Source organism: Salmo trutta, chromosome 16, assembly GCF_901001165.1.
Source record: "Salmo trutta chromosome 16, fSalTru1.1, whole genome shotgun sequence".
In the NCBI taxonomy this organism is placed as follows: domain Eukaryota; kingdom Metazoa; phylum Chordata; class Actinopteri; order Salmoniformes; family Salmonidae; genus Salmo; species Salmo trutta.
In genome coordinates, this window is record NC_042972.1 from 52,927,795 (window position 1) to 53,216,152 (window position 288,358).

Consider the following 288,358-nt stretch of genomic DNA (forward strand, 5'->3'; position numbering starts at 1 on the left):
CATACGGCCAGATTCTCTGAGCCCCTGCATTGTACCAGGCTCAGCGTCTGCACGACACGTCGCTCCTCCCTGCCTATCGATTCTCCCAGCTTTTACACCTCCCTCGTTCCCTTACTCTCCCTCTCCATTCCATCCCTCCTTCACTCCAACCTCCATTTCACCCTTCATATAATTTTCAAAGCTCAGCATTCCCCTCTGCGTGTACTGGAGAGAGAAAAAATGACAGAGAGGAGGAGGAGGAGCAGAGTACAGAGTGCGCCATAAAAAAGCCCCCCACCCAATTGATGACAAGTAGGATTTTTATTGAGTAGCTCTTCAGCCAATGAGGCAGCAGTGCCGGGAAATACAGCAGTGAAACAGCACATAGCTCTGATGCTGGTGCTGATTTACAGTGTGAGAGAATGTTAATGTGCGTGTGTGCTTCTTTTCATCTCCCCCACATCTGATTAACTCAGCAGCACAGGCCCTACCACAGCTCTTTTGTGTGTGTGTGTGTGTGTGTGTGAGTGTGTGTGAAGAGGGCTTTTGGGAAGAGGCCCCCAGGGGTGACTGCAGGGACTGAGCAGTTACAATAGGCTTATCTTTTTCATAGGGGATAAACCAAAAAACGATTCATCTTCAAGATAATACTTTTTTTTTCTTCTTCAAAGACCATATCTCAAGTGTCCTGCAGGTGCTACAGAGAGAAGTCCCTCTCTCTCTCGTTTTCAGGAGACAACAGCTCTCTCCGATACAGGTAATACACTTTCTTACTGTATGCACATGTTTGATGATCAGTGAATGCGGTGGTCTTGTATCATTTAGTCATGGCAGTACTATGCCTCATTACAGTGCCCATCTATCTAGATGACTGCAGTGGGAGAAGGAAAGGCTCAGAGTAATTATGGCAGACAATAATATCTTCCCCAGTTGTAATTTCCTATGGTTTTAATGCATAGAGACACTTCAGGGAAAGGGAAGCTGCCAGAGTGGAACTTTCTCTCTCAGCATTGAGTCAAGTCCTCGTGCGTAGCTTCGTACAGTGCTGCAGTATCATGTTACATAATAGTAGAAAATGTGTGTGAAAGAGTCAAACTTGGGATGGGGATATTCACATTAGAAAACATTGAAACAACATATTTCACACCTTATGGATTCAATCCACTTCAAGTATGCTGATTAAACTATGACCAGAGTGTTCGGTGGAGTGTATTAGTCACAACTCAATGTTTTTCAAATGCCTTTTCAATAATAAAACTGCTTTACCCGAGAGAAAATGACAAACAACCAATTCAGGTTCTATTAATCCATAGATATCAAGTTGATATAAGATTGACATAATGTTGATACAAGTCTGTTAGTTTGCTATCCTAACAGTTGGAGAACATGGAAGGTAGATAGTTGATCAAATGAGATTATGGCAGCTTTGATGTAACATCATGAGAGGAACAGCCCTGTTCCAGTATACGTATACGTACAGTACAATGCTTGGAGAGGTGCATGCAAGGTCAATTCTGCTGAACAAGCTATTCTGGAAGGGCCCATGCACTGAAGAGCTGTTACACTGTACCATAATGGTTTAAAAGTTATCTTAGCTGTCAAAGCTAGGTTTCTCATACCAAATCAACCACATTGGCCCATTCCACCATGTGTAGCTTGTACCTGTAGGCGTTGCAACATCACTGCCTATGTTGACTGCGTATTCCACAAAAAGCGTTTATTTTCTTGGGCTGCTTTCAAAGTCCTCCGCATCACTCTGAAGGGCGTTGTTTGTCAGGTGAAGTGGAAGTCAGTGAAAATGCAGCAGTTTATAGATCTCATACCTGATAATAATATACCGTATAATATATGCCATTGAGCAGTCACTTTTGTCCAAAGCGACTATGTCATGCGTGCATACATTTTACGTACGGGTGGTCCCGGGAATTGAACCCACTATCCTGGCATTGAAAGCGCCATGGTCTACCAACTGAGCTGAGCAATTCCGTATTCCTTATAAGCCCACCTTGGTCATGAGTCATAAGCATAAGGATAGAACATCTATATTACAAATCAAGATTAAGATGATTGTATTGAAAGGCAGCAACATCCACGGTGAGAAGTGAATATGTTTCCAAGATGCTATGGGGCTGTTGTGTTATCAGGGGATGTTCAGGCCTGTCGGTCCTCAGGGGCACTATGTGTACAGGACTGCCTGGACAGAGACTATCCTGGTTTAGATGCAGAGGAGTCCGCCTCCTCTTGGCACAGCAGAGGTGATTCAGAGGAGCCACAGCCACACACACACACACGCACACAGAGTGGAATAGTGCTGAGTTGGCCACGTCATGAGGGAGGATACTGAGATACGTACCAGTGCAGATGGTGATACGACCACTCGTTTATAAATCAATGAGATGGAGTCAGGGTTATTTTGGGTCGGTGGGTTAAGAGGGAGAGAAAAGTCTGGGGTTTAAGTGGATTAAAATGGATGAGCTTCAAAAGGAAGATGCAGCATTATGGTAAGGCCTGTAATTCAACTATATATTTTGCAAGTTGAGGTCAACTGTTGTTTTCTTTCCCGCTCAACATAAGAATATACGTTAATGAATATTCCTGTATCTCAACAGAAAAAAGGGTGCCATCTACAACCTAAAAGGGTTATTCCGCTGTCCCCATAGGAGAAACCTTTGAAGAACACTTTTTGGTTCCAGGTAGAACTATTATGGGTTCCATGTAAAACCCTTGCCACAGAGGGTTCTACATGGAACCCAAAAGGGTTAAACCTGGAAGCAAAAAAGGGTAAAATGACGTCAAATGAAATAAAATCACGTCAAATTACGTCAAATCATGTTATATCTACCGTAGCTTTGATTGGACTGATCATGTCAACATCATACCGCTAGACAAGCAGTCATCATCATGAATCACGTCGACAATCTACAGGCAAATCCTTTTCAATCCTTGTCATATGAAGAGAAATTATAGATCAAACGTATCGGTGCTCATCGGCCATTTAACATCAACATTACACAAGAAGTTGGAAATCGCAAATTCAACAATGAGTGGTTTGGAAGAAATCAGTGGCTAACTGGAAGCATTGCAAAGCAATCCATATTTTGCTTCCCTGCCTGCTATTCAGTGGAGAGGGTGTGGGGTCCAGGTCTGGGTTTTAAGGTTCTCTTTTCCAAGCTTAAAATAATAAACATTCACATGCAACACCATGAGCCAGAATAGGTTGAATACATTCTCCGGCATTCAAAACAACTGGAAACTCGGAATTGGGAAATCTCAGACTTCAGTGAGCTCCACTGGGAAAATACATTTTGAACGGTCATCCAGCTAGGAAGTCGGGAACTCGGGGCACTTTCTAGAGCTCCAACCTCAAGATCACTGACGTCATGATTCAACCTTGTTTTTTTCAGAGTTCCCAGTTGTCTTGAAAGCACCATAAATCCAGAGAATGCTAGATACTGATGACAAAGTTTGATGACAAAATTTATCCACAAGAAGGACCCCCACGCCACCTTTCTGTTCAAGTGAGCACAGCACAACTGTGAGTCCAATAATGCATTGTATGCCGTTGCATAAATGATGTAATATGCTAAGGAGACATGTATACTGTAGCTAAGAAAGTGTATGTTGTGTAGTAAGCTGTTAGTAGCCCATGTGCCTCACCCTAATAATTTGGTCCCTTTCCCCATCATAACTTAGCCTACTGTCCTGGCTTGGTGGTGAAATGTCACCTTCGAACAATGTAAGAGCTTTCATTGTCTGGTTATATGCCCCTTTTATTTATCCTACGGTTCTGACTTGGTGGTGTACAGGGAGAATACTGTAAGAACGGCCCATGTTCTGAATTCTGCCACTGTATATTTCAAAAGTGCTCAACAAATAGTTAGACTGTATTGACTATGTCCGTCCTAGCTCTCTATGTCTTAATCAAAATTACTCTTATCCACTCATCGTTCCCTTACGCCATAGTTTGTCCATCTCAATTGTCAGTAGAAAACACATTTGTTCAAGCAAGTCAGCCATATCAGCTATGTTTTTTTTAAAAGGCAGTAAATGAGGCTGAATGAACTGTTTCGCTGCCAGACAAGGCTCAGCTGACAGCCAGGCGTAGCGGTGGTAAGGATTCACTCCATGGTGCTGAAAATAATGCTTTGCTGTTGGGACAGCTTTATGTAGGCCCTAACAGTTTGTGGGCACCGTTTGTCACTGTCATAGTACAATTCAGGTATTGTTAAGTACTGTGTTGGGTTGTGCTTTGTAGTGGATTTGATGGCATGCATAAAGAAATGTTTTTGAGTTACATGCTAAAAGATTTACATGCTAAAATCGCCACTGAAAAGCCTTGACACATGTTTCTGAGCTCCTCTCTCTCTCTCTCCAGGAGAGATGTTTTGTATGTTTTAGAGGAGCGTCTGCTTGATGGCTCATGAAATGGAATTGTGTAGTGCCCTATAATCCTTTTTGGGTGAAATTGGCATCCTCTCAAACAGTGACGGGTGCATCCATGTGTGTCTGTATGAATCTTCAGCACAGCTGTGATAGGCAATATAATGGTAAATTGGTGTTTATGTGTTGTGGTTGTGGAGGACAGTGATACAGTAGGATGTTCAGTCTCAGTGGGATGTCTCATCAGATTGCCTTGCTTAAGAAGTGCGAACAAAATGAAATTCTAAAATTATGTTTCCCAGAAGACGCTACATCCTTAATGAGACATCTGGTGCACAGTGGGATGAGACTCAGATTATGTTTTCAATTGTGAGTCTGAAAACTATATTTTAGCCTGTGAATTCTTCATATGCCCATGGTAGACATTTCGGTAATACTTTCTATGAAGTACATACGTACTGTATAATGTTTTATAATGTGCTCAAATCCTTGAAACAACATGACCCCATAGCTCTCTTACACATAATAAACCAATTTAAGGTTGTTTTTGTAAACCTGAAGCAGGTTTTGGACATATGCAGTGGCCTATTCTCAGTGGTGTAAAGTACTTAAGTAAAAATACTTTAATGTACTACTTAAGTTGTTTCTTGGGGTATCTGTACTTTACTTTACTATTTATATTTTTGACTTCTTTTACTTTTACTTCACTACATTCCTAATGAAAATAATGTACTTTTTACTCCGTATATTTTCCCTGACACCCAAAAGTACTCGTTACATTTTGAATGCTTAACAGGACTGGAAAATGGTCCAATGCACATTCCTGGTCGTCCCTACTGCCTCTGATCTGGCGGACTCATTATGCACAAATGCTTCATTTGTAAATTATGTCTGAGTGTTGGAGTGTGCCCCTGGCTATCCGTAAATTAAAAAAAACAAGAAAATGGTGCTTTCTGGTTTGCTTAATATAAGGGATTTGAAATTATTTATACTTTTACTTTTGATACTTAAGTATTTTTTAGCAATTACATTTACCTTTGTTACTTAAGTATATTTAAAACCAAATAGTTATTGACTTTTACTCAAGTAAAATTTTACTGGGTGACTTTTCCTTTTACTTGAGCCATTTTATATTAAGGTATCTTTAATTTTACTCAAGCATGACAATTGGGTACTTCTTCCACCACTGCCTATTCTAAGTCTCTAACATGGTTTTTGTACTGTAGACCAGCGCTTCCCAACCTTCTCCGTTCCAAAGATCGTTGAATCACCGTCAACAGCTCTTGAGGAACACCCTTTGTGGAATCTGTGATTTTTTTTCAACATAACATACTGTATCTTGGCAGTCAATTTGAATGTAATAGATTAAAGGCCTTTTATTATTGTTATGAAAGATTAGCATTGTGAAAAGTAATGTATAATTGCTTATAATACCATTAATACTCCCAACTGTTATTATAAAAATATATATAATAATAATCTTACCAAAAATTATAATAAAAACAAAATATAGAGTGAGCACAGTTTAAAAACCACTGCTGTGGACACTGCAGAGGGAAAGATGTTGCCATTTTATAATCATCTGACACCATGATGTCATATGAATTCATTTGTATGATACTTTTATAGTGAGCCTGCCCACTGGGCACAGACATTTTACATTTGACATTTTAGTCATTTAGCAGACGCTCTTATCCAGAGCGACTTACAGTAGTGAATGCATACATTTCATACATTTCCCCCCCCCCCCCCCCCCCCCTGTACTGGTCCCCCGTGGGAGCCACTGTGCTTCTAAATCTGTCAGGGATGCAAACTGCTGCAGGGCACAAAAAGGTGACACTTTTTTGTTGTTTTTGCACTGAAACATGCAATAAATCCCTGCTAGGGGGGAAATGCAGGTTTTAACTAATTAAACAACAAAGAATCAGTCTCTGTGTGTAAAATAAAAAGTGGTTAATGTGAACCTAACTCACAGCTAAAAAATGTAAAGAAAACAATCCAATGTTATTTGTTGCCTAGACTTTACTGCAAATGACACTGAAGTCTTGAGAAGAAAAAAAACTATACACTAATATTGCAGTTCCCATGACAGCCTTTATAATAGAACGCTTGTGACCACACATCTAAATATTGAACTTGGGGGAAAAAAACATCTTAAAGTAGAAATAGAATGAAACAAACAGGCATTATATTTTTGCTCTATTATAGTGGCCACTATAGACATCGATCAAGTGTACAAGGCTACATGTGTGCAAAAATAACGTTCACTGAGCAACAAAGAAAAGTATAATCCCCCCTCACTCTCACACACACGTGTTACTGTCAAGTTCACACACAAATCTAAAGGGATGAAATGAGAATATGTACATATAAATATATGCATGAGCGATGGCTGAGCGGCATAGGCAAGGTGCAGTAGATGGTATAAAATACAGTATATACATGTGACATGAGTAATGTAAGATATGTAAACATTATTTGAAGTGGCATTATTTAAAGTGACTAATGATCCATTTATTAAAGTGGCCAGTGATTGGGTCTCAATGTAGGCAGCAGCCTCTCTGAGTTAGCGATTGCTGTTTAGCAGTCTGATGGCCTTGAGACAGAAGCTGTTTTTCGATCTCTCGACTTGCGCTTCTGGTTCCGACAGTTCAGTAATATCTAACATGTAATCTAACAATTCTACAACTACCTAATACACACAAATCTAAGTAAAGGGATAGAATAAGAATATATATATATATGGATGAGCAATCACTGACTGGTATAAGCAAGATGCAACATATGGTATCCAGTATACAGTATATCCATATTGGATGGGTAATGCAAGATATATGAACATTATTAAAGTGACTACTGATCCATTTATTAAAGTGGCCAATGATTTCAAGTCTGTATGTTGGCAGCAGCCTCTCTTTGTTTGTGATAGCTGTTTTAACAGTCTGATGGCATTGAGATAGAAGCTATTTTTCAGTCTCCTGGTCCCAGTTTACCTATGGTAAGACCTCACCTGGCCCAGACTATAGACCTAACACAGTCTATGGTAAGACCTCACCTGGCCCAGACTATAGACCTAACACAGTCTATGGTAAGACCTCACCTGGCCCAGACTATAGACCTAACACAGTCTATGGTAAGACCGCACATGCCATGTCATTTTCAATCTTATTGATTGTCCATTACAGATGTACACAGGGAACATTTATAGCCTACAGAATGTTAAACACCTCTGGAGAAAAGATCCTATAGATGAGGTTTACATGATGAGGTTTACAGACAGTACGCCTGGAAGGCTGACAGACAGTCCGTCTGAAAGGCTGACAGACAGTCCGTCTGAAAGGCTGACAGACAGTCCGTCTGGAAGGCTGACAGACAGTCCGTCTGGAAGGTTCACTAAATCCTATAACAAAGCATATGTACCTATCCAACTGGTAAGTACCCCATAATGAGAGAGAGCCCAACATTTACATCGGGTCTCTGCATAACAACATAAGTGTAATTACAAGACTATGTACAGAGTCTTCAGAAAGTATTCATACCCCTTGACTTATTCCACATCAACACACAAAACCCCATCATGACGAAGAGAAAACATGTTTTTGGACATTTCAGCAAATGTCTTAAATTAAATACAGAAATAGCTAATTTACTAAATAGCTAATTTACTGATCAAATAATTGAGTTCATGGTGTTGCTAATAAAGTCAGACAGCTAACGTTACAACATCAGATGAGCTAACATTAGTAACGTAACCAATTCGCTATAGTATTAACTGGTATACGACTCCTTGCCGTTCCTCAAGTTATAACGCGTTAGTTGCTTACTGGACCCTGGCAATCTGTGTGAAATGTTAACTAGCTAACGAACTAACCACTAACTAATGTTTTCCCTCTACAGTATGTGTTTAATTTTCAGAATGAGAGAATTAAGTGAAATTCGATGTTGCTTGTTAAACAAGTGGATTCAGGGATCAAGTGTAGCTGGAGCTGGGCCTGGCTTAAGATGGATGCCACTATAGAGGTGAAAGAAACACCACACACTTTCCCTCTTTCAATACAGTGGATAAAAGGGCTATACCAGGTGTACTCTCTGCCTGAAAGAGATCAATTATGCCAACAAAGGATATCACGCTCTGCTGGCACATTGTAGAACAGATACAGACATCATTTAAACATCACGTTTTGATTTACAGTTGGTTGAGTTGTCAACTAATGTGAATTGAACGTGAAATTAAAAAAAAATCACCATGTCACTGGATTTAGGTTAAAAGTTGGGTGAAAAAATACAAAATTCATCCAGAGGCAGCTCTTCTCATTTTTACCAGAATATAATCTGTGTAACTATAGGCGACAGAACTCTTGATCACCTTTACTCCACACACAGATTCACATAAAAGGCTCTCCTTCACCCTCCCTTTGGCAAATCTGACCAGGACGCTATCCTACTGATTCCTGCTTACAAGTAAAAACTCAAACACGAAGTACCAGTGATGCGCTCAATATGAAATTGGTCAGATGAAGCAAATTCTAAGCTACATGACTGTTTCGCTAGCACAGACTGAAATATGTTCCGGGATTCATCCGATAACATTGAGGAGCTAACCAAATCATTAATAAGTATATATTACCTCGTACCCCGAGTATATAGCCAAGTTATTGTTACTCATTGTATATTTATTCTTGTGTTTTTATCTTAAAAAAAAAAGATTTGTCTCTGCATTGTTGAGAAGGGCCCATAAGTAAGCATTTCATTGTTAGTATACACCTGTTCTTTATGAAGCATGTGACAAATACAGTTTGATTGATTGATCACATTGAATTTTGTCGTTCAATTGACGTGGAAACAACGTTGATTCAGCTCGTTTTTGCCCAATGGATGGACTTCCCTCTGAAAGTTGCTGTGTCGCTGTCTTTGTATCATGTGATACTCTCACGAACACATCTGTTGTACATGTTTGCTCTAGGATGGCCATAAGCATCACAAGACTTGTCTGAAGGTAGCCCGGTACCAGTTAAAAAAAATCAATGGAAGTCTGCTGTATATGGAAGTGGTTTAAATACAGTACCAGTCAAAAGTTTGGACACACCTACTCATTCAAGGGTTTTTCTTTATTTTTACTATTTTCCACATTATATGATAATAGTGAAGACATCAAATAACACATATGGAATCATGTAGTAACCAACAAATTGTTAAAACAAATCAAAATATATTTTAGATTTTAGATTCTTCAAAGTAGCTACCCTTTGCCTTGATGACAGCTTTCAAACGCTTGGCATTCTCTCAACCAGCTTAACCTGGAATGCTTTCCCAACAGTCTTGAAGGAGTTCCCAAACATGCTGAGCACTTGTTGGCTGCTTTTCCTTCACTCTGTGGTCCAACTCATCCCAAACCATCTCAATTGGGTTGAGGTCGGGTGATTGTGGAGGCCAGGTCATCTGATGCAGCACTCCATCACTCTCCTTCTTGGTCAAATAGCCCTTACACAGCCTGGAGGTGTGTTGTGTCATTGTCGTGTTGAAAAACAAATGATAGTCCTACTAAGCGCAAACCAGATGACATGGCGTATCTCTGCAGAATGCTGTGGTAGCCATGCTGGTTAAGTGTGCCTTGAATTCTAAATAAATCACAGACAGTGTCACCAGCAAAGCACCCCCACACCATCACACCTCCTCCTCCATGCTTCACGGTGGGAACCACACATGCGGAGATCATCCGTTCACCACCTCTGCCTATCACAAAGACACGAGGTTGGAACCAAAAATCTCAAATTTGGACTCATCAGACCAAAGGACAGATTTCTACCATGTCCATTGCACGTGTTTCTTGGTCCAAGCAAGTCTCTTCTTCTTATTGGTGTCCTTTTGTACTGGTTTCTTTGCAGCAATTCGACCATGAAGGCCTGATTTACGCAGTCTCCCCTGAACAGTGGCTGTTGAGATGTGTTTGTTACTTGAACTCTGTGAAGCATTTATTTGGGCTGCCATCTGAGGTGCAGTTAACTCTAATGAACTTAACCTTTGCAGCAGAGATAACTTTGGGTCTTTCTTTCCTGTGGCGGTCCTCATGAGAGCCAGTTTCATCATAGCGCTTGATGGTTTTTGCGTGCTTACAGAGTGCTTACATTTCTCTAGGCCCATATCTCAGCTTTTTTTACCAAAAACAAAGACGGGGTGTCGCACATGTGAAAAATACTATAGTGTACACTATGGTAGGAATATTGCAGACTTTATTGTAGTATTCCCTGAGAGTTTTTACGGACTGAAGTCTGTGGTATTTACTGCAGCGTAATGTAGTATTCACAGTTTACTATAGTGTAATACTGTAGTAGTATATACTATAGTAAATACTGTAGTATTTTTGCGGACTGTAGTATACTGTAGTATTTACTGTAGTATTTTTGCAGACTGCAGTATGCTGTAGTATTTACTTGAGTGTTTTTGCTAACTGTAGTATACTGCTGTATTTACTATAGTGTTTTTGGTGACATCACTGTACTATTTAATTGTGTTTTTGTTTTCTTATCTTTGACATAAAAGTGGAAACCTACTGGAGAAATACTAAAAAAAAACATTTTACATACGTAGGTAGGACTGGGTTCTAAACTGAGAGTTCAGAGCTTCTGCTCTTTTCTTTAACCGTATTGAAAGCAATATACAGTGCCTTTAGAAAGTATTACACCCCTTGACTTGTCACAGCCTGAATTTAAAATGGATTACATTGAGATGTTTTGTCACTGGCCTACACACAATGTCAAAATGATGTCAAAATGGATTTATGTAAAAAAAATAATCTACCAATTAATTAACAACGAAAAGCTGAAATGTCTTGAGTCAATAAGTATTCAACTGCTTTGCTATGGCAAGCAAATAAGTTCAGGAGTAAAAATGTGCTTAACAAGTCACATAAAGAGTTGCATGGACTCACTGTGTGCAATAATAGTGTTTAACATATTAATTATGACTACCTCATCTCTGTACTCAATTATCTGTAAGATCCCTCAGTCGAGCAGTGAATTTCAAACACATTTTCAACCACAAAGACCAAGGAGGTTTTCCAATGCCTCACAAAGAGAGGGCACCTATTGGTAGATGGGTTAAAAAAAAGGCAGACATTGAATATCCCTTGGAGCATGGTGCAGTTATTAATTACACTTTGGATGGTGTATCAATACACCCAGTCACTACAATACACCCAGTCACTACTACATGCGCCCTGCCTCAATCAGTTGCCGGAGAGGAAGGAAACCGTTTAGGGATTTCAACATCAGGCCAATGGTGACTTTAAAACATATACAGCATTTAAAGGCTGTGATAGGAGAATACTATCAACTATCATTGTAGTTACGCCACAATACTAACCTAATTGACAGAGTGAAAAGAAGAAAGCCTGTAAAGTATACAAATATTCCAAAACATGCATCATGTTTGCAACAAGGCACCGAAGCTGAACTGCAAAAACTGTGGCAAAGCAATTCACTTTTGTCCTGAATACAAAGTGTTATGTTTGGGTCAAATCCAATACAACACATTACTGTGGACAGTAGAGCATGGTGTTTGCAATGCCAGGGTGGGTTCGATTCCCACGGGGGACCAGTACGGAGAAAAAATGTATGAAATGTATGTATGAAATGTATGCATTCACTACTTACTGTAAGTCGCTCTGGATAAGAGCGTCTGCTAAATGACTAAAAATGTAAAATGTAAAAATGTACATGATTGTGGGATACTACAGTGTGTAGTATAGTATTCTACAGTACACTACAGAATTCTATAGTAAACTGTAATATTTTTTATGTAGGGTAGCTTTGTCAAGTCTGTATGCTGCCTACATACAGACTTGAAATCATTGGCCACTTTAATAAATGGATCACTAGTCACTTTAATAATGACACTTTAATAATGTTTACATATCTTGCATTACTCATCCCATATGTATATACTATATTTTATACCATCTATTGCATCTTGCTTATGCCGCTCGGTCATTGCTCATCCATATATTCATATTTATATATTCTTATTCCATCACTTTACTTACATTTGTAAGTATTAGGTAGTTGTTGTGGAATTGTTAGATTACTTGTTAGATATTGCTGCATTGTCGGAACTAGAAGCACAAGCATTTCGCTACACTCGCAATAACATCTGTTAACCATGTGTATGTGACCATTAATATGTGATGTGATTTGATTAGATTTGTATTGTTTCAATTAAGGATTCCAGTTTTAAGAGATTTACATTTCCTCTGCCATACAGTATGCAATACATAACTTTGGGATCCATAACATCAACATTGTATCAATCCTAAAGTCTGAACAATTCCCAAATACTATGTTCAACTTGCTTTAAGTGTCAAATCTAGCCCGAAATCCAGTCTGTTTGTGCTAACATTTCACTCCTTGCCACTCCTTGTCTACATGACAAGGCAAGGAGTGGAATGTTAGCAAAACAGACTGGATTTCAGGCTAGATATGACACTTAAAGCATATCTGTGTTTCTTGTTGTTTCATGTGCTACTAACCCTAAACGGACTTTGCATCCATGGTCAACTGAATGATAGAACATGCTTTATCGTGTGAATAACTAGTGACTGAGTGTTGGTTAGAGAACTCCCCATCATCTCATAGTGAGAGTGAGAGACAACCATACAGATTTCATTGGTCCAGATCAGAGTGGAGTAGACCCACCCCTGCAGTCCCAGTAAGCACTGATCGATACATATAGAGTCATTTGGGGCAAATGAATATGTTTGATGAGAGCCTGGACAGTGACTGTGTAGACCTACGTCTCTTATTCTCTCTGTGTATGTTTTCCTAACTGTTAGAGCCATACACTGCCTATGTTGTATGCTGTATGATAGCAGAGTTAGAAGCTAAATAGATGAGAGAGGAGGATGTATACCTGAGTATTCTCATAGCTGAGTTAAGTCCACATCAGCACAAACTCTGTTGATATAGGTGGGCTACTATTGCAGAAAGGGCTTCCCCCTCCCTGTCCTTCACTACATCTGATTTGGTGCATGGGGGGTAATATCTCATTAAAGTTTCATCAATGATGTGCGAAACCATGATTAAATGATTGAGCAATGCATGCAGCCATTTAAAAGGACAAAGTGCAATCGAAAATGGTATCATATAACATTGACCCTCTTCTGATAAATAAAGGACAGTTCAACTTTACTGCTCCCTGCGACTCAGAAACCAGACCTTCTCTTCCAGACTGGTGCATCACTACAATGTGCGTACAAAGCAGTAGTGGTGCGTGTGTAAAATCACTGGGAAGCCAGACAGAAAAGCCATATTACAACCTGTGTTGTGATAATTGCGTTGTTTGCTCTATAACCTGTTAGTTCATATTCCTTGTGACCGTGATATATAGGCATAAGGTCTGAGACAATAAGAAGACACAGTGGCAGAATAAATTCAACCACACCTTTGTTTCATCACAAAACCGGAGAGCAACATCTGTCCAGTGAAGTCCACAAAACATATTGCATATAACAAACAGTTACATGACCTACAGCATGGCCAAGCACGTTAATGTTTCCGACATTTTAAAACCACTGAACAACTATTGATTTAGAACCACAGAGTTACCGCAAGTCACAAAGAAAACAGGATCTTCCGCCACCATTCCAGCACCATTTCTACTTCAACATCATCAAATCATCTCTGCTTAGTCTAATACAGTGACAACTAAAAGATACCAAAAACAATTTAGTCCAATCAACGTTAGCAAAATATGTGGCAGTCCATGGTTTTGATTTCTGTGTGTGTGTGTGTGTGAGTGCGTGCACGTTCGTGCAAGTAGAAAAAACTAAAATACTTCCCCTACTTGCATAGAACCTGTAATGCAATCATCCTCTCTTTCATGTTGATGAAACGGTCTATCACTCTGTCACGCAGTAGGCCTACTCGCTTTTATTTTTTGTTGCCCTAGGCTACCTGGCTAAAATGCTTGCTCCCTAGCCTAACTTCCTTTCATGGGCAACGTTAGCTAGTTAACATTAGCCTACTACGACTAGCTACATATTGAACTTCCATCCTCTCAGGCCAGGAGCACAATGTATGAATTAATGGTTCGATCAGAATCGCCGTTATAATCATTGGCCACTACGGAGAATTAAGTAAAACCACAAGTCCAAATCCTTATCTCCACCCATGTCTAATTTAGGAAAGGGACAATTTTTGCTAGCTAGCTAGCTAGGCACCGGAGGACAACAACACACCTAGATGCCACAATTCAAGTTGTTTCTGTCAATGACATATGCGTTTATTGCGATTTGATTTGACGCCAAATCCAAAATGGCTTTCCTTTTTTGGTGCGCCAGGACCATTCACAGTTTAGCTCAACCAGTTTAGCTCAATGCTGATTGGCTATTATTTTATAATTTTTTTATCAAAAGGAGGCCAATTGCTCACTGGCTTCCCTTGCACTCACGGCTACGGGCGCCAACAATGTCATACTCTTTTGGACCAGACATCATCAGATAGATGGCCTACACATACAAGGACAGAGTGGAGTTGTTTCGCTCGCTCGGATGCTTTCTTCGGTGAGATACATTCAACCTCTTGTAAATTTAAGGAAAATTATGAAACACAGAGATGAAAGATACATAATTATTTTTTGTTTTTTTCTTAGTTATTTTTTTTGGGGAAACCTGGCTACCCTTGGCAGATCTCAGAATAGCACCATCATACATCATCTCTTCAAATTATTTAGTGAGACTGAGAATGTATCCATTCTATATTGAATGTTGTTAAGAAAATTGACAATGTGCTGAACAGCTTGAAGAGACAGTGAGAATATTCTGCTTCTGTGAGGGAATGCTGAGAATCAGCCTTCCTTAATGATGCCAATGTCTCTTCCGCTCTCTTCCTACTGGTGAGCCTTAGAGATCTGCTGAAGTAGAAAATAAAAGATGCCTTTTTTATTGACACATCTCAGGTTTTAGAACATGATCATCACATTTCCTTTTAGGTCAAAAATTTTGTTTGGTTTATATAAGTTCCTAAGACATGATTCAGGCCCCCTGCTGATGATGTAACTGCTGATGCAGATGCCTTGTTTGGCAACATTAGAGGATTCAGTCTAATGGTTCTCCAGTAACCTTAGAAATACCAGCAAATCACATTAAAACACATTTTCAAATCTATTAAAATCTGCACTGAAATTGTTGAGAGGGCAGAGAAAATGGGGTGCAACATTTGTCAGTGAACTTGTGTCCCTTATGGATGGCCTATCCCTCAGTGCTCAGTCAAGTTGCCCCAGATCCGTTGAATGGGGCAACACGCTCTGCTCTCTGAGTAGGTTGATGAATTCAGAGCTCTCTCTCTCTCTCTCTCTCTCTCTCTCTCTCTCTCTCTCTCTCTCTCTCTCTCTCTCTCTCTCTCTCTCTCTCTCTCTCTCCTCTATCTTCTCCCCTAGTCTGTCTCTAACTGCTTCAACAAACCAGCACTATTCGGTCAAGCTATTTTAGGTACCAGCAGGAAGCAAAAAAATGAATATAGCTTTGAGCAGCAATGAACGGGGTTCACAGGATGAAAGAAAGGACACAAGATCAGTTGGATAACTAAGCAAGCAATCTATCATGTAGGAACTATCTTTATTTATGTGCAATCAGTGAAAGCATCTTTCAATACCACAAGGATTATGCAAGTGAAGTTTAGTCTAGTGCTGTAATTGTCATTTTGTCCTATGGTTCATGAGAAGATTTTTGAAGTATTTTTCACATATTTGAGCATATGAGCATATTTGCTCATATGAATCTACTGCAGTGTTTTCCCAACTCGGTCCTCGGGTCCCCAAGAGGTGCACGTTTAGTTTTTTAGCCTAGCACTACACAGCTGATTTAATTAATCAAAGCTTGATGAATAGGGAAACACTGATCTACTTGTATAATGTAGCCATCTTTGAATGCATCAACATTATTTTCTCAAACTCTTTAAACACTTTTTTGAGTCCAAATATCACATTTTTGTGCATCTGACTTTTAGTCCATGAGAATAATAAAAAATGTTTTGATTATTTTAAGCATTAGCATTGCATAGTCAAAAAAGTGAAATTGGTAATAGTGTCCTTATTTTTTAAGACATCAATGCCAAACTTACGTGGTTCATCATGGTAATGTTTTGGATGACCCTAAACAGATTCAAGTTGATAGGCAATTGTGGAGTGATTTATAAAGTATTTAAATGGACACGTACGATCAGATTTCCTGATTTATCAATAACTCAGCCTTCTCTTAACCAATCCCTTAGCGTTTCTCAAACTAAGTTAAAAGATGTACCATGGGCCTACATACCAAATGTATGGTTCATGAGAATACGCTTGTTCTTGATGGAGGAAAATCTATCCTGAGACCATATGGGTCCTTGAGGCAACATTTTTTTTAGCATGAGGAAATACACCTACATGCAAAGTTTCAACTCTTTAGGTCAAACGGGGTGAAGGATATGAGGATTTAAGTGAGACCGCTTCAAACAGTGCCCATTATAGGCCAATCGGTACCATTCTTTTTGAACCCCTAATGAGTGTGTGTGTGCATGTGTGTATGTGTGTATGTGTGTGTTTAATAGACAGAGAGTGAGAGAGATACAGAGGGAGTGAGAGAGCGGCTGTGTAAGAGAGTGTGCATGAGAGAGGGCATGTGTGCGAGAGAGAGAGAGAAAGAAAGTGGAGTGTGTTCGTGCATGTGAGAGAGAGACAGAGTATCTGTAAGAGTGAAAGGGGGGGGGGGGTAAGAGCAGCCAAGAGGGTAAGAAATGAGAAAGACTTCAAACGTCTGACTGGCCTAATTTGAGCAACCTTCAGCGGTGTTGGAAAGACACTGGAGAGGAGACAGAGGCTCTGTGATGGTGAAGGGACAGAAGGACTGTGAGACTGTGTCCAGGGGGGAGCCATGTACTTAGGTTACAGTCATCCTCTCACAATGACAGATCCTGTCCTGAGACATTACCAATCTATAATAATAGTCCTGAATATGAATCATGTTCATAATCATTTCCCATCTTTAATCCTTGACCCAGCTGATTTATTTACTGGAGACAACTATTTTTTATCTGAAATGTGACTTCTTCCAATGGTTTTGGTTAGTTTGTTTTTATACCATTCGTGTCCAGTTAGTTGAGGAAGTATTTTGACTAGCTTTATCCAACCTGGATTGTAAATGTAAGGCTGCTATATCAGGTTTGAAATACAATAACTATAATGTTACTCCTTCTAAATAACATTGGAGTGGGTAGTAAGGCACATTATACATGATCTAGATTCATATCATAAAGATGTAGAAGATTATGGTGTATTTTGCAAGCTCAAATGAGTTATTGTAAATTGTCATGGCATGCATTATTTAAAATGTCTGGTCTGGCACAACATATTTGATTGAATCCACAGGGAAGTCCACTTTTAGATCAGTGACATTACTGTTGGCTTTGTTCCCTGTCTTTCACCGTATCTTGAAGATCGCAACTGCAGACAAGCACAGGAACATATTTTATTTTCAGCCCAGGGTCCTTGTCATGTAATAAAGTGTGTCACTCACATTTTGTTGTCCTTGCCTTTGTACGTCTGGATGTCAGGCTGCAGAAACAACATTTTTGATCTAACACTTTGTGATTCCCCTCTGTGCTTGCGCTAGCATTTTTTATTACAAAAAATAAATAATTTGCATAGTTGCCAACATGCCACAGAAAGACTTGCGATTGGACATAATCTGTATAGGCATTGTAGTTGGCACAAGTACAGTCTCAGCTGACAAACGTTCCCACAACTTAAGATAACGTTCCCTTAAGAGTCTCATTAGGTCATTAACTAATGTTTTCATATGAATATTCCTGTGATGTGCAAGGAATGCTTCTAAGAGACTGTTCCCTTAATGTCTAATAGAAATTACCCAGAATGTGGTTACCGTGTTCTCAGAATTTAAGATATCATGGGAACATTCATGTGTCCAGTTCTCTGGGGGGTTAGGAGAATATTCCATCAACTTTACACCAAACATAAACAGAATATAGTTGCCATGTTCTCAGAATACAGTATTAGTGTTCTAGACACGTTAAATGAGAACATTCCTGTGTCCAATTTTCTGTGGGTTAGGAGAATATTCCATCAACGTCCCACCAAACATACTCAGAACAGAACATATTAATTAATGTTCTCGACCCATTTCATTGGAATGTTGCAAGAACATTTGTGTCATGTTTCATTACACATCACATCTAGTTACTGAATAAATGAACGCCCTGATTGATGAACCACTGATCCATGCATAGCTCTTTGTCTGTTAGCAAGGTTAGGAATACTCATACACACTGTTAACAACTTACATATTTGACACACATGATTACATTGTGCATGTCTATTTAAACAGTAACTATTACACAAAATGTCCTCAGCTGGGATTAGAACTCACAACCTCTTGGTTCACGGTATTCCGAGCTTCCTGCTATACCACCAAATTGATGTCAGATATGAGTTAATCTGCCTGTTCTCTCATCACTGATTCTAATGACTTATTTAAGCAAATTAAGGACTTTTAGAAAAGTTGTCTAATGTTGTTGGGGCATTTTAACCTGTTTTCATGATACTCCTGAATCGCTATGACCAATAAAATATATTCCTGAGTGTACTTTTAACAGAGATGAAATTTACTTCAAAGTGAATTCACCCTATTGCACATACCTATCAAGTTGTTTCAGATCTACACACGTGTCTTGGGAGGAGGGGTTAGGGTAAATTCTGTACAGGGCCTGACTATACTGGCCCAATATGCACATGCTCTACAGCTATCCCTTATTGTTGGTGCTGGTGGCCTGGGTTTGAGACCTGCTGTAGATGGGGTTGTGGGTCTGGTCAGGGGTGATGTTTGTATTGTTTACAAAATCTTACAAAAAAAATCTACAGTTGAAGTCGGAAGTTTACATACACTTAGGTTGGAGTCATTAAAACTTGTTTTTCAACCACTCCACAAATTTCTTGTTACCAAACTATAGTTTTGGCAAGTCGGTTAGGACATCTACTTTGTGCATGACACAAGTAATTTTTTCCAACAGACAGATTATTTACCTTAGAATTCACAGTATCACAATTCCAGTGGGTCAGAAGTTTACATACACAAAGTTGACTGTCCCTTTAAACAGCTTGGAAAATTCCAGAAAATGATGTCATGGTTATAGAAGCTTCTGATAGGCTAATTTACATCATTTGAGGCAATTGGAGGTGTAACTGTGGATGTATTTCAAGGCCTACCTTCAAACTCAGTGCCTCTTTGTTTGACATCATGGGAAAATCAAAATAAATCAGCCAAGACCTCAGAAAAACAATTGTAGACCTCCACAAGTCTGGTTCACCGTTGGGAGCAATTTCCAAATGCCTGAAGGTACCACGTTCATCTGTACAAACAATAGTACGCAAGTTTAAACACCATGGGACCGCGCAGCCGTCATACTGCTCAGGAAGGAGACGCGTTCTGTCTCCTAGAGATGAACGTACTTTGGAGCGAAAAGTGCAAATCAATCCCAGAACAACAGCAAAGGATCTTGTGAAGATGCTGGAAGAAACAGGTATAAAAGTATCTATATCCACAGTAAAACGAGTCCTATATCGACATAACCTGAAAGGCCGCTCAGCAAGGAAGAAGCCACTGCTCCAAAACCGCCATAAAAAAGCCAGACTATGGTTTGCAACTGCTCGTGGGGACAAAGATCATACTTTTTGGAGAAATGTCCTCTGTTTTGATGAAACAAAAATAGAACTGCTTGGCCATAATGACCATCGTTATGTTTGGAGGAAAAGGGGGAGGCTTGCAAGCTGAAGAAGACCATCCCAACCGTGAAGCACGGGGGTGGCAGCATCATGGTGTGGAGGTGCTTTGCTGCAGGAGGGACTGGTGTACTTCACAAAATAGATGGCGTCATGAGGAAGGAAAATTATGTAGATATATTGAAGCAACATCTCAAGACATCAGTCAGGAAGTTAAAGCTTGGTCGCAAATGGATCTTCCAAATGGACAATGACCCCAAGCATACTTCCAAAGTTGTGGCAAAATGGCTTAAGGAGAATTGGGTCATTCACCTCCTCTCCCTTGTATCTATTCCCCAGTTTGTTGCTTTAAATGTGAATGTATTCTCATTCAACTTACCTGGTAAAATAAATAAAAGTCATTCAGGAGTATCATTAAAACAGGTTAATATGCCCCACCAACATTAGACAACCATACAGAAAGACCTTAAATTGTTGAAATACAGTAAATCAAATAAATGATGAGAGAATAGTCAAATTAATATAGTATATTCTGTGTACTGTATGTATGGTGTATTCATGCAATGTCCCATAAAACGAGTGTAGAACCTTTATGTTGTATATTTTGAGAACATTGTAACCATGTTCTAGATCAGTTCTGCTTGGCATTAAGGGAATGTTCTCCTAACTTTAACACCAAAACATGGTTAAAAAGGTTCTCAGAAGTTTTTGTTGATAACATAAATAGAATATACCCCTAGCTAACGGAAAACTGGACACTCAAACATGGGTTAACATTACGGGTAGCATTACCAAAATGTTCTCTCTCCCTAGAATTGTTTGCTAGGCAGTATTTTTGCAAATCTACGGAGTTTAGCTAGATTGTGCCAATTTGGGGCACTGCAGGATGAAATGGTATGTGGCTAACTCATTTAGCATACAAGAAAGTATGTGAAGGACTTTTACATGATTTGTCACTGGCAATGGCACTCCAGCTGTCTTTTCAATTGGAGTCCGCAGCAGAATGTGCTGGGATGTACTAGCCTTCTCTCGACCAGCCACTAGCTCTCACAGACAGTGGACTTCAAAGAGAATTTAGAGACATATAGCCAGTTCTTCTCCCACCAGCCAATGGGCACCCCCTCAACTGGACCTTGTTATGGCAAAACCAAAATTGACATTGTCATGCCTGTAAAATATGGGGATAAAGCTCTGCCAGCTGTTCAGTTTCATATGTCTCGCCATGGTGCCAATCTCCTGGGCCTCGACCTGTTCAGCAGCCTTCTCCTTCTTAGACACTCAGAGATCGTCATCATCACCACCCCGTGGCAGCAACAGCACCCTGCATTGTTTAACAGTTTGGGCTGCCTCACTTTCTTCTCACACCAGCCCCTGGTTGACCCCACTGTGACCCACCTCATACAATCTATACACCGCGCCCCCCCTGGCCCTGCGTGCAGACGTTAATGCTGAGCTACGGCGCCAGCTAGAGGAAGACATCGTCGAGCCTATCGATGCATCCCCCTTGATCTCAAACCTGGTACTGGTAAAAAATAAATCAGGGGGCCCCACCACATGGGTCCATGATGAACACCTCAACAGCGTGTTCACTGCACTGGCAAAACACCACCTGAATGGAGAAAAGTGTTTCTTCTCCACACCTGCCATTGAATTTGTGGAATTTTGCCTGTCCGGCCGAGGGCATTTCCCCAATCCCCTCCAACACTGAAGCGACCCACCGGATCCCAGATCCCACCTCTGCTGCCCAGATTGCGTCCTTCTAGGATATTATGGCGTACCACCTCTGTTTCCTATCACAATACTCATCCACAACTGCTCTGCTGCGCCACCTGCTGAAGAAAGAGGAGCCCTGGGTCTGGAAGACAGCCTGCTCCGATGCTGTGCATCTCTGTAAATCACAGCTCACCTCATCACCGGTCTTGGCCCACTTAGACCTCGCAAGCACCACCCTTGTCACGTGTGACACCTCTGCAGTTGTCGTAGGAGCAGTGCTGTCCCAGCTGCAAAATGGACAGGAAAGGCAGATCGGCTTCTCCTCCCGAGCCCTCAGCCCCACAGAGCAGAGATATTTCGTGGGTGAGCATGAAGCTCTAGCATGTGTCTGGGCATGTGAACGGTGGCACATGTACCTGTACAGATATGCATTTACACTTCAGATAGACAACCAAGTGCTCACCACCCTTCTGGCCACATCTGGCACAGAACACAAACCCTCTACTGCTGGTCTGCAGCAGTACAACTTCCGCCTCCAGTTCACACCAGAGCATGACAAAGTTGTGGCGGACCTCCTCTCCCCTTCCATTCAAACAGAGCCTCAGCTTTGGCTCATGGTCATGACCAGGCTGAGCAAGACCTCGTCCAGAACCTTCACACTCCACTCCACTGTGTCACTGACGGAGCTCCAGCAGGTATCAGCAGATGAATCTACTCTCTCCAAGCTGGTGACCTTCATCAGACAGAGCTGGCCCAAGAGGAACTGTCCGAGAGGAGCTGTCCTGCTGGAACGACACCTGTGTCTTGCAAGGGCTCAGCACTGTGGTCCCAAGTTCTCTTTGTGCGTTTGTGCTTGCTATGGAGAACACTTGGGTATAGGAAAGACTCTAGTATGGTGGCCAGGCATCGACAGGGATATTGAGGCCCTGGTCAGGGACTGGTCAGGGACTGCCTCACCTGCTTTGTTAGCAAGAAAACAAGGCCCCCGCCCCTTTCCCCCTGCAGCCACTGGACTGCCCGTCCTGCCCCTGGGAACATCTTCAGCTCGACATTTATGGGGAATTCCATGCCGCACTGCTTCTTGACACACTACTCGCTTAACCCGGAAGCCAGCTGCACCAATGTGTCAGAGGAAACATCATCCAACTGGCGACCATGCATGCGCCCGCCCCGCTACAGGAGTCGGTAGAGAGCGATGGGACAAGGACATCCCGGCCGGGTCTCCTGGTCACGGCCGACACTGTGTCCTGGTGTTGTTGCTGTTCATGCTCCCCCCATTGAGTAGATTGTATCACAGTGACATCTAGATGGCTACCAATATTAGTAATTTATTATGTAGACTGCTATCCTACTTGAAATATAATCCTGTGAGGGGAAAAAATGGCATCGTTGGCGACACTGTGTTACAGCTGGGCAGTGGCAAGCATCCTATAGCGGGGAGGCACCTGATACAACACCGGTCCGCTGGTCATTCACAATGGCTTTTGTGGTTCGCAAGTAGTTTAATCGCCCACAACGTGGTTTATGTGTAAAATGCGGCCCTTCAATCCAATAAAAAAAATACGTTATGCCGGTTATAACATGGGAAAATCGTTTGAACTGCTAGAAAAAAGCAATTTTCTCTGTAGTAATGGTGAAAACATAACCGCCACAAATAATCGCTCAATTTATTCTCTATGGCACTCAGAATTTGGCACTCAGAATTTGCGTTGTAGCCTACCTTAACGCCTATCGTCACAATAATTAGCTAAGAATTAGCTAAGAAAGGTTAGGTTAGCTAAGAAAACATTCAGTAATTCAACGTTGGCTAGCAATGAAGATACTTATAAACAAGTCATGGTACCTACCCAGCAGCTGCTGAAAATATTATTCCAGTTCACAGCCGCTTCAAGAAGATGAGTTTCATGTGTCTCACCTTACAGCATGAGGTTAGCACCTGAAACTGATCATTTGAATCTACAGTAGGCTTAAGAAATACAGTATGTTAGAGTCATTTTTACAGGAGGCTTCCAATGACAGTTAATAACAAAAATAATTCAGCATTTTACCTACAATGCAGTGCTATCTACAAAACACATGTACAATATTTTACTGTGCATTCTACAGTGTTTTACTGCTGCGATTACAGAAAAGTCTTAGTGTTTTTATATTAAAACACTATTTTACGTTACCCAAATATAGCCCTATTTATGTCACCAGGCGGTGACTAGCATAGTATTCTGTTGATGATGTGAAAGAAATTCAGGAATGCAAGGACCCATGCTGTAGAATTTGCATACATACACCTATTACTTTAAATGATCAGAGAATGTTCTATTTCACATAATTGTATCTTAATTTAGTCTTCCCAGTGGTTAGATGTTTGGGAGGTCAGTTTATATATAAAATATGTTTTAGTGAAAGAGTAATTGAAAACGATTCCTCTTATTTCACAATTGATCTCGCTGTTAATTATAACAGAGGTATAAGGTCAATAAATTTAATTACAGTTGGGGAATGGAGCATGTATAGGTAACTGCCAAAATTATGGAAACAAATGAGGGATACAAAGTATATTGAAAGCAGGTGCTTCCACACAGGTGGGGTTCCTGAGTTAATTAAGCAATTAACATCCCATCATGCTTAGGGTCATGTATAAAAATGCTAATCAGGCCATTACTTTGGCCCATATAGGATGACAATGCCCCCATCCACAAGGCACGAGTGGTCCCTGAATGATTTGATGAGCATAAAAACAATGTAAGCCATATGCCATAGCCATATGCCAGGTCACCAGATCTCAACCCAATTGAACACTTATGGGAGATTCTGGAGCGGCACCTAACTTTATAAAATGTTCATACTTATTATTATTATTATTCGCCTTCCGCTGCCACCCGCAGCACCAAAACGGGGACAGCTCCCAACACCAGTTATTTCTCTCACTCAAACCCTTGTAACTACCCCACATTTTTCAGGAATACTCTTATCATGTTACTGAATGTATTTTCAGATTTTGTTATCAACAAATACGGGAAAAAGTACAGTAAATGTAAAATGCACATAAAATCAACAGTGTAATGTTTGGCCCTCAACTCCAAATCCTTTCAATTGCTGCAATGCTTATGCATATGCATTTCATATTTCTTCTATAAGAACCATTTAAATTTAGGACTATTCATATAGACCAATTCCCACGAGCATATATTAATTCAAATCATTCCATATATTTTCTATTGATTATGTATACATTGGGCTGCCACTCAAAAGAAGATGAAAAAGATGAAGATTAAAAAAATAAGAGAAAATAAAATAAACATTTTGATCATATTTGAAAGATTACTAATAATAAATTCAATATAAACAGGAAAATAAACCAAAAAAGAAGTGGGCCTCCACTGCCAACCTCCTATCCCATTCCCCCAACCCAACCTCATCCAGCCAACATGTCTCCATCCAAATCCCCCCACCCCCCACTCCCGGAAATCATGTTTTCCACCCCTTCCCACCCCCCCTGGCAACTACACGCATAGAAAAAAAGGTGTTAGCTGGAACCTAAATGGGTTCCCATAGGATAACTGTTTGAAGATCCCTTTCCACAGATGGTTCTGATATGGGGACTGCTGAAGAACCCTTTAGGAGAGTGTAGTTGCTTGTCAGTCAACCCCCAGAAGAAGAAACATGGTGCACACATAAGACACAGAATGTGAAGGAAGAGAGCAGATAGAAGAAGAGGTTTGAAGTTATGACACACCAGAAAACAAACACTGTAGGCAGTCAACAACACAACAACACTAGGATGATGAAAAATAACACACTGATTGTCTGTTTGTAAAAAAAAAAAGAAATCCTACATTCAGGACCATCTTTCACCATGTGGAGACAATTAATTGATTGTTTTAATTAACTGTCACTGGGGCGTGGGGCCCTCTTAATGATATCAGACACATTCAGCCTGGAATTAAGCAGGAATACTTTTCACAATCCTCCCCCTGTTTATTCTGCTCTGTCTGAGATATGGCTCCTTGGGTCCATAGGCACCATATCCATTATCCTTAAGCATTGGGGCCAGCTTACCCTACAGAAGTAGAGTCTTAACTTGATCACCATGTTTACGTATTTTGCATTACTCATCTCATATGTATTTACTGTATTCTATTCTACTGTATCTTAGTCTATGCCGCTCTGACATTGCTCGTCCATATATTTATATATTCCTAATTCCATTCCTTTACTTAGATTTGTGTGTATTGTGTGTATTGTTAGGAAATTGTTAGATATTACATGTTAGATATTATTGCACTGTTGGAGCTAGAAACACAAGCATTTTGCTACACCCGCAATAACATCTGCTAAACACGTGTATGTGACCTAATGCAATTTAATTTCATGTTACAGGAGAAAATGTGTTTAACTTGTAGTGTATTTGAGGCTTAAAAAGGCTTCTGAAGTTCGTTTTTTCCACTTTGAAATTTCAGACTAGATTTTCGTTACGGAAAATGTATCAACCCCTACAAAAATGTCCATTCATTATAATCCACATAATAATTCACATTTCCTGTTGCAGATATGTTTGAGTGGCGCCGGAGAAATGGCTGTCGTTTTATAGGCTCTTAACCAACCGTGCTATTTTGTTTGTTTAAAAAAAAAATTCTAAACGTATTTTGTACATAATGCTGCTACTACCATCTCTTTGTAAGGAGTACAATGGGAGACAGAGTGATGGTTTCAAGCGCAGGGTGCAGCAGGTGTTTATTAGTAAAAGACCACAGGAGGAGGCAGGTAGCTGGGTCCAGAGGCAGGCAGAAGGTCATACACAGGGACTCGAAAAAGGTAACAGTACAGGCAGGGAAAAGGCTAATAATGTTTTCCGGGAGATCAGGCAAAAGAGGTTGATGACAGGAAATCTGATAGGCAAAAGTACAGTCAGGGAATAGGCAAAAAGGCATTGTTAGTGAGGATGGCCAAAAACTACGATACACACGAGGACTAATACGGAAATAAACAAAGCTCCGAATAGAATGTGTATCAAAACAAACAACACTTCACAATGATGGGGGTGCAAAGAACTGAACTAAATAGTGTGTGTAAACGACATACAGGTGTGTGAACAGGGGATCAGAAATCAGGTGATTGGGATCTGGAGAGTGAGCTGCGTTCAGGGGATCTATGTGTTTGAGAGTGTGAGCTGGAAAGTGGGCTGGAAAGTGAGCTGTGGCATGGATTGTGACAGACTACAAAGAGAAGCACAGCCGAGAGCTGCCCAGTGACACAAGCCTACCAGGTTGAGCTAACTTACTTCGATGCTCGTATCGAGGCAAGTAACACTGAAATATGCATGAGAGCATCAGCTGTTCCGGATGACTGTGTGATCACGCTCTCCGCAGCCGATGTGAGTAAAAACCTTTAAACAGGTCAACATTCACAAGGCCGCAGGGCCAGATGGATTACCAGAACGTGTACTCCGAGAATGCGCTGAATGGAAGCAGACGTTACACTCTTATGACCGAAAAGAGCTTCTGGAAATCAGAACAGTGATTACTCACCTTGAACTGGATGAAGAATTTCTCTTTAATGAGTCGGACGAAAGAGATTTACTCCAGACACCCGAACAGGCCCTCATCCCCGTCATTCGCAGGAGAAAAAGATGGAAGAGGTATCGCAGAAAGAGATCGGGGTGCCTTGTGAGGATCCGCCGACGAGTGGCTAATCTGCCTTTGCCATTCGTACTATTGGCCAACGTACAATCGCTAGATAATAAATTGGACGAACAAAAATCACGTATATCCTACCAATGAGACATTAAACTGTAATATCTTATGTTTCACTGAGTCGTGGCTGAATGACAACATGAAAAACCTAAAGTTGGCGGGTTATACACTGTATCGGCAGGATAGAACAGCAGCCTCTGGTAAGACAAGGGGTGAGGGTCTATGTATATTTGTAAACAACAACTGGTGCATGATATCTAAGGAAGTATCGAGGTTTTGCTCATCTGAGGTAGAGTATCTCATGATAAGCTGTAGACCATCCTATCTACCTAGAGAAGTTTCATCTGTATTTTTCGTAGCTGTCTACATACCACCACAGACCGATGTTGACACTAAGACAGCACTCAATTAGCTGTATACCGCCATAAGCAAACAGGAAAACGCTCATCCAGCTCCTAGTGGCCAGGGACTTCAATGCAGGGAAACTTAAATATGTTTTACCTAATTTCTAACAGCTTGTTAAATGCGCAACCAGAGGGAAAAAAACTCTAGACCACCTTTACTCCACACACAGAGAAGCGTACAAAGCTCTCCCTCGGCTTCCATTTGGCAAATCTGACCATAATTCAATCCTCCTGATTCCTGCTTACATGCAAAAATTAAATCAGGAAGCACCAGTGACTTGGTCAATAAGAAACTGGTCAGATGAAGCAGATGCTAAGCTACAGGACTGTTTTGCTAGCACAGACTGGAATATGTTCCGGGATTCTTCCGAGGGCATTGAGGAGTACACCACATCAGTCAATGGCATCATCAATAAGTACATCGATGACTTCTTACCCACAGTGACTGTACGTACATACCCCAACCAGAAGCCATGGATTACAGGCAACATCTGCACTGAGCTAAAGGGTAGAGCTGCCACTTTCAAGGAGCGGGACTCTAACCCGGAAGCTTATAAGAAATCCTGCTATGCCCTCTGACGAACCCGGAAGCTTATAAGAAATCCTGCTACGCCCTCTGACGAACCATCAAACAGGCGAGGCATCAATACAGGACTAAGATCGAATCGTACTACACCGGCTCCGATGCTCGTCGTATGTGGCAGGGATTGTGACAGACTACAAAAGGAAGCACAGCCGCGAGACGCCCAGTGATACATGGAGGCAAGTAAGACTGAAATATGCATGAGAGCATCAGCTGTTCTGGACGACTGTGTGATCACGCTCTCCACAGCCAATGAGAGTAATACCTTTAAACAGGTCAACATTCACAAGGCCGCAGGGCTAGACGGATTTCCAGGACGTGTACTCTGAGAATGCGTTGACCAACAGACAAGTGTCTTCACTGACATTTTCAACCTCTCCCTGTCTGATTCTGTAATACCAACATGTTTCATGCAGACCACCATAGTCACTATGCCCAAGAACACTAAGGTAACCTACCTAAATTACTACCAACCTGTAGCACTCACGTCTGTAGCCATAAGGTACTTTGAAACCCTAGACCATATCAAATCAAATGTATTTATGTAGCCCTTGTTAGATCAGCTTTTATCTGAAAGTGCTGTACAGAAACCCAGCCTAAAATCCCAAACAGCAAGCAATGCAGGTGTAGAAGCACGGTGGCTAGGAAAAACTCCCTAGAAAGGCCAAAATCTAGGAAGAAACCTAGAGAGGAACCAGGCTATGAGGGGTGGCCAGTCCTCTTCTGGCTGTGCCGGGTGGAGATTATAACAGAACATGGACAAGATGTTCAAATGTTCATAAATGACCAGCATGGTCAAATAATAATAATCACAGTAGTTGTCGAGCGTGCAACAGGTCAGCACCTCAGGAGTAAATGTCAGTTGGCTTTTCATAGCCGATCATTGAGAGTATCTCTACCGCTCCTGCTGTCTCTAGAAAGTTGAAAACAGCAGGTCCGGGACAGGTAGCACGTCCGGTGAACAGGTCAGGGTTCCATAGAACAGTTGAAACTGGAGCAGCAGCACGGCCAGGTGGACTGGGGACAACAAGGAGTCATCATGCCAGGTAGTCCTAGGGCTCAGGTCCTCCGAGAGAGAGAAAGAGAGAAAGAGAGAATTAGAGAAAGCATACTTAAATTCACACAGGACACCGGATAAGACAGGTGAAATACTCCAGATAACAGACTGACCCTAGCCCCCCGACACATGAACTAATGCAGCATAAATACTGGAGGCTGAGACAGGAGGGGTCAGGAGACACTGTGGCCCCATCCGATGATACCCACGGACAGGGCCAAACAGGCAGGATATAACCCCACCCACTTTGCCAAAGCACAGCCCCCACACCACTAGAGGGATATCTTCAACCACCAACTTACCATCCTGAGACAAGGCCGAGTATAGCCCACAAAGATCTCCGCCACAGCACAACCCATGGGGGGGCGCCAACCCAGACAGGAAGACCACGTCAGTGACTCAACCCACTCAAGTGACGCACCCCTCCTAGGGATGGCATGGAAGAGCACCAGTAAGCCAGTGACTCAGCCCCTGTAATAGGGTTAGAGGCAGAGAATCCCAGTGGAGAGAGGGGAACCGGCCAGGCAGAGACAGCAAGGGTGGTTTGTTGCTCCAGTGCCTTTCCATTCACCTTCACACTCCTGGGTCAGACTACACTCAATCATAGGACCTACTGAAGAGATGAGTCTTCAATAAAGACTTAAAGGTTGAGACAGAGTCTGCGTCTCTCACATGGGTAGGCAGACTATCCCATAAAAATGGAGCTCTATAGGAGAAAGCCCTGCCTCCAGCTGTTTGCTTAGAAATTCTAGGGACAATTAGGAGGCCTGCGTCTTGTGATCGTAGCGTACGTGTAGGTATGTACGGCAGGACCAAATCGGAAAGATAGGTAGGATGTAACAGCCGTTGAATGGATGGGACCAAGGTGCAGCGGAGAATGTATTCATCTTGACTTTTAATAGAAATAATGAACACTTTACAAAATAAACAAAAAATGACTAGCAACAGTTCTGTCAGGTTATCAAGAACTAAACAGGAAAATAACTACCCACAAACCCCAACGGAAAAACAGGCTGCCTAAGTATGGCTCCCAATCAGAGACAACGACAGACAGCTGTCCCTGATTGAGAACCACACCCGGCCAAAACAAAGAAATGCAAACACATAGAAAAAGGGACATAGAATGCCCACCTAAATCACACTGAAACAGTCTTGATATGTTCGTCAAAAGAGAGATCAGGGTCCAGAGTAACGCCGAGCTCCTTCACACCGAAATTTACAGTTGATTTGTCAGAGGACAAACCATCCACAGAGACAAACTGATATCTTTCCGACAGATAATATCTAAACCAGGCCAGAACTTGTCTGTGTAGACCAATTTGGGTTTCCAATCTCTCCAAAAGAATGTGGTGATCGATGGTATCAAAAGCAGCACACTAAGGTCTAGGAGCACGAGGACAGATGCAGAGCCTCGGTCTGACGCCATTAAAAGGTCATTTACCACCTTCACAAGTGCAGTCTCAGTGCTATGATGGGGTCTAAAACCAGACTGAAGCATTTCGTAAACATTGTTTGTCTTCAGGAAGAAAGTGAGTTGCTGCGCAACAGCTTTTTCAACATTTTTTGAGAGGAATGGGAGATTTGATATAGGCCGATAGTTTTTTATATTTTCTGGGTCAAGGTTTGGCTTTTTCAAGAGAGGCTTTATTAATGCCACTTTTAGTGAGTGTGGTACACATCCGGTGGATAGAGAGCCGTTTATTATGTTCAACATAGGAGGGCCAAGCACAGAAAGCAGCTCTTTCAGTAGTTTAGTTGGAATAGGGTCCAGTACGCAGCTTGAAGGTTTAGAGGCCATGATTATTTTCATAATTTTGTCAAGCGATATAGTACTAAAACACTTTAGTGTCTCCCTTGATCCTAGGTCCTGGCAGAGTTGTGCAGACTCAGGACAACTGAGCTTTGGAGGAATACGCAGATTTAAAGAGGAGCCCGTCATTTGCTTTCTAATGTTCATGGTCTTTTCCTCAAAGAAGTTCATGTATTTATTACTGCTGAAGTGAAAGCCATCCTCTCTTGGGGAATGCTGCTTTTTAGTTAGCTTTGCGACAGTATCAAAAATACATTTTGGATTGTTCTTATTTTCCTCAATTAAGTTGGAAAAATAGAATGATCGAGCAGCAGTGAGGGCTCTTCGATACTGCACGTACTGTCTTTCCAACCTAGTCGGAAGACTTCCAGTTTGGTGTGGTGCCATTTCCGTTCCAATTTTCTGGAAGCTTGCTTCAGAGCTTGGGTATTTTCTGTATACCAGGGAGCAAGTTTCTTATGACAAATGTTTTTAGTTTTTAGGGATGCGAATGCATCTAGGGTATTGTGCAAGGTTAAATTGAGTTCCTCAGTTAGGTGGTTAACTTATTTTTGTCCTCTGACGTCCTTGGGTCCTTAGACCCACTCCAATTTGCATACCGCCCCAACAGATCCACAGATGATGCAATCTCTGTTGAACTGCACACCTCCCTTTCACAACTATATAAAAGGAACACCTATGTGAGAATGCTATTCATTGACTACAGCTCAGCATGCAACACCATAGTGCCCTCAAAGCTCTTCACTAAGCTAAGGATCCTGGGACTAAACACCTCCCTCTGCAACTGGATCCTGGACATCCTGACGGTCCGCCCCCAGGTGGTAAGGTTAGGTAACAGCACATCCGCCACGCTGATCCTCAACACGGGGTCCCCTCGGGGATGCGTGCTCAGTCCCCTCCTGTACTCCCTGTTCACTCATGACTGCATGGCCAGGCACGACTCCAACACCATCATTAAGTTTGTCAATGACACAACAGTGGTAGGCCTGATCACCAACATCGACGAGACAGCGTATAGGTGTGGAGGTCAGAGACCTGGCCGTGTGGTGCCAGGACAACAACCTCTCCCTCAATGTGATCAAGACTAAGGAGATGATTGTGGACCACAAGAAAAGTAGGAACGAGCACGCTCACATTCTCATCGATGGGGCTGTAGTGGAGCAGGTTGAGAGCTTCAAGTTCCTTGGTGTCCACATCACCAACAAACTATCATGGTCTAAGCACACCAAGACAGTCATGAAGATGGCACGACAAAACCTATTCCTCCTCAGGAGACTGAAAAGATTTGGCATGGGTCCTGAGATCCTCAAAAGGTTCTACAGCTGCACCATTGAGAGCATCCTGACTGGTTGCATCACTGCCTGGTATGACAACTGCTCGGCCTCCGACTGCAAGGCACTACAGAGAGTAATGCATATGGCCCAGTACATCACTGGAGCCAAGCTTCCTGCCATCCAGGACCTCTATATCAGGCGTCTTAGAGGAAGGCCCTAAAAAAAGTAAACTCCAGCCACCCTAGTCATAAACTGTTCTCTCTGCTACCGCACAGAAAGCGGTACCGGAGCGCCAATTCTAGGTCCAAGAGGCTTCTAAACATCTTCTACCCCCAAGCCATAAGACTACTAAACATCTAATCAAATGGCTAGCCAGACTATTAGCATTACCCCCCCCTCTCTTTTATGCTGCTTCTTCTCTCTGTTATTATCTATGCAGAAGTCACTTTAATAACTCTACCCACATGTATATATTACCTCAATTAACTCGACTAATCGGTGCCCCCGCACATTGACTCTGTATATAGACCCCCTGTATATAGTTTCACCGTCAGCATTATGAGGGGCCCAGCTGGAGAGACGTGTGTTTGTGTGCGTGCGCGTGCATCCATGTGTGTATCAAACTCCATCTTTATATATCTCAGCATTAGTTGATTTTAGAACTTTATTGTGGAGCTTTATTTGCCTAATATACAGTATATTGTGCACTTTGAATAAGAATTAACTGGAGTGGTTCTTGCCAGCCAGGAATTCCGTTCTGGAAATGAGCAGCATCATTTATGCTTCAGCTTTTTTTTCTCTCTCTGTTTTACTAGCAGCCCCTGCTGACATAATGTGGCCATTTTAGGACTAGTGCACAATACAAAATGCTTGCCCTGCATGCTCTTATCACAGAGATAGAAACACACTTACTTGTCAAATACATAAGCAAGGAACATAATCAGAGGGGCTGAACTTAACAATCTTATTTGAAAGTGTGTGTGTGTGTGTGTGTGTGTGTGTGGGGGGGGGGGGCGTGCATTCATTCCTGCATGTGTGTGTGTTTGTGCAATATGGGTGAGTGAGAGAGAGAGAGAGAGAGAGAGAGAGAGAGGGAGAGAGAGAGAGAGAGAGAGAGAGAGAGAGAGAGAGAGAGAGAGAGAGAGAGAGAGAGAGAGAGATAGTACCCCCTGTATATAGACTCGCTGTTGTTATTTTACTGCTTCTCTTTAATTATTTGTTACTTTTATTTCTTTTTTTGGGGGTATTTTTCATAAAACATTATTTTTGGTTAAGGGCTTGTAAGTAAGCATTTCACTGTAAGGTGAAATACCTGTTGTATTTGGCACACGTGAAAAATAAAATGTTATTTGATTTGATTTGCGGCATGATTATTTTCCTTCTGTAGCAAACTAGCTCAAATTAAGATCCTACATCTGTTGCAGTCATCCTCTAATTGGAATGCCACAAATGATGGGGCTCCATTACTTTCTCTACCCATTACCCACTGCCTGCCTATTCCCCATAACAAAGTGTGTAATGTTTCAATGTATGTCACAATGAAGTGGGGGAGAATGGGGTCAATTGAGACAATGAGTTAGTTGAGCCACCCATTGTTTCTAGGAAACCATACACAAAATGAGTCATGTGACAAAATATTTAGGTAGAAATCATAATTTCATTGAGTCTGTGAAGGAAGAAACCACGTGAAAAAAAGTGATAAATAAGTTATGTCTAAATAAAGTATTTTCACAAAGTCAAAATACTTTATTGTATTATATGGTTCTTAATGATTGTGTCTAACCCAAAGTGCATACACTATATATACAAAAGTATGTGGACACCCTTTCAAATGATTGGATTCGGCTATTTCAGTCACACCTTTTGCTGACAGTTGTATAAAATCGAACACACAGCCATGTAATCTCCATAGACAAACATTGGCAGTAGAATGACCTTACTAAAGAGCTCAGCGATTTCAACGTGGCACCATCATAAGATGCCACCTTTCCAACAAGTCAGTTTGTCAAATTTCTGCCCTGCTACAGCTGCCCCAGAGCAAAATCAGCTCAGCCATGAAGTGGTAGGCCACACAAGCTCACAGAAAGGGACCGCTGAGTGCTGCAGTGCATAGCACGTAACAATTGTCTGTCCTCAGTTGCAACACTCACTATCGAGTTCCAAACCACCTCTGGAAGCAACATCAGCACAATAACTGTTTGTCGGGAGCTTCATGAAACCTTCACAAGCCTAAAATCACCATGCACAATGCCAAGTGTCGGCTGGAGTGGTGTGAAGCTCGCCACCATTGGACTTTGGAGCAGTGGAAACGCGTTCTCTGGAGTGATGAATCACGCTTCCCCATCTGGCAGTCCGATGGACGAATCTGGGGTTGGTGGATGACAGGGGATGCTACCTGCCCCAATGCATAGTGCCAACTGTCAAGTTTGGTGGATGAGGAATAATGGTCTGGGGCTGTTTTTCATGGTTCGGGCTAACGCCCTTAGTTCCAGTGAAGGGAAATCTTAATGCTACAGCATACAATGACATTCTAGACGTTTCTGTGCTTCCAACTTTGTGGCAACAGTTTGGGTGGGCCCTTTCCTGTTTCAACATGACAATACACTCGTGCACAAAGTGAAGTCCATACAGAATGGTTTGTTGAGATCAGTGTTAAAGAACTTGACTGGCCTGCATAGAGCCCTGACCTGATCTCCATCGAACAGCTTTGGGATGAATTGGAACACCGACTGCGAGCCAGGCCTAATCTCCCAAGATCAGTGCCCGACCTCACTAATGCTCTTTTGGCTGAATGGAAGCAAGTTCCCGCAGCAATGTTCCAAAATCTAGTGGAAAGGCTTCCCAGATGAGTGGAGGCTGGTATAGCAGCAAAGGGGGGACCAACTCTATATTAATGCCCATGATTTTGGAATGAGATGTTCCACGAGCAGGTGTCCACATACTTTTGGTCACGTAGTGCATATCAGTGAAGACCACTGATATGTATTTTTCTAGTTTTACTTTATTATCAGACATTGGTGTAAACTTGGTGAGGTCGGGATATCGATTTGATGTGAGCTTGCTCATTTGCCATCTATCAGAGATCTAGACTTAGTAACTGTGTTTGTGTGTTGATGTTTGCATTGGTCCAATTGATCCATGCTCTGTCTGTTTATGAACACAGCAATCATAAGCATCATATAATCTCTCTGAGAGTAACTGTTGTTAATTAGACCTACGGCACTGCTACATGTTTGTCTGTTCAGGATAGTCTACTGTATCAGCTTCAGGCCAAACTGTAACAATGATATCATCAGTCAAACACAGTCATTCCAGAGCTAACTACAATGCTACTTACTGTATATTACTACTGACACTACTGCTGCGGGTTCGCTGTGATACTATCTGTTCATTACTACCATTTGTAGACCACACCCCCCTAGCTTTGCTCTTGGCTGTCTTTCAGTTTCACCGTCAGCATTATGAGGGGCCCAGCTGGAGAGACGTGTGTTTGTGTGTGTGCGCGTGCATCCATGTGTGTATCAAACTCCATCTTTATATATCTCAGCATTAGTTGATTTTAGAACTTTATTGTGGAGCTTTATTTGCCTAATATACAGTATATTGTGTACTTTGAATAAGAATTAACTGGAGTGGTTCTTGCCAGCCAGGAATTCCGTTCTGGAAATGAGCAGCATCATTTATGCTTCAGCTTTTTTTTCTCTCTGTTTTACTAGAAGCCCCTGCTGACATAATGTGGCCATTTTAGGACTAGTGCACAATACAAAATGCTTGCCCTGCATGCTCTTATCACAGAGATAGAAACACACTTACTTGTCAAATACATAAGCAAGGAACATAATCAGAGGGGCTGAACTTAACAATCTTATTTGAAAGTGTGTGTGTGTGTGTGTATGTGTGTGTGTGTGTGTGTGTGTGTGCATTCATTCCTGCATGTGTGTGTGTTTGTGCAATATGGGTGAGTGAGAGAGAGAGAGAGAGAGAGAGAGAGAGAGAGAGAGAGAGAGAGAGAGAGAGAAGCAATCGGCAGACTCCTTTTGCCTGTGTGCTCTCTAGCTTCATATTTCTATGTTAAACCCCTGCATTGCAGTGCTGCCTGCAGGTGCTGGAGAGGATGCAGTCTTTTCCCTGTCCTCTTTGCAGTCACAGCGGAGGGGAGTGAAACGTGGCCCAAATAACATTGACAACTACAAGCACCCTGTACTACGCACGCAACTCAGCACAACCACACATTGCCACTACGGACTGGGTTTATTATTTGTCCCTTTGATTTTGGTTGGTTGTTATCTTGTCTTAGCTCAGCAGTCCCCAGGGCATAACCGAACCGCTCATGCGGAGATGAAACATTGGATTCGGGTCCAGGTTGACTGAGTTTCTCTTACAGATAGATGCAGGGCATGTGGTTTGTTTTGGAGGAGCAGGAGAGAAAAGGGGGGCAGGGGCCAAGGGAGGGGAGGCGGGCGGCATCCCGTACTGCAGAGGGGGAGGGGAAACCTTGGGGATAAATAATTCATGAGCTCCAGACCACTGTTATGTTTCCTGGGTTGCCGCGGCAGCTGCACTTTGACCTTGCAGAATTTCATGTCAAATGGTACTATCATACTAGAGCTGCTGAGTCGATAATGGTGACTGGTTGAATCTGGTTGGTTGCCGTTATCTGTATGTACTGTAGTACAATCTAACACCGTATTCACATCACTCTGACTTCGTCTTACAGGCATACTGTATTTTTTGTTTGATGTTGATTGGTAACATCAGGTAATCTAAATTAGGTTAATTACTATAATTACTATAATGCTCCAAAATATTGCAATCTTCAATAAAGCTTATGTGCCTTCTTTAGCAACTGTGTTGTTTGCAACAATCTGAAGAACATACTATCTCACTCACTACCATGTACACTCTTAGAAATGAAGGTGCTAGCTAGAACCTAAAAATGTTATTCGGCTGTCCCAATAGGAGAACCCTTTAAATAACCCTTATTGGTTCCAGGTATAACCATTTTTGGGTTCCATGTAGAACCCTTTCTACAGAGGGTTCTACATGGAACCCAAAAGGGTTCTACCTAAAACCAAATAGGGTTTCCAAGGGGACAGCCGAGAACCCTTTTGCAACCCTTTTTTCTAAGAATGTACTGGATCATGGTTGACACATGTCTGCTGTAAAATCTTCAGTCATGACTCATGATTGAACTGCCCTCTTCTTTATGAGCAAGGTCCTTTATATTGATCCAGTTTTGATTTATGTAACATACAGGCTATATACCCCCATTCTCTCTCTAGATATATTGGTCTGTTTGAACAGAGGATCATAATCCATCCACCACAAACTTTAGACAAGTGACATCTAAAAAGCCTCCTCTGGTCAACCATTTCTCTGCATTTGGGTTGGTGTTGTTCTGTAGTCTGTCGGCTGCAGATTTTAAGCATGGCCCTGTTCAATAGGCACAAAATAAAACAACTTTTAAACAGATCATGAAAATGGCCTCTTCACGAGGGGCCTGATTCAGATTTAAGAAGTGTATGCCTTTCTTGCACACTGAGTAAATTTAATTCAACTGCTGAAAACCCTCCTACTTGCTGCCAACAGGTTTCCTCATGGAGTTTTCATTCAATGGGGTTTTCAGTGCATGTATCTAAAGCCATCCATTTAAATATTGTGTACCTTCAGTTTGAATTTTCTCGACAGACTATAACATATCGAGAGAACAGGTTCAGAATTTAAAGGGTCAGGATCAATTAAAGAAAGCCACCAAAATATAGGCCTATGCATATCTCAGTTTCAGCACCAATTGGTAAATAAAAAATGTATCTTATCTTGTAGATTATTTAGGGTTAGCAACGTATTTACGAATCAACCTACTTAATAAAAAACAGGTATGGAGAGTCTTTACGCACAAAATATTTGGGTGAATCAAAAAATACAGTGGTATGATTAATCTTGAAAGTTGCCATGCAGTTGTTCAATTACAGATATATGTTCATTTGAGCCAGTTTACTACAGCAGGAAAATAATCCTGCAGAAACAGGAAATGTGAATTATTATGTGGATTGTAATGAATGGACATTTGTGACTGACCGGCTTGATTCGGTCTTATGTAGCAAAATTTGTGATGGTGTTTTTTACATTGGACAAAAATAGAGACTCAGAGCTAGAAAATTAATATCATACACTACAGCTGAGGAAAAATGGGAAAGTAATTATGCTTTGAAAGTTTTTGTAAACCTACTGGAGAGATCTTTGTTTACACCCATTAAGCATTGTTCACACCCTCTTAAGCCTTAGCCCAACCTATCTCTTTAAGGATTCACATGTGAGGCCATGTACTAAACCAAAGATTTCAATACTTAAGGCTGGTTTATACTACGTCTATCGACAGTTGTCCCAGTGACATCATGAACATTCTATTGCCGTCCGACATCAAACTTGTCATTGTTGTTATGAAAAAGGATAAACACAAAAACTACAGGCTGTATGACATCAGCAGCCTGGTGGTCCAAAATAGCATAACTAGTGTATTTTAACACCAATAAACCCACCTGCTAAAAATTATGAATTTAAATCAAATAAAATCAAATGTGATTTGTAACATGTGCCGAATACAACCTTACTGTGAAATGCTTACTTACCAACAATGCAGTTTTAAGAAAAATAAGTGTTAAGTAAAAAATAGATTAAAAAAAATGTGTTAAAGAGCAGCAGTAAAATAACAGTAGCGAGGCTATATACAGGGGGTACAAGTACAGAGTCAATGTGTGGGGGCACAGGTTAGTCGAGGTAATTGAGGTAATATATAAATAGGTAGAGTTAAAGTGACTATGCATAGATAATAAACAGAGAATAGCAGCAGCGTAAAAGAGAGGGGGGGGGCAATGCAAATAGTCTGGGTAGGCATTTGATTAGCTGTTCAGGAGTCTTATGGCTTGAGGGTAGAAGCTGTTAAAGAAGCCTTTCGGACCTAGACTTGGCCGTGCGGTAGCAGAGAGAACAGTCTATGACTAGGGTGGCTGGAGTCTTTCACAATTTTTAGGGCCTTCCTCTGACTCTGCCTGGTTTAGAGGTCCTGGATGGCAGGAAGCTTGGCTCCAGTGATGTAGCGCCTTGCGATCGGAGGCTGAGTAGTTGCCATACCAGGCAGTGATGCAACCAGTCAGGATGCTCTCAGTGGTGCAGCTGTAGAACTTTTTGAGGATCTGAGGACCCATGCCAAATCCTTTCAGTCTCCTGAGGGGGAATATGTTTTGTCGTGCCGTCTTCACGATTGTCCTGGTGTGTTTGGACCATGATAGTTTGTTGGTGATGTGAACAAGAACCTCTCAACCTGCTCCACTACAGCCCCGTCGATGAGAAAGGGGGTGTGCTCGGTCCTACTTTTCCTGTAGTCCACAATCATCTCCTTTTTCTTGATCACGTTGGGGGAGAGGTTGTTAGCCTTGCACCACACGGCCAGGTCTCTGACCTTCTCCCTATTTGCTGTCTCATCGTTGTCGTCATCGGCAAACTTAATGATGGTGTTGGAGTCATGCCTAGCCGTGCAGTCATGGGTGAACAGGGAGTACAGGAGGGGACTGAGCACGCACCCATGAGGGGCCCATTTGTGGATCTGTTGGGGCGGTATGCAAATTGTGTGTTCTTAGGCACTATAATGGTCTGCTTGAAACATGTTGGTGTTACAGTCTCGGTCAGGGGCAGGTTGAAATGTCAGTGAAGAGACTTGCCAGTTGGTCATCACATGCTCGGAGTACACGTTCTGGTGATCTGTCTGGCCCTGTTTATAGGTCTTACTCAGATCGGCTATGGAGAGAGTGATCCCACAGTTGTCCGGGCAGCTGATTCTCTCAAGCATGTTTCAGTGCTGCTAGCCTCAAAGCGAGCATAGAAGTAATTTAGCTCATCTGGTAGACTTGTGTCACTAGGCAGTTCGCGGCTGTGCTTCCCTTTGTAGTCTGTAATAGTTTGCAAGCCCTGCCACATCCAACTAGCATCGGAGGCGGTGTAGTATAATTTAATCTTAGTACTGTATTGACGCTTTGCCTGTTTGATGATTCATCTGAGGGCGTAGTGCGGATTTCTTATCAGCGTCTGGGTTAGTGTCCCACTCCTTGAAAGAGGGAGCTATACCCTTTAGTTCAGTGCAGATGTTGCCTGTAATCCATGGCTTCTGGTTGGGGTATGTACGTATGGTCACTGTGGGGATGATGTCATCGATGCACTTATTGTATATGTAAATTGGGCAAATCAGGCAACTAAAAGCATCTTTCTAACCAATGTTTTGGTTTGTTTCTAGCTTGTTAGCTAGCTACCTAATGTTAAGTTAGCTGGCTAGCCAGTTCAAATAATGACCACATCATAATGTCCATACTTCAGCTCATTTGTCTTCATTATTACAGGAAAATAAACTCACAACAAGATCATTATTTACAAGTTAATGGCGAGCCAATTACAGAAAATAGATTACGGTTGTGAGTGTGACTAAATAAAATCAGGACATTCTATCGGATAATTTTTTAACTTGGACACTGTCTTGCTGGCCTAACGTTATATCCTAATTTGACTTTGGTGTAGGTCATGTTTTTACACTTTTTTCTTCGCATATCTTTTAAAAATATTTTCCTAAACCTCAAATTCTAAACACTCTCCTGCAACCCGCCTCACCCAATGTGGCGTGGATCTGTTTATTTTTTTTTCTAAAGTATTTCTATTTACTTCGGCTCTGGAATCCCTCAACTGAAGCTAGCCAGCTAACAGATCTCTGCACCTGTACATAGCCCATCTTTAATTTAGCCCAAACTACTACCTCTTCCCCTACTGTATTTATTTATTTTATTTATTTTGCTCCTTTGCACCATATTATTTATATTTTAACTTTTAACTTTCTTCAAACTACAAATCTACCATTCCAGTGTTTTTCTTGCCATACTTTATTTACTTTGCCACCATGGCATTTTTTTGCCTTTACCTCCCTTATCTCACATCATTTGCTCACATTGTATATAGTCTTATTTTTTTCTACTGCATCATTGATTGTATGTTGTTTTACTCCATGTGTAACTCTGTGTTTTTGTATGTTGTCGAACTGCTTTGCTTTATCTTGGCCAGGTCGCAATTGTAAATGAGAACTTGTTCTCAACTTGCCTACCTGGTTAAATAAAGGTGAAATAAAAAATTTTAAAAAACTACCTACCAGCTATCTGTCAGCAAACCATTGCTAGCGGTCATCAGCTAACCTTTAACTCGGAAAGCTCTCGCCAGTTCGAACAACGTGACTCAAACCAGAGCATAACGGACCTATTATTATTTTATATATTTTTTTCCCCATATCCCCGGATTCCTACAGCAAACTCTGAACATTTTCATCTGGATCTTCGCAACTAGCTAACCGCAATCCCAGGTGACTACTCCTGGCTAGCATTTCCATCCCGGAGCAAGCACCAATTAGCCTGAAGCTAGCTCGGCCAGGGCTCCTGTGCTACCACCGAAGCCCACTCCTGGGCTACAATATCCGGACCCCTTCTACTGCCGTACGGGGCATGGAACCCCGCCGATCCTCTACTACTGGAATACTGACATAATCTGCCTGAGGATTCCAACAGGCCCCTCAGGCGCGACGTCCGCTGAAGGCCCATTTTGCTAACCGGCCTGCTAGCTATCTAGAGCTACTTGGAACCCTACTAATTCCACGACTGGTCTATCGACATCACCGCATGAAGAGGCAAAAACAGACTTACCCCCATCACGACGTCCAGCAAAGGCTATCTTGCTAGCCCTGGTCTGCTAACTGCTAGCTTGCCTGCCCCGGTCTGCTAACTGCTAGCCCCGGTCTGCCAACTGCTTGCTTGCTAACCCGGTCTGCTAACTGCTAGCTTGCCAGCCCCGGTCTGCTAATTGCTAGCTTGTTTAGCCCCGGCCTACTAACTGTTAGCTTGTTAGCACCGGCCTGCTAACTGTCTGAATCGCTTTGTCTCCAGTCAGCCCAACTAATCACTGGACCCATATGTTCACTTGGCTACGCATGCCTCTCTCTAATATCAATATGCCTCGTCCATTACTGTCCTGGTTAGTGATTACTGTCTTATTTCACTGTAGAGCCTCTAGCCCTGCTCAATATGCCTTAACCAACCATGTTGTTCCACCTCCTACATATGCGATGGCATCACCTGGTTTAAACGTCTCTAGAGACTATATCTCTCTCATCATTACTCAATGCCTAGGTTTACCTCCAATGTACTCACATCCTACCTTACCGTTGTCTGTACACTATGCCTTGAATCTATGCTATCGTACCCAGAAACCTGCTCCTTTTACTCTCTGTTCCAAACGTGCTAGACGGCCAGTTCATATAGCCTTTAGCCGTACCCTTTTCCTACTTCTCCTCTGTTCCTCTGGTAATGTGGAGGTTAATCCAGGTCCTGCAGTGCCTAGCTCCACTCCCACTCCCCAGGTGCTCTCATTTGTTGACTTCTGTAACCGTAAAAGCCTTGGTTTCATGCATGTTAACATTAGAAGCCTACTCCCTAAGTTTATTTTACTCACTGCCTTAGCACACTCTGCCACCCGGATGTCTTAGCCGTGTCTGAATCCTGGCTTAGGAAAACCACCAAAAACCCTGAAATCGCTAACTACAACATTTTCCACCAAGATAGAACTGCCAAAGGGGGCGGTGTTGCAATCTACTGCAAAGAGTTCTGTATTACTATCCAAGTCTGTAGCCAAACAATTCGAGCTTCTACTTCTAAAAATTCACCTTTCCAGAAACAAGTGTCTCACTGTTGCCGCTTGCTATAGACCTCCCTCTGCCCCCAGCTGTGCCCTCGATACCATATGTGAATGGATGGCCTCCATCTATCTTCTGAGCTCGTGCTACTAGGTGACCTAAACTGGGACATGCTTAACACCCCGGCCATCCTACAATCTAAGCTTGATGCCCTCAATCTCACACAAATTATCAATGAACCTACCAGGTACAACCCCAAATCCGTAAACACGGGCACCCTCATAGATGTCATCCTAACTCACTCACCCTCCAAATACACCTCTGCCTATTTCAATCAAGATCTCAGCGATCACTGCCTCATTGCCTGCATCTGTAATGGGTCTGCGACCAAACGGCCACTGTCAAACGCTCCCTAAAACACTTCTGCGAGCAGGCCTTTCTAATCGACCTGGCCGGGGTATCCTGGAATGACATTGACCTTATCCCGTCAGTAGATGATGCCTGGCAATTCTTTAAAAGTTCCTTCCTCACCATCTTAAATAAGCATGCCCCACTCAAAAAAGTTAGAACTAGGAATAGATATAGACCTTGGTTCACTCCAGACCCGTCTGCCCTTGACCAGCACAAAAACATCCTGTGGCGTTCTGCATTAGCATTTTAATAGCCCCCGTGATACGCAACTTTTCAGGGAAGTTCGGAACAAATATACACAGGCAGTTAGAAAAGCTAAGGCTAGCTTTTTCAAACAGAAATTTGCATCCTGTAGTACTAACTCAAAAAAGTTCTGGGACACTGTAAAGTCCATGGAGAATAAGAGCACCTCCTCCCAGCTGCCCACTGCTCTGAGGCTAGGAAACACTGTTACCACCGATAAATCCACTATAATTGAGAATTTCAATAAGCATTTCTCTACGGCTGGCCATGCTTTCCACCTGGCTACCCCTACCCCGGTCAACTGCCCGGCACCCTCCACAGCAACCCGCCAAAGCCCCCACCATTTCTCCTTCACCCAAATCCAGATAGCTGATGTTCTGAAAGAGCTGCAAAATCTGGACCCCTGCAAATCAGCCAGGCTAGACAATCTGGACCCTCTCTTTCTAAAATTATCTGCCGAAATTGTTGCAACCCCTATTACTAGTCTGTTCAACCTCTCTTTCGTATCGTCTGAGATTCCCAAAGATTGGAAAGCTGCCGCGGTCATCCCCCTCATCAAAGGGGGTGACACTCTAGACCCAAACTGCTACAGACCTATATCTATCCTACCCTGTCTTTCTAAGGTCTTCGAAAGCCAAGTTAACAAACAGATTACCGACCATTTCGAATCCCACCGTACCTTCTCCGCTATGCAATCTGGTTTCAGAGCTGGTTATTGGTGCACCTCAGCCACGCTCAAGGTCCTAAATGACATCATAACCGCCATCGATAAGAGACATTACTGTGCAGCCGTATTCATCGACCTGCAAAGGGTTTTGACTCTGTCAATCACCACATTCTTATTGGCAGACTCAACAGCCTTGGTTTCTCAAATGATTGCCTTGCCTGGTTTACCAACTACTTCTCTGGTAGAGTTCAGTGTGTCAAATCGGAGGGCCTGTTGTCCGGACCTCTGGCAGTCTCTATGGGGATGCCACAAATCAAATCAAATCAAATGTATTTATATAGCCCTTCTTACATCAGCTGATATCTCAAAGTGCTGTACAGAAACCCAGCCTAAAACCCCAAACAGCAAGCAATGCAGGTGTAGAAGCACGGTGGCTAGGTAAAATTCCCTAGAAAGGCCAAAACCTAGGAAGAAACCTAGAGAGGAACCAGGCTATGAGGGGTGGCCAGTCCTCTTCTGGCTGTGCCGGGTGGAGATTATAACAGCACATGGCCTAGATGTTCAAATGTTCATAAATGACCAGCATTGTCAAATAATAATAATCATAGTAGTTGTCGAGGGCAACAAGTCAGTAACAGGAGTAAGTGTCAGTTGGCTTTTTCATAGCCGATCTTTGAGAGTATCTCTACCACTCCTGCTGTCTCTAGAGAGTTGAAAACAGCAGGTCTGGGACAGGTAGCACGTCCGGTGAATAGGTCAGGGTTCCAGCAGGTCTGGGACAACAGGTCTGGGACAGGTAGCACGTCCGGTGAACAGGTCAGGGTTCCATAGCTGCAGGCAGAACAGTTGGAACTGGAGCAGCAGCACGGCCAGGTGAACTGGGGAGTCATCAAGCCAGGTAGTCCTGAGGCATGGTCCTAGGGCTCAGGTCCTCAGAGAGAGAGAAAGAAAGAAAGAGAAAGAGAGAATTAGAGAGAGCATATTTAAATTCACACAGGACACCGGAAAAGACAAGAGAAATACTCCAGATGTGACAGACTGACCCTAGCCCCCCGACACATGAACTACTGCAGCATAAATACTGGAGGCTGAGACAGGAGGGGTCAGGAGACACTGTGGCCCCATCCGATGAAACCCCCGGACAGGGCCAAACAGGTAGGATATAACCCCACCCACTTTGCCAAAGCACAGCCTCCACACCACTGGAGGGATATCTCCAACCACCAACATACCATCCCGGGACAAGGCCGAGTATAGCCCACAAAGATCTCCGCCACGGCACAGCCCAAGGGGGGGCACCAACCCAGACAGGAAGATCACGTCAGTGACTCAACCCACTCAAGTGACGCACAGGGTTCAATTCTCAGGCCGACTCTCTTCTCTGTATACATCAAGGATGTTGCTCTTGCTGCAGACGACACCATTCTGTATACTTCTGGCCCCTCTTTGGACACTGTGTTAACTAACCTCCAGACGAGCTTCAATGCCATACAACTCTCCTTCCGTGGTCTCCAACTGCTCTTAAACGCAGGTAAAACTAAATGCATGCTATTCAATCGATCACTGTCCGCACCTGGTCACCCGTCCAGCATCACTACTCTGGACGGCTCTGACTTAGAATACGTGGACAACTACAAATACCTGGGTGTCTGGTTAGACTGTAAACTCTCCTTCCAGACTCACATTAAGCATCTCCAATCCAAAATTAAATCTAGAATTGGCTTCCTATATCGCAACAAAGCATCCTTCACTCATGCTGACAAACACACCCTCGTAAAACTGACCATCCTACCGTTCCTCGACTTTGGTGATGTCATCTATAAAATAGCCTCCAACACTCTACTCAACAAACTGGATGCAGTCTATCACAGTGCCATCCTTTTTGTCACCAAAGCCCCATACACTACCCACCATTGCGACCTGTACGCTCTCGTTGGTTGGCCCTCGCTTCATACTTGTCGCCAAACCCACTGGCTACAGGTTATCTACAAGTCTCTGCTAGGTAAAGCCCCACCTTATCTCAGCTCACTGGTCACCATAGCAGCACCCACTCGTAGCATGTGCTCCAGCAGGTCTATCTCACTGGTCACCCTTAAAGCCAATTCCTTCTTTGGCCGCCTTTCCTTCCAGTTCTCTGCTGCCAATGACTGGAACAACTGCAAAAATCTCTGAAGCTGGAGACTCACATCTCCCTCACTAGCTTTAAGCACCAGCTGTCAGAGCAGCTCACAGATCACTGCACCTGTACATAGCCCATCTGTAAACAGCCCATCTATCTACCTTCCTCATCCCCATACTGTATTTATTTATTTATCTTGCTCCTTTGCACCCCAGTATCTCTACTTGCACATTCATATTCTGCACATCTGCCATTCCAGTGTTTAATTGCTATATTGTAATTACTTCGCCACCATGGCCAATTTTTTTGTCTTAACTTACCTTATTTGCACTGACTGTATATAGACTTTTTGTTTTCTTTTGTTCTACTGTATTATTGACTGTATGTTTTGTTTATTCCATGTGTAATCCCAACTCATAACATTATTACCCTACATGAACCTGCAGGTAGCTAACCAACCAGGTTCAATGTTAGCTAGCTAGATAACATTAGGCTACAACTAGCAATGTAAAAGGCTCTGAGATACAAATAATATTACCACACAGATCATACACATAACGTTAGCTAGCGAGCAAACAGTACGCTTTAACTTGAAATCAAATCAAATCAAAATCAGATTTTATTGGTCACATACACATGGTTAGCAGATGTAATTGCAAGTGTAGCGAAATGCTTGTGCTTCTAGTTCTGACTGTGCAGCAATATCTAACAAGTAATATCTAACATTTCCACAACAACTCCCTAATACACACACATCTAAGTAAAGGAATGGAATAAGAATGTAAAAATATGTGGATGACCAATGTGCCTCTCATGTGGAGTAGTGACACGTGAACATACACCTAGTTTCCTGAAACAAGTCACATTTGTGTTAGGGTTGTTAGTTTTTTCGTAAGGGAAAATCAAGTCTGAAATTTCTAATTGGAAATTAAGCCTCAAATACACTACAAGTTAAACATTTGATCAAATTACGATCCTACATCTCTAAATATTGGAAGGGGAGAAAACTCTAACAGTAAGTGTTCACCAATAGTCCTATAAATGTACCCTAATCCTCACTGTTCATGGAACCAGGTTTAAACTGCCAGGCTGAAACCTGGAGCCTGATTCCATGATGATTCCATGAAGTGGGCTACATGTCCAAAATGATTGAACAACTTCTTATTTACTTCTTTACTTCTGTGATCCACTATTGCTAGTGACCCTCAGGATCAACCACACGGACATGACAGAGGAAAGAAAGGGAAACTAACGATGTAATGGAATGATGCCAAATATAGGCCTAACATTTAAGGGAACTAACCAAGTGACAGTTAAGAATGTGTGTGAGTATTACCGCCGATAGCTACCGATAGTGCCAAATATTTAACATGATACAAATTATTCAAAAAAAGGCTGAAATTAAAAACATTCTGGAACGCACAAAGGATACGTTTGGCCCGACTGTCACTGCACAGATTTGGCTTGTCATCGCACTTGGCGTGTGTCTCCAAGATTCATCCCTGCAAGATATAAGGCCATGCAATTTAAATTCTGCATAACAGCACTTCATTGTGGGAAAGATGCACACATAGCCTACCTGTCATGTTGATATGCTTCAGTTTGCTGCCATGTGACTGGTTTCATATTTGTCTCCAACGACCATAAGGTAAAATAGATCTAAAACAATGTTCATATATATTTACAATCCCCTTATCCAAACTGATTACTATTTGACCTACCGTAGCTCTTATCAATAGCCCTTATCAATTTGTGAATGACAGTGCATGGAGAATGGGAAAAAATCTATTAGATGTTTTTCCACTTGCTTGACCTTATTCATTTCCTCAAGCGCAAAGGTGACAAAATTATGAGGAAATTAAATCAAAGTCAGAATACGACGTATCTGTAGATACACCTCCGCCTCACTTCCATTTATTTGATCTCCACCCCAAATGTGTACCTTGCTGGCACTGGCTCAGAATACGAGTACAGAAAAAAGGCCACAAGAAGGGAATAAAGTTCCATTTACACTTTCCTAACTCTGGTCTGAATTCCCCCCATGGCAATTCAATGCCTGCAGTACTGGAACAAGGTGATAGAGATAAAACAGGTTGTTAGATAAAACTATCCCGAGTGGAAACTATGTTCTAATTAGCTCCTGAAAAAATTGCTTACATTTATTTTCCTGCTGTTATCACAAAGACAATACTTTTTGCCTTTCCCAAAGGGCTAGTTTATGGAACACCATTATCCCAGAAACCCTAGACCCACTCCAATTTGCATACCGCCCAAACAGATCCCCAGATGATGCAATCTCTATCGCACTCCACACTGCCCTTTCCCACCTGGACAAAAGGAACACCTATGTGAGAATGCTATTCATTGACTACAGCTCAGCGTTCAACACCATAGTGCCCTCAAAGCTCATAACTTACCTAAGGATCCTGGGACTAAACACCTCCCTCTGCAACTGGATCCTGGACTCCCTGACGGGCTGCCCCCAGGTGGTGAGGGTAGGTAACAACACATCTGCTACGCTGATCCTCAACACTGGAGCTCCCCAGGGGTGCGTGCTCAGTCCCCTCCTGTACTCCCTGTTCACCCACGACTGCATGGCCAGGCACGACTCCAACACCATCATTAAGTTTGCAGACAACACAACAGTGGTAGGCCTGATCGCCGACAATGACAAGACAGCCTATAGGGAGGAGGTCAGAGACCTGGCCGGGTGGTGCCAGAATAACAACCTATCCCTCAATGTAACCAAGACTAAGGAGATGATTGTGGACTATAGGAAAAGGAGGACCGAGCACGCCCACATTCTCATCGACGGGGCTGTAGTGGAGCAGGTTGAGAGCTTCAAGTTCCTTGGTGTCCACATCAACGACAAACTAGAATGGTCCAAACACATCAAGACGGTCGTGAAGAGGGCACGACAAAGCCTATTCCCCCTCAGGAAACTAAAAGATTTAGCATGGGTCCTGTGATCCTCAAAAGGTTCTACAGCTGCAACATCGAGAGCATCCTGACTGGTTGCATCACTACCTGGTACGGAAATTCCTCGGCCTCTGACCGCAAGGCACAACAGAGGGTGATGCGTACGGCCCAGTACTTCACTGAGGCTAAGCTGCCTGCCATTCAGGACCTCTACACCAGGCTGTGTCAGAGGAAGGCCCTAAAACCACCCCAGTCATAGACTGTTCTCTCTACTACCGCCTGGCAAGTGGTACCGGAGTACCAAGTCTAGGACAAAAAGGCTTCTCAACAGTTTTTACCCCCAAGCCATACGACTCCTGAACAGGTAATCAATTGGCTACCCGGACTTTTTGCATTGTGTGCCCCCCCAACCCCTCTTTTTACGCTGCTGCTACTCTCTGTTTATCATACACGCATAGTCACTTTAACTATACATTCATGTACATACTACCTCAATTGGGCCGACCAACCAGTGCTCCCGCATATTGGCTAACCAGGCTATCTGCATTGTGTCCCGCCACCCACCACCCGCCAACCGATCTTTTACGCTACTGCTACTCTCTGTTCATCATATATGCATAGTCACTTTAACCATATCTACATGTACATACTACCTCAATCATCCTGACTAACCAGTGTCTGTATGTAGCCACGCTACTTTTATAGCCTCGCTACTGTATATAGCCTGTCTTTTTACTGTTGTTTTATTTCTTTACTTACCTATTGTTCACCTAATACCTTTTTTGCACTATTGGTTAGAGCCTGTAAGCAAGCATTTCACTGTTGTATTCAGCGAACGTGACAAATACACTTTGATTTGATTTGAAAATACTTTGAATATGAATTATTCTAATTTTGTGTTTTTTTTTGGTTCAGTCAAAATACTGTTATAACCTGGAGCTAAGACCCACTTCTTTGATCATTCTTTGTCACTCCTCAAACAGTGAAAACCCAGTTTGGTATATATACATTATATACAACCGTAATCATCTTTGATATTTTGTCTAGCAGAAACACTGAGAAAATATAGTCCTAGATAACTTCCCTAAACTTTTCAATGAGCATACAGTAAACGTTACATTATTACGTGGGGACAGGTTGGTCTCATATTGCAGCAATAAACTGATTTCCACAGCCACGTTTCAATTCAGACAATTTATAGATTTGGTTGTATTTTTTTTGCTTTATTTATACAGGTTTTCTCATTGAGATAAAGAGAGACCTGGTCCAATAGCAGCAAGGGGAACAACGTTTCAGACAAAACAACTTACATACACTAACACAACATTAAACACAACTATAAACACACATACAGTACAACAAAAACATTTGGCCTAAAGACAATTACACTCTTCTATGATATATACATCGATCAAGTGTTTAAACTCCACCAACGAAACTAGATCATCACATTTTAAAATGTTCAGGAGAGAATTCCAGGACCACAGAGCTAAGTATCTAAAACTATTTCTACCATGACCTGTTCCAATTTATGGTACTGTTAGAAGCAAATTACATCGGAACCATAATTGATATTTATTTACCGACCTGACTAAAAAGAACAGAGATAAAATGGCATTTTATCCAATATGGTCTTATAAATCAGTGTATACCAGTGTTTAAGCCTACGCAAGGTCAATGACGACCAGCCAACAGTGCTGTAGAGATCACAATGATGTGTTAGACGTTTTTGATTTGTAATGAACCTGAGGGCTGCATGATACACTGAATCAAGTGCTCTCTGATTGAGATTATAGGTATTGCATAGAATTCTGAGTTGATCAGAGCTAGATGTTAACCAGTCCTGACTCAGATCACCCATCAGGACAAACTCAGAATTGACATTCTGTGATAACAAATTGAAAATACAATCCAGAGAGCCAACAGTAGCAGATGGAGGTCTATAACAACAAGATACAACAATATTTAGCCAAGATTTAGGTTAAAAGACAGATATTCAAATTGCTTAGGTTTAATAACAGAAGTCAGAACGACCACCGAGAACTTGTCTTTTACATATACAGCAACACCACCACCCTTAGATTTACGATCTGTATGAAAAACATTGTAACCATTTATGCCAATATTTTTGTCTGTAATAGATTTTTACGCCAGGCTTCAGAAAGCAGAAATACGTCAGGGTCGGCAGTTTTTATCCATATATTCACAAAATCAAGCTTCGGCAGAAGACTTCTTACATACATATTCAAAAACTTCAGGCCACTCTGACTACTTAATTCGGCAGGGGTAAGAATGTCACGACCTGGGTTAGACTGCACATTTCCAGACAATAGAAGCAGCAAGATTGATTGAGGGTTACAACATTTGGATTTACAGACAGCACTTGAATGAGAATCTATAGTCACCAGAGTCTTTAATTAGTGGATTAATGAGAGAGATGAGAGTAGCACAACTATATATGTTTGTGTGTGTGTCACAACCTTCTGTAAATAGGTCAGGTACAGCATAGGACTACATTTGGGTTATGTTATTGTCAGAGGTAATTCATACCCTGGGAGAGAGAGATTACTCTCAATTCCAGCCAACAACATGGTATCCTTTTCACCTGTCCTGTCCTTACATTACAGGAAATTCTCTCTCATGTGATTTGTGTAGAGTACAAGCATCTTGATATTTACTGTGGTTACACATTATGTATTTGGAGGCAATGCCTTTTGACAAGGGTCTAAATGAAACTGTTCATACTAAGGATGAAATCCATTGACTTGAAACACAATCTTAACAGCCTACATCTATATCAGGGATGGGCAACTCCAGTCCTCGGGGGCCGGAGTGGTGTCACACTCTTAGCAAACACAGCTGATTAAACTATTGCATTCTAAACTGAAGTTCGTGATAAGTTGATTATTGGAGCTGGGGCAAAACTGATCAATAATAATGGCGCCAAAGGAGATGGCTGCCGTTTTACGATCCCGTAACAATTGTGCTATTGTTTTTTTAGCGTTATTTGTAACTTGTTTTGTACATAACGTTTCTGCCATCGTGTCTTATGACCGAAAATAGCTTATTGATATCAGGGCAGCGATTCCTCACCACATACTAGAGGAATTCTTCATCTTCAACGAGTCGGACGGGAAGGATTTACTTCGGACGCCTGACAGGGCCCTCATCCCTGTCATTCACAGGAGGAAAAGACAGAGATATCGTGGACGACATCCTATTAGCCAACGTACAATCAATTGATAATAAAATAGACAAACTACGAGCACGTATATCCTCCCAACGGCATATTAAAAAGAGATCTTGTTTCACAGAGTCGTGGCTGAATGACGACATGATTAACATACAGTTCGAAGGTTCTAAGATTTTAAGACAGGATAGAATAGCGGCCTCTGGTAAGACAAATGGTGTTGGCCTATGTATATTTGTAAACAACAGCTGGTGCACGAAATCTAAAGAAGTCTCGAAGTTTTGTTCGCCTGAGGTAGAGTATCTCATGATAAGCTGTAGACCACACTATGTACCAAGAGTTTACATCTATATTTTTCGTAGCCGTCTATACACAGCTGAAGTTGGAAGTTTACCTTAGCCAAAAACATTTAAACTCAGTTTTTCACAATTCCTGACATTTAATCGTAGTAAAAATTCACTGTCTTAGGTCAGTTAGGATCACCACTTTATTTTAAGAATGTGAAATGTCAGAATAATAGTAGAGAGAATGATTTATTTCAGCTTTTAATTCTTTCATCACATTCCCAGTGGGTCAGAAGTTTACATACACTCAATTAGTATTTGGTAGCATTGCCTTTAAATTGTTTAACTTGGGTGAAACGTTTTGGGTAGCCTTTCCCAAGCTTCCAACAATAAATTGTGTGAATTTTGGCCCATTCATCCTGACAGAGCTGGTGTAACTGAATTAGGTTTGTAGGCCTCCTTGCTCACACGTGCTTTTTCAGTTCTGCCCACAGATTTTCAATAGGATTAAGGTCAAGGCTTTGTGATGGACACTCCAATACCTTGACTTTGTTGTCCTTAAGCCATTTTGCCACAACTTTGGAAGTATGCTTGGGGTCATTGTCCATTTGGAAGAACCATTTGCGACCAAGCTTTAACTTCCTGACTGATGTCTTGAGATGTTGCTTCAATATATTCACATAATTTTCCTACTTCATGATGCCATCTATTTTGTGAAGTGCACCAGTCCTTCCTGCAGCAAAGCACCCCCACAACATGATGCTGCCACCCCCGTGCTTCACGGTTGGGATGGTGTTCTTCGGCTTGCATGCCTCCCCCTTTTTCCTCCAAACATAACGATGGTGATTATGGCCAAACAGTTCTATTTTTGTTGCATCAGAACAGAGGACAAAAAGTACGATTGTTGTCCCCATGTGTAGTTGCAAACAGTAGTCTGACTTTTTTATGGTGGTTTTGGAGCAGTGGTTTTTTCCTTGCTGAGCGACCTTTCAGGTTATGTCGATATAGGACTCGTTTTACTGTGGACATAAATCCTTTTGTACCGGTTTCCTCCAGCATCTTCACGAGGTCCTTTGCTGTTTTTCCGGGATTGATTTGCACTTTTCGCACCAAAGTACGTTCATCTCTAGGAGACAGAACATGTCTCCTTCCTGAGAGGTATGCCAGCTGCGTGGTCCCATGGTGTTTATACTTGCATACTAATGTTTGTACAGATGAGCGTTGTACCTTTAGGCATTTGGAAATTGCTCACAAAGATGAACCAGACTTGTGGAGGTTTACAATTTTTTTTCTGAAGTCTTGGCTGTTTTCTTTTGATTTTCCCATGATGTTAAGCAAAGAGCCACTGAGTTTGAAGGGAGGCCTTGAAATACATCCACAGGTACACTTCTAATTGACTCAAATGATGTCTATCAGAAGATTCTAAAGCCATGATATAATTTTCTGGAATTTTCCAAACTGTTTAAAGGCACAGTCAACTTAGTGTATGTAAACTTCTGACCCACTGGAGTTGTGATACAGTGAATTATAAGTGAAATAATCTGTCTGTAAACAATTGTTGGAAAATTACTTGTGCAATGCACAAAGTAGATGTCCTAACCAACTTGCCAAAACTATAGTTTGTTGACAAGACATTTGTGGAGTGGTTGAAAAACGAGTTTTATTTACTCCAACCTAAGTGTATGTAAACTACCGACTTCAACTGTACCACAGCAGACTGATGCTGGCACGAAGACCACACTCAATGAGCTGTATCCGTCCATAAGCAAACAGGAAAACGCTCATCCAGAGGCAGCGTTCCTAGTGGCCAGGGACTTTAATGCATGGAAACTCAAATCCGTTCTACCTAATCTCTACCAGCATGTAAAATGTGCAACCAGAGGAAAAAAAACTCTAGTCCACCTTTACTTCACACACAGAGACGCGTACAAAAATCTGACCATAATTCTATCCTCCTGATTCCTACTTACAAGCTAAAACTAAAGCAGGAAGCACAAGTGACTCTGTCAATAAGAAAGTGGTCAGATGAAGCAGATGCTAAGCTACAGTACTGTTTTGCTAGCACAGACTGGAATATGTTCCGGGATTCTTCTGATGGCATTGAGGAGTATACCACATCAGTCACTGACTTCATCAATAAGTGCATCGATGACGTCGTCCCCAAAGTGACCGTATGTACATACCCCAACCTGAAGCCATGGATTACAGGCAACATCCACACTGAGCTAAAGGGTAGGGCTGCCGCTTTCAAAGACCGGGACTCGAACCCGGAAGCTTATAAGAAATCCCGCTATACCCTCCGACAAACCACCAAACAGAAAAAGTGTCAATTCAGTACTAAGATTGAATCATACTACACCGGCTCCGACCCTAGTCGGATGTGGCAGGGCTTGCAAACTATTGCAGACCACAAAGGGAAGCACAGCCACGAGCTGCCCAGTGACATGAACCTACCAGATGAGCTAAATTACTTCTATGCTCACTTCGAGGCAACCTTGATGAAGACAGCTTGGCTGTCGAAACGTTGGATATTACATTTTTGCATCTGAGCTCCTAGAGTGTGCGGTTCTTCCTTATTTTCACGCTTCGAGGCAAGTAACACTGAAACATACATGAGAACACCAGCTGTTCCGGATGACTGTGTGATCAAGCTCTCCATAGTCGATGTGAGTAAGACCTTTAAACAGGTCAATACTCACATGGCCAGATGGATTACCTGTACGTGTACTCCGAGCATGCGCTGACCAACTGGCAAGTGTCTTCACTGAAATTTTCAACCAGTCCCTGACTGAGTCTGTAACACCAACATGTTTCAAGCAGACCACCATAGTCCCTGTGCACAAGAACACTAAGGTAACCTGTCTAAATGACTACCAACCCGTAGCACTCACGTCTGTACCCATGAAGTGCTTTGAAAGGCTGGTCATGGCTCACATCAACACCATTATCCCAGAAACCCTAGACCCACTCCAATTTGCATACCGCCCCTACAGATCCACATATCATGCAATCTTTTTTGCAGCCAACACTGCTCTTTCTCACCTGGAAAAAAGGAAAACCTATGTGAGAATGCTACTCATTGGCTGCAGCTCAGCTTTCAACAACATAATGCCCTCAATGCTCATCACTAAGCTAAGGACCCTGGGACTAAACACCTCCCTCTGGATCCTGAACTTCATGAGGGGCCGCCCGCAGGTGGTAAGTGTAGGGAACAACATATCTGCCATGCTGATCCTCAATACAGGGGCCCCTCAGGGGTGCGTGCTCAGTCCCCTCCTGTAGTCCCTGTTCACTCATGACTGCATGGCCAGGCACGACTCCAACAGAAGGCCTGCATCCGGGAGTCACCTCTTCACTGTTGACGTTGAGACTGGTGTTTTGTGGGTACTGTTTAATGAAGCTGCCAGTTGAAAAATTGTGAGGCATCAGTTTCTCAAACTAGACACTCTAATGTACTTGTCATCTTGCTCAGTTGTGCACCGGGGCCTCCCAATCCTCTTTCTTTTCTGGTTAAAGCCAGTTTGCACTGTTCTGTAAATGGAGTAATACACATCGTTGTACGAGATGTTCAGTTTCTTGGCAATTTCTCACATGGAATAGCATTAATTTCTCAGAACAAGAATAGACTGACGAGTTTCAGAAGAAAGTTCTTTGTTTCTGGCCATTTTGAGCCTGTAACGAACCCACAGATGCTGATGCTCTAGATACTCAACTAGTTTAAATTAGGCCAGTTTTATTGCTTCTTTAATCAGCATAACAGTTTTCAGCTATGCTAATATAATTACAAAAGGGTTTTCTAATGATCAATTAGCCTTTTAAAATGATAAACTTGGATTAGCTAACACAACGTGCCATTGGAACACAGGAGTGATGGTTGCTGATGATGGGCCTCTGTACGCCCATGTACTGTAGGTATTCCATAAAAAAATCTGCAGTTTCCAGCTACAATAGTCATTTACAACATTAACAATGTCTACACTGTATTTCTGATTAATTTGATGTTATTTTAACGTACAAAAAAATGTGCTTTTCTTTCAAAAACAATGACATGTCTAAGTGACTCCAAACTTTGAACGGTAGTGTACATATCATCTCAATTACCTTGACTAACTGGTGCCCCTGCACATTGACTCTGTACCGGTACCCCCTGTTTACAGCCTCGCTTGTTATTTTACTGCTGCCGTTTAATTATTTGTTACTTTTATTTTCTATTTTCTATTTTTTACTTATCTATTTTTTTTACTCATAACTTCTTAAAGCATTGTTGGTTAAGGGCTTGTAAGTAAGCATTTCACTGTAAGGTCTACAGCTGTTGTATTCGGCGCATGTGACAAATACAATTTGATTTGATTTGAATTTAATTGACAGCATTCAGGTCCCTGAGGACTGGAGTTGCTCATTCCTGGTCTATACATTAGGCTATTTGAAGGCAATACATTTTTGACAAGGGTCTAAATGAAACTGTTCATAGTAAGGAGGAAATCCTGTGACTTGCTTCACATTTCAAATGATGTGCCGCAATCTGTGTTAAATGTTTCCTGCTCTAGTGGATTGGGATTAAGATAGGACAGTAAATTGATCCTATATCTGTGTTAAACGTTTCCCCCTCTAATGCATTGGGATTAAGATAGGAGACTGAACTGATCCTAGATCTGTGTTAAACGTTTCGCCCTCTAATGGATTGGGTTTAAGATAGGAGAGTAAACTGTTCCTAGACCTGTGTTAAACACATACCCTCTAACGGATCACGATTAAGATTGGAGAGTAAACTGATCCTAGAACTGTGCCTATGGCCAACTTCTACCCAGAGCTTGGCTGAGGCCTGATTTCCTCCCCTCCTCCCCAAAGTGCGCACTCCATCTCATCGATTTAAAAGGAATAGACTGGTGTTAAGGGAACTCCCTCGAAATAGGGTTTACCAAACTCGGTCCTGGGGCCCTCCCTGGGTGCATAGTTCATTTTTTTTGTTCTACCACTACACAGCTGGTTCAAATAACCAACTCATCGTCAAGCTTTGATTATTTGAATCAGCTGTGCAGTGCTAGGGCAAAAACACAAATCCAATGCTTCTAAATACATGGGGGGGGGGGGACAACAACAACTCATTACTTCCTCCAGCCAAGGCCATAACCGACCATGCACAGTGCAGATTAACATAAAGTGATGCAGCGTGAGCTGCCCCCATCTGGTGAAAAGGAGTCATAACACGCTGAAACATAGCAGCGACAGAGTGCCCGCTAAGCGGCCTGGCTTTCACCAGCTGTTCAATTCCCCACAAATGCGGATGGAGCCAAGGTATTCTTTCAGGAGGCGCCTTGTGAGAGTTCTGGAAATGAGCAGAAATAGGATTCTTCCACCAAGAAGTCCTCACTGGAATGCTGATGGAGGATTTGGATCAAACTATAGGGGATGAGAGTGCAAGGAAATGGCAACACATCTGTTAGAACATGAATATTGCTGTTATGTTGCCACTTTGTTGCACAAATGAAAGGACACAATATGTTGGAAGGGTTATTTCAGCTGGAGTTAAATGGATGAGTGGATGGGATATGCAAAACTGCCATGTGTTACAAAGCAAAACAACATGTAATTCCCCATCAGTTTGAGCACAATCTTGACTCACATACTGTAGGGCAGACTTTCTTAATACTATTCTTGTCATGTACTGTGGGGACAGTAACCTCAAGGCGCATTTAAATAACTTGAGAGTTCAAAGTTAAGGTGACATGTTTACAATATCCTTACCTTTACAGCCACAGAAACATGAAAGAAGAAAAGGGTTGCTACTTTGAAGAATCTGAAATATAAAACATACTTTGATTTGTTTAACACTTTTTTGGTTACGACATGATTACATATGTGTTATTTCATAGTTTTGATGTTTACTATTATTCTACAATGTAGAAAATAGTAAAAATAAAGAAAAACCAAACATTTGACTGGTACTATAAAGGTACTGTAAAAGGGGTTTCTTGGCCTATAGTGAGTGATTTTATACTCCTCATATGGCATATCAAACACTACAGATGGAGGACTGAATATTTATTCATGGTCGTATGCTGAAGATGAAATACTGGTATACACAGTACAGTGCATGGTATTACCCTTTTAACTTCAGCGTAACTTGAAATAGTTTACAAACAGCACCCTTTAAAAGAAAAATGCAGTAACCACATCCCTCATCTCCCCATTCTCTCTCTCTTTCCCTATATCCTCACCCCTATCTCCCTCCCTCTCCCCTATCTCTTCTTTTTTCTCTCCTCTTCTCCTCTCATCTCTCTCTCTCCTTCCATGCCTCTCTTTTCTTCCCTCTTCTATCCCTTTCTCCTGTCAGTAAATCAGTGAGCCATTCCACAACCTCTAAGAACAGAGACAAGTGGATTTGCATATTGATCCTTTACGATGGCCATTCCATCAGATGCTAGACCGATGCGTAACATACTGTGTGAGCAGCATTACAAATGAGGAGAGAGAAAGAGAGAGCGAGAGAGGGAGAGAGAAATAGAGACAATTGGAGAGAGTGTGTATGTTGAGGGAGAGACAGTGAGGGAGGAGAGAATTGACAGAGGGGGTATTTGATTGAGGGTGGGAAAGGGGGGAGACGGTGTGTACAGGAGAGAGAGGGCTAGAAAGAGAGGGAGAGTACTGCCCTGCTCTGCTGCAGTGGAGAGAAGTGAGAGGAGAGACTGCAGTCTCTGCTTATGGGAGAATTCAGGGGATGTTACCACGACACTGAAACGTTAGCCCTACGAGTCTGATTATTGGATGGGTCACCCAGCCAGTGCGAATATCACATTAGACTGGTAAGACTTTCTACCTCGCTCTCATTTCCTCCTTGTTAAGGATAACCAGCAGATGATATAGAAATTCAGGTCATTTTGGGACAACTTTCATAATGAACATTCTTGATTATAAATGAATCAGAATGACAATGGTTCTTCTGTCATTTGAAGATTTGTCCTAGGAATCTGAAAATCGTTGGAAGATTTCATTGGTTTGTGTTGTGTTTGTATGGTGTGTATCTGGGGCTTCAGGTTTGCGACTAGCTAAGTGGAGCTGTCCAGTGCTGAGCTGCAGAGATGCAGAAATTGGAATGTAAGTGTACCTGCAGTACCTGCAGGCTTGAGGTAGATACTACTGACCTAGATAGAATGGATAGCATTCTCTTCTTGTCTCTTTCGCCTTACAGCCACTAAACAAGATGAGAGTGAGACAAGGACAGTAAGTTATTATACAGTTTTGGAATATAGCCTGTGAGAATTACTGTTAGGACTGTTATGATCAGTTGTGATGTATTATGTCAATTTGTTTGTCAGGAATCATTTTAATTTGTCATATAATTCTCCTTATCTGTTCAGATTGTCATATATCGATAAATGAGAGGGCATGGTGTAAGCAGCTATGTCTATATTAGCCATTTTCATTCTATCTGTAAAGTAATTTGTAATTTGATTGGTCAGATCCCAAACTCCATTGGCTACCATGGCCTCAGGCCGGCTGTAAGTGACTGGATATCAGACAGAGGCAATTCGGCTGGATTTGATTTGCTCAGCAACAACTAGTTTGTCTCCTGTAATGTTTCACAAGTAGTCTTGAATGGAACACGTCTTGCGGAGTGGGGTATCGTATAGCCTCTAGCTATTTTAAGGTTTTTAGAACACTACACTGCACCTTTTGAAGATGCACAGTCTATTGATTTGTGGACTATAGGTCAATGAATACACATTCCTGAATTCAATCCAAGGTGCATTATAGAGCAGCGCACTATACAGCCGACAATGCGGCTGTCAAAGGCATTTTCTGGGCTGTTTGCATTCATGATAAATAAAGCATATGCCGGCTCAAACATAAATTACCTATAGCCGTGGTGTTCAACATCATTGTTCCATCCAAGCTCATCACTAAGCTAAGGACCTGGGATTAAACACCTCCTTGCATTGAATCCCAGCCACAGACTTGACAGAATACTGTTTTACTGTTGCTGCTGACCCATGTTTCGATCATTTCACTGTCTGTTGCCACTCTAGACAATACATTTCCTACAGATACCATTGCCTTTATGCTTGGTATCTTAGGTAAAGAACTGTATAGTTCAACACAACACAAACAATTCTGAATCATATATGTTGTAATATGTCAGCTGCATTGAAGCATCTCTTTACATCCAAACAATACAACAAAAAGCTTTTGGTTTGACAATGTAACATTCTTCTTGATGGTAAAATGTATACAAAATGGGGTGCACATGGTTATCTTAGGCTGTCTGGATCTAGCGTCAGTAAATAACTGTTGTAGGCCTGTGTGTGTCTGTTTGTCCCCAGTGAGGACACATGTAATCAGGGTTAAGCTCTGTGTTTGCCAGCCATGTTTGACAAATCTGTCCAATTGCCTTGCTTGCTCATTTAGATGGGCCCTAGAAATTGCATTTTGAATAAACTAAGACAGATCGTTTGTCTTCCAGCCCTTTTAGAGGGGAATGATAAACCTCTGGGAAGCTTGCTGCATTGGAGAGCCTCTCACACACAGACAACAAGATACACACAGACATACAGGCACATGACGTTGTTCCCACAGTGACTGTACGTACATATCCCAACCAGAAACTATGGATAACAGGCAACATCCGCACTGTGCTAAAGGCTAGAGCTGCCGCTTTCAAGGAGTATGTCACTAATCCTGATGCTTATAAGAAATCCCGCTATGCCTTCTGACGAACCATCAAATAGGCAAAGCGTCAATACAGGACTAAGATCGAAACCTACTACACCGGGTCTGATGCTCATCGGAAGTGGCAGGGCTTGCAAACTACCACGGATTACAAATGCAAACCAGCAGCTGTCCAGTGACGCAAGCCTACCAGACGAGATAAATACCTTATGTACACGCTTCGAGGCTAACAACACTGAACTATGCATGAGAGCACCAGCTGTTCCAGATGACTATGTGATAACACTCTCCACAGCTGATGTGAGTAAGACCTTTAAACAGGTTAACATTCACAAGGCCGCAGGGCCAGACAGAGGCATACTCAGAGCATGCGCTGACCAGCTGGCAAGTGTCTCCTTAACATTTTCAACCACTCCCTGACCCAGTCTGTAATATCTAGATGCATAGTCCCTGTGCCCCAAAAATGTCAAAGTAAAATGTCAAAGTAACCTGGGGTTCACCAGGTAAGTAGGATGATTATTTAATGTTTGAAGAGTTAGGGTTTCAGATATTTTCAGAAGATATTTCCTAGCTTCAGGGGGAAGATCCGCCATTGGGGTGCCAGGACAGAGAAGAGCTTGAACTGGGTGGAGCAGGAGCTGCGCTCCCATAGGGGTCAAGAGACCTGAGGTGGTAGAGTGCTCGGGTTGGGGTGTAGGGTTTGAGCATAGCCGGAAGGTAGGGAGGGGCAATTACTCTTGCTTGTTCCGTAGATAAGCACCATGTTCTTGTAGTGGATGCTAGCTTTGACTGGAAGCCAGTGGAGTGTGCAGAGGAGCGGGGTGACATGGGAGAACTTGGGAAGGTTGAAAACCAGGCGGGCTGCAGCATTCTAGATAAGTTGCAGGGGTTTGATGGCACAAGCGGGGTGCGTAGCCAACAGCGAGTTGCAGTAGTCCAGATGGGAGAGGACAAGTGCCTGAACCTGCAGGAGCGAATCACTGCTTTCATGTTTGCAGAGAACAACAGTGTGTTTTCCAGGGTCACACCCTGGTTCTTTGCACTCCGGGAGGGCGACACTGTGGCGTTGTAAACTGTGATGGAGAGGTCTTTGAGCGGGCAGGCCTTCCTGGGAGGAAGAGCAGCTCTGTCTTGTCAAGGTTGAGCTTGAGGTGGTGGGCTGACATCCAAGTTGAGATATCTGCAAGGCACGCAGAGATGCATGTCGCCACCTGGGTGTCAGAAGGGGGTAAGGATAGCAATGATAGGAGTGACCATGTAATGATATGACTGAGCTAACACCCTGGACCCACTCCAATTCCCATATCGCCCCAACAGATCCACAGATTAAGCAATCTCTATTCCACTCCACACTGGCCTTTCCCACCTGGACAAGAGGAACAACTATGTGAGAATGCTGTTTGTTGACTACAGCTCAGTGTTCAACACCATTGTTCCATCCAAGCTCATCACTAAGCTAAGGACCTGGGATTAAACATCTCCTTCTGCAACTGGATCCTGTACTTCCTGACAGGCCATCCCCAGGTGGTGAGGGTAGGCAACAACACATCCGTCATGCTGACCCTCAAAACGGGGGCCCCTCAGGGGTGCGTGCTTAGTCCCCTCCTGTACTCTCTATTCACCCACGATTGCGTGGCCACGCACGACTCCAACACCGTCATTAAGTTTGCAGACGACACAACGGTGGTAGGCCCGATCACCGAAGATGATGAGATAGCCTACAGGAAGGAGGTCAGAGACCTGGCCATTTGGTGCCCGGACAAGAATCTCTCCCTCAATGTCAGCAAGACAAAGGAGTTGATCATGGACTACAGGAAATGGAGGGGCGAGCATGCCCCCATCCACATCGACAGGGTTGTTGTTGAGCAGGTCATGAGCTTCAAGTTCCTCGTGTCCACATCACTAAGGAACTGTCATGGTCCACACAAATCAACACAGTCATGAAAAGGGCACAACAACGCCTCTTCCCCCTCAAGAGGCTGAACAGATTTGGCATGGGCCCTCGGATCTTCAAAAAGTTCTACAGCTGCACCATTGAGAGCATCTTGACTGGCATCACCACTTGGTATGACAACTGCTTGGCATCTGACCTCAAGGGGCGACAGAGGGTAGTGCATATAGCCCAGTACATTACTGGGGCTGAGCGCCCTGCCATCCAGGACCTGTCAGAGATTGGCCCTAAAAATGATCAAATACCAGCCACCCAAGTCATACTGTTCTCTCTGCTACCGCATGGCAAGCGATAACGATGTAACAAGTCTGGAACCAACAGGACCCTGAACAGCTTTTACCTCCAAGCTATAAGACTGCTAACTAGTTAGCTAAATAGTTAACCAATAGCTACACGAAATATCTGCATTGACCCTTTTTGCACTAACTTTTTTTTAATTCACATACACTGCTGTTACTGTTTATTACCTATCCCTTTGCTTAGTCACTTTATCCCTACCTATATGTGTGTATCTACCTCAATTACCTCGTACCCCTGCACATCGATTCTGTACTGGTACCATGTGTATATAGCCAAGTTATTCATTGTGTATTTATTCCTTGTGTTATTATAAAAAAAAATATTCCTTGTGTTATATATATATGAAAAAATAAGATATCTCCATTGTGGAGAAGGACCCATATGTACTCATTTCACTGTCAGTCTACACCTGTTGTTTATGAAGTATTGTGGGATTTTTTTTACACAGGGACACTCGAAGTCAATCTTAAATGAATCATTGTTTATTGTCATTGCACTGGAGAGGTTCCAAACAACTCAAAGCACCATAGTACACATGTCAATCAGGAGCTCTTCCTGGGCAGACCCAGCAGTTGTCTTATATACAGCTATACACAGACAAGTTATATTTGCGTGATTTAGCATAATTAATTAATCATTACCGTGTTGTTTCATTCATGTGACCGACCAATATTGTTTCAAAACATGTGACAGAACACTTACGAGGCTTCTCCTCTCTAACCTGAGACCTTGAAACTGAGATGTCTTTCGTTCGTTCTCGGTCATTCGTTCTCTAAACACGGTCTGGGCGTACTGCCAAATTGCAGGTACTGATAGGTCTGATTTGTACAGTCAGCCACTTGCATGAACACAGACATTGGTTATTGGAACAGCACATGAATAGAACGCAAAAATTGGTTATAAGAAAAGCACAAACACTACAATTCCTGTTACAGAAGCATGTGACAAATAACATTTTATTTGACACACGCACACACACACACATACACATGCACACATGCACGCACGCACGCACGCACGCACGCACTCACAAACACCCACACACACACGACTACCATTACAACCTCAATGTATATATATACTATAACCAGATAATCTTAATTAATATCCAGTTTCTATCCGTTTACAAACCAACACTCCTTCACTGTGTATGAAAATATTGTAAACCATCATTCTCCAATGATGGTATTTTGCATCAGCTAATTCTCCAGAGAGTGTTTGTAGATGTCAGGAGAGATGGATCGGGTTAATCTATTACCAGACTAATAGGATTTAAGAGATGCCTCTGTCTTGTGAGTTGCACATCTACTCTCTTCTCGTCATCTGCCATTATTGATTTTGTGAGTAATGGATCTACAACCAATTCCATATGTGCAGAATAGAGGATTATGTCTGTGTCATTTTTCACCTTAGATATCCTTTCCTGGGAGAACAACAGAATAGGGACAATAGGGAGGCAGATCCGAACAATGCCCATGTGGGAACAAATAGCTCTTTATCCTATGCATTGTTGAGTGGCTGGCTCTAGGTTAGAGGCACCCTTTTCATACTATTGTGCCATTGCTCAGCCTTGCTCAGCCCTACCCAATCAAAGATGAGCATGACTCACAAAGAGTATCACCGTGATCTGTAAATGTTAATCATATGCTGGTATCACCCCTGAGAATGACCAGGGTGTAGCTCTGAATTCTGGGACATCATTTTTCAGACTCTAATGTACATTCCCTATTCTCCCCTCCTGTCGCTGCCCATGAGAGCAACACAGAACTGGCACAGAATTATATGAAGCTTGCTAAGGCCTGAGAGGAGAACTGATTTTGTCAGTATGTTTGTAGTGTATAGAAATCCCCAAAGAAGACAGTACGTGGTTATAGCGTTTCATGCTATCGTATTCTTTATGATTGTGGTTCGTGAATGAGGATTGCGGTCAGATTGATGAACACTATTGCTAAAATTGCATCCATCAGGTTAGATGAGTAGAAAGAGAATCTACAGTACGCCTTTGCTTCATGTAATCAGTGGTGGAAAAATAACCCAATTCTCATACTTGAGTAAAAGTAAAGATACCTTAATAGAAAATGACTCAAGTAAAAGTGAGTCACCCAGTTAAACACTACTTGATTAAAAGTCTAAAAGTATTTGGTTTTAAATGTACTTAAGTATCAAAAGTAAAAGTAAATGCTATAAATCATTTCAAATTCCTTATATTATGCAAACCACATGGCACAACTCTAAACAAATTTTAAAAAAGCCAGGGGCACACTCCAACATTCAGACATCCTTTACAAATGAAACATTTGTGTTTAGCGAGTCTGGGATGACCACGTTTTCTCGTGAATTTGGCAGTACTTTTTGGTGTCAGGGATAATGAATGGGAGTAAAAATAACATATTTTCTTTAGAAATGTAGTGGAGTAAAAGTAAAAGTTATAAATAGTAAATTAAAATACAGATACCCCAAAAAACAACTTAAGTAATACTTAAAAGTATTTTTACTTAGTTACTTTACACCACTGTATGTCTTTGCATTTGCACAGTGATCTCATCCGTCACATTTTTGTTTCTTGTAATGAGAATGCCCCTTATTAGACTTGAGGAGTCATTCACTGTTATACATTTTGTAAATATGAATCATTACACAATAATGGCAACTACTAAGAACTTTTGGGAGAGCATTTGGCAATAACCGGGGGATATAACCGTTGGTCTAATATGCATTCAAAGGTGATAATTCCCAATCAGCCTCTCCATCTCACCTTCTCACAGTGTAAATTGTTTCAGTACAGCATCCATGCTAATCCTATTAGGATTTGCAAGAAAGCAGGATGTTTCAGTCACAAGTGCCTCATTTCAAATTTGTGGAGATCATTGTTTCAGAAGACACGTATAATCACCTAAGTCTTCGCCATTCCTTCAGAGGAAACAGATCACTCATTATAACTGGAAGATAGCCCTCTTTGGAACTCATTTTGGATTGGGAGCCATATTTATCTAGCACATTTTCCACTTCAAGTAGAATTTGTATTAACTCCCATCATTAATTTTTGTTTAATCCCTAACTGACCGTGATGTAATTCTGTAATGTTGAATATTGACTTTCACAAGGGACTGAGGGTCTTGTTGATAGAATTTGATTCCATTGACCTTCATGTAATATATTTTTTATTTAGTTATATATTTTTTATTTCACCTTTATTTTGCCTGGTAGGCCAGTTGAGAACAAGTTCTCAATTACAACTGCCACCTGGCCAAAGTAAAGCAAAGCAGTGCGACAAAAACAACAACATAGAGTTACACATGGGATAAACAAATGTACAGTCAATAACACAATAGAAAAATCTATGTACATTGTGTGCAAATGTAGTAAGATTAGGGTGGTCAGGCAATAAATAGGCCATAGAGGCGAAATAATTACAATTTGGCATTAACACTGCAGTGATAGATGTGCAGATGAAGATGTGCAAGTAGAGATACTGGGGTGCAAAAGAGCAAAAAATAAAATAAATAACAATATGGGGATAAGGTAGTTGGGTGTGCTATTTACAGATGGACTGTGTACAGGTACAGTGATTGGTAAGCTGCTCTGACAGCTGGTGCTTAAAGTTAGAGAGGGAGATATAAGTCTCCAGCTTCAGTGATTTTTGCAATTTGTTCCAGTCATTGGCAGCAGAGAACTGGAAGGAAAGGCGGCCAAAGGAAGTGTTGGCTTTGGGGATGACCAGTGAAATATACCCGCTGGAGTGCATGCTATGGGTGGGTGCTGCTATGGTGACCAGTGAGCTGAGATAAGGTGGGGCTTTACCTAGCAAAGACTTATAGATGACCTGGAGCCAGTGGGTTTGGCAACGAATATGTAGCGAGGACCAGCCAACGAGAGCATACAGGTCGCAGTGGTGGGTAGTATATGGGGCTTTGGTGAGAAAATGGATGGCACTGTGATAGACTACATCCAATTTGCTGAGTAGAGTGTTGGAGGCTATTTTGTAAATGACATCAAGGATCGGTAGGATGGTCAGCTATACAAGGGTATGCTTGGCAGCATGAGTGAAGGAGGCTTTGTTGCGAAATAGGAAGCCAATTCTAGATTTAATTTTGGATTGGAGATGCTTATGTGAGTCTGGAAGGAGAGTTTACAGTCTAACCAGACACCTAGGTATTTGTAGTTGTCCACATATTCTAAGTCAGAACTGTCCAGAGTAGTGATGCTAGTCGGGCAGGCGGGTGCGGGCAGCATTTGGTTGAAGAGCATGCATTGAGTTTTACTAGCATTTAAAAGCAGTTGGAGGCCACGGAAGTAGTGTTGTATGCCATTGAAGCTCGTTTGGAGGTTTGTTAACACAGTGTCCAAAGAAGGGCCAGATGTATACAGAATGGTGTCGTCTGCATAGAGGTGGATCAGAGAATCACCAGCAGCAAGAGCGACATCATAGATTTATACAGAGGAAAGAGTCAGCCCGAGAATTGAACCCTGTGGCACTCCCATAGAGAATGCCAGAGGTCCGGACAACAGGCCCTCCGATTTGACACACTGAACTCTATCTGAGAAGTAGTTGGTGAACCAGGCGAGGCAGTCATTTGAGAAACCAAGGCTGTTGAGTCTGCCGATAAGAATGTGGTGATTGACAGAGTCGACAGAGCCTTGGCCAGGTCGATGAAGACGACTGCACAGTACTGTCTTTTATCGATGGCGGTTATGATATAGTTTAGGACCTTGAGCGTGGCTGAGGTGCACCCATGACCAGCTCGGAAACCAGATTGCATAGTGGAGAAGGTACGGTGGGATTCGAAATTGTTGGCGATCTGTTTGTTAATTTGTATTTCGAAGATTTTTGAATGGCAGGGCAGGATGCATATAGGTCTATATCAGTTTCTGTCTAGAGTGTCTCTCCCTTTGAATTGTGGGATTACCGCGGCATATTTCCAATCTTTGGGGATCTCAGACGATACAAAAGAGAGGTTATTAAAGGCCCATTGCCATCAAAAACATGATTTCCTGTATTTTTTATTTTTCTGAGGTTAGAATAATACTGTGAAATTCCAAAAATTATAATGCCATTTTAGTGTAAGAGCTGTTTGGAAAGACCATCTGAAATGTCAGCTTGTTTGGGTAGGATGGAGTTTTGGCCTACCTGGTGACATCACCATGCAGTCAATTAGTTAATAGACCAATAAGAAAGAGAGTTCCAAACCTCTCTGCCAATAATTTTTTTCTTCAGTTTTCCCCTCCCCCTCAAACAACTCACAGACAGTCCCCAAAAAATTATTGCTTGAGAAATTTCTCTTTGCAAAAAAAAGATTTTTGTTTCTTTTTGACCGTTTTGACTGAAAACAGTCACAGTAAGGTACTTAATTGTTACCCAGAAATGATTTAATATTGACATAAAAATGGCTACATTGGATCTTTATGATACTGTGTCTCATTCCTCAAACAAATGAGATTAACTTTTTCATCCCTGAGTTGATTTTATTCAGGAGTTCATAGTACATTAAGGATGCAGGCCTTCTGGCTGGCACATTATACACAATTATTTTTATCCTCAGAGTCTGCGATGTGGACTAAGTCCTTTTCTCTACGGACCTCATCAGCCTTGTCACCGTATGTGCTGTTCTAATGTCTGACACAGCGATAAGGCATTGAGTTTGGTCACAATGAGTCACCTGGGAAATCATCCATTTTGTTACTTTTGTGCGTGTGTGTGTGTGTTATATTAAAGGTTACGCACTTCATTGCCTGTGCTGCTGGTGATAACAACTGACTGTCCCTCTCTGTGTGTCTGTGCCTTACCCCAGGGACTGTGTGCGTGGCCTAGTCATTGACGATGAAGTGGAACTTGTTCAAGAATAAGCCGGAGGCCATGGTAGGTCCAGAGCCCACGGGCACCGGTGCCACCATGACCGCGGCCCCAGCCGTAGCAATCGCCACCACAGTGGCTGAACCCCCAGGCAATGGTACAGAGTCCAAGAATGACATGTTCGAAGAGATCAAGAGCAAATTCTTGAACGAGATCGATAAGATCCCACGTAAGTCCTCCCTGTTTTTTTCCCACCTCTGACTCATACTCATGTACTATGCATGGTATAATGTTGGAACAGAAAAGACCAAGGTGAAAAATCTCAAAGGAGCTTAATCTAACCCATACTGTGTGTTTGTGTTGCAGTCCCTTCCTGGGCTATCATAGCCATTGCTGTGGTGGCCGCCCTCCTCATCCTCACCTGCTGCTTTTGCATTATAAAGAAGTGCTGCTGCAAGAAGAAGAAGAACAAGAAGGGCAAGAAGGGAAAGGATGGCTTCAACATGAAGAACATGAAAGGGGACGAGGTATGGTGCTTCAGGCTCCGCATATAAACTCAGCTGAGTTCACTACGAACAGGCAACTCCCAAAGACATAACTTATATCACACTCAGGGTTCTTATTTCATCTGAATGCAAAAGTCTTGTAAAAAGCAACAAGTTACTTATTTTTTGATGATGAGAGTAGAGAAACATGACCAGAAATGACTTCGGTATAGCTGACAGACAAACGCTATATATACACTTAAAAGTATGTGGACACCACTTCAAATTTGTGGATTCGGCTATTGCAGCCACACCCGTTGCTGACAGGTGTATAAAATCGAGCCCTCAACCATGTAATCTCCATAGACAAACATAGGATGCCACCTTTACAACAAGTCAGTTCGTCAATTTTCTGCCCTGCTAGAGCTGACCCGGTCAACTGTAACTGCTGTTGTGAAGTGGGAACGTCTAGAAGAAACAGCTGCTCACCCGTGAAGTGGTAGACAACACAAGCTCACAGAACAAGTCCGCCGAGTGCTGAAGCGCGTAGCGCCTGTCTCCTCGGTTGCAACACTCACTGCTAAGTTCCAAACTGCCTCCGGAAGCAACATCAGCACAATAACTGTTTGTTGGGATCTTCATGAAATGGGTTTCCATAGCAGCCGCACACAAGCCTGAGATCACCATGCGCAATGCCAAGTGTCGGTTGGAGTGGTGTAAAGCTTGCTGCCATTGGACTCTGGAGCAGTGGAAAAGGGTCCTCTGGAGTGATGAAGCATGCTTCACCATCTGGCAGTCCAATGGAAGAATCTGGGTTTGGTGGATGCCAGGAGAACACTACCTACCCCAATGCATAGTGCTGGCTGTAAAGTTTGGTGGATGAGGAATAATGGCCTGGGGCTGTTTTTCATGGTTCGGGCTAGGTTCGGGCTCCTTAGTTCCAGTGAAGGGAAATCTTAACGCTATAGCATAAAATGACGTTCTAGACGATTCTGTGCTTTCAACTTTGTGGCAACAGTTTGGGGAAGGCCCTTTCCTGTTTCAGAATGACAATGCCCCCATGCACAAAGCGAGGTCCATACAGAAATGTTTTGTCTTGATCGGTGTGGAAGAACTTGACTTGCTGGCCTGTACAGACCCCTGACCTCAACCCCATTGAACACCTTTGGGATGAATTGGAATGCCGACTGCGAGCCAGGCCTCACTAATGCTCTTGTGTCTGAATGGAAGCAAGTCCCTGCAGCAATGTTCCAACATCTAGTGGAAAGCCTTCCCAGAAGAGTGGAGAATGTTATCGCAGCAAAGGGGGGACCAACTCCATATTAATGAGATGTTCGACAAGCAGGTGTCCACATACTCTTGATCAGGTAGTGTATCTCCCAAGAGTTATTAGCCTACTAAACTACACACTACATAACAATAAGGCTACCTGTTTTATTTACTATATAATTGTTTCTTTTGTTGGAGGGACTCAGGAACGTTTCTGTCAATATCTATGTCGATTGGACCAACAACAAATGGTCATTAAGCAGTCCTTGGTGTATCAGTAAAAACCTTTGACCTTTCATCAACAGCACTTTACAACAGTTTTAGGGAGACATGTCGATAACCCCCTATCCTATCTGTTCTATTGATATTGTTGTTGTCATCATTTTAAAATGTGTGCTGTAGGGGAGAGTGGGGTATGTTGAGCCATGTTTTACACTCAGCATTACTAGGGAAATGTAGTATTATTTCTATCAAATATATAGATATATTTCAGGATGTGTATCCCTGGAAATAATCATAATTCATGTAAACATAACAGTTTTGAAAACATACCTTGTCCCGAAAGAATGTGGTCTCTTGGTAAGTTGAGCCGCCTTAGGGTGAGTGGGGGTGATGGTGTTCCGTGTCAATGGGTAATGGTGCTGGTATGTCAAAGTTTAATTAATGAAATGAGGGTGTGGTATTTTGTAAATCTTAAATGTACATATAATCTCTCTGTTCAATGTCACTTATCCTTCCATTTCTTGACCAGTTGTCTAGGACATGGATGTTTTTCAATGTGCCAATTCATAGGCAAGTTCTCTGCATTTGAGGATTTTAACCCCATGAAACTGACCCGCATGATTCTTGATATGTTTAGCAAGCTCAGACTCCATGTCATCAGATAAGACCTTGTGTGCCTCTGATACTATATCATTGCCTCTCTTTTGCACAGGTACTGTATATTTTAGTTCTATTTTTTGTTAATGTACCTCTTCGATGTCATTCTTTCAAATTTGTATTCTCTCGCTGCTGCTCGAATGGGTCTCTCAGTAACCTTTAACGGGGCTAATACCTCTGCTTGTTTTACATTTGCATACACGGGACATGATGATGTCTGCTCTGACTGTAACCACAAAAATTCCAAATCTTGAGTTCATATGCATGACACATTGCAAAAATACTATGCATATAATGCATACAACTGACAAAATGCAGTCATAATTTGTATGGGGTATGGTGGCCATTGCCTCAACTTAAGCCTACCCCGTGGCCATTGGCTCAACTTACCACAAAGCAAACATTTTGACTATAGTCCACACAGCTACAAGGATGCAATTTCATGCCAGGATTAGGACCTCATATTGTAGCTTAGAGAGACCCCAACCGAAGTACAAACCAATCTTAAAACCATTTACTTTGGTTTAGATACAAGAATCAAGAAAACAACAAAGTAATTAGACTTTTTTAGACCTAAATTGATAACCATTTTTTCCATGTGGTTTCTTCCTTCAGAGACTCCATGAAATTATGATCTCTTCCTAAATATGTGGTCATGGGATTCATTTTGTGTATGGTTTCCTAGAAACAAGGGGTGGCTCAACTAACCCTTTGGCTCAACTTACGCCACTCTTCCCCACTTCATTGTGACATACATTGAAAAATTACACACTTTGTTGTGGGGAAGGGACTAGGTAATCAGTGGGTAATGAGTAGAGAGAGCAGTGCCATATGTGGCATTCCAATTAGCGGATGACTGCTACAGAATCAAATTAAGACCCTACTTCTGTAGGGTAAGCTGGCCTCAATGCTTAAGGATAATGGATATGGTGCCTATGGACCTGAGGAGCCATATCTCAGACAGAGCAGAATAAACAGGGGGAGGAAAAGGGCTCCTGCTTAATTCCAGGCTGAATGTGTCTGATATCGTTAAGAGGGCCCCATGCACCAGTTAATTAAAACAATCAGTTAATTGTCTCCACATGATGAAAGATGGTCCTGAAAGTAGGACTTCTTTTTTTTTACGAACAGACAATCAGTGTGTCATTTTTCATCATCCTAGTGTTGTCTGTGTTGTTGACTGCCTACAGTGTTTGTTTTCTGGTGTGTCGTAACGTCAAACCTCTTCCTCTCTCTGCTCTCCTCCTTCTCGCTCGGTGTCTTATGTGTGCACCGTGTTTCTTGACTGTGATGGACCCCTGATCTACGGTAGGTGGAAGGATCGCGGTGATGCTCTCTGGCCCATGGGCAGATGACGATGATGATGATGAGGGGGGTTTCATGGAGTGAAAGTCGTAGCTGCTTTGCTTTTCTAACATGTTTTGTAATGATGGCTTGAGAATGTAACTGAGAAAGCTATGGTCTGCTCCATAGACCCCGGAGAGAAAACTGAAAGGATTGAAATAACGCATCGCTTATGATGACAAACTCAACCCCAATATGGAACGTTTTGAACATAGTTTAAACGCAACCCACGATTAACACTAATAATATACTGTATGCATGTGATAAAGGGCATGGTAGGCTGTTTGTGGACATGAGGACGACAATGATAACTGAATGACCAATCAATCTTAGAATAGTATTTTTCATCTGCACCCCAATTACTTTGTCACTCAATGAAGAGTGAGAACAAGAATAAAAAAATAAAACACAGTTTTGCAGATGAAATAGTCATGCAAACTTGAACATGTCAGAAACAGGGTTACCATAACGGGCTGAAATCTAACTGAAATACTGTTTCTACATTATCCACATAGCCGGCTATGCCCTTTAATCTTGTAGCTACCATTTGGCTGGAATAATGGTGACCTGACTTGAGAGGAACGTTCCTTGGTGACACATAAATGGAATAATAAGAAAGCAAATAAGATTATGCAGGCTCTGCTTTTGGATTCTCTGTTAGCTATTTCCTTGGGAATTTTGGGAAAGATGTAAAAGTCAGGGTAAGCGTCTTTTTGAGATGTAAAATACAGGGTAAAACAATTGTGTCACCAAAGGAAATTTTGAATTCAAGCTAGCAAATATCATTCCTGTGTCCCTGATTGCATTAGAGACAGGATGGTATTCCACTTTGCCACCAGGTGAGGAGCAGGTAAGCGGGAGCAAAAACAAGCAGGTCCCGGTGCTACGCAATGCAAGTCAACGCAACAAACCCTGGTGCTGTGCAGCGCAAAGCAACGCAACACAGGCCTCCTGGAGGTCCACTGTCTGTCTGTGGCATGCTGTCTGTGGTGGGTGGGCTGGGGCACCCTCCTTCTGGCTGCTACAACTAACCCCTGGCCCCTGGCCCCTGATTTCTGATCCCTGTGTCCTGTGTTCTACCATCGCAGAAACAGGATGACGACGATGACGAAGGTGAGACAGGGCTGACGGAGGAAGAGAAAGAGGAAGAGGAGAAAGAGGAGGAGAAGCTTGGCAAACTGCAGTACTCACTTGACTATGATTTCCAAGACAATAAGGTCAGTCAGTGGCCGACATGTTCCCCTTTGAATCATTGCTGGCACTGCTCAGGAAAACCTGCATTAGACTGTTTTATCATATTACAATATTTGTAGCATTGTCAGTCTATCAGTAAGACTCCATCAATTCTATAGGTTGAAGGCATAGTTAATCTAAATTACAGATTTATGGATATCCATAGAATAGACTGGTGGTGAGTCATCCACCTAGAAATGAGTGTTTACTGACCGAGACCACAGCTTTGGCATTGTTGAGTTCAAATCAGTAGGGCATGGTGGGAGCCTAATGGGCAAGCATGCCTGCATCACCTCAAAGTAGATTGAAACAAGCAATGTTTATTAACATAAACCCTTGAGAAATTTTACATTTATACATATGAGGATGATGTGGTAGTTGATTTAAAAATATTTTTCTCAGTTGTTGAAATGGTTCCTTTTTGATAGAGAAGCACAATGCTGCTTTGACGTGTTCCTCTTCTGCAGAAAAATGAATTAAAGCAAGTCACACTAGATGTTTAGCTTATTATACTCTCTGTTGAATTAAAGTGTCTATAGAGTTGACAATTCATTCAGGGCTGATTCTTATATAAGCTTAGCAAAAAACTGCTCCTATGTAAAAACATCAGCAGAATTGCGCAGCGACACTTTTGGGCAGTGACAGCTGGCAATTGTTGGAATTATGGTTGATTAAACGAAATATTCAAGAGAGTAGTGAATCGAGATCAGGGTTCTGGGAATGAGAGGGTATCTAGTATATTCAGCATTTTTGTGAATTAATGGCTAGAGTCAGTATTACAGTGAGTATGTCCGCTATGCAGGACATTGGCACTGTGATATACGTCCAAGAGGATAGAAAATGCTGAGTCATTCTGAAACAAGGAAGTCCCTTATGAGTCACTGACACAGGATCAGGGTTTGAGATGAAAATGTACATTAAAGCAAGTCCTTTCTTTCTAACTGAATCAATTAACTGAAACATAATCAATGACACTTAGCACAGGTACCCCTTTTTCAAACATGCAAAACTACTGTAACATTATTTTCTGTGACTTTCTTATGACATTGCAGCAAATACATTTGGCAGCTCTAGTGTGGATAGCTTGTTTCTTATCTTGGTCATCTAAGAGAGCTGTGGTGATTATTGCTGGAGTTTTAGGTTGTCAGCTTACAGACCACAAGCTTATGTAACAAGACTGCAGCATTTCTCTGCAGTAGTGACAGGAAGCATGCATTGGCACAAATTAATACATTAATGCATTTAGGTTTTTCACCTGATTTGACATTGTTGGCTTGTCTCAGCTCATCGGCACAAATAAATACATGAATACATGTTGAGATTGCCACCTGATACTGTTGGTTTGTCTCAGTGCTGTCTCTGACACCTGAACACTGTGCCCCTCCCCTCAAAGCTCACAGTGGGAATACTCCAAGCTGCAGATCTTATATCCATGGACAGCGGAGGCACCTCTGACCCGTACGTTAAGGTCTATGTCCTCCCAGACAAGAAGAAGAAGTTTGACACCAAGGTTCAAAAGAAAAACCTGAACCCTGTCTTCAATGAATCATTTGTTTTCAAGGTAAGTCATAGCACCGTTTCTGTACCAGAACTGTACAGTAGTTAATTGGAATGGAAAAGGCATCAATCATCCTGCCAAACTATAATGCTGAAAAAATATTGTCAGGCTAGGACAGCGGAGTCTCAAACTAAATGTAACAGTTTTAGTGTTGTAAACATACAGTACATGATATCCATTTTCCAAAATTAAGACTGTGGTTGAAGCCTTCATGTATTTTTCATTGTGAAGTCTTGCTGTGTTCACATTATATTGTAGAGCAGTGCTGGCTTGCCATGTCTGCCTGCCTGCTATGTACCCTCAAGCCTGTGTACTAACTTCAGCTTTCTGTACTATTTAATGAGGTCCACGGAGACTCCACATGACTCTCAGGGTCAGTGCGAAAGCACTGTTTGCAATCTTACCACCACAGCTAAAACCACTGTCTATTCTCTTAGCATAACCGTCATGTAGAGACCTAGATACAAAAGATACAAATTGGTAATATTGGACCTAGGTTGACTAGAGACCATGAAGAGTTAAGAGAATTTACAATATATGACATCCTATGCATGCCTTTAGAATCAGGGTTGGGGTTTATTTGGAATTTCGGGAATATAATTCAATTCAAACAATTAATATAAATTGAATTTGTATTGACCACACCCCACAGGAAGCAGAATTTGAGTTACATTTGAATTGAAGGAAGTACACTGAGTGTACAAAACACTAGGAATTCTTTCCATGAAATCAAATCAAATTGTATTTGCCACATGCACCGAATACAGCAGGTGTAGACCTTACAGTGAAATGCTTACACGCCCTTAACCAACAATGCAGTTTTAAGAAAACTAAGTGTTAAGAAAGTATTTACTAAAATGAATTGAAGTAATAAATAAAAAAGAAGAAAATAGAAAAATAACAAATTATTAAAGAGCAACTATAAAATAACAGTAACAAGGCTATATACAGGGGGTACCGGTACAGAGTCAATGTGCGGGGGCACAGGTTAGTCGAGGTAATATATACATGTAGGTAGAGGTAAAGTGACTATGCCTAGATAATAAACAGAGAGTAGCAGTGGCGTAAAAATGGGGGGAGTGTCAATGCAAATAGTCCGGGTAGCCATTTGATTAGCTGTTCAGGAGTCTTATGGCTTGGGGGTGGAAGCTGTTAAGAAGCCTTTTGGACCTGGACTTGGCGCTCCGGTACTACTTTCCGTGAGTTAGCAGAGAGAACAGTCTATGACTTGGCCTGCTGGAGTCTTTGGCAATTTTTAAGGCCTTCCTTTGACACCGTCTGGTACAGAGGTAATGCAACCAGTCAGGATGCTCTCGATGGTGCAGCTGTAGACATTTTTGAGGGTCTGAGGACCCATGCCAAATCTTTTCAGTCTCCTGAGATGGGGGTGTGCTCGGCCCTCCTTTTCCTGTCATCCATGTACATCTCTTTTGTCTTGATGACGTTGAGGGAGAGGTTGTTATCCTGGCACCACACTGCCAGGTCTCTGACCTCCTCCCTATAGGCTGTCTCATGGTTGTCGGTGATCAGGCTGTTGTGTTGTCGGCAAACTTAATGATGGTGTTGGAGTCGTGCTTGGCCATGCAGTCATGGGTGAAAAGGGAGTACAGGAGGGGACTGAGTATGAAACCCCGAGGTGCCCCCGTGTTGAGGATCAGCGTTGCAGATGTGTTGTTACCTACCCTTACCACCTGGGGGCGACCCATCAGGAAGTCCAGGATCCAGTTGCAGAGGGAGGTGTTTAGTCCCAGGATCCTTAGCTTAGTGATGAGCTTTGAGGGCACTATGGTGTTGAACGCTGAGCTGTAGTCAATGAATTGCATTCTCACATAGGTGTTCCTTTTGTCCAGGAGGGAAAGGGCAGAGTGGAGTGGCTTAGATATTGCGTCATCTGTGGATCTGTTGGGGCAGTATGAAAATTGAAGTGGGTCTAGGATTTCTGGGATAATGGTGTTTATGTGAGCCATGACCAGCCTTTCAAAGCACTTCATGGCTACAGATGTGAGTGGTGTTGGGGTTCTTGGGCACAGGGACTATGGTGGTCTGCTTGAAACATGTTGGTGTTACAGACTCGGTCAGGCACAGGTTGAAAATTTCAGTGAAGACAGTGCATGCTCGGAGTACACGTCCTGGTGATCTGTCTGGCCCTGCGGCCTTGTGAATGTTGACCTGTTTAAAGGTCTTACTCATATCGGCTACGGAGAGCATGATCACGCAGTCGACCGGAACAGCTTGTGCTCTTATGCATGCTTCACTGTTGCTTGCCTCGAAGCGAGCATAGATGTCATTTAAGTCATCTAGTAGGCTTGTGTCACTGGGCAGCTCGTGGCTGTGCTTCCCTTTGTAGTCCGTAATAGTTTGCAAGCCTTGCCACATCCGACGAGCGTCGGAGCCGGTGTAGTACGATTCAATCTTAGTTCTGTTTTGACCCTTTGCCTGTTTGATGGTTTGTCGGAGGGCATAGCGGGATATCTTATAAGCGTCCGGGTTAGAATCCCGCTCCTTGAAAGCGGCAGCTCTACCCTTTAGTTCATTGCGGATGTTGCCTGTAATCCATGGCTTCTGGTTGGGGTATGTACGTACGGTCACTTTGGGGACGACGTCGTCGATGCACTTATTGATGAAGCCAGTGACTGATGTGGTATACTCCTGAATGCCATTGGAAGTATCCCAGAACATATTCCAGTCTGTGCTAGCAAAACAATCCTTTAGCTTAGCATCTGCATCATCTGACCACTTCCGTATTGATCGAGTCACTGGTACTTCCTGCTTTTGTTTTTGCTTGTAAGCAGGAATCAGGAGGATAGAGTTATAGTTAGATTTTCCAAATGGAGGGTGAGGGAGAGCTTTGTTCCCGTCTATGTGTGTGGAGTAAAGGTGGTCTAGAGTTTTTTTTCTCCTCTGGTTGCACGGATTTAAGTTTCCCTGCATTGAAGTCCCCGGCCACTTGGAGCGCCGCATCTGGATGAGAATTTTCTTGTTTGCTTATGGCCTTATACTGCTGTTTGAGTGTGGTCTTAGTGCCAGCATCGGTTTGTGGTGGTAAATAGACAGCTACAAATTTTTTTAATGAAAACTCTCTCGGTAAATAGTGTGGTCTACAGCTTATCGTGAGATATTCTACCTCAGACGAGCAAAACCTCGAGACTTCCTTAATATTAGATTTCGTGCACCAGTTGTTATTTACAAATAGACACAGACCGCCTCCCCTTGTCTTACCGGAGGCAGCTGTTCTATCATGCCGATGCATGGAAAACCCAGCCAGCTGTATGTTATCCATGTCGTCTTATAGCCACTCGTTGAATTATAAGATATTACGGTCTCGTTGGTATGTTAGTCTTGATCGGAGCTCATCCATTTTATTATCCAATGATTGCACATTGGCTAATAGGATTGATGGTAGAGGCGGATTACCCATTCGCTGTCGGATCCTTACAAGGCACCCCAACCTACATCCCCGATATCTCTGTCTCTTTCTCGTGCGAATGACGGGGATTTGGGCCTTGTCCGGTATCTGAAGTAAATCCTTTGCGTCCGACTTGTTAAAAAAATCTTTGTCCACTATGAGGTGAGTAATCACTGTCCTGATATCCAGAAGCTCTTTTCGGTCATAAGAGATGGTGGCAGAAACATTATGTACAAAATAAGTTACAAATAATGTGAAAAAAACACGCACAATAGCACAATTGGTTAGGAGCCCGTAAAACGGCAGCCATCTCCTCTGGCGCCATTAGTGATAGACATGACAGACAGACCAGGTGAATCCAGGTGAAAGCTATGATCCTTTATTCATTTAACCTGTTAACTCCACTTCAATCAGTGTAGATGAAGATGAGCAGACAGGTTAAAGAAGGATTTTTAAGCCTTGAGACAATGGAGACAGATTGTGTATATGTGCCATTCAGAGGGTGAATGGGCAAGGCAAAATATTGAATTGCCTTTGAACAGGGTATGGTAGTAGGTGCAAGGCACACCGGTTTCACTGTGTCAAGAACTGCAACGCTGCTGGGTTTTTCACGCTCATCAGTTTCCATTGTGTATTAAGAATGGTCCAACACCCAAAGGCCAGCCAGCCAACTTGATACAACTGTGGGAAGCATTGGCGTCAACATGGGCCAGCATCCCTGTGGAATGCTTTCGACACCTTGTAGTCCATGCCCAGAGGAATTGAGGCTGTTCTAAGGGCAAAATGGGGTGCAACTCAATATTAGGAAGGAGTTCGTAATGTTTTGTACACCCAGTGTATAATTTAATACAAAGCAGTTCAAATCAATTCAACTGAGACGTGAAACATGAAAGTCTCATTCTCAGGATTTTACTGACAGTATTTCATGTGATTCGTTTGTCTGTCTCTCATTTTAGATCCACGATAGGTGAAAAAGTGCCACTGACCATCCCAGGCGCAACTTTTGTTTTCAGGAAATGAGCATCCAGCGTCATGGTAGAAAAAAAATCGCAGTAGATACGCATGTGCAATGAGGTGCAATGATGTTTTTTGAAGTAATGTCTTTGTTGTTGTAATATCGCAAACGGACGTGGCAGTTTCACCGCTACGGATTCTAGCTTCAAAGAGCGAATGATTCTGCATGTGTTTTGTCTGTTGCTCATTAAGCACTGTTTTGGACGAGACTGACTTTATGAACAAAACGATCCTATTTACACTTTGTAGTAAATTTGGACACTAGAATAAATATTTCTGACTTATATTGATGACACATAGGCCGTTTTCTATCAGAGAAGTTGTTTATTGCATTCAGGTGCGCTTTACGGTCAACCCTGTTACGTGAACTGAATTCTCGTTTTGACATGGTAGTAGTTTTTTTCTACAGAAACATTGAACATCTAATAGTAAAATCATAGTGTAAAAGCAAATGAGCTGGTTCTACTCTTTTTAGTCCTTTTCTAGTGTTTTGTGCTGGAAAAATGAGCGGGTCGAGCATAACACGGCAAACCTGTTACCCATAGATAGACAGGCTAGAAATGTTTTAACAATAAATAAATACAAATGTAAGCTTGCATCCAATTGCCCCTCCCCGTTGCACACAACAAGCTTCCATTCCCCGTCACAAGGGGATTTATGGCCTATTTAAGATGAAATCGTCAACACTGTTACAGTCAACCCTGTCACAGTCATCGCTGTTACAGTCAAACCTGTTACTTTATTTGTCACTTAATATTCACTCTTTATGACAGAATGTTAAATTGAGGTGAAGTAAAACATTTTTTGGGGGGACCAAATTACACTTCTCAAAAGGCACCGAATTGGCGGAATGACCCAGATGTTAGATTGTTCCCTTCTACACTGCAGTGTTTGATGCATTAGCATTCTGGGAAATGCATATATTTTTTCTGCTATTTAAAGACATTAAGGGAATTATGAATCATTATAGACAACCCACAACATGATCTTAGAATATTTCCAGACCACTGTAATTATTTTAAATTGTTTTAGGAGATTGAGTTTTAAACCTTATGCTATTTGGTATTGGTAACCATACATGATGTCAAAATAAGCATTTTTATGGATATGTGTAGAATAAATAAGCCACCTGAGTTTCATTGAATAAAGTTCTACTTCCTTTAATTCAAATTCAATTAAAATGCTGCTCCCTGTGTGGTGTGGCCAATTGTAATTGAATTCAAATTGAATAATTTAATTGGAATTAAATAGCAATTCGCAACTCAAATAAGAATTGACCCCAAACCTCTTTAGAATGTATTTTTATTTATATTTGTCAGTGAGCCAATTTACCACAGGAAAGGGAATGTCTAAACATGCTATAATGTATTATACTCCAGGTCTGCAAGGGCTGGATAGAATCAACAGAACCCATATTGTATACTATAATTACGCTTTGATGCTTTAGAGCTGAATAAATGATCTCTCCTTAGATGTTTTCCAAGTAAAAACAAAGCTACACATTATAATCCAGCCTAACCCATGTTCTGCCTGTCCTGTTCTGTGTTATAAAACGCAGTGTATGTTGGCTGCCATTGTGCTGTATTACTAATGTATCGGCAATCAATGTCTTGCCAGCAGCCATGGCACCAAATAATATATGTTTATGTTTACTTAAAAAATAAACAATGATAATAATGTTATATTGATAGCACGTACTGTGAGTGTGGACATAGTGAGACATAAAGTATGGACATTTACAAAGAGGGGCATGTGGTTTTACATTCAGACCTAATAATTCAGTTGTGTTGGTGTTGTGTTGTGGTGGTGTTGTTGTTGTTGATGTGTTCCTTCATCAGTTACCGTATGCTGAGCTCGGTGGAAAAACCCTGGTGATGTCAGTCTTTGACTACGACCGATTCTCCAAGCATGACATCATTGGAGAGGTGAAGATCCCGATGAACACCATCGATCTGGGACAGCCCATCGAAGAATGGAAGGATTTGGAGAGTGCAGACAAAGAGGAGGTATGAGCTGAAAAAAAACTATTCATGCTATTTATAATTCATGAGTAGATTTTTTTAAATTTTATTTATTGAACTAAGCCAATCGTTGGACGGGAGCGTTGCCCCATCAGAAGTAACAACAGCCAAGCTCTGACAATTGTAATATACATTTTTTGTCTATCTTTCCCTCTCTGTGTCGTTGTTCTCTCTGTGCTTGCCCTCTCTCTGTCCTTAATCTCCATGCAGCCTGAGAAGCTGGGAGACATCTGTATCTCTCTCCGTTACGTGCCCACCGCTGGCAAACTCACTGTCTGTATCCTGGAGGCAAAGAACCTCAAGAAGATGGACGTGGGTGGACTGTCTGGTACGTTAAGACTTCCACTGGACGTACAGTTTACTCTTGAGATTCTTAAAGGGTTCTTGAGAGGTTCTTTGCAGTGAGTGATGGTTCTATGTAGAACCATGTCTTCTCAAAGAACCTTTCTCTATGTAGAACCCTTCCCTTCCAAATTGATCTTTACAATATTGAAGCAGTCCTTCGCTAGATGGTTCTGGGTAATTATGAATTCCTGTTCTTTATGTTGCATTATTTCACTTCCTGTGTGGTACCTATTATTTTGTTGTTTTATTCTACCTGTCTTGTGTCTGTGTGTTTATATTCATGGGTTCTGTTGAGGTGGCTAGTCCGATACCATCAGTGAGAAGGGTCTGCAAGTATATTCGAGTTTATATTTTTGGACTAACTTCATCATTTGACATGGTTGAGTCAGGTTGATACAACTCCCAGGTGAGAGTAATTAAGCATGATCAACCCCATACTACAACACAGCAGCATAACAATGTTGAAAACAGATCATCATCATACATATCATATACTAATTACCTGTAGATAACTGTTACAGAGGTCAAATGTTTATTATGCTATTCGAAACCGTCTCATGATAGAACTGATTCTTTATTGAACCTTTGATAGGCGGTTCTACATAGCACCTTCAAGAAAGGAGTCTACAAAGCCCCAAAATAGGGTCACAAATCAAATTACCCTATTTTGGTACTATTTGGGGGAAAAACATGTCTAGTGTTAAAAACAAGCTTGTGGGTGGACTGTCTGGTAGGGCAAACCACTGGACATAACAATAGATCATTTCCAACCAAGCAGGCATGCCAATCTGCCATTAATTAAACATCTCAGTGATGCAGGGCCTCTGATTTATTTGCAGACATTGCATTACTGTATGTTACATTAATGAGCTCTCTGAATTATTTTTCTAATTAGCAAGCAACTCATATCACATCACAATTTTGCTCTACCGAAGCAATGCAAGGAAACATGAAATGAGTGATTAAATATCTGTTGGTCTCTCTTTGCAGATCCCTATGTGAAGATTGCGTTGCTGCAGGGCGGCAAGAAACTGAAGAAGAAGAAGACCACGGTGAAGAAGAACACTCTGAATCCGTACTACAACGAGTCCTTCAGCTTTGAGATCCCAATGGACATGATGCAGGTATAGAACACTTTACATATTTGACGAGCAAAGGATTTCTATTTTTTCATACCGTTTGTTGAAGTGGTGTTATTTATTTTTTCTGTAGGCCTACAGCCACATTTAGATTTTTGTTATGCTTTGATGCTTACAGCAATTACATTTTGAAAGAAAATCTTAAGCTCTATTTTAAGCCCTAGTAGTTTAATACCTACTGTATGAGGCTTGCATATGAAGGGTTACGTGATTATGCGAGTGCACACATGCACAATCTACTATAAACATTTATTTTCTCTCTTTCCTCTTTAGAAAATCTTGGTGGTGGTGACAGTGTTTGATTATGACAAGATTGGCAAGAATGACGCCATTGGGAAGATATTTGTGGGAAGCAAGGCGACGGGCCCTGGTCTGAAGCATTGGTCTGACATGCTCTCTAACCCCAGGCGTCCCATTGCCCAGTGGCATCCACTACAACAGGAGGAGGATATAGATGCGGCGCTGGCAGGTTTAAATGCAAAAAAGTAACTTAACTTTGCCGATTTGATTACCAACTAACCAACTCAGAAACCCTCCCTCCCCAACCCTCCTACACTGCATGAAACTCATGACTTGCACATGATTCTGTCATGTCTACTTGAAACACTGAACAAAAAAAAGAAACATCTACAATATCAGCTTATTCATAGTTCAATTGATGAACATAAACAACACTTTTTCAACATCATAGCATTTCACATATTTAGTGTATTGTGAGAAGAGGGAGATTGAACGATTGATAAATGGATCTGTGTTTCATTTCGGCATGCTTTTTAGCACCAGATGCTTAGATGCTGATAATGAATGCTTAGAGAAAGGCTCAATGAATGTGATGATGGTTATAGCTTCTTCATTTAGTTTATAGAACATTATGCATGCTTTACTTATGCTCTCACTGCTCTACATAAACCATGCCAAACCGATTCCTAATAGCATATATCTTGTTCTCAAACCATAAGTGTGCCATATCTTGCAGTAGAATGAATATTGAGAAATGTCTCATATTGAACCGTTTCAAATCTTCTTATGTAAAGGGTTTAGGTGAGATGGTATTAGGTATAAAGTTAATACAATGCAGAAATCCATTCCAGAATGTCTTTCTAACAGAACTTCACAATGCCATGTTTTTTTGTTATTCCAATTTTATGATTATTATTATATGTATTCCCCTACATATGAAAGAGAGCCATATTGTGGCAAAAATGACATTTGACTTTGCAGTTAATGATTATTAATCAAACATAATTTCTATGCAGTTATGGCTGGGAGGAGGAGGAGTTCATGGGTGCCTTTTTGATGAAACAGTTGGTGAAGTACATTAGGCTCTCAACTTAATGTGCACTGAGGTAAACTGTATACCTGGCAAAAGTCATAATGACACAGTCCAAGGAAACTCCCAATGTGTTGCAGACCTTTTTTGACCACTTGGCTGTAAACGTGATTACTTATCCATGGCCAAAGTAAAAATGAAGAAATAATTTCATCTCAGTCGTTGAAAACACATTTGACCTTTTACTATTTTAAGTCAAAGATACAAAATGTTGAGGATTTATGTTCAAGAAAATAAAGAAAAATTATTAATCATATTCTACTAAAACAACATTATACCCTGTATACTATTGTGAATTCATTTTTGGCATTAGTGCTATCAAGATGAAAGGGGCATATGTTATAAAATGGGACCATCTGCTTGTTACAGCCACTGCCTGTGAATTATAAATCACTGTGCATCTCTGAAATGACTGATACAAACATACTGGAGGGGATGTTTTCTCAGTTAAAATGTGTGCTTGCATGAGGCCCAAAGTCTATTTCTCTCAGCTGAGGATGACTGTAGTAGTGTGGGTATCCATTCCATTTTTGGATGCTCACATTGTAATGATGAAAAGGTAATCATCAAGCAACCGGTACATTCAAATGCAGCTTTTGCATGAAACAAACGAGAGTAAAGTAAGCATGATTTATGCTTTGTGCAACTCTTCATGGCAATAGCTTTGGCTTTTGCACCACACACTCATCAGCAACCTGCTTAGTATGTGACCCTTACTGTAAGATGCCAAAGTACTGAAACATTGTACATTGTCCGCTGTTTATTCAAACCTGTTTTTCCCAAGGGCGTTGTTCATTCAGACATCCTATGATTTTGATGTCCAAGAGGCCATTGTATATAAGCTGATCAAACTGAAAGGAGGGTGAACGTTAGAATGCTAATAAGTCCATTGTAGTTTTGCCTCCCTCTCTCTCTTCCTTCTGTAAACATTATGCATTGAGCAAATTTGTTAATACAGCATGTATCTATACAATGTTGTAAATATCAGCATGTTTTAAAGAGAAATCATAATGTATGTGTGTTTGTGTCCAATGTCATTTTGATAATAAAATGGAGAGAAAATATGCATTGACTGCACATTTTATGTATTTTCCCTAAAGGCTATGGGACTAAACGTATGTCTGCATAGTATATGGATTTTAAAGGCTATTTTCTTGCCTGGAATTCAAGTGTTGATTTTTACTGTGTGGGCATTCATTTAGCAGACCAAAATGTTGCATGCTTGTTTTTAGTATGTGTTAATTGTATAATCCTTTCAACCTGTCTACTGTGGTCAACCCTAAATACTTTACTATATACAACAAGTAAAAATGCAATATTACTAACATGTCCTGCATTCACTTGTATGTGTGCATGGTCTTTGATGGCCATGATTTATTGTGTATTTATTGCAAAAGGACAACATTCACTAGCTCTCTTGCTTTGTAATTATATGTACCATAAGTGTTTCCTTCGTTTATCCTGCCAGAGGTTGTAGTAACTGCCTTATCAAAAATAATTTATATCTGTTGTGTTGGGTTGGGTTGACCAGTATTGGCCCATTACTAAGTCAGATGATGGTACTACACAAATTTAAGTCCAAGTACTAGACCTTCCTTAGACTGTTTAGTGACAGGTTCATAACTCACTCTATAGAAGTCAAAGCATGGACTTATAGCCCTCTTTCAATACCTCTTATATATATTTGTACCCTGAGTAGACCTCTGCTTGCTGTCATTCAATGCTTAATATAACAGTTAAATATGTATTTTTTAGTATGTTGATCAAAATAAGAAGAAAAGCCATACAACTTGAGCACTGAAACATTAGAGCTCATCTGTGAGGTTAGTAACCAAGCCTAAAACACCTCTTAGGGATCTATACTCTGAGCAAATGTATATTACTACTCATATAAAAACCTTATAGAGATATTAACAGAGTGGCTGGTTCAGACTTTATCACTTTCCTATGACAGAATAGCTTAAAAATGATCTACTGAATATGTATATTTATATGTGAATTATATTATATTTGTTCCTCTATATAATCACCTGTGCCAGGTCTGTTGGATTTTCACCTCACATTATATAATATGTGTTTTGCTTATATATAGGTACTTAACATGATAATAGTGGTTACGTTTACCGACATTATTGGCATGACTTTGAGTTAATATTGTAAGATATACATGCCTCTGCATTTAGTAAATCATATGACTGCTTGGCTTTCTGGGATGATCATATACATACCTATGTTCGGAAAAAGTTTAAATGAACCTTCAGTCATTTGCATAATTTGCACATGGAATGCAAAAACAATGTTTTATGTTAGCATAAAGAACCAATAGCAGAAAAATAGTGAAATGTTACTCGATTGAAAAATTACGTTCATTTTTCCATGCTCTTAATACACCGATTGCAGGTATACATCTGATTTATATAACCCATACAGTATAACCTCCATTCCAGTAATGCAGTTATTACTCAAAATATGAGTTTAATTGTGGTGATGAATGAATACTGTTACTTCCTTACATGTTTTCCATATCCCTCCTATTGAGTATGCTTGGGTTGATTATGATTGTTTTATAGACCATTATTCTGTCTATTTTAAAAGTTGTATTTGCAATAGGACCAATAACGCCTGTGTTCTTCTAACGTTTTCTCAGTGAACAACAGAAACTGAGTGGGTTTTTTCAAATTACTGCAATGCAGGCAACAAAATCCCTGTCTTCCTGGGTCTATGGAACTCTTTTGAGTATGGGGCGAACCCAAACAGTGCAGAGCTACATTCGCAATGCAATACTGCCAACCTTGCTGCTTAAAAAAAGAAATAGGGTTCCTCTTTATGCGTTTTGATCCTCCATGGCCTCCATACTTCAAGACTTCCAAAGAACTGTTCCCCTCTGCCTCTCCTCCTCACTCCCTCCTCTCCTTCTATACTATTCAACAACATGGACAAGGGAAATGCTTAAACTTGATTGTTTTGTCTCGTTGTAGAGGTGTGCGTATGTGTGTGTGTGTGTCAGTAGTTGTGCCTTTTGTGGATTGCATGATTTATTTCCCTACCAACAAACATGTTGTCCAGCAAAAAGACTCCAAATCCTCCAGCTCTTGTATCAATATATCAGTCAATGTGATATTATTAAGAACCTCAAGGGAACCAAAACATGGAATGTCTCCACAGACGTATCTATATGTTATCATAGGAAATAAAGATCTTTTAAGTATGCTTGTTTTGCGTGGTTTGTAAACAACATAGTTTTTGTATTATATTTTCAAATTCACCTCTTCATGTAATCTTTACCTGCTTTATTATTGCTTACAAATGTGTACCAATCCTGGTTGTCGATCATGTCATACATACTGTAGGCCTCTGCAGTAAGATGCATTACCACACATGACCATTTGATGACAGTGCATACAAGAGATTGCATTGGATTGCAGCGTAGACAATCATTATAAATAACTTATACAAGGTTCAGGAGACTTTTCAGGTGATGCAGTTTTAAAATAAACATTAAATGTAACTTAATTATATAGAACATCATAATATATCAACTGTTACACCAGTTCATAGATTAAACCTTCGTAGACATTTGTACAGTATAATGTGCTGTGACGATATAAGTATGCATTATAACAATCCATAAATACATTTAAAAAATGCTAATATGCTATCTGTGTGTGAACACTATCCCCATCAGAGGACAGAGGAGAAAAGTGAAAGGAGCATCAAAAAAGTATTTAAAGTTGGCACCTATCTGTCATTCCTGTCATGATTTGAATGTAGTGGTGGTTGGTGGTGGTGATGGTGGTGTAGTTGGAGTAAAAATTGGAAATAAAGTCTTGGATCATCCTCTTCCTCCTCTCACTTAGACAGTTTACTGATGACCCGGATTAAGGCTCCGTTCTCGTCCTTCAGTCTCTGGTTCTCATTCTTCAGCTCTGTCTGGATCTGTGGAGGACAGCAGACAAGCAAACAGAGAAGGGTTAGGGTTGGGGTTATTGAAACATAACATCTACATGCTGTACTGTTTGTTAAAGGGAAAGCTAAAAAGTTGAAAGTGTACCAATTCAAGCTGATTTAAAAAAAATATATAATAATATCTCGTCCAATTGTGATATACAGAACAAATGACAATGACTGACACATTCCTCACCCCTCTCTCCTCAGTCACCTGGGGCCATACTTGAAAACATAAGCAACCATTTAGTTAAATGGGTTCTCCAGCTCAAAATGTGTATTAGCCAATTAAAGTCATTGATTATGACCTACATGTACAAATTACCTCAACTAACCTGTACCCCTGCACACTGACTCGGTACTGCTACTCCCTGTATATAGCCTCGTTATTATGTTACTTTTTATTATTTTTTACTTTAGTTTATTTGGTAAATCATTTCTTAACTCTTCTTGAACTGCACTGTTGTTTAAGGGCTTGTAAGTAAGCATTTCACAGTAAGGTCTACACTTGCTGTATTCGGCGCATGTGACAAATAAAGTTTGATTTGATTTATTGTGACACATTTTCAATTGTAGCTTGTTCCATCAAATAACGTGGCACACGTTAGCCCCATGCTAACTTCAACAGGTGGCACTGATTGTATCCTGGCACAAGTGCATCAGCCAATTAAAATAATTTAAGTAGTTGGACATGTTCCTTAACATACCTAAGTCCAAAATAATGTTCTGATAATCAAAGCAACCATCACATGTATTTGACTGACTGGTCAAATTACACTGTGTAAAGTGCCTAGTCCACGTAATTGTTGCAGATTGTAGAAGGGTTTGAAGTCCACCCGCCCCTCTGAAATGTTTATTTCCATGCATTATGTCAGTGTGGACTAAAATAAAATAAGTGCCGGTATTTATTTTGTGTGCCGGTACTCTTTATATTTAGGTGCAGGTACTGCACAAATTTGTGGTGCCGGTACTCTGGTGAGCTCCTGCCCGAGCCAAGCACTGTTAGTGTGTTGAAAAGGGATGCCTACAGCCAACAGCTTGAAAATGAAGATTGTAAATGAACTTTACAAAGGAGCTACCTCTTTCTTCAGCCTTACACACTGCTGTTGCCTAATAATCACATTGGATAGGCTATATCATATGGATGTGTACACCTTAATGAAGGCATTTTTAATCATCTACTTCATCATATATGCGTCATTTGACGCAAAAAAACATGAGCATTACAATGTGTACATCAGGTAATGTGCACTCTCGTTATCATCCTACAGATGGCAGCATTGTAGTTATTTTAAAGAAGTCTGCAGGACTCGAAATTGACAGTCTTAATGTTGGAAGACAGTTGGCTGTCATTATTATATTATTTTCTAGGTTACACTTACATGCAGGATAAACGCTATGCATTGTTATAATTTTTTTTGTAATAATCATCCACTTTGTCACATGCGTTTTGAATCGAGCATAAGGACTGGCAGTGAAGTGTTTTCCTCAACCAAAAAGCGAGGGGGGTTCAAACCCATGGTTAAAGTGCACTATCGATTGTAAGTCATCCGCTTTAGCAGTGTGTACCACAGAGAAGCGATGATGACAATGATATGGCTACTATTTGACAAATCCATAAGGCTCTTCAAGTTTTTTAATGATGTACAAATAAACTTACACATTGTAAGGACCTCATGTGTGAAAACGTGGGAATTTGTCATGTGTGAAAACGTGAAAATGTTGTCTACCACCTGTAGCCTAGTCAAGGATGCATCGGTTCAATATTGGCCCATGGCATTTTGTTACAGACCAATGTAACAAGTAAACCTTGAATTTGTAGGTTTAAAATATCTCTTGTGGCCAGGGTTGACCTATTTTAACCTCTCTGGCGCATGTGGGACGAATTCGTCCCACCTACGTAACAGCCACTTCAATCCAGTGGCGCGATTTTTGAATCGTTTGAAATACTATTACTTCAATTTCTCAAACATATGACTATTTTACAGCTATTTAAAGACAAGAATCTTGTTAATCTAACCACACTGTCTGATTTCAAAAAGGCTTTACAACGAAAGCAAAACATTAGATTGTCAGGAGAGTGCCCAGCCAGAAATAATCAGACACCCATTTTTCAAGCTAGCATATCATGTCACATAAACCCAAACCACAGCTAAATGCAGCACTAACCTTTTATGATCTTCATCAGATGACACACCTAGGACATTATGTTATACAATACATGCATGTCTGTTCAATCAAGTTCATATTTATATCAAAAACCAGCTTTTTACATTAGCATGTGACGTTCAGAAAAAGCATACCCCCCGCAAACTTCCGGGGAATTTACTAACAGTTTGCTAAATTACTCACGATAAACGTTCACAAAAAGCATAACAATTATTTTAAGAATTATAGATACAGAACTCCTCTATGCACTCGATATGTCCGATTTTAAAATAGCTTTTCGGATGAAGCACATTTTGCAATATTCTAAGTACATAGCCCGGCATCACGGGCTAGCTATTTAGACACCCACCCAGTTCAGCCTTCACCAAAATCACATTTCCTATAAGAAAAATGTTCTTACCTTTCCTGTTCTTCGTCAGAATACACTGCCAGGACTTCTACTTCAATAACAAATGTAGGTTTGGTCCCAAATAATCCATCGTTATATCCAAACAGCGACGTTTTGTTCGTGAGTTCTAGACACTATCAGAATGCTACATCACGGTCACGAGCATGGCGCATGGCGTGACAAAAAAGTCTAAATATTCCATTACCGTACTTCGAAGCATGTCAGCCGCTGTTTAAAACCAATTTTTATGCCATTTATCTCGTAGAAAAGCGATAATATTCCGACCGGGAATCTGCAATGAGCCTAAACAGCCGAATGAAATTTCTCAACGGGGGCGAATCGTGCACGCGCCTCATTCAATGGTCCTCTGATCGGCCACTTACCAAAGGCGATAATCTGTTTCAGCCAGAGGCCGCCTCGTCATCCTTCAGGTTTTTCCTGGGTTTTGAGAGCCTATTGGAGCCCTAGGAATTGTCACGTTACAGCTAAGATCCTTACTTTTCAATAAACAGATGCAAGACGCACGACTCCTTGTCAGACAGGCCACTTCCTGCATGAAACCTTGTCAGGTTTTTGCCTGCCATAGGAGTTCTGTTATACTCACAGACACCATTCAAACAGTTTTAGAAACTTTAGGGTGTTTTCTATCCTGAACAATAATATGCATATTCTAGCTTCTGAGTTGGTGTAGGAGGCAGTTAAAAATGGGCACATATTTTTTCCAAAATTCTCAATACTGCCCCCTAGCCCAAAATGCCATTGGTTGGTGGATATAAAGTTTAAGATCTTTCATAGGCTAATGAAAAAGTTAGCATAGAGTTAACGTGTGCCATGTTATCTGATGGGACCAGCTACAATTAGGCGTTCTATCACATGCAAGTAAATCAATGCCTTTCATTGGCTGATGCACATTTTGAGCTGGAGAATCCATTTAAATTTAAATGGTTGCAAGTATGGCCCCACAGTTTTTGCCCATAGAGATATTAAATACTGCTCAAAAAAATAAAGGAAACACTTAAACAACACAATGTAACAATTGAGCACATCATGTCTCGCTCCATCCACCAACGCCACGTTGCACCACAGACTGTCCAGGAGTTGGCGGATGCTTTAGTCCAGGTCTGGGAGGAGATCCCTCAGGAGACCATCCGCCACCGCATCAGGAGCATGCCCAGGCGTTGTAGGGAGGTCATACAGGCACGTGGAGGCCACACACACTACTGAGCCTCATTTTGACTTGTTTTAAGGACATTACATCAAAGTTGGATCAGCCTGTAGTGTGGTTTTCCACTTTAATTTTGAGTGTGACTCCAAATCCAGACCTCCATGGGTTAATAAATTGGATTTCCATTGATTATTTTTGTGTGATTTTGTTGTCAGCGCATTCAACTATGTAAAGAAAAAAGTATTTAATAAGATTATTTCATTCATTCAGATCAAGGATGTGTTATTTTAGTGTTCCCTTTATTTTTTTGAGCAGTGTATATTCAGTTCAGTGTTCCATCTTTATGGCGAGCTCTCATTCAGAGATGATAAGAGGTTGTTGTCTGTACCCTCGTGTATGGAACACTGCAGATGCTTGTGGCAGTAGTGAATGCAGCCAAATACTAATGGCTTGCTCACTCGATGAATATCAATCAAAGCACTCTTACAATCCACAGCCAATGGGGCATAATGGTGACAAACGATGTCATCTTAGAATATCACGTCACAAAGCAGTGCATTATAGGGAATCGGGTGCCATTTGATAGACAGTAACACTATAGTACCAAGTCACATCCCAGAGCCTCTCCTGATAGTTCTTGTTCTCTGTTTGTCTGCAGGGCAGCTTTGTGATAACTGGGCCTCTTGTGGAGAGTGTGTTTTGGGAATATGTTCTGTCTCTGCTGTGGCTCAGTTTAGTCTATTGGAAATATTCTCAAGAGAGACAAGAACTGGCAATAAGCCACAAGAAAATGGCCCTGAATTGGTCAAACAGTGAACAACTCTCAGTATCAACTCAGTAAATTCAAGCAGATTGGTATTTACCAAGTTAAATCAAATTTTATTGGTCACACACACACGGTTAGCAGATGGTAATGTGAGTGTAGCGAAATGCTTGTGCTTCAAGATCCGACCATGCAGTAATATCTAACAAGTAATCTAATAATTCCACAACTACCTAATACACACAAATCTAAGTAAAGGGATGGAATAAGAATATGTACATATAAATATATGGATGAGCGATGACAGAGCGGCATTGACAAGTAGCAATAGATGGTATAAAATACACTATATAGATATGAGTAATGCAAGATATGTAAACATTATTAACTTCTTTGGGATAGGGGGCAGTATTTTCACGGCCGGATAAAAAACATACCCGATTTAATCTGGTTACTACTCCTGCCCAGAAACTGCATATAATTAGTAGATTTGGATAGAAAACACTAAAGTTTCTAAAACTGTTTGAATGGTGTCTGTGAGTATAACAGAACTCATATGGCAGGCCAAAACCTGAGAAGATTCCATACAGGAAGTGCCCTGTCTGACAATTTGTTGTCCTTCTGTTGCATCTCTATCGACATTACAGCATCTGTGCTGTAACGTGACACTTTCTAAGGCTTCCATTGGCTCTCTAAAGCCGCCAGAAAGTGGAATGGGGTGTCTGCTGTCTCTGGGCAAAGTACAGCAGCAGAGTTTGTAAGTGGTCAGCCTGGGGACAGTGACACTGAGATGCGCGTTCACGAGACTACTCCTATTTTTTTCTTTCATCCTTTGAATGAATACAACGTTGCCCGGTTGGTATATTATCGCTATTTTACGAAAAAAAGAGCATAAAAATTGATTTTAAACAGCGTTTGACATGCTTCTAAGCACGGTAATGGAATATTTCGAATTTTTTTGTCACGAAATGCGCTCGCACGTCACCCTTCGGATAGTGACCTGAACGCACGAACAAAACGGAGCTATTTGAATATAACTATGGATTATTTGGAACCAAACCAACATTTGTTATTGAAGTAGAAGTCCTGGGAGTGCATTCTGACGAAGAACAGCAAAGGTAATCCAATTTTTATAATAGTAATTCTGAGTTTAGTGAGCCCCAAACTTGGTGGGTGTCAAATTAGCTAGCCTGTGATGGCCGAGCTATCTACTCAGAATATTGCAAAATGTGCTTTCGCCGAAAAGCTATTTTAAAATCGGACATAGCGATTGCATAAAGGAGTTCTGTATCTATAATTCTTAAAATAATTGTTATGTATTTTGTGAACGTTTATCATGAGTAATTTACTAAATTCACCGGAAGTTTGATGGGTATGCTAGTTCTGAACATCACATGCTAATGTAAAAAGCTGTTTTTTGATATAAATATGAACTTTATTGAACAAAACATGCACGTATTGTATAACATAATGTCCTAGGAGTGACATCTGATGAAGATCAAAGGTTAGTGCTGCATTTAGCTGTGGTTTGGGTTTATGTGACATATATGCTTGCTTAGAAAATGGCTGTGTGATTATTTGTGTCTATGTACTCTAACATAATCTAATATTTTGCTTTCGCTGTAAAGCCTTTTTGAAATCGGACAATGTGGTTAGATTAACGAGAGTCTTATCTTTAAAATGGTGTAAAATAGTTGATTGTTTGAGAAAATTGAATTGTCGTATTTTAGTTGGTTTTGTATTTTGCGCCGTGCGATGCCATTGGCTGTTGGCTAGGGGTTCCGCAGGTGGAACGGGGTTCTGCTAGCGGAACGTCTGTCCTTAACAGGTTTTAAAGTGACTAGTGATCCATTTATTAAAGTGGCCAATGATTTTGAGGCTGTATGTTAGCAGCAGGGTCTCTGTGTCAGCTGTTGAACAGTTTGATGGCCTTGAGATTGAAAAACAGCTTCTGTCTCTCTGTCCCAGCTTTGATGCACCAGTACTGACCTCGCCTTTTGTATGGTAGCAGGGTAAATAGGCAGTGGCTCGGGTGGCTGTTGTCTTTAATGATCTTTTAGGCCTTCCTGTGTCATCAGGTGCTGTAGGTGTCCTGGAGGGCAGGTAGTTTGCCCCTGGTGATGCGTAGTGCAGACCACACCACCCTCTGGAGAGCCTTGAGGTTGTGGGTGGTGTAGTTGCCATACCAGGAAGTGATACAGCTCGACAAGATGCTCTCAATTGCGCATCTGTAAAAGTGTGTGAGGGTTTTAGGTGACAAGCTACATTTCTTCACCCAAACTGTCTGTGTGGGTGGACCATTTCAGTTTGTCCATGATGTGTACGATAAGGAACTTAAAATTTCCACCTTCTCCACTGCTGTCCCGTTAATGTGGATAGGGGGGTGTGCTCCCTCTGCTGTTTCCTGAAGTCCACGATCATCTCCTTTGTTTTGTTGACATTGAGTGAGGTTGTTTTCCTTACACCACACAGTGCCCTCACCTCCTCTCTGTAGGCTGTTTCATCATTGTTGGTAATCAAGCCCACTACTGTTGTGTCATCTGCAAACTTGATGACTGAGTTGGATGCGTGCATGGCCACGCAGTCATGGGTGAACAGGGAGTACAGGAGGGGGCTGAGCACGCACCCTTGTGGGGCTCCAGTGTTGAGGATCACCGAATTGGAGATGTTTCCTACCTTCACCACCTTTCCTACCTTCACCACCCATCAATGTCCAGGACCCAATTGCACAGGGCGGGGTTGAGACCCAGGGCCTCAAGCTTAATGACGAGCTTGGAGGGTACTATGGTGTTGAATGCTGAGCTGCAGTCAATGAACAGCATTACATAGGTATTCCTCTTGTCCAGATGGGATAGGGCAGTGTGAAGTGTGATGGCGATTGCATCATCTGTGGACCTATTGGGGCGGTATGCAAATTGAAGTGGGTCTAGGGTGGCAGGTAAGGTGGAAGTGATATGATCCTTGACTAGTCTCTCAAAGCACTTCATGATGACAGAAGTGAGTGCTACTGGGTGATAGTCATTTAGTTCAGTTATGTTTGCCTTCTTGGGTAAAGGAACAATGGTTGCCATCTTGAAGCTTGTGGGTACAGCAGACTGGGATTGGGAGAGATTGAATATGTCTTTAAACACACCAGCCAGCTGGTCTGTGCATGCTCTGAGGACACGGCTAGGGATGCCGTCTGGCCCGCAGCCTTGTGAGGGTTAACACGTTTAATTGTCTTCCTCGCGTCGGCCACGGAGAAGGAGTGGCCCGCAGTCCATGATAGCGGGCCGCGTCGGTGACATTGTATTATCCTCAAATCGAGCAAAGAAGGTGTTTACTTTGTCTGGAAGCAAGACATCGGTGTCCGTGACGTGGCTGGTTCTCTTTTTGTAGTCCATAATTGTCTGTAGACCCTGCCACATATGTCTCTTGTCTGAGCCTTTGAATTGCGACTCCACTTTGTCCCTATACCGATATTTCGCTTGTTTGATTGCCTTGGAGGGCATAACTACACGGTTTATATTCTGCCATATTCCCAGTCATCTTTCCATGGTTAAAATGCAGTGGTTAGTGTTTTCAGTTTTGCGCGAATCCCGCCATCTATCCACAGTTTCTGGTTAGGGAAGGTTTTAATAGTCACAGTGGGTACAACATCTTCAATGCACTTCCTTATAAACTCACTCACTGAATCAGCGTATAAATCAATATTATTCTCTGAGGCTGCCCGGAACCATTCCCAGTCTGTGTGATCTAAACAATCTTGAAGCGTGGATTTCGATTGGTCAGACCAGCATTGAATAGTCACGGGTACATCCTGTTTGAGTTTCTGCCTATAGGATGGTAGGAGCAAAATGGAGTTGTCATATTTGCAGAAGGGCGAGGGAGGGCCTTGTATGCATTGCGGAAGTTAGAGTAGCAGTGATCCAGTGTATTGCCCGCACGAGTGCTATAATCAATATGCTGATTGAATTTAGGTAGACTTGTTCTCAAATTTGCTTTGTTAAAACCCCCAGCTACAATAAATGCAGCCTCAGGATATATGGTTTCCTGTTTGGATAGAGTCCAGTGAAGTGCCTTGAGGGCCGTTGTGGTATCGGCTTGAGGGGGGATATACACGGCTGTGACAATAACCAACAAGAATTCTCTTGGGAGATAATAAGCTCGGCATTTGATTGTAAGGAATTCTAGGCCAGGTGAACAAAAGGACTTGAGGTCCTGTATGTTGTTACTATTACACCATGAGTTGTTAATCATGAAGCATACACTCCCGCCCTTCTTCCCAGAAAGATGTTAATTTCTGTCGACGCGATGCATAAAGAATCCCAGTGGTTGTACGGACACCGACAACATATTCCGAGAGAGCCATGTTTCCGTGCAACAGAGAATGTTACAATCCCGGATGTCTCTCTGGAAAGCAACCCTTGCCCTAATTTCATCTATCTTGTTATCTAGAGACTGGACATTGGCAAGTAATATACTCGTAAGCGGTGAGTGGTGTGCACGGCTTCAAAGTCTGACCAGGAGACCGCTCCATCTACATCTTCTGCGGCGTCGTTGTTTTGGGTCGGCCTCTGGAATCAGATCCAATGTCCTGTGTTGTGGTGCGAACAAAGGATCCACTTCGGGAAAGTTGTATTCCTGGTCTTAATGTTCGTAAAATGACATCGCTCTGATATCCAATAGTTCGCCCCGGCTGTATGTAATAACACTTAAGATTTTCTGGGCTAACAATGTAAGAAATAATACATTTAAATATATATATATAAAAATGTATTATTTCTTACATTGTATATATACATTGAATATATATATATATATATAAAAATGTATTATTTCTTACATTGTATATATACATTAAATATATATATATATACAAATGTATTATTTCTTACATTGTATATATACATTAAATATATATATACACATATATATAACACTTAAGATTTTCTGGGCTAACATATATATACTAAGCTATATATATATATATATATATATATATATATATATATATAGCTTAGTTTCCTAAGTACTAGAAGCGAGGCGACCATCTCTGTCGGCGCCATCTTGGGATGACTCATGTACTGGAGGCAGCTCTGTTGGGTAGTCACTAGCTGGCACAGCCACAAAGTCATGACATTTTAAACCTAACCCTCTCAACACTGCTAACCGTATGCCTAACCCTTACCTTCAATTAAGACCAAAAAGCACTTTTTTTTCATGAATTGGTAAAATAGCAAATATTGATTTTGCAGCTGGCCCATCTAGAGGAAATTGATAAATTCCGGACAGATACCTTCACTTCATCTTCCATGTCTGATATCTTCTTCTGGAGGACGCGTGTTTCCTACAGAGAGGAGATGACACAAGCCACAATGAGACTAAATATGACAGGGCTATCAGCGTGACCATGACTTGAACTAATAAAATAAAATATAATCAAATAGACATGTACCAGAACAAGAGAGAAGTAAACAGAAAGTGCATAGGCAAACATCTTGTGAAATGAGGAACTCACTCGTTTTTCTTTCTCAAGCATGGACCTCTCATTGGACCTCTCAGTCATTGTGATCTTTCTCTGCAATACAAAAGTCCATGGTTAAAATAGTGAAAATGAGAACAATCCCTGAAACTGCAAACATTTCTCATATGAAGAGTTTAATTCCAAAACGCTATATATCCATTTTCAGATGGAGTCTATTGACTCACCTGTGAGTCAATCTAAGTAACATAATAAGAAAAACTGACAGATTTTGATGGAGGTTAAGCTAGAGATATCAAACACCGCTGTAGCTTGGCCACCTTCCACCTCCGAATCTGAAGTGGAAGGTGGCCGAGCTACAGCGATGTTTGTCAGATCATGAGAACCTGAAAATCGGTCTTCTCACAAAAAAAGGAAATGCCTGTAGTTTCCGAATGGGTTGGCCTAGAAAACTAATATGACCCCTCTAGGGAAAGATGACTCTCATGAACACGATGGGGGGGTTAAACTATTGTTAAATTTGGAAATTTAGAGCTCTACTTGGCGGTTGAGAAGTCTAAAGATGATCATATTGGCAAAGCACATTAGAAGGGCAATTTGCCTAACAGAAATTACTTTAGTTCTGCTTCAATGGCTTTCATAGGTAGGTAGGCATTGTTAAGTGAGGGCTGATGTCAAATTTGGACACATTATGGTCATTATGTGTGGCCAAAAATGTACATTTAATTAACATTTAAATGAATGCGTTTTCAGGTGGTGTGTAGTGCAATATCACCCAAAGTATTTTTCTTGAATTTCAAATAAGCAACTGTACATTTTTCCATCATGTTTCCCACAAACATGACAAAGAGTAGTTTTCTATTATAGCATTTTTTGTATTACTATTTCTATTTACCATATTCTTATTCCTAACAGAAATGGTGCAATATTAATCCATCAACAACTGAATTCCTACCTTTTATCCCATGACTTTGTTGACTGATTTTGAGTTTTCTTACAGTCCTCTTATTGGGCAAAGTTAGAGTGCCACAACACTGAACTGCAGCAACCCAAAAGGATACAAATTAAATAAATGTAAATTGGTGCAGGAGGGCTGGGGAGATGACCATCCAAGTTCAAGTGAAGATTCTTTTCATATCTACTTCTAAATCCATTATCAAAACATGCTCAACAAAGCGGTTGAGAATAGGGTTAAAGAACTTATTAAAGAGATGTGTGTTTTTTCACCACCTAATCAAGGCATGGTGTTGTTCAATAACAAATATATTTGCTTGAAATCTACATTATCACTTGAACGTTTCATTACAGGGAGACAAATAATCATGTTTTGTTGCAAAACGCTAAATATCCGCCTGAGCCTCACTCAGACAAATAAGTATTACTTGTAGGTTTTACACAGTCAAATGTGACAAGTAATTACATTTTTAAGAACAAACGTACAAATTATACATTTAAAAAAAAAGTTGTTATATTAATGTCAGAAATGTATCAATAAAGTAATATGAGGTATGTATATAAAATATTTACATTTGCCATTTTTAGCAGATGCTCTTATCCAGAGTGATTCATTCATTTTAAGATTGCTAGGTGAGAGACAACCACATATCACAGTCAAATATACAGGATAGGAACATTCCATTCCAGCTAAACAATGGATAATTAGCGTTTTGCAACAAAAGACATTTTAATACAAATCTAAAATCTATGAATTAAAAAAAATCTGAGAACAGTAATATTTTACCAACACATGAAGGTAGCCATAAGCAATCAGAAAAAAACACAATTGAGAAAGATTTGTGGACATAGGGTTTTGGAACAAAACTCTTCCATATTTACCTTTGAAAACAAACATGGTACTGTACTTCAAAAATACCAATTTCCAAGCGTTTTCCTCTGGAAATCATCCAATGCATTTTACTTGTATAATCTGTCATAGTTCTCACTCCTGCATCTTTCCTGATTCTATTGTGCAGTGGTCCATGTAATAGGATATGGAAGAGTTATCCCACATTGTAGTTGACAAGAACTGTAAGTTGGGAATCACAATGATAAGTCATGAAATGGCACAACCATTCATATATACTTCAAGTATGAAGGCACCCCTTCAAATTAGTGGATTAGGCTATTTCAACCACACCTGTTGCTGACAGATAAAAATCGAGCATACAGACATGCAGTCTCGAAAGACAAACATTGACAGTAGAATGGCCCGTACTGAAGAACTCCGTGACCTCCAACGTGGCACCGTCATAGGATGCCACCTTTCCAACAAGTCAGTTGGTCAGATTTATGCCCTGCTGGAGCTGCCCCGGTCAACTGTAAGTACTGTTAGTGTGGAAACGTTTAGGAGCAACAACGGCTCAGCCTTGAAGAGGTAAGCCACACAAGCTCACAGAACAGGATCGCTGAGTGCTGAAGCGTGTAACTCGTAACAATCGTCTGTCCTCGTTTGCAACACTCACTACCGAATACCAAACGTCAGCACAAAACTGTTTGTCGGGAGCTTCATGAAATTAGTTTCCATGGCCGAGCAGCCGCATATAAGCCTAAGATCACCATGTGCAATGCAAAGCGTTGGCTGAAGTGGTGTAAAGCTTGCCGCTATTGGCGAAAACGGGTTCTCTGGAGTGATGAATCGCTCTTCACCATCTGGCAGTACGATGGACGAATCTGGGTTTGGCGGATGCCAGGAGAACGCTACCTGTCCCAATGCATAGTGCCAAATGTAAAGTTTGATGGAAGAAGAATAATGGTCTGGGGCTGTTTTTCATGGTTCATGGTTGTTCCAGTGAAGGTAAATCTTAACACTACAGCATACAATGACATTCTAGACGATTCTGTGCTTCCAACTTTGTGGCAACAATTTGGGGAAGGCCCTTTCCTGTTTCAGCATGATAATAACCCTGTGCACAAAGCGAGGTCCATACAGAAATGGTTTGTTGAGATCGATGTGGAAGAACTTGACTGGCCCGCACAGAGCCCTGACCTCAACCCCATCGAACACCTTTGGGATGAATTGGAACGCTGACTGCGAGCCATGCCTAATCACCCAACATTAGTGCCAGACGTCACTAATGCTCGTTGCTGAATGGAAGCAAGTCCCCGCAGCAATATTCCAACGTCTAGTGGAAAGCTTTCCCAGAAGAGTGGAGGCTGTTATAGCAACAAAGGGGGACCAACTCCATATTAATGCCCATGACTTCGAAATGAGATGTTCGACGAGCAGGTACACATACCATGTAGTGTATGTATTCATTGGACTTTCCTGCAATCTGGTCATTTTCATCAGTTTTATTTGATTTTGGGATGAGGGTTTGAACTATTTTGTGTGGCGGATGAATACCAGTTTGGGATAATCACCTGTGTGACTTTCTCCAGCTGAGTCTGCACCAGCACCAGCTCCTGTTTGCTGCCCTGCAGCCGGGACTTGAGTCTCTCATTTGTAGACATGGCCTCCTCGTACATCTGCAATATAAAGATGCAACAGCAAACAGCCCCAACATGCCACAGTATTTTACTACTACACTTTACTTGAACCCTCTGTCATAAGGGCTACATAATACTGTCATTATCATGACATAACAGATGTCACAACAGATTGTTAGCTACCTATGCCAGTTTGCTAGCTTTAAGAAACTATTGTAGAATTGTGCATTACAGGTTACCTTCTTATAGTCAGTGCATCCTGCCTCTTCCTCAGCCTTTTTCCGAGCTGCCATTCTGTTTTCCCTGCGAGCGTCATAGGCCTCTCGGTCGTAAGCACCAGACGAGTCCAGTCTGAGGGAAAGATAACAAATGACTGAACCTAGTTCACTGTGTCAGAGCTTGATCCTAACTGTAATAAAAAGGTCAGTTGCAAAGGAGGCCTGAGTAATAAAGTTGACCAATGGCTGTTACGATGTGTATGAATGCCTGGTAGTGAAAATCTTTGATAAAGTGAACTGAGATGAAAGCAGCTTACCTGAACACTCTTTCATGCTGAAAACAAACAAAAAAGATATGTCACTTACAAAATGCATAAACATGAGTAGTTTGAATGATCTTCAACAATAAGGTGTAATGTGTTCTTCCTGGCTAATATTGCACACTCAGACCGTAACTTTTGCCTGGGATTGTATTTTAAATCAACCTATGCCTATTGGGCTATAATGAACAATAAATAAAATAGCTACGTGTTTGGACAGATGACACTTGTAATGCCCCCTATGTTCAGAACCTTTGATTGTGTATTCTTCGGGGTTTCACACACATTTCACCCCAGAGCCATTTATTTAATATCAAAGTTGAGTGAAATACCATGAGAACGTTTAGTTTTGTCAGCAATACATCAAATAATGATAAAATGACATAATGGTCAGTCTAAGTAAATTCCATACATTATTTGACATGCAATTTATATAAATAATATATTTGTATCCAAAAGCAGGTTGTGAGCATGTTGAGAAATATGTCAGTCTTAGAGATTCATTTTCCTTTTACAGTACATACAGTACCAGTCAGAAGTTTGGACACACCTACTCATTCAAGGGTTCTTTTTTTTTTATTTACATTTTTTACTATTTTCAACATTGTAGAATAATAGTGAAGACATCAAAACAATAAAATAACACATGAAATCAAAAAAAGTGTTAAATCAAAATATATTTTAGATTTTTCATAGCAGCCACTACTTGCCTTGATGACAGTTTTGCACACTCATGGCATTCTCTCAAACAGCTTCACCTGGAATGCTTTTCCAACAGTCTTGAAGGAGTTCCCACATATGCTGAGCACTTGTTGGCTTCTTTTCTTCACTCTGTGGTCCAACTCTTCCCAAACCATCTCAAATTGGGTTCAGGTCGGGTGATTGTGGAGGCCAGGTCATCTGATACAGCACTCCATCACTACCCTTGGTCAAATAACCCTTACACAGCCTGGAGGAGTGTTGGGCCATTGTCCTGTTGAAAAACAAATGATAGTGGGACTAAGCGCAAACCAGATGGGATTGCGTATCGCTGCAGAATGATGTGGTAGCCAAGCTGGTTAAGTATACCTTGAATTCTGAATAAATCACCAGCAAAGCACCCCCATCATCATAAGTCTCTTCTTATTATTGGTGTCCTTTAGCAGTGGTTTCTTCGCAGCAATTCAAACATGAAGGCCTGATTCACGCAGTCTCCTCTGAATAGATCATGTTGAGATGTCCGTTACTTGAACTATGTGAAGCATATATTTGGGCTGCAATCTGAGCTGTAGTTAATTCTAATGAAATTATCCTCTGCAGCAGATGTAACTCTGGATCTTCCTTTCCTGTGGCGGTCCTCGAGATCCAGTATCACAGCGCTTGATGGTTTTTATGACTGCACTTGAGAAGCTTTCAAAGTACTTTACATTTTCCAAATTAACTGACCATCATGTCTTAAAGTAACCATGTCTTTGCTTTTTTGAGCATTTCTTGCCATAATATGGACTTGGTCTTTTACAAAATAAGGCCGTCTGTGTATCATCCCTACCTTGTCACAACACAACTGATTGGCTGAAACGCATTAAGGAAAGAAATGCCACAAATGAACTTAACAATGCACACCTGTTAATTGAAATGCATTCCAGGTAACTACCTCATAAAGCTGGTTGAGAGAATGCCAAGAGTGTGCAAAGCTGTCATCAAGGCAGAGTGGCTATTTAGAAAAATCTCAAATATAAAAAAATATTTTTTGGGTTACTACATGATTCCATGTGTTATTTCATAGTTTTGATGTCTTCACAATTATTCTACAATGTAGAAAATAGTAAAAATAAGGAAAAACCCTGGGTGGGTGTGTCCAAACCAAATGAGGGTATTGTAAAGTAATTGGCAACTGTGAAAACATACTGTGGTGTTATATGGCATTTCTGCCCCACGCAACATTGTGCAAGATAAACTTTTCTATGCGAATTGTCAACTGGTACAGTATAGCCTGTCTCTCTGCTTGAAATTCATCAGTTACAGTGAGTGTATCAATGACATTCAGATAATGAGTGGAATATATTGTTATATACAACCCAGGTATTTCAGCAGTGCCTTGTACAATGCACTATATTTCCAATTGTTAGCACAGCGACTCTTTCCACCTTGTCCTATTACTGGCTGATGGAGAATGATTATGTAGTATTTACAGCCACATTCATATATGATTTGGTTTTACATGCCAATATAAACTGATGTAAAATTGATACATGTATGAGGTAAAAATGTAGAATTTTACATTGTTCAGCACTTTATAAAACGATATATACACACTATATAGCCAAAGGTATGTGGACACCTGCTCATCAAACATCTCATTCCAAAGTCATGGGCATTAATATGGAGTTGGTCCCTCCTTGCGGTTTTAACAGCCTCAACTCTTTTGGAAGGCTTTCCGCTAGATGTTGGAACACTTGTGGGGAATTGCTTCCATTCAGCCACTGATGTTGGGCTATTAGTTCTGGCTCACAGTCGGCATTCTAATTCATCCCAAAGGTGTTCGATGGAGTTGAGGTCAGGGCTCTGTGCGGGCCAGTCAAGGTCTTCCACACCGATCTCGACAAACCGTTTCTGTATGGACCTTGCTTTGTGCACTGGGCATTGTCATGCTGAAACAGGAAAGGGCTTCCCCAAACTGTTGCCACAAAGTTGGAAGCACAGAATCATTATATGCTGTTGCGTTAAGATGTCCCTTCACTGGAACTAAGGGGCCGAGCCCGAACCGTGAAAAACAGCCCCAGACCATTATTCCTCCTCCATCAAACTTTACAGTTGGCACTATGCATTGGGGCAGGTAGCATTCTCCTGGCATCCCCCAAACCCAAATTCGTCAGTCGGACTGCCAGAGACATTGTTTGCTGATTATAATAATAATAATAATAATTAATTAATTAATTAATTATTTTCATAGAGTCTCAAAGCGCTTCAAGAGCAAAAAACAAACAAGCAATATGAAAGCTGCATCCTCCGAAGATGGAGAGGCTCAGTTCATGGCTTGAGCGGAGAGAGCTGGTCAGAGGATGGTAAATGATGGTGATGGAGTCTGCTGATGATCTTGTAGAGGACAAGTCTGGGAACCAGACTCAATTGTATAACCACTTCTCCTCTTCCACTCTGTGTAGCACCCACTTGGGTGATGCCTCAGCAGCTCTAGATGCCAGAAAGCTCTTCAACACAAAATTCAGAATAGTACCCAGTTGTCCTCACTACGAGCCCTCTGCCTCAGCACTGCTGTATTCCTCCATCTGCCATTCCTTTCCCGTTTCAGGCGACGCCTCAAATGATGTTCTCAGAATAGCTGGTACTGTGTTCAGATGTTTTTCGCAAACAAAAACATTAGCCATTTAGCTAGCTAGCTAGCTAGCTAGCTAGCTATTCAAGCCAAAAAGTGTTAACCTGTTTGTCAATCTGGCTCAAATGTGGCTCAAATACACCAGATACAGAAAATGCAATAAAACTCAATGTTATCAAAAACAAAAGAGCTGATTAAAAACGCCTAACAAATTACTAAATATGTACACATTTATAGGAGCTCTCTGCTGAGGCTGCTACTAGGGCACATGGCAACTATAGAACATACTCTTGTCATTTAAGCATGTTAACCCTTGTAAGGCTGCCGGCCTAGACGGCATTCGAAGCCGCGTCCTCAGACCATGTGCAGACCAGCTGCCTGGAGTGTTTACGGACATATTCAATCTCTCCATATCCCAGTTTGTTGTCCCCACTTCCTTCAAAATGTCCACCATTGTTACTGTACTCAAGAAAGTGAAGGTACAGTAACTGAACTAAATAACTATTGCCCTGTAGCACTCACCTGTAGCATTATGTAATCATGAAGTGCTTTAAGATGCTAGTTAAGGACCATATCACCTCCATCTTACCCGACAACCTAGACCCACTACAATTTGTATACCGCCCGAGTCACGCAGAGGTCTAAGGCACTGCATCTCAGTGCTAGAGGCGTCACTACAGACACCCTGGTTTGATTCCAGGCTGTATCACAAACAGCCGGATTGGGAGTCCAATAGGGCGGAGCACAATTGGCCCAGCACCATCCGGGGTTGGCCGGTGTAGGCCGTCATTGTAAATAAGATTTTGTTCCTAACTGACTTGGCTAGTTACATAATGGATTAAAAAATAAAACAGATCCGCAGACGACTCAACCGCCATTGCACTGCACACTGTCCTATCCCACCTGTACAAGGGAAACACCTATACAAGAATGCTGTTCATCGACTGCAGCTCAGCCTTCAACACTATAGTGGCATCCAAGCTCATCACTAAGGTCAGGGCCCTGGGTCTGAGCCCCTCCCTGTGCAGCTGGGTCCTGGACTTCCTGACGGGCTGGCCCCAAATGGTGAAGGTAGGCAACAACACCTGCGCCACGCTGATCCTCTGTCACACCCTGATCTGTTCCACCTGTATTTGTGCTCGTCTCCACCCCCCACCAGGTGTCTCCCATCTCCCCTAATTATCCCGTGTATTTATACCTGCATTTTTTATTTATCTGTTGCCAATTCGTCTTGTCAAGTCCTACCAGCATGTTCCTGGGCTACGGCGGTGTGGGAGCAACAGTCCACCGTTTGCCTCAGTCTGGAGGATTTTATGGCGGAGGTACGCAAAGTGTTAGATTTTCCATTGTATGGGAGAAAGCCTACTCGTAAGCTGCTCCAAGTATGTCAAGACTCTTTTAGTGTGGCAGACTCTGCGGTGGATTTTCGCACGTTGACGGCTGAGAGAGCCTGGAACCTGGATGCCCTTTTTGACACGTTCCTTAATGGATTACCGGAAGAGGTTACAGACGAGCTTGCAGCCCGGGAGCTTCACATGGACCTCGATTACCTCATCCCCTTGACCATATGGATCGATGGACGGCTACGGGAATGTAGGAGGGAGAAGAGGTTGGTTCCTGGTCACACTCGCTCATCCACTGCTCCCACCTCACCTCCGAGGAATCCCGGAAGTTCCCGACTTCCACCTTACCGAAAGACTCCGAGGTCACCCGAGTGCACACGGGAATCCACGAGGGCGGTTGACTCACCTCCCCCAGAGCCCAAACTACTGGGAAGGGCTAGATTGTCTCCGGATGAACGTTTACGTAGATTGAGCACCAGGAGCTGTCTGTATTGTGGGACTACAGGACATTATATTTCCACCTGTCCATTAAAAAGACCAGGTTCACCAGTAGGTACCCCTCTCCATGCCAACCTTTTGTGGGGTGACCAGGCCAAATCTCTCCGGGTGCTCATTGACTCTGGGGCTGGTGAGAGCTTTATCTATGCTACCTTGGTGTTGGAGCTGGGAATCTCCACTCAATCCCTCTCCATTCCCATGGACGTCAGAGCGCTGTATGGGCGCTCTATTGGCAGAGTCACCCGCAATACGGTTCCTATCAACCTACGAGTATCAGGAAATCACAATTGGTGTATGCAGTTCCTGCTCATAGAATCTCCCCATGTACCTGTGGTTTTGGGGTATTCATGCCTCCAGAAGCACAATCCTCTGATGAACTGGGCTACTGGTTCTATCGTGGGTTGGAGCCAGTTCTGTCATGCGCAGTGTCTTAAGTCAGCACAGCCTGCCCCAGGACGTTGTCCTGCAGGCTTCAGAGAAGCCTTGGATCTCTCCGCCATTCCCGTGTAGTACCTTGACCTCTTGGAGGTCTTCAACAAGGCCTGCGCTACGTCTCTCACTCTGCATCGACCCTACGACTGCACCATTGATCTTCTCCCGGGCACTACACCCACATAGCCTTGGTTTCCCTGCCGGGTCCGGAAACCAAGGCTATGGAGGAGTACATTGAGGACTCTCTCGCTGCAGGGATTGTTCGTCCATCTGCCTCTCCCACCGGTGCAGGGTTCTTCTTTGTGGAGAAGGACAATACCCTGCGCCCGTGTATTGACTACCGGGGCCTTAATGACATCACGGTTAAAAAACGTTACCGTCTGCCACTCATCTCATCGGCTTCAGGGAGTGACAATCTTCTCAAAGTTGTACCTTCTGTATCCGAACCAAATGGTAAGTGTTCCGGACACAGGAAGGAGACGAGTAGAAGACAGCTTTTAACACGGCTATTGGGCACTATGAGTACTTGGTTAAGCCATTCGGACTGACCAACGCTCCCGCTGTCTTCCAGGTCCTGGTCAACGATGTGCTCTGGGACATGCTAAACCGGTTCGTGTTTGTCTATGTCGACGACATCCTTGTCTTTTCCCATTCAGCTCAAGAGCACCTCCTCCACGTCCGACAGGTCCTTCAGCGCCCCCTGGAGAACCAATTTTCGTTGAAGCGGAGAAGTGTGAATTCCATCATACCACCATCTCCTTCCTAGGATACTGCAGAACATATACAGATGGATCCAGACAAGGTGAAAGCGGTGATGGATTGGCCTCAACCCACATCCAGAAGATGCAACGTTTCCTGGGATTTGCTAACTTCTACCACCACTTAATCCGTGGTTACAGCACCCTTTCTTCCCCCCCTCTCAGCACTCACCTCTCCCAATGTTCATTCAGCTTACCGGGCGTTCTGACCTAAAACATCGATTCACTATAGTCCCCATCTGAATCCATCCGGATCCGTCCTGTCAGTTTGTGGTGGAGGTCGATGCCGCGGATGTCGGAGTGTGGGCCGTCCTGTCCCAGCGTTCTGCCCAGGACCAATAGCCGCACCCCTGTGCTTTTCTCTCCCATAGTCTTACCCCTACTGAGAGGAACTATGATGTGGTAAATAGAGAACTCATTGCCGTCAAGATTGCGTTGGAGGAGTAGAGGCACTGGTTGGGGGGGGGGGGACAGAACACCCATTCTTAGTGTGGACTGACGATAAGAATCTGGAATATCTCCACTCTGCCATGCGCCTCAACTCTAGGCAGGCACGTTGGGCCCTGTTATTCACCAGGTTCAATTTCACTCTCTCCTACCACCCCGGGCCCAAGAATGTGAAGCCTGATGCACTCGCACATTTGTATAGCCCCGCTGCTACTCCGTCTGACCCCGGGACCATCCTCCCTACCTTCTGTCTAGTGGTTGCACTCATCTGGGGTATAAAGAGCCTGGTCCATAAGGTGCAGTGTTCCCAGCTGGACCCCGGGGCTAACCAGATGTTTGTTCTGGAATCTGCCCGTTCCCCGGTCCTGAAATGGGCACATTCCTCGAGACTGACCTGCCATCCAGGCTCCCGTCGGACCCTGGCTTTCATCCAACGACGCTTTTGGTGGCCTTCCATGGTTCCTGATGTCTCCACATTCGTTGCCACCTGCACTGTGTGTGCACAAAATAAGACTCTGCGGCATGGTCCAGCTGGCCTTCTGGAGCAGACTTCGCCCCTGATCCCATATATGCCTGGACTTTGGTACTGGTCTTCCTCCATCAGACGGCAACACCACTATCCTGACATTGGTGGATAGGTTTTCTAAAGCCACCCATTTTATTCCCCTTCCCAAGTTACCCTCAGCCAAGGAGATGGCTCAGCTCATGGTGCAGCATGTCTTCCGGATCCATGGACTTCCAGTCGACATGGTCTCCCAGTCGACATGGTCTCCGATCGCGGTCCTCAGTTCTTGTCCCAGTTCTGGAAGGTGTTCTGCACCCTCAAATGGGTCGTCGGACTGCCTGTCCTCTGGTTTTCACCCCAATCTAATGGCCAGTTGGAGTCCCCGGCTCTTTATTGCCTCTACTCTGCCAACACCACCACCTGGAGTCAGCAACTCGTGTGGGTGGTATACGCCCGTAACACCCTTCCCTGCTCAGCCAATGGTCTCTCACCCTTCAAAGGCTCCTTGAGATATCAGCCCCCGCTCTTCCCTGTGCAAGAAGTCAGCACACCCTCTGCCCAGATGTTCATCCACTGCTGTTGCCGTACCTGGAAGAGAGCCCGGGCCACTCTTCTGAAGACCATATCCAGGTATCGGCTACAGGTGGATCGCCACCGGACCCCTGCTCCCCGCTATCGGCTCGGGCATGGCTTTACACTCGGGACCTGCCCCACCGAGTGGAGTCCCGTAAACTTTACCCCCATTTCATCGGTAGTTTCCCCATCCCTAAAATCCTTAGCCCCTCTGCTGTTCATCTTCTCTTGCCCCGCACCCTCAGTTGACATCCCACTTTTCATGTGTATAGGATTAAACTTAGACATCTAAACCCTTTGTCTCCTGCTTTGTTTTTTGTAGTCTCCCCAGTTCTGACCTTTCTGCCTGTCCTGACCCTGATCCTGCATGCCGTCCTGTACCTGCCTGACTCCGGTTTGGATTACAACTCTTTTCCTGCCTTGAATGACCTTTTACCTGCCCATTGTACTATAATAAACTCTGAGACTCATACTCTCCACCTCCTGTGTCTGCATTTGGGTCTTAGCCTGAGCCATGATATCCTCAGCATGGAGGCCTCACTGGGGTGCATGCTCAGCCCCCTCCTGTACTCCCGGTTCACCCATATTGGTGTGGCCACGCATGTCTCCAACTCAATCATCAAGTTTGCTGACAACACAACAGTGGTAGGCCCGTTTACCAACAATGACAAGACGGTGGTGAGAACGGTGGTGGATTGGTGCCAAGAGAATAACCTCTCCCTCAACGTCAAAAAAAGAAAGAGCTGGAGCCTCCCGAGTGGCACAGCAGTCTAAGGCACTGCATCGCAGTCTAAGGCACTGCATCGCAGTCTAAGGCACTGCATCGCAGTGCTAAACGCATTACTACAGACCCGGGTTCATTCCCAGCTGTGCCACAACTGGCCGGGAGTCCCATAGGACGGCACACAATTGGCCCAGCATCGTCCGGGTTAGGTGAGGGTTTGGCTGGTGGGGCTTTACTTGGCTCATCGTGCTCTAGCAACTCCTTGTGGCGGACCGGGTGCCTGCAGGGTGACCCCGGTCACCAGTTTAAAGGTGTTTCCTCTGACACATTGGTGCGGCTGGCTTCCTTCCGGGTTAAGGAGCGCAGTTAGGAGGGCAATGTTTCGGATTACGCATGACTCCACTGAGGGTATCGCCTCTCCTGAGGCCGTTGAGGAGTTGCAGCAATGAGACAAGATTTTTTTTAAAGTAGGGGAGAAAAAGGAGGTATAACAAAAAAAGAAGGCGCTGATGGTGGACTACAGAAGACGACAAAGAGAGCACGCCCCCATCCACACCGACGACCTGAAATGATCCCTTTACACAGACAGTGTGGTGAAGGCACAACAGCACCTCTTTAACCTCAGGAGGCTGAAGAAATTTGGCTTGGCCCGTAATACCTTCACGAATGCACTATTTAGAGCATCCTTTCGGGCTGCATCACTGCCTGGTATGGCAATTGCACCATCCGTAATCGCAGAGCTCTCCAGAGGGTGGTGCGGTCAGCCCAATGCATCGAGGGCACACTTCCCTCCAGGACATCGACAGCACCCGGTGTCACAGGAAGGCCAAGAAAATCATCAAGGACCCCAGCCTCCCGAGCCACGACCTGTTCACCCCGCTACCATCTAGAAGGATGAGACAGTACAGGTGCAACAAAGCTGGGGCCGAGAGACTGATTTTAAACAGTCACCACTAGCTGGCCTCGGCCTAGTACCCTGCCCTGAACCTCAGACACTGTCAGTAGCCGGCTACCACCCGGTAAGCTGCCATGCACCTCAGACTGCTTTTCCACTGAACACTGGTCACTTTACTAATGTTTACATACTGACTTGTCCACTTTCATGTATATACTGTATTCTAGCCCTGGCTCATCCTAAATAGCTACTGCTGTACACTTTGTACTGTTCTAATTCTCAGAGTAAAAACTCACCCTATGAAAGCTCAAACCAAGTTTATTCTTCCCAGAGGATCAATACAGCTGCATTAGACAACAGCATTTCACACAAGCACTGATATTTAACCCTTTCTCCTAGGCGGAATCTCCTCCTACTCATCTGAACAAACATTTTATCTTTATTGCTAGGCAGGAAACTAAGTGTAACGGGCCATAAACCTTTTTCTCCTTTAACGTGACCAGACCTCGACCCCCTTCATCACTAATCACTAATCCACAGCCATCTCTATCAATGCCTGCCACATGTGATCGCTTTCCCTACACTCAGTACATTCCAAGATTCCCTCCTCAGTACATTCCAAACTTTCCTCCTACAGATAACCATTAACTTCTGGCGTAGACCCTCTAAACCTAAAGACTCAATATTTCAATAGGATACCTGAAAATTAACCCTATCCCAAGTTAAGCAGTTAGTATGTACTGATGGATTCTGGGTACTGTCTACACACACACACACACACACACACACACTCCTTCAAATGAATAGATTTGGCAATGACAGCCACACCCGTTGCTGACAGGTGTATAAAATCGAGCACACAGACATGCAATCTCCATAGCCAAACATTGGAAGTAGACTGGCCCGTACTGAAGAGCTCATTGACTATCAACGTGGCACCGTCATAGGATGCCACCTTTCCAACAAGTCAGTCAGTCAAATTTCTGCCCTGCTAGAGCTTCCCTGGTCAACTGTAAGTGCTGTTTCTGTGAAGTTGAAACGTCTAGGAGCAACAACGAAGTGTTAGGCCACACAAGCTCACAGAACGGGACCGCCGAGTGCTGAAGTACATATCGTGCAAAAATTGTATGTCCTCGGTTGCAACACTCACTACCGAGTTCCAAAATGCCTTTGGAAGCAATGTCAGCACAATAACTGTTCGTTGGGAGCTTCATGAAATGGGTTTCCATTGCCGAGTAGCCGCACACAAGCCTAAGATAACCATGCGCAATACCAAGTGTCAGCTGAGTGGCATAAAGCGCCTCGCCATTGGACTCGGAAACGGGTTCTCTGGAGTGATGAATGACGCTTCACCATCTGGCAGTCCGACGGACTAATCTGGGATTTGCTAATGCCAGGAGAACACTACCAGCCCAATGCATAGTGTCAACTGTAATGTTTGATGGAGGAGGAATGTTTGGGGCCGTTTGTCATGTAATAGGCTATGCCCCTTAGTTCCAGTGAAGGGAAATCTTAACGCTACATCATACAATGAGATTCTAGATGAACCTGTGCTTCCAAATTTGTGGCAACAATTTGAGGAAGGCACTTTCCTGTTTCAGCATGACAATGCCCCTGTGCACAAAGCAAGGTTCATACAGAAATGGTTTGTCGAGATCGGTGTGGAATAACTTGACTGGCCTGTACAGAGCCCTGACCTCAACCCCATCGAACACCTTTGGAATGAATTGGAATGCCGACCAGGCCTTATCGCCCAACATCAGTGCCCGACATCACTAATGTCCTTGTGGCTGAATGGAAGCAAGTCCCTGCAGCAATGTTCCAACATCTAGTGAAGAGCCTTCCCAGAGGAGTGGAGGCTGTTATAGCAGCAAAGGGGGGACCAACCCCATAATAATGCCCATCATTTTTAAAATGAGATGTTCAAACATGAGATGTTAAAACACACACACACACACACACACACACACACACACACACACACACCATAATGACAAGAGCAAACATGTTTTTAGAAATCTTTGCCAACTTATTGACATTTAAGTACAGAAGTAGCTCATTTACATAAGTTCCCTGAGTCAATACTTTGTAGAAGCAGAGATTACATTTAGTATTTTTCGATAACTAAGAGCTTTGCACACCGTGATTGTACAATATTATACAATATAAAGAACAAGATCTTGTCAGAGAGGGCACTTCCTGTAAGGACTCTTCTCAGGTTTTTGCCTGCCAAATGAGTTCTGTTATACTCACAGACACCATTCAAACAGTTTTAGAAACGTTGGAGTGTTTTCTATCCAAAGCTAATAATTATATGCATATTCTAGTTTCTGGGCAGGAGTAATAATCAGATTAAATCGGGTACGTTTTTTATCCGGCCGTGAAAATACTGCCCCCTATCCATAACAGGTTAAAGAACCACCAGGCATCCTCTACTGACGGGATGAGGTGAATATCCTTCCAGGATACCCGGGCCAGGTCGATTAGAAAGGCCTGCACGCAGAAGTGTTTTAGGGAGTGTTTGACAGTGATGAGGGGTGGTTGTTTGACCGCAGACCCATAGCAGATGCAGGCAATGAGGCAGTGATTGCTGAGATCCTGATTGAAAACAGCAGAGGTCTATTTGGAGGGCAAGTTGGTCAGGATAATATCTTGGAGGGTGCCCATGTTTACGGATTTAGGGTTGTACATGGTGGGTTCCTTGATAATTTGTGTGAGATTGAGGTAATCTAGCTTAGATTGTAGGACAGCTGGGGTGTTAAGCATATCCCAGTTTAGGTCACCTAACAGAACGAACTCTGAGGATAGATGGGGGGCAATCAATTCACATATGGTGTCCAGGGCACAGCTGGGAGCTGGGGGGGGGGGGGGTCTATAACAGGTGGCAACAGTGAGAGACTTATTTCTGGAGAGATTAACTTTTAAAACTAGGAGCTCGAACTGTTTGGATATAGACCTGGATACCATGACAGAACAGAATAGTCTGTATCTACTGTATCACTTGTGAATTATATATATATATATATATATATCACTTGTGAATGATGCCCAGCATAAGAAACAATGCCTTTTTATGCTACTCTTTCAAAACATAGTCGCACACCTCATGTAGCCTACCCATAGGCCTATAACTCTGCAGGCTATCTCTGCAGTAGATTGCAACTTCTCCCCCTTTGGCAGTTCTATCTTGATGGAAAATGTTGTAGTTGGGGATGGAAATTTCAGAATTTTTGGTGGCCTTCCTAATCCAGGATTCAGACATGGCAAGGATATCAGGGTTGGCGGAGTGTGCTAAAGCAGTGAGTAAAACAAACTTAGGGAGGAGGCTTCAGATGTTAACATGCATTAAACCAAGGCTTTTTAAGTTAGAAGTCAACAAATGAGAGTGCCTGGGGACACGCAGGGCCTGGGTTAACCTCCACATCCCCCGAGGAACAGAGGAGTAGGATGAGGGTACGGCTAAAGGCTATCAAAACTGGTTGTCTTGTGTGTTGGGGACAGAGAACAAAAGCAGCAGATTTCTGGGCGTGGTAGAATAGATTCAGGGTATAATGTACAGACAGGGGTATGGTGAGGTGCGGGTACAGTGGAGGTAAACCCAGGCATCGAGTGATGAGAGCTTGCATCTCTGGACGGGCTAGTTATGCTGGGTGAGGTCACCACATGTGTGGGAGGTGGGACAAAGGAGGTATCTGAGGCACGTTGAGTGGGACTAGGGGCTCCGCAGTAAACTAAAACAATAACTATCCTAAACAACAGTGTCCAAGGCATATTGACATTTGAGAGAGACATAAAGCAGTCACAGGTGTTGATTGGGAGAGATTGCTAAGGCAACAACGTGTAAGACAACAACAGCTAATCAGCTAAGACAACAACAGGTAAAATGGCGATGAATGAGCAGAGAGGGTCGGTTAACTACACACAGGGCCTGAGTTGGGGCCGACAGATAAACAGAAATAAACAAAATGGAGTACCGTGATTAATGAACAGTCCAGCAGGCATCAGCTATGTAGCTAAGTGATCATAGGGTCCAGCGAACAGCAATAGATGGATCAGGGAAGCCGCAGGGTAGTCGTTACTGCGCTAGCACGCGGGAGACAGGGCGTTTAAAGTTAGCAGGCCGGGGTAAGTAGAAGCGTCTGCACTGACGTCCGGCAAAGGCCGGTTGAGGGCACAGCAGATGGAGTAAAGTCAGCAGACCAGTCGTGGTGCTACAGTGGGGCGTCGTGTCAACAAAGGGTCCAGACCAGATGGCAAAGAGGTAATTGTAGTAATTTTGTTTGCTAGCCGGGAGATGCCGGCTCGCGGCTAACTGATGCTAGCTTAGGGGCAGGGGGATTAGCCACTATAGCCACTCGGTAGCAGCTAGCTAGCAGCGATGATCCGATGCAAAGGTCCAGAGCTTATGGCAAGGATCCGGTGGAGTGCTGGATTGTAGTCGTGTTGGGGTAGAGTCCAGAAGGTATCGGCTGAGTAGCCGGGTGATCACAGAGTAGGCCGGGAGGTGGGCCTGGCTCAGAGCTAGCTTCGGGGCTGGGTCACTCGGTGGCAGCTAGCTCGCTGTGATGATCAGGAGTAATGGTCCAGGGTGTATGGCAGGAATCCGGCGTTGTCGTGGAGAAAACAGTCCGATGCTGGCAAGTATTATCCAGGCAAAAAAAAAAAACGGCTGGTGTCTGTGCAGAAGGAAAGGCTGCTAGCAGTGGCTAACAGTGGCTAAATATCTAGTAGCTAATTAGCCGTTCTGGCTACAAGGTCTAAAAAATTACGGATCCGTGTCACATTGGGTGAGGCGGGTTACCGGAAGGTATATTTAATTTTAAAATGGAAAAGAGTTTGAAAATAAATTGAAATATATACAAAAAACACGAAAAATATACGAGAGGACGACAAATCACGTCTGCACTGCCACGCCATCTTGGCCCGTCTAACTACCTCATCACCATACTGTTATCTATTTTGCTCCTTTGCACCCCAGTATCTCTACTTGTACACTCATCTTCTGCACATCCAACACTCCAGTGTTTAATTGCTATATTGTAATTATTTCACCACTATGGCCTATTTATTGCCTTACCTCCGTTATCCTACCTCATTTGCACACACTGTATATAGACTTTTTGTAATGTATTATTGACCGTATGTTTGTTTATTCCATGTGTAACTCTGTTGCGTTGCACTGCTTTGCTTTATCTTGGCCAGGTTGCAGTTGTAAATGAGAACTTGTTCTCAACTAGCAAAGGGGCACAGAGTTTGAAGGTAGGCCTTGGAATACATCCACAGGTACACCTCCAATTGACGGAAATTATGTCAATTCACCTATCAGAAGCTTCTGAAGCCATGACATAATTTTCTGGAATTTCCAAGCTGTTTTTTCCAAGCACAGTCTTGATAACAAACTATAGTTTTGGCAAGTCGGCTAGGACATTACTTTTTCCAACAATTGTTTACAGACAGATTTTTTCACTGTATCACAATTCCAGTGAGTCAGAAGTTTACATACACTAAATTGACTGTGCCTCTAAACAGCTTGGAAATTCCGGAAATTATGCCATGGCTTCAGAAAGACTAATTGATATAATTTGCATCAATTGGAGGTTTACCTGTGGATGTATTCCAAGGCCTACCTTCAAACGCAGTGCAAACTTCTGACCCACTGGAAATGCGATGAATTTTTTTAAAGCTGAAATAAATAATCCTCTCATTTCACATTCTTATAATAAAGTGGTGATCCTAACTGACCTAAGACAGGGAATTTTACTAGGATTAAATGTCAGGAATTGTGAAAAACTGAGTTTAAATGCATTTTGGCTAAGGTGTATGTAAACTTCTGACTTCAACTATATGTATATCACACACACACACACACACACACACACACACACACACAATATACATTTTTGATTGGACGCGCTACCTATTGAAGCACAGTGGCTGATGGAGAATGATGATGTTGATAGTTACAGCCACATCCGTATATGATTTAGTTTCACCATCCAACTTGAATTGATGTCAATTGATAAATTCTATTTTTTACATCATAAATGTTATATTTAATGAATATGTATGCAAATTGAAAGAGTGATTTGGTGCAATGAACAAGTGACTGAATTTGTTTGTGGTATTCAGTCAATTGAGAATGTGCTTAGGGTTTAAAAACATGAGGCATTTTGATGATCTATTTCGTTTTTTGGGGGGTTTAGAGTTGTGATGTACCACATACTTGTACATATTGTACCAAAGTGATTGCATTTTTTTTAACTTCAAAGTGCATGTGTTTGAGTTTCCATTTTCCATTATTTGCAGTCCAAGTTATGACCGAAGACAACATTCTGAACACTCACAGAACTGCCTGGGTCATTATTATTGTATTGTAATGAACCTTGCCAAGGTATGCCCGTTACAATTCCTCCTTAAAATGTTAACCCATATTGGAGCTTTGGTTAGCAGTCCTGCCTATGGGCTTGGAGACCTGGGTATGAGACCCATAACAGGCATTTCTCTATTACCGTTTGCATTAAACTCCACTATATGTCTGCTCCCCTATTTGTTTGAATGTTGCCAATGGAATCTCCCTCAGCCCTGCTCCGGACTTTACTTGAGTGACCTCAATAAGACCACTGCATTACCAGCCTCTAAAATGACAGAGCAGATCAGTCAAGATGAGCACTTTGTAAAGGACTTTGTGTCCTGTTTGCATAAGGATTCTGTGTTTTTAATTTTCAGTTCAAGTGGTCAGGAAAAACCCCTGGCCCGAGTTATGATCTCTCACAGAAGACTTAGACCTTCACACTGTCCTACAGACAAGCATGCGCTTATCAGCAGAGAGCATCTTGGGATGAAACTTGAAGCTCACACCAAGTTAGAGAAGGACTGAGGAAACAGCCACATGCATTAACTGAGAGGCAGAGATAAAAACTAAACATATCCAAAAAAGGTCATAACTTTGGCAGTGGCTTAGCTTGGGAATCTTGACGGATATTGCCTGCTGAAGGGTTGGAGGCAGGGTGTATGAGTGAGTTTTTTAAAGAGACACTCCTGCAAAAATGTCATTGTTTGAGCTTTTTTAATAGAGTCCGATGATGTTCAGGTCACTTGTCACTTGCCTTGCGGATTTATTTCAGTAGAGCTGAGACGTGTACTACTGATAGAATAGGAGATGTGTTCCACTGCAGACTGAATCATTCATGCTGTGATGTATCCTCAGTCACTCTCCTACAGTATCTGGGCCAGGCCCTGACCTCTGTTCTCAGGCTGCAGTGGACAGCCTACTTCTATTTTGAAGCCCATGCTGCTTTTCGATGTGACTAGGGAACCATGACGGACCAGCACTTTGTCAGGCAATTACAAGAGTTCAACCGACAAAGCCAAATATTTTTGCCTTTACGCCATGGCATGCAAGAGTGAAGGCATTTAACATTGATTACTGTTGTGCTATCTAGAAATCACATCAATGGATAAAGTTAACAAAATGTAAGATCATATGCATTTTCTCTTGTTTTTTGTGTACTTGCCTATTATTGCTCTCAAGAATAAGAGAGACTTAAATGGAAGTCTGGACGAGAGACTAAAGGTCATGCACAGATGTAAGGACTCACTGCATTGTTTAGACAGCTTTATTTTTACTACAGACCGGGCTACCTGTCAGCATTTCTTCCAGCTGGCGACAAACCATTACACATCAAGTAAAGCCTATCACATGCTTCCCAGTCAAAACAGTTTGCATATATTATAACATTTTTGTTCGTTTTGTACTTCGGCAGGTTACATTTTTTCTGCTGTTTGCGGATTTTTTTTTCTTGAGGCACGTTAAAGTTCGGTAGCCAAAGTCTACGTCCCTTCGTAGGTGACCCCTTCGTAGGTGATTGGTCAACAGCCTACTACTCCTAGTAGGAGTGAGAACTATGGACGGGATTCTTCAATTAAGTATTTGTTGCCATTCAACAAGAGACGACTAGTTTTCATGCATTTTTTCCCCACTTGAAAAATACTGCAACTAACATCTTAGTTAGATTCAAAATTCTGTGACTACGACCTCGTCGGCAAAAACATCAAACTGAATTTACAGATTTATTGATTTCATTCTGACTGTATACTGGCTATGTTTTAGCTAGAGACCAAAACAGTAATATTGCCACTTCTCATTTTTCAGGTGAAAGGGTCAATGCGAGTCAGACGTTCGCTTCACCTAGCCGAGTTCTGCTAGGAGCAAACCAAACCTATTATGCGGGCGCCTTTAGGCTCTATAGAGTGTTGGCCAGTCTCTCCATGGATATAGATTAAACTGAATTGTTCAAGGTGGTCTAGGAGGAGGGGATCAGTCCATTGCTTTAGTCTCGGGCCTCATGTAAAAACACAAAGGAATGGTTCCCGTCAGACATCAACAAGCTCTCAGTCTGTGTCAACACTGTCAGCTCTCTTTTATTAAAGAGTCTGTCTGTGTGTTTGGAGCCATGGTAAGCTCTCATTAAAATAAGGCTTGCTGTTGACCCCCTGAAGCTCTGCTTTGGATCATGGATCCAGCACTGGGAGATGCTGGTGTGATGGAGAGGGCCTGCTCGGAGTCTATCAAGCCTTTCAACACTGACCAACCCAGTCAAGAATAACCCCTATAATATCTAACTCATAGGCACTTCATGTAGATTTGGGTATAAACAATATGCTTGTAGCTCCACCTGGTTCTCTAGTAGGCTAGGTGAAAGTACTGCCATAATGATTACACCAATCAAATCCTTCCCTCTGCACACCTGCGCCCAGAGTGTAAGGGCTAGTGGTTGTTTGTGGACCAGGCCAGTGTTCTCCTGTGCTCCCCTCCTGCTCTGTTAGATGCCATGGGGGACTGTCTGCTGACCAGCTCTTCCCCAGTGGAAAATGTGAGCTTCTCCCACTGGACCAGCGGAGGGATAGACACTGTCTGCGTTCCAATACAAGCCAGCTCTAAGTACTCTCACCATCTTTCCTTCCCTCTCTCTCTGCCTTGCTCCCTCTTTTGCTCGCTCTTTCTTTTGCTTGCTCTCTCGCTCTTTTGCTCTCGCTGTCTTGGTCTATTTTGCTCTCTTGCTCACTCTCTCGCGCTCTCTCAAAGTACCAGTGTCACTGCTTGAGTAAACATTTGAGATTAACCTCTTATTACATTTTTTATTTGCTTCCGGTTTATTTTTTGCTGCCTGGCTCGTTGTGCACAAAGGTGCTGCCAGAGTCTTGTCCAGAGTGATATCAGGAGGACCCACTTGAAAGCATGCCTCTCAAAGGGTTTGATATTGTTGATCCTGTCAGATATCTATCTTCAATGCCAATCTGAGTTTTATATGTCATTAGCCTCTTGTTATTTCAAGTTACACAGGACCCCTCTCAGTAAAATTCCAAGGCAACTTTCTGCCTGATGAAAAAAATAGCATGGAGCTGATGATGTCATGGAAACTCCAAAGTTATCCAGGACTTATATGACCCATCGTGGGAAGTAAATGTTGAGGCTGTATTGGACATCTCTCTCACAAAGAGAGAGAGAGAGCGAGAGAGCCTCTTTGTGAGAGAGATGTTCTTTGAATAGTTACATGCATGCAGCCAATGCTGAAAATGTATTTTCCTTTAAATTTACTCCCACATAATCCACCTGGCCCAAGAGGGCTCATCACCATCTGTCATTTCAATCTGATGATGTCTGCTCATGGAACATTTACATTGGTTTCAATGTGGAGTGAAAAGTTTATGGTTAAACAAAGAAAGATATTCAAAATAACCAGTTTTTCCTGGATATCCTAAAAGCATAACACCTATAGCAGTGGTTCCCAGACTTTTTTGGTTACTGTACCAACTCAGTTTGCTGTTCCTGGAGTACCCATGAAGTATCCCCTCCTGCATTTTACCAGTAGGCCTATGGTCTCATGAGTCTTCACAAGTACCCCCTGTGGATAGGCCAAGGTTGTAGTACCTCTGGTTGGGAACCACTAACCTATAGTATTAGACCTACACACAGTGCACTGTGCTCCAAACCAATGATGATAGAATGCAATGCTTGACTTTTGACTATCTGAGCTTCTACACATAGCAATGTTTACAAACAGCAGCATAACAGCATCCTAGGCATTTCCTTGTTATTGCCCATAGAAAAGATAAGTAATCTGCTCTTACTTTGAGGCCTCTGGAAGTCAGCGAGGGTGTAGTGGGAGATGAGTCAGAGAGTGACTTTGTCGTGCGTGGCTGATCCTTTGCTTTGCGGGGGAAAAGAAGAGATGACATCGCTGCAGGCTACTATACACTGCATAGGGTTCAAGTCTGGTCCAGCAGTCTGGTCCAGCAGTCCTGTCCAGCGGTCCAGTCTAGCAGTCCAACCAATGTGATTCCAAAAGACTACTGCATAAACAATCCAGTGACACACAATTAAAATCCCTGTGATGTGAATGGTGGTGAAGGGACAGAACCAGAGTTGTGATCCAAATTGAAGAGTTCTAATGATAGAAAACAGCAGTGTGATCTATCTTCAAGTGATGTTGTGTTATGGTGCGATGAGTTGAGGGTGGGTGAGTGAGTGAGTGAGTGAGTGAGTAGCAGAAGTGTGATCCACAGACAAGGGAGCTGTGGAGGAAGTAGAGGGTGGGCGGTGCTCTAGAGTGGGTTTCCTAAACCTCTCCTCGGGCTCCCCCAGACATTTCACATTTTTGTTTTAACCCTAAACTGGCACACCTGCTTGATGATTAGTTGACTAATTGATTCAGGTCTGCCAGTTTAGGGTTAAAACAAAAATGTGAAATGTCTGGCAGAGCCCAAGGAGAGGGTTGGGAAACCCTGCTGTAGAATATATGTGGAGGGACACTGCCTGGAACTTGACAGCAGTGCCGCTCATGAGAGCACTCTGTCACTGGACTGTGGTCATTCAACAAAAGTGAAAACATCAAAGCAAAGAACTCTGCTCTCATTCTGCCTGACAGTATCTCTCTCTCTCTCTCTTTCTTTCTGCCTCACAGTTTCTCTTTCTCTCTCTCCCTCTTTCCTTCTCTAATCACCATTTTGTCTGAGCTGTGGACTAATATAGATTTGTTTGACTTTTTCTTTTAATGACAGCCTCACAATTTTGATACTAGTTTTCCCTTAGTGTAAAAGTACAACCACATATTTAATGTGTATATTTATAAAACATGATATCACACAGTGGCCAGCAGAGGTCCTCTCAGTACTGTACAGTAGACTAACAAACTGCAAATAAGGAGGATCCTTTAGCCTCACAGGGATTATTTGGCTGCTGGAGAGAAGGGGGCAGGAGGGTATGATGACAACAACAGGAAGTATTTTTGCTGGGGCTCATGATCCCTACTTCCTTTGATTACTGCTCCCTTAATGGGTCAGTGGCCAGTACCTGACTAAGAACAACTTCTGCCTTCAGCATATACAAATACAGTACACATACTATACACATATCTTATGGACAAATAATCAATATCTTCACTTTACAGAGATGGGATATGAGCATAACATTAAATGTGACAATAGCATAAATTATATTTCTGCCCTGAAAAATTATAGCTTGTCATATCTCTCTACCTAATTTCTTTGCTCAGACCAATTGAAAAGTGATATATCGGTGACAGCAATACCACTCCACATGATTATTCAGAAATACTGTGTTCAATCCAGCCTAATCACACCAATCAGGTTGGTTTATTTCTATTCACCATGTGGATAAATAAATTAAATTATGTATCTCCACACAGTTTAAACAGAGAATTTGATTTCACCTCCTTCCTATTAGCCAAATTTGGACTGTTACACAAGAACACTGTCCATATTAGTTTTTACACATTGTTTATGAGTTGTCCCCACATATTTATGAACGGCTGTGCCTGATGTCCTTTGTGTTGGGGAGTCTCATGAATTGATATGAGGTGAGCGAACACCTGGGGCGGTTGATTTGTGAGTTGCCCTTCGTGCCAGCTCCCATACCATATAATTCTGTATTTTTTTGTGACTAATTTGTATACAGGCATACCAGAAAAGCCACATCCCTGATTGGTAGATGAGTGGCAACCCTGATTAGTAGCACCTGCTGCTCATCGGTTGTTCTTTACAAATGCTGTATTAAAAGAAAATTGTACCTACACGCTGAAGAAGGCTGTAAAGCCGAATCATCTGTGTACGCTAGCCCTGTTGCAGTGAAAATCATTTAAATAAGAGCCTAATGAAGAAAGCTTTACCCGTGTGGCTCAGTTGGTAGAGCATGGTGTTTGCATGGTGTTTGCAATGCCAGGGTTGTGGGTTTGACTCCCACAGGGGACCAGTATGGAGAAGAAAAAAACATGTATGAAATGTATGCAGTCGCTCTGGATAAGAGCGTATGCTAAATGACTAAAATGTAAAATGTTTATGCAACACATTTTTGTTTGTATTGAATTTTCAGGTTTTACGCACCAGCCAAGCTTCTGGGAGAGCGTGATGGTTCTATTTTGATTGGTTTATTTATATTTTCTAAATAGTATATGAAAATCAAAGACCATGTTGGAACCATTTCCTGGTAAGATAAAACAAACTACAATGCATGGGAATTGTAATGTATGTACCTTTCAGGGCAGAGATCATTACAGTATGTTCATTACTTTGTGTGGATTTTATACTACCAGACCTGCTAACCCAATACTCACAAGATCACATTATCCTCATAACACAAGATCACACATCAGTACTGTATGGACAATTCTCTTTCACATTTTGACACACATTGACCGCGAGACACTGATCTGTGGATGCTGGCACCGCCTGGTGGCATAAAACAACATTTCCAAAAGGCTTAGGAAAAGTTTGGCGGTACAATAACAGCAAATGGAATGGCATCAAACCACGTAGTTGATGTATTTGATACCATTCAACTTATTCTATTCCAACCATTACCACGAGCCCGTCCTCCCCAACCTCCTGTGATGTGAATGTTTCCTCCGAATAAATAAAACAGGATTGTAAGAGTAGGGAGCTAGACACCACTAGATATATATACACATTTGCAAACATTTCTAAAAACCTGTTTTAGCTTTTGTCATATGTGATTTTGTTAGGAATGCATCATAGCTACATGGTTCTCGTCACTGGAGATGGTGTTATCTCCAATCGCTTTTAAAACAATTACCTGCACTCCAGAAGGGGAGGGGACAAGGGAAGCAGGTAGCTGACTAGTGGTGGCTATTCAGCAGCCTGATGGTCTGGGGGGGTAGAAGGTATTGGCCACATCAAACCATTGTCATTCAGACTAGATACAATATTTGTGTGAAATTATATAATTGCACATGTATTGCTTGCAAAATAGTCTTCCATTGTTATTGTTCTGCACATAGCACTGAGAATATTGACCTAAGGTGTTTGGATAGTGCTGAACTCCAGTCCTTGCTAGCCATAACAAGAGGCTACCATCACAATAGTAAACTCAGCAAAAAAGAAACGTCCTCTTACTGTCAACTGCGTTTATTTTCAGCAAACTTAACGTGTAAATATTTGTATGAACATAACAAGATTCAACAACTGAGACATAAACTGAACAAGTTCCACAGACATGTGACTAACAGAAATGGAATAATGTGTCCCTGAACAAAGGGGTGGGGTCAAAATCAAAAGTAACAGTCAGTATCTGGTGTGGTCACCAGCTGCATTAAGTACTGCAGTGCATCTCCTCCTCATGGACAGCACCAGATTTTTCAAGTTCTTGCTGTGAGATGTTACCCCACTCTTCCACCAAGGCACATGCAAGTTCCTGGACATTTCTGGGGGGAATGGCCTTAGCCCTCACCCTCCGATGCAACAGGTCCCAGACATGCTCAATGGTATTGAAATCTGGGCTCTTCGCTGGCCATGGCAGAACACTGACATTCCTGTCTTGCAGGAAATCACGCACAGAACGAGCAGTGTGGCAGGTGGCTTTGTCATGCTGGAGGGCCAAGTCAGGATGAGCCTGCAGGAAGGGTACCACATGAGGGAGGAGAATGTCTTCCCTGTAACGCACAGCATTGCGATTGCCTGCAATGACAACAAGCTCAGTCCGATGATGCTGTGACACACCACCCCAGACCATGACAGACCCTCCACCTCCAAATCGATCCCTCTCCAGAGTACAGGCCTCAGTGTAACGCTCATTAATTTGACCATAAACGCGAATCCGACCATCACCACTCGGGAGACATAACCGCGACTAGTCAGTGAAGAGCACTTTTTTTCCAGTCCTGTCCGGTCCAGCAACGGTAGGTTTGTGCCCATAGGTGACATTGTTGCCGGTGATGTCTGGTGAAGACCTGCCTTACAACAGACTTATAAGCCCTCAGTCCAGCCTCTCTCAGCCTATTGCGAACGGTCTCAGCACTGATGGAGGGATTGTGCATTCCTGGTGTAACTCGGGCAGTTGTTGTTGCCATCCTGTCCTGCAGGTGTGATGTTTGGATGTACCAATCCTGTGCAGGTGTTACCCTGGTCTGCCACTGCGAGGATGATCAGCTGTCCGTCCTGTCTCCCTGTAGTGCAGTCTTAGGCGTCTCACAGTACGGACATTGCAAGTTATTGCCCTGGCCACATCTGCAGTCCTCATGCCTCCTTGCAGCATGCCTAAGTCACGTTCATGCAGATGAGCAGGGACCCTGTGCATCTTTCTATTGGTGTCGGTAGAAAGAAAGGCCTCATTAGTGTCTTAAGTTTTCATAACTGTGACCTTAATTGCCTACCGTCTGTAAACTGTTAGTGTCTTAACGACCGTTCCACAGGTGCATGTTCATTAATTGTTTATGGTTCATTGAAGAAGCACGGGAAACAGCGTTTAAACCCTTTACAATGAAGATCTGTGAAGTTATTTCGATTCTTACGAATTATCCTTGAAAGACAGGGTCCTGAAAAAGGGCCGTTTCTTTTTTTTTGCTTAGTTTATATACAGAAGGGACCTTTTTGCCTCCATTGATTTTGCAAACTTTTTCAGATGGCTACAGATTAGAGACTGCCAAATGTCGGAAGATTTATCACAATGCTAAACCTGCCATGTTTGACGGATGCATAAACAATTGTCCTACCTCATGCAAACTGATATCTCATCTAGATGACGCTTTTCAATCTGTTAGCACACCTTCTACAGATGCCATTAAGGCAAAATGGGAGGAAAGGACTGACATTTCTGTGCCAGACTGGGAATATAGCTCCATTAACTCCTGACATCGTCTCATACAATTAAAGGTATTACACAGATTACATTATTCCAAAACTAAACTGCATAGGATATTTCCTGATCCATCCCCTGTGTGTGATAAATGTCATGCTGGGAGGGTACACTACTCCACTGCTTTGTCCTATGCTCTAACTTGTATGGTTATTGGTGTGGAATATTTAGGGTCCTCTCTGAAGTTCTGGATATTTGACCCAGACTCGCTTCTAATCATCCTGGGTCAATTGTCAGAAACCCTAAACAGATTAACAAACACCAAAAAACAACTAATCTCTTACTTTCTTTTGCTGAAAATGAGGCTGTATCTTGTTGTTTTGGAAAAGGAAGGAAGTTCCCTCTATTTATGGCTCAGTGATTTGGCAAACACTCTACACTTAGAAAGAATTTGATATATTCTGTGCAATAAATTATCAACATTTTATCCAATCTGGAAGCCTCTCCTCTCTTACTTGGACCATTTACTTTTGTAAAACTATTCAGTGTAAATTAAGTTTAATTTAAATAATACATTTAACTTCCATAGTACTTTTAATAAATAAATCATCTCAAAACGCTTGAAAAGGATACAGATATATACAGTACCAGTCAAAAGATTGCAGTCACCTACTCATTCAGGGGTTTTTCTTTATATTATTTTCTACATTGTAGAATAATTGTTAACCTCTCTGGGCTAGTCCCACCTACTCAACAGCCAGTTGAATCCCGTGGCGCGTTATTCAAATACCTTAGAAATGCTATTACTTCAATTTCTCAAACATATGACTATTTTACACCATTTTAAAGACAAGACTCTCGTTAATCTAACCACACTGTCCGGCCGTGCAAATACTGCCCCCTATCCTCAACAGGTTAAGACATCAAAAATCTTAAATAAGACATATGGAATCACATAGTAACAAAAAAAGTGTTAAACAAATCAAAATATATTCGACATTCTTCAAAGTAGCCACCCCTTGCCTTGATGACAGCTTTGCACACGTGGCATTCTCTCAACCAGCTTCATGAGGTAGTCAACAGGAATGCATTTCAATTAACAGGTGTGCATTGTTAAAAGCTAATTTATGAAATATCTTTCCATCTTAATGCGTTTGAGCCAATCAGTTGTGTTGTGACAAGGTAGGGGTGGTATACAGAAGATGGCCCTATTTGGTAAAAAACCAAGTCCAACATGGAGTCAACATGAACCAGCATCTCTGTGGAAAGCTTTTATACCTTGCAGAGTCCATGCCCCGCCGAATTGAGGCTGTTCTGAGGGCGAAAGGGTGAGGTGGAACTGTTCTTAATGTTTTGTACACTCAGTGTACAAAGTAGTTCTGGACTACGATTATCTGCCAAAGTTGAAAGTTTAGTGTTTCAGGCCTCCAACAGATGGAGTGACAGTCAAGCTGGAACCACATGGCTTGAGCAGAGGAAGGAGGTCAACGGGAGGAGATTAGCAGGTCCTCCGGTGGTAGGCAGGCAGCACAGTTTACTCTCCATTGACATTTTTTGTTGAATGATGATCTAATGATCAAGCAGTATAGTATTGTACAAAACTCATAGGTCTGCTGTTCAAAGTCAGATAGAAACTCAAATGTTATCATATTGGACTCTTGGCGTTATGCAGAGTAACTTTAGCCGAATACCCTGCAGCAAATCCTGTCATTCATTCAAGCTTTGCTAACATCCTGTTTTTGGTTGTTTTTTGCTCCATGAAGTAATCCAACAGTACCACCCCAAAGTGCCGTATGTCATGGTGACAGACACCGGTCTCAATCAATGAGAGAATACTTGAAATAGACAAGATGGAGGTGTATACATTCTTGGATTACTTCTTGCAGCAAAAAAGCAACTGAGCGTTTTCTAAATTCAAACTGACTCCCTGCAACTGGGCACGGATATTTTATGAGACTCCTGTTTCCACGAATCGAGGACGTGGATACCCAAAACCTTTGGTTAAATCACATTCTCTGGTGTAACAATCTGTAGCTGAGAACTTGTGATCAACAAATGATGGGAGAGGGTGGTCATGATGTAATTGCCCTTCCAAAGAAACAGAGTAAGTTCAGGGAACTTGCTTGCGTCCCACCTACTCAACAGCCAGTGGAATCCCGTGGCGCGTTATTCAAATACCTTAGAAATGCTATTACTTAAATTTCTCAAACATATGACTATTTTACACCATTTTAAAGACAAGACTCTCATTAATCTAACCACACTGTCCGATTTCAAAAAGGCTTTACAACGAAAGCAAAACATTAGATTATGTCAGCAGAGTACCCAGCCAGAAATAATCAGACACCCATTTTTCAAGCTAGCATATAATGTCACATAAACCCAAACCACAGCTAAATGCAGCACTAACCTTTGATGATCTTCATCAGATGACAATCCTAGGACATTATGTTATACAATACATGCATGTTTTGTTCAATCAAGGTCATATTTATATCAAAAACCAGCTTTTTACATTAGCATGTGACTAGCATTCCCACCGAACACTTCCGGTGAATTTACTAAATTACTCACGATAAACGTTCACAAAAAACATAACAATTATTTTAAGAATTATAGATACAGAACTCCTTTATGCACTCGCTATATCCGATTTTAAAATAGCTTTTCGGTGAAAGCACATTTTGCAATATTCTGAGTAGATAGCCCGGCCATCACAGACTAGCTATTTTGACACCCACCAAGTGTGGTACTCACCAAACTCCGATTTACTATTAGAAAAGTTTGATTACCTTTGCTGTTCTTCGTCAGAATGCACTCCCAGGACTTCTACTTCAATAACAAATGTTGGTTTGGTCCCAAATAGTCCATAGTTATATCCAAATAGCGGCATTTTGTTATTGCGTTCAAGACACTATCCAAGGGTGACGAAGGGTTACGCGCCCGACGCGTTTCGTGACAAAAAAATTCTAAATATTCCATTACCGTACTTCGAAGCATGTCAACCGCTGTTTAAAATCAATTTTTATGCTATTTTTCTCGTAAAAAAGCGATAATATTCCGACCGGGAGTGGTTGTTTTCGTTCAAAAAGAGAGAAAGTAAACATGGTGTCGGCTCGTGCACGCGCCTCCAGTCTCATTGTCCTCTGATCGACCACTATCAAAATGCACTAATGTTTTTCAGCCAAGGCCTGCAAAGTCACCATTCATCTTTCTGGCGCCTTCTGAGAGCCTATGGGAGCGTTAGAAAATGTCACGTCATGCCAGAGATCCCCTGTTTTGGTTAGAGATGATCAAGAAGGCCATGAAATGGTCAGAGAGAGCGCTTCCTGTTTGGAATCTTCTCAGGTTTTGGCCTGCCAAATGAGTTCTGTTATACTCACAGACACCATTCAAACAGTTTTAGAAACTTTAGGGTGTTTTCTATCCAAATCAAACAATTATATGCATATTCTTGTTACTGGGCAGGAGTAGTAACCAGATTAAATCGGTACGTTTTTTATCCGGCCGTGCAAATACTGCCCCCTATCCCCAACAGGTTAATGGCAGTTGGCATCCAATATCTTGCATTACCACCCCCAACTGAACTATAGTATAAATCCATTATACTTCGTGATACAAAAGAGGAAAACCAGAAAAATAAAAACATGTTTTTAATTACCATACCAACTAATCCTACACTAATTAAAAGCCACCACCTTATTCCACTATTTTAACCCTATCTGATCCTGCCAACAACCTGAGAGGACAGGACACTACCACTATTTTCTGTGACTTATGTTCCAACTCAGTGGTACAGTTGATAACCATTGATATGAACACTAAGAAGCCAACCTTACTAAAACATATCACTCATTGGCCTTTCTCTCTGTTCTGGCCTCAGATCTACTATTCACAGGCATCCCCTCAGAATCCCTCACCCTTGATCCACCTCCCTCTACTTTCTTCAATATTCATAGGTAAAATATTACTAATATCATGAATTTGGCATCCTATTTATAGGGCTAATGTTAACTACAGTGAGCAAAAATATAAATACAAAATGTAAAGTGGTGGTCCCATGTTTCATGAACTGAAACAAAAGATCCCAGAAATGTTCCATATGAACAAAATGCTTATTTCTCTCAAATGTTGTGAACAAATTTGTTTACATCTCTGTTAGTAAGCATTTATCATTTGCCAAGAAAATACATCCACCTGACAGGTGTGGCATATCAAGAAGCTGATTAAACAGCATGATCATTAGGTGCACCTCGTGCTGGGGACAATAAAAGGCCACTCTAAAATGTGCAGTTTAAGCTGCATCCAATGTCGTTTTAAAGAATTTGGCAGTACATCCAACCGGCCTCACAACCGCAGACCTCATGTAACCACGCCAGCCCAGGACCTCCACATCCGGCTTCTTCACCTGGGGTATCGTCTGAGACCAGCGACACGGACAGCTGATGAAACTGTGGGTTTGCAAAACCAAAGAATTTCTGCACAAACTGTCAGAAATTGTCTCAGGGAAGCTCATCTGTGTTCTCATCGTCCTGACCAGGGTCTTGATCTGACTGCAGTTCGGCATCGTATCCAACTTCAGTGGCAAATGCTCACCTTCATGTGGACGAGTGGTTTGCTAATGTCAATCTTGTGAACAGAGTGCTACATGGTGGCGTTGGAGTTATGGTATGGGCAGGCATAAGCTACGGCAACGAACACAATTTCATTTAATCGATGGCAATTTGAGGCAAATGGTGGTCACACCAGATACTGACTGATTTTCTGATCCACGCCCCTAGCTTTTGTTTTTAAGTTATCTGTGACAAACAGATGCATATTGTCACGACACCGACGGATGGTGGCGCCCCTCCTCGGCCGGGCGGAGCTCGGCGGTCGTCGTCGCCGGCCTACTAGCTGCCATCAATCCTTTTTTGTTTCACTTTCTGTTGGTTAGGTCTAGGTAGGCACGCACCTGTTTTGGGTTAGTCATTAGTAGGGGGGGGTTATTTAGTTTAGTGTAGGATGTCTGTGTTTGTGCGTGATTATGTTTCTTGTCCGTTTGTGTGCTTGAGGAACGTGTGCTGGTTTTCCTCTGCCTGTGGTGGGTTTTCGTTGTGTTCACCACCGCAGAAGTATTTAAGGGCTGCGTCCCTATTTTTTGGCGACCACATCTTTTTGTTTGAATAAAGAAGTGTGGTCAAGAATTCTCTGTCTCCTGCGCCTGACTCTACCTCTCCTGCTTTCTTGAGCCAGCCCGTGACACATATCTGTATTCCCAGTCTTGTGAAATTCATAGATTAGGTATTAATACATGTATTGACTGATTTCCTTATATGAAATGTAACTCAGTAAAATATTAGAAATTGTTACATGTTGTGTAAATATTTTTGTTCAGTGTACATCTAAACTTAAAAAGATCAGTCAATCATGAGTGATAGTATACAGTTGAAGTCGGAAGTTTACATACACTTAGGTTGTAGTCATTAAAACTGGTTTTTCAACCACTCCACAAATTTCTTGTTAACAAATTATAGTTTTGCCAAGTCGGTTAGGACATCTACTTTGTGCATGACACAAGTAATTTTTCCAACGATGGTTTACAGACAGATTATTTCACTTATAAATCACTGAATCACAATTCCAGTGGGTCAGAAGTTTACATACACTAAATTGACTGTGCCTTTAAACAGCTTGGAATATTCCAGAAAATAATGTCATGGCTTTAGAAGCTTCTGATAGTCTAACTGATGCAATTTGAGTCAATTGGAGGTGTACCTTTGAATGTATTTCAAGTCCTACCTCAAACTTTGCTTGACATCATGGGAAAATCAAAAGAAATTAGCCAAGACCTCAGAAAAAAATTGTAGACCTCCACAAGTCTGGTTCATCATTGGGAGCAATTTCCAAATGCCTGAAGGTACCACAGTCATCTGTACAAGCAATAGTACACAAGTACAAACACCATGGGACCACACAGCCGTCATACCGCTCAGGAAGGAGACGCGTTCTGTCTCCTAGAGATTAACGTACTTTGGTTCAAAAAGTGCAAATCAATCCCAGAACAACAGGAAAAAGGACCTTGTGAAGATGCTGGAAGAAACAGGTACAAAAGTATCTATATCCACAGTAAAACGAGTCCTATATGAACATAACCTGAAAGGCCGCTCAGCAAGGAAGAAGCCACTGCTCCAAAACCGCCATAAAAAAGCCAGACTACGGTTTGCAACTGCACATTGGCACAAAGATTGTACTTTTTGGAGAAATGTCCTCTGGCCTGATGAAACAAAAATATAACTATTTGGCCATAATGACCATGGTTATGTTTGGAGGAAAAAGGGGGATGCTTGCAAGCTGAATAACACCATCCCAACCGTGAAGCACGGGGGTGGCAGCATCATGTTGTGGGGGTGCTTTGCTTTAGGTGGGACTGGTGCACTTCACAAAATACATGGCATCATGAGGAAGGGAAATGATGTGGATATATTGAAGCAACATCTCAAAACATCAGTCAGGAAGTTAAAGCTTGGTCGCAAAAGGGTCTTCCAAATACCTCTTCCAAATGACCCCAAGCATACTTCCAAAGTTGTGGCAAGGGATTGGAGTGGCCATCACAAAGCCCTGACTTCAATCATAGAAAAATTGTGGACAGCACTGAAAAAGTGTGTGCGAGCAAGGAGGCCTAAAAATCTGCCTCAGTTACACCAACTGTCTGGAGGAATGGGCCAAAATTCACCCAACTTATTGTGGGAAGCTTGTGGAAGGCTACCCGAAACGTTTGACCCAAGTTAAACAATTTAAATGCAATGCTACCAAATGCTAATTGAGTGTATGTAAACTTCTGACCCACTGGGAGTGTGATGAAAGAAATAAAAGCTGAAATAAATAATTCTCTCTACTATTATTCTGACATTTCACATTCTTAAAATAAAGTTGTGATCGTAACTGACCTAAGACAGAGAATTTTTACTAGGATTACATGTCAGGAATTGTGAAAAACTGAGTTTAAATGTATTTGGTTAAGGTGTATGTAAACTTCCGACTTCAACTGTACATATATGTAGGCATAAAGTGACTTGGCAACGGGATATATAATAAACAGTAAAAGCGGCATATGTGATGAGTCAAAAAGGGTCAATGCAGGTATTCCGGATAGCTATTTGTTAACTATTTAACTAGCTATTAAGCAGTCTTATAGCTTGGGGATAGAAGCTGTTCAGGGTCCTGTTGGTTCCAGACTTTGTGTATCGGTCCTGCTTGCCGTGCGGTAGCGGTGAGAATAGTTTATGACTTGGCGTGGCTGGTGTCTTTGACAATTTTTAGGGCATTCCTCAGACACGTCCTGGTATAGAGGTCCTGGATGGCAGAGAGCTCGGCCCCAGTGATGCCTTGCGGTCGGATGGTGAACAGTTGCCATACCAAGCGGTGACGCAACTAGTCAGGATGCTCTCGATGGTGCAGTTGTAGAACTTTTTGAGGATCTGAGGACTCATGCCAAATCTTTTCAGCCTCCTAAAGGGGGAATAGGCATTGTCGACTCTGTTTTGACCATTATAGGTTCTTACTGATGTGGACACAAATGAACTTGAAGCTCTTGACCTTCTCCACTACAGCCCTGTCAACGTGAATGGGGGCATGCTCGGTTTTCCTTTTCCTGTAATACACAATCAGCTCCTTTGTCTTGCTCATGTTGAGGGAGAGATTGTTGTCCTGGCACCAAACTGTCAGGTCTCTGACCTCCTCCCTATAGGTTGTCTCTTCATCGTCAGTGATCAGGCCTACCACTGTCGTGTCGGAGTCATGTGTGACCACGCAGTCGTGGGTGAACAGGGAGTACGGCAGGGGTCTAACTACGCACCCCTGAGGGGCGCTCATGTTGAGGGTCACCTTGTGGTGGATGTGTTGTTGCCTACCCTCACCACCTGGGTGGGCCTGTCAGGAAGTCCAGGATCCAGTTGCAGAGGGAGTTGGGTTCTTAGGTTAGTGATGAGCTTGGAGGGCACTATGATGTTGTACTCTGAGCTGTAGTCAATGAACAGCTCTGGTCATGTAGGTGTTCCTTTTGTCCAAGAAACCCACAGCAAGAATGAGTCAGTTTCTTTGTTTTCCTAAGAGTGTTGTCCATATGATCATACCTTCTATTCCCATTTTCTGACAGAAGACCGCTTTGTCCTATGTCTTTCTTCTTTCAGTTTTCACACTCAACAACTGTAGTTTAGACATCATTTGAATGAGAGTTGTGTAGCCTATTCAGTTCAGTCAGTATGTCTTTCTTTAATCCACACAAAGAATGTTTGAAATCTTAACCTCTCTAGGGCAGGCGGGACGAAATCGTCCCACCTACGTAACAGCCAGTTGAATCCTGTGGCGCGATTTTCAAATACCTTAGAAATGCTATTACTTAAATTTCTCAAACATATGACTATTTTACAGCTATTTAAAGACAAGACTCTTGTTAATCTAACCACACTGTCCGATTTCAAAAAGGCTTTACAACGAAAGCAAAACATTAGATTATGTCAGCAGAGTACCCAGCCAGAAATAATCAGACACCCATTTTTCAAGCTAGCATATAATGTCACAAAAACCCAGAAGACAGCTAAATGCAGCACTAACCTTTGATGATCTTCATCAGATGACACACCTAGGACATTATGTTATACAATACATGCATGTTTTGTTCAATCAAGTTCATATTTATATCAAAAACCAGCTTTTTACATTAGCATGTGACGTTCAGAACTAGCTTCCGATGAATTTACTAACAATTTACTAAATTACTCACGATAAACATTCACAAAAAGCATAACAATTATTTTAAGAATTATAGATACAGAACTCCTCTATGCACTTGATATGTCCGGTGAAAGCACATTTTGCAATATTCTAAGTAGATAGCCCGGCATCACAGGGCTAGCTATTTAGACACCCAGCAAGTTTAGCACTCACCAAAGTCAGATTTACTATTAGAAAAGTTTGATTACCTTTCCTGTTCTTCGTCAGAATGCACTCCCAGGACTTCTACTTCAATAACAAATGTAGGTTTGGTCCAAAATAATCCATAGTTATGTTCCAACAGCGACGTTTTGTTCGTGCGTTCAAGACACTATCCCAATGGTAAATAACGGTGACGCGCACGGCGCATTTCGTGACAAAAGATTTCTAAATATTTCATTACCGTACTTCGAAGCATGTCAACCGCTGTTTAAAATCAATTTTTATGCCATTTTTCCCGTAAAAAAGCGATAATATTCCGACCGGGAATCTGCAATTAGGTAAACAGCCGAAAGAAAATACAGCACGGGGTCGAATCGGGCACGCGCCTAATTCCTTTGTCCTCTTATCGGCCACTTGGCAAAGGCGATTATGTGTTTCAGCCTGGGGCTGCCTCGTCATCGTTCAACTTTTTCCCGGGCTCTGAGAGCCTATGGAAGCCGTAGGAAGTGTCACGTTACAGCTAAGATCCCCACTCTTCAATAAACAGAGACAAGAAGAACGACTCCTTGTCAGACAGGCCACTTCCTGCATGAAACCTTCTCAGGTTTTTGCCTGCCATATGAGTTCTGTTATACTCACAGACACCATTCAAACAGTTTTAGAAACTTTAGGGTGTTTCCTATCCAAAGCCAATAATTATATGCATATTCTAGTTACTGGGCAGGAGTAGTAACCAGATTAAATCGGGTACGTTTTTATCCGGCCGTGTAAATACTGCCCCCTACCCCCAACAGGTTAACAAAGTCTTCTCCAATCCTACTTCCTTAGCTAAATTGAAGACGACGGTTCCTAGTCCAAAACGCACTACAGCACCGCCAGCTGGATGGGGGTTTACTACTGTGCAAGGCAGCCTACAGACCATTAGTAAAGGTAAAAGACTAGATCAGTGGCGGTCGGTGCCTTTAATTTAAAAAAAATATGAACATGGCCTTATTTCTATTACAGCATATTGGATTACTGCCATTCATAATTAATTCACCCATTTCAATATAACATCGATAGGTTTAGGCTACTACATTTTCCCTGTACCCACCATGCTACAACCTAGCCTATGAATTCAAGTTTACAACGAAGGTGCACAGGTCAAGATACTTTTTTGTAATCAAGGTGACAGACAGTGACACATTCAATACCGCTTTGCACACTCTTGCCTGCATTTAGCTGATCTTCCACTACCACAAAAATATTTTTTAAGAGCTTAAGCAAACCCCACAACTTTACTTTATGTAAAGTTACCATATAATTTCTAATCAATATTCCATAGGCCACTCACATGGTGTCCATTGGAATGGCTATGCTGTCCACTATGTCCACATCCCCCTCCATACAATAGTCCATGGTCACACATACCTCACTTTTGTTTTCCCAAATGTCACACGGCTTCAAGTTTCAACAAACACAAACGTTTTACAGTTCATGGTTCTGTAATGATTGTTGACATTAAGTGGACAATCTTTATTGAGTTTGAGTTTATTTTATTTTTACAGGGACAGTGCACATTAATCAACGTTTCAGTAAAAGTGCCGGTTTTAGCCAGCCGGCTAATTTTCAACCGCAGTCCCTGGGCAGGTTATTAAAAACAATTACAATATAAACAATCATAGAACAGTGAGCACACGCAGAGTAACATAGGACAAGCAAGATGTAGCATACAGACAGAGCAACATAGGACAAGCAAGATGTAGCATACAGACAGAGCAACATAGAACAAAAAGCAACAAGACAAAATCCATAAAAACAAAGTGTTTCCACACCTCACAAGCTACAGACAACAGACAACATGGAAAGCGGCAATACACAGCTAGGGATTATGTTCACAAATCTGATTGACCTTTAGCCATGTCTTCATGCATTTTGTGAAAGTGTGATATGTGGTGCAGTTATGTGTGTCTGATGGCAGTGTATTCCAGACATGGGACGCTCTCACAGAGAAAGCGGATTTACTAAAGGTGCTTTTCCTTAAGGGAACTATACAGTCACCTCTCATGGCAGACCTTGTGGATCTGCTGCCATATGTTTGGATTTTCTGTTTAACAAAAGTACTGAGTGGAGGGGGAGCTAGGCCATTTAGGATCTTGAATACAAGACATGCGTCGGTGTATTGCACCAGATTTTCCCAACTCAGGAGCTCATGCTTTCTGAGGATGTAACAGTGATGGTGGCTATTGGGCTTCCTATCAAGCACTTTGAGAGCCTGTTTGTAGACAGACTGAATAGGTTTTAATGTTGTATAGCAAGCTTGGGTCCAACTAGTCAAGCAGTATGTTAAGTGGGGGAGTATCATCGATTTGAAGTACAGTCTTGCTACCTCTGTGGTCAAACAATTTCGTATAAATCGGAAATTAGCTAGGTTGAATTTGGTTATTTGAATTACCTTTTTCACATGCTTTTTAAAAGAGAGGTTGGAATCAAGTATGATTCCAAGGTACTTAAAATCAGATACCACCTGGAGCTTCTCCCCTGACACATAGACATCTGGCTCAGTAGCATCTGTTGCCCTCTTTGTGAAGAACATGCAAACAGTTTTTTTCACATTGAGATGCAAACACGAGTCACTGAGCCACTTTGTAACCTGGACCATTACAGTAGTGAGTTCTTGTGCAGCTTGTTGTTTGCTCTTTGCATGTACATATATCACTGTATCATCTGCATACATTTGAACTTCAGACCCAGTGCAGACGGAAGGCAGATCATTAATGTACAGGCTGAACAAGAGGGGCCCCATTATTGACCCTTGGGGCACGCCCACATCATAGCTAAGAGTGGGCGACAGCTCATTGCTCACTCTGACGCACTGAGTTCTGCCTTCAAGGTATGATTTCATCCATCTCAAGGCATCGGGGGAAAAGTTGAACTTGGACAATTTTGTGATGAGAATCTCATGGTTAACAGTATCGAAAGCCTTCCTTAGGTCCAGAAACACAGCCCCAACAACGCCCCCTTTGTCCATCTTGGACTTCACATTTTCCAGAAGAAAGCAGTTGGCCGTTTCTGTGGAGTGTTTCGCTCTGAAGCCAAACTGCATGGAGTGTAATGTGAAGGGGCTGTTGTTGAGGTGGGAAATCAGTTGTTCTGCTACACACTTTTCAACAACCTTCGACACTACAGGTAGTATACTAATGGGCCTGTAGTTACTCACGTCAGCAGGGTCGCCCGATTTAAAGATGGCCGTTATTATGGCTGACTTCCATACCCTTGGAAACACCCCCAGACCAATAGATGTGTTGGTGACCTTAGTAATGGGGCCAATGAGTGACTCTTTGTAGTTTTTAAGAAAGGTAGAGTCCAGCCCAAACACATCTTTGGATTTAGAGTTCTTTAGTGAGCTAATCACCTTGTTCACCTTTGACTCAGAAACCTCCCTTATGATGAAGACAGGTTGAGCGTCATTCATTAGCACTGAGCCCAATAAACCAGTGGAGGGGTTCTGTGTCAGTACCTTGACAGAGTCAATAAAGTATGAATTGAAGGCTATTGCTATTTCGACTGCATCCTGTGTTAGATTGTTATTCACCATGATTTCTAGTCTTTTTGCAGTGTTACTATGGTCTTTCCCTGTTAACTTTTTTAGATTCTCCCAGATCAATTTTGAATTTCCCTTTGCCTCACCAATTATGTTAATAAAAAAGTTTGCCTTGGCCTGTCTGATTTCTTTCATCACCTTATTTCTCAACATGGTAAACCTACGTCTGTCATGCTCTAATTTGGATTTTAGGGCTGTTTTTAGAGCATAATCTCGTTCTTTCATCAATTTCCAAATTTCTCCATTTAGCCAAGGAAGAGTGCTCTTTTGGCCAGGTTTGGATTTGATTTTCTTTAGGAAACCATTTATTGTAGCCTGGATTGTGGATAGAAAAACCTCACTATCAGCTTCCACGTCTGTATAGGACAAGAGATCATTCCAGTTAATTCCATTAATTGCGTTTTCAAAATAGTTTAATTCACTCCGGCTTTCTAACAGTAGAGAGCTTAAACCTGCTCTTAGACAACTTTCTGGCTATAAGTGTCAAATTATGATCAGACAGCCCAGTAACCATATTGAATGATTTAGTCACTCTCTCTGGTTTATTACTGAACACCAAATCAATCTGTGTTTTAGAGCAACAAGTCACCCTGGTTGGCCCTTTAACGAGCTGTGTAAGGTCAAAGGTATTAGTGATCCATTTGAGGGTTTTCCTACAAGCCTTGTCTTCATAATTAATATTAAAATCTCCCATTAAGATGACCTCCTTCCCAAAATCACATTCCCTAAGCATGTTATTAAACTGATCAAAAAACACACTTTTGGTGGAAGGTGGTCTATACATTCCAATAAGGGTAAAATACATTTGGGGAGACAGTGTAACGTTCAGGCCAATACATTCTAGTTCATTATCACATGACCACTCAATTTGTTTACATCGGATATGTTCTTTAATGTAAATCATCAGACCCCCTCCTCTTCCTTCAATCCTGTCTCTCCTGAAAACATTGTAGCCAGTCACAATCAAAGCAGCACATGGAGAGTTTTTATGGAGCCATGTCTCTGAGAGGCAGAGGAAGTCAAGGTTGGAGTCTGTGAGAAAATGTTGAATTTGATCACTTTTTGGAATGACACTACGAATGTTCAAGTGCCCTCCTAGTAGTCCCTTGGGCTTAGCCCGTGGGTCCCAGATGACTCGAGAGTGATTGACACATTGAAAAAAGTTAAATTTTCTGTGTTTTCTGACAGCTGGGTTTAGGCCGTTTTGATTAGGGGCAGCTCGGTAGCGGAACCAACAATCCCTCCCGCTTGCACTGGATGTGGGGAACTAATTAAAACGACTTGCGTACCAGAAGCAAAGTCAGGGATCGCATATAGCGGCTTGGGTATGTTTGAAGAGTCAAAATCTATCCTGGAGCTGGGTGAATCGAGAGAAACCATGGGACGATAGCACTCACCCACTTCCACAGCGGCGATGATCTGTGGACGAGGCCATCCACTGCTTTCCACTCCGGTGAGTATCGCTGGCTCGGTGATGTTAGGCCCAGGATTAAGTTGCACATCCCCGGAGAGCAGCAGGGTAGTGAACAGGTAGTTTAACAGTTTCCGATAAATGTTGGACTTGTGTTTGTCACGCCTAAGCGGTTCAGTGGAATAGGGAGCGAGGTAGACTTGGCCATTATTCAGAACATTATGGTATGCTGTGTATAGTCCGCTCCGGTGGATCGGTGAACCAATGTATTTGGTGTAGATATTCTCCGGCAGTAGATTTGTGTCATCCCAGCAAGGACGCACTGAGATTGTCAGTAGAGCAGCTACATAACTAACAATCATGGCAAAGTACATGTTTTACCGGAGAGACACGTTCCCGGTAAAAAAAACTCCTTTGTTGTAAACTGTTAAAATGTTTAAAATGTTAGGTACAATAGCAAAAAAGTTGTCTGATACAGTTCAGCAGGTCTCAGCCTTGTGTGGCCTACCACTGTGTGGGCAGAACTATTTTATAGCATGTCAATGCTTCAGACATTGACAAGACTAACTTAACTGTATTTACTCTATGTTATGGTTGTTTTTCGAACTCTGTGTCAATACAGTAATACAACATTATTAAAAGTTGATGTGATTGATAAAAATGTAAGTCAAATGCCTAATAGTGGAAGTAAGTTATCCTAACTGTTGGCTACTTGAGACTCAGTGTACTGTCAATCTGATTTTGAACCTAATAACTTGGTTATATTGACTATATTTGTGTCCTACATTTACGTAAGTAGCAAGAAGTGGTTGTAGGCCTCCTCAATTTCCTTTATTAGTTTCATAAAAATCTGTAAACAAATTTTATGGAAAAAGCAATGGACAATAAATGTAGAGGGTGAGGTGGTGCAGAATTGTTTTGTGAAGGAATATTCATAGATATAATTTGAATATTTTACATAGATATAATTTGAATACTCACAGCTCCTTTTGTGCAACCGTGAGTGAGAGTGTCATTCCAATGTATCTAATCTGTTGTGTTATGTCATTATAGGTTAAATATGACTATGGCATGTGTGTCAATTGAGAACTGTTGTCTAAATCAGTGGCTCTCAATTCTCTCCTCAGGGACTCCAGCTGTACAGAGCTCGCACACCTGATTCAACTAATAACACCTATAGAATTTTGACAATATAGTTAACCAGAATTTTAAATAAAGCATGGTTCTTCAAAGTGTATTTGTTAATCAAATTAAAAGCCCAATGAATACTCTCCTTTGTGTAATGATTTAACTCCCACCGCTTGTGGGACATTTATTTTGAAGGCACGTATAAATAACAACTGCATGAGGACAGACAGTGACTGACAGGCTGATTCACGTCACAGTTACAAATAGTAGCTAGATAGAAATTGAGCAAAAATGTGTTTTTCAAAGATTTCAAAGAAAAGTAAAGTAGAGAATGCATGTAGGGTGTTCCAGCAAGAGTGGACATTGAAATGTGCAAAGAGAGCATCGCTGTCTTGAAAGACTACAACTTGTCCTGACACTTCCAGACAAAGCATGCAGAGACATATAGGAATGTTTCTTCTGAGCAGAGGGAAAGTGCATCGAAAGAGTTGCTTTCTCAGTTGCAAAAGCAGCAAGGACTTTTCACAAAACTGCATTCAGCAAACAGAATTGCGAGAGCTAGCTATGTACTGTCCCACAAAATTGCTAAACCTAGCAAGCCATTCGCTGAGGGCGAATTAATTAAAGAATGTTTAATTGACTCTGCAGCAATACTTTACCCCGACAGGAGAGAGCTGTTTGAAAATGTTACCCTGTCAAGACGAACAGTGACACGGCATGTTGAGGACATCGCAGAGAATGTGGAACAACAGTTGAAAGACAAGGTAAAGGAATTCACCTATTTCTGCTTGGCCCTGGATGAGAGCAGTGATGTTCGTGACACGGCGCAGTTGTTGATATTCTTACGAGGCATAAATCCAGACTTTGAAATTACAGAGGAGCTTGCTTCAGTGCAGTCAATAAAGAAAACAGCAACAGGGAAAGATGTATTGGAGGAGGTTAGTAAGTGTGTGGCAAAGCTGGGACAGAGTTTTGGGAAGTTATCCAGTGTGACCACTGATGGGTGCCCAAACTTGACAGGAAAAAACGTTAGCCTTTTAAAAAGGATACAAGATCAAGTAGCTGAGCTGAACCCAGATCAGAAAATGATTTTCCTGCATTGCATTATCCATCAGGAGGTGCTCTATAAATGTGTTCTGAAAATGAGCCATGTTGTGGATACAGTCACTAAGTTGTAAACTTCATAAGAGCAAAATCTTTACACCACAGGCAGTTTGTCTCACTGTTGGATGAGACAGAGTTGGGTCATGCGGATCTCCCCTACCACACAAACGTGAGATGGCTGAGTTTGAGGAAGGTGCTTCAAAGGGTGTGGGACCTGAAGTCAGAGATTGCTGTGTTTTTGCAAATGAAAGGAAAATATGTGTATTTCCCTCAACTGCAAGATAAAGAATAGTTGGCTGATTTTTGCCTTGCTACCCAAGCCGGCTGGTCGTTAGTTTTATTGGTCCGGTTGCCAGAGACGCAAACCAGTCACTCGGTCTTTTTGTTCTGTATCTATGGACGTGACCCAGTCATTCATTAAAAATGTTCCATTGCCATACTAGCTGGCAACGTTCTTATCCCTTGCATGCTAGCTAGCAAACTACGGCTAACTTACAGTTATGTCAAACAGTGCAGCCAGAATAACAGCAAGTAGTTGCATTTGCGTTTGTTTAAGTTGTTTTGTAGTGACATTTATTTGGATACATCCATAAGAATGAGCTAATGATGCACGATTTCGCCTGGCGTAGAACATTTGCTCAAATTTGCTAAAAAATACAGCTAACACAATCACTTCAAACTGAAGCTGGAAAGACAGCAAACTAGCTGCACTTCATTTAATTTGAACGGTTTTCTATTGCTAGTTCTTTGTATATATCCATAAAAATGATGCCGATTCATGATTTTGACTGGCTGAGAAAAGCTGCCTGTCTGGCTCATCCCGGTACATCTGGAGATCAAATTTGAATATTGAAACAATGTTGCTAATGTCGGAAAGACAGACAGCAAAGTATATACAAATCTCCGCTGTTGAAAACTAAATGTTAGTCTAAAAGAAATGTGCGATAATGTCTAGATGCTTTTTATAGTGGAGATCAAGTTTATAAATTGCGTGGCTGGGCTGATGAGACAGTGAGACAGGTATTTTAATGTCATATATTTAGCTGGTGGTAACTTGTGGATAGACACCGGCTGGAATGCAGTTTTAACCAATCAGCATTCAGGATTACACCAACGCGTTGTATAATACCTCATAACACAAGCTCAGAAAAGCCATGGCTCCGCTGTTTCATCATGTCAAGCCAGGTCCTCTACTGAAAGTTTGGCAATTTTATTGGACTAGAACGAACCGCCCTTGCTGTCTCTGCCTGGCCGGTTCCCCTCTCTCCACTGGGATAATCTGCCTCTAACCCTATTACAGGGGCTGAGTCACTGGCTTACTGGTGTTCTTCCATGCCGTCCCTGGGAGGGGTGCGTCACTTGAGTGGGTTGAGTCACTGATGTGGTCTTCCTGTCTGGGTTGGCGCCCCCCCCTTGGATTGTGCCGTGGCGGAGATCTTTGTGGGCTATACTCGGCCTTGTCTCGGGATGGTAAGTTGGTGGTTGGAGATATCCCTCCAGTGGTGTGGGGGCTGTGCTTTGGCAAAGTGGGTGGGGTTATATCCTACCTGTTTGGCCCTGTCCGGGGGTTTCATCGGATGGGGCCACAGTGTCTCCTGACCCCTCCTGTCTCGGCCTCCAGTATTTATGCTGCAGTAGTTTATGTGTCGGGGGCTAGGGTCAGTCTGTCACATCTGGAGTATTTCTCTTGTCTTATCCAGTGTCCTGTGTGAATTTAAATATGCTCTCTCTAATTCTCTCTTTCTCTCTCTCTCGGAGGACCTGAGCCCTAGGACCATGCCTCAGGACTACCTGGCATGATGACTCCTTGTTGTCACCAGTCCACCTGGCCGTGCTGCTGCTCCAGTTCCAACTGTTCTGCCTGCAGCTATGGAACCCTAACCTGTTCACCGGACGTGCTACCTGTCCCAGACCTGCTGTCCTAGACCTGCTGGAACCCTGACCTATTCACTGGACGTGCTACCTGTCCCAGACCTGCTGTTTTCAACTCTCTAGAGACAGCAGGAGCGGTAGAGATACTCTCAAAGATTGGCTATGAAAAAGACAACTGACACTTACTCTTGTGTTGCTGACTTGTTGCACTCTCGACAACTACTATGATTATTATTATTTGACCATGCTGGTCATTTATGAACATTTGAACATCTTGGCCATGTGCTGTTATAATCTCCACCCGGCACAGCCAGAAGAGGACTGGCCACCCCTCATAGCCTGGTTCCTCTCTAGGTTTCTTCCTAGGTTTTGGCCTTTCTAGGGAGTTTTTCCTAGCCACCGTGCTTCTACATCTGCATTGCTTGCTTTTTGGGGTTTTAGGCTGGGTTTCTGTACAGCACTTTGAGATATCAGCTGATGTAAGAAGGGCTATATAAATAAATTTGATTTTGATTTGAATTATGATTAGCACATCCATTGAACTTTACTCTTTATATATACATACTGGAGACTATGCCCAGCCACATTTGTTTATAAATAGCGCAATAGATTGTAATATGGTTGTTAAATCATAAATGAAAACCAACCTTGAGTTTTACTACATTAACCTCTTTGGCACCTGCATACATTTGACCTCACAAACCCTACTGCATAAGGGGACCACAGGGCTAAAAAGCTGACTCTAACAATTTGTCACAATTGCTAAGATCCACTTCTCTTAAGACGTGTACACCAAGTATGTTTTGTTTTTGTTTTGGGGGACCAAGGGGGCTGACCTTTACAACTGTGAAACCATAGAAGAGAAGCAGGCATCTTGATTGGCTTGCATCTAATTACAATTGTGTACACCATTTAAACCAAACCAGATTGATTACTACATTATCAAGTCAACACTTTGTCTAGTATGTCACATAGACTAAACATGACACCTGATACAGAATTATTATTTTGAAGTAGTATAAGCAATGTATCTTTGCACACCAACGCCCCAAAGTAGTCCCAACATACAGTAATCCAAAAAATAATCGACAAACTATTTACACTTTTTTATCAATATTCCCATGTTTGCATCCACACCATCCATAAAGTCAATCAAGACAGATCAGCTAAGAGACGAGAAAATACAGTCACTAGTTTCAGTCTGGTGTATCACTAGTTTCCTGAAGGAACTCATACACTTTAGGGGAACATTAAATAACAACTGCTTGTCTGCAAACATAGTATGTTAACAATAATACATTTCATTTGGAATACATTTTTATCCAAAGCAACTTCCAATCTTACGGGTGGTCCCAGGAATCAAACCCACTATCTTGGTGTTACAAACACCATGCTCTACCAACTGTGCTACAGTGGACCACAAGTAATCAAGCTGCAATACCGTTTCCCTATGATAGGGACACATCTCCCCTTCCCTCACAGGGGTTGCCGTTTTAGCCAAAACCCTGTTGCAGAATCATTGGCAATCCTAAAAGGATTTATTACCTTGTAGACCTGTGAGGCTGCACTTGGATATCAGACTGGGCAGAAGAGCAGCTGGAGAGGATCACAACTGAGCATACTGAGGGATATGTCCATCCCATCATTAGCAGAATGTTTTAAACTGAAGTGCTAATTGTGCCGTCTTGGCCGTAGCCTTTATCACAATAGCTCCCTGTAAGTGCTGTGGCTTAATGGGGATTTGAGTCATTCGTTATCCTTCATTAAGGTCTGCAATGTATCTGCAAGGAATTGTGTACTGTGGCATATCAAAGAAATCGAAAGTCTACTCATTCACGTTGCAATTAATAATTAACCCTTTTTACCCCAATATAGTTCTAAAATGCTGCTGTAGATTACTGAGAATTTTCAAGATAACGCACATTTTCTCACACTTTTCAAACAAACAGATATACTGTAGCTCAAAAACAATTAACAAATGACAACTACAATTTAAATTAGTTTTAAAGAGCACAACCTCTTCTTTGATAAGACACCACATTCATGTTAATAGGAATAACACACATTTTGTCTTTCATTGTGTAAAGACACTCACTATCAAAAAACAACAAAACAACAAAAAACCCTGAAGTATTTCAATTGTAGTACATTTGACAAAATTACTCCAAAAAATGTACCAAGTACAATATATTATACTTAGCAAAATTATTTACATATAAATAGTCCAAAATGTGACCAGAGGACAATATTCAGAAAGTATTTGAAAACACACACAAAGTAGGCTCTTTGATTGACAACCATTATTACTTCTGTAACAATGTAAAAAATGCAAACAACTATTCAGAGACCATCTCAAAATGTAGATAACCCCTCTTGATAAGATTTAGTACAGACCAGGCCTGACACAAAATGTAGAAATAGTAGCCTTCTTTGACAACAATTCAGTGGATGGCACAAGTATTAGGTAGAGAAATATTCAGAGAAACTGAAAATATACCAAGTATTAGACAGAGAGAAGGTACAAAACACAACTGTTCAGAGACCATTTTAAAAAAGTACCAGATTTCCCTGTAAGATTTGTAGGACTCACACTGTCACTTTAGTGTTTACATTTAGCTGATAACATGTCATGGAACGTCTGGAAGCACGGCCCCATCCTGCAAAGTGGCAGAGAACACATAGAGCACACAAAGGAGGTTTTTACACATCTCCCACTCCACTTCGGATGCACACCACAAACCCTCTCTTGCGCCCTTCAAACTTCACCAGGGAGTGACCTGCTTTCAAAGTATGAGTAACAACTCAGACCACACCCCCTGGTGCCACACTTTTGGCTCCTCGCTTCCTGCCACTGTAGCCATCACAAAGTGAATGCACAAACTGCATTTTGAATGCCTTCAGGGACAGCATCTGCTGTTTCTGGGAAGGGGATCTTTGCACTGTCCCCCACACAAAACTCATAATTTCATCATTTTCTGCCTGTGTATACAATCTTACAATAGCTCCTAAATTGGTCAAGATGGTTAACCCTGCCTATTTTCTTGTTGTAATCCATTACAAGCTCTGGAACAGATATATGTTTGTTCTGTATGAACTTAGACACTGGTTTGAAGATGTCCTTCCTGAGCTGTTTGTGGACAGAAAATACACATCTCTTTTGACCCTCTAGCGTCATGCCATTACATTAGCTGCAGACCATTTCATACTCTGACCTCTCTGGAGCTTGGGGGAGTTCTTATGACTGGGCCTTACTGTGCCACAATAATAGGTGTCGGTGTCAATCAAGTCTCTTACCAGAGGAATGGATGAAAAAAAGTTGTCTGCGTAAAGATGGTGGTGTGACAATAGATAGGCTTCTCTGTACCCTACATGATTGCATGGTTGGCATGGCGGTGCATCTGTGGGTCACTGCACTCCAGTGTTCATAGGAATCACTTTCTGTCAGTGGTTCATTACAAAAAATGGAGATCAGGCCTCACTGAGGGCCACGAAGGAAGACTGCTGCACATGTCTTCAGTATGAGCTAGGCATGTGGTATGGCAGGCGGCACAGGACAGCTATTAGTAAGAGTAAGAAACACCATCTGTCTCCCACACAATTCATTTTCCACAGATAGTTCCACCGAGTCAGCACCGGCTGTCATTTACCCATTGCTCTAACCACTGGATTTAGGCAATATGTCTGTCCCAGGAAACTGATGCTGACACATTTTGAGTAAACATTGCTCTTGGTGAGGTCTCTATTAAAAGGGCAATGGGAGGGAGAGTGATTGTGGGATGCGGAATTGTTGTCGCTGTTTTTGACATTTTATCAAGCAGGACACTGGAAAAGCAATCCTGGGAAACTCTTGGCAGTTCATTATTTTATTGGGGTTGAACACAGTCATACTGGCATCCTCGGTTCTCTACTTGAGATCCAATAAAACGCATACCCATCTCAACTAATACACAAACCCACATTATTTATGCTATATTTGATCAAAATAAAGAAAAAAGCATGTGTTTCAATCATTTTTGTGTGTATGCAGCAACTTGCACAGTTTTTAAATATTGCTCAGAAACCTTAATGATCTGAATTTCTTATTTAAAAGACACTGCAGCCACTTGACGGTGCAGTCAGTGTACTTTTTTTTTTTTAATCTGAAATTTTACTTTTAGCATTTACTAGCGCTGGTGATTGGATCATGATATGCTCCAAGAGGTGGTAACTGAAGATGGACAGTAATGGAAATAATTCCTGTAATCACAGAATACTTAGCATGACCTAAGTAGGCTGTGGTAAGTGACCCGCCTCATTTTGCATGCAATAGGTCACATAGCTCATAGACCAAGATGTGACGCACATCACTTGCTGAAAATGGAACAGGCTACTGTAGACTACATCCCTCATCACATCCCTTATTAATATTAATATTTATACCATGGCATTGTTGGATACTGATTTCTGATTTGCTTGAAGGATATTCTAGACCGTGCATTATTTCCCTATAATGCATGGTATATATAATTCAATGGCTATGAAGTTTATTGTTACATGTATTATTTTTTAAGCTGCTTTTGAAAACAAAAGTTGAATTGAAAACATTATTGGCATTGTTGATAATATTGGGATTTTCATAACAGAATCCTAGGATGATAGTTTGGTTAGCCAAGCTAGCAAGTCTGTTTGTTTGGTTACCAAGACAACTACAGTAGCTTTCTAGCCAGCTAGTAAACTTGTTAGCTACTTCAGTGGATGTTGTCACATTTCTACAGTCAAATTAATACATTTCTAGTGGAAACTAAGTTAAATTATAGCCATGGTATAAAAGGGATAATCAACTCCGTGGTAGGTGAGTTCCACTCCGCTAACAAATTGTTGAACATACCTTCCGAGTGCTGATTTTTTTTCAAGAGAATGCATAGCCCCTCGTTTATTATCCCTTACGTATTCAATATTTGTAAATGATTGTTAGTAGCTACGAGACATGGCCCATTCTCCTGGCTATGTTACAATGATAAAGGCTAAACCCAGGTGGTGCAATTTACTAAGCAAGAACCTTCTCTCACTGCTCACCATGTTGATAGTGACTTGTTCACCTCTTCTTTATTCTGGTCCTGAATTGTGTTGTGATTGCTAATTTCATCGAGGTTAGCCAAGGAATTACATTTTTGTTCACATAAGCTATACTTCACTTTTTCATTATTGCTAAGAGACCTGATAAGAGACATATCATTTACTCTTCTTTCTCTAGCTGAACAGTTTTACAGTTTTAAAAGTTCAAATGCACTTATTTTAGGAATTATTTTAATTTCCTTGCTTTTGGATTGTTAAGGAGACAACCAAAGTAATGTAATCCAGAAGGTGGATTTTTGTTAGCATGTTGTACAAGTTTAAAGTCTTTCTTCTACTCTGTGCTGTACTTCGATATTTGTATGGGATGAAAAATAACAAAATAAAACTGAGGTTCCACACATAGAGATACAGCCTACATTTTTTTAAATAGCTAAATAATTGAACAGTGCACCAAGGAGTACTTGCTACTGTGATTCCTGAAATGCAGAGCCTGTTGATAGACTATTTAAAAAATTCAAAATTATACACTGTTTGCTAGCTCAGCTGAGCTAGCTCTCAGTCTCTTGGTTTACCACAACCACAAAGTTAAAATCGGCTATCGTCAAAATTCATGAAAAAAAATATGCTTTTTGGTGTTAATTTAGGGTATGGCATAAGGTTAGCAGTGTGGTTAGGGTTAAGTATGGTGTTAGGTTTAAAATCACATTTAAAGAAGTTACATTTTAGAAATAGACGGAGTTTATGACTTTGACTGTGGTAACAAGTGATGACCCAGTCTCGTTGACCACCAAACGTTGCTAACTCTAGATAGTTAGCCGTTTAATATACAGTTAAAGTCGGAAAGTTACATACACTTAGGTTGGAGTCATTAAAACTCATTTTTCAACCACTCCACAAATTTCTTGTTAACAAAATATAGTTTTGGCAGGTCAGTTAGGACATCTACATTGTGCATGACCCAAGTAATTTTTCCAACAATTGTTTACAGACAGATTATTTTACTTATAATTCACTGTATCACAATTCCACTGGTTCAGAAGTTACATACACTAAGTTGACTGTGCCTTTAAACAGCTTGGAAATTCCAGAAAATGATGTCATGGCTTTATAAGCTTCTGACAGGCTAATTGACATAATTTGAGTCAATTGGAGGTGTACCTGTGGATGTATTTCAAGACCTACCTTCAAACTCAGTGCCTCTTTGCTTGATCTCATGGGAAAATCAAAAGAAATCAGCCAAGACCTCAGAAAAAAAATTGTAGACCTCCACAAGTCTGGTTCATACTTGGGAGCAATTTCCAAACGCCTGAAGGTACCACGTTCATCTGTACAAACAATAGTACGCAAGTATAAACACCATGTGACCACACAGCCGTCATACTGCTCAGGCAGGAGATGCGTTCTGTCTACTAGAGATGAACATACCTTGGTTACGAAAAGTGCAAATCAATCCCAGAACAACAGCAAAGGACGTTGTGAAGATGCTGGAGGAAACAGGTACAAAAGTATCTATATCCATATTAAAACAAGTCCTATATCGACATAACCTGAAAGGCCGCTCAGCAAGGAAGAAGCCACTGCTCCAAAACCGCCATAAAAATAGCCAGACTACGGTTTGCAGCTGCAGATGGGGACATAGATTGTACTTTTTGGAGAAATGTCCTTTGGTCTGATGAAACAAAAATAGAACTGTTTGGCCATAATGACCATCATTATGATTGGAGGAAAAAGGGTGAGGCTTGCAAGCCGAGAACACCCTCCCAACTGTGAAACATCATGTTGTGGGTGTGCTTTGCTGCAGGAGAGACTGGTGCACTTCACAAAATAGATGGCGTCATGAGGAAGGAAAAGTATGTGGATATATTGAAGCAACATCTCAAGACATCCGTCAGGAAGTTAAATCTTGGTCGCAAATGGGTCTCCCAAATGGACAATGACCCCAAGCATACTTCCAAAGTTGTGGCAAAATGGCTTAAGGACAACAAAGTCAAGGTATTGGAGTGAACATCACAAAGCCCTGACCTCAATCCTATAGAAAATTTGTGGGCAGAACTAATAAAGCGTGTGCAATCAAGGAGGCCTACAAACCTGACTCCGTTACACCAGCTCTGTAAGGAGGAATGGGCCAAAATTCACCCAACTTATTGTGGGAAGCTTCTGGAAGGCTTCCAGAAATGATTGACGCAAGTTAAACAATTTAAATGCAATGCTACCAAATTCTTATTGAGTGTATGTAAACTTCTGTCCAAATGGGAATGTGATGAAAGAAATAAAAGCTGAAATAAATCATTCTCTCTACTGTTATACTGACATTTCACATTAAAATAAAGTGGTGATCCTAACTGACCTAAGACAAGGGATTTTTACTAGGATTAAATGTCAGGAACTGAGTTTAACTGTGTTTGGCTAAGGTGTACGTAAACTTCTGACTTCAACTGTAACTTGTTTTCTCAAAATGTATGTTAGCTAGTTATTGTTCCTGATTAGCAAGGCATAGTCTGTGTTTCATTTAATTGTGTATTAGAAACACAGTTTGAGATCATTGTGAGGGGATTTCGCCAGTGGTTGAATGGGGAAATGGGCTTCCTGTGAAAATGTTGTCTGAGGTTGCAAGGGTGAATTTGTTCCAGATAATATAAACACCAAGTAAAGCATATCATTTTATAATTTAACATTTCATTAAATTTGCATGCTAATGCATGCAATTCTCCTACATAATCACTATTGAACTATTAGTTAAGCAAAACATAGATCTTGAAATGTACTTAATTTTGATATTCAATAGACATCTTGATCAGTGTTTTTCATCACTAAGTAATGGATGTTTCATTTGGGAATTGGATGCTGTGCCTCCCCTACCATCAACATTCACATACATGTATGTACTTATGCCTTCCCTTGCATCCTCTAATGACTTTGCATCATCTTAACAACCTTAAATTAAATTCTTTACAGGACACATGACATACCATTAGCTTGTATAACAGCTTAGGATAATTTTACAATTCGCTTATGATAAAGTAAGGATGTGCAGAGTCACCTAACAGTACACCTACTGTATGTGACTATACGTACACATGGCATGGGCAGATGTGATCAATAATGATGTCAATATGTAATGCATTATCATACCCAGATGTTGACTTTTAGCCCCTCGCCCTGTGACCAGGGAATGGACTTACTTGATCTGTCTCAGAGTCCTCCTCTCTTTTCCTTCAAGCCACAGTCCTTCTGATACATGTGTGGCGTCTTCTTTTTGAGAGGCAATACACCCTTTGCTGGCCTGCCCGTACCCTTCCACCATGACTGCTGGGGATAGGGTTACTGACATACACAGTACTTATTTGGCTGCAAGTCTTGAAAAGGAGGTACCAAAGTCAACCATGAGTTGATGGATAGCTAACTCCTCCCTCAAAACGAAGGTACCTGCTTGACATTGGCCCGGGCTCGTTCTTATATACTACACTTTTAAAAAGAGGTTATAGAAGTGTCATCATGAGATTAACTTTCTCAGCAGCAAACATTGAACACTGTCCGTGCATCTCTACATCCTGCACTTTAAAGGTAAGATACCACTTCTGTTGATGGACCTAGACGGGTTAGTATGCTACTTAAGATAACTTTGGATGTTAAACTGCATGCCAAGGAAAGAGTAAGCATGTAATGATGACCAAGTATCATTTATCTGATTTCCCTTGTCTGAGGATGTAGTATCACTCTATTGGAGTCTGTCACTATATGACTAATAAAAAGCTACTTGAAAGACTCTTCTTTGAGCAGGATATTTAAATATACAATTTACTAAGTACCTTTGAAGTGAATGAACCACGGCCACACATTTGCACTTCTCATATGAATGTTTATGCCAGTAAACCAAGCACAGGATTAAACTGTGAACTCTCACTCTGCGTGTTTGTACAGTTTTCTTTTCTAGTTCAAATGTACTCAAAAGCCACTGTAAACAAGAACAGCCTTGCACATGCATAATTTAAATTGCCAATCACAACGCTTTCCTATACCAATATTTCACTTTGATGTGAAAAAAAACTACAAACACAACACTGTTCTTGACATGCATTCAGGCTGCTTTTGATTACTGAAGACCATGGTGTTACATTCCTTAATTGTCTCTCCTTAATCCATAGAGTGATGCATTGTGTTTTACAAACATATGCAGCACCCAGAATGTAGAATATTATCAAATTAAATGTGATACAGGGAACACGTAACTTGAAAATATACAATTTCTGCACAGAACTAGAAAACTAAACAGAAAACGACAGGATTTATGTTGAGCTATTTGAAAAAAATAAAGGCATGGTTGTCATCTTTCTAATGCTGATCTACACTGAAAAACAAGAACACAGAAAGGGACTGTTAATAATTCACATTGTGTTAAATGTATTGGTTTCCATTTCAAATTCATTATTGGCTCTTAAAACACTAGAAGAAATTAGTTGTCTCTCAGATTAGCATTCCAATGTAGTACAGAAAAACTGTTTTCTTTTTATATACCATTGACAGTTAGCTTAGTGGAGCACTCTGCCCTGCCAAGGAGGTTCTCTGCAATGATTTTGTACTCTCCAGAGTCCTTGGCTCCAACCCTCAGTATGAGCATGGAGCAAACACCATAGGTGTTGGAGATGAGGTAGTTGGTGTTGAGGCTGATATTATTGCGGAACCATGTGACATGGGGTGCTGGGTCCCCTCTCACGGCACAGCTCATGTAACACTCATAACCTTGTGGAGTGGTGTGCATTTTCAAAGAGACAAGAAACTTGGAAGGGCGTTCTAGGTTGCAGGTCTTAGACTCTGGCATTTCCAGCACAAACTTTTCTGAAAACACAAACAGAGACAACGTGTACTTTATTAAAGATTAGTTATTTCACACATCCGAATTTGGCACACGGGCTGGACAGAAATTATAGCAGTAGAAAATGTAAATGTCCACTCACCGTTTGCTGGTCCCAAAAAAGTATCTTTGATAAAGCTTTAACATGATACAATAATGGTATAATGTTAAAAGCGTTATTAAAGATCACTTTTGGGAGCAGCAAACTGTGAACTGACACTTAACTTTACCTAACGCCCTAATGACTAGTCGGGGGAGACTTTGGACCAGTCAGTGCCCAATCTCTCATTTATTGGAATTACCAAGAAGTGGCCCCCTAAATTGCTAGCCTTATAGTATCTTCTGCATTTACACCAGTCTCATGCCTTTCAAAGCACATGGACACTGCAAGGACTGCCCAGAATTCACAATGAAGAGTGACACAAACAGCTTTACAAACCTCTTTTGCCTGTGATTTCCCATTTTAGGGAGTCAGAGGGTTTAGAAAAGGCCATGTCAATTTTAGCATAGACACGGAACTGGTACTCTCTGCCAGACATGATGTTACAGGCTGTGAACTTGTTGTTAAATATGGGGTCTGCCACTATGTGCCATGTTCTCTTGCTTGAGTCTCGCTTAGACACCAGGTAATGCAGCCTGTCGTCCCTCTTCTCATCAGGAGATGGCGTCCAGGAGACGTTCACTGTGCCCTGTACGTTCTCATCTACCTCCACAGGACCTCTAGGCTTGGGCTCATCTAGATGGGACCACAAATAATTGTGTGATTAATGATCAACACTGGACCGCAAATGCTTTCAACTTGGTTGTTTACAGAACCACTGTCAGCCGTTTTAGCAGCATCTCACCTGTGACTCTGGTCTCAATGCAGAATGTCTCTTGGCCAACGATATTATTGATAAGAATGGTGTAGATTCCTGTATCTGAGCGCTCTGAAGATGGAAAGTTGGGATCCCCCTTCAGCATTGCTGATGGTAACCCGTTTGGACACAGGTACAGTGGTTCCTCCTTTAAAAGTTGTGAGCTTGCACTGGGGGCTGAGAGGTACCCAGCGTCACGGCTTCATTGCTCCAGACAACCACAAGGGGAGTTAGAGCACTCATTAAACATTTGGGTCTCAAGGTTTTTATATGACCAATCATATCGAGTGGTTCCAATGACGAATTTGACACGAGCCACCCGTCCCTGGTTGAAGATGGCTGACAAAACATTACAGTGGAATCAAATGTAGGTAGTTATAACGTCATAATGAGTCAAGCAAAACATTTACAAATGAGAGGAATATGTTAGTTAATGTAGAGACAAACGTTTGGGCATCTTGTTTTGTCATGAAGTTAATTTACGAAACATCACTATTTAGCAAGTTAGCTGACTAGCTAACATTATCCAGCTAACTAACTAGTGTTATGACATGAGCATGCATTTGTTATTCGTGTCATTTAATGTTTTAGGGACTCCTGAGAAAACCAGCAAACCAGGCTGTCATCTTGTGAAACAGTGGATGTAAAGAATCTAGCTAGCTAAAGCATTTACTGCAAATTGAATGAACAATTGTGTAAGCTTGCCTTGCAATGCAGCTGAAGTAACATAGCTAGCTAACTATTTATTTGCTTATTGTGTAGCGGAGAATAAAAAGAACTGTATGCCTATAGATGTGTAGCTAGTACAGTATGTAGCCGATTTGTGTATGGACCCTAAAACGGTTCTGAACTAATATTCATACCAATCTATGAACCTCAGCTTTAATATTTGTTGTAACAACTGTATGTCTGAATGGCATTAATGAAGCCGATGGATGGAGTAGATTGTACAGTGAGGGAAAAAAGTATTTGATCCCCTGCTGATTTTGTACGTTTGCCCACTGACAAAGAAATGATCAGTCTATAATTTTAATAGTAGGTTTATTTGAACAGTGAGAGACAGAATAACAACAAACCAATCCAGAAAAACGCATGTCAAAAATGTTATAAATTGATTTGCATTTTAATGAGGGAAATAAGTATTTGACCCCCTCTCAATCAGAAAGATTTCTGGCTCCCAGGTTTCTTTTATACCGGTAACGAGCTGAGATTAGGAGCACACTCTTAAAGGGAGTCCTCCTAATCTCCGTTTGTTACCTGTATAAAAGACACCTGTCCACAGAAGCAATCAATCAATCAGATTCCAAACTCTCCACCATGGCCAAGACCAATGAGCTCTCCAAGGATGTCAGGGACAAGATTGTAGACCTACACAAGGCCGGAATGGGCTACAAGACCATCGCCAAGCAGCTTGGTGAGAAGGTGACAACAGTTGGTGCGATTATTCGCAAATGGAAGAAACACAAAAGAACTGTCAGTCTCCCTCGGCCTGGGGCTCCATGCAAGATCTCACCTCGTGGAGTTGCAATGATCATGAGAATGGTGATCAGGAATCAGCCCAGAACTACACGGGAGGATCTTGACAATGATCTCAACGCAGCTGGGACCATAGTCACCAATAAAACAATTGGTAACACACTACGCCGTGAAGGACTGAAATCCTGCAGCGCCCGCAAGGTCCCCCTGCTCAAGAAAGCACCGTCTGAAGTTTGCCAATGAACATCTGAATGATTCAGAGGACAACTGGGTGAAAGTGTTGTGGTCAGATGAGACCAAAATGGAGCTCTTTGGCATCAACTCAACTCGCCGTGTTTGGAAGAGGAGGAAGGTTGCCTATGACCTCAAGAACAGCATCCCCACCGTCAAACATGGAGGTGGAAACATTATGCTTTGGGGGTGTTTTTCTGCTAAGGGGACAGGACAACTTCACCACATCAAAGGGACGATGGATGGGGCCATGTACCGTCAAATCTTGGGAGAGAACCTCCCCTCAGCCAGGGCATTGAAAATGGGTCAAGGAGTGGCTCAAGAAGAAGCACATTAAGATCCTGGAGTGGCCTTGCCAGTCTCCAGACCTTAATCCCATACAAAATGTGTGGAGGGAGCTGAAGGTTCGAGTTGCCAAACGTCAGCCTCGAAACCTTAATGACTTGGGGAAGATCTTCAAAGAGAAGTGGGACAAAATCCCTCCTGAGATGTGTGCAAACCTGGTGGCCAACTACAAGAAACGTCTGACCTCTGTGATTGCCAACAAGTGTTTTGCCACCAAGTATTAAGTCAAGTTTTGCAGAGGGGTCAAATACTTATTTCCCTCATTAAAATGCAAATCATTTTACAACATTTTTGACATGCGTTTTTCTGGATTTTTTTGTTGTTATTCTGTCTCTCACTGTTCTAATAAACCTACAACTAAAATTATAGACTGATCATTTATTTTGTCAGTTAGCCAGTTCAGATGCAGGAGGGGTTCACCAAAACAGCTGATTATAACCCAGAGGATTTAGGGAGAAGGGGGAGAGGGAAGAACTGAAGAAGGGACTATTGTGTGTGTGGTCTCACAGTGGCTACAGAGTACTTTATGCTGGAAAACAGACACATGAGGACAAACAATAGAAGATAATGTCAATAGAAAATACTGTATGTGACGCAGACACCTATCGGAGTGTACCTGAAACTTTTAAATATAGAGGGCTATGTGTCTCACCACTTGGTTATTGCAAGACTAACCCCCAGGGAAATCATGACTTGGCAGCAACAGATGGTCCAATGAAAATGGCTGTGTTTATGTGGTGTAAATATGAAAATTAGCAGCTGACATCCTAAGTTTTTATTTTTATTTATCCATGTGAGACAGGTTCCATGTACAACAAGACAGGCAGAGATGAAGAGAGAAAAATAACACAGAACAGTTTAATTATCTCTGGTTGTGGACACCTTTGCCAGCAATAAAGCTTGCATGGCCTGTTCCTCATACAGGGAACATCTGGCAATATCTACATTTTCGACCCCTTGATCAGCTCGCTCTCTGAAAGTAAAAACAATAGCTTATTTTTTGTAGATATGAAAACAATAACTGAGATATGACCATTCAATCTAAGCAGCAGATGTCATTTTCAGGATACGTCAACACAGCATGTAAAAGTTGGACGGAAGAACGCCCAGTGTTGCTTACCTGAGATGCCATCATCACACAGTCCTTCTTCGTAGGTGTCTGCTTCCTTTGTGTTGCTTTAAGAAGAGTTAAAGTTGCTTTAAGAACAGTTATTTTTGATTGAAAATAAAAAAGTTTTGCTCTTGATAAAAAGACACAAATGTACCTCCATAGCATATAACAATTTGCCTGTGAATAACCACACCTTCATACAAACGTGCTACTGTACTCTCAATGATCGGCTATGAAAAGCCAACTGACATTTACTCTTGAGGTGCTGACTTGTTGCACCCTCGACAACTACTGTGATTATTATTATTTGACCATGCTGGTCATTTATGAACCTTTGAACATCTTGGCCATGTTCTGTTATAATCTCCACCCGGCACAGCCAGAAGAGGACTGGCCACCCCTCATAGCCTGGTTCCTCTCTAGGTTTCTTCCTAGGTTTTGGCCTTTCTAGGGAGTTTTTCCTAGCCACCGTGCTTCTACATCTGCATTGCTTGCTGTTTGGGGTTTTAGGCTGGGTTTCTGTACAGCACTTTGAGATATCAGCTGATGTAAGAAGGGCTATATAAATACATTTGATTTGATTTGATACTGTATGCAGAATTCTTGACGCACAACTGAAGATGCTGCCATATCTTGCCAGCACGCCCACAAGCGAGCCACTCAGGCGCAAAATGATGACACGTGGAAAAGGGAAAGGAACGAGATTGGAATAACAACAATTTGTTGCAAGTTGGGGAGGGGGGCTAATAGCTGAACTATTCAACCTTTACTAAAGAATAGTCTAATAGCCGAGCTAGGTGTGAAACCACCCTCCCCTCCTATCACAGACCAGATTTGCCCTAACGACCAAGGGATAGCTTGCTACTCAATGTAATAAAGTAATTACTTTTCAAATAAGTTACCTTACATGTTATGTTGGCTGACAATTTGTTAGCTACACTGTCCTTACGAACCCCATAGCATATCATTACAGCAGTATGTACCGGTATGTTAGCTAGCTACATAACTATACACCGATTTCAGAGCACTCTCGTCTGAGTGTACCAGAGCACAGAATAATGAATTTACGAGCGCTCAACACTGGTTGAATATGGCCTGTGTCAGTAAACGTCCAGCAAAATATCGTATTTAAATTGTTTACAGCAGCACAGTCACCAACGCTCTGGTTAACACAAAAACTGCCTAACCAGCTCTGCTAGGGCGAGTAAAATGGTCAGAGTCGTCTCATTTGTGTCTGGAAGTTGCTAGCAAGCTGGCCAACATTAGCTTGTGTGCTTGACTGCCTTTGTAAGGCCAGAACGCTCAAATCAACCTTACTCCTCAGCCCGAACGTCCAGTGTGCACTCCGCGAGCGAAACGGTCTGAATTTACTAACTGACAATCTGACAATACTCTGAATTTATGACCGTCACGTTGTACAGCACCATATTTTTTATTCCATCCCAGAGGGTTTCGTTTTTTCGTTTTTCTCTGAATAGAAACACCATAATATTAATCTGATTAATTAAGCCAAATTTCTTAAAATCAATCCCATATACTATGTTATTACAAAAAAAGGTTTTAAATTCTCTGGTAATACCAATACGGAATACTGTCAAATGCTTTTCAAATATGCCCTTTGGTGGTCAAACTAGCGATAACTTAACAATAACTTAACAAAAAAGTAACAGAAAAAATGTCTGACAATTTAATGACGTGCCACAGAATTCTGCGGCAGCACGCAAGGTGTGCCGCAGTATGACACAACTTTTAAAGGAGGAACCACTCACTGTACGCCGTCCTTCAGCCAAGTGACATCTGGCCAAGGAGAGGCCTGTAAAGAATATCAGAACATAATCACTATATCTATATGACAATACTATCCAAATGGTAATGTGAACATTTAATTTGGGTTCTTTCCACTTGTATGGAAGTGGATATTCTTTTAGATTTAGAAATAAATATACATTTTTACACTGTACCTCAAAGTTAATGTTGAATCGTGCCGAATTCCCTGCTTGCACCACCATGAAACTCTTGATTTTTTAATCAGTGAATCTTTGCCTGACTGGAGCATAAGAACAACATGTTTTGTCAACGTTGTGGAGGAAATGCTTGCAATCAAACTAGATCCTCTCAATATTTTGATGCCAATAGGGATGTTAGAAATGAATGGTCTTACCAGGAGGAGGCATAGCCAGGATGTAGTTGTCCAGCTCTTGGGGTTTGCCTTCTCCACAGTCATTGGTGGTGACCTCTCTCAGCCAATACATGGCCATTGACTTCATGCCTTTCACTGTGAAGGAGGTCATCATGATGGGGTTAGTGTTACAGCGATCCCACTCTGGGCTTTCTGCTGGTCTGATCTCCACAAAGTATACCTTGGCTTCATCCTCAACCCCCTCTTCCTCCCTTGGTTTAGTCCAACCCAGGTGGTGAAGGTAGAGTCTCACCTTCAGGTTAAAGACTTTACCGGGGGGCTCTGAAATGATACACATAAGTGAGATATTAATAGGTCTCTTAAACCTATGAATTCATTTGAAAGAATATCTATGTACTCAAAGTACCATTGAGTATGACCTAGTTTTGGGGTCCCTGGAAAACACAAACAGAGCGTCAAATTCACCAGCTCCAGAGTTGTTGATAGCTGCCACACGGAACTCATATTCCATGCCCTCTTATTAGTCTTTCACACCAAACTCGTTCTCTGTGGTACAAGCAAACGTACAAAAATATAACATAAGTTATGGGTAAAACTTCGACACTCGTCTATGGAATAAACATGGTTCATGGTATTTGCAGCTAAACAATAAACTAATACAGGAGTGGTAATGGTGAAACCTTTTATCCTATCATCTGCAGGATGGACAGGGCTCCATTGATTGCTTCCTTTCTTGCGTTTCTCCATGTTGTATCCCAGAATGTTGGTTCCTCTAGTGTTAGAAGGGGAAATCCATGTCAGAGTGATGCAGTCCTTGAAGGCGTTGACCACTTTGGGTGCAGAAGGGGGTCCAGGGTATGCTAAGTACAGAAATATAATTTGGTGACAAATGTCTTCTGGTTCTGTGTAACTATACTAAATGTTTTTACTTTATTTCACCATTTGAAGCTGTGGTGTAGGAATTCTGGACAATGCACATTGATATTTCCAAAATAACCAATAGTCTTCTGAATCACGCTAAATTGGCCTCAGTGATTTATGCACTCACCTTTTGTGCCTGCCTGGACATCCACTGTCTCAATCAACTCACTGGTGCTCATCTCAGTCTCGGCCATGATTTTGTAACAGTACTTCCTGCCATGGTCCACATCAGTGTCTTTGTAGTGGGCCTCTGGACCAATCGGACCCAATTTATTCCACATGTTGCGGCCTATCTGTTGACATTCCAGGATGTAGTTTGCTATCTTACAGCCACCATCATCCTTCGGGGGCCTGCACCTGATATCAATGGCATTTTGAAAGGATTCAATAATCTCCAGAGGTCCGATGGGAGGGGTGGGCTTGTCTGTCAAGAAACAGATGCTTATTTTACTCTCTGTTGGATTGCTCTAAACATGGTGCAAGTTAATGAATCACTTTGATTGTTTTATGTATTTATTATAACATTTCATTATATCATACAGTTGAAGTCGGAAGTTTACATACACCTTAGCCAACTACATTTAAACTCAGTTTATCACAATTCCTGACATTTAATCCAAGTAAAAATTCCCTGTCTTAGGTCAGTTAGGATCATCACTTCATATTAAGAATGTGAAATGTCAGAATAATAGTAGAGAAAATTATTTATTTCAGCTTAAATGTATTTCATCACATTCCCAGTGGGTCAGAGGTTTACATACACTCAATTAGTATTTGGTAGCATTGCCTTGAAATTGTTTAACTTAGGTCAAACATTTTGGGTAGCCTTCCACAAGCTTCCCACAGTAAGTTGGGTGAATTTTGGCACGTTCCTCCTGACAGAGCTAGTGTAACTGAGTTGGTTTGTAGGACTCCTTGCTCGCACACGCTTTCTCAGTTCTGCGCACAGATTTTCTATAAGATTGAGGTAAGGGCTTTGTGATGGCCACTCTAATACCTTGACTTTGTTGTCCTTAAGCCATTTTGCCACAACTTTGGAAGTATGCTTTTGGTCATTGTCCATTTGGAAGACCCATTTGCGACCAAGCTTTAACTGATGTCTTGAGATGTTGCTTCAATAGGTCCACATACTTTTCCTTCCTCATGATGCCATCTATTTTGTGAAGTGCAAAAATCCCTCCTGCAGCAAAGCAACCCCACAACATGGTGCTGCCACCCCCGTGCTTCACAGTTGGGATGGTGTTCTTTGGCTTGCAAGCGTCCCCCTTTTTCCTCCAAACATAACGACGGTCATTATGGCCAAACAGTTCTATTTTTGTTTCATCAGACCAGAGGACATTTCTCCAAAAAATACAATCTTTGTCCCCATGTGCAGTTGCAAATCGTAGTCTGACTTTTTTATGGTGGTTTTGGCGCAGTGGCTTCTTCCTTGCTGAGCGGCCTTTCAGGTTATGTTCATATAGGACTCGTTTTAATGTGGCTGTAGATACCTTTGTACCTGTTTCCTCCAGCATCTTCACAACGTCCTTTGCTGTTGTTCTGGGATTGATTTGCACTTTTTGCACCAAAGTACGTTCATCTCTAGGAGACAGAACGCGTCTCCTTCCTGAGCGGTCTGACTGCTGCGTGGTCCCATGGTGTTTATAGTTGCATACTATTGTTTGTACAGATGAACGTGGTACCTTCAGGCGTTTGGAAATTGCTCCCAAGGATGAACCAGATTTGTGGATGTCTACAATTTTTTTCTGAGGTCCTGGCTGATTTGATTTTCCCATGATGTCAAGCAAAGAGGCACTGACTTTAAATGTAGGCCTTGAAATACATCCACAGGTACACCTCCAATTGACTCAAATGATGTCAATTAGCCTATCAGAAGTTTCAAAAGCCATGACACCATTTTTTAGAATTTTCAAAGCTGTTTAAAGGCACAGTCAACTTAGTGTATGGAAACTTCTGACCCACTGGAATTGTGATGCAGTGAATTATAAGTGAAATAATCTGTCTGTAAACAATTGTTGGAAAAATGACTTGTGTCATTCACAAAGTAGATGTCCGAACCGACTTACCAAAACTATAGTTTGTTAACAAGAAATGTGTGGAGTAGTTGAAAAACCAATTTTAATGACTCCAACTTAAGTATATGTAAACTTCCGACTTCAACTGTAGCTCAATATTTGAATTATTTATTTTAAACAGTCAGTGTTGCTGATCTTCATCAAGGGTGTCAATAATTGTGGACCCTACTGTACCTGGATGAAGTTTCTTAGTGTAAGTGGATGCTGTTGTCTTCGCTGATTTTTTATAATGTTTTATAAGCATAAAAACAAACACAATTGCAACCACAATTGTGGTAATAAAAATAGCCATAACATCATTACGAAGATAACAATTTACAATTAATCTAACAATAAAGGTATGGAATGCAGCGGCAGAAAATAAAGCTGGGAGGCTTAAGAATAACAAAAATTATGTAATGAGCACACAAAAACAGGTATCTCACTTATTTTTAAAAGTGCATTGTACATTTAAGTACTTTTTAAGTAGTGCTTTAAAGGATAATTCACCTAAATCAATATTCTATGGGCAATCAGTGACTGCAATTACAATCAGTTGTTAATGACCTTGAGACAGTCATTCCAGTTATAGAAATATGGCATTTGGGTGAACTGCATATATATAGTATAGTGCATATACTCTATGGGCCGGTTTGGTTTTCCAGAACCAGATATAGCCCACTCCAAGACTAAAAAGCATGCTCAATGGAGAATTTCAATTGAATGTGCTTCGTAGTCTTAATCTTTGTACAGGAAACCGGCCCCAATGTCATCCATTTAAACTTTTTTGAAATATTATCAGTGGAAGAAATAGTTTCTTACCTATGACCATGTCTAGAACAAGTGGGCCACTTCTCACATGCTTTTTTTTGGCCTCCTCTTCCTCATCGGACTCATCCGTGCTTACTACTATGTCTTCTCTTCCGCTCCAGCTGCAGCATCTCCCTCTGCCAGTGCTGCTGCCCCATCACCTGAGGCTTCCCCTGAGGCTTCCTTATTTGTTTTTCCCTTCTCCTTAGCAGCTTTAAACTTAGCAGCTTTTTTTCTGCCTTAGCTTCCGCAGCCCTTGTGGGGTCTCTGGCCGCCTTGGCGGCTGCGTCAGTAGCCTCTTTCTCAGCCCGGGCAGCTGCGTCAGCGGCCCCTCTCTCAGCCGCCTTTATCTTCACTGTTCACATCCTCTCTTCCATGTCTTTCTTGTATTGTTCCGCCTGCTCCTTCGCTGTTTTCTCCAGATCCACATCACCTACTCCAGCCTGGGTTGTTGTGCGAACTATCTTCTTGCCTTTATTTGCAGGGTCCTTGTCAACTAAATCTGAGAATTTTAGATTTATTTAATATAGTGTTAAAATATTGGTTGCCAGTGACGGGTGTCAGTGATTCACTGTACATTTATATACTGTAGTTTATCAATACAATTGATACACTGAAAGATTGTTCAATACATTCCATGAGAAAATGTAATAACCTAACCTTCCACCATAAGCCAAGCATTACAAGAATGTATACCTGCCACAGCTGCATAGATACCAGCGTCCAAAGACTGACAATCCTTCACTAACAACTTGCGGATGAGCTTGACTTAAGACACTGTGATTTCAAATTTGTCGTTCTTTTGCATCGGGGCATTCTTGCCCATCCAATTAATCTCGTCCATAGATCCTGTTAAGACACACTGAAAGAGGGCATCTTGTCTTTCTTCTGCCTTCACCTCCTGAATTATGACAGCAAAATTGACAGGTGGGACTGAAAAATGGATAGAGAGTACGGAATAATACATATTAAGCGCATCCAGTTCACACAATAATATTGGCATGTTTCTCAAGAGTTATGATTGGTTTATATACTCATAAAAACACCAATTTAAAAAATACTGCAGTTATAGTCCTTGAATCCTGTAATTCCCCAAATTGATACTGTGATGTATTTTCTCTTCTTTTACTCTAATTCCACATCGTATCACGAGGTATTTTGTAATAATAATTTTATCCTCTTACATCTAGACGTTCCGCTAGCGGAACACCTGCTCCAATATCCAATGATAGAAGTGGCGCGAATTACAAATTCCTCAAAAATCCAAAAACTTCAATTTTTCAAACATTAGACTATTTTACACCATTTTAAAGACAAGACTCTCCTTTATCTAACCACACTGTCCGATTTCAAAAAGGCTTTACAGCAAAAGCAAAACATTAGATTGTCAGCAGAGTACCCAGACAGAAATAATCAGACACCCATTTTTCAAGCTAGCATATAATGTCACAAAAAACAAAACCACAGCTAAATGCAGCACTAACCTTTGATGATCTTCATCAGATGACACGCCTAGGACATTATGTTATACAATACATACATGTTTTGTTCAATCAAGTTCATATTTATATCAAAAAACAGCTTTTTACATTAGCATGTGACGTTCAGAACTAGCATTCCCACCGAACACTTCCGGTGAATTTGCTAAATTACTCACGATAAATGTTCACAAAAAACGTAACAATTATTTTAAGAATTATAGATACAGAACTCCTCTATGCACTCGCTATGTCCGATTTTAAAATAGCTTTTCGGTGAAAGCACATTTTGCAATATTCTAAGTAGATAGCCCGGCATCACAGGGCTAGCCATTTAGACACCCACCAAGTTTAGCCCTCACCAAAGTCAGATTTACTATAAGAAAAATGTTATTACCTTTGCTGTTCTTCGTCAGAATGCACTCCCAGGACTTCTACTTCAATAACAAATGTTGGTTTGGTTCAAAATAATCCATAGTTATATCCAAATAGCTGCGTTTTGTTCGTGCGTTCAAGACACTATCCAAGGGTGACGAAGGGTTACGCGCCCGACGCGTTTCGTGACAAAAAAATTCTATATATTCCATTACCGTACTTCGAAGCATGTCAACCGCTGTTTAAAATCAATTTTTATGACATTTTTCTCGTAAAAAAGCGATAATATTCCGACCGGGTATCTGTGTTTTAGTTCAAAGAGAGAGAAAGTAAAAACATGAGGTCACCCCATGCACGCGCCTCAGTCTGATGGTCCCCTGATAGACCACTTACCAAAGGCGCTAATGTTTTTCAGCCAGCGGCTGGAATTACATCATTCAGCTTTTTCCCGGGTTCTGAGAGCCTATGGGAGCCGTAGGAAGTGTCACATTACAGCAAAGATCCTAAGTTTTCAATAAACAGAGCCAAGAAGCCCAAGGAATGGTCAGAGAGGGTACTTCCTGTTTGGAATCTTCTCAGGTTTTTGCCTGCCATATGAGTTCTGTTATACTCACAGACACCATTCAAACAGTTTTAGAAACTTTAGGGTGTTTTCTATCCAAAGCCAATAATTATATGCATATTCTAATTTCTGGGCAGGAATAATAATCAGATTAAATCGGGTACGTTTTTTATCCGGCCGTGTAAATACTGCCCCCTAGCCATAACAGGTTATTGTAGAATTTTGTATACCAATGTGCATTGGTACTCACTTTTGAAATTAGTGGAGAAGACAGTAAATCCTTCTACATCCACTGAGTAGAGACCAGCATCCACCGGGTCTAGATTTTTTATTGTGAAAACATACCTTTTGCCAACTCGTTTCAGTTGGTGCTTCATTTCTTCTCCCATTTCTTTGGTGTAAGGAACCATAACACCATCCTGCAGAGTAAAATGACTCATTTTTTTTTAAAACAAGTAACGTTTGTAGTGCGGAATCATCCCTTCAACTAAAAACAAATTGTTAAAGATGCATTTCTTTTAACAATGTATCAAATCAAATCAAATAGTATTTGTCACATGAGCTGAATACAACAGTGAAATGCTTATTTACAAGCCCTTAACCAACAATGCAATTTTAAGAAAATACCCCCCAAAAAGTAAGAGATAAGAATAAAAAATATTTAAAGAGCAGCGGTAAATAACAATAGCGGGGCTATATACAGGGGGTATGTCACAGTCTTCATCGTCTGCCGAGGAGGAATCATCGGACCAAAACGCAGCGTGGTAAGTGTTCATGTTTATTGAAATCACTGAACACTAAAACAAAAATAACAAAGAGAATACTGACAACAGTTCCGTCAGGTGCAAAACACTAAACAGAAATAAACTACCCACAAAAACCCTGCGGGAAAAGGCTACCTAAGTATGGCTCCCAATCAGAGACAACGATAGACAGCTGTCCCTGATTGAGAGCCATACCCGGCCAAAACAAAGAAATACACAAACCAAAGAAAATGGAACATAGAATGCCCCCCTAGTCACACCCTGGCCTAACCAAAATAGAGAACAAAAACCTCTCTATGGCCAGGGCGTGACAGGGTACCGGTACAGAGTCAATGTGCGGAGGCACCGGTGTCAAGGTAATTGACGTAATATGTACATGTAGGTAGAGTTATTAAAGTGACTATGCATAGATAATAACAGACAGTAGCAGCAGCATAGAAAGGGGGGGGCAATGAAAATAGTCTGGGTAGCCATTTGATTAGCTGTTTAGGAGTCTTATGGCTTGGGGTAGAAGCTGTTTAGAAGCCTCTGGACCTAGACTTGGTGCTCCTGCTCCGCACATGGTCAGGTCTCTGACCTCCTTCCTATAGGCTGTCTCATCATTGTCGGTGACCAGACCTACCACTGTTGTGTCATCAGCAAAATTAATGATGGTGTTGGAGTCGTGCCTGGCTGTGCAGTCATGAGTGAACAGGGAGTACAGGAGGAACTGAGCATGCACCCCTGAGGGGCCCCTGTGTTGAGGATCAGTGTGGCAGATGTGTTGTTATCTACCCTTACCACCTGGGGGCGGTCCATCAGGAAGTCCGGGATCCAGTTGCAGAGGGAGGTGTTTAGTCCCAGGGTCCTTAGCTTAGTGATGAGCTTTGAGGGCACTATGGTGATGAACGCTGACCTGTAGTCAATGAATAGCATTCTCACATAGGTGTTTCTTTTGTCCAGGTGTGAAAGGGCAGTGTGGAGTGCAATAGAGACTGCATTATCTGTGGATCTGTTGGTGCGGTATGCAAATTGGAGTGGTTCAAGCGTTTCTGGGATAATGGTGTTGATGTGAGCCATGACCAGCCTTACAAAGCATTTCATGGCTACAGACGTAAGTGCTACGTGTTGGTAGTCATTTAGGCAGGTTATCTTAGTGTTCTTGGGCACAGAGACTATAGTGGTCTGCTTGAAACATGTTGGTATTACAGACTCAGACAGGGAGAGTTCGAAAATGTCAGTGAAGACACTTGCCAGTTGGGCAGCACATGCTTGGAGTACACGTCCTGGTAATCCTTCTGGCCCTGCGGCCTTGTAAATGTTGACCTGTTTAAAGGACTTACTCACATCGGCTGCGGAGAGCGTGATCACACAGTCGTCCGGAACAGCTGATGCTTTCATGCATGTTTCAGTGTTACTTGCCTCGATGCGAGCATAGAAGTTATTTAGCTCGTCTGGTAGGCTCATGTCACTGGGCAGCTCTTGGCTGTGCTTCCCTTTGTAGTCTGTAATAGTTTACAAGCCCTGCAATATCTGATGAGCATCGGAGCCGGTGTAGTACGATTCAATCTTAGTCCTGTATTGACGCTTTGCCTGTTTGATGGTTCGTCAGAGGGCATTGCAGGATTTCTTATAAGCTTCCGGGTTAGAGTCCCACTCCTTGAAGCGGCAGCTCTACCCTTTAGCTCAGTGCGAGTGTTGCCTGTAATCCATGGCTTCTGGTTTGGGTATATACGTATAGTCACTGTGGGGACGACATCCTCGATGCACTTATTGATAAAGCCAGTCACTGATGTGATGTACTCCACAATGCCAATTCCTCTCAGGAAGAGAGGGAAATGTTTGGCCTGGTGCTTACTTTGTTCTAAGGAGAGAAATGGCGCCAAGCTCAATATGAGACATGGTTCTGAACAATGTATTAAACTGAATGGCTCACCACATGATTTGTATGAACCCAATATACAGTGTGATATTTTTCCTCAACTTTCAAATCAAATTTTATTTGTCACATGCGCTGAATGCAACAGGAGTAGACACTACCGTGAAATGCTTAAGAAACAGAGTTAATTAAATATTTACTAAATAAAGTAAAGTAAAAAAATAACAATATAAAGATAATAAATATATTATGTATTAAAAAATTTAAGACATATTTTTATCATGGTCATGTTTGTTACCTGACACAGATTTTATCATGGTCATGTTTGTAACCTGCATACTACTTATTTCATCCTGGAGATTTTTTTCTGGTCTTTCTGGTTCCAAGCACTCTCAAGGATCCGCACCTAGATATTTCTAGTTTGAGAAACAGACACCTCACATGTCCTTAACTGGTAGCTTCATTAAATAGTACCTGCAAAACAACAGTCTCAACATCAACAGTGAAGAGTGACTCTGGGATGCTGACCTTCTGTGAGGTGTCTGTTTCTCAAACTACACACTCTAATGTACTTTTCCTCTTGCTCAGTTGTGCACCGGGACCTCCCACACCTCTTTCTATTCTGGTTAGAGCCAGTTTGTGCTGTTCTGTGAATGGAGTAGCACACAGCATTGTACGAGATCTTTAGTATCTTGGCAATTTCTCACATGGAATAGCCTTCATTTCTCAGAACAAGAATAGACTGACGAGTTTCTGACCATTTTGAGCCTGTAATTGAACCCACAAATGCTGATGCTCCAGATACTTAACTAGTCTAAAGAAGGCCAGTTGTATTGCTTCTTTAATCAAGACAACAGTTTTCAGCTGTGCTAACATAATTGCAAAGGGTTTTCTAATGATCAAATAACCTTTTCAAATTATAAACTTGGATTATATAATACAACGTGCTTTTGGAACAGAGGAGTGATGGTTGCTGATAATGGGCCTCTGTACGCCTATGTACTGTAGATATTCCAATAAAAAACAGCCGTTTCCAGCTACAATAGTCAATTTGATGTTATTTTAATGGATAAAAAATGGTGCTTTTCTTTCAAAAACAAGGACATTTTAAGTGACCCCGAACTTTTGAACGGTAGTGTAAATATGAGATAATGTAAGATATGTAAACATTATTAAAGTGGCAATATTAAAGTGACTGGTGTTCCATTTATTAAAGTGGCCAATGATTTTGAGTCTGTATGTAGGCAGCAGCCACTGTGTTAGTGACAGCTGTTTAACAGTCTGATGGCCTGTTTTTCAGTCTCTCGGTCCCAGCTTTGATGCACCTGTACTGACCTTGCCTTCTGGATGGTAACAGGCAGTGGCTCGGGTGGTTGTTATCCTTGATGATCTATTTGGCCTTCCTGTGACATCAGGTGCTGTAGGTATCCTTTAGGGCAGGTAGTTTGCCCCCGGTGATGCATTGTGCAGACCGCACCACCCTCTGTAGAGCCTTGCGTTTGTGGGCGGTGCAGTTGCTGTACCAGGTGGTGATACAGCCAGACAGGATGCTCTCAATTGTGCATCTGTAAAAGTTTGTGGGGGTTTTAGGTGACAAGCCACATTTCTTCAGCCTCCTGAGTTTGAAGAGGCGCTGTTGTGCCTTCACCAGACTGTCTGTGTGGGTGGACCATTTCAGTTTGTCCGTGATGTGTACGCAGAGGAACTTTAAAACTTTCCACCTTCTCCACTGCTGTCCCGTCAATGTGGATAAAGGGGGTGCTCCCTCTGCTGTTTCCTGAAGTCCACAATGATCTCCTTTGTTTTGTTGAAGTTGAGTGAGAGGTTGTTTTCCTGACACTACACTCCGAGTGCCCTCACCTCCCTGTAGGCTGTCTCGTTGTTGTTGGTAATTAAGCCCACTACTGTTGTGTTGTCTACAAACTTGATGATTGAGTTGGAGGCATTCATGGCCACACAGTAATGGGGGAACAAGGAGTACAAGGGGCTGAGCATTTTCTGGCCACAACTTGTGGACTTGTTTATTTTATTTTATTTATTTCACCTTTATTTAACCAGGTAGGCAAGTTGAGAACAAGTTCTCATTTACAACTGCGACCTGGCCAAGATAAAGCAAAGCAGTTCGACACATACAACAATAACAGAGTTACACATGGAGTAAAACAAGCATACAGTCAATAATACAGTAGAAAAATAAGTCTATATACAATGTGAGCAAATGAGGTGAGTTAATAAGGGAGGTAAAGGCAATAAATAGGCCATGGGGACGAAGTAAATACAATATAGCTAGTAAAACATGGGAATGGTAGATTTGCAGTAGATGAATGTGCAAAGTAGAAATACTGGGGTGTAAAGGAGCAAAATAAATAAATAAATACAGTAGGGGAAAAGGTAAATGTTGGGGCTATTTATAGATGGGCTATGTACAGGTGCAGTTATCTGTGAGCTGCTCTGACAGCTGGTGCTTAAAGCTAGTGAGGGAGATAAGTGTTTCCAGTTTCAGAGATTTTTGTAGTTTGTTCCAGTCATTGGCAGCAGAGAACTGGAAGGAGAGGCGACCAAAGGAGGAATCGGCTTTAGGGATGACCAGTGAGATATACCTGCTGGAGCACGTGCTACATGTGGGTGCTGCTATGGTGACCAGCGAGCTGAGATAAGGGGGGACTTTACCTAGCAGGGTCTTGTAGATGACCTGGAGCCAGTGGGTTTGGCGACGAGTATGAAGCGAGGGCCAGCCGACGAGAGCGTACAGGTTGCAGTGGTGCGTAGTATATGGGGCTTTGGTGACAAAACGGATGGCACTGTGATAGACGGCATCCAATTTATTGAGTAGGGTATTGGAGGCTATTTTGTAAATGACATCGCCGAAGTCGAGGATCGGTAGGATGGTCCGTTTTCCGAGGGTATGTTTGGCAGCATGAGTGAAGGATGCTTTGTTGCGAAATAGGAAGCCAATTCTAGATTTAACTTTGGATTGGAGATGTTTGATGTGAATCTGGAAGGAGAGTTTACAGTCTAATCAGACACCTAGATATTTGTAGTTGTCCACATATTCTAAGTCAGAACCGTCCAGAGTAGTGATGCTGGACGGGCGGGCAGGTGCAGGCAGCAATCGGTTGAAGAGCATGCATTTAGTTTTACTTGTATTTAAGAGCAGTTGGAGGCCACGGAAGGAGAGTTATATGGCATTGAAGCTTGTCTGGAGGGTTGTTAACACAGTGTCCAAAAATGGGCCAGAAGTATACAGAATGGTGTCGTCTGCGTAGAGTTGGATCAGAGACTCAACAGCAGCAAAAGCGACATCATTGATGTTTACATGCTGCTGTGCGGTTTGTTGCTAACGTTACTTTGCTAGTTGCCAACTTTTAGCTTTTTACTTTTTAATTATCGTTTTATATTTACATTTTTTCCCTTTCTCAACTTTTTCATTCAACTTTTTCACCCAGGACGCTTTATCTGGACATGGTTCTTCACGACCTCCACCAGCCGAAGCTAACATTAACATTATGCCTTCTAATTGCAGTCACTGTACTCATAATATACAGGAGAACGATCGCCTTATGGTGAGGAAAGCTGTGCTGCAAGCCCAGCTTCAGACGCAATCATTAGGCAAGGGTAATTTAAGTGTAGGAAAGGATGAAAGCGTCTGTGCCACCAATAAGTACAGATAGTAGTATAAATCCCCTCGCAGTATCCGCAGCCGGAAAATGTTCTCATGGCTTCTGGAAGGAAATGCTGTAGGAATGCTGTAGGAATGCTGAACCGGTATTACTCATTCAGCAGACAGAAACTTTCAAACAGTTTTCCCCATTAAGCAATGATTCGGAGTCAGAGGCCGAGCCTTCTCTGGTCTCTCCTCCACACGTTACGGGGTCTGAGACGCTGAAGCCTCCCACCATTAGCTCTGACAATTTGGAAACCCGAGTCATTGGTGACTCCATTACCCTCAGTATTAGCCTTGAAAAGAATCATCCAGCGATCATACACTGTTTAGCAGTGGGCAGGGCTACTGACATTAGGGCTAATCTGAAGATTAAGGCTAAAACTGGCGAGTGTAGAGTGTATAGGGATATTGTTATCTACGTCGGCACCAACGATGTTAGGATGAAACAGTCATAGGTTACCAAGCGCAACATAGTTTCAGCGTGTAAATCAGCTAGAAAGATGTGTCGGCATCGAGTAATTGTCTCTGGCCCCCTCCCAGTTAGTGGGAGTGATGAGCTCTACAGCAGAGTCTCACAACTCAATCGCTGGTTGAAAACTGTTTTCTGCCCCTCCCAAAAGATAGAATTTGTAGATAATTGGCCCTCTTTCTGGGACTCACCCACAAACAGGACCAAGCCTGGCCTGCTGAGGAGTGATGGACTCCATCCTAGCTGGAGGGGTGCTCTCATCTTATCTGTAAACATTGACAGGGCTCTATCTCCTCTAGCTCCACAATGAGATAGCGTACAGGCCAGGCAGCAGGCTGTTGGCCAGCTTAGTGGAGTCTGCCACTAGCTCAGTCAGTGTAGTCAGCGCTGTTATCCCCATTGAGACCGTGTCTGAGCCTCGATTTAGGTTGGGCACAACTAAACATGGCTGTGTTTGCTCAAACAATCCCACTGGAATAAAGACCTCCGTCATTCCTGTCATTATTGAAAGAGATTGCGATATCTCACATCTCAAAATAGGGCTACTTAATGTTAGATCTCTCACTTCCAAGGCAGTTATCCTGATATGGATAGGGGGCAGTATTTCCACGGCCGGATGAAAAAACGTACCTGATTTAAACTGGTTACTACTCTTGCCCAGAAATGAGAATATGCATATTATTAGTAGATTAGTGGATAGAAAACACTCTGAAGTTTCTAAAACTGTTTGAATGGTGTCTGTGAGTATAACAGAACTCATATGGCAGGCAAAAACCTGAGAGAATTCCAAGCAGGAAGTGGAAAGTCTGAGAATTGTAGTTCTTCTTTTGATTCTCTATCGAAACTACAGTATCTGTGCTGTTACGTTGCACTTTCTAAGGCTTCCATTGGCTGTCTAAAGCCTTCAGAAAGTAGATTGAGCCTTCTCCTGTCTCTGGGCAGAGTATAGGAGCTCAGTTACTGAGTGGTCTGCTTGAGGACAAAGAGATTGGATATGCGCATTCCCGCGAGCACGCTGTTTTTTCTTTTCCTCCTTGAATGAATACACTATTGTCCGGTTGGAATATTATTGCAATTTTACATTAAAAATACCATAAAAATTGATTTTAAACAGCGTTTGACATGCTTCTAAGTACGGTAATGGAACATTTTTACTTTTTGTGTCTCGAATTGAGCTCGCGCGTTACCCTTTGGATAGTGACCTGAACGCACAAACAAAACGGAGGTATTTGGACATAACTATGGATTATTTCGAACAAAAACAACATTTCTTGTGGAAGTAGCAGTCCTGGGAGTGCATTCTGATCAGCAAAGGTAATACAATATTTCTAATACTAATTCTGAGTTTAGGTTGCCCCGAACTTGGCGGGTGTCTGAATCGGTGTGATGGCGAGCTATGTACTCAGAATATTGAAAAATGTGCTTTCGACGAAAAGCTATTTTAAAATCTGACACAGCGATTGCATAAAGGAGTTCTGTATCTATAATTCTTAAAATAATTGTTATGTATTTTGTCAACGTTTATGATGAGTATTTTTGTAAATTCACCGGAAGTTTTTGGTGGGAATACATTTCTGAACATAACGCGCCAATGTAAAAAGCTGTTTTTGGATATAAATATGAACTTGATTGAACAAAACATACATGTATTGTATAACATAATGACCTCGGAGTGTCATCTGATGAAGATCATCAAAGGTTATTGCTTCATTTAGCTGTGTTTTGGGGTTTATTGACATATATGCTTGCATGGAAAATGGCTGTGTGGTTATTTTTGTCTATGTACTCTCCTAACATAATCTAATGTTTTGCTTTCGCTGTAAAGCCTTTTTGAATTCGGAGAATGAGGTTGGATTCAGGAGAGGTTTATCTTTCAAATGGTGTAAAATAGTCGTACGTTTGAAAAATTTTAATTATTGCATTTTGGATGTTTTTGTATTTCGCGCCATGCGATCCCATTGGCTGTTGGCTAGGGGTTCCGCTGGCGGAACGGGGTTCCGCTAGCGGAACGCCTAGATGTAAGAGGTTATAGTCAATGAACTAATCACTGATCATTATCTTGATGTGATTGGCCTGACTGAAACATGGCTTAAGCCTGATGAATTTTCTGTGTTAAATGAGGCCTCTCCTCCTGGTTACACTAGTGACCATATCCCCCACGCATCCTGCAAAGGCGGTTGTGTTGCTAACATTTATGATAGCAATTTTCAATAAAAATGTTTAAAATGACTGCATTTTAAACTTTTGATCTTCTAATCATGAAGTCGATGCAGCCTACTCAATCACGTTTATTAGCTACTGTTTACAGGCCTCTTGGCCGTATACAGTGTTCCTCACTGAGTTCCCTGAATTCCTATCGGACCTTGTAGTCATGGCAGATAATTTTCAAATTTTTGGTGACTTTAATATTCATATGGAAAAGTATAGCTGTGACCCACTCCAAAAGGCTTTTGGAGCCATCATTGACTCAGTGGGTTTTGTCCAACATGTATCCTGACCTACTCACTGGCACAGTCATACTCTGTCCTGTGGAATAAATGTTGTGGAACTTAATATTTTTCCTCATAATCCTGGACTATCAGAACACCATTTTATTTTGTTTGCAATCGCAACAAATAATCCCCAAACAAGGATCATCAAAAGCCATGCTATAAATTCTCGGACAACCCAAAGATTCCTAGATACCCCTCCCTCCACCTACCCAAGGACGTCAGAGTACAAAAATCGGTTAACCACCAAGGAACTCAATTTAACCTTGCGTAATACCCTAGATGCATTCGCACCCCTAAAAACAAAAAACATTTGTCATAAGAAACTAGCTCCCTAGTATACAGAAAATACCCGAGCCCTGAAGCAAGCTTCCAGAAAATTGAAACGGAAAAGTCTTCCGATTAGCTTGGAAAGACAGCACCGTGCAGTATCGAAGAGCCCTCACTGCTGCTCGATCACCACATTGTTTTGGAGAGATTGGAAACCCAAATTGGTCTACACGTACAAGTTCTGGCCTGGTTAAGATCTTATTTGTCGGAAAGGTACCATTTTAGGACCGCTATTGTTTTCACTATATATTTTACCCCTTGGTGATGTCATTCGGAAACATAATGTTAACTTTCACTGCTATGCGGACGATACACAGCTGTACATTTCAATGAAACATGGTGAAGCCCCAAAATTTCCCTCCCTGGAAGCCTGTGTTCCTGACATAATAAAGTGGATGGCGGAAAAAGTTTTACTATTAAACTCGGAAAAAACAGAGATGCTTGTTCTAGGTCCCAAGAAACAAAGAGATCTTCTGTTGGATCTGACAATTAATCTTGATGATTGTACAGTTGTCTCAAATAAAACTGTGAAGGACCTGGGAGTTACTCTGGACCCTGACCTCTCTTTTGACGAACATATCAAGACTGTTTCAAGGACAGCTTTTTTCCATCTATGTAACATTGCAAAAAAAATGTATCCATGCTTTTGTCACTTCTAGATTAGACTACTGCAATGCTCTACTTTCCGGCTACCCGGATAAAGCACTAAATAAACTTCAGTTAGTGCAAAACAGCTGCTAGAATCTTGACTAGAACCAAAAAATTGATCACATTACTCCAGTTCTAGCCTCCCTACACTGGCTTCCTGTTAAGGCTGGGGCTGATTTCAATGTTTTACTGCTAACCTACAAAACATTACATGGGCTTGCTCCTACCTGTCTTACCGATTTGGTCCTGCCGTACATAACTACACGTACGCTACGGTCACAAGACGTAGGCATCCTTACTGTCCCTAGAATTTCTAAGCAAACAACTGGAGGCAGGGCTTTCTCCTATACAGCTCAATTTTTTTCGAATGGTCTGCCTATCTATTGGAGATACGCAGACTCTTCCATGCCGTCCCCAGGAGGGGTTTGTCACTTGAGTGGGAGCTCTTCATGGGCTATACTCAGCCTTGTTTCAGGGTAGTAAGTGGTGTGATTATTATTTTATTATTATTTGACCCTGCTGGTCATCTATGAACGTTTGAACATCTTGGCCATGTACTGTTATAATCTCCACCCGGCACAGCCAGAAGAGGACTGGCCACCTCTCAGAGCCTGGTTCCTCTCTAGGTTTCTTCCTAGGTTCCTTCCTTTCTAGGGAGTTTTTCCTAGCCACCGTGCGTCTGCATCTGCATTTCTTGGTGTTTGGGGTTTTAGCCTGGGTTTCTATATAGCACTTTGTGACATCGGGTGATGTAAAAATGGCATTATAAATACATTTGATTGAGCACGCACCCTTGTGGGGCCCCAGTGTTGAGGATCAGTGAAGTGGAGATGTTGTTTCCTACCTTCACCACCTGGGGGCGGCCCATCAGAAAGTACAGGACCCAATTGCACATAGTGGGGTTGAGACCCAGAGCCTCAAGCTTAATGATGAGCTTGGAGGGTACTATGGTGTTGAATGTTGAGATGTAGTCAATGAACAGCATTCTTACATAGGTATTCCTCTTGTCCAGATGGGATAGGGCAGTGTGCAGTGTGATGGCGATTGCATCGTCTGTGGACCTATTGGGGCGGTATGCAAATTGAAGTGGGTCTAGGGTGGCAGGTAAGGTGGAGGTCATATGATCCTTGACTAGTCTCTCAATCACTTCATGATGACAGAAGTGTGTGCTACGGGGCGATAGTCATTTAGTTCATCTTCGCCTTCTTGTGTACTGAAACAATGGTGGCCATCTTGAAGCATGTGGGGACAGCAGACGGGGATAGGGAGCGATTGAATATGATATCTATAATATGGACCAGCCAGCTGGTCTGTGCATGCTCTGAGGACGCGGCTGGGATGAGGTCTGGGTCGGCAGCCTTGTGAGGGTTAACACGTTTAAATGTCTTACTCACATCAGCCACAGAGAAGGGGGGGGGGCACAGTCCTTGGTAGCGGGCCGTGTCGGTGGCACTATATTATCCTCAAAGCAGGCAAAGAAGGTGATTAGTTTGTCTGGAAGCAAGACATCGGTGTCTGTGACGTGGCTGGTTTTCTTTTTGTAGTTTATAATTGCCTGTAGACCCTGCCACATATTTCACTTGTTTGATTGCCTTGCTGAGGGAATAACTACACTGTTTATATTCAGCCATATTCCCAGTCATCTTTCCATGGTCAAATGCGATGGTTCGTGCTTTCAGTCTATCCACGGTTTCTGGTTAGAGTAGGTTTTAATAGTCACAGTGGGTACAACATCTCCAATGCACTTTCTTATAAACTCACTCAGCGAATCAGCGTATAAATCGATGCTATTCTCTGAGGCTGCCTGGAACATTTCCCAGTCCGCGTGATCAAAACAATCTTGAAGCGTGGATTCCGATTGGTCAGACCAGCATTGATTAGTTATTGTTACAGGTACATCCTGTTTGAGTTTGTGCCTATAGGACGGTAGGAGCAAAATGGAGTTGTGGTCGGATTTGCCGAAGGGAGGGCGGGGGTGGACCTTGTATGCATCGGGGAAGTTAGAGTAGCAGTGATCCAGTGTATTTCCTGCACGAGTGCTACAATCAATATGCTGATAGAATTTAGGTAGCCTTGTTCTCAAATTTGCTTTGTTAAAATCCCCAGCTACAATAAATGCAGCCACAGGATATATGGTTTCCTGTTTGCATAGATTCCAGTGAAGTTCCTTGAGGGCTGTCGTGGTATCAACTTGAGGGGGATATGCATGGCTGTGACAATAACCGATGAGAATTCTCTTGGAGATGACATGGTCGGCATTTGATTGTAAGGAATTCTAGGTCAGGTGAACAAAAAGACTTGAGATCCTGTATGTTGTTACGAATACACCATGAGTCGTTAATCATGAAGCATACACCCCTGCCCTTCTTCTTCCCAGAGAGATGTTTATTTCTGTCGGGGCGATGCATCAACAATCCCGGTGGCTGAACCGACTGACAACATATCCCGAGAGAGCCATATTTCCGTGAAACAGAGAATGTTACAATCTCTGATGTCTCTCTGGAAGGTAACCCTTGCTCTAATATGATACACTCAATGCAAAACTCCGCCTTCATGACACTTGCTGGCTGAGCCCTCCCCCATTATAAGTAGGGAGACTGACTAATAGACTCAGGTGATCAGATCTTGGTGAGGTGTGGCCACAGCCTGAGAGATTCATGATTCATTGCAACTCTGACCGTTACCATCTGACTCCGAGAGAAACAATCATCTAAGAAAAACGTTTGCTGAATTTTGATTAAGACTACTGTTGATATAAGTATTAATGGTATAACGGTTAATGATAACTACAGTGGAATTCATGAAAGGTTTCGCTATAGATATCAAATCAGATTGTATTGGTCACATACACGTGTTTAGCAGATGTTATTGCAGGTGTAGCGAAATGCTAGTGTTTCCAACTCCGACAGTGTAGTAATATCTAACAAGTAATATCTAACAGTTTCACAACATACCCAATACACACAAAGCCAAGTAAAGGAATGGAATTAAGAATATACAAATATATGGACGAGCAATGTCAGAGTGACATAGACTAAGATAGAGTAAAACAGAATAGAATACAGTATATACATATGAGATGACTAATGCAAAATATGTAAACATTATTAAAGTGACTAGAGTTCCATTTATTAAAGTGGCCAGTGATTTCAAGTCTATGTATGTAGGCAGCAGCCTCTAACATGCTAGTGATGGTGTCACATTCTGACCAGTAAAGGGGTTATTTGTTATTGTAGTTTGGTCAGGACATGGCAGGGGGGTATTTGTTTTATGTGGTTCGGGGTTTGTTAGTATATGTGTTTATGTAGAGGGGTGTTTGGTTAGAGTATTCCGGGGGTTTTGGGTTATGTTCTTTATTTCGTATTTCTATGTTCTGTCTATGTTGTGTATTTCTTTGTTGGCCTGGTATGGCTCTCAATCAGGAACAGCTGTACATCGTTGTTGCTGATTGAGAGTCATACTTAGGTAGCCTGTTTCCACCTGTCCCTTTGTGGGAAGTTGTTGTTGCATAGCTGTGTGTGTAGCCTGCAATACTGTTCGTTCGATCGTTTTCGTTCGTATGTGTTCAAATAAAGTTAAGATGAGCACTCAACCTGCTGCGCGTTGGTCCATTACGTACAACGACCGTTACAGATGGCTATTTAATAGTCTGATGGCCTTGAGATAGAAGCTCTTTTTCGGTCTCTTGGTCCCAGCTTTGATGTGACCCATTCCAAGAAGCTAGGCATATGTCGCATGTCACTACTTCACAAGAGAGGCATTTGAAAGTAAGCTTCTTCTTTTTTTATCTAAAAGTGCATTCTGGAACATGTGAGCTTTCATGTTTGTGCAAACCCACAGCTGTCCAGGTGGCTGGTCTCATAAATTCCTGCAGGGGAAGAAACTAGATGTTGAGGTCCTGGGCTGGCGTGGTTACTCGTGGTTGAGGCCAATTGGACATAATGCCAAATTCTCTAAAACTATGTTGGTAGAGAAATTAACATCAAATACTCTGGCAATACTCCTGCAGTCAGCATGCCAATTGCACACTCCCTCAAAACTTGAGACATGTGAGGCATTGTGTTGTGTGACAAAACTGCACATTTTAGAGTGGCCTTTTATTGTCCCCTGCACAAGATGCATCTGTGTAATGATCATGCTGTTTAATCAGCTTCTTGATATGCCACACGTGTCAGGTGGATGGAATATCTTGGCAAAGGAGAAATGCTCACTAACAGGGATGTAAACAAATTTGTTCACAAAAGTTGTGAGAAATAAGCTTTTTGTGCATGTATAACATTTCTGGGATATTATATTTCAGCTCATGAAACATGGGAGCAACACTTTACATGTTGTGTTTATACACTACCGGTCAAAAGTTTTAGAACACCTACTCATTCAAGGGTTCTTCTTTATTTTTTGTATTTTCTACATTGTAGAATAATAGTGAAGACATTCAAACTATATAATAACACGTATGGAATAATTTAGTAACCAAAAAAGTGTTAAACAAATCAAAATACATTTCAGATTCTTCAAATAGCCACCCTTTGCCTTGATGACAGCTTTGCACACTCTTGGCATTACGATATCTCGACACATTCCATCAGCAAACCTGACTGACCGTTATTTTTATGATTTTGAGCCAGCAGTCTCTGTGAATGAGCAACTTCCCTCTACCTTGAAGTCGTGCAATACTGTAGTTGAGATTAACTTCTCTTGCCCTTCGGCCACTTCCGCAAGCGCTGCGGCTGTCTCAGCAATAAAAGCGTCGAAGCGCAGAGTGTACTCTGCTTCCAATGACACATTTTCCACTTTGTGGAGGACTGTGACCCCTTACAATGACACTAATGGCGTCAGTCCCGCAACTTACCGATGACTCCCACTGGTGAAACACTTTGCAATATCACAGACCGATGCCCTTGTCTCAGTTCGCATGTACTGAAGAGGTTGCCAGACGCGGACGCTGTAGTGACTGACAAGCCTCGACAGCCACTGAGCATTTTGAAGTACAAACACCAGGAGGTTTTGTTGAAAGGTTACAGCCATTCTCATAACAACACGGCCGCTGACAACTTGTACATAGGGTCCAACCTTCTCGTTTGTGCCTCGGATACCAACACCAACCACTGGTGGGGCGTCCCGTGACGGGGGGGGGGGGTACTATCCCAGATCCATGATGAGGCCGGTGTGGGAGGACGAGACTACATGCAACACCGTACGAGGCCGCCAGAGCAGAAAACAAAACTGGTTGTAAATTCCCCTATGAGAACAGTGAGGAGCAGACAGGCCCCTAGACAGAGGTAATCTTAGAACACATCTAAGATATTACTGAGGTCCACACAACTTTTTACCACACTGGTCATAAAGGAAGTCGAGTGGACTTCCACCTCCAAAACAAATGGCAAAAATAGTCATGCTTTGCCATGTGTAGGTTCAACTACAATACAACTAGTAAAATGTTCTAATCATGTGTTCCCAGGAGGATAATATTTCACAATAAATCGGTAGGATAACTGGTCCCCTTGAGTACTAGTACCAATGACCAGCAACAATCAGTAAGAGGATTAGAGACCTCACAAGTCAAATTGCTATTGATAACAGTGACAGAGGAGTTAGTAGTCACTCAGATTGCAACACGTGTAAGGGAATCTACAGAACATTCTTCTGATGGTCAACACACATGCCACTAATAAATAGAACCCTCCATTCAGGAGGAAAGTTATTAGAAGTCATATGATCCACCATGATCACACTGCGTACGACTGGTTCAGTGCTTAGAGAGTACTTCCGTTGTAAGGTTAGCTCCTCCGTGGATGAAATAGCTATGAAATAGACTCCTTCATACCTACCACCACTACAATGGTGTAAGACACATTGATGTGTAGTAAAACTACTACAGGTCCTCTTAACATAGGTCATGAGGTTGGCATCAATTCTTACTGACCTCCAGGCATTGACCTGGAAATTATATGATGACATCAGACTCATTCTGAACAGGTTGCAGCCTACCCAGATACTTGGTTTCTTTCCCTTGGTATGTCCACTTGTGTAAGCACAAACACACACGTACAACGGAACATTTAAAGAGGATTTATGCTCGGATCACTTAAGGGGCCGAACAAAATACCAGCCTTAGTAAAGGTGAGAAGATATTCTTAGGCCTTTTGACTCTACAGCTACAGTACTCACCAGTTTCTCCAGAGAGGTCCATAGGTCATCCCTGTAGACTGCCCGAAGCTGGTGCCTTACAGCTGTAGACTTATCATGTAGTTATCAACTTAGGATAGTGCCCTAAGCAACCCACCGCAAATTAGGAACGCCCTAGATATGACATTAGACAATGCCACGATAGGGTCATTTTGCCAAGACCTTGAACTGCACATTTTAGAGTGGCCTTTTATTGTCCCCTGCACAAGATGCATCTGTGTAATGATCATGCTGTTTAATCAGCTTCTTGATATGCCACACATGTCAGGTGGATGGAATATCTTGGCAAAGGAGAAATGCTCACTAACAGGGATGTGAACAAATTTGTTCACAAAAGTTGTGAGAAATAAGCTTTTTGTGCATGTATAACATTTCTGGGATATTATATTTCTGCTCATGAAACATTGGAGCAACACTTTCTGTCCTCAGATTAATGCAGATGAAGGGAGTTAGATATGCATAGGTGTACAGTAGTGTGCTGTTTTTTCTGTATATATGAATTACAAATCAGCCTTTACTTAAATCATGTTTCTAGTCTATTGCATAGTTACAATGTGTAATCATTGATGTCCCAGGAGCAGGAGTGGTAAACACTGTTGAAGTGTATAATTGTAATACATACATCAATGGAGTTTGAAATGACTGAAAAAGAATGTCTCAGAGATTCATTCCTGAACCACACCTTTATTTGTCAAGGAAGAGTACATGTTCCGTGAATGCTTTAGCTAGCTAGATTCTTTACATCCATTGTTTCACAAGATGACAGCCTGGTTTGCTGGTTTTCTCAGGAGTCCGTAAAACATTAAACAACACGAATTACAAATGCATACTCATGTCATAACGCTAGCTAGCTGGCTAATGTTAGCTAGACAGCTAACTTGTTAAATAGCGATTTTCGTAAATTAACTTAATGACAAAAAAATATGCCCAATCGTTTGTCTCTACATTAACTAACATTCCTCTCAATTGTACATTTTTAGCTTGACTCGTTATGACATTATAACTACTTACATTTGCTTCCACCGTTACTGTTTTGTCAACCATCTTTGCTGAAGAAAGTCACCAGGGATGGGTGGCTCGCGTCAAATTCGTCATTGGAACCACTTGACATGATTGGTCATATAAAAACCTTGCGACCCAAATGCATAATGAGTGCTCATTCCCCCATGCGGTGGGCTGGAGCAATGAAGCAGTGACGCTGGGTACCGCTAAGTCCCATGGTGTAAACTCGTAACTTTTAAAGGAGGAACCACTGTAGAATACAGTCCATTTAGATGATTAAGGTGTGATAACTATACAGTGAGGGGAAAAAAGTATTTCATCCCCTGCTGATTTTGTACGTTTGCCCACTGACAAAGAAATGATCAGTCTATCATTTTAATTGTAGGTTTATTAGAACAGTGAGAGACAGAATAACAACAAAAAAATCCAGAAAAATGCATGTCAAAAATGTTATAAAATTATTTGCATTTTAATAAGGGAAATAAGTATTTGACCCCTCTGCAAAACATGACTTAGTACTTGGTGGAAAAAACCCTTGTTGGCAATCAGAGGTCAGACGTTTCTTGTAGTTGGCCACCAGGTTTGTACACATCTCAGGAGGAATTTTGTCCTACTCCTCTTTGCAGATCTTCTCCAAGTCATTAAGGTTTCGAGGCTGACGTTTGGTACCTTGAACCTTCAGCTCCCTCCTCACATTTTCTATGGGACTAAGGTCTGGAGACTGGCTAGGCCACTCCAGGACCAGCATGTGCTTCTTCTTGAGCCACTCCTTTGTTGGCTTGGCCGTGGGTTTTGGGTCATTGTCATGCTGGAATATCCATCCACGACCCATTTTCAATGTCCTGCCTGGGGGAAGGAGGTTCTCACCCAAGATTTGACGGTACATGGCCCCGTCCATCGTCCCTTTGATGCGGTGAAGTTGTCCTGTCCCCTTAGCAGAAAAACACCCCCAAAGCATAATGTTTCCACCTCCATGTTTGACGGTGGGGATGGTGTTCTTGGGGTCATAGGCAGCATTCCTCCTCCAAACACGGCGAGTTGAGTTGATGCCAAAGAGCTCCATTTTGGTCTCATCTGACCACAACACTTTCACCCAGTTGTCCTCTGAATCATTCAGATGTTCACTTGCAAACTTCAGACGGGCATGTATATGTGCTTTCTTGAGCAGGGGGACCTTGCGGGCGCTGCAGGATTTCAGTCCTTCATGGCGTAGTGTGTTACCAATTGTTTTATTTGTGACTATGGTCACAGCTGCCTTGAGATCATTGTCAAGATCCTCCCGTGTAGTTCTGGGCTGATTCCTCACCGTTCTCATGATCATTGCATCGCCACGAGGTGAGATCTTGCATGGAGCCCCAGGCCGATTGACAGTTCTTTTGTGTTTCTTCCATTTGCGAATAATTGCACCAACTGTTGTCACCTTCTCACCAAGCTGCTTGGCGATGGTTTTGCAGCCCATTCCAGCTTTGTGTAGTTCTACAATCTTGTCCCTGACATCCTTGGAGAGCTCTTTGGTCTTGGCCATGGTGGAGAGTTTGGAATCTGATTGATTGATTGCTTCTGTGGACAGGTGTCTTTTTATACAGGTAACAAGCTGAGATTAGGAGCACTCCCTTTAAAATGCAAATCAATTTATAACATGCGTTTTTCTGGATTTTTTTGTTATTCTGTCTCTCACTGTTCAAATAAACCTACCATTAAAATTATAGACTGATCATTTCTTTTGTCAGTGGGCAAACGTACAAAATCAGCAGGGGATCAAATACTTTTTTCCCTCATTGTATTTTGTATATCTTTTGTTTATGCTTTTATTTATGAACATTTAATTTCCTTTGACACTTAGGAGGTGATAGAGCCATAATCAAGTTCCCCATACAACCAACACTTAGTGCCACAAAGCCGCTCATTTGGGAGGAAATGTAATTATATATTTTGTGAGTGTGTGTGTGTTGTTAACATCTGCCTAAGTTACTGCCCAGATCTTCCAGTCTGGACGACCAGACGACGGGGGGGCTGAAGGGGGGTTCACCAAGGGAGCCATACAAGCTACAACCGCCGCTGGCAAACAGGATGCAAGCTTTGTAATATTTGTATTTTGTACAGACTTACTTCTGTTCACTCTGTCAATTAGGTTAGTATTGTGGAGTAACTACAATGTTGTTGATCCATCCTCAGTTTTCTCTTATCACAGTCATTAAACTCTGTAACTGTTTTAAAATGACCATTGACCTCATGATGAAATCACAGAGTGGGATCTTTCCTCTCCAGCAACTGAGTTAGGAAGGACACCTGCATATTTGTAGTAACTGGGTGATTTGATACACCATCCAAAGTGTAATTAATAACTTCACCATGCTCAAAGGGATAAGAAATTATATTCTACTGATAGGTGCCCTTCTTTGCGAGGCATTGGAAAACCTCCCTGAGTCCATGCAACTTATTAAATGATTTGTTAAGCACAGTTTTACTGGTGAACTTTTTTAGTCTTTCCAATACAAAATGGTTCTATACTTAATGACTCAAGATATTTCAGCTTTTCATTTTTTTCTGAATTTGTAAAAAGATTTAAAAACATAATTCCACTGTGACATTATGGGGTATTGTGTGCAGGCTATTGACAGAAAATCATAATTTAATCCGTTTAAAATTTAGGCTGTAACACAAGAAAATATGGAAAAAGTCAAGGGGTGTGAATACTTTCTGAAGGCCCTGTATCACAGTCGTTAGAAAGAACATTTTTCCTCAATGAAGACATTATCAGGGGTTCGACTGAGATGTCTTATTTAAGATACTCTTTGAACAGGTAGGGTTTCTGCCTCCAGTAAAGGGTGTGTCCCCAGTCTGTGTGCATGTTTTCTTCCCTTAACTGAAAGTACTTTTTTCCCCCAGGTGAAATAAGTATTTGGTATGTGTAGGGCATCGAAAGTTATCATACATTTTGTACAGTCTACATTTCATTTCTATGGCAAATGTGGAAGGTGATATGAGCCATCTGTAAGGATTGCATTTCGTATTCTCCACCACGCATCGCATGTCTCATGACCACTGTTACATGTCAAGGTCAGAAGCCTGTGGTACATGCTCTAAACTTTACGGTCAATTTGTATGTCTTTCTTTAAAAGGCAATAGTAGAACACACAATATTCATTCTAGTAGCAATAATAGGAAAACAGTGCTTGCTCTACAGGATATTACATGATAAACTGTTTCTTACCCACCTGAATAGTCAAAGTGATGGGCTTGCGGGAGGAAGTCTGGGGGGCTCTTTCCCTCTGGTATTTTCTCCACATACTGTGTGATCATAACCCCAGGGACTTTTGATCTGAATTTCTTGCCTGATCACACACAAAATGTATAATTAGAAAATTGTGAAATTATTTGATAAAATTGGTATCACTTACTGCTCAAAACACTTGATGTACATTAATGGATGACCAAGTGTAGCATACTTAAAATCTGATACAATTATAATCTATATTATTACATCAATATCATTCAATATTGTACATTTTCAATGTAAGTGATTGAAGGCCATATTCGGACTCAATATTAGCGTAGGAGTGGTTGTAGTAGAACTTCACTAATCCCAGGAAGGTCTTGTTAAATCAATGGCTGATACACCAGTATCTCTATCAGGTCGGAATACAGCCCTAAATCACATGCCAGATCTACCAAGAGATCGCACCTACAGTATATGCAAAGCTTACATGTGTAATTTTCAGAGCAACATTAAGCAAACTAAGCAAACATCATGACATTATCATTATTATCACTTTAAACCAATGTATCATCAATCTCTGAACATTTATGTTACTGTAAGTTCTTCCATTTTTGAGCTGAAATCTGTAGTTGGTGAAACTAACACATCCGTTTGAGATATGATATCAACAAACAATGAACATAGTTTTTTGTCCCTCAGACATCATTGCACGTGTGATAGAACAGCAGAATATGTACTGCAACTTTTTTTACCACACTGCTGGATGCTCCTCTCCTCCATTTCAGCAACAAAACAATAACAAAGGTGCTCGGGCGAACAGTGGCACTGTTTCCCCCTTCGTGGATTATCTCTTCTTCATTATAACCACTGCAAACTTAGCACCGCTGCAGATCAGTCAATTTGACACCAACTTTTTAAAATTGTATATTGTATCAATCCATATTTCTATATATATCTTTACAACTGTAACTGAATATAAATAATTCCAAAACACTGAGTAATCATCAGCAAAAATAGTTTATAAGAAACATTTTTGGAAGCCCATAATCTAAAACCCTGGTCATGAAGGGCCCAATCTGTCCTCCCACCAGTGGCAATTTTAGCATGTAAATGTTGGTGGGGAAACCCCCCCCCCCAAATTTTTTTTAGATGCATGCCGGCAAAGCCACTACACAAAACAACACAACACAACACTAAACTATACATTAATTGCACTATAACGATGACAAACTGTTAGGGCCTACATAAAGATGTCCCAACTGCAGAGCTTTCTTTTCCTTACCACCGCTACAACACCGCTAGGCCTCATGGTGAAATCCCTGAGTGGTTTCCTTCCTCTGCGGCAACTGAGTTAGAAAGGACGTCTGTATCTTTGCAGTGGCTGGGTGTATTGATATACCATCCAAACTATAATTAATAACTTCACCATGCTAAAAGGGATTTTCAATGTCTGCTTTTTTATTTTTACTCATCGACCAATAGGTGCTCTTCTTTGCGAGGCATTGGAAAACCTCCCTGTTCTTTGTGGTTGAATCTGTTTGAAATTCACTTCTCGACTGAGGGTCCTTACAGATAGTTGTATGTGTGGGGTGCAGAGATAAAAATATGTTAAACACTATTATTGCACACAGTGTGTCCACAACTTATTATGTGACTTGTTAAGCACATTTTTACTCCTGAACCTATTTAGGCTTGCCATGACAAAGGGGTTGAATAAGATGTGCTTGAACGTTAGGCATAATGTAGAGAGGTTAGCATGTAATGGTGAGAGGTTAGCATGTCTTGAATATTTATGCATCTGTAACTTTCTCACTCATCATTATTCACGATTAATTCAGGTTTATCCATAATCATGGTAGCATCCACATTAATGTAGAATTCTTTAGAAACATATTCTATTCTTATTTACAATAAAAGTGACTCCAAAATGACACAATATTATAACATTATTTACCATTAATTTATATTGGGCATAAAATCATCTGAAACACAAACAGAACAAACAGCAAATGCATCCAACAAATGTGTAAAGTCACAAGCTTGATGTAGTCACTGCGTGCTATGAATATGGAACCAAATGCTTAACTTTTACCTAATTTAATACCCATATAAGTGAATATGTCCCAATACTTTTGGTCCCCTAAAATGGGGGGACTGTGTACAAAAAGTGCTGTAATAAATATGTAAAACTCAAATTAAAGATGACAGTCTGCACTTTAACCTCATTGTCATTGTTGATTTTAAATCCAAACCTTTGGAGTATAGAGCCCCAAAAAAAAAAAAAAAATGCTTCACTGTCCCAATAATTACGGAGGGCACTGTGTCATTTTGGAGTCACTTTTGGGGGTGGCAGGTAGCCTAGTGATTAGAGCGTTAGGCCAGTAACAGAAAGGTTGCTAGATCGAATCCCCGAGCTGACAAGGTATCTGTTGTCCTAGGTATTTGTCGGTATCTGTCATCAATCTGTCGTTCTGCCCCTGAACAAGGCAGTAAACCCACTGTTTCTAGGCCATCATTGTAAATAATAATTTATTCTTAACTGACTTGCCTAGTTAAATAAATGTTTTTTTTTAAATAAAAAAAATCTATTACGGAGGGCACTGTATCCACCTCGTACCTCTGCACATTGATCTGGTACTCCTTGTATATAGCTCTATTCTTCTGTTTGTATTTTCTTCCTTGTGTGTTATTTTATTTGCATTATTATTTTTAAATTCTGCATCGTTGGTAAGGGCACATAAGCTAGCATTTCAAGGTAAAGTTCGATAAAAAAGGTTGCATTTTAACAAATAAAATGTGATTTCACATTCTCTCCTCTTCAGCAAATGACCAGCAGGTGACACTGGAAACTTGGGTTTAGTGTTAGTTTGCACCATTTCTAATCTCATATAAAAATAGTAAAAAATGTAAGGTTGTCTAAGATTCAGGGTAGTTGTACATTCCTGCTCCTCTCAGATAATACAGTACCAAGCAGTGGCTAACAACTGGAGGAGAAACCTTCATTCCATGGTGCCGTTATTCTACCCAGTCAGTAAGAGGAAGCATGCAACACGTGGCCTGGATGGATGTCTATCCCAGGAATATGATGCTGATATGTTTTGATTGAGCCCTCTACTGAACCAAACCGTGGTAGGATATTGGGAGGGGGTGGGTAGGAACAGAGGCACAGAGGGCACTATACTGTAGATATCAAGGTATTTGTAGATGGTTTATGGTATACATACCTAAATAAGATCAAGCTCTCTGCTGATTATATATATATAACTTGTCAACAAGAGTCTACAGGATTAAAGGGAGAGTTCACCCCAGGGTCGCGGTTGATAATGGCAGACCCTGGCTGTGACCCCACTCTCCCAGGGTGTTTTAAGGGAGAGTTGGGATATGTAAATAATACATTTCCAATTCACACGTGTAACAGTATAGCTTCCGTCCCTCTCCTCGCCCCTACCTGGTCTCGAACCAGGGACCCTCTGCACACATCGACAACAGCCACCCTCGAAGCATTGTTACCCATCGCTCCACAAAAGCCGCGGCCGGGGAACAAGAGAGCAAGGGGAACAACTACTTCGAGGTCTCAGAGCGAGTGACGTCTCCGATTGAAACGCTATTAGCGCGCACCCCGCTAACTAGCTAGCCATTTCACATCGGTTACATATGCGTATTAATATTAGTATATGCAACCTTCTGCAGAGCAAAGTAATTGTCAATAGATCCAGGCTATGCCTTGCTGTGTGCTCTCCCACTGATCTTCACCTGTTTCTTTGATAAGGCTGCATATATTTATAAAAGGAACAATTTCTGTCTCAGTGAGAAATAGGAACCATGCTTTATAACAAAATTACACCCCACCAGTATGTGGGCCAACTGCCACCACTGGCAGCATAAGTCGTTTACCACCATTGCACAATGGAGGCAGGCTGTCTTGAAATGTGCTGCTACTGTTGATGGAAAGAAGACTCCTCTTTGTCATTATACCAATTTCTTGATCATTTCTGTATATTTTTATGTGTATACTAACAGTATTATTCATGTTGTGGCATTTGTTTTGTACTATGTTATGTAATTGTCACACAAGTGCTTACTTGATAACAAAATTATATTAAAAAGTGTTTATTGAAACAGTGAGGCAGTTTTGTCTTGTAGCTCCTCCATCTTGCAGATATTCCAAATGGTGATTCCACATGGTGTTCCACATGAACTCACAACGGTATTGTATTACAGAGTGAATGTGATGAAGATGCCCGTCACTGGCACATTTTAGTAAGCTAACGGACACACAAACTCATCTCCCTCTCCCAGCTCCGTGTTCAACTATGTTCGCAATGTGTGCGCACACACAAGTTAAAGAGAAATGTATTTCACTGTATATGTCCATTAATATGTTATTAACATATAATATGTGTCATACAAATCAAGAATTTCCTCACTACACGCAAATCTGCGTGTTTCTGCATCGCACTGGTAGAAACGGATCATCTACATTTCCTGGTTGTACGCAAACCACAATATCCAGAATTCAAATCAATTTCAGGATGTAGTACCACCCCTGTCAAGGTGGATCCAGTTGAGAATTGGCGTCAACAGGTAGCTAACATTACTCACTGGACCAGCCACATAGAACATCATCAATCTCGTGCTTCTCTGAGGGGTGATATTTCTTCTGTGTGGCAGTCCTGGGGGACCTGCACGTGCACAGCTTAGAGGGAACATTAGTTGTGAATATACTAGGCATTCTTTATTATACTACAACATCAGTCTAACTGAATATTGTGTTGGCTGAATGTTCCAGGCAGGGTCCTGAATATTCTTCAGCTGGTGAACATCTTGTGTTGGGCTGCTTTGACCCTTTTTCTTTATTTTTCACCCCGGAAGAAGGCTGGCAAGGACTGGGAGACCGAGAGGCACCCCCAAGAATTTTTTAGGGGAGGGCACAAGGGCTGTGTGACGGGGCAGGAGCTGCCCGCCAGTCAACAGTCGCCAGAGCTGCCCGTCAGTCAACAGTCGTCAGAGCTGCCCGCCAGTCAACAGTCGCCAGAGAGGTCAGACTGCGCTGAACTGCCGGAGTGGCCAGACTGCGCTGAACTGCCGGAGTGGCCAGACTGCGCTGAACTGCCGGAGTGGCCAGACTGCGCTGAACTGCCGGAGTGGCCAGACTGCGCTGAACTGCCGGAGTGGCCAGACTGCGCTGAACTGCCGGAGTGGCCAGACTGCGCTGAACTGCCGGAGTGGCCAGACTGCCCAGACTGTCCCGAGTTGCCAGACTGCCCAGACTGTCCCGAGTTGCCAGACTGCCCAGACTGTCCCGAGTTGCCAGACTGCCCAGACTGTCCCGAGTTGCCAGACTGCCCAGACTGTCCCGAGTTGCCAGACTGCCCCGAGTTGCCAGACTGCCCAGACTGTCCCGAGTTTCCAGACTGCCCAGACTGTCCCGAGTTTCCAGACTGCCCAGACTGTCCCGAGTTTCCAGACTGCCCAGACTGTCCCGAGTTTCCAGACTGCCCAGACTGTCCCGAGTTGCCAGACTGCCCAGACTGTCCCGAGTTGCCAGACTGCCCCGAGCTGCCAGACTGCCCCGACTGCCCCGAACTGCCAGAGTGGCCCGACTGCCTGGAATGGCCAGAACCGGAGCCACCTCCAGGATAGGTGGGTTGGGGAGGGAGGGTGTAGCACAGTGCCGTCGGTGACGGCAGCCACCCTCCCTTCCCTCCCTTATGGTTTAGGGGTTATTGTTTGTTGGTTTTTGTTGGGGTATTGGGGATTTTCTTGTGTTTTTCTTGTGTTTTTCTTTTTAGGTGCATCCTTGAGTCTGCACCTTGAGGGGGGGGTACTGTCACGTCCTGACCAGCAGAGGGCGTATTGCTTTGTCTAGGTCAGGATGTGGCAGGGGGTTTGTGTTTGTTTAATGTTGGGTGGATGATTGGGACTTCCAATTGAAGGCAGGTGTGTATAGTTGCCTTTGATTGGAAGTCCTATATAGGTGTGTGTGTTTGTCTTTGGGGTTGTGGGGAATTGTTGTGTACACTGCGTTTGTTTGAGCCTGCCACACTGTTGCTGTTGTGAGTATTGTTTGTTGTTTTGTTTTTCTCAAGTGGATACCTTACATGTTTTTATCAGTAATAAACATGAGTGTCCACAATCCTGCTGCGCCTTGGTCCTCCTTAACCAACGACAACCGTGACAGTGGTATCCAATTGGTAGTAGTTACTATCTTGTCTCATCGCTGCAACTCCCGTACGGACTCGGGAGAGGTGAAAGTCGAGAGCCATCCGTCCTCCGAAACACAACCCAACCAAGCCGCACTGCTTCTTGACACTACACCCATCCAACCCAGAAGCCAGCCGCACCAATGTGTCGGAGCAAACCGACAGGTATAATGCTTTAATATTTCAGCATTTCTGCCCTCCGAATTAATATTCATTATGCGCTCTATTTGTTTGTTTCTGTTCTTCTCTCTCCGTCTCTGTGAGCTTCCAGGTATGCTGAAATAAGGACCTGAGCCTGTCCCGAATTGTGTGTTCATGTCAATGTGTGTGTTGGAAGACACGGTGGTGTTATGTAAATGTGTTATATTAATTCCTATATTGAGTTATGGATAATTCATGATATGATTATCTGAGTGGAAAATGTATGCTGTAATGTGTGTAATAGTTTGGTTAATTAACATGAGTTTGGAATGTTCTGATGGTAGGGGCTTCCCCTACAAAACGAGCCTCTCTATCAGTTCAAGGATTGACTTTCCATTGAACTTTGATGGGCACCACTAGCTAGGTGGCCCAATAATTGAAGTGAATAATATTTCTGCAGTGCTTTTCTAAATAAACACGCTTGCACAGAAGTTATTTTGCGGCTCCGCCATCGGTTATTTTGTAGAGTTTAAGTTCAATATAGGCTTAACGTGTTTGTTTATAGCCTTATGGTCTACTCTACCCTACGGAGAGTAGGCCAGCCCGATTGTCCTATCTCGGGTCCATATACTTTTAGCTTTAAAAACCATGCTATTTAACATAACAAACCAAACAAAAAGGGGCACAAGAAGGGACACATTCATCAAGCAACAATCATAATAACTCAATTTTAGCCATGTGCTCTCACCAAACAAAGCCATTACATGTTCTTCTCAAGAGCCACCAGACTGCATCACTTACTATGGGCAGCTGCAGCCCTGCCCGGACAACCAACATGCATTCATGAAACTGCATTAATAAACAACACTTTAAATAAAGTAGAATAATAATAATTTGGTAGGTGCTTATATTTGTCCTATTTCACACAAGTATGTATTATTACGCAAATGTGTGACTTGGAAATGTTTTTTTGCAAATCCCAACTCTCCCTGAGACACTCTATTAGGGTGGGGTCACGGCCATATAAGCTGTATCCAGGATTGATGGAGTGCATTCTACTGACTTTCGTGACTACATTTAACATGTCCTGTTCACTGCTAAATGTGTTGATATAAAGTACACCTTGCTTTCTGTGATTTTCATTTAATGTTTATCTTATCCATTTGGTAGTAAACATTCACATACTGTCCTAACACAACGAAGTATTGTAATAGTGTGTATGTAAATATTTCACCTCAGAGGGGATTGACAAAGATCTCTGGTTTTCTTAAGTGATAATGCCCGAGAAGCCGGTGTTTGGAGGATATATTGGCACGGTTGTTATTATGCCAGAGACAAAGTTGGGGGCCGGTAAATTGTGCCAATATATCCTCCAAACACCGACTTCGAGGGCATTATAACTTTTATACAATGGGTTACCACATATTCAAACAATGATATACATATTTCCATAAAAAAAATGTTATTTTGATTCATACTATTTCATCCTTCCACAAGATATAGTCCCGATACAAATCTGGAGTTGCTACCCAAGCCGGCTGGTCATTCGTTCTATCGGTTCGGTTGCCGGAGACCCTGTTATTAAGTATTTTTGTTCTTTGTCTATGGATGCGATCCAGTTGTTTGTTCTAAATGTTCTATTCCCATACTTGCTAGCAACATTTTTATCACTTGCTTGCTAGCTAGCCAACTACGGCTAATTTACAGTCACGTCAAACAGTACATCCAGAATTAAACAATTTTCTAGTGAGGGGTTGGAATATCCATTGCAGTGTGTAATGCAGCCTAGATTAATTTACACCATCCCAGCAGCTATCTTAGAAATGTAACTGTGTTCTGTGCTTCTCCGAGCATGCACTTCGTAGCCTATAGGCTATGGATCATTTGATTGAGACTACACTAAATAGACTGTAGGCGCATTTGATTTTGCGCGCCCAGCAGAGAATCAGAGATGAGGGGCGGCATCAGGCACACATCGATATATAGCCTAATAAGCAACTCATTCTAAAACACTGAGAAATATTGACATTTCATCAATTAAAAAATACATGACCCTCCCCTGGACTAGATAAAAAAAAAAACACTAAACCCTCCCTTAATTAAGGCTAGGCGTCCCGCTAGCGAGAAACTGGAGGGCGCGCAATTCAAATAAATAATCATAAAAATGATCGATATTAAACATTTAAGTACATACAAGTGTCTATCAGTTGAAAGCTTAAATTCTTGTTAATCTAACTGCACTGTCCAATTTACAGTAGGCTTCACAGCGAAAGCATGCCATGCGATTGTTTGTGGACGGCACCCCACATCAAAATATTTTTCCACCGGCACAGGTTTCATAAATCACAAATAGCGATTAAATATTCACTTTTTCAAAATCTTCCTCTGATTTGTCATCCAAAGCTATAACATGTAGTGTTGTTTGATTACATTTTAGGTTATCGGAGGGTTAAATAGAAATATATTTTGACTTGTTGAAACAAAGTTTAGGGGTAGATTTTCTTATTCCTATCTTGGCATGTTAAATGAGTGGATTACTCAAATCGATGGCGCCAACTAAACAGACTTTTGGGGATATAAAGAATAATTTTATCTAACTATAATATTTCATACGGAAAGAAGTATGTTCAATAGGAAAGCAATATTAGCAGGTGCACATTGTCTTCATGGCGCGTGCACACACAAATTTCCAAGCAGATGTCTTTGCACTAAAACTCATTATTCTTACTCGTTTTGGAAGAAACAAGTCTGAAACCTTGAACAAAGACTACTGACACCCAGTGGAAGCCATAGGAATTGCATACTGGGAGCTAGATTTAAATATTTCCCTATACATTCCACTGTAAGAGTAAAAAATAATTCCAGTTGGTTTTTCTTTGGATTTTCTCCTACCATATCTATTGTGTTATAGTCTCCTACTTTACTTTAACATTTCATTTATATACATACCCTGGCTTCAGGGCCTGAGCAACAGACAGTTTGCTTTGGGCACGTCATTCAGGCAGTAATTGAGAAAAAAGGACCCTAGCCTGAAGAAGTTTTAAATGAAATTGAAAAAGCATGACCCTCCCCCATTTTCCTCCAGGTACCCATTATGTAAATGTAGATCTATCTCTAAGTGTAGTATTTGAACTGCCAAGTAGAGGGCTGCCAAGTTCATGCATAAATTACACAACAGAGAGTGAAGGTACATTTGGCACAACCTTCACCAATATAAGAAATATTCAATTTTGACAGGGTATTATGTTCCTTTTGTTACACTGCATTGTATCCAAACAGCAGTACAATAATTTATCTTGCCTTTTATTTATGTTTCTATTAAATAACATAAACAACACAAGTCATTGTTATTTTCATAACAGTTTGCCCTCCATAGAAAAAGTTTAATTTCGGAACACACACACACACATTTTATATACATACAAATATACAGTGGCTTGTGAAAGTATTCACCCCCCTTGGCATTTTTCCTATTTTATTGCCTTACAACCTGGAATTCAAATAGATTTTTTGGAGGTTTGTATCATTTGATTTACACAACATGCCTACCACTTTGAAGATGCAAAATCTTTTTTATTGTGAAACAAACAAGAAATAAGACAACAACAAAAAACGGAAAACTTTGTAGAGCCACATTTTACAGCAATTACAGCTGCAAGTCTTGGAGTATGTCTCTATAAGCTTGGCACATCTAGCCACTGGAATTTTTGCCCATTCTTCAAGGCAATACTTCTCAAGCTCCTTCAAGTTGGATGGGTTCCGCTGGTGTACAGCAATCTTTAAGTCATACCACAGATTCTCAACTGGATTGAGGTCTGAGCTTTGACTAGGCCTTTCCAAGACATTTAAATATTTCCCCTTAAACCACTCGAGTGTTGCTTTAGCAGTATGCTTAGGGTCATTGTCCTGCTGGAAGGTGAACCTCCGTCCCAGTCTCAAATCTCTGGAAGATAAACAGGTTTCCCTCAAGAATTTCCCTGTATTTAGCGCCATCCATCATTCCTTCAATTCTAACCAGTTTCCCAGTACCTGCTGATGAGAAACATCCCCACACCATGATGCTGCCACGACCATGCTTAACTGTGGGGATGGTGTTCTCGGGGTGATGAGAGGTGTTGGGTTTGCACCAGACATAGGGTTTTCCTTGATGGCCAAAAAGCTCAATTTTAGTCTCATCTGACCTGAGTACCTTCTTCCATATGTTTGGGGAGCCTCCCACATGCCTTTTGGTGAACACCAAACATGTTTTCTTATTTTCTTCTTTAAGCAATGGATTTTTTCTGGCCACTCTTCTGTAAAGCCCAGCTCTGTGGAGTGTACAGCTTAAAGTGGTCCTATGGACAGATACTCCAATTTCCGCTGTGGAGCTTTGCAGCTCCTTCAGGGTTGTCTTTGGTCTCTTTGTTGTCTCTCTGATTAATGACCTCCTTGCATGGTCTGTGAATTTTGGTAAGCGGCCCTCTCTTGGCAGGTTTGTTGTGGTGTCATTTTCTTAAAATGTTTGAATTGTGGATTTAATGGTGCTCCGTGGGATGTTCAAAGTTTTGGATATTTTTTTATAACCCAACCCTGATCTGTACTTCTCCACAACTTTGTCCCTGACCTGTTTGGAGAGCTCCTTTGTCTTCATGGTGCCGATAGCTTGGTTGTGCCCTTTGCTTAGTGGTGTTGCAGACTCTGGGGCCTTTCAGAACAGGTGTATATCATGTGACAGATCATGTGACACTTAGATTGCACACAGGTGTACTTTGTACTTTGCACTTAGATTGCACACAGGTGTACTATATTTAACTAATTATGTGACTTCTGAAGGTAACTGGTTGCACCAGATCTTATTTAGGGGCTTCATAGCAAAGGGGGTGAATACATATGCACGCACCACTTTTCCATTTATTTATTTTTTGCATTTTTTGAAACAAGTTATTTTTTCATTTCACTTCACCAATTTGGAATATTTTGTGTATGTTCATTACATGAAATAAAAAAAAATCCATTTAAATTACAGGTTGGAATGCAACAAAATAGGAAAAATGCCAAAGGGGATGAATACTTTTGCAAGGCAGTGTACATATATTTATAGTCTAAACTGTACTGAATACATAATTGCTTTTTGCTATTTGCTTTTAAAACCAGTCAATGCCGCCCTGGCATCTCTTATACCTTAGGCTGCATTTTTATTTGACACCTCCATCTATAGTTAGCTGTAACTCTGCAACCTCACTGCTATGACCTCACGACTATGATCCAGCACCACAGATTCCAAAACTGTAAATTCAAACTGCAGAACACACATGCCGAACTAAAATTATTTTGTGCACCATCACCAAAATCAGCTGTGCCTCTTCATATGGAATCCCATTAAAATGTACAGTACAGTGTCAAACACGCCGTTCATCCGTTCATCCACCGTTCATCCACCTCTGGCCTGCTCGCCCCCCTACCTCTGCGGAAGCACAGTTCCCGCTCAGCCCAGTCAAAACTGTTCGCTGCTCTGGCACCCCAATGATAGAACAAGCTCCCTCACGACGCCAGGACAGCGGAGTCAATCACCACCTTCCGGAGACACCTGAAACCCCACCTCTTTAAGGAATACCTGGGATAGGATAAAGTAATCCTTCTAATCCACCCCCCCCCATGAGGCACTGGCGTACCACACACTACCACAGCCCCGAGAGGTGTGGGGGCCCACAGGCTCTAGAGCAACAACAAAAAAATAGAATTACAGGAAATTAGCTGCAAAACGGCAACATTTTCTCTCAGCCTCATGGCAAAATGTATAGAATAGCATGAGATTAACTATAAAACTGCACATTTTTATCTTTGCCCAATGGCAAAATGTGTAGAATTGTAGGAAGATAGCTGTTTTCACCAAAAATAATCCCATAGCAAAATGTGTAGAATTGTAGGATGTTAGCTTGCTCAGATCTTGCGGGAGGCCCTGTGAAAATTGTGGTACTCCACTGCACTGAGGATGGGTCAGTAGAAAGAGGATCTAACTAACACTTCCTTTAGAGTGGTACGCTCATAATGCTTAATAACTCATTCCCATAACCACACCTTCACTTAAAATCATTAAAGATAGATTACAAATAATATGGTGATATGTGCTAATGATGTATACACAGTGACTATAACACTAAGTCTGTCTGGATCTATAGTGGTTATTTTTACTAGAAGTAAGAATATCTGTGTGTATTTCAATAGATTTTGCTAATAAATGTAATGTTTTGTGTGTGAATACATTTAAGATGTAAATTGTTGATTTCAATAAAGCAGTCAACACAATTATAATTGTTTTAAATCTGGTGTTTGATGTTTTTTAATAATCATTTTAAAGATGAAGCAATATGTTGCAATATTTCACATTAACATGTCACATTAAGAAATAGCGACACAATAGAATACCTACCGTAAATTCCGGACTATAAGCCGCAACTTTTTCCCCAGGCTTTGAACCTAGCGGCTTAAACAATGACGCGGCTAATATATGGATTTTTCCCGCTTTCAATTTTTTATTTTTTTTTAAAACACATTCTGTGACGTGCTCAATTTTTTGCCGGCATGAAGCTTTCATTAGACCAATGAAATTGCCGAACGGGTTAAGGTCAAACAACTTTTTTGTTTACTGTTTAGATTAAATCGGCGCTCTCAAACTTCCCATCATTCTGATTACAGTAGTCATTTTGTCACCCTCATCATGGCAAAGACACAGATAAATGCATATGATGCAGCTTTCAAGTTGAAGGCGATTGACCTGGCTGTTGGAAAAGGAAATAGAGCTGCTGCACGGGAGCTTGGTCTTAATGAGTCAATGATAAGACGTTGGAAACAGCAGCGTGAGGAATTGACTCAGTGCAAAAAGACAACTAAAGCTTACTGCAAATTTTGTATTTTTTGTTACAAGCCGTGTTTCGTTAAAGCCTATTTATTTTTGTTACAAGCCGTGTTTCGTTAAAGCCTGTGTAAAGTTCATTTGTTTCAATGTATGGGTAGGCACCTGCGGCTTATAGACATGTGGGGCTTATTTATGTTCAAAATATATATATTATTTTAATTCAGTGGGTGCGGCTTATATTCAGGTGCGCTCAATAGTCCGGAAATTACGGTAAGCTTTATTTACATTCTTAGTTACAGCTCACAATCCTGGGATTAAGAAACAAAAATATTGAAGGTACTAACATGGATTATGGTTTAATTTTGACCATCACTCATTACACATATATATGTCAAGAGTTGGCTAATTTGAAAACCATATTGTTACGGGATTTATATGTTTGAATGTAATGATTAAATAATTCTACCCTGAGACTTAACTATTGGGGATATGGTCTATATAGCATGTAGAATGAGTAACTAAAGGGTTAAACATAAGTATAACGAGGTTGGACTAGGAGAAGAGAAGAATTTGTGTCTGTGTGTTTAAGTAAACATCAAGAACTGTTAAACTGTGGTTGACCTGTCCTAGTTTGAACTCTGAGGGTTTAAGATATGAGAGGGAGTCCCCCTCTTTGTTTCCCTAATATCAGAGGAATTAAACTGTCGGCTGGGTAATGATCTACAGTGTTAAGAGATCTGGGCCTTAATGTTAGTGTGTATGTGTGTGCGTAAATTATGTCTCTGTACAATGGATTTCAGCGCGCCCTCGTGAATAAACACTTCTGATTCTTGTAAGCTGGGCCTCCGTCTGTGTTATTCAATCAGAATCTTACACGTTCTGGGTGGCAGACTGAGTATTTTAATTGAAGTTAACATTGAGAACAAAATTCTCTTAACACATATGTAGCTTGAGAAGGTTATTCTAACAGTTTCTTAGTACAAGATGTTCATATACTCTACATACTCGCTGTGCAATTATAGCTAGACAGGTATTTTAGATTTACAGTATTGTAAGCCACATTAACTTTCCTTCCATTTTATGTCACAGTGATATATCATTCCGAGGTAGAATATTGAATGCAGTTGTTACAATTATTTACAGCAATATTATCTTATGAGTAAAGTTAAATGTAGCTTAATTTGGTATGTGCATACTGTATATTGAGTATACGGTATAAGGAACATATTGGTGTCTAAAGTGTTTAGTTTTACAGTACAATTTATTTAGGTGCTGGTGGACATTTGGCATAGTACTCATAGCCGTGCCAACTGTGAGTATTTTATGTTAATAGGGTAGATATTTGTTGTTACATGAAGTGCTTTGTGAGTCAAGGACCATATCACCTCTACCTTACCCGACACCCTAGACCCTTGCAATTTGCCTACCATTCCAACATTGCACTACACACTTCCCTATCCCACCTGGACAAGAGGAATACCTATGTGAGAATGCTATTCATCGACAAAAGCTCAGCTTGGTATTTGGTATTTTATTAGGATCCCCATTAGCTATTGCGAAAGCAGTAGATACTTCCCCTGGGATCAACACAAAACATGACAAAATACAGAACATTTATAGACAAGAACAGCTCAAGGACAGAGCTGCATAAGTTTAAAATAATGCACACGTAGCCTACATATCTATACATACACACAAACTGTCTAGGTCGAATAGGGGAGAGGTACTGTGCTGTGAGGTGTTGCTTTATCTGTTTTTTGAAACCAGGTTTGCTGTTAATTTGAGCAATATGAGATGGAATGGAGTTCCATGCAATAATGGCTCTATATAATGCTTTATGCTTTCTTGAACTTGTTCTGGATTTGGGGACTGTGAAAAGACTCCTGGTGGCGTGTCTGGTGGGATGAGTGTGTGTGTCAGATTTGTGTGTAAGTTGACTATGCAAACAATTTGGAATTTTCAACAAGTTAATGTTTCTTATAAAAAGAAGAAGTGATGCCGTCAGTCTCTCCTCAACTCTTAGCCAAGAGAGACTGGCATGCATAGTATGTATTTTAGCCCTCTGACTACAACAAAGAGCAAGACACACTGCTCTGTTCTGGGCCAGCTGCAGCTTAACGTGGTCCTGTCACGTTCTGACCAGTAAAGGGGTTATTTGTTATTGTAGTTTGGTCAGGACGTGGCAGGGGGTGTTTGTTTTATGTGGTTCGGGGTTTGTTGGGTTATGTTATTATGTAAGAGGGGTGTTTGTTTAGAGTGTTCCGGGGTTCTTGGGCTATGTTCTATGTTAGTATATTTCTATGTTTATCTAGTATGTCTAGTTCTATGTTTAGTTAATGGGGTTTACCTTCAATTGGAAGCAGCTGCTCCTAGTTGCTTCTAATTGAAGGTCTTATTTAATTAAGAGGGGTGTTTTTCTGTGGGATGTTGTGGGTAGTTGTCTCCTGTTTTGTGTCTGTAAACCTGACAGGACTGTTTAGTGTCATTCGTTGTTTTTGTATATGTGATTTGTTTGTTTTTCCTTCTTCACATTAAAAAGAAGATGAGTATACACGTTCCCGCTGCGTTTTGGTCTGATCATTACGACACCCGTTACAGAACTACCCACCACCAAAGGACCAAGCAGCGGAGGAAGGAGTAGCAGGTGGACTACAGGGAGTCGTGGACATGGGAGGAAATTCTGGACGGGGCTGGACCATGGCACCAGGCTGGCGAATACCGTCGCCCACCGGAGGAGATAGAGGCAGTCAAGGCGGAGGGGAGCCGTTATGAGGCTTTATACGCGCCGATTGGGAAGCACGAGAGGCACCCCCAATAATTTTTTGGGGGGGGCACACGGGTAGTTTGGCTGGGACAAGGGTGAGCCCTAAGCCAACCCCCCGTGCTTATTATGGGGAGCGTATGGAGTGGAGAGCGCCGGAGTATGCGGAAGTGCGTACGATCTCGCCCATGCGCACACACAGTCCGGTGCGAGCGATCCCAGCCCCTCGCAAGTGCCGTGCTAGAGTGGGCATCCAGCCTGGAAGGAGGATGCCTGCGCAGCGCACCTGGCCACCAGTGCGCCTTCTAGGCCCAGGCTACCCTACGCCTGCTCTACGCACGGCAACCATCAGGCCTCTGCATAGCCCAGTTCGCCCTGTGCCAACAATCCGCTTGTACAGGGCTACTATTACCATCCAGCCAGGACGGGTTGTGCAGGAGGTGCGCTCCAGACCTCCAGTGCTTACCCATGGCCCGGTGTATCCTGTTCCTGCTCCTCGCACTAGCCTTGGGGTGCGTGTCTCCAGTCTGGTACCTCCACTTCCAGCCCCACGCACCAGGCCTCCAGTGCGTCAGCCCAGTCCAGCTCGTCCTGCTCCTCACACTAGCCCTGTGGTGCGTGTCCCTAGTCTGGCGCATCCTAAGCCAGCCCCACGCATCAGGCCTTCAGTGCGCAGTCCCCGTCCAGAGCTTCCGGCAACAGTGCCTCGTCCAGAGCTTCCGGCAACAGTGCCTCGTCCAGAGTGTCCAGCAACAGTGCCTCGTCCAGAGTGTCCAGCAACAGTGCCTCGTCCAGAGTGTCCAGCAACAGTGCCTCGTCCAGAGTGTCCGGCGACAGTGCCTCGTCCAGAGTGTCCGGCGACAGTGCCTCGTAGAGAGACGGCCCACAGTCCGGTACCGAGAGAGACGGCCCACAGTCCGGAACCGAGAGAGACGGCCCACAGTCCGGAACCGAGAGAGACGGCCCACAGTCCGGAACCGAGAGAGACGGCCCACAGTCCGGAACCGAGAGAGACGGCCCACAGTCCGGAACCGAGAGAGACGGCCCACAGTCCGGAACCGAGAGAGACGGCCCACAGTCCGGAACCGAGAGAGACGGCCCACAGTCCGGAACCGAGAGAGACGGCCCACAGTCCGGAACCGAGAGAGACGGCCCACAGTCCGGAACCGGGAGAGACGGCGCACAGTCTGGAGCCGAGAGAGACGGCGCACAGTCCGGAGCCGAGAGACGGCGTACAGTCCGGAGCCGAGAGAGACGGCGCACAGTCCGGAGCCGAGAGAGACGGCCCACAGTCCGGAACCGAGAGAGACGGCCCACAGTCCGGAACCGGGAGAGACGGCGCACAGTCCGGAACCGGGAGAGACGGCGCACAGTCTGGAGCCGAGAGAGACGGCGCACAGTCCGGAGCCGAGAGACGGCGTACAGTCCGGAGCCGAGAGAGACGGCGCACAGTCCGGAGCCGAGAGAGACGGCCCACAGTCCAGAGCCGGTGCAGCGAGAGTCGCCCTACAGTCCAGAATCGGCGTAGCGAGAGTCGCCCTGCAGTCCGTAATCGGCGCAGCCAGAGTCGCCCTTCAGCCTGAGGTCTCCAGCGACGCGCATCAGTCTGAGGTCTCCAGCAACGCACATCAGCCCGAGGTCTTCAGCGACGCGCCATAGCCCAGAGACTTCGGGAGGGGTAACATTTAATAAGTATTTAGCGGGTGTGGACAGGTTATGTTGGGGAGTAAGGCCGGAGCCTGAGCCACCTCCATAGTAGGTGGGTTGGGGAGGGGGGGTGTAGCACAAGAAATGTCGGTGACGGTGGCCACCCTCCCTTCCCTCCCTTTAGTTTGGGATAAAAAAAAAATGTTTTGGGGTTATTTTTTTGTTTTTTTTGGGGGGGGGGGGGGGGTACTGGGAGGGGGGGGGGGTACTGTCACGTTCTGACCAGTAAAGGGGTTATTTGTTATTGTAGTTTGGTCAGGACGTGGCAGGGGTGTTTGTTTTATGTGGTTCGGGGTTTGTTGGGTTATGTTATTATGTAAGAGGGGTGTTTGTTTAGAGTGTTCCGGGGGGGTTGGGCTATGTTCTGTTAGTATATTTCTATGTTTATCTAGTATGTCTAGTTCTATGTTTAGTTAATGGGGTTGACCTTCAATTGGAAGCAGCTGCTCCTAGTTGCTTCTAATTGAAGGTCTTATTTAAGAGGGGTGTTTTTCTGTGGGTAGTTGTCTCCTGTTTTGTGTCTGTAAACCTGACCGGACTGTTTAGTGTCGTTCGTTGTTTTTGTATAAGTGATTTGTTTGTTATTCCTTCTTCACATTAAAAGTATACACGTTCCCGCTGCGTTTTGGTCTGATCATTACGACACCCGTTACAGGTCCTTCCTTTCAGCACTCAACCACACGACTGGACAATAATCAAGATTAGACAAAACTAGAGTATGCAGGACAGAGCATCTCTTTATTACGGACAGACCTCTCCACATTTTTTACAACCATTGAATCTATATGTTTTTACTATGACAGTTTACAATCTAAGGTACACCAGGTAATTGAGTGTCCTTAACTTTTTCAACAGCCACACCATTCATTACCAGATTCAGCTGAGATCTAAAACTTAAGGATTGATATGTACCAAAAACAAAGCTCTTCGTTTTAAAGTTGCTCAGGACCAGTTTATTACTGGCCACCCATTCCAAAACAGACTACAACACTATGTTAAGGGTTTCAGTGACTTCATTAGCTGTGGATGTTGATGCATATATGGTTGAATCATCAGCATACACGGACACATGCTTTGTTTAATGCCAGTGGCAGGTCATTGGTAAAAATAGAAAATAGTAGATGCGGTACACCTGTCACGCCCTGGCCATAGAGATGGTTTTGCTCTCTATTTTGGTTAGGCCAGGGTGTGACTAGGGTGGGCGTTCTATGTTCCTTTCTATTTTTTTGTATTTCTTTGTTTTGGGCCGAGTATTGTTCCTAATCTATCGCTGTCTCTGATTAGGAATCATACTTAGGCAGCCTTTCCCACCTGTGCTTTGTGGGATCTTGTGTTTGTGTAGCTGCCTGTGAGCAGCCCAGAACGTCACGCTTCGTTTTCGTCTGTATTGTTTTGGTGAGTTTCATATTTATTAAACATGTGGAACTCTAAGTACGCTGTGCCTTGGTCTACTCCTTTAGACGATTGTGACAGAAGATCCCACCAACAGAAGACCAAGCAGCGTGGTTTGGAGCATCGGGGGGAAGGATGGACATGGGAGTTGGAACGTCAACTCTGGGAGGACAAGCGAAGGGAGCTATGGGAACCTGAGAGGCAGCCCCCCAAACAATTTGGGAGGGGCACACGGGTAGTTTGGCTGGTCCAAGGGTTAGCTCTAAGCCAACTCCCCGTGCTTATTATGGGAAGCGTTTGGCCTGGAGAGCACCATGCTGTGCGCAGGGTCTCGCCCATCCGCACGCACAGACTGGTGGGGTTATTACCAACCCCCCGCAAGTGCCATGCTAGAGTGGGCATCGAGCCAGGACGGGTTGTGCAGGCCGTGAGCTCCAGACCTCCAGTGCATCTCCAGGACCCAGTCTATCCTGTGCCTGCTCCCAGAGCCAGGCCTCCTGCATGTCTCCCCTGCCTGGTGAGTCCTGTGCCTGCGCCCAGAGCCAGGCCTCCTGCAAGTCTCCCCAGCCTGGTGCGTCCTGTGCCTGCGCCCAGAGCCAGGCCTCCTGCATGTCTCCCCAGCCTGGTGGATCCTGTGCCTACGCCCAGAGCCAGGCCTCTTGCATGTCTCCCCAGCCTGGTGAGTCTTGTGCCTGCTCCCAGAGCCAGGCCTCCTGCATGTCTCCCCAGCCTGGTGCGTCCTGTGCCTGCTCCCAGAGCCAGGCCTCCTGCATGTCTCCCCAGCCTGGTGAGTCCTGTGCCTGTGCCAGAGTCGCCCGCCTGTCCGGAGCTGCCAGAGTCGCCCGCCTGTCCGGAGCTGCCAGAGTCGCCCGCCTGTCCGGAGCTGCCAGAGTCGCCCGCCTGTCCGGAGCTGCCAGAGTCGCCCGCCTGTCCGGAGCTGCCAGAGTCGCCCGCCTGTCCGGAGCTGCCAGAGTCGCCCACCTGTCCGGGGCCTGTTGCGAGGGTCCCCAGTCCGGGGTGGGCAGCGAGGGTCCCCACTCCAGAGGCGCCACCTAAGTGGGCCAAGCCGAAAGAGGAGCGGTGTCCACGTCCCGCACCAGAGCCACCGCTGTAAGGAAGGCCCACCCGGACCCTCCCCTTTAGTCAGGTTTTTGCCCCACTCAACAAATATAGAACTAGGAATAGATATAGTCCTTAGTTCACTGCAGACCTTTCTGCCCTTGACCAGCACAAAAACATCCTGTGGCGTTCTGCATTAGCATCGAATAGCCCCCGTGATATGCAACTTTTCAGGGAAGTTAGGAACAAATATACACAGGCAGTTAGAAAAGCTAAGGCTAGCTTTTTCAAACAGAAATTTGCATCCTGTAGTACTAACTCCAAAATGTTCTGGGACACTGTAAAATCCGTGGAGAATAAGAGCACCTCCTCCCAGCTGCCCACTGCTCTGAGGCTAGGAAACACTGTTATCACCGATAAGTCCACTATAATTGAGAATTTCAATAAGCATTTCTCTACGGCTGGCCATGCTTTTCACCTGGCTACCCCTACCCCGTTCAACTGCCCAGCACCCTCCACAGCAACCCGCCAAAGCCCCCACCATTTCTCCTTCACCCAAATCCAGATAGCTGATGTTCTGAAAGAGCTGCAAAATCTGGACCCATACAAATCAGCCGGGCTAGACAATCTGGACCCTCTCTTTCTAAAATGATCTGACGAAATTGTTGCAACCCCTATTACTAGCCTGTTCAACCTCTCTTTCGTATCGTCTGAGATTCCCAAAGATTGGAAAGCTGCCGCGGTCATCCCCCTCTTCAAAGGGGGTGATACTCTAGACCCAAACTGCTACAGACCTATATCTATCCTACCCTGTCTTTCTAAGGTCTTCGAAAGCCAAGTTAACAAACAGATTACCGACCATTTCGAATCCCACCGTACCTTCTCCGCTATGCAATCTGGTTTCAGAGCTGGTCATGGGTGCACCTCAGCAACGCTCAAGGTCCTAAACGACATCATAACCGCCATCGATAAGAGACATTACTCTGCAGCCGTATTCATCGACCTGTCCAATGCTTTCGACTCTCTCAATCACCACATTCTTATTGGCAGACTCAACAGCCTTGGTTTCTCAAGGAGAGAGTTCAGTGTATCAAACCGAAGGGCCTGTTGTCCGGACCTCTGGCAGTCTCTATGGGTGTGCCACAGGGTTCAATTCTCGGGCCGACTCTCTTCTCTGTATACATCAATGATGTTGCTCTTGCTGCTGGTGATTCTCTGATCCACCTCTATGCAGACGACACCATTCTGTATACTTCTGGCCCTTCTTTGGACACTGTGTTAACTAACCTCCAGACGAGCTTCAATGCCATACAACTCTCCTTCCGTTGCCTCCAACTGCTCTTAAACACAGGTAAAACTAAAGGCATGCTATTCAATCGATCACTGCCCGCACCTGCTCACCTGTCCAGCATCACTACTCTGGACGGCTCTGACTTAGAATACGTGGACAACTACAAATACCTGGGTGTCTGGTTAGACTGTAAACTCTCCTTCCAGACTCACATTAAACATCTCCAATCCAAAATTAAATCTAGAATCGGCTTCCTATATCGCAACAAAGCATCCTTCACACATGCTGCCAAACACACCCTCGTAAAACTGACCATCCTACCGATCCTCGACTTCGGTGATGTCATTTATAAAATAGCCTCCAACACTCTACTCAACAAACTGGATGCAGTCTATCACAGTGCCATCCGTTTTGTCACCAAAGCCCCATACACTACCCACCATTGCGACCTGTACGCTCTCGTTAGTTGGCCCTCGCTTCATACTCGTCGCCAAACCCACTGGCTACAGGTTATCTACAAGTCTCTGCTAGGTGAAGCCCCACCTTATCTCAGTTCACTGGTCACCATAGCAGCACCCACTCGTAGCACGCGCTCCAGCAGGTATATCTCACTGGTCACCCCCAAAGCCAATTCCTCCTTTGGCCGCCTCTCCTTCCAGTTCTCTGCTGCCAATGACTGGAACGAACTGCAAAAATCTCTGAAGCTGGAGACTCATATCTCCCTCAATAGCTTTAAGCACCAGCTGTCAGAGCAGCTCACAGATCACTGCACCTGTACATAGCCCATCTGTAAACAGCCCATCTATCTACCTACCCCATCCCCATACTGTATTTATTTATTTATCTTGCTCCTTTACACCCCAGTATCTCTACTTGCACATTCATCTTCTGCACATCTACCATTCCAGTGTTTAATTGCTATATTGTAATTACTTAGCCACCATGGCCTATTTATTGCCTTAACTTACCTCATTTGCACTCACTGTATATAGACCTTTTGTTTTCTTTTGATCTACTGTATTTTTGACTATGTTTTGTTTATTCCATGTGTAACTCTGTGTTGTTGTATGTGTCGAATTGCTACACTTTATATTGGCCAGATCGCAGTTGCAAATGAGAACTTGTTCTCAACTACGCTACCTGGTTAAATAAAGGTGAAATAAAAATAAATAAAATGATCAATTTCGTTCAACCAATCATCAGTCATTTGTGTCAGTGCAGTACATGTTGAGTGCCTTTCTCTATAAGAATTGCTGAAAGTCTGTTGTTAGTTTGTTTACAGAGAAATAGCATTGTATTTGGTCAAACTTTTTTCCCCCAACAGTTAGCTAAGAGCTGGCAGCAAGCTGATAGGTCTGCTGTTAGAACCAGTAAAGGCCGCTTTACCACACTTTTGGGTAGTGGAATGACTTTGGCTTCCCTCCAGGCCTGAGGACAAAGACTTTCCTCTATGCTCAGATTAAAGATATGACAGATAGGAATGGCTATAGAGTCAGCTACCATCCTCAGTAACTTTCCATCTAAGTTGTCAGTGCCAGGAGATTTGTCATTATTGATCAATGACAATTCTTTTTCCACCTCTCCCGGACGAACTTTACAAAATTCAAACTTGCAATGCTTTTCTTTCATTATTAGATTTTTTATGCATGGGTATGATGGCTCACTGTTTGCTGTTGGCATTTCCTACCTAAGTTTGCCCACTTTGCCAACAAAGTAATCATTAAAAGAATTGGCAACATCAAATGGTTTTGTGAAGAATAACTCATCTGATTCGATGAAAGATGGAGTTGAATTAGTCTTTCTACACATAATTTCATATAAGTACTCCAAAGTATTTTTTCAATCATTCTTTATATCATTGCTTTTGGCTTGATAATACAGTTTCTTCTTCTTTTTGTTAAGTTTAGTCACATATGTTCTCAATTTGCAGTAAGTTAGCCAGTCAGATGTGCAGCCAGACTTATTAACCACTCCTCTTGCCCCCATCTCGTTCAGCCATACAGTTTTTCAATTACTCATCAATCCATGGAGCCTTTACAGTTCTAACAGTCAGTTTCTTAACAGGTGCATGTTTATCAATAATTGGAAGAAGCAATTTAATAAATTCATCATCTGGATGATTAGTCACATCAGACCAACTAATATTTTTAACATCATCGACATGATGTTAAGCCCAGCCTTTGAAACTTCGGCTTTCCTGGATATAGCCACTATATTGTGATCACTGCATCCAATGGGTACGGATACAGCTTTAGAACAAACTTCTACAGTATTAGTAAAAATGTGATCAATACATGTGGATGATCTTGTTCCTGTAGTGTTTGTAATCACCCTGGTAGGTTGATTAATAACCTGAACCAGATTACAGGCATTGGTTACAGTGAGAAGCTTCCTCTTGAGTGGACAGCTTGATGAAAACCATTCAATATTCAGGTCCCCAAGAAAGTAGACCTCTCTGTTTACATCACATACACTATCAAGAATTTACATTTTAGTCATTTAAATTCCCTGTGGGAATTGAACCCACAACCCTGGTGTTGCAAACACCATGCTCTACCAACTGAGCCACACATATTATTTAGTTACTGACTATTAGCACTTGGTGGCCTATAACAACACCCCAAAATAAAAGGCTTTAGATGTGCCAAGTGAACCTGCAACCACAACACTTCAACAACATTTTACATAAGATCTTCTTGCCTTACCAAGTGGTGATGCAGCCAGTCAAGATGCTCCCTCAACAGTGCCGCAGTACAACTTTTTTAGGATCTGAGGCCCCATGCCTCCTATAATGATCACTATTTCTGGAAGGGAGCGAATGGAATGGCATCAAATATGTATTGGATACCAATTCCACTCATTCCGCTCCAGCCATTACCACAAGCCCCAAATAACCTCTACGGATTGGTGTGTCCCCCCCCCCCCCCCCCCCCCCCCGCGGGACAGTTGAGCTAATGTAGGCTAATGTGATTAGCATGAGGTTGTAAATAACAAAAACAATATGGGCAGAAAGCTTAAATTCTTGTTAGTCACTGTCTAATTTACAGTAGCTATTACAGTGAAAGAATACCATGTTATTGTTTGAGGAGAGTGTTCACAATTATGAAAATGTGTTAATAAAATCTTGGAGTTTGCCGAAAGGCACCTAAAAACTCTCAGACCATGAGAAACAAGATTCTCTGGTCTGATGAAATCAAGATTGAAATGTTTGGTCTGAATGCCAAGCGTCACGTCTGGAGGAAACCTGGCACCATCCCTACGGTGAAGCATGGTGGTGACAGCATCAGTCAGCATCAAGGGAAATATGAACTGAGAAAAGTACAGAGATCGGGACCTCAGACTAGGGGGGAGGTTCACCTTCCAACAGAACAATGACCCTAAGCGCCAAGACAACGCAGGAGAGACCTGAAAATATCTATGCAGCGATGCTCACCATCCAAACTGACAGAGCTTAAGAGGATCTGCAGACAAGAATGGGAGAAACTCCCCAAATACAGGTGTGCCAAGCTTGTAGCGTCATACCAAAAAAGACTGAAGACTGTAAACGCTACCAAAGGTGCTTTAACAAAGTATTGAGTAAAGGTTTCGAATACTTATGTACATGTGATTGTTCAGTTGTTGGTTTTTACATACATTTACAAAAATGTCTTACAACCTTTTTTGCTTTGTCATTATGGGGTATTGTGTGTAGATTGAACATTTTTATTTTATCAATTTTAGAAAAAGGCTGCAACGTAACAAAATATGGAAAAGGGTAAGGGGTCTGAATACTTTCCGAATGTACTGTAAATGGTTGTATGGTCACATTCAAAGTCTTGCCCCATAATGGTTAGTAGCACTGTCCAATGTCCTGGACTTATGAGTTTGGATTGATAACTGTCTCCTTGCAGAGAACAGCACCTAGCACATTGGCTGTAAATATTAAATTACCTCATACACTGTTAAAACAGAGCGCTTTTAACACCTAAACTAGTGGCAACTGAGCTGCCATCAAGTTGAAGGAGACAAAACCTCAACTTCACTATAGCTTTGTTTTATGTATTTAATAATTTGGCATTACATACGGTTTTTGAAGGCATTGTCAAACACAGTTTTCAAACCACCAGCAGTAACTGAATGTTGAACAGCTAGAACTGAAGTTTCAGCACTTGTTTCTTCCTGAAACGACCGTCGCAATGAGGGGACCAAGATGCAGGCACTGAGGCAGACAGCTGCCTCTGATTAGGAACCACACTCGGCCCAAAACAAAGAAATACAAAACATAGAATGCCCACCCCACACCCTGACCTAACAAAATAGAGAAATAAACCGTCTCTCTCAGGTCAGGGCTTGACTCTTCCATTGACAGTTTTAGATTTGGGAATGGGTGCTGTCCTCATTGAATGTAAATTTGGCTGACGGTTTTCATATCCATTCATCGTGATCCATTACACCTCATAGCACAACAAGCTTAATACTCATTTCAAAAATATACTTTGCTTTCTTCGAACATGTATCCAACATTGTGTGAAAGAATCGTGAAGTCCAAATATGTTGAGTTAGCCACAATCATCTAAAAACAAAGTTACTCTCGTCTCTCTAATTGGTTACCGTTGTGAAAGATACTTAGAATTGAATGTACTTATATTATTTTGATAAAATTGAATTAATACATCTTTGAAATGACTTGAATAAATGTTTTTATATATATGATATATTTTGGGTATTTTGACACTTTGAGACATTTATGAAATCACAAAGGGGATACAGATAGGTGGGAAAAAACAGATTGAAGGCTTGGATTTGGGAAACTAACTCCAGTCTTCAGCGGTGAGATTGGTGACCTGGCTAAATCAGGTGCGTTACCGCTAGACCACGAGCTCTGCACGACTTGCATTCATTTTGATTAAGTATGTGTTCTTTTTTTATTTCAATTACCCCCAGAATAATTTATTGCAGTGTGGCTGTGTGGTTGAGTGGGTAATGTTCCATTTTACTGCCCCTTCTGTTTCTAATCTGTCAAAATAAAGCATAAAAAAATAAAGGTGAAATTCCACAAAAAATATCCCCCATAGGCCCTTATCATCAATCAATATTTAGGCTATAAACCATTTGCATTTGTAAACCATTGATTGTACGAAAAACACCGTTTTTGTTTTTACATGCACCGAAACCCCAACAAGTGTTTTCACAACTCACTGTTAAAAACACCAATATTCAGGTTGACGTACTACATTTTTGTTTTTAAAACACATTCTGTGTATTAAAACACTTACATTGAGTTTACATTCAAACACCCTCCCAAGGCTAAATTTCAGCTTAGGTGCTCTACCTTTCATGGTTCATTACACAATCATGGTGTTTTGAGACTTTCTATTTTATAGTGTATTTTTGAGCATTGGTGAAACCTTCCAACACACTTAGCAATAGAGTTGGATCAGATCATGCCATTGGAGAGCAAAATGATACCCCGAGGAGCAGACCTTGAAAATGCCCAAGCTTTGTTTCAAGTGATCTGTTACATTGACACAAAAAAAATGTTTTCCCCTGGGAAACTTTTTTTTGTCTCCTGAAAATATACTGCTGAATCCAGCAGAAAATATTTCAGGTAATTTGGTAAGTGTGTGGTAACAATAATTACTCTTTAGTTATTCAATTGGTTACTACCAGCAGATTTGGGTGGGTTACTTTCTAAATGTAATCTGTTCAAAATTCTAGTTACCTGTCCAAATTGTAATCAGCAATGTGATTTTTGGATCATTAAGTTTGCTGATGACACAACAGTGGTAGGCCTGATCACCGACAACAATGAGACAGCCTATAGGGAGGAGGTCAGAGACCTGACCGTGTGGTGCAAGGACAACAACCTCTCCCTCAACGTGATTAAGACAAATGAGATGATTGTGGACTACAGGAAAAGGAGGACCGAGCATGCCCCAATTCTCATCGACGGGGCTGTAGTAGAGCAGGTTGAGAGCTTCAAGCTCCTTGGCGTCCACATCACCAACAAACTTACAATGTCCAAGCACACCAAGACAGTCATGAAGAGGGCACAGCAAAGTCTATTCTCCCTCAGGAGACTGAAAAGATTTGGCATGTGTCCTCAGATCCTCAAAAGGTTTTACAACTGCACCATCGAGAGCTTCCTGACGGGTTGCATCACTGCCTGGTATTGTAACTGCTCGGCCTCTGACCGCAAGGCACTACAGAGGGTAGTGCTTCCTGCCATCCAGGACCTCTATACCAGGCGGTGTCAGAGGAAGGCCCTAAAAGTTGTCAAAGACTCCAGCCACCCTAGTCATAGACTGTTCTCTCTGCTACCACATGGCAAGCAGTACTGGAGTGCCAAGTCTAGGTCCAAGAGGCTCCTAAATAGCTTCTACCCCCAAGCCTTAAGACTCCTGAAGAGCTAATCAAATGGCTACACAGACTATTTGAATTGCCCCCCCCCCCCCACACACACACACACACACACACAGACACACACACACACACACACTGGAACGCTGCTGCTACTCTCTGTTATTATGCATGCATAGTCACATTAATAACTCTACCTACATGTAAATATTACCTCAATTACCTCAACACCGGTGCCCCCACACATTGACATTGACTCTGTACTGGTACCCCCTATAAATAGCCCCATTATTGTTATTTACTGCTGCTAATTAATTATTAGTTATTCTTATCTCTTATTTTTTTTGGGGGGGGGGGGATTTTCTTAAAACTGCATTGTTGGTTAAGGGCTTGTAAGTAAGCATTTCACTGTAAGGTCTACACCCGTTGTATTCGGCGTATATGACAAATAAAAGGTGATTTGATTTGATAGAAGAAGAAGACAAAAATGATCCTGCCACGGCTGTCTGAAGAATGGGACCAAAGCGCAGCGTGTTTATAGTTCCACATTTTATTATAACTGTGAAACTATGCAAGACATACAAATAAACAAATAAACAAAACAACAAACCATGACGAAGAGGTGCAACATACACTTACTCAAAATAATCTCCCACAAACCCATGTAGGAAAAACAACCACTTAAATATGGTCCCCAATTAGAGACAACGATGACCAGATGCCTCTAATTGGAGATCATCCCCCCCAAAAACATAGAAATACAACAACTAGAACCCCACATAGAAATACATAAACTAGACAAAACCCCCAACATAGAAAAAAGAAACTAGAAACAACATAGACATAAATAAACTAGACAAAACCCTCTGTCATGCCCTGACCTACTCTACCATAGAAAAATAAAAGCTTTCTATGGTCAGGATGTGACAAATCCATTCAACACATTTGGTGTGTCTTCATAGCAGTCTCTGGCATGTGTTCAGACTCAATCGGGAGGAGCAAACAAAAAATGTTCAGCTCTGAATTGAATGTCATTGAGAAAACGGAAAGGTGTTATAATGTATTTCTTTTCCAGCAAACATCCTTCCTGAATTTAAAAGTAATCCGAAAAGTGATAATTACATTTTTCAAAAGTGTCAGTAATCTGATTACAATATTGTTGCTGGTAATTTAACTGATTACAGTTGCAGTTGTTTTGTAATCAGATTACATCTAATTAATTACATGTAATCAGGTACTCCCCAACCCTGACTACATGCTCCAAATTGTTTTAATGAATTCCAAGCAATCTGGAAGGAACCAAAAAGCAATTATTATGACATTTCTTTGTAAAAAAAAATCAACTTTTTTAATAAAGTGAAATTTAAAGTAATTCCACAGAATTCTCTAACTGGCTCAAAGGTTGATTGTGTTTGCAATGCGGAGGGGGAAAATGTATAGTATACTCAATGTGAGAAACAGCTGTCTTCCCTCTTGAGACATTTGTTTTGCTAATGTGCTCCAAAACAATTGATCATTAGGCATAAGCAAATACTGTGGAAGTTCAATTTAATCTCCTTTGATGGGTGCTCTCAACACATTCTCACCGTAGAATCAGATGTCAGGTCTGATGTTTGATTCTAGATTCAGGGCCAAAATACGGCATGTCTTTATCAAGATGCTCATGAGAGTATCCCCATCAGCATCATCTTGGAATATTCCAAGTCCATCGACCTTCACCTTGACCTGTAAGATGATCTTGAAGTTTCTGTTTTGCGTTTGGTTCCCTGATGACTTTCACGTAGGGGAAAGCCATTTCTGTTTTCTTAACCGTTTTGTTTCCACAGTCTTAAATCTCTCAGGCACAGACAATGATGTCTCAGTTTTCCTCAAATTCCATAACCAAATTTCCCACAACTGGCTTCTTATAACTGCCTGTTTCAAATGCTCTGCCTCATAATGTACACTCCTCTTCTGTGTAGTATCTGTGATCCACATCTGTTTATATTAGTTACTATGCTGTTACTAAGTAGTAATGCATTACGGCAGTGTTATGTTATGACACCTAATAGACAGTGCACATGCGCACTATGGTACTAAGTTGTTATGGCACGAGATGTTTTACTAAAGGACACACTAATCTGTACTCCTGCCTTGTTATATTCTCCACAACATGAATATTATATTCTGGATCCCTGTCGGCACCCTGTCACTTTGTTTGCCCTCTGTGCCTGTCAATTATTTTATACCCCACCTTTCCCTTCCTCTTTTATTGCAACAGTATCCGAGGTTGTATATATTCTGAAGGTATGACTCATTATGAAAAATCCGCCTGCTCAGGCTTCCAAACTTACAGTGCCAATTTGAAACATCAGCTCAGTTTTTGTACCCATCCTCTTAGATGTAAAGTCCCCTGTTTAGGGGACCTGCATGGTCATAGTACCGGTTCTGACCAAAATGTTGTCTTATGAATCGATCTGTGGACACAATGGCTTGCATTGAGCGGTAGCCCTGGTTCTCATGGATACAGGAGTATATATTTTCCACCTGTGTGACGTAGGATGTGAAATCTAACAAGCTGGGATGTCCCTCCTACCATTTAATTTGCTCTTCCGACTGTCCATCAACTCCTGGCTGAACCCTACGTTCCAGCCACTGATAAAGCACATGCCTGCAATCCCTACATCGTCGCGCTGCAGGAGAGAGTGGTTTCGTTGTTGTAGCCCATTCGGAGATCGATTTAAAGCCAACTTTATCAAAGTAATCTAAAATAATGAATAGATTTTAAACACAAAAACACTTTCTGTTTGTCATATTCATATGAGACAAGGCGAGTTCATAACAAGTTCAGGAAGCCAAACTAGAGCTGTGTGTGACATTCACAGTGGTGGGGGCAGACGTTTTGATCAAGAGAGAACTTTACAAAACATGCACATTTTCTCTAACACTAAACATACAAATAGAGATTAGTCAAAAGTTTGAACACACCTACTCATTCAAGGGTTTTTCTTTATTTTTACTATTCCATACATTGTAGAATAATAGTGAAGACATCAAAACTATGAATTAACACATATGGAATCATGTAGTAACCAAAAAAGTGTTAAACAAATCAAAATATATTGGATATTTGAAATTCTTCAAAGTAGCCTTAGTGTTACTGTACTTGTTAGACCATTTGGTAAGACCAACCATCCACTGAGAGGTGATTGTGGTGTGTTTTGAGTTGTTTGCACCATATACTGTTCAAGTCACAAACTATACAGATACAGTGTATTCAATTCCAAATAAGGAGATGTGGATTTTAAGGTGGCGCTCATGTCTATAAATACTCATGCAGTATCTCGCTCTGGCATGTAGCAGCAGAGGGAGTGGGATGATACCAACTACAAACATATTAATTAAGAATTTAGCGCAAAATGTTCCACTGTTTGGCAGTCTGCCACTATCTGTGGGAGTTGATGTCAAGCACTTATTATTGCACAAGATGCTGAAAGAGGTTGAACACAGCTTTTGACCTAGTTTTCAAATCCAGTACAAGAGAGAGAAAATCCATAATTAGATACTTGGGGTAATTATATGTTTAAAATTGTGATCTTAGGTGATTGTATAATTTATTCTAATAAAGATCCCTACACTGAACAATAGGCCAAAATAACAATATATAAAAAACTATGTGCCTCAAAGTGCAAGCAGAAACATTTCCTCTAGATAATTCTGTGATGTTTACACTACATCGTTAATGACTGTTATTATATCATTTATCAAACTGTTTTCAAAACGTTCTAGAGTAACTTTTTCTGCCCTCTACATGGTGTTTTCATGTTGAATGATCCTCTTGTTTCTGTAGATTAATGAGATGGAAACATAAGGCACTGCTAAGCACAGCACTGAGCATTGAGGCTGTAGCTCGTTCGGATCACGTGTTTTGTGGAAGAGTCAGAGGCTATATTTGCCACGCCATGATCCATTTCACCTGTCTTTGTGCTTGTCTCCACTCCCCTCCAGGTGTTGCCCATCTTGCCCATGATTCCTTGTGTATTTATATCTGTGTTCTCTGTTTGTCTGTTGGCAGTTTGTTTTGTTTTGTCAAGCCTACCAGCGTTTTTCCCTCCGTTCCTGCCTCTTGATTGTTCCTGTTTACTAGTTTCCCAGTCTGACCGTTCTGCCTACCCTGACCCTGAGCCTGCCTGTCATCCTGTACCTTGGCCCCACTACTCTGGATCACCAACCTCTGCCTGACCTGACCCTAAGCCCACCTGCTGTTACGGTGCCTTACACCCTCTCTGGATTATTGACCGCTGTCTGCCTTAACCTGCCGTTTGCCTGCCCCTGCTGTAATAAACATTGTTACTTCCACAGTCTGCATCTGGGTCTTACCTGAAACTTGATAATATTTCTGATTTAGTTACAGATTCGTTTATAGTAAGCCTCATGCTCTTGAACCATGATTGAGTCTAGAACCTTAGGGGTCCTCTCCCCAGCTGGAATCATGAGCAGAACAGAAGCCTTTGGGTTAGTCAGGGGAGGTGGCCTGGTATTTTCTCTGCATCATGTGGTCAGGGTGTGGATGGAGGGCAAGGGATAACTGAGATCTGTAATTTCCAGCCATGGGACGTTCTGTTTCATTTTTAGTCGTCATCCTGCAATAAGAGAAGGCAATACCTAATAGTCCCACTCCCCATCTGGGTGCGATTGTGTTTTTTTCCCCTCAATGCTCTTCGCTTCTCACTATTACCTACACCTCTAGTGGCTCATTCCCTGACATTAAATCTCTGTTCCCCTCACCCTCTCTTCCCCTGACAAGAGTGATAAGCCCTAAGTCTGTCCCTGTGATATAGCTCCCAGCGCACTCATAAAGGGACAGCCTGTTGCTTGTGAATGCCGGGATGCTTTAGTTGGAAAACTCCTAACACGGCACTCCCCAGTTGACTTGACCTCTCTAATATCTATTTACTGGTGGCGTGTCCAATTAATGGCACTCAATCCAGTACTAATACAAGAAAAATATAATTGGAAAAGGTTAAAGATAACAGGGCCGTGACTTGGCTGCTACTAGGAGGGATCAACATAGCATCATGATGAATGGACGAGTGTCACTCTCAGACTCTCTTGAGCTCTGTAGTGAGTTTGCTCAGTACTGCTACAGTACGCTCCCAGCCTCCAGCTCCACCTCAGAGCTCTTTCCCCAACAGAAGCCAGGACTAAATGTGTTTCCCACCAGCAATCAGAACAGTTGGTAGTTATCACTGGTGTGGACTACCAGAATTCTACCCTTGAACTCTTAACTCGAACACCGCTGATGCCTCGCACATGGTCTGTCACTGTTATTTCAAGTCATTAAGCTCGAGTCCCTGGGTCTCAACCCCGGCCTGTGCAACTGGGTCCTGGACTTTCTGACGGGCCGGCCCCAGGTGGTGAGGGTAGGAAACAACATCTCCACCCCGCTGATCCTCAACATTGGAGCCCCACAAGGGTGCATTCTCAGCCCTCTTCTGTACTCCCTGTTCACCCTTGACTGCATGGCCATGCACGCCTCCAACTCAATCATCAAGTTTGCAGACGACACTACAGTGGTAGGCTTGATTACCAACAACGACGAAACGGCCTCCAGGGAGGAGGTGAGTGCCCTCGGAGTGTGGTGTCAGGAAAATAACCTCACACTCAACGTCAACAAAACAAAGGACATGATCATGGACTTCAGGAAACGGCAGAGGGAGCGGAAAGGTGGAAAGTTTAAAGTTCTTTGGCATATACATCACGGAAAAACTGAAATGGTCCACCCACACAGACAGCGTGGTGAAGAAGGCGCAACAGCGCCTCTTCAACCTCAAGAGGCTGAAGAAATTTGGCTTGTCACCAAAAACACTCACAAACTTTTACAGATGCACAATCGAGAGCATCCTGTCGGGCTGTATCACCGCCTGGTACGGAAACTGCTCCGCCCACAACCGTAAGGCTCTCCAGAGGGTAGTGAGGTCTGCACACCACATCACCGGGGGCAAACTACCTGCCCTCCAGGACACCAACACCACCCGATGTCACAGGAAGACCAAAAAGATCATCAAGGACAACAACCACTCGAGCCACTGCCTGTTCACCCCGCTATTATCCAGAAGGCGAGGTCAGTATAGGTGCATCATAACTGGGACCGAGAGACTGAAAAACAGCTTCGATCTCAAGGCCATCAGACTGTTACACAGCCATCACTAACATTGAGTGGCTGCTGCCAACATGCTGACTCAAATCTCTAGCCACTTTATAATAAAACATTTGATGTAATGAATGTATCACTAGTCACTTTAAACAATGCCACTTTATATAATGTTTACATACCCTACATTACTCATCTCATATGTATATACTGTACTCTATACCATCTACTGCATTTTGCCTTTGCCGTTCGGCCATTGCTCAACCATATACACTGCTCAAAAAAATAAAGGGAAGACTTAAACAACACAATGTAACTCCAAGTCAATCACACTTCTGTGAAATCAAACTGTCCACTTAGGAAGCAACACTGATTGACAATACATTTCACATGCTGTTGTGCAAATGGAATAGACAACAGGTGGAAATTATAGGCAATTAGCAAGACTCCCCCAATAAAGGAGTGGTTCTGCAGGTGGTGACCAAAGACCACTTCTCAGTTCCTATGCTTCCTGGCTTATGTTTTGGTCACTTTTGAATGCTGGCGGTGCTTTCACTCTAGTGGTAGCATGAGACGGAGTCTACAACCCACCCAAGTGGCTCAGGTAGTGCAGCTCATCCAGGATGGCACATCAATGCGAGCTGTGGCAAGAAGGTTTGCTGTGTCTGTCAGCGTAGTGTCCAGAGCATGGAGGCGCTACCAGGAGACAGGCCAGTACATCAGGAGACGTGGAGGAGGCCGTAGGAGGGCAACAACCCAGCAGCAGGACCGCTACCTCCGCCTTTGTGCAAGGAGGAGCAGGAGGAGCACTGCCAGAGCCCTGCAAAATGACCTCCAGCAGGCCACAAATGTGCATGTGTCTGCTCAAATGGTCAGAAACAGACTCCATGAGGGTGGTATGAGGGCCCGACGTCCACAGGTGGGGGTTGTGCTTACAGCCCAACACCGTGCAGGACGTTTGACATTTGCCAGAGAAATCCAAGATTGTCAAATTCGCCACTGGCGCCCTGTGCTCTTCACAGATGAAGCAGGTTCACACTGAGCACATGTGACAGACGTGACAGAGTCTGGAGACACCGTGGAGAACGTTCTGCTGCCTGCAACATCCTCCAGCATGACCGGTTTGGCGGTGGGTCAGTCATGGTGTGGGGTGGCATTTCTTTGGGGGGCCGCACAGCCCTCCATGTGCTCGCCAGAGGTAGCCTGACTAGGTACCGAGATGAGATCCTCTGACCCCTTGTGAGACCATATGCTGGTGCGGTTGGCCCTGGGTTCCTCCTAATGCAAGACAATGCTAGACCTCATGTGGCTGGAGTGTGTCAGCAGTTCCTGCAAGAGGAAGGCATTGATGCTATGGACTGGCCCGCCTTTTCCCCAGACCTGAATCCAATTGAGCACATCTGGGACATCATGTCTCGCTCCATCCACCATCCGTTGCACCACAGACTGTCCAGGAGTTGGCGGATGCTTTAGTCCAGGTCTGGGAGGAGATCCCTCAGGAGACCATCCGCCACCTCATCAGGAGCATGCCCAGGCGTTGTAGGGAGGTCATACAGGCACGTGGAGGCCACACACACTACTGAGCCTCATTTTGACTTGTTTTAAGGACATTACATCAAAGTTGGATGCGCCTGTAGTGTGGTTTTCCACTTTAATTTTGAGTGTGACTCCAAATCCAGACCTCCATGGGTTGATAAATTGGATTTCCATTGATTATTTTTGTGTGATTTTGTTGTCAGCACATTCAACTATGTAAAGAAAAAAGTATTTAATAAGATTATTTCATTCAGATCTAGGATGTGTTATTTTAGTGTTCCCTTTATTTTATTGAGCAGTATATTTATATGTACATATTCTTATTCATTCCTTTACACTGGTGTGTATAAGGTAGTTGTTGTGAAATTGTTAGATTACTTGTTAGATATTACTGCATGGTTGGAACTAGAGGCACAAGCATTTCGCTACACTCACATTAGCATCTGCTAACCATGTGTATGTGACCAATAAAATGTTATTTGATTTGAAAAGGATTATAAAAGGACATTCCCTCGTTCTTGCATCAACTCTCTAAAAAGGATACATGTGCACGTATGCATCTGTCAGCGAGCACTTGTATGCATCTGTCAGCGAGCACTTGTGAGCAGTGTTACAGGGGCCTAGAGATGGGGATAGCCATTGTCGGTAAGCTCAGTGGGTGGGTTGTCTCACTATGATGATCTGGGTTATGCTGAGGGCTTTCGTGATTGTTGACAAGAGAGAATGTAATGACGACAGTATGAAATCTGACATTCTCAAATAAAAACACACAATATGGCTTTCCACCTTCCCCGGCCAACACATTTTTCCATCCCATCCCACATTCTGTTGCTAGAATCATGTTCCATTTATTTGTTTGTTAAAATAACTTGCATATGAACTTAGCATAGAAACTTTTTTCAAAAGTTCAGCAGGGGAGTGGACCTGATTGGACCTAGAATGGTTAAAGAGCGACTGCCCCTAAAAAAAAGCCTTTTGAAAACAGCCTATGTGGCATTGATATACGAAGGAAACATGTATTATAATTTGACTGTAAGGTATAAATAGGATCATTTTGGTCATAAAGTCAGTCTCGTCAAAAACTGAGTTTGGAACCTCAGTTTGATAATAATTAACACTATCATCGATAGTGTCACGCCTGCTCCTGCTCTCCCTCTCTGGCGCCAGGCTAGCCCTTCATTACACACACCTGTCACCATCATTACGCGCATCAGCACTCACTAGACTCACCTGGACTCCTTCACTTGTTGATTGCCCCATCTATATCTGTCTGTTCCACTGTTGGTTCCCCGCGTCAGCATTAATAATGTCGTTATGTTTTCATGTCTAGACACTGTTCCATGTCTGTTGTTAATTAAATGTTCACTCCATGTACTTGCTTCTCGTCTACCAGCATCGATCCTTACAGAATGCTGACAAAACTAAAGGAAGCATCAAGGAGTATTTGTTTTTTGTTTTGGTTGGTGACGTCGGGACCAGGTGCCGTCACCGATGGAACCAGCGGTGCCTCAGCTAGCTCTTTGGGCTTCCACGCCTTCTGTGACTCAAGAGGTCTTCTTGCCTCGGTTGGCTCAGTAGGCGCCCACACCACATCATGCTTCAGCCGGTTCGTCAAGCTCCCACACCTCAGCGGGATCGCCAGGCTTCAACACCAACAGCCGGATCGTAAGGCTCCCACGCCTCAGCCGGCTCCCACACCTTTGCCGGCTCGTCGGGCATCTACGCCTCAGCCAGCTTGTCCAGTGCCCATGCCTCGCCCGGCTCGCCCAGGTGGGACGCTGGGTGGCGCCCCTCGAGGGGGGGTACTGTCATGCCTGCTCCTGCTCTCCCTCTCTGACGATCAAGGGCACCATGCTGCCCTTCATTACGCACACTTGTCACCATCATTACGCGCATCAGCACTCACTGGACTCACCTGGACTCCTTCACTTTGTTGACTGCCCCATCTATATCTGTCTGTTCCTCCATTGGTAACCCGTGTCAGCATTAATGTCGTTGTGTTTTCATGTCCAGAATCTGTCCTGTCCTGTTCCATGTCCGTTGTTAATTGAATGTTTACATTTACATTTAAGTCATTTAGCAGACGCTCTTATCCAGAGCGACTTACAAATTGGTGCATTCACCTTAAGATATCCAGTGGAACAACCACTTTACAATAGTGCATCTAAATCTTTCGGGGGGGGGGGGGTAGAAGGATTACTTTATCCTATCCCAGGTATTCCTTAAAGAGGTGGGGTTTCAGGTGTCTCCGGAAGGTGGTGATTGACTCCGCTGTCCTGGCGTCGTGAGGGAGCTTGTTCCACCATTGGGGTGCCAGAGCAGCGAACAGTTTTGACTGGGCTGAGCGGGAGCTGTGCTTCCTCAGAGGTAGGGAGGCGAGCAGGCCAGAGGTGGATGAACGCAGTGCCCTTGTTTGGGTGTAGGGCCTGATCAGAGCCTGAAGGTACGGAGGTGCCGTTCCCCTCACAGCTCCGTAGGCAAGCACCATGGACTTGTAGCGGATGCGAGCTTCAACTGGAAGCCAGTGGAGAGAGCGGAGGAGCGGGGTGACGTGAGAGAACTTGGGAAGGTTGAACACCAGACGGGCTGCGGCGTTCTGGATGAGTTGTAGGGGTTTAATGGCACAGGCAGGGAGCCCAGCCAACAGCGAGTTGCAGTAATCCAGACGGGAGATGACAAGTGCCTGGACTAGGACCTGCGCCGCTTCCTGTGTGAGGCAGGGTCGTACTCTGCGAATGTTGTAGAGCATGAACCTACAGGATCGGGTCACCGCCTTGATGATAGTGGAGAACGACAAGGTGTTGTCCAGGGTCACGCCAAGGTTCTTAGCACTCTGGGAGGAGGACACAAGGGAGTTGTCAACCGTGATGGCGAGATCATGGAACGGGCAGTCCTTCCCTGGGAGGAGGAGCAGCTCCGTCTTGCCGAGGTTCAGCTTGAGGTGGTGAGCCGTCATCCACACTGATATGTCTGCCAGACATGCAGAGATGCGATTCGCCACCTGGTTATCAGAAGTGGGAAAGGAGAAGATTAATTGTGTGTCGTCTGCGTAGCAATGATAGGAGAGACCATGTGAGGATATGACCGAGCCAAGTGACTTGGTGTATAGTGAGAATAGGAGAGGGCCTAGAACAGAGCCCTGGGGGACACCAGTGGTGAGAGCACGTGGTGCGGAGACAGATTCTCGCCACGCCACCTGGTAGGAGCGACCTGTCAGGTAGGACGCAATCCAAGCATGGGCCGCGCCGGAGATGCCCAGCTCGGAGAGGGTGGAGAGGAGGATCTGATGGTTCACGGTATCAAAGGCAGCAGATAGGTCTAGAAGGATGAGAGCAGAGGAGAGAGAGTTAGCTTTAGCAGTGCGGAGAGCCTCCGTGACACAGAGAAGAGCAGTCTCAGTTGAATGCCCAGTCTTGAAACCTGACTGATTAGGATCAAGAAGGTCATTCTGAGAGAGATAGCAGGAGAGCTGGCCAAGGACAGCACGTTCAAGAGTTTTGGAGAGAAAAGAAAGAAGGGATACTGGTCTGTAGTTGTTGATATCGGAGGGATCGAGTGTAGGTTTTTTCAGAAGGGGTGCAACTCTCGCTCTCTTGAAGACGGAAGGGACGTAGCCAGCGGTCAAGGATGAGTTGATGAGCGAGGTGAGGTAGGGGAGAAGGTCTCCGGAAATGGTCTGGAGAAGAGAGGAGGGGATAGGGTCAAGTGGGCAGGTTGTTGGGCGGCCGGCCGTCACGAGACGCGAGATTTCATCTGGAGAGAGAGGGGAGAAAGAGGTCAAAGCACAGGGTAGGGCAGTGTGAGCAGGACCAGCGGTGTCGTTTGGCTTAGTAAACGAGGATCGGATGTCATCAGCCTTCTTTTCAAAATGGTTGACGAAGTCATCCGCAGAGAGAGAGGGGGGGGAGGGGGAGGAGGATTCAGGAGGGAGGAGAAGGTAGCAAAGAGCTTCCTAGGGTTAGAGGCAGATGCTTGGAATTTAGAGTGGTAGAAAGTGGCTTTAGCAGCAGAGACAGAAGAGGAAAATGTAGAGAGGAGGGCGTGAAAGGATGCCAGGTCCGCAGGGAGGCAGGTTTTCCTCCATTTCCGCTCGGCTGCCCGGAGCACTCCCTGTACTTGCTTCTCATCTACCAGCGTCGTTCCTTACCAATTAAGGATGTAACACAACAAACTATTGAGCTACACAATGAATTTTCAAAACGTTTGAATGATTTGGACATGAATGAAATTAAAAATCCTAATAATATCTGTGAAAAAGTAATTTGTTATTTGGGTGCAGATCTGGGTTAAAATACATGCGTAGTAATTCTTAGTTATTTAAATACTTGTTCTGTGGATTTTTTTAAATTATTTGGCCAAATCCGTTACTTCTAACGGAAGTACTTGAAAGTATTTTCAAATAACTTCCTATAAATAGCCACAACTCTTTTCAAAAACGTATTTCAAAATACATTATCTCAAATACGCTTGGACCAAACAGACCTGGGTTCAAATGTATGATACTATTTAAATATTTGTATTTGAAAATACACTTGTCTGTGTATATGATTATTTTCAAATACATGCCAATACTTTAAGTGCATTTCCAAACACATTTCCATATTCAACAAAAAAATATCCAAATACTTACTTTGAAATGTCTTTGAAAGTAATTGAAATACCCTAAATAGTATATGAACCCAGGTATATTTGGGTGATCGCTCTCTTTATGGTTTAGGTTGCTCTCCTTACTGAAGATCTCAGTGACTTTCAATGTGGTACTGTCATAGGATGCCACCTTTCCAACAAGTCAGTTCGCAAAATTCTTGCCCTGCTAGAGCTGCCAACTGTAAGTGCTGTTATTGTGAAGTTCTCTGGAGAAACGAATCACGCTTCACCATCTAGCAGTCAGACAGACAAATCTGGGTTTCGCGGATGCCAGGAGAATGCTACCTCTCCGAATGCATAGTGCCAACTTTAAAGTTTGGTGGAGGAGGAATAATGGCCTGGGGCTGGTTTCATGGTTCGGGCTAGGCCCCTTAGTTCCAGCGAAGGGAAATCTTAATGCTACAGCATACAATGATATTCTAGACGATTCTGTGCTTCCAACTATGTGGCAATAGCTTTGTGGAAGACCTTTTCCTGTTTCAGCATGACAATGCCCCCGTGCACAAAGCGAGGTCCATACATAAATAGTATGTTGAGATCGGTGTGGAAGAACTTGACAGTTCTGCATAAAGCCTTGACCTCAAACCCATCAAACACCTTTGGGATGAATTGGAACACCGACTGCGAGCCAGGCCTAATCGCCCATCATCAGTGCCCGACCTCACTAATGCTCTTGGGGCTGAATGAAAGAGTGTCCCTGCAGCAGTGGTCCAACATCTAGTGGAAAGCCTTCCCAGAAAGAGTGGAGGCTGTTATAGCAGCAAATGTGGGACCAACTCCATATTAATGCCCATGATTTTATAAATGAGACATTCGACGAGCAGGTGTCCACATACTTTTGGTCATGTAGTGTATATTTTTTGTTCCTTGCTTAGACCGTCATACTGTTACAGTTACATGCTATCATCTACTGTAAAGACCTTGAAGCAAGGATTAATTGTAGGTTATGTTGCTGGATCTGGTGATAATTGTACTGATTTACACACTGGGAATCTGCAGACACGTAAAAACAATAAATTATACCAGACCATTGAATGACACACTCGCACCCAGCTGTGTATTAACCTCTACTGGATCGGTGGGTCCCCGGAAGGATGCTTGAGCTAACGTAGGCTAATGTGATTAGCATGAGGTTGTAAGTAACAAGAACCTTTCCCAGGATATAGACATATCTGATATGGGCCGAAAGCTTAAATTCTTGTTAATCTAACTGCACTGTCCAATTTACAGTAGCTATTGCAGTGAAAGAATACCATGCTATTGTTTGAGGAGTGTGTACAGTTATGAACTTGAAAATGTATTATTAAACTAATTAGGCACATTTGGACAGTCTTGATACAACATTTTGAACAGAAATGCAATGGTTCATTGAATCAGTCTAAAACTTTGCACATACACTGCTGCCATCTAGTGGCCAAAATCTAAATTGCAGCTAGATTCCTAAGCGATATAATGGCCTTTCTCTTGCATTTCAAAGCTGATGGAACAAAAGAACAACAAAAAAACACTTTTTTCTTTGTATTATCTTATACCAGATCTAATGTGTTATATTCTCTTACATTAATTTCACATTTTCACAAACTTCAAAGTGTTTCCTTTCAAATGGTATCGAGAATATGCATATCCTTGCTTCAATGCCTGAGCTACAGGCAGTGGGATTTGGGTGTGTCATTTTAGGTGAAAATTGAAAATAAAGGTCATATCCTTATGTGCAACAGTTCTCTGGTAATCAATCAAACAGCTGCACTGCTATTTTTTCCCCCGCTATCATCTTAGTTGAGTTAACGACTATATGATTGCATTGTGAATTGTCTTGTCAATCATTTTAAGGTTCTATGGATCAAACCACAACAAAATCCCTTTGAGTTTAATGTGTCCACCTCATAAAGGCATTGTGTAACAGTCTGAGGTGGCACGTGATAAACATGATTAAGATTTGTGAAACATTCAATATAAAACCTAGCTTGCCACCGGGGACCCACACAGTAAAATGAATAATGACAAATGAGAAATACATGGGAACACGAAATTATACATATCATAAATTACAGAACAGCTGTTAGCATGAAGATGCTTGTAGATGCTTCATAAATCATCTGTGCATTTCTCATTAATCTAAGTACTTTTTTATCATTATCCAGAACAGTCCTGCATTATTTATAGGCCTCATTGGCCGCTATGAGTTGTCCTTGATAACTAGGTACTGTAAGCATCATGATGATTGTTCTGTATCAGTCAATGTTACCAGTTTAGCTACAGATGTGTGAACATGATCTGTGTGACATCAACCCTCTTCTAGATGCAATACAGTGACAGTCACTGTTTATAGCAGATAGACAGTTGAAGTCGGAAGTTTACATACACCACAGCCAAATACATTTAAACTCAGTTTTTCACAATTCCTGACATTTAATCCTAGTAAAAATGCACTGTTTTAGGTCAGTTAGGATCACCACTTTATTTTAAGAATGTGAAATATCAGAATAATAGTAGAGAGTCATTTATTTCAGATTGTATTTCTTTCATCACATTCCCAGTGGGTCAGAAGTTTACATACACTCAATAAGTATTTGGTAGCATTGCCTTTAAATTGTTTAACTTGAGTCAAATGTTACGGGTAGCCTTCCATAAGCTTCCCACAATAAATTGGGTGAATTTTGGCCCATTCCTCCTTACAGAGCTGATGAAACTGAGTCAGGTTTAAAGGCCTCTTGGCTAGCACACGCTTTTTCAGTTTTGCCCACAAATATTCTATAGGATTGAGGTCAGGGCTTTGTGATGGCCACTCCAATACCTTGACTTTGTTGCTCTTAAGCCATTTTGCCACAACTGTGGAAGTATGCTTGGGGTCATTGTCCATTTGGAAGACTCATTTGCAACCAAGCTTTAACTTCCTGACTGATATCTTGAGATGTTGCTTCAATATATCCACATCATTTTCCTCCTCATGATGCCATCTATTTTGTGAAGTGCACCAGTCCCTTCTGCAGCAAAGCACCCCCACAACATGATGCTGCCACCCCCGTGCTTCACGGTTGGGATGGTGTTCTTCGGCTTGCAAGCCTCCCCCTTTTTACTCCAAATATAACGATGGTCATTATAGCCAAACAGTTCTATTTTTGTTTCATCAGACCAGAGCACATTTCTCCAAAAAGTACGATCTTTGTCCCCATGTGCAGTTACAAACCGTAGTCTGGCTTTTTATGGCGGTTTTGGAGCAGTGTCTTCTTCCTTGCTGAGCGGCCTTTCAGGTTATGTCGACATATAACTCATTTTACTGTGGATATAGATAATTTTGTACCTGTTTCCTCCAGCATCTTCACAAGGTTGATTTGCACTTTTCGCACCAAAGTACGTTAATCTCTAGGAGACAGAACGCGTCTCCTTCCTGAGCGGTATGACGGCTGCAAGGTCTCATGGAGTTTATACTTGTATACTATTGTTTGTAGAGATGAATGTGGTACCTTCAGGTGTTTGGAAATTGCTCCCAGGATGAACCAGACTTGTGGAGGTTTACAATTTTATTTCTGAGGTCTTGTCTGATTTCTTTTGATTTTCCCATGATGTCAAGCAAAGAGTCACTGAGTTTGAAGGTAGGCCTTGAAATACATCCACAGGTACACCTTCAATTGACTCAAATTATGTCAATTAGCTTATCAGAAGCTTCTAAAGCCATGACATTCTTTTCTGGAATTTTCAAAGCTGTTTAAAGGCACAGTCAATTTCATATATGTAAACTTCTGACCCACTGGAATTGTGATACAGTGAATTATAAGTGAAATAATCTGTCTGTAAACAATTTTTGGAAAAATGACTTGTGTCATGCACAAAGTAGATGTCCTAACCAACTATACTAAACTATAGTTTGTTAACAAGACATTTGTGGAGTGGTTGAAAAACGAGTTTTAATGACTCCAACCTAAGTGTATGTAAACTTCCGACTTCAACTGTACATCTGAACATTGCATCCAAAAATGAACTCCTCACATTGAGGACATAAAGACTTTGTTTGTGGAAAATGTTTCTGTGAAAAAACTGTGGCCAGCTCAAACACTGACTGTTTTGTCAATCAGTGAAGTGTTATAATCACACCGGTTTGAGTGTACGCTGCAGGGACAACTGTAGAATGATCACACCCGTGTGCTCATACATGTCAATGGGTTAACCCTACACATAATTCTAACCCTAATCCAATTAACAATTCATTCATTTACCTTTCCCCCACTAGATGGCAGAAAAGTAGACTTCACTTGAAGCCTCACCTAGAGTTATTGTGCATTTGAGTGACATCGGCAAAACAGTTGAGGCTAGAAACCCAATTCATGTATTGGAGCATTCAGTAGACACTCCCAATAAATGCAAACCTACACCTGACCATGTGAAAATAACTATTTACAGTAAAAATGTTGTCCTGCAGTGAATAAGATCTTTCTTCCTTTGAAAAGCGTTACCTACAATACTTACATAACCGATTGGGATAGCTAACTGTCCTTCCACCTAACTCGTCATGAACTTATAGAGATGCCTTGTGTTGATTTTCAGCTTCCTGTGGCATCAGGAAGTGGAATAATTCATCCTCAACGCAAAAACAATGTCTTCCATCCTCTGTAGTCAATTCAACATAAAGACTTGAAACTCAGGGCAGTGTTAAAGAGTGTCTCCAAGAGGCTGTAAGTTCCTGCAATTACAGAAAGTTACTTAATTTGGGGTCATAGGGGTGGGTTTGAAGGTTTAAAAACATTGCATCTTCCTTATTTTATATATTTCTATGAAATTTGACATCAATTGGCCCAAAAGCATTTTTGACCTCCATTTTATCTTTATTTAACAAGGCAAGTCAGTTAAGAACAAATTCTTATTTTCAATGATGGCCTAGGAACAGTGGGTTAATTGCCTTGTTCAGGGGTAGAACAACAGATTTGTACCTTGGGGATTTGATCTTGCAACCTTTTAGTTACTAGTCCAACACTCTAACCACTAGGCTACGCTGCCGCCCCACAATGCAACCCCATTGAATACAATGGTCTTGCAGTTCAAGAAACTAAGACCCTTGTGAGAATGAATTCTGAAGAGGATATCAGTCAGATGTTTTTTAGATTGACTGCCTGATTGTCTGAGTCTTTCACCAATGTACCCCATTGCAGCTTATCACCACCTTTGTTGCAATGTATTGACCTATGTGTCAATATCCTGTCTGCAGAGGTGAGAGAAAGGAGAGGGAGGTAGAGGCGGGAGAGGAGGGAGAGAGATGAGAAGAGGGGGAGAGAGAGAGGGAAATAAGGAGTGGAGAGAATGGAGGGGTGAAGGGGAGAGAGAGAGAGAGAGAGAGAGGGGAGAGAGAGGGTGAAGAAGGGAGGGGGAGAGAGGAGGGGGAGAGGGGGACCGAGAGAGAGAGGTGGGAGAGGGTGAAGGTGTTGAAAGAAGGGGAAGGAAGAGAGAAGAGAAGGAAGATGGGAAAAGGAAGAGGTAGAGAGATACAGAGGGAGGCAAAGAGAGGGAGAGAGAAGAAGAGAGGGAGGGAGAGAGAAGATAGGGAGAGGGCGGATTAGAGAATAAAGAGAGAGAACAGCTATAAAAATCAACAGACATGTCTGTCTGTCTGTGAGTTTACATGTCTGTATGTCTGTCTGTCTGCCTTTCTCTAGGCATCCATAGTGTGAAGCTTACAGTTTATCCTCCCATTAAATGCAATGTATTCACATAAGCCTCATGTCCGTGACGTCTTTTTCTAGGTGTCCATAGCTCGATGCTTATCTCCCCCCCATTGAATGCAAAGAATTCACTTAGGAATCATATCTGTGATGCCTTTCTCTAGGCGTCCATACGTGACACTAATCTGCCCCCATTGAATACTTGTATACAAGGGGTATTCGGTATGTCTCCATAGGAGAACCCTTTGAAGAACTCAATGTTTAAATCCCAGGACAAATTAGCTAGCAAGTGCAAGCTATCTAGCTAAATTGCCATAAATGTTTAATGCTTTTCGACCTGTCCCCAAATTAATATAATTGGTTCAGAGTTGGTTTTGATATTTTAACCTGCGTGTCGTGATCGCGTTTGGTGTGGGGGGACAAAATACATTTATGCATGATGGCGCACGCGCGCAGCCGGTTTGGGTTCCGTGTTAGCATCTTGAGACGTATATTTTAGCAAATTCGTACCAGATGGAAACATATTGATAATGCATATTCCTCTTGTTTGCTGTTTAACGTATGGACTCACTCTTTGTAATTGTGACCTTTCTCTCTCAAGCAATGGCCGTAAGTCTTGGGATGTATTTATATGTCAACTTTCCCTTGTTCTCTCACTTGTTGTTTTTCAGCAAACATCACATCTTTGTTGTTCATTCAGTTAAGCCTGTACTTTTTTAAACAAAAACCACTGAATCCTGTTCCTTGACGAGTCTCTGCTTTTATGTAGTTCTGCGTGAAGATCTTGTCTCTCAATAAGAAGGTGATAATCCAGTGATAGTCAATAGAGCCAGAGGTCAATGTCTCTGATGGCAAGTCCTATTGACCCAGACTTCATCTTACACATTGTCAGTCATGATTTCAAGTTCAAAACCATTTGTCCTGTTCAGTTATACCAACATTTCAAACAGACAATTTTAGTATTGGATATACTGTTCGCAGCCCCTGTGTTCAAATGCAAATACATTCAGTATAAAAATACTGAAGGTGAAAATGGATGTTTGCCAGTCAAACAAATAAAAAAGTGCAGAAATTGACTAATTGAATCCCGTCGTCATGCATGCTTTCCAGATTATTTAAAATGATTAAGCTATTCATATGTAGTGGTGAACTATCACTGTAGATACATTCAATGCTTGCAACAAGAAGTACTTGATGAGCCTCTTGACATTACCATCAAGTACCCTGATGCAGTACTAAAACACGTATGCAGCAGATGTAATAGGGACAGGAATAAGGACCATCTCTTCCCCCCAAAAATGTGGATAGAAGATTATGCAGCATTTCAAATAGAGAATTAAACATTGATAAAGGAAAATCCGTTGATCATTTCAATGTCCTCCTAGGTTCCTGTAGTCATGGAAACAGCCTCAAAAATGTTAACAATATAGTAGAGGAGGACAAGACTTAGCGTATGGCATTCAAATCTCAAAATATGGGTTACATCAGGGTAACTGTAATTTAAGGATTGGTATATGCTAGTATTGGAAAAGGACAACGTGGTACATTCTGTAGAAAGATATTATGCAGTATGATTACCATGCAGTAGATACACTTAAGCTTTTATCATCATAATTGCATTTCCTCCCATTCCTTATAATTGAAAAGTACAGTATGACCTAGCTCTAGACAAACACCACCTGAACCCTGATTTTCTCATCCATCCGCTCCCACATACTGTGCAAAAAATCCTGTAGCAGATCATCTCTCTAAGAAAGAGATCACTATGGGAAGTGGAGAAAAACAACATTTTATTTACAGTAACTTAACTTTAACTTGGTAGTGAATGACTGCAAGTCCGTTCAAGAGGTTTCAAACCAAAGAAAAATTGAGGAGGGCAGCTGTGCGTTTGACAAGGCGCTGGCAGGGGCGAAAATCTGATATCAACTTTGGAGGGGACAATTACATTACATTTTCTCAAGAGCAATTCCTGAGGGGGACACCAAAAGTAGTGCTGTAACACATAGCCTACATTGTAATATGGTAAATGTATATTGAGGAACCAAAGAAATAAGGTGTTTGCCGTACTCCTAACTACCGGTACCCAAAACTACACAACTAATCACAACAGCAATACCATTGCCTTTAACAAATCTTAGTTCAGTCACCAGTTTAAGTTGAGAGTGGGGATATCCATGGCATTTTCCAATTATGTTCCTACTTTACAAGTAAAAAAAATGGAGAACCTTTCATAATGTTGCCAAACAAAGACTCAACAAACTTACCTGAGACTCCCTGTCTCTGCCAGTCTGTCCCTGCATATCTGTCCCCAACTGTGCTGTCTGTGTGCCATCTGTTGCCTGCTCTGCCTAATGACATCATTGTGAAACATTTCCATTAGAATTTCATTTCTTTCTTATGAACATTTTATCAACTAGTCTTTGATATATTAGGCTACTAGGGTTCTTACTTTGCGTTTTGGTGTACTGAAAAATACTCTGATGTCCGTCTTTTATTTTTCTGCCATTTTTCTACCTGGCTGGCTGGCTGGCTACACACACACACAGTGTGTAGGTTATTTACAGTAGGAGATGGGCTTCTATCATCTTATCTTTTATCATTCTATTTGGGCTTCGATCTAAAAGGTAGCTAGCAAATGTGAAACGGATAAAAATGACAAGAGTTGACAGCTGTATGAGTTCACCATTTACACAACATATGCTGCAACCTTTTGTAATTTTAATAGTTTGTTTCATATTGGCTGGCTTCCAACAATAGCTGAATTTGCAAAGCTAGCGAGCACCAATTCCGTTTCAGTGGTGTTTGCTATAATCTTTGCTACCCGGGTTAAATAAAGGTGAAATAAAATAAATAAATAAAAGTTCCCTTGCGACAATTTAGCTTTAGCAACGAGACCATTAAATATATTTAAGACAATGGTAGAAGAGAGTGTAGTTCTGTTCAGTTTGGACTTCGGTTTATCGCTAACCTTATCGCAGGGACTTTGAAGCACTAACTTACATCATCTGCATGCTGATCGTGGAATAAATTGACGATAGCAAAGATTCCATCTTTGACGAGGCTACATAAATGGAATAGGTACTAGCTAGCTTAATAGTTAATATTTGCGCGCTAGCTCTGCGTATTCAGCTAGTGTGTGTGCGCGATTGACTGGATTAACCTCACTTCAGTTACGTTCATTGAGTGCCTTTCAGACAGTAGATACAACCCCTCTGTTACCTTGCCAACTAAGGAACTGGCAGTGGATCAAAACATTGTGAGGCAAAGGGTGGGGGGGGGTCGCAATCTTTTGAAACTTAAAAACGCGCTATTAAGTGTCTATAATCAGCACAATTGCTTTCATTGAGTATTATTAATATTATTTAAATTACATAGTTATGTTTCAGTGATATATTGGGGGGGACAAATCATATTTTTCCAAGGATGGGGGGGTCATGTCCCCCCCGGGATTTCCGCCCCTGGGCGCTGGCATATCCAATGTTCAATGCTGGCATATCCAATGTTCAAAGGCACCTCTGTTTACGCTTACAGGTGGGTTTGGGTTGTCAAGGCGTCAAATGTTTCACTCCAGGATGCCATCCATCTTGCTGGCAGCTCATGAGAGGGAGTGCCTGGTGACAAGGGACCTATTCCCGTTTATAAGAAAAACATTTAAATCAGGGGGCATTCCATTTTAATCAATGTGTAATTTAATTACGTGTAAACCCCATGGTTGGTGTCTAAGGGACTAGAGCCTTCTCCCTTGAATGTATGAATGTCTAACCTGAGAAGTGCTGTCCTCAAGGGGTTAACAAACTATAGTTTTGGCAAGTTGGTTAGGACATCTACTTTGTGCATGACATAAGATATTTTTCCAACAATTGTTTACAGACAGATTATTTCACTTATAATTCACTGTATCACAATTCCAGTGGGTCAGAAGTTTACATACATTAAGTTGACTGTGCCTTTAAACAGCTTGGAAAAATCCAGAAAATTATGTAACGGCTTTAGAAGCTTCTGATAGGCTAATTGACATCATTTGAGGCAATTGGAGGTGTACCTGTAGATGTATTTCAAGGCGTACCTTCAAACGCAGTGCCTCTTTGCTTGACATCATGGGAAAATCAAAAGAAATCAGCCAAGACCTCAGAAAAAAATTGGAGTCCTCCACAAGTCTGGTTCATCCTTGGAGCTGTCAGAGCAGCTCACAGATCACTGCACCTGTACATAGCCCATCTATAATTTAGCCCAAACTACTACCTCTTCCCCTACTGTATTTATTTATTTTACTTATTTTGCTCCTTTGCACCATATTATTTATATTTAAACTTTGAACTTTCTTCAAACTACATATCTACCATTCCAGTGTTTTTCTTGCTATACTTTATTTACTTTGCCACCATGGCATTTTTTGCCTTTACCTCCCTTATCGCACATCATTTGCTCACATTGTATATAGTCTTATTTTTTTCTACTGCATCATTGATTGTATGTTGTTTTACTCCATGTGTAACTCTGTGTTTTTGTATGTTGTCGAACTGCTTTGCTTTATCTTGGCCAGGTCGCAATTGTAAATGAGAACTGGTTCTCAACTTGCCTACCTGGTTAAATAAAGGTGAAATAAATAAATAAATTTCCAAACACCCGAAGGTACCACGTTCATCTGTAAAAACAATAGTACGCAAGTATAAACACCATGGGACCACACAGCCGTCATACCGCTCAGGAAGGAGATGCGTTCTGTCTCCTAGAGATGAACGGGCTTTGGTGCAAAAAATGCAAATCAATCCCAGAACAACAGCAAAGGACAGCATCATGTTGTGGGGGTGCTTTGCTGCAGGAGGGACTGTTGCACTTCACAAAATAGATGGCTGCATGAGGAACATTATGTGGATATATTGAAGCAACATCTCAAGACATCAGTCAGGAAGTTAAAGCTTGGTCGCAAATGGGTCTTCCAAATGGACAATGACCCCAAGCATACTTCCAAAGTTGTGGCAAAATGGCTTAAGGACAACAAAGTCAAGGTATTGGAGTGGCCATCACAAAGCCCTGACCTCAATCCTATGGAACATTTGCGGCAGAACTGAAAAAGTGTGTGTGAGCAAGGAGGCCTACAAACCTGACTCAGTTTCACCAGCTCTGTCAGGATGAATGGGCCAAAATTCACCCAACTTATTGTGGGAAGCTTATGGAAGACTACCCGTAACGTTTGACCCAAGTTAAACTATTTAAAGGCAATGCTACAGAATACTTATTGAGTGTATGTAAACTTCTGACCAACTGGGAATGTGATGAAAGAAATATTAATTTGAACAACTTTTTCCCCTGCAAGTGTAATCAATGTGAAAGGGCTAGTTAGTTAGCGGTGGTGCGCGCTAATAGCGTTTCAATCAGTGACGTCACTCGCTCTGAGACCTGAAGTGGTTGTTCCCCTTGCGTTGCAAGGGCCGTGGCTTTTGTGGCGCGATGGGTAACGATGCTTCGTGGGTGTCAGTCGTTGATGTGTGCAAGGGTCCCTGGTTCGAGCCCGGGTTGGGGAGAGGGACGGAACCTATACTGTTACACAAGCAATAATTTTATATACTGAACAAAATATAAACACGACACACAACAATTTCACTGAGTTAAGTTCATATGAGGAAGTCAAACAATCTAAATACATTAATTAGTCCCTAAGACATGGATTTCACATGACTGGGAATACAATATGCATCTGTCGGTTACAAATACCTTAAAACAATGTTTTTCCTCACAATATGCCTCAAATTGCCAATCGATAAAATTCAATTGTGTTCGTTGTCGGTAGTTCATAACCACACACCCACCATGGGGCACTCTGATCACAATCAGCAAACCTCTCTCCCAGACGATGCCATACACATGGTCTGCTGTTGTGAGGCCGGTTGAACGTATTAACAAATTCTCTAAAACTATGTTGGAGGTGGCTTCTGGTAGATAAATTAACATTTGGTTTTCTAGCAACAGCTCTGGTGGACATTCCTGCAGTCAGCATGCCAATTGCACTCTCCTTCAAAACTTGAGACATTTGTGGCATTGTTTTGTGTGACAAAACTGCACATTTTAGTGGCCTTTTATTGTCCCCAGCACTAGGTGCACCTGTGTAATGATCAAGCTCTTGAATCAGTTTCTTGATATGCCACACCTGTCAAGTGGATGGATTATTTTGGCAAATGAGAAATGCTCACTAACAGGGATGTAAAAAAAATAGTGCACAACATTTTAGAGAAATAACCTTTTTGTGCATATGGAACATTTCTGTGATCTTTTATTTCACCGAACGTTCTATTCCCAGTTTTTTGTTCAACGTCACAATGCCTGCTTTGCTATTGTTGGCAATGAGACCTGCTCATGTTGTTTTATAGTTAAAATGTAAACAACAAAATGTAAACAACAAAAATAATATTGGAACTCTGCGGTCTTCCCATTGTTTCCTATGGGGGAAATATAGGCATGTCTGTCTATTTCGCCAAATATCTCGCAATGTGTATATTTAGATTTTTTTCGAGTCGGGTGCAACCAGTGTGAAAAGACTAGCTAGTTAGCTGGGTGCGCGCTAATAGCGTTTCAATCGATGATGTCACTCGCTCTGAGACATTGTCTCAGCCTCCAGTATTTATGCTGCAGTAGTTTGTGTCGGGGGACTAGGGTCAGTCTGTTACATCTGGAGTATTTCTCTTGTCTTATCCGGTGTCCTGTGTGAATTTAAATATGCTCTCTCAAATTCTCTCTTTCTCTCTTTCTTTCTTTCTCTCGGAGGACCTGAGCCCTAGGACCATGCCTCAGGACTACCTGGCATGATGACTCCTTACTGTCCCCAGTCCACCTGGCCGTGCTGCTGCTCCAGTTTCAACTGTTCTGCCTGTGGCTATGGAACCCTGACCTGTTCACCGGACGTGCTTGTTGCACCCTCGACAACTACTATGATTATTATTATTTGACCATGCTGGTCATTTATGAACATTTTAACATCTTGACCATGTTCTGTTATAATATCCACCCGGCACAGCCAGAAGAGGACTGGCCACCCGTCATAGCCTGGTTCCTCTCTAGGTTTCTTCCTAGGTTTTTGGCCTTTCTAGGGAGTTTTTCCTAGGGAGTTTTTCCTAGCCACCGTGCTTCTTTCACATGCATTGCTTGCTGTTTGGGGTTTTAGGCTGGGTTTCTGTACAGCACTTTGAGATATCAGCTGATGTACGAAGGGCTATATAAATACATTTGATTTTTGATTTGATTTGATTGAACTAGATGTTCTCCTTGCTCTGCAAGGGCTGCGGAGCGATGGGTAATCATGCTTTGAGTGTGGCTGTTGTCTATGTGTGTAGAGGGTCCCTGGTTTGAGCCCAGGTAGGGGCGAGGAGAGGGACACAAGCAAAACTGTTACATGTGTACCATTTTAGTCAGGAGAATCCCCTCTTCGTAATTATGTAAGTCTGGGCAGCGTGCTCGTTTGTCATCGATCGCTAGACCAGAAATAGTCAGAAGTTCTTATTTTTCCCCTACTTTTTCATTACACAGACATAAGCACAGTTGACACCATCGAGGTGCGAATGTTTACTTCCTACACAAGTAGTTTTTTTCAGTTTCGGCCGACAAACAGATTGTAGTGGTAAAATAAAAATATACATTTTTTATGGAATTCTAAGCATCAGTCCAGTCAAAACAGGCTCTGCAAACGTTCGATTCAATTAATTTGCTTTGTGGCTCAGTTGGTAGAGCATGGTGTTTGCAACACCAGGGTTGTGGGTTCGATTCCCACGGGGGACCAGTATGGAGAAATAAAACGTATGCATTCACTACTGTAAGTCGCTCTGGATAAGAGCGTCTGCTAAATGACTAAAATGTAAATGTCTTTGGGCTCGCGCTAGTGTTCCAGTTTAGCCAACGTTCTTAAGCCGTTTTTCAGCCTTGGGTGAATTTTAAATTGTTCTATTGTCCAGCCTATAGATAGCCAGAGCGAATTTACGAAAGTACCCGAATGTCCATTGAGAACGCAAAACGACTATACCATTTAGCTAAGCTAAGAATGACGAGAATAATCAAGTCAATAAATGTTTTGTAGTTAGATAGCCTATAGTTAATATACTTGGAAGTTTGATGTATAACTACTAACATTAGGTAGCTAGCTAACATACCGGTACATACTGCTGTAATGATTTGCTATGTGGTTCATAAGGACAGCATAGTTAACAAATTGTCAGCCAACATAACGTGTAAGGTAACTTATTTGAAAAGCCATTACTTTATTACTTTGAGTAGCAAGCTAACCCTTGGTCGTTAGGACAAATCTTGTCTGTGATAGGAGGGGGGGGGGGGGGGGGTTCACACCTAGCTCGGCTATTAGACTATTCTTTAGTAAAGGTTGAATAGTCTATTGTTCAGCTATTAGCCCTCCTCCCCAACTTGCAACAAATTGCTGCTCCCATCGCTTTCCTTTCCTTCTTCCACACGTCATCATTCCGTTCCTGAGTGTCACGCTTGTGGGCGTGCCGGCAGGATATGGCAGCGTCTTCGGTCGTGCGTCAAGAATTCTGCATACAGTAGCACGTTTGTATGAAGGTATGGTTATTCACAGGCAAATTGTTATATGCTATGGAGGTACATTTGTGCCTTTTTGTCGAGTGTAAAACCTTTTTTTATTTTCAATCAAAAATAATTATTCTGAAACAACTTTTTTTCCGACACAAAGGAAGTCAAAGTGGAGATGGCATCTCAGGTAAGCAGCACTGGGCTGTATTGACGTATCCTAAAAATGACATCTGCTACTTTAGATTGTACGGTCATATCTCAGTTATTGTTTTCATATCTATAAAAAATAAGCTATTGTTTTTACTTTCAGAGAGCGAGCTGACCAAGGGGTCGAAAATGTAGATATTGCCAGATGTTCAATGTATGAGGAACAGACCGTGGAGGCTTTATTGCTGGCAAAAGTGTCCACAACCAGAGGTATTTAAACTGTTCTGTGTTATTTTTCTCCATCTCTGCCTGTCTTGTTGTACATGGAACCTGTCTCACATTCATTAATTACAAAACCCTTAAGATGTCAAATGCTAATTTTCAGATTTACACATAAACACATCCATTTTCACTGGACAATCTGTTGCTGCCAAGTCATGATTTCCCTGGGGGTTAGTCTTGCAATAACCAAGTGGTGAGACACATAGCCCTCTATATTTAAAAGTTTCAGGTACACTCCAATAGGTGTCTGCGTCACATACAGTATTTTCTATTGACATTATCTTCTATTGTTTGTCCTCATGTGTCTGTTTTTCAGCATAAAGTGCTCTGTAGCCACTTAGTGTGGTCACCAGGTGAGACCACACACACACAATAAGTCTCTCTTCTTCACTTCATCCCTCTCCCCCTTCTGCCTAAATCCTCTAGGTTATATCAGCTGTTTTGGTGAACCCCTCCCGCATCTGAACTGGCTGACACAGAGGGCACAGCATGATCATAGGTGAGATGTCACTTGGTCGGGTCAACAGGAAGTATTATTAAAGAGATGCTTTACATTGAAATACAGAAAGAGATGTAGTAGTCTCAGAGTTAATGATCCAAGGTCAGTTTTGCATTTCAACTCCTGATTTAAGATGACTGACCGTGTAGAATAAAAAAAAACAAGGCTTAATCATGCTCTCTCTCTATCCATTTGTCACTCGTCTGCAGGTATGTTTTGATGTGAGAGATGAAGCCAGTCCCATCATCGCCTCCTCACCCGCTCTTAAGATAACCTTTGGGCCAACTGGGGGCCCAAGGCTGGTTAGGAGACACCGCAATTGTGATGAACTGAGAGAATATTAGGGTAGCACTGTAATTCATGAATCATATGCTGTCTGCCGCTGTTCTTACCTCTTTCCCTTTTTGTGTTCTACACCTCTCTCCCCACCTCGTCTTTCTTCCTCGTTTTATAATGCACACTGCATTGAAGTACAGATTGAAATTGCATTTATAACATTACAATTATCATAATTATAATGCATTTATGTATTTATAACACCTGGATAATGAACTTCTTTCAATAAAGCGTTTCACATTCTCCACTGGTTGAAATTAAGTATCTCATTGAAATACTTTCCTGTGTCCTCAGATTAATGCAGATGAAGGGAGTTTGATATGCATAGTTTTTTTTGTATATATAAATTACAAATCAATCATGTTTTTAGTCTATTGCATAGTTACAATGTGTAATCATTGATGTCCCAGGTGCAGGAGTGGTAAACACAGTTGAAGTGTATAATTGTAGTGCATACATGCAGACACAGCATCAATTCAAATAATTGGAGTTTGATATGACTGAAAAATGAATGTCTCAGAGATTCATACCTGAACCACACCTTTATTTGCCAAGGAAGAGTACATGATCAGTGAATATATTCAATGTACAGGCTACAATGTGGGAATCTCATGCGTGGTAATAACTACAGTACATGTACTACAGTACTTGCATCCTTGGCACAATAAAGTTATTATATTCTACTCTATCCATAGGCTTCATTAATGCCATTCAGAATTGAAATTCATACAACAACTATGATAGTTGAGGTTCATAGATTGGTATGACTATTAGTTCAGAACCTAACGTTTTAGGGTCCATACACAGATCGGCTGCATACTGTAGCTAGCTACACATCTATAGGCATTCAGTTATTTTTATCCTCCACAAGCAAGTAAATAGTTTGCTCGCTATGTTACTTCAGCCGCATTGCAAGGCAAGCTTACACAATTGTACATTCAATTTGCAGTAAATGCTTTAGCTAGCTAGATTCTTTACATCCACTGTTTCACAAGACAGCCTGGTTTGCTGGTTTTCTCAGGAGTCCCTAAAACATTAAACAACACGAATTACAAGTTCATTCTCCTAACACTAACGTAAACTCACCCCATTCCGTACAAATGTGCGCAACCGCGACATTCAAACGAGGCTACAAAGAAAACTAATGGGACTGTAGCGGCTGTGTTGACTTCAAAATCTGGGGTGTGAACTACGTTTCTATTCAAACGTTGATCAACATGGTAATGCCTCTATAGTATTGGAGAAAAGTAGAAAAAAACGGACCCTCCATTACATCGTGACGTGTCATGCCGTAACGTAAAGCAACTATATCTGTCTTACAATCTCTCTCCACCAGGTGTAGCACTTTTCTCATCGTTTAAAAACAAGAAATGGACAGTGGCGAGGGTAAGGGGTGATACCTAGTCATTTTTTGCGTCATCACTGCAAGCGATCATGATTCTCAAAGCCGCTGTTTACTTCTGAAGATCACTTTAGCACCGCCCTAAAAACCCGATTCAAATTCGACACAAACCTTCAAATAGGTATGTAATGACACATTATATAAACTCTTTATAGTGTTTTATTGACATTTTAGAGGCGATAAGGTGATAAGTTGGACAGATCGAGTGAAAAAAAGCAGTTTCCCACACAGCTCCTCTCCTTCTCACTATCACGCATTAGTTTCGCTTCCCCACGCGCCATTTTTAAAAAGATCCGAAGGAGCTCATTGCCTTCTGGAATTATGCAGAAACGGGCAGCGTTTCTGCATAATTTTGTTGGAAAGGGGAAAAATTGAGCTTTACAATGGTATTGACATTACAGTTGATCTGGAATTATTACGTTTTTGGGGCGCTAAAATAAGCTCAATTGTATGGACAAAGGCGATGTACAAAAGTGAGTGAGTTTACGTTAGCTAGCTGGATAAAGTTATCTAGTCAGATAACTTGCTAAATAGCGATTTTTGTAAATTAATTTTATGACAAAAAAATATGCACAAACATTTGTCTCTATGTTAATTAACATATTTGTCTTAATTGTAAATGTTTTGCTTGACTCATTATGACGTTATAACAACTTACATCTGGTTCCACCATAATGTTTTGTCAGCCATGTTTGTTGAAGAACGACACAAGGCAAGTCTGGCTCGCGTCAAAATTCGTCATTGGAACCACTCATTATGATTGGTCATATAAAAACCTTGGGACCCAAATGCATAATGAGTGCTCTAACTCCACCTTGTGGCGGTCTGGAGCAATGAAGCCGTGACGCAAACTCGCAACTTTCAAAGGAGGAACCACTGTACTTGAAAAGGCTACACAATCGTAAAAAGGATTGTCTCAACTAAATTGACATGATGAAGATCATCTTACTGTAACGTCCATGCTGTGAATCAGTATTTAAGGTGTGTCCTTATTAACATGCACTAATGTGCCAATTTCAAGCAGCGCTACTTGTGATATTTAAGACTCGGTAAAGCAGTTGGTGGTGGCATCGATTTTACTAGCGGAGGCGCACAGTAGCTTAAAAGGCTCTACATGGTCAATCTGACGTCTGAAGTGGACATACAGCGTTTACTACCATGCATCCTCCACAGACGTCAGGGCTTTCATACTTCTTGCACCTAGCAGAGCAGAGCTGTTGTGATGGAAGTTGTCAAGAAAGTGAGTTTGTGGTTATAAAGGAGGTACCTCCCCCACGTACCGTCAACCAGCCCTCAACATTTTTACAAAATTTGGGAGGCGCACGGCAATGCGGAACGAAGCTTAATTTGGCCAATGCATGCCTCCAGAGGCTCCGCAATTGAGTCACACCCTCCATATGAAGCCGCCGACCAGGGACATCACTAGACATTCAGAACATCGTTTTGTTCGATAAAGTCCATCACTTATGTCCAAATACCTCCTTTTTAATTGCGCGTTTAGTACACTAATCCAAATGCACAAGGCGCGGGCACTAAGTCCAGACGAAAAAACAAAAAAGCTCCATTACAGTTTGTAGAAACATGTCAAACGATGTATAGAATCAATCTTTAGGATGTTTTTATCATAAATCTTCAATAATATTCCAACCGTACAATTCCTTTGTCTTTAGAAAGGAAAGGGAACGGAGCTCGTGCTCACGGCCGCATGCGTGACTAAACTAAAGGCTTTCAGCCAGACCACTAGTTCAAACAGCTCTCATTCGCTCCCCTTTTACAATAGAAGCCTGAAACAATGTTCTAAAGACTGTTGACATCTAGTGGAAGCCTTAGAAAGTGCAATCTGACCCCACAGACACTGTATATTGGATAGGCAATCACTTGAAAAACTACAAACCTCAGATTTCCCACTTCCTGGTTGGATTTTTCTCAGGTTTTCGACCTGCCATATGAGTTCTGTTATACTCACAGACATCATTCAAACAGGTTTAGAAACTTCAAAGTCTTTTCTATCCAAATCTACTAATAATATGCATATCTTAGCTTCTGGGCCTGAGTAGCAGGCAGGTTACTCTGGGCACGCTTTTCATCTGAATGTGAAAATACTGCCCCCCAGCCCAAAGAGGTTAATGCAATGAAATATCTTTCACAGCTGCTAACTGGCATGGTTAGCGCGGCCTGTATGATTGCCTTCAATGATGGGAACATATTAGGGTCTAACAATTTACACACAGGACATGTCAGAAATGGCATCTTTCTTTGTTTGAGAGATAATGTTTAGCAAGGACTACTTCCTCTGGCTTGAGAGGAATATGCCATGTTTGTCTTGTTGGCCTCCCCTCTCTCTACATTCTCCTGTGTTCTCGCTCTGTCCTGACTGCTCCCCTCTCTTCCTTTCTGTCTGAAGTTCTGCTTTCTTGGACTTCCCATATTATTACAGAGACGGCATTGTAACAGTGCCGTAGCAATATATGCTCATCCACAAGCAGTGCTCCTAGTGGCCGGCGACTTCAATGCAGGCAAACTTAAATCCGTTTTACTTAATTTCCCCCAGCATGTCACATGAGTTACCAGAGGAAAAAAAACTCTAGACCACCTTTACTCCACACACAGAGATGCATACAAAGCTCTCCCCCGTCCTCCATTTGGAAAATCTGAACATAATTCTATCCTCCTGATTCTTGCTTACAAACAAAAACTAAAGCAGGAAGTACCAGTGACTCGCTCAATACGGAAGTGGTCAGATGACGCGGATACTACGCTACTGGACTGTTTTGCTCGCACAGACTGGAATATGTTCAGGGATTCATCCAATGGCATTGAGGAGTATACCACCTCAGTCATTGGCTTCATCAATAAGTGCATCAACAACGTCGTCCCATGGTGACCGTACGTACATATCCCAACCAGAAGCCATGGATTACAGGCAACATCCGCATCGTGGTAAAGTTTAGAGCTGCCGCTTTCAAGGAGCGGGAAACGAAACCAGGTGCTTATAAGAAATCCCGCTATGCCCTCAGACGAACCATCAAACAAGCAAAGCGTCAATACAGGATTAAGATTGAATCCTACTACACCAGCTCTGACACTCATCGGATGTGGCAGGGCTTGAAAACTATTACGGACTACAAAGGGAAACCCGGACGTGAGCTGTCCAGTGACGCATGCCTACCAGACGAGCTAAATGCCTTTTATGCTCGCTTTGAGGCAAGCAACACTGAAGCATGCATGAGAGCACCAGTTGTTCTGGACAAGTGTATGATAATGCTCTCGGTAGCCGATGTGAGCAAGACCTTTAAACAGACGGATTACCAGGATGTGTCCTCAAAGCACGTCCAGACCAACTGGCAAGTGTCTTCACTGACATTTTCAACCTCTCCATGACCGAGTCTGTAATACCTACATGTTTCAAGCAGACCAACATAGTCCCTGTGCCCAAGGAAGTGAATGTGACCTCTAGATGTTCCGCTAGCGGAACGCCTCGCCAATATCCAATGATAGGGCGTGGCGCGAATTACAAACTCCTCAAAAATCCAAAAACTTCCATTTTTCAAACATATGACTATTTTACACCATTTTAAAGACAAGACTCTCCTTTATCTAACCACATTGTCCGATTTCAAAAAGGCTTTACAACGAAAGCAAAACATTAGATTATGTCAGGAGAGTACCCAGCCAGAAATAATCAGACACCCATTTTTCAAGCTAGCATATAATGTCACAAAAACCAAAACCACAGCTAAATGCAGCACTAACCTTTGATGATCTTCATCAGATGACACTCCTAGGACATTATGTTATACAATACATGCATGTTTTGTTCAATCAAGTTCATATTTATATCAAAAAACAGCTTTTTACATTAGCATGTGACGTTCAGAACTAGCATACCCACCGAAAACTTCCGGTGAATTTACTAAATTACTCACGATAAACGTTCACAAAAAACCTAACAATTATTTTAAGAATTATAGATACAGAACTCCTTTATGCAATAGCGGTGTCAGATTTTAAAATAGCTTTTCGGTGAAAGCAGATTTTGCAATATTCTGAGTAGATAGCCCGGCCATCACAGGCTAGCTATTTTGACACCCACCAAGTTTGGCACTCACCAAACTCAGATTTACTATAAGAAAAATTGGATTACCTTTGCTGTTCTTCGTCAGAATGCACTCCCAGGACTTCTACTTTACACCCAATGTTGTTTTGGTTCCAAATAATCCATTGTTATATCCAAATAGCGGCGTTTTGTTCTTGCTTTCAAGACACTATCCGAAGGGTAACGCGCCGGCACATATCGTGACAGAAAATTTCAAAATATTCCATTACCGTACTTCGAAGCATGTCAAACGCTGTTTAAAATCAATTTTTATGTGATTTTTCTCGTAAAATAGCGATAATATTCCGACCGGGAGACGTTTTCGTTCAAAGACTGAAATAAGAAAATGGTGTCTTCATGTTCACGCGCGCACCCGTGTCATTGTTCTCAGATCGACCACTATCCAAATGCGCTACTGTTTTCCACCCAGGGACTGCAGAGTCATCATTCCCCGTTCTGGCGCCTTCTGAGAGCCTATGGGAGCCTTAGAAAATGTCACGTTACAGCAGAGATCCTCTGTTTTCGATAACGAGACTATAGAAGGCCAAGAAATGGTCAGAGAGGGCACTTCCTGTATAGAATCTTCTCAGGTATTGGCCTGCCATTTGAGTTCTGTTATACTCACAGACACCATTCAAATAGTTTTAGAAACTTTAGGGTGTTTTCTATCCAAATCTAATAAGTATATGCATATTCTAGTTTCTGGGCAGGAGTAATAACCAGATTAAATCGGGTACGTTTTTTATCCGGCCGTGAAAATACTGCCCCCTATCCTAAACAGGCTAAATGATTTACCACCCCTTAGCACTCACGTTGGTTGCCATGAAGTGCTTTGAAAGGCTGGTCATGGCTAAAATATACAGCATCCTCCCGGATACCCAAGGCCAATTCCAATTCACATACCGCCCCAACAGATCTATAGATGATGCAATCTCAATCGCACTCCACACTTCCCTTTCCCAACTGGACATAAGGAACACCTATGTGAGAATGCTGTTCATTGACTACAGCTCAGCGTTCAACACCATAATGCCCATTAAGTTCATCATTAAGCTAAGGACCCTGGGACTAAACACCTCCCTCTGCAACTGGATCCTGGACTTCCTGACGGGCCACCCCCCAGGTGGTAAGGGTAGACAACAACACGTCTGCCATGCTGATCCTCAACACTGGGGCCCCTCAGGTGTGTACTTAGTCCCTTCCTGTACTCCCTGTTCAATCAAATGCCAACCGCATTATCTTCCAAGAAAATTATCTTCGATTATAGTCACAGCCGTGTATATCTCCCCAAGCAGATACCTCGTCGACCCTGAAACTATGTAAACTGGAAACCATACATCCTGAGGCTGCATTTACTGCAGCCAGGAATTTTAACAAAGCTAACCTGAGAACGAGACTTCCTAAATTATATCAGCATATCAAATATGCGACATGGGCTGCTAGCATTCTGGATCATTACTACTCTAACTTCCGCGATGCAAACAAAGCCCTCCCCCGCCCTGCCTTCAGCAAATCTGACCATGACTCCATTTTGTTGCTCCCAGCCTATAAACAGAAACTAAAACAGGAAACGCCCATGCTCAGATCTGTCCAATGCTGGTCTGACCAATCGGATCCCATGCTTCAGTATTGCTTCGATCATGTGGACTGGGATATGTTCCGGATAGCCTCAGACAACAACATTGATGTATACGCTGACTCGGTGAGCGACTTTCTAAGCAAGTGCACCGTAGATGTCGTACCCACTGTGACTATTAACACATTTCCTAACCAGAAACCATGGATTGATGACAGTATTCGCGCAAAACTGAAAGTGCGAACCACCGCTTTTAATCATGGCAAGGCGACTCGAAACATGACCGAATTTAAACAGTACAGCTATTCCCTCCACAAGGCAATCAAACAAGCAAAGCATCAGTATAGAGACAAAGTAGAGTCGCAATTCAACGGCTCAAACACGAGACGTATGTGTCAGGATCTACAGTCAATCACGGATTACATAAAGGAAACCAGCCCTGTCGCGGACATCGACGGCTTGCTCCCAGACAAATGAAAACAACTTCTTTGCTCGCTTTGAGGACATTACTGCTACAAAGCCTGTGGGCTCTCCTTCTCCGTGGCCAACGTGAGTAAAACAAGGCTGCCAGCTCAGAAGGCATCCCTTGCCGCGTCCTCAGAACATGCGCAGACCAGCTGGCTGGTGTGTTTACGGACATATTCAATCAATCCCTATCCCGGTCTGTTGTCCCCACATGCTTCAAGATGGTCACCATTGTTCCTATTGCCAAGAAAGCTAAGGTAACTGAACCAAATGACTATCGCCCGTTGCACTCACTTCTGTCATCATGAAGTGCTTTGAAATACTAGTCAAGGAGCATATCACCTCCACCCTACCTGATACCCTAGACCCACTCCAATTTGCTTGATACCCTAGACCCACTCCACTGACGATGCAATCGCCATCACACTGCACACTGCCCAATCCCATCTGGACAAGAGGAATACCTATGTAAGAATGCTGTACATTGACTACAGCTCAGCATTTAATACCATAGTACCCTCCAAACTCGTCATTAAGCTTGAGACCCTGGGTCTTGACCTCGCCCTCTGCAACGGGGTCCTGGACTTTCTGACGGGCCACCCCCAGGTGGTGAAGGTAGGAAACAACACCCCGCTGATTCTCAACACATTCTCAGCCCTCTCCTGTACTCCCTGTTCACCCATGACTGCGTGGCCATGCATGCTTCCAACTCAATCATCAAGTTTGCAGACTACACTACAGTGGAAGGCTTGATTACCAACAACGATGCGACGGCCTACAGGGAGGAGGTGAGAGCCCTCGGAGTGTGATGTTAATGATATTAGCAATTCACTCAATCTTAAACCTGATTAACATTCAACTGTCTTACCCTTCATTAACCACAATGCATGTGTTCTCTCTCTGTCGCTTTAGCAAAAAAATCTAAATGTGTGCAACCATGGGACAAAACAGATGAAGTTGGCTTAGATTGTTAACATGTAAGCTATATTTCATCTCCAATGTTTATTGAAAACAAATACATTTGCACAATGACCACTTGTTGTTTCAAATACATAGTTACAGTTGTTGATTAGCTAGCTAGCAAATATTAGCCATATTTGCATTGACATGAAATCAGCCAAAACACCTCAAAACAAGACATGGCATCAATAGCATGATGAAACATGCTGAAATAAGCCACTTATGATTCCCACACATGGCAGTGTCTTGCTTGCTAGCAATCTGGCCATCCAGAATCACAACAGGCTGACTGCTCCATGGAAGCACGCACTTCATTTTTGTGACGTTGTCAGCAACCCATCTATGTAGCTAGATGCTAAATAATTGTATTGTAAAGAGACTCACACAATCTATTCACTTACTCCTGCAAATACAACAACTGTCTCTGTGTTTTCTGAGCTGCATCTTCAATTCCGTATGTCCATCTTCTATAACTTGGAAAAAATGTTAACTCAGTGATCCAGCTATCCAGATAGCTAGCTAATTGAGCTGACTTGACTTAAAGTAGCTAACATCATGTTAGCTAGCTATCTTTATTAGTATTTCTTTAGCATATTTGGACAGTACTTGATTAGACAGTAATTGGTTAGTTATTGACACATAGTCGGGTGGTGAACAGAGCTCCAGCAGTTGGATTCAGTGTCCAGATAACGTTAGTTAATAAATAACTGTACTGTGAAAACCCTGCTCATAAAATTTGCTAGATTGCTAATGAAGCAGCACAGCTAGACTGTGTAGTCCCTTGGGTTAGTTAATTAGCTTAACATTATCTGTCAGTGCAGCTTTTGAGTCAACATGTTGAAATGTATGTTACTTGAATCTGGCTTAATGTGAGGTCAATAACTCTGAATAACATCATGGGCTAACAAAAAATGGTATAGTAATAGCAAACTAACAAAGTTTACCTCTAGTTATTCTTCTTATCTTTGCTCTCTCTCCCTTAGAGAATAAACAGTCGCCCGTGAAGCGCCGAAATATACTTTTTTTTGACGAATCTAAAACTGCTTTGGAAAACCACTTTGACTCAGCCTTCTAAAGTGCCAGCTTGACATGTGTCAGATTGTATGTCAGATTCTGATACATGGTGGCACTGTTAGACACAATGAATCCAGGTGTTTGGATACATCCTGACACATATGACACATTGTGTCTGACAGTTTACAGTATTGTTAGTTTGCCTCCAAGTAACGTCATTGGCTGTTGGTGAGAGGCGCCGCCGGAGGGAATATCCAATTAAATCAAAATCTAATTTGTAATGGTCTACGCTGATGTGGATATTTTTAGAGTGCAGCCTTTTAAAAAATGTCAAGCCTTTCCACAAGCCGTGACTTGATTTCAATGAGAAGACTTTGATAGACTCAACAAAGTAGGCAAATGATTTTTATAAAGAACCGTAGGGAACAATTTGTACGGTAGGTCTAATGTCTGAACATGTAATATTTTCTGTAATTTCAATTCTTTGCTATCCAGCTCAAGGAAGAGAGCTAACTAGCGATCTAACTTTTGGCTAGCAAACATAAACTCACTCACTTTTGTACATCGCCTTTGTCCGTACAATGGACCTTATTTTAACACCCCAAAAACGTAATACTTCCAGATCAACTGTAATGTCAATACCATTGTAAAGCTCAATTTTTCCCCTTTCCAACAAAATTAATGACATGACCTCCACGCTGCCCGTTTCTGCATAATTCAAGAAGGCAATGAGCTCCTTCGGGTCTTTTTAAAAATGGCGGGTGGGGAAGCGAAACTAATGCGTGATAGTGAGAAGGAGAGATGTCATGTGGGAAAATTGCTTTTTTCACTCGATCTGTCCAACTTATCACCTTATCGCCTCTAAAATGTAAATAAAACACTATAAAGAGTTTATATAATGTGTCATTACATACCTATTTGAAGGTTTGTGTCGAATTTGAATCGGGTTTTTAGGGCGCTGCTAAAGTGATCTTCAGAAGTAAAAATTGTCTTTTGAGAGTCATGATCGCTTGCAGTGACGATGGAAAAAATGACTAGGTATCCCCTTACCCCTGTCACTGTCCATTTCTTGTTTTTAAACGATGACAAAAGTGCTACACCTGGTGGAGAGAGATTGTAAGACAGAAATATTTGCTTTACGCGTGCTGTACGTTACGGCATGACACGTCCAATACTATAGAGCCATTACCACGTCGATCAACGCCTTAATAGAAATGTAGTTCACACCCCAGATTTTGAAGTCAACACAGTCCCATTAGTTCTTTGCAGCCTCGTTTGAATCTCGCGGTTGCGCACATTTGTACGGAATGTAGTGAGTTTACGTTACCAATTCATCTACCCAAATTATTTAGTTAGCTAACTTAAGCTAACTACCAGGGATGAATATATATATTTTATCTAATTAACTAGTTACTTTGTGTGTAGCAGGAGTTTAGGGTTGTTGCTCGCTAGTTAATAGCAGCTAACGTTAGCTAGCTGGCTAGTGTTCATCTGGGAGCTCCATTTGCTGAGAAAGCTATTGTTAGCTAGCTAGCTAGATGGCCGGCTAGTAAGCGAGTAGCTAACAACCCTAGCTATCTATGTGTGTTTACCAGCTCCTCTCTGCTGGTGTTGGCTTGTTCTCTGCTGTCTAGCTAACTAGCCAGCTAATGTTACCTAGCTGGCTAACATTCATCAGGCAACTGTAAGAAAGCCAGCCAGGAGGAGGCAGGCCACTACCGGCAGATTAGGAGTCCTTATTTCTACAGCCAACTGCGTATGCTAGCTAGCTAGCTAGCTACAATAATCACATTTGGCACAGGGCTCCTGTCTTTTGACTGTTACAAAGTGTGCCAAAATGGGTTTAATTTAGCTATAGCTAGCTATTCAATTCATGATAGACTTCATGTTGCCCACAGATAAAACAAATTGAATGAGCTACATCATCACGTGCTTGCGGTCTTGTTGCATTCAGAGGGAAGAACTGGGGACTTACACCAGCAAATGTGATCTGGTGGACAGACAAATTGGATGTAACAGGCACAGTGGGGTAAGTTGCATCATCATGTTTTGTCTCTCATTCCCTTCCTATATTTACTTTCATACTTTACTTGTGTCTTATTCCACAAATTTTAGTGTTGACTAAGCACAAACGGGTTGGGTAAGTTTTGACAAATTAGTTTTTGAAAGATAGTGGCATTTAGATAACTGGCTGATATGATAATTCCGGAGAAGCCAGTGTTTGATGTTATTAGGCCCGAGACATCAGCTTCAAGGACATTATCGCTTTTTATACAGCAGGTTTGTATTTGTATTTATTATGGATCCCCATTAGCTGCTGCCAATACATTCACAGATTTCACAACCCACTGTGTTCCCTCAGGCCACTACTCCACCACTACCACATATCAACAATACAAAATCCATGTGTACGTGTGTGTATAGTGCGCATGTTTTTGTGTGTGTTTGCATGTGTTTGTGTCAACTGGAATGACGCTGGAGAGACGAAGCAGGTACGGGGAGTAAAACATTTAATAAATGACGGACATGGAACGAGACAGGAACATCGTCAGCAAACAGGTAACACAAACAAAAGACAATCAATGCAGAAGTGGGGAACAGAGATGGGGAACTGACAAATATAGGGGAGGTAATAACAGGTGATGAGTGAGTCCAGGTGAGTCCAAAGTCGCTGATGCTCGCGACGAGGGAAGGCAGGTGTGCGTAATGGATGATAGGAGTGCGTTATGCAGTGCAGCCTGGCGCCCTCAAGTGTCGGGGGGGGGAGCAGACATGACAGGTTGTGCCTATGTTTGTGTTGCTTCACAGTCCCCGCTGTTCGATAAGGTGTATTTTTTTATCACCTTAAAATAGCATTGTGTGTTGTCAAACACAATGTTTTCCAAAAGTTTACTAAGGGTTGGTAACAGGTGATTGGCGGCTATTTGAGCTAGTAAAGAGGGCTTTACTATTCTTAGGTAACGGAATTACTTTTGTTTCCCTCCAGGCCTGCGAGCACACTTTTCTATAGGCTTAAATTGAAAATATGACAAATAGGAGTGGCAATATGGTCCACTATTATGCTCATTAATTTTCCATCTAAGTTGTCAGACCTCGGTAGCTTGTCATTGTTGATAGACAACAATAATGTTTTCCCCTCTTCCACACTCACTTTACGGAATTCAAAATTACAATGCTTATCTTTCATAATTTGGTCAGATATAGTTGAATGTGTAGTGTCAGTGTTTGTTGCTGGCATATCATGCCTAAATTTGCTAATCTTGTCAAGGAAATAATAATTAAAGTAGTTGGCAAATATCAGTCAGTTTTGTAATGAATGAGCCATCTGATTCAATGAATGATGGAGCTGAATTTGCCTTTTTTCCCAAAATGTCATTTAAGGTGCTCCAAAGCATTTTACTATCATTCTTTATCATTTATCTTTGTTTCACAGTGTAGGTTATTCTTCTTTAAATTCAGTTTAGTCACAAGATTTCTCAATTTGCAAAACATTTGCCAATTGGTTGTGCAGCTAGACTTATTTGCCATTCCTTTTGCCTCATCCATCTCAACCATACAATTTTTTTAAATTCCTCATCAATCCACAGGGAAATTAACAGTTTTTACAGTCATTTTCTTAATGAGTGCATGCCTATTAGTAACTTGAATAAGCAATTTCATAAATGTATCAAGTGCAGCGTCTGTTTGTTGACCAAAAAATATTATTTACATCAACAACATAGGAATTATTACAAAATCTCTTATACAGTTTATTAGGCCCAGCCTTTGGAACTTTGGTTTTCCAATATATGGCTACTATATTGTGATCACTACATCCGATGGATCCGGATACTGCTTTCAAGCTAATTTCTGCAGCATTAGTAAATATGTGATCAATACATGTTGATGATTTCATTCCTGTGTTGTTTGTAACTACCCTGGTAGGTTGACTGATAACCTGAACCAGGTTGCAGGTACTTACAGTTTGAAGCTTTTTCTTGAGTTGGCAGCTTGATGAAAGCCAATGAATATTTAAATCACCCAGAAAATATACCTCTCTGTTGATATCACATACATTATGAAGCATTTCACAAATGTTATCCAGATACTGACTGTTAGCACTTGGTGGTCTATAGTAGCTTCCACAAGAATGGGCTTTAGGTGAGGCAGATGAACCTGTAGACATATTACTTCAACAGTATTTAACATGAGATCCTCTCTAAGCTTTACAGGAATGTGGTTCCGAATATAAACAGCAATACCCCCACCATTGGCATTTCTGTAAATTCTGTAAATGTTATAACCTTGTATTGCTGCCACTGTATCATCAAAGGTATTATCTAAGTGAGTTTCAGAGATTATGAGAGATTCAGACATTCAGCCAGATTATGAATGTCATCAGTTACTAGAAAATGATTGATTTCATGAACCTTGTTCCTTAAACTACATATGTTAACGTGGGCTATTTGAGCACTTTTCTTCTGGGATGCTTACTTGTTTTCATTGCTTTACTGGGAAGCTTAGCAGAAGTAGATATGGTCACATTATTTATGTTAGTGCAGGGTGAGCTGCACATAGTTGACATCCTACTAGGGCACACCACCTCAGTGCTAACAGCAGAGGCATTCAGGGCAGTTAGAAGGACATAAATTAGGTTACTTACATTGTGTCTACCAATGCCACTGGTATGATCTACATTTGCTGAAGCATTATCACAACTCAGTGTCACAATGGTAGGGATTAACTGAGCTTGGTTTGGGTCCTTGATAAATCATTGTCTCAACGCAGCCTTATAATGCTGTGAAAGGATCCAGAAACCCAAATTATTTGGGTGGATCCCATCCTCCTTGTTTCCAAAAGGTATCAAAAATGTCAACAAAAGTTGCACCCATTGAGCTGCAATAATCACGTAGCCAGTTGTGAAGAGAGAGAATCCTGCTAAAGCATTCATTGTCACAATTCAGAGAGGGCACAGGGACAGATATGATGGGTTGTGTATTAGTACCTTGCAGAAATTCAATCATCTCTTTAAAATCCAGTTGAAACTGTTCAGAGCTGCCATTCATAATGTCATTAAAACACACATGGACTATGATATAATTGATTTCCATGTCCTAACGTAGTACCTGTGGGAGCAGCTTAGTAATGCAATTTACTCAAGTTCCGGGATAGGACATTGTTTTTGCACCAGGAATGGTCACATTTCTTACCAAAATTACGGCTGGCAAGAAGGACGAGGAAATCCGCCCACTACCCACACTTCACAGGATTTGGAGAACCCTTTATGGACGGGCGATAGGCGGGATAACTTGAGTCCGTTGCTCCCGGCACCTGGTGCAGGCCTCCGAAAGATGGAGAAGCCCAGTTGCCTATGTCGACTTCAAAATCGTAGACTCAGGTAACCCCAGCGACGAAGGTGCAGGAAGATCAGGCTCCAGGACGGTGAAACTATTTGTTGCTTTTAACCGCTCCGGGCTTCTCGTTGGGAGTGTAGACTGCTTTCTTCGGCTTCCAAGGCGACAATCTTTGATTGCCATGCTCCTCTTGCTGTGCTCCTTCGACTCCGCTATCAGATGGGGAGGAGAGGCAAGAGATGGCTACCCTGGCGAACGAACCCTGGGCAACACAGGCCAGTCCGACAACAACAAACCACAAGGCAGAAATGCATCCAACGAGCGCGAACGCAATCCAGCCACCGGTGTAGAAAAGGTAAACATTCCACTCAGTTACTTACGTAGGCTGGCGACCTGTGTGATCAAGGAAGCCACCTCAAGCCTATAATCTTTGGCAAGCACAACATTGCCGCATTGGAACTCTGAGTGATCCAGTTTGTTCTGAAACAAACCGTATAGCGCTGGAACCGTTCATTTATTTCTCCAGACAAAGTGGGCTCCATTGCAAAACTCATCTGGGACTAACTTCGTTAGCTTGATGGCTAGCAACTTAGCAGCTCTGTCTAGCAGGCTTCAACCTGTCTGTTAAGCGGGAGTCCGGGACAAGAAATAGCTGTCCTAGCTGCTAAAAGCTAACCGTGACGCAGTATCCATGCAAAAACAAGTTTGGTGTTTATAATTTACGAATATTGGTTATGTTTTAGTCACTTACTTGTGTTGAAGAACATTCAGGACCCAGCCTGAAACAAACACAACATCCATACCAACATGTTCAAATAATGATTGACATATTTTCCACAAACAATATATTTTGATGAATTTATTCATACTACTTCAGACTTCCACAAGATATAGTCCCAACGCAAATCCCGAAACAAATCCAGCCAGGTTGCTAACCAAGCCGGCTGGTCATCGTTCGTTCTATCGGTTCGGTTGCCAGGGAAGCGACCAAGTCGTTCAGTCTTTTTGTTCTGCATCTATGGACGTGACTCAGTCGTTCATTCTAAATGTTCCACTGCCATACTGGCTGGCAACGTTCTTATCCCTTGCTTGCTAGCTAGCCAGCAACAGGCTAACTTACAGTCACTTCAAATAGTTCAGCCAGAATAACAACAGTAGCTGCCTTTTGTTTTTGTTTAAGCTGTTTTCTAGTGACATATATTTGGATACATCCTTAACAATGCATCAGTCGGAGAACGAGTCCAAATCAAGGTATGCGAAACGGAGCATGGTGGGGCACTTCTCGGATGTATTTCCCGCTTGTACACATTTCGACGCATGCATCGATGCAAGCTTCATTGGAAAGTATGGAAAGAAATAGGATGTAACCACGTAAAAAAATGAAGCAACATTTCTTGAAATCAATGGTGACCATTATTTGGGCTGAAGCGAGAGAAAATAAATTCTGACTTTGAATGAAATGTTGCCCATTCACATCTCATATGTTGCCTGACTACAATATTTTATTGTGATACGTTAATAATACATATAGTGTTAATTTTGGCATGTGTACCTGCCTACAATACCCAGTGTGTGTGTAGATCGCAACCCCATAGTAAGTCAAAATGGCTATCTAGCTAGCCACAAAGAATTGGTAGCTACTGTAGTCATTTACTTTGCATAACATTAGTTTTGGGTATTTTTTGCATGTTAAACTAGCTGGCTAGCTAGATTATTACGATTCACATATAGATAGCTGATAATTATGACGTTAAGAGTTTGTTTATGTAATTATCTTGTGTCGGCTGTATTGCCATTAGCCTGGCTGGCTGGCAGCATATTGAGTGAATAGGCAGTAACATTACAGGGCATAGTTTTGCTGAGGTGACTGTGAAGCACACACATCTCCCGACAACCTCCCTCTCACACTTAAAAAAATTATAATCTGACGGAGAGGATAACATACAGTGCATTTGGAATGTATTAAACCCCTAGACTTTTTACACATTTTGTTATGTTACAGCCTTATTCTAAAATGGATTCAATCGTTTTTTTCTCCTCATCAATCTCCATACAATACTCCATAATGACAATGCAAAAACAGGTTTTTAGACATTTTTGCAGATTTACACAAATAAATCTATAAAAACATACCTTATTGACATAAGTATTCAGACCTTTTGCTATGAGACTCGAAATTGAGCTCAGCTCATCCTTGTGATGTTTCTACAACTTGATTGAACTCCACCTGTGGTAAATTCAATTGATTGGACATGATTTGAAAAGGCACACAACTGTCTATATACGATTCCACAGCTGCCAGTGCATGTCAGAGCAGAAACCAAGCCCATTGGGTCGAAATAATTGTCCATATAGCTCCAACACATGATTGTCTCAAGGCACAGACCTGGGGAAGGGTACCAAAAAATGTCTGCAGCATTGAAGGTCTCCAAGAACTCAGTGGCCTTTATCATTCTTAAATGGAAGAAGTTTGGAACCACCAAGACTCTTCCTAGAGCTTGGTGGCTCTTCCTGGCTGCCTTGGTCAGGGAGGTGACGAATAACCTGATGGTCACTCTGACATAGCTCTGGAGTTCCTCTGGGGAGATAGGAGAACCTTCCAGAAGTCTCTGCAGCACTCCACAAATCTGGCCTTTATGGTAGAGTGGCCAGATGGAAGCCACTCCTCAGTAAATGGCACATGAAAGACTCTCAGACCATGAGAATCAATATTCTCTGGCCTGATGAAACCAAGATTGAACTCTTTGGCCTGAATTCCAAGTGTCATGTCTGGAGGAAACCAGGCACCATCCCTACGATGAAGCATGGTGGTGGCAGAATCATGCTGTGGGGATGTTTTTCAGCAGCAGGGACTGGGACACTAGTAAGGATCGAGGGAAAGATGAACGAAGCAAAGTACTGAGAGATTCTTGATGAAAACCTGCTCCAATGTGTGCTCAGCAATGTGCTCAGCACCCCAGACTGGGGCGACGGTTCACCTTCCAACAGGACAATGACCCTAAGCACACAGCCAAGACAACGCAGGAGTGCCTTTGGGAGAAGTCTCTGAATATCCTTGAGTGGCCCAGCCAGAGCCTGGACTGGAACCCAATTGAACATCTTTGGAGAGACCTGAAAATAGTTATGCTGCAACGCTCCCAATCCAACCTGACAGAGCTTGAGAGGATCTGCAGAGAAGAATGGGAGAAACTCCCCAAAAACAGGTATACCAAGCTTGTAGCGTCATACCCAAGAAGACTCGAGGCTGTAATCGTTGCCAAAGGTGCTTCAACAAAGTACTGAGAAAAGGGTCTGAATACTGTAAATGTAATATTTAAGTTTTTATTTATACATTTATAAAAACCTGTTTTTGCTTTGTCATTATGGGGTATTGTATGTAGATTGATGAGGGGGGAAAAAAACAATTTAATCAATTTTAGAATAAGGCTGTAACGTAAATTAATGTAGAAAAGGACAAGGGGTCTGAAAACTTTCCGAATGCACCGTATGTCTACAGCACTAGCAAGTTTCCCTTTGCTAGTAGACAAGTAGGGTCATTATCTATGCTAATGTTCTATGTTAACATTAAAGTATGTTGCAAGCTAATGCATATAATGTAAACATATGTTGTCTTTTTCTAAAGTTAGATACAGTAGCTTAGCTAGCTAGCTACTTTCGTTAACCAAATTTCAATGTAGCTACCAGCGGCGCTTCTCCCCAGCCTACGCCGGCTTCCCGTAAACCCCACCTTCTCCGGAGCTCTGCGCTGAAGATCCATGAACCTGCTGGGCCTTTCTCTCCCAGCGCTCCCTCATCGTCGAGCTGCAGCCCTCCGTCAAAACTCCGGTAGTGTGGCAGACTACGCGGTAGTTTTTCACACTTTGGAACCCGGAATCTCTGTTTGACACGTTCCTTCATGGATTATCGGAGGTGGTTTAAGAAGAGCTCGCAGCCCGGGAGCTTCCCATGTACCTCGACTTTCTCATAGTTCCCTCTGAAATCACAGAGGGCTGTAGACTTGCTTCCTCCAGATCCCATGCAATTGGGCAGGGCTAGATTGTCTCCTGCTGAACACTTACGCAGACTGAACACCAATAATTGTCTGTATTCTACCTGTCCATTAAAAGACCAGGCTCATCAGTAGGTACGAGTACGCTGGTGAGCCGTACGGAGAGTTTCCAATCTCCCATTACGTATTCTGCCATGCGCATTGTATGAAGTCGGCGCAGTCTGCCCCAGGACATCTTCCTGCAGGCTTGGGAGAAGCCTTGGATATCCCCGCCATTCACGCAGAGTACCAGGACCTCCGGCAGGTTTTCAACAAGGCCCGCGCTACATCTCTCCCTCCACATCGACCCTACGATTGCGCTATCAACCTTCTCCTGTCGGGTCCGGAGACCAAGACTATGGAAAAGTACATTGAGGACCCTCTTGCTTTATCTGACTCCCCCCTTCCCCCCCGGCGCAGGGTTCTTCTTTGTGGAGAAGAATGTCAAAACCCTGCACCCGTGTATCGACTACCACGGCCTTAATGAGATCACTGTTAAAAAACATTACCCTCTTCCACTCATCTCCTCAGCTTTCGAGCCTCTCGAGTGGGCGACTATCTTCTCGAAGTTGGATCTTCGGAATGCCTACCATCTAGTTCAGATACGGGAAGGAGATAAATGTAAAACAGAATTTAACATGGCTAGTGGGCACTACGAGTACCCTGTGATGCCATTCGGACTGACCGACACTCCCGCAGTGTTCCAGGCCCTGATCAACAATGTGCTCCGTGACATGCTGAACCGGTACATGTTTGTCTACCTCGACGACATCCTTGTTTTTTCCCGTTCAGCTCAAGAGCACGTCCGACAGGTCTTTCAGGTCTCCTGGGGATCCAGCTTTTTGTGAAAACAGAAATGTGAATTCCATCGCTCCATCATCTCCTTCCTAGGATACGTCATCACTGCAGGAAATATTCAGATGGTGAGAGAGGTGGTAGATTGGACTCAACCCACGTCCTGAGTGCAGCTGCAACGTTCTCATTTCTACCGCCACTTCATCTGCAGTTACAGCACCCTGGCTTCCCCCCTCTCAGCACTCACCTCTCCCCAGGTTTCATTCACGTGGTCTCCATCAGCTGACCAGGCATTCTCAGACCTCAAGCATTGATTCACTACTGCTCCCATCCCTTCAGTTCGTGGTGGATGTTGACACCTTGGACATCGGAGTGGGGGCCCAGCATTCTGACCAGGACCAAAAGCTGCATCACTGCGCTTTCCTTGCCCATTGTCTTAACCCTGCTGAGAGGAACTATGAAGTGGGAAATCGAGAACTACTCGTGGTCAAGATGGTGTTGGAGGAGTGTAGGCACTAGTTAGAGGGGGCAGAACATCCATTCTTAGGGTGGACTGACCATAAGTATCTCCCCACCGCTAAGCGCCTCAACTCAAGGCAGGCTCGATGGGCCCTGTTATTCACTCGTTTTATCTTTACTATCTCCTACCACCCTGGGTCCAAGAATGTGAAGCCTTACGCACTCTCACGCCTGTATAGCCCAGCTGTTACACTGTCTGACCCCAAGACCATCCTTCCTACCTCCTGTCTAGCAGTTACACTCATCTGTGGTATAGAGAGCCTGGTCCGTAAGGCACAGCGTTCCTGGGGTGGGGGAGGGGGTCCGGCTAGCTGGATGTTTGTCCAACCTCTCCTTGTTCTTCATCGCCCCATATATCCCTGGACTTCGTCACTGGTCTCCCTTCATCAGATGGCAACACCACCATCCTATCGGTGGTGGATAGGTTTTCCAAAGCCACCCATTTTATTCCCCTTCCCAAGTTACCCTCAGCCAAGGAGATGGCCCAGCACATGGTGCAGCATGTCTTCCAGATCCATGGACTTCCGGTGGACATTGTCTCCGATCGCGGTCCTCAGTTCTCATCTTGGTTCTGGATGGCATTCTGCAGGCTCATCGGGTCATCAGCCAGCCTGTCCTCCAGTTTTCATCCCCAGTCTAATGGCCAGTCGGAGCTAGCCAATCAGGACCTGGAGATGGCTCTTCGTTGCCTCGTCTCTGCTAACCCCACCACCTGTAGCCAGCAACTCGTGTGGTTGGAATACACCCTTCCCTGCTCAGCCACTGGTCTCTCGCCCTTCGAGTGTTCCTTGGGATATCAGCCCTTCCTCTTTCTCAGGGAAGAGCAAGTCAGCATACCCTCTGCCCAGACCCTCTGCACCACTGTCGCCATACCTGGAAGACAGCTCGGTCCACTCTTCTCACGACCACCTCCATGTATCGGCAACAGGTGGACCGCCACCAGACCCTGCTCCCCGCTATCAGGCAGAGGGTATGGCTTTCCACTCGGGATCAGCCCCTCGGGTTGGAGTCCCGTAAACTTACATCCGTTTTACCGCCCCTTTCCCCATCTCTAAAATCCTTAGTCCCTCGTTTGTCTTCTGTTTCCCCGCACACTCCTTATATATCCCACTTTTCATATGTCTCGGATTAAACCACTGTCTCACAGCCCTTTGTCTCCTGTTTCCAGGGTCTTATCCTGAGTCGTGATATCTACAAATGTTTGACACACAAAACATTAGTTACAGAGGGTATTCGTGATCCAGGAATAGTATAGATGAGCTGCTGACATGTTGATGCAATTTACTCTAAAAGGTCAAAGGTAATTCAGCAGCAGGGGAGTATGCGGTGCTTCTCAAATGTAAAATGTAAGCATTCTCCAGACTCACGTCCTAATAAGGTCGTACTCAAGAGAAAGCCATTGAAGAATGCCCTCGGAGCATTGGAAAATGGAGCACGATAGTATGCATATTGAGAAACACCCATTATGTTTGTTTGCCATGGCCCCAGTCATTACTGAAAGAGTAAACATGCCATCAGCAACTGTCGCATTCAATCTCCTGGATAATACAGTTGAAGTCAGAAGTTTACATACACTTAGGTTGGAGTCATTAAAACTTGTTTTTCAACCACTCCACACATTTCTTGTTAACAAACTATAGTTTTGGCAAGTCGGTAAGGACATCTACTTTGTGCATGACACAAGTAATTTTTCCAACAATTGTTTACAGACAGATTATTTCACTTATAATTCACTGTATCACAATTCCAGTGGGTCAGAAGTTTACATACGCTAAGTTGACTCTGCCTTTAAACAGCTTGGAAAATTCCAGAAAATTATGTCATGATTTCATTAGAAGCTTCTGATAGGCTAATTGACAGGCGACAGGCAGCAGGTAGCCTAGTAGTTAGAACGTTGGACTAGTAACTTCACAAAATAGATGGCTGCATGAGGAAGGAACATTATGTGGATATATTGAAGCAACATCTCAAGACATCAGTCAGGAAGTTAAAGCTTGGTCGCAAATGGGTCTTCCAAATGGACAATGACCCCAAGCATACTTCCAAAGTTGTGGCAAAATGGCTTAAGGACAACAAAGTCAAGGTATTGGAGTGGCCATCACAAAGCCTTGACCTCAATCCTATAGAACATTTGTGGGCAGAACTGCAAAAAGTGTGTGCAAGCAAGGAGGCCTACAAACCTGGCTCAGTTACCCCAGCTCTGTCAGGAGGAATGGGCCAAAATTCACCCAACTTATTGTGGGAAGCTTGTGGAAGGCTACCAGAAACATTTGACCCAAGTTAAACAATTGAAAGGCAATGCTACCAAATATTAATTGAGTGCATGTAAACTTCTGACCCACTGGGAATGTGAAATAAAAGCTAAAATAAACAATTCTCTCTACTATTATTCTGACATTTCACATTCTTAAAATAAAGTGGTGAGCCTAAATTGACCTAAGACAGGGAACTTTTACTAGGTTTGAATGTCAGGAATTGAGTTTAAATGAAACTGAGTTGATATGTATTTGGCTATGTCACCGAAAATGTCATACTTGCCGTTGAATATGTCGTATGGTAGATAGAAGGACCAAGGCGCAGCGGGATTGTGGACACTCATGTTTATTACTGATAAAAACATGTAAGGTATCCACTTGAGAAAAAACAAAACAACAAACAATACTCACAACAGCAACAGGCTCAAACAAACGCAGTGCACACACACAATTCCCCACAACCCCAAAGACAAACACACACACACCTATATAGGACTTCCAATCAAAGGCAACTATACACACCTGCCTTCAATTGGAAGTCCCAATCATCCACCCAACATTTAACAAACACAAACCCCCTGCCACATCCTGACCTAGACAAAGCAATACGCCCTCTGCTGGTCAGGACGTGACAGTACCCCCCCCCTCAAGGTGCAGACTCCAGGATGCACCTAAAAAGAAAAACACAAGAAAAACACAACAAAATCCCCAATACCCCAACAAAACCCAACAAACAATAACCCCTAAACCATACGGGAGGGAAGGGAGGGTGGCTGCCGTCACCGACGGCACTGTGCTACACCCTCCCTCCCCAACCCACCTATCCTGGAGGTGGCTCCGGTTCTGGCCGTTCCAGGCAGTCGGGCCACTCTGGCAGTTCGGGGCAGTCTGGCAGCTCGGAGCAGTCTGGCAACTCGGGACAGTCTGGGCAGTCTGGCAACTCGGGACAGTCTGGGCAGTCTGGCAACTCGGGACAGTCTGGGCAGTCTGGCAACTCGGGACAGTCTGGGCAGTCTGGCAACTCGGGACAGTCTGGGCAGTCTGGCAACTCGGGACAGTCTGTTGACTGGCGGGCAGCTCCGACGACTGTTGACTGGCGGGCAGCTCCGACGACTGTTGACTGGCGGGCAGCTCCGACGACTGTTGACTGGCTGGCAGCTCCGACGACTGTTGACTGGCGGCAGCTCCGACGACTGTTGACTGGCGGGCAGCTCTGTCACACAGCCCTTGTGCCCCCCCCTAAAAAATTATTGGGGGTGCCTCTCGGTCTCCCAGTCCTTGCCAGCCTTCTTCCGCTGCTTGGTCCTGTGTTGGTGGGGAATTCTGTCACCGAAAATGTCATACTTGTCGTTGAATATGTCGTATGGTAGATAGAAGGACCAAGGCGCAGCGGGATTGTGGACACTCATGTTTATTACTGATAAAAACATGTAAGGTATCCACTTGAGAAAAAACAAAACAACAAACAATACTCGCACCAGTGTGGCAGGCTCAAACAAACGCAGTGCACACACAACAATTACCCACAACCCCAAAGACAAACACACACACCTATATAGGACTTCCAATCAAAGGCAACTATACACACCTGCCTTCAATTGGAAGTCCCAATCATCCACCCAACATTTAACAAACACAAACCCCCTGCCACATCCTGACCTAGACAAAGCAATACGCCCTCTGCTGGTCAGGACGTGACAGGCTAAGGTGTATGTAAACTTCTGACTTCAACTGTATGTATAAAATGATATTGGTTGCAAGAATTCTGTATAGTAATTTAAATAGATCAATTCTAAATTTTTAATCCGGTGTCATTTTGAGTATCAGTTCATTAACCATGTGCCATGGAATTGGAATTGTAATCTTCCCAACTATTTGGCAACCTGTATGGCACAGCTGTCAATTTTTTGGTCCTGAAATTTAAATGGTATACTTTTTTATTTATCACATTTTGGGAATTCAGTTTTTGTTGTTCAATCACCACATGCATTTTGAAATATGACTTATGCATATTTATAATGAAATGACAGTTGTCAGTCTTTTCTTGCAGTTTTTTCCTGTAGTAAAACTAGTTTTTTTTGCGTTGTTCATCCACTACTACTACTACTACTACTACTACTACTACTACTACTACTACTACTACTACTTCAATAAAATAGACAACCATTACATATAGGCCTATGTCTTTTTTTGCAGTTTTTTTCTTCCAGTAAAGTACCACAAACTTATATGGGATCCTTAAATATGAATAAAAATGTAAAATTATGACCCTAGTTTAGCCAAGGAGGAAGCACTGAGCTATAAAAATAAGAATTTGTTCTTAACTGACTTGCCTAGTTAAATAAAGGTTATATATATATATATATAAAAAAAGAAAGACCGGATCATTTCTGGCTAGCCATGATTGGCTGAGATAATGGAGGGGTTGACCATGCTGACGGTTGGACACGCATTAACATGTGAATTCTTAAACAGTTGGGTGGGTCTATGGCTTAAAGGGGTGTGAACAATGCTGAATGGGCATAAACAAAAGAAGTGTTCACATTGTATGAAATACCATTTTGGGGTTCGGAATCAGAATTTTTGTAATCTGTCAAAACAATCATTTCAGATTGTTCAACATAAACCCCAGTTGGATTGGGCCATCACATATTAGCTTCATTATAATTACAAGATGTCAAACAGCATTTTGATCTAATGCATTCTCAGAAATGTATTTTTTTCCCTAATATTTAATAACATGTAAGTGATTTATTTATTATTACAGACAAAATATAACATTTTCTTGGAGTATTTCCAGACCACTGTAATTATTTACCACTTTTTTAGGAGCATTTATCAGAACATGTTAAACATAGTATTGGTAATCATATGTTATTTCAAAATAAACATGTGCATAACGATCTATGGAATAAATTACTCATTTGAATATTAATGCATTTCATTTAATTAAATGCTGCTTCCTGTGGGGTGTTGAACATTGAAATTCAATTTAAATGTAAGAATTTAATTTAAATTAAAAACACATTTTTTAACTCAGAATTGACCCAACCCCTTTGGTCAGTAGCAGTTTAATGTAATGTATTGACCTAGATGCATATCTCTCCCCCCCCCCCCCCCCCCCCCCCCCCCCATTCAATGCAATGTATTCACTTAAGCATCATGTCAGTGATGACTTTCTCCAGGCATCTCTAGTGTGAGGCTAATCCCCCCCCAATTTAATTCAATGTATTCACATAAGCAACATCTTTGTTGATCCATATAGATAGCAGGCTGGCATTATTGTGCTGTGCTTATAGGCTATAAGGTAAATAGGTGAATGACATTCTGCACATGGCTTAAAGTAAAGAGGAGAAGAAACAAGATGCTATGCTGATGATGATACGTTTGTATTCATTCCCACTGTGCCTGTAGAATAGGAAACAATGTGAATTATGTTATGCTTACTGGATGAAGTTAAACTAGCATTCAGACCAGCCTTACTGATTGAGTCTCCAGGCGTGGACCAGGCATTTCCTTGTGTGTGTCTGCTTTCAGTTTAAAATAGGCTCAGTGAAACTGATCATCAGTCCTGAGCATAATTGAAAATCACCTGGGTCAGGTTTCTGTAGAGACCTGATATTGGACGACAACATCAATAATCTCTGTGTGCGTCATATGAAATCATTCAGTGTTTGAAATGCTGTCCTAGTTTGGTTGAATACAGTCAGTCTTTGCATCTGTAGTTGAAAATGTGGGAGGTGAACATTCCAGTTTCGCTATTATTGTATTCTATCCTAATTTATCACATCTAAATGAATTCCACTAGGTGGCATTGTTATGCTTTAGGTTTTCTGTAAATGAGGTACTGTATCAGTTCAACACAGGCTGTCCATCTCATTCATCTTGGTTTGAGATTAATATTTACTGTGAAGTATTAAGCAATAGAGAATGCACAATAATAATGTTAGTATAATAATACATTTGATTTTCCCGGGACTGACTTGAGCTGGAATAGGCTTTTATATGGCAATCCTTTTTTACAGAACCATTTAGCTCAGAAAACTAAATTAGGTTGGCCTTAAAACTGTATTTCCACACTGTGAAGTCACATAACACAGTGCACTGTGGAAATGATTCTTCCTCCTCTAACCCGAGCAAAGAGATGATTCATCCTCCTCTAACCCAAGATCAATCAGATTAAATGGAAATAACTTTGACATTTCCTTGAGTACAAAATGTGTGGGCCCTCACACACTGAAGATGCATACACTGAGTGTACAAAACATTAGGAATACCTGCTCTTTCCATGACATGGACTATCCAGGTGAAAGCTATGATCCCTTGTTGATGTCACTTGTTAAATCCACTTCAATCAATGTAGATGGGGGAGAAGACAGGTTAAAGAAGGATTTCTAAGCCTTGAGACATTTGTGATGTGGATTGTGTATGTGCAATTCAGAGGGTGAATGGGCAATACAAAATATTTAAGTGCCTTTGATCGGGGTATGGTAGTAGATGCCAGGCACACCGGTTTGTGTCAAGAACTGCAATGCTGCTGGGTTTCTCACGCGCAACATATTTCCGTGTGTATCAAGAATGGTCGACCACCCAAAGGACACCCAGCCAACTTGACAAAACTGTGGAAAGCATTGGAGTGAACATGGGCCAGCATCCCTTGTAGAGTCCATTCGCTGATGAATTGAGTATGTTCTGAGGGCAAAAGGGGGGGAAGGGTGTTCCTAATGTTTGGTATACTCAGTGTATGTGTTTACGATAAATACACTGCTCAAAAAAATAAAGGGAACACTAAAATAACACATCCTAGATCTGAATGAATTAAATAATCTTATTAAATACTTTTTTCTTTACATAGTTGAATGTGCTGACAACAAAATCACACAAAAAGAATCAATGGAAATCCAATTTATCAACCCATGGAGGTCTGGATTTGGAGTCACACTCAAAATTAAAGTGGAAAACCACACTACAGGCTGATCCAACTTTGATGTAATGTCCTTAAAACAAGTCAAAATGAGGCTCAGTAGTGTGTGTGGCCTCCAAGTGCCTGTATGACCTCCCTACAACGCCTGGGCATGCTCCTGATGAGGTGGCGGATGGTCTCCTGAGGGATCTCCTCCCAGACCTGGACTAAAGCATCCGCCAACTCAGTCTGTGGTGCAACGTGGCGTTGGTGGATGGAGCGAGACATGATGTCCCAGATGTGCTCAATTGGATTCAGGTCTGGGGAATGGGCGGGCCAGTCCATAGCATCAATGCCTTCCTCTTGCAGGAACTGCTGACACTCTCCAGCCACATGAGGTCTAGCATTGTCTTGCATTAGGAGGAACCCAGGGCCAACCGCACCAGCATATGGTCTCACAAGGGGTCTGAGGATCTCATCTCGGTACCTAATGGCAGTCAGGCTACCTCTGGCGAGCACATGGAGGGCTGTGCGGCCCCCCCAAAGAAATGCCACCCCACACCATGACTGACCCACCGCCAAATCGGTCATGCTGGAGGATGTTGCAGGCAGCAGAACGTTCTCCACGGCGTCTCCAGACTGTCACGTCTGTCACATGTGCTCAGTGTGAACCTGCTTTCATCTGTGAAGAGCACAGGGCGCAAGTGGTGAATTTGCCTATCTTGGTGTTCTCTGGCAAATGCCAAACGTCCTGCACGGTGTTGGGCTGTAAGCACAACCCCCACCTGTGGACGTCGGGCCCTCATACCACCCTCATGGAGTCTGTTTCTGACCGTTTGAGCAGACACATGCACATTTGTGGCCTGCTGGAGGTCATTTTGCAGGGCTCTGGCAGTGCTCCTCCTGCTCCTCCTTGCACAAAGGCGGAGGTAGCGGTCCTGCTGCTGGGTTGTTGCCCTCCTACGGCCTCCTTCATGTCTCCTGATGTACTGGCCTGTCTCCTGGTAGCGCCTCCATGCTCTGGACACTACGCTGACAGACACAGCAAACCTTCTTGCCACAGCTCGCATTGATGTGCCATCCTGGATGAGCTGCACTACCTGAGCCACTTGTGTGGGTTGTAGGCTCTGTCTCATGCTACCACTAGAGTGTAAGCACCGCCAGCATTCAAAAGTGACCAAAACATCAGCCAGGAAGCATAGGAACTGAGAAGTGGTCTGCGGTTACCACCTGCAGAACCACTCCTTTATTGGGGGTGTCTTGCTAATTGCCTATAATTTCCACCTGTTGTCTATTCCATTTGCACAACAGCATGTGACATTTATTGTCAATCAGTGTTGCTTCCTAAGTGGACAGTTTGATTTCACAGAAGTGTGATTGACTTGGAGTTACATTGTGTTGTTTAAGTGTTCCCTTTATTTTTTTGAGCAGTATATATATCCACTGATCTAATGCATCAATCTTTTATACCTATAAATTGAAGGAGTGTTGGAATCAGTTTTTATCGTGAAGAGGAGAACAATAAAGTAATGATATGCTTCTGGAAGAGGACAGAGGATACACTGTACCAAAGCACTCAACTAGCCCTGAAAAGAGTACACCATATATACTCAACTGGTTGACTGCGGTCTGGATATGGACCAAAGAATGGGGTCAATACAGGCCGCAGGTCCCGACCAAAAAATGTTATATACCGTGTATATATGCAGGTAACTGCCAAAACAAAAGAAATACGAACATAAAGTGTCTTAACCTTTTGACACGCACAATCAAACAAGTGTGATACTTCTACAGTGGTTCGTGAAGTGTATGCTCTAACTGGTGTGATTAGAGCACCTCATTAGAAAGTCTAGTTACGATTGACGCAACAGTCAGCATTTGAGCTGCCTTCACTGCTTTTTCACAGAAACATTGTGCACAAACACAGTCTTTACAACTGTATGTGCTCAATGTGAGCAGTTTATTTTCAGATGCAGATGTTCAGACATTCACAGAAATGCGGTAGCAACAACATAACACAGTTCTCTGACAAACAGAGAAAATGTAGTCTACGTTAGTCCTAACGATGACTGAGGAAAGAGTGAGCTAACACAAGCTGTCATATTTAGCTAACTCTGACAGAAACCAACATATGAATAAGCTAATAGCAATTATTATTTACAATTCATCACATCACCGGTGAGCTCACCAGTGATTGAAATAATTGAGTAAAACACTTTCTAAAAGACTAAAGTAACCCAACGTTGGCTAGAGTTTGTGTGCGACGCCATGTTTGCTTTTCCATGTCAACCAAAGGTAAGTCAAGGTGACAAGATAAGTTGGGTCTGTTTACAGTATAGATGTTGAAGGGGGTCTGTCATGTGGGGAGTTGCATAGGACAAGATAGGTCACTCCCATCATTCACTTCCCATCATTCACATCTGGAGGTTTACCCAAAAGACAAGTGAACCATTCCTTTTACCTTGTTTTGTTATAACATCTTTGGTCTGACAAATGTTTACGTGACACCCAGAATGCATCGAATGATGACAATAACAACAAACATGGCGCCACACATAGCCGTCAATTAGCTTAGCATTAGCTCATCATAATATGTACAGCCTTTAAAAAAGTGTTGTACACAGGTCATATGAGTCCATTACAATCTATGCAAGAATCGGAATGCAGGATTTGTCACCAGAACTTGAAAATGTGAGTAAAACAGTAAATAAAATAATTATAACCACACAAATTTTTCTGATAGTAATTTATTAATACAGGTGGTGGTGCCGGCAGCCAATCACGTCACCCCTGACACTCACTATGTGTTGCTGTTTATGTATGTAGCTAGTGGGCAAAGCTGTAGCGTTAGACATTTATTTCAAAAGGAGACAACTCACAAATTAGATTTTTGTAAATTCGGACAATGAGTCTGAAAATGAAAGTGAGTAATCAGATTCTGACAGTGACATTGAGGAGCGGCCCCCCAATCTTTTGGCTATTGAGAACATTGAATTTGAGGACCCCTTTCCCACCGACGAAGTCCCAGGTCCCTCTGAAGATGCTGAATGGAGGCAGACCAACAGTGGGTGAAGTACATGGAGTCTGTGGTAGCTGGAAGGCCGCCAGCTATTTCACCCCTCCTGACCCTGCTGTTTGCTTTGATGAGCCCCACACTGCAGTGAAAAGCCCCTTGCCATCTCCCTATGAGGCAGAGTGCTTCAAGCAGTTTCTGACAGAGGAGCTGGTGGGAGACATAGTGGAGGAGACCAATCGCAGTGCCTTGGAGCTACAGGAGAAGAGAGAGCCACAGGGAAGGCTGACTACCTGACGGGAGAGAGAAAGATCAAACCAGACTGTGTGCTTGACAATAATAGCAAAAAGGGGGCAGTGGAGAAGGCAGATATAATACAAAGCTTTGTGACATGCGCTCAGAAAACAACCACATGGTATAAGAACCTATTTTTCCCATCTGATCGGCACTGCTGTCAATGGCCACATAGTTCACCGCCAGCTTACAAGTGAGATGATTACATAACAAAGTTTTCTGTAATTGGACATACAGTTCACGTACAAATCACATACAGTTCCATGATGCTATTATGTTGACAAAATCTCACCCACCTACCCACTCCCTCATCATCCTTCCAACTCCCTCTCCTTCACCCCATAGGTGAGGTGATTACTTACCAAAAGTACAGAGAGAACCTCATGAGAGAGCTGCTGAAGGAGAACCACACCCTTCTGCGTCTATCTCCTGCGTGCCGTCCTGCTTCAGACAATCCTCTGCAAAGCATTTTCTCTCCGAAGTCCCTCAAAGTGCTGCTCATGGCAGTTGCACACAGAGGCACTGAAAATTCTGCCTGTCCAGCACCAGGGGCCTCATTTATAACCGTTGTGTATATTTCACACTACATTTCTGAAGGCACATTTTCTGAAAAGTACACACCATATATACGCATGTTTTCAGACACAGCGTAGAAACTGTGCAAAGGGTGAAGTAGCATTAAAACTCCGCATGGAAAACGCCCTCCATTCACCTTTTATAGTGACAATAACGCCCTTAATTTGCTTTATGGAATTAGCCCACGACGGTTTCTTAAAGAAAGAGCAATCTGATCAAACCAAAATTGGTTCAGTGAAAGTTCCCAGAACATTCATTCTCAAAACACAAAAACGGTCCAGTCGTTCTGATGGTTATAAAATGTTTGTATAAAACATTCAGCTGACGTTTCAAGAATGTTCCCAGAACACATTTAGTTGGTTCTTTAAAGGTTCCCAGAATGTTTCATTAGGTTGAGGGAACATTGTGGGGATATGACAAGAGAAAGGTCCCCAAAACACTAAAGCTGTCCAGTTGTGCTGACATTCAGATAATGTTTGTCTCGGGGTGCACAACACATTATTTTGACGTTGCAAGAATGTTGACAGAACACCCTTTCTGAGTTCTTTAAAGGTTCCCAGAACATTTACTTAGGTTGTGAGAAGAGTGTGGGTACATTATAAGAGATAGGTTCCCAAAACACAAAATATGCTCACTTGTGATGACATTCATGCAATGTTTAAGTTACGTTGCACAGGAAATTTCTATAATTTTGTAAGAATATTAACAGAACACCTGGTCTAAGTTCCCAAAACTTTTAATTAAGTTATGGGAGTTGTCTGGGACTATGCAAGAATATTCTTGTGATATTTACATAGGTTGCACAGAACAATTACACAATGTTGCATAATGTTCCACAATTTCCAAATTAGTCAGTTTTTATGACGTTCATAGAATATTTGTTTTAGGTTTAACATAATATTCCATTGATATTCACCCAATATGCATTGTCTTGGAGGTCCTCTGAACATTTCAAGAACATTTGGAAAATGTTATATTTAAGTTTTACCTAATATTACCTCAACATCCAAAATTGTAGCTCCTGAAAGCATATTGGAATACATCCCCATATGTTTCCTCTCCAGATTTAACGGCAATTTCTATTTGAAGGTCATATAGAGACACATGGTATTTTAATTTCATTCAAAAGACATTTAAATAGCATTTAATCTTACAGAACCATATATTTTACACTTCATATGTTGACAAGCTTTACATTATTTAAATCATGGGAGATTTAAACCATTTTTACACTTACCATGTTGACATCTTCACATGTGGGGTTTGAACCAGCAGTATTTGGACCCAAAGCCAGGTCTTTTATCCTCTGCTCCAGCAGGGAAGCTCTCTTACATCTTATTTTTTCAGTATATAGCCATGGCAGTATGGTCAATCAGGGATTCCATGCTTCCTTTTTAGCCTTCATAGGAATAACTAACCCAAGGAAATACTGGTAACTGGGTTATTACCCATCACTTCTCCACCCCTTTTTATGTTGCGTACTTCTGGGCATCCAATAATATGAGTGCTGATCTAAGCTTACTTTTCCTTTTCAGATCATAAAAAATAAGACAGGAAAAACTATATCAAGAGTCTTGAAGTAGGAATTATATCGGGTGCGTTTTTTAAGTTGAACAGTCAATTTTTACACCATGTTTAATTTTTCACAGCTAGTCTAAATTCTGCATTTCTGGCTTGATTTATAAATAAAGATATCCTTCCTTTTAGTAGATTATATCTGACACTCCATTTCACTTTTTTTTTAAACAATGTTAAAGAAAGAAAATCAACCTGTTAAATTTGACTGTGTATTATAAGCCTCGCTGTCAATACTTTGTAGAAGCACCTTTGGCAGCAAATACAGCTGTATATCTTTCTGGGTAACTCTCTAATGCCTTGTTGGAAACAGGATGCATGTTTATATGCAATTTTATCAGCATATCAAATGCGCTACCCGGGCGGAGAAAATCATGTACCATTGTTACTCTAACTTCCGCGACGCATACAAAGCCCTGCCCCACCCTTCTTTTGGAAAATCTGACCATGACTCCATTTTGTTGCTCCCAGCCTATAGACAGAAACTAAAACAGGAAATGCTCGTGCTCAGCGCTGGTCTGACCAATCTGATTCCATGCTTCAAGATTGCTTCGATCACGTGGACTGGGATATGTTCCGCATAGCGTCGGACAATAACATTGATGAATACGCTGATTCGGTGATCGAGTTTATTAGCAAGTGCATCGGTGATGTTGTACCCACAGCAACTATTAAAACCTTCCCCAACCAGAAACCGTGGATGGATGGCAGCATTCGTGCAAAACTGAAAGTACGAACCACTGCTTTTAATCAGGGCAAGGCGACCGGAAACATGACCGAATACACACAGTGTAGATATTCCCTCCGCAAGGCAATCAAAAATGCAAAACGTCAGTATAGAGACAAAGTAGAGTCGCAATTCAACGGCTCAGACACGAGAGGTATGTGGCAGGTTCTACAGTCAATCACGGACTACAAAAAGAGAACCAGACCCGTCACGGGCATCAACGTCTTGCTCCCAGACAAATTAAAACAACTTCTTTGCTCGCTTTGAGGACAATACAGTGCCAACGACACGGCCTGCTACCAAAACCTGCGGGCTCTCCTTCACCGCAGCCAACGTGAGTAAAGCATTTAAATGTGAAAGCATTTAAATGTGTTAACCCTTGCAAGGCTGCGGGCCAGACAGCATCCCTAGCCGCGTCCTCAGAGCATGCGGAGACCTACTGGCTGGTGTGTTTACGGACACATTCAATCAATCTTTATCCCAGTCTGCTATTCCCACATGCTTCAAGAGGGCCACCATTGTTCCAGTTCCCAAGAAAGCTAAGGTAACTGAGATAAATGACTATCGCCCTGTAGCACTCACCTCCGTCATCATGAAGTGCTTTGAGAGACTAGTCAAGGATCATATCACCTCCACCCTACCTGACACCCTAGACCCACTCCAATTTGCTTACCGCCCCAATAGGTCCACAGACGACACAATCGCAATCACACTGCACACTGCCCTAACCCATCTGGACAAGAGAAATACCTATGTAAGAATGATGTTTATCGACTAAAGCTCAGTATTTAACACCATAGTACCCTCCAAATTCGTCATTAAGCTCGAGACCCTGGGTCTCGACCCCGCCCTGTGCAACTGGGTCCTGGACATCCTGACGGGCCGCCCCCAGGTGGTGAGGGTAGGAAACAAATCTCCACCCCGCTGATCCTCAACACTGGGGCCCCACAAGGGTGCATTCTCAGCCCTCTCCTGTACTCCCTGTTCACCCATGATTGCGTGGCCACGCACGCCTCCAACTCAATCATCAAGTTTGCAGACAAAACTACAGTGGTAGGCTTGATTACCAACAACGTCGAGACAGCCTACAGGGAGGAGGTGAGGGCCCTCGGAGTGTGGTGTCAGGAAAATAACCTCACACTCAATGTCAACAAAACAAAGGAGATGATCGTGGACTTCAGGAAACAGCAGAGGGAGCACCCCCCTATCCACATCGACAGGACTGTAGTGGAGAAGGTGGAAAGTTTTAAGTTCCTTGGTGTACACATCATTGACAAACTGAAATGGTCCACCCACACAGACAGCGTGGTGAAGAAGGCGCAACAGTGCCTCTTCAACCTCAGGAGGCTGAAAAAATTTGGCTTGTCACCAAAATCACTCACAAACTTTTACAGATGCACAATCGAGAGCATCCTGTCAGGCTGTATCAACGCCTGGTACAGCAACTGCTCCGCCCACAACCATAAGGCTCTCCAGAGGGTAGTGAGGTCTGCACAACGCATCACCGGGGGCAAACTACCTGCTCTCCAGGACACCTACACCACCCGATGTCACAGGAAGGCCAAAAAGATCATCAAGGACAACAACCACCTGAGCCACTGCCTGTTCCCCCCGCTATCATCCAGAAGGCGAGGTCAGTACAGGCAGTGGCGGTTCTAGACCATTTCAACTGGGGGGGGGGGCAAGCTGGGGCCAGTTGTACCGTTAGAGGGGCCAGTTACATTAATAAAGGATGTAAAAAAAGAAAGATAGCAAAAATTAGTTATGTAAAAATGATTTCATACTCCACATTTAGGGGGGCCACAATGTGTATGTGACAAATACAATTTGATTTGATTTGTAATCTGTACAGACTTTTCACTTTGTCAATTAGGCAAGTACTGTGGAGTAACTACAATGTTGTTGATCCATCCTCAGTTTTCTCTTATCACAGCCATTAAACTCTGTAACTGTTTTAACGTCACCGTTGTCCTCATGATGAAATCCCTGGGCGGTTTCCTTGCTTTCCGGCAACTGAGTTAGGAAGGATGCCTGTATCTTTGTAGTGACTGTGTATATTGATCCACCGTCCAAAGTATAATTAATATCTTCTCCATGCTCAAAAGGATATCAAATGTCGGCTTACATTGTTTTACCCATCTACCAATAGGTGTCCTTCTTTGCAGAGCATTGGAAAGCCTCCCGGGTCTTTATGGCAGAATCTGTGTTTGAAATGCACTGCTTGACTGACCTTACAGATAATTGTATGTTTGGGGTACAGAGATGAGGTAGTCATTCAAATTAATACTAAACACTATTGCACAAAGAGTGAGTCCATGCAACTTATTATGTGACTTTTTAAGAACATTTTTACTCCAGAACTTATTTAGAGTTGTCATACCAAAGGGGTTAAATACAAACTCACTCAAGACATTTCAACTTTTCATTTTTTATTCATTTGTAAACATTTAGAAAACATAATTCCACTCTGACATTATGGGTTATTGTGTTTAGGCCAGTGACAAAACAGCTAAATTTAATCCACAATCTACCATAAGTGTTCAACTCGGTTCAGACGCACACACACAAGACACAAAACGCACACACACACAAACAGACACATGCGCACACAAACACTCTTTAAACCCCCTATGCTCCTTTGAGATCCCTCTTTCAAAGTCACTGAGATTTCATTGTTTAGCCATTGTAGCCAAAATAATGGGCAACTGGGCATTTTTTACATGAAACTAAGCATGATGGGATGTTAATTGCTTAATTAATTAACTTAAAATCACATTTTATTGGCCACATATACATATTTAGCAGATGTTATTGTGTGTAGCGAAATGCTGGTATTAACCAAACCTGTGTGAAGTCACCTAATTTCAATGTACTTTTTGTCCCTCATTTACTCAAGTGTTTATTTTATTTTGGTAGTTACCTGTAATATATATACACTACCGTTCAAAAGTTTGGGGTCACTTAGAAATGTCCTTGTTCTTGAAAGAAAAGCACTTTTTTTATTATTATAATAACATCAAATTAATCAGAACTACAGTGTAGACATTGTTAATCTTGTAAATTACTGTTGGAATGCTGGTCTGCTAGGTATAGTTGCAAAGAAAAAGCCATATCTCAGACTGGCCAATAAAAAGAAAATATTAAGTTGGGCAAAAGAACACAGACACTGGACAGAGGAACTCTGCCTAGAAGGCCAGCATCCCGGAGTCGCCTCTTCACTGTTGATGTTGAGACTGGTGTTTTGCAGATACTATTTAACCTGTTTGGGATAGGGAGCAGTATTTTCACGGCCGGATAAAAAACGTACCCAATTTAATCTGGTTACTACTCCTGCCCAGAACCAAGAATATGCATATAATTAGTAGATTTGGATAGAAAACACTCTACCATAAAGTTTCTAAAACTGTTTCAATGGTGTCTGTGAGTATAACAGAACTGATATGGCAGGCCAAAACCTGAGAAGATTCCATACAGGAAGTGCCATGTCTGACAATTTGTTCTCCTTCTGTGGCATCTCTATCAAAAATACAGCATCTCTGCTGTAACGTGACATTTTCTAAGGCTTCCATTGGCTCTCAGAAGGCGCCAGAAAGTGGAATGACGTCTCTGCTGTCTCTGGGCGAAAAACAGCAGGAGTTTTTGAGTGGTCAGGCAGGGAACAATGACACTGGAGATGCGCGTCCACGAGACGACTCCATGTTTTTCTTTCAGTCTTTGAATGAATACGTCGCCCGGTTGGAATATTATTGCTATTTTACGAGAAAAATAGCATAAAAATTGATTTTAAACAGCGTTTGACATGCTTCGAAGTACGGTAATGGAATATTTTTCCATTTTTTGTCACGAAATCCGCCGATGATCTTCATCAGATGACACTCCTAAGACGTTATGTTATACAATACATACATGTTTTGTTCAATCAAGTACGTATTTATATCAAAAACCAGCTTTTTACATTAGCATGTGACGTTCAGAACTAGCATTCCCACCGAACACTTCCGGTGAATTTACTAAATTACTCACGATAAACGTTCATAAAAAACATAACAATTATTTTAAGAATTATAGATACAGAACTCCTTTATGCAATCGCGGTGTCCGATTTTAAAATAGCTTTTCGGTGAAAGCACATATATTCTGAGTAGATAGCTCGCCATCACGGGCTAGCTAATTTGACACCCACCAAGTTTGGTACTCACCAAACTCAGATTTACTATAAGAACAATTGGATTACCTTTGCTGTTCTTCGTCAGAATGCACTCCCAGGACTTCTACTTCAATAACAAATGTTGGTTTGGTTCCAAATAATCCATAGTTATATCCAAATAGCGGCGTTTTGTTCGTGCGTTCAAGACACTATCCGAAGGGTAACGAAGGGTGACGCACGGACGCGTATCGTGACAAAAAAAATCTAAATATTCCATTACCGTACTTCGAAGCATGTCACACGCTGTTTAAAATACATTTTTATGCGAAATAGCGATAATATTCCGACCGGGAAACCCTGTTTTCGTTCAAAGACGAAAATGGAGTCGTCTCGTGCACGCGCACACCCGTCTCATTGTTCTCTGATCGACCACTTACCAAATGCGTTACTGTTTTTCAGCCAGTAACTGCAAAGTCATCATTCAACGTTTTGGTGCCTTCTGAGAGCCTATGGGAGCCTTAGAAAATGTCACGTTACAGCAGAAATCCTTTGTTTTGGATAGAGATGACAAAGAAGGCCAAGAAATGGTCAGACAGGGTACTTCCTGTACATAATCTTCTCAGGTTTTGGCCTGCCATTTGAGTTCTGTTATACTCACAGACACCATTCAAACAGTTTTAGAAACTTTGGAGTGTTTTCTATCCAAAGCTACTAATTATATGCATATTCTAGGAGTAATAACCAGGAGTAATAACCAGATTAATTCGGGTACGTTTTTTATCCGGCCGTGAAAATACTGCCCCCTATCCATAACAAGTTAATAGACAATTATTTTTAATTTCTTTTCAAAAACAAGGATATTTCTAAGTGACCCCAAACATTTGAACGGTAGTATTATCATGACACAAGGCGAGACCCAGATGCAGACACAGGAGGCAGATGGTTGGAGTCTTACAATATATACTGCTCAAAAAAATAAAGGGAACACTAAAATAACACATCCTAGATCTGAATGAATGAAATAATCTTATTAAATACTTTTTTCTTTACATATTTGAATGTGCTGACAACAAAATCACACAAAAATAATCAATGGAAATCCAATTTATCAACCCATGGAGGTCTGGATTTGGAGTCACACTCAAAATTAAAGTGGAAAACCACACTACAGGCTGATCCAACTTTGATGTAATGTCCTTAAAACAAGTCAAAATGAGGCTCAGTAGTGGGTGTGGCCTCCACGTGCCTGTATGACCTCCCTACAATGCCTGGGCATGCTCCTGATGAGGTGGCGGATGGTCTCCTGAGGGATCTCCTCCCAGACCTGGACTAAAGCATCCGCCAACTCCTGGACAGTCTGTGGTACAACGTGGCGTTGGTGGATGGAGCGAGACATGATGTCCCAGATGTGCTCAATTGGATTCAGGTCTGGGGAACAGGTGGGCCAGTCCATAGCATCAATGCCTTCCTCTTGCAGGTACTGCTGACACACTCCAGCCACATGAGGTCTAGCATTGTCTTGCATTAGGAGGAACCCAGGGCCAACCGCACCAGCATATGGTCTCCCAAGGGGTCTGAGGAGCTCATCTCGGTACCTAATGGCAGTCAGGCTACCTCTGGCGAGCACATGGAGGGCTGTGCGGCCCCCCAAAGAAATGCCACCCCACACCATGACTGACCCACCGCCAAACTGGTCATGCTGGAGGATGTTGCAGGCAGCAGAACGTTCTCCACGGCGTCTCCAGACTGTCACGTCTGTCACATGTGCTCCGTGTGAACCTGCTTTCATCTGTGAAGAGCACAGGGCGCCATGCCAATCTTGGTGTTCTCTGGCAAATGCCAAACGTCCTGCACGGTGTTGGGCTGTAAGCACAACCCCCACCTGTGGACATCGGGCCCTCATGGAGTCTGTTTCTGACCGTTTGAGCAGACACATGCACATTTATGGCCTGCTGGAGGTCATTTTGCAGAGCTCTGGCAGTGCTCCTCCTTGCACAAAGGCGGAGGTAGCGGTCCTGCTGCTGGGTTGTTGCCCTCCTACGGCCTCCTCCACGTCTCCTGATGTACTGGCCTGTCTCCTGGTAGTGCCTCCATGCTCTGGACACTACGCTGACAGACACAGCAAACCTCCTTGCCACAGCTCGCATTGATGTGCCATCCTGGATGAGCTGCACTACCTGAGCCACTTGTGTGGGTTGTAGACTCCGTCTCATGCTACCACTAGTGTGAAAGCACCGCCAGCATTCAAAAGTGACCAAAACATCAGCGAGGAAGCATAGGAACTGAGAAGTGGTCTGTGGTTACCACCTGCAGAACCACTCCTTTATTGGGGGTGTCTTGCTAATTGCCTATAATTTCCACCTGTTGTCTATTCCATTTGCACAACAGCATGTGAAATGTATTGTCAATCAGTGTTGCTTCCTAAGTGGACAGTTTGATTTCACAGAAGTGTGATTGACTTGGAGTTACATTGTGTTGTTTAAGTGTTCCCTTTATTTTTTTGAGCAGTACATATTAAAATATCATAACCCACAGACTTGACTATAGTAACGGTAAAATAGACTGGGCTTTGGTCTATCTGCACACCCTAAAATCCTACTATGTGGATGGAACATTTCTTCTGGGATGGAGGAATTATCTGGAATTGTCACGGTCGTCGTAATGATTGGACCAAGGCGCAGCGTGAGTAGCATTCCACATCTTTATTATAACGTAAAACTTCAGCAAAATACAAAAACAATAAATGATCGAACTAAACATGAAGACAGTGAAGTGCAAATAGGCACCTACACAAAAACTAAACAATATCCCACAAACACAGGTGGGAAAAACAGCTACTGAAATATGATCCCCAATTAGAGACAACGATTACCAGCTGCCTCTAATTGGGAATCATACAAATCACCAACATAGAAATAATAACCTAGAACCCCACATAGAAATAATAAACTAGAATACCCCCCAGTCACAACCTGACTTACGTCACCATAGGGAAACAACGGCTCTCTATGGTCAGGGCGTGACAGGAATGCTCAACTAGATGATCAGGACAGTCTAGGGTACTATTTGCCTGAAGAGGTAAGGTATTGCGATGAACTATACTACTGTACTTCTGATTCTAAATCTCACTGCATTGTCAAGCTAGTTTGGCACATTTTCTACCAGCCATTTCACTGCTGTGTCAGGGAAGTTTGGCACATTGTCTACTAGCCCAGTATGAAAAGTACTAGCCTCGGGCTAGCTTAATTTCCACCCCTGCATGTATAACTGACTTCACAGGTCATTTGATTAGTCATGTACAACAGATGCACTCGTGGAACAAAACAATTTGTGTTTTCTCATGGGAAAACCCACAAGTCCTTTCTGGGCTAGCTAACCAACTAGTTAATGTTAGCTCACCGTTCGTACAATCATACTTTTCCACGTGGTGACATGCTAGCTAATGTAAGCCCACCAGGGCAAAGATATTTAGCTAACGTTTAGCTAGGTAGTCACGTTAGCTCATTATTTGTGTAGTCAGTCTTTTCACCTGACCCCATGGGTGGTAACATCCCTGCCTCTAGTCCACCAGGGCAGAGATATTCAATGTTAGCTAGTTAGCGCTAATTGCTATCGTTAGGCATATTCGCTAGCATGCCACCGCCTGTCAGGAAAGTCCAACAACACCACGTGAGATTATGGTGCAATGTTAGCTAGCTAACATTAGCTAATGTAGCCAATTAGCCAACCAAGGTGCCTACCTAGCTAACCCACCAGGACATTTTTAGCTTGCAATATCCCAGCCCTGGTGGGCTAACGTTAGCTAGCATGTCACCACCACGAAAAATAGGATGACTACACAAACCATGAGCTAATGTTAACTAGCTGGCTAGCTCACAAAGGACTTGTCAAAATGAAAAGGTCGCAACAGTAATTATGCTAGCCTATACTGTTTTAGTTTTTTACTTGTAAGGAAGGTAATGTGCATTGTACACGTAACTACAGTCTGTGGTTATCTAGCAAAATTTCAAAAGCATCTAGCTACCTCAGATCTTTGACCTAACCAAAATAGCTTGTTAGCAGCTAGCAAACAGGGCTTACATTATCACACAGCTCCTCTCACTTGAGTTTGGAAAATGATAAAATACACGTGTGCTTATCGGAGTAGTGGTTACAACCCAGTACATAGCACAGAACCATCCTTGCTTCTGATCGATAGAGTGATATAAGATTAGCTAGTTAGCTACAAAGGCCAGGGTAATTTTAAAAAATTATAGTAATAAAAAAATGCTAAGGTAGCTATGTAATTTGAAAAATGCTAAACAAGAATACACACGAAAAAAAACACAATATCAATCATTTACACAATAAACTAAGAAGGCTATAATATCTACTTGCAAATTACTTTCTACTTGTCGATGAGAGTTTGCTTGAAGAAATGTGGAGGTTTTTCCCACCCTGGGGCTTGATTACGTGTGCAGTTCTGAATGATAGCCACATTAGTGGCTAATTATCATTACATTTGTGGGGGGTCATTACAGGCGAATATATTGATAAAAGTTATCTTCTCCGAGAGAGATTTTCACATATATCAAAATGTCACTCCAGGGTAAGCCTACATGAAACATAGACCTTATATGAAGTAGTTCTAAAATCCCATATGGAAAAATGAATAGTGGAAAAATGATTGGATCCCTTTCCGGGTTTTTATGACTCATACTGTGGTACTCGCCTGTATCTTTGTAATGACTGAGTGTATTGATACACCATCCAAAGTCTAATTAATTAATAACTTCACAATGCTCAAAGGGATATTCAGTGTCTGCTTTTTATATGTTCACCCATCTACCAATCAATGCTCTTATTTGCGAAGCATTGGAAAAGCCCCCTTGTCTTTTTGGTTCTACATCTGCATTGCTTGCTGTTTGGGGTTTTAGGCTGGGTTTCTGTATAGCACATTGTGACATTGGCTGATGAAAAAAGGAATACATTTGATTGATTGATTGATTGATTGGTTGAATCTCTGCTTGAAATCCACTGCTCGACTGAGTGACTACTGAATGACTACCCTCTGTACCCAACACACAATTACAGATAATTGTGTGTTGGGTACAGAGGGTAGTCATTCAAAAATAACTGCTATTATTGCACAATGCAACTTGTTTTGTGATTTGTCGAAAAAAAGTTTACTCCTTATTCAGGCTTGCCATAGCTAAGGTGGTGAATAATTATTCTTTTTATTTACAAGTTTTGTTAACATTTAAAGATATTCTTTTTCACTTAGACATTATGTAGTATTTCGTTTAGATCAGTGACCAAAAAAATCACAATTAAATCCATTTCAATCCCAGTTTGCAACGCAACCAAATGTGGGAAAAGAAACAAGGGGGATGAATACTTATTATAGGCACTGTGTATATACAGTTACACAGAAACATCTGCATGCTACTTTAATCACTGTATTATTGCAAATGCTCAGACACCGGCCATTTACCAGAAAAGGAAGCTCCATACAACGAAGGGGGAAATAAATAATTTAAACATCACAGATATAAATTCCCACTGTGCCCATGATAAAATGTAATGTGAATTGTGTTGTACTACTGAATGAAACTGTGAGGAGATGCACTCAGACCAGCCTTAATGATTAACAAATTACTTTAGCTCACTGCTTTGAGCAAAACGATTATACGTAATATAATCAATACCTAGTGTGTGTGTATGAACTACAGTTGAAGTCGGAAGTTTACATACACTTAGGTTGGAGTCATTAAAACTCATTTTTCAACCAGTCCATACATTTCTTGTTAACAAACTATAGTTTTGGCAAGTCGGTTAGGACATCTACTTTGTGCATGACACAAGTCATTTTTCCAACAATTGTTTACAGACAAATTATTTCACTTAT

The 288,358-nt window shown here is 42.2% G+C and overlaps 2 protein-coding genes and 1 pseudogene across 5 annotated transcripts; 1 reads left to right on the forward strand and 2 right to left on the reverse strand.

Moving 5' to 3' along the window:
- Positions 1–391: 391 nt before the first annotated feature.
- LOC115151026 (synaptotagmin-2) lies at positions 392–87,000 on the forward strand. Of its 4 annotated transcripts, XM_029694931.1 has the most exons (10): positions 392–736; positions 3,384–3,514; positions 69,910–70,140; positions 70,278–70,438; positions 74,977–75,105; positions 76,515–76,682; positions 82,938–83,105; positions 83,331–83,448; positions 84,456–84,589; positions 84,878–87,000. In XM_029694931.1, the coding sequence occupies exons 3-10, from the start codon at positions 69,939–69,941 to the stop codon at positions 85,091–85,093; spliced, it is 1,296 nt and encodes a 431-aa protein (XP_029550791.1). In that variant the 5' UTR covers positions 392–736; positions 3,384–3,514; positions 69,910–69,938; the 3' UTR covers positions 85,094–87,000. The 4 variants fall into 4 exon arrangements, with proteins under 4 accessions (XP_029550791.1, XP_029550789.1, XP_029550792.1 ...); XM_029694929.1 differs by lacking the exon at positions 3,384–3,514; XM_029694932.1 differs by lacking the exon at positions 3,384–3,514 and having other exon boundaries at positions 74,983–75,105.
- A 906-nt stretch (positions 87,001–87,906) lies between these two features.
- Positions 87,907–123,914, reverse strand: LOC115151027 (protein phosphatase 1 regulatory subunit 12B). The gene is made up of 7 exons (XM_029694933.1): positions 123,412–123,914; positions 103,790–103,806; positions 103,494–103,605; positions 103,189–103,293; positions 99,865–99,924; positions 99,643–99,693; positions 87,907–89,870 (listed from the first exon to the last, which is right to left on the reverse strand). Exons 1-7 carry the CDS (start codon positions 123,517–123,519, stop codon positions 89,784–89,786), a joined length of 540 nt encoding a protein of 179 aa, XP_029550793.1. The 5' UTR covers positions 123,520–123,914; the 3' UTR covers positions 87,907–89,783.
- Positions 123,915–155,801: 31,887 nt separating this feature from the next.
- Positions 155,802–169,059, reverse strand: LOC115149832 (immunoglobulin-like and fibronectin type III domain-containing protein 1; annotated as a pseudogene).
- Between the last annotated feature and the right edge of the window lie 119,299 nt (positions 169,060–288,358).

Coding starts and splice junctions, on each gene's coding strand:
- LOC115151026 (XM_029694931.1), top strand. CDS start 69,939: ATGAAGTGGAACTTGTTCAAGAATAAGCCGGAGGCCATGGTAGGTCCA. Junction 70,141..70,277: donor CGAGATCGATAAGATCCCAC/GTAAGTCCTCCC, acceptor TTTGTGTTGCAG/TCCCTTCCTGGGCTATCATA. Junction 70,439..74,976: donor AGAACATGAAAGGGGACGAG/GTATGGTGCTTC, acceptor CTACCATCGCAG/AAACAGGATGACGACGATGA.
- LOC115151027 (XM_029694933.1), bottom strand. CDS start 123,519: ATGTCATCTCTTCTTTTCCCCCGCAAAGCAAAGGATCAGCCACGCACG. Junction 99,925..103,188: donor AGCTGGAGAAAGTCACACAG/GTGATTATCCCA, acceptor TTTGTATTGCAG/AGAAAGATCACAATGACTGA. Junction 89,871..99,642: donor ACATGGAAGATGAAGTGAAG/GTATCTGTCCGG, acceptor TGTCCTCCACAG/ATCCAGACAGAGCTGAAGAA.